The sequence below is a fragment of the Diabrotica virgifera genome, chromosome 1 (assembly GCF_917563875.1).
Source record: "Diabrotica virgifera virgifera chromosome 1, PGI_DIABVI_V3a".
NCBI classification, from domain to species: Eukaryota; Metazoa; Arthropoda; class Insecta; order Coleoptera; family Chrysomelidae; genus Diabrotica; species Diabrotica virgifera.
The window spans coordinates 197,196,686-197,439,265 of NC_065443.1; the positions used below are offsets into that span (position 1 = coordinate 197,196,686).

The following is a 242,580-nucleotide window of genomic DNA, read 5'->3' on the forward strand; positions in this document are numbered from 1 at the left end:
ACGGTAGAAGCTTGAACGCTTTCCGAGATGTGGTGTTAAACAGTCTCATTTTAAGAATTTCGTGGGTGGATCGTGTGACTAATGTTGAGGTCCTACGTAGAATGGGCAAGTAGAGACCGACCGATTAATCGGCTTCGGCATCGGCTTCGGACACCTTCGGCCAATATTTAAACTTTCGGCCAAAATTCGGCTTCGGCCAAAACGAAGCCGAAGGTTTGGCCAAAGGTGGAATAATAAAATGCTCTGTCAGTATCCTATACTATATAAATAATCTCTAAACAATATGCTTCGGCGAGTCTTTGATAATTTGAATAATATTTACATCCTATTTTATACCCTAAACTAAAACGTACGTTTTACAAACTTTCAGGTAGTAGGTAGGATATAAATTGGAACAATAGGCCAAGATGTCTCAAAGATCTTCATTTGAATATTTCTCACGTAGTAAAATTCTGAGAAACTATAATAATTTTATTGTATAAATTCAAACTCAAGATTACTGGTGTTTTGACTACCTAAATATTAATGGCAAAATATCGACCATCGACTATCCCTACTATGAGTGCAAATATTTTATAACAGTTTAAGTTTATTCTCTCGTGGGTATACCAAATAATGTATAAATGTTTGCCTTTTTTATCTTATAATTTCATATTTTTGTTTATCACTTATCAGTTAATAAAAATATAATTCACATTATTTAAATTATTAACATTATAATATATTTTTAGCCACCTTCGGCTTCGGCTTCGGCCGAAGGTATCCTACAGGGAGAACTTCGGCATCGGCTTCGGCTTCGGTCTCTATGGGCAAGGAATGCGAGATTATTAACACCATCAGAGAGCGCAAACTAGAGTAGGTATCTTGGCAATGAATAGGGATGTGGCAATAGGGAATAGAGGAATAGAGGAATAGGCAATAGAGGAATAGGGAATAGGAATGAATAGAGATGTGGCTTGTGGCAACTCATTCTTCAGGGCAAGGTATTTGTAAAGAGAGGGCCCGGAAGAAGAATATATTGGCTTCAAAACCCGAGAAAGTGGTTTAATACATCGACAATCGGACTATTCCGAATAGCAGTAAGCAAAGTTAGGATAGTCATGCTGATCGTCAACATCCGGAATGGATAGTCACCCTGTAAGAACAAGAAATACTTGTTCTTATAATTTTTTTGTATATATTTTCAGTCTCTCACTTCCTGTTTCTGTCAGGAATTTGTATGTTATTGTTAGTAGATGGAACATACAAATTACTGACAGGAATAATAAGAGAAGAACTATTAATATTATATACACAGGCAAAATAATAACTATTAGTTTTTGCTTAAGGACGTAGGCGCAAAATTTTACGCCAATGTGTTTTAAGTGAATTTAGTTTTTTCGAATCCTGAAAAACTAATAAGTATTTTTATGATAAAAATCAAATTTGATATACTCACCGGGGAGATCGCAGACGTTAGAATACAATTAGCGTCACTTTGTAAAGACAATGAAGTGGACTTTACTACACACCAATCATGCCAATGGCCTTAGTTGTCGAGGCATTTAAACTAAATAAAAAAAAATTCATGTAATAATATTCTTCAAAATTTCGTAATAATAATACCTATTTAATATTTCGGTATTAATGGTAATTGAACGTGGCAACGTCGCCCAATGGATTTATCGGCAATTTCTGGAAATAAGCTGTACTTCATCAATAGACTCTGTAGCAGCTCTGTTTATGTGTTTACCTAGATTATAATAAAATATTAGTTAAGAATGGATACACATAATTGAGTATACTTATAAGCTTTTATGAAACAAAAAAAGCAGTGTAGGTCCAAAGTAGATATTTAAATACAGAGAAATATTTTAAAATTTAAACCAGTGTGATGAGGAGAACAACGCATTAAATACCAATACACAGGTACATAGTGGTATTAGTAGTCCATTTACTCACGGTTTTTGCTCCAGATTTTAAAGAACCGCTTGGATTGACATGAAATTTGGCATAAACGTAGCTAAATCTTTCACATATGTGAAAGAAAAAAAGTGATATTGTGCCGATGTATGCTTTTGCCCTGGGGGTGACTATAACCCCTTCTCGGGGGTGACAAAAATATACGTTCAAAATAAGTCCGGAATTGGATAAACTGATTAATTCCAGGCAACTTTCTTCTCTTCCGAAAAAAAAAGGACAAGACGGATCTTAATAATTCGTTTTGCATTCGATTCGTGAATGCGCCAGGAAACTTTATGAACTGGAGCCATGATATAATATTAAAAAACTGCATACAAAACATGCATTCTTAAAGTGCATCTCAAACAGACAGAACTCGTCAATTATCGGCGGAAATGAGTTCAATTTTGTTACTAGGGGGTTTTTGGGGTCGCTGAAAACAAATATAACGTCAAAAGTGATCTCCGGAGTACCTGGTGTCCAGGGTACCTACTTTGTACCTCGTCTTGTGGAGTTTTCGTCAAATTCATTAAAAATTAGTCAAAAATCATTACTATATGGTTTTTGGGGCCGCTAACGACGAATATGACATCGGAAGTAATTTCCGGAGTATCTGGTGCCCAGGATACCTACTGTTTACCTCGCCTTGTGGCGTTTTCGGCAAAAAATTTATTAAGAAATTAGTCAAAAATAATTACTGGGGGGTTTTGGGGTCGCTAACGATGAATATGGCATCGGAAGCGATCTCCGGAATATCTGGTGCCCAGGGTACCTACTTCTTATGGAGCATTCGGCAAATTCATTAAAAAAATAGCCAAAAATAATTACTTGGGGGATTTTTGCGTCGCGGACGACGAATATGACATCGGAAGTGATCTCCGGTGTACCTGGTGCCCAGGGTACCTACTTTTTATCTCGTGACTAATGATTTTTGACTAATTTTTTAATAAATTTGTCAAAAACTCCAGAAAACGAGGTAAACAGTAGGTACCCTTGGCACCAGGTATTCCGGAGGTCGCTTCCGATGTCATACTCGTCGTTAGCGACCCCAAAAACCCCCGAGTAATTATTTTTTACTAATTTTTTAATAAATTTTTTGCCGAAAACTCCACACGAGAGGTAAACAGTAGGTACCCTGGGCACCAGGTACTCCCAAAAATCACTTTCGATGTCATATTCGTCGTTAGCGGCCCCAAAAACCCCCCGAGTAATGATTTTTGACTAATTTTTAATGAATTTGCCGAAAACTTCACAAGACGATGTAAACAGTAGGTACCCTGGGCACCAGGTTCTCCGGAGATCACTTTTGACGTCATATTCGTTTTCAACGAATTTGACGTCATTTCATTATCAACGACCCCAAAAACCCCCGAGTAACACAATTGAACCCATTTCCGCCAATAATTGACGAGTTCTGAATTTTTTTATTGTCTGTTTGAGATGCACTTTAAGAATACATTTTTTGTATGCAGTTTTTCAATATTTTATCATGGCTCCAGTTCACAAAGTTTTCTGGCGCATTCACGAATCGAATGCAAAAAGAATTATTAAGATCCGCCTTGTCCTTTTTTTTCGGAGGTAAGGCCGATTTTAGTGCTTTATTGCTTCGTCTATTAGCAAAAATATAGCTTATAAAAAAGTGAAAAAAATGGTGTATTCAAAAAGTCTGTAGACCCAGTACAATCAGAGTTGTAGCTAATAAAAAGTAGTTTCTTACTCGTCAAATCCCAAATCAAATATTTCAACGTGAAATAACCAAAATATCAAGCATTTTTCGGGGAAAACTCATGTCACCATTTTTTTAAACACTTGATGTTTATTTTTTAAAAACTTTCTAACGTCAAAAGTAAGTAAGTTACGATCAAAATAATATCGGCCCCTTCTTTTCTTGGTAAGAAAAATTGTGAAAATCACCTGAATTAACGTAAGTCACTTAATTTTAATGCTAAAAACTTATTTAGAAACAAAAACAAAGATTTTTTAAACCGTTTTAAAAAGTTGTGATGAGTTTTTCCCGAAAAGTGCTTCATTTTTTGGTTATTTTACGTTGAAATATTCGATTTGGAATTTGACTAATACCTGAGAACTTATTTTTCATTAGCTACTATTCTGCTTCTATGTGGTCTACAAACAGACTTCATATACAAAATTTTTTCACTTTTTTATAAGCTATGTTTTTTATGAATATATTTTTCAATAAAATACTTACTTTTTGTTATTTGTTATTTGTGAAACACTGTCTAAAAACGTGTTTTTTTTTTGTTGAAAAATGAACATATTCAATCGCAAATAACTCGAAAAGTATTGCCTTTGTGAAAAAACTCTATTGGCCATGAGCCGATGGGTAGAGGGGATTTGACAGCTTTCGCCAGCGCTGTTAGTGGCAGTTTTGTGCATTTATCTGATAAATTTAAATGGCGCGCCATGGGTAGAGTAGAGGGGATTTGACGGTTTTCGCCACAGCTGTTAGTGCAGCGTTGCCACATTTAGTAGATTTCTACTTTTTTGGTAGATTTTTGATATTTTTTAAAAAATTCTAGTAGGCAATATTTTTTAGTAGATTTTTGGTATATTTCAACATTTTCTTATGAGTAAAATAAAATTTGCTTTTTAATGGTAGGTATTTACCCCATTTCGAAATTAATTTTTAGACATTTTGTTACAATTTCCCAATGTCATTACCGAAAATAAGATTCAGGGGTGGGATTCTGTGTACAATCGCTAACACCGCCGACCGCTTTCTATCAATGTCAATATATTTGAATTTTTAGTTTTAATTCAAATATTTTCTTGTTTTACAAGTGTCACTTCAGCATCAACTAGCAAAACTAGAAAATAATTCAATTAAAGCTAAAAATTCAAATATTTTCACGACAATTGACATCGATAGAAAGCGAAGTGTAGATATCTACAGTGCACGGAATCTAGCCCCAGGACGTAGATGATGAATATTAAACAGAAATGAAACTGGATTCTGGTATAACAAACTTGCAGATTTCAAGTAGCAGTGCAATCAGTACCTATTTCAGGTGTTATTGAAGAGTTCTGGTATTCGGTGGTCCGCGGTGAGCCTGTTAGAAGCTAACGATGGAAAACTAAAATATCTAAGGCCCGGTCTTTTCACCTCCGAATAAAAGTTATTCGGAGGTTTATTTGACAGATTTACATGTAATCTGCCGGATAAACTTCCTAATAAATATTTATTCGGAGGTGAAAACACCGGGCCTAATTATAATATATGTGACTTTGCAAAACAATAAATGTTGTGTTTGCGTGTTTCTAATGTAAAATGCGAAATAATTGTTTGAAGAATGTGATCCAGATATGCAGATGTTAAAATCAGTGGATGACAAAATATTATATACAAATATTAAATATGAAACTGATAAAAATTAATTATAGTTGGTCATTTTGTTCCCCAGTTAAAATATAAAAAAGTTTGGTTTTTGTTTACAGTCATATTAATTTCTAGTTAAACTCCCTCTGTGGCTCAGTGGTAAGAGCGCCTACCTATGAATCGAAAGGTCCGAATGGTCGTGAGTTTGAATCTCACCAGGGTAGAGAATTTTTCGTTTATTATAAATTAATAAATGAAAATAGTTTCTATCCTTGTGGGATCGGTACCCACCGGAGGGACCGCAGACATTCGGATACAATTAGCGTCTCTGCAAAGACAATGACATCGACTTTGCAAAGTAACAAGACACTTACTCAACACACACTACACATAAAGTCGACTTTACACTACATGATTTATCACGTGATTTATCATATGATTTTGCCCATGACGAGCCGCATGACAATGCTTATGATAAAACACAATGCTTATGGCAAAATCATATGACAAATCACACAGTGTAAACATATAAATTTTACTCCATGACCAAATCATATAACAAATCATATGATAAATCATGTAATGTAAAGGCCGCGTCTCACCATCAAATAATTTGATCAAACAGTTTGAGCAAACTTGACGTACTTGAGGAAGTACGTCAAAGTGACGTCACAATTGCAGTTTTTTGAAATTCTAAAAATCTGTGCTCTAACTATCAGTCTAGTTTGATCAAATTTTTTGTATTGAGTTGTCTAACTTGTTTGTACTTTATTTAAAATTAAAATTTTTCATTATTATCCACAATGAACACTCAGGATGTGACGTCACTAACTGTCACTTTCAGTTTGCTCAAACCAGTTTGATCAAATTATTTGATGGTGGGACGCGGTCTTAAAGTCGACTTAACACTAGCTACCTAAAGGCCCCGTCTCACCATCAAATAATTGACAGTTATTTGATCAAACTTGACAGTCAAACTTGACTAGTGACACAAACTATACATACTAACTGTCACTTTGTGTCACTAACTGTCAAGTTTGATCAAATAACTGTCAATTATTTGATGGTGAGATGGGGCCTTAATTGGTAAAATCCACTGTACCATCACCATGCCAATGCCCATCAGTTGTCGAGGCATTAGCTAAATAAAAAAAATTTCTAGTTAGTCAGCTGTTATTTTTATTATAAAAAGTCATAAATTATATACAAATATATTAATAAAGTTTTATAGTATATTTTAGTTTTTGATAAGTAGATTTTCTAAATAAAATGTGGCAACGCTGTGTTAGTGGCAGTTGGCAGTTTTGTTTTGTGCATTTGATAAACTTTACAAACTGAAATGGCGGGTAATATGGATTTTTCAAAAAAGAAAACAAGATATTGCAGCTGTTGTATTGATTCATGTAAAAATATTGAATATAACAGTACTGGATGCAGTTATTATATTCGGAAACATTGCGTACATGTCCTGTATCAACTAAATCCTTTCCTTTTTTGGTGTAGCTGATTGAAATTGGATATCATGGGAAATAAGACTGAATCCAGTATAATGTTTAATATCCATTTTGGTAGAATTCAAACAAATTACAAATTTTAATAAGCAAAGCAGTAAGCACACAAAAATAAACAGAGGTAACCTTTAAAATGTTAAATAATTCATATAAACTTATTCTTTTTCTCAATGGTCTCTTGCGTAAGCAGTCATCCAGTCTCACGAACTTATATATTAAATATTAAAATTATAATGAATAAAATAAAAAAACCTAATTAATTTTACTATTAATTCTGTGTATTCGTTTAGTAATCAGGTTACAATAATATTTCAGTTCATAATTTGTGTCTTTCTAGATAAGTATCTATTTTTCTCGTTTTGTATATTTCACATACATAAATTTTATCAGAAAAGTATAAGTTTCAAACCGCGAGATAGCGCTACCGTCGAAACTCACAGCCAATAGAAAAACAGTTGTTTACAGTGGCGGCTCGTGATTTTTTCAATAGGGGAGGCTATACCTAACTGTAAATTATCTACACAAATTTGCACTAGCAAAAAAAATCCGCCAAAAAAAAATCTAATTTAAGGCCCCGTTTTTTTGACCATTTTTTATTTATATTTTATAATATCATCATAATTCAAATTCATAATTATTTCATAATATCCTATCATTTTAAAAATAGTTAGTATAATTGTAAAAGTGTATTACCAAAGTTTGTGTTTTGCAGTCCATACAGGTTGAAGGTTTACATTGTTTAAGATACTCAACTGAATTTTTTTAATTCTAAAAGCGGCTTACTCTGTGAATGCAAAAACACGGTAAATTATCGATATTTTGCTTTGCATTACAGATATCGGAAAAAGTTATTTGAACAAGTTGTTTCAAATATTATTCTAATCTCACATACCAAATTTTATCACAAAATTCGCACTTTTAGTTTTTTCATTATTTGTAGTCAGGATCCTAAAATCCGCAGAGGAGGCTGCTGGCCGAAAAATCTCACTTGCCCGATCTCCGGGCAGCGTGTGCGTTAAGCGATGTGCAGCTCTAAGGAGACCGGGTCTCCTTCTTTAACTTTTAACTACCCCCGCATCAAGTTATAACATAACTATACGCGTGGCGTACTTTATACGCCACTTAAAAACAGCGGATTTGTTTATTTTTTTTTTTGAAAAAATACACTTAGTTGTTTGTTATAAACCTTATTCGGCATCAATGAATACTTGGAGTTCCTTCTCAGTAAGCGAATTGGGATTTTTAACTGGAATCATGGAATAACTGGATTCCATGATAAATAAAATTACTAATAAAAAATTTTTTTAAATGTGATTTTTTACAGGAGAAAAAGTATTGTTTATAAAGAAAAATATATTTTGTGCCATAATGACTAAAAAACAATCGAAATATGTACTTATATTACTACTTATATTAATATAATCGTGGTGTATGTGTATATTGTCCACCACCGGAAACAACAAATAATAAACTGTAAATTACGATCTTCCCAGAACGCCGATTATAACGAAACTAAAACCAAATTGTAAAGCACATTTCAGTGATAGGTTAGAGAGATAAACAAGGTCAAAAATTAAATTTTGAAATATATTTACATTAGAATTTTTATATATGGCGCACAAAATACGCCAGCGCGTGTAGTTAAAGGTTAAACCATCCTTAAACGCTGCTGGGCTACGCGGAACATTAGCAAGTGAGATTTTCCGGCCAGCAGCCTCCTCTGCGATTTTAGGATTCCGACTACAAATAATGAAAAAACTAAAAGTGCGAATTTTGTGCTGAAATTTGGTATGTGGGGTAAGAATATTATTTGGAACAACTTGTTCAAATAACTTTTTGCGATATCTCTAACGCGAAGCAAAATAGCAAAGTAAACAAAACAGTGTAGCGTGTGTAAAAAATTTATGGGGAGGCTAAGCCACCCTTGCCTCCTCTGACCAGCCGCCACTGGTTGTTTAGAATATTTCAGATTATCCACTTCCAGACTTATTTTGAGCGTATATTTTTTCCACCACCGAGAAGGGGTGAAAGGCACCCCCAGGACAAAAGCATACATTGGCGCAATATCACTCTTTTCTTTGGCTATGTGTATGCCTTTCATGACAATCCAAGCGGTTCTTTACAATTTGTAGGTTTTGCAATATTATACCGTGAGTGAATGGACTATTGAGACTATTTACCGGGCATCATACCTGCTTAACTAGGGAACACATAACCGTAGAATGAAGTTAGTATTTGGAAGGGTTTTAATGATAATTTCAATATCAAATAATTATTTTCGCCTGTGGCAAAAATATACAAAAAAAATGAGGCAGTAAAAAAGTAACATTTGTCCTCTTTTTTTATTTTAGGTAAATTGTCAGTAGTAATTGCACAAGAGCTCTAAAATTATTGAATTTTTCCCGACTGTCACTTTGGCAGTTTTAATTTCACGAGCCGAAGGCGAGTGAAATTATGTCAAAGTGTCACGAGGGCAAAAATTCTATATTAATTTTAGAGTTCGAGTGCAATTTGTTGCGATTATTTCATGAATAAAACTGTTCAAAACAAAAATTTTATTGTAATTTATATATGTAAGTACCAATTAGTGAAATTAAACACACAGTTGTTATAAATATGTATTTGACGGTTGAAAGTCACCGGTGTTACCTTAGCCATAAATTCCATCCATAAATTTTTTTTTCATATTTTCACAAAAATTTGGTATAAATTTATCAAAAATGAATAAAACAGATAATATTGACAAGAAAAATGTTATATATGTTACATATGTTTGGAAAAAAAATTTAAACCGGCGATGTATTGACGGTGAGTAGATAATGCCACTCAAATTCAAAAATCCTTTATGGATGGTACGTTAGTCAACTTTTTTTCTCAGTTTTTTGTTAAATTCTCAAAGTAAATATAATAAAGCATAACATATAACAAAATCGTGATGGAGGTATTTTCCAAAACAAGCGAAAAAAATTCTGAAACTTAGATGTATTGCGCGCTATTCGTTAATAAATCTCAAATTCAAAAATCCTTTATGGATGGTACGTTAGTCAACTTTTTTTCTCAGTTTCTTGTTAAATTCTCAAAGTAAATATAATAAAGCATAACATATAAAAAAATCGTGATGGAGGTATTTTCCAAAACTAGCGAAAAAAATTCTGAAACTTAGATGTATTGCGCGGTATTCGTTAATACGTCTCAAATTCAAAAATCCTTTATGGATGGTACGTTAGTCAACTTTTTTTCTCAGTTTTTTGTTAAATTCTCAAAGTAAATATAATAAAGCATAACATATAAAAAAAACGTGATGGAGGTATTTTCCAAAACAAGAGAAAAACATTCTGAAACTTATATGTATTGCGGGCTATTCGGTAATACGTCTCACATTCAAAAATCCTTTATGGATGGTACGTTAGTCAACTTTTTTTCTCAGTTTCTTGTTAAATTCTCAAAGTAAATATAATAAAGCATAACATATAAAAAAATCGTGATGGAGGCATTTTTCAAAACAAGCGAAAAAAATTCTGAAACTTAGATGTATTGCGCGGTATTCGTTAATACGTCTCAAATTCAAAAATCCTTTATGGATGGTACGTTAGTCAACTTTTTTTCTCAGTTTTTTGTTAAATTCTCAAAGTAAATATAATAAAGCATAACATATAAAAAAAACGTGATGGAGGTATTTTCCAAAACAAGAGAAAAAAATTCTGAAACTTATATGTATTGCGGGCTATTCGGTAATACGTCTCACATTCAAAAATCCTTTATGGATGGTACGTTAGTCAACTTTTTTTCTCAGTTTCTTGTTAAATTCTCAAAGTAAATATAATAAAGCATAACATATAAAAAAATCGTGATGGAGGTATTTTTCAAAACAAGCGAAAAAAATTCTGAAACTTAGATGTATTGCGCGGTATTCGTTAATACGTCTCAAATTCAAAAATCCTTTATGGATGGTACGTTAGTCCACATTTTTCTCAGTTTCTTGTTAAATTCTCAAAGTAAATATAATAAAGCATAACATATAAAAAAATCGTGATGGAGGTATTTTTCAAAACAAGAGAAAAAAATTCTGAAACTTAGATGTATTGCGCGGTATTCGGTAATACGTCTCACATTCAAAAATCCTTTATGGATGGTACGTTAGTCAACTTTTTTTCTCAGTTTCTTGTTAAATTCTCAAAGTAAATAAAATAAAGCATAACATATAAAAAAATCGTGATGGAGGTATTTTTCAAAACAAGCGAAAAAAATTCTGAAACTTAGATGTATTGCGCGCTATTCATTAATACGTCTCAAATTCAAAAATCCTTTATGGATGGTACGTTAGTCAACTTTTTTTCTCAGTTTTTTGTTAAATTCTCAAAGTAAATATAATAGAGCATAACATATAAAAAAAACGTGATGGAGGTATTTTCCAAAACAAGAGAAAAAAATTCTGAAACTTATATGTATTGCGGGCTATTCGGTAATACATATAAAAAAAACGTGATGGAGGTATTTTCCAAAACAAGAGAAAAAAATTCTGAAACTTATATGTATTGCGGGCTATTCGGTAATACGTCTCACATTCAAAAATCCTTTATGGATGGTACGTTAGTCAACTTTTTTTCTCAGTTTCTTGTTAAATTCTCAAAGTAAATATAATAAAGCATAACATATAAAAAAAACGTGATGGAGGTATTTTCCAAACCAAGAGAAAAAAATTCTGAAACTTATATGTATTGCGGGCTATTCGGTAATACGTCTCACATTCAAAAATCCTTGATGGATGGTACGTTAGTCAACTTTTTTTCTTCAGTTTCTTGTTAAATTCTTAAAGTAAATATAATAAAGCATAACATATAAAAAAATGTGTGTGTGTGTGTGTGTGTGTGTGTGTGTGTGTGTGTGTGTGTGTGTGTGTGTGTGTGTGTGTGTGTGTGTGTGTGTGTGTGTGTGTGTGTGTGTGTGTGTGTGTGTGTGTGTGTGTGTGTGTGTGTGTGTGTGTGTGTGTGTGTGTGTGTGTGTGTGTGTGTGTGTGTGTGTGTGTGTGTGTGTGTGTGTGTGTGTGTGTGTGTGTGTGTGTGTGTGTGTGTGTGTGTGTGTGTGTGTGTGTGTGTGTGTGTGTGTGTGTGTGTGTGTGTGTGTGTGTGTGTGTGTGTGTGTGTGTGTGTGTGTGTGTGTGTGTGTGTGTGTGTGTGTGTGTGTGTGTGTGTGTGTGTGTGTGTGTGTGTGTGTGTGTGTGTGTGTGTGTGTGTGTGTGTGTGTGTGTGTGTGTGTGTGTGTGTGTGTGTGTGTGTGTGTGTGTGTGTGTGTGTGTGTGTGTGTGTGTGTGTGTGTGTGTGTGTGTGTGTGTGTGTGTGTGTGTGTGTGTGTGTGTGTGTGTGTGTGTGTGTGTGTGTGTGTGTGTGTGTGTGTGTGTGTGTGTGTGTGTGTGTGTGTGTGTGTGTGTGTGTGTGTGTGTGTGTGTGTGTGTGTGTGTGTGTGTGTGTGTGTGTGTGTGTGTGTGTGTGTGTGTGTGTGTGTGTGTGTGTGTGTGTGTGTGTGTGTGTGTGTGTGTGTGTGTGTGTGTGTGTGTGTGTGTGTGTGTGTGTGTGTGTGTGTGTGTGTGTGTGTGTGTGTGTGTGTGTGTGTGTGTGTGTGTGTGTGTGTGTGTGTGTGTGTGTGTGTGTGTGTGTGTGTGTGTGTGTGTGTGTGTGTGTGTGTGTGTGTGTGTGTGTGTGTGTGTGTGTGTGTGTGTGTGTGTGTGTGTGTGTGTGTGTGTGTGTGTGTGTGTGTGTGTGTGTGTGTGTGTGTGTGTGTGTGTGTGTGTGTGTGTGTGTGTGTGTGTGTGTGTGTGTGTGTGTGTGTGTGTGTGTGTGTGTGTGTGTGTGTGTGTGTGTGTGTGTGTGTGTGTGTGTGTGTGTGTGTGTGTGTGTGTGTGTGTGTGTGTGTGTGTGTGTGTGTGTGTGTGTGTGTGTGTGTGTGTGTGTGTGTGTGTGTGTGTGTGTGTGTGTGTGTGTGTGTGTGTGTGTGTGTGTGTGTGTGTGTGTGTGTGTGTGTGTGTGTGTGTGTGTGTGTGTGTGTGTGTGTGTGTGTGTGTGTGTGTGTGTGTGTGTGTGTGTGTGTGTGTGTGTGTGTGTGTGTGTGTGTGTGTGTGTGTGTGTGTGTGTGTGTGTGTGTGTGTGTGTGTGTGTGTGTGTGTGTGTGTGTGTGTGTGTGTGTGTGTGTGTGTGTGTGTGTGTGTGTGTGTGTGTGTGTGTGTGTGTGTGTGTGTGTGTGTGTGTGTGTGTGTGTGTGTGTGTGTGTGTGTGTGTGTGTGTGTGTGTGTGTGTGTGTGTGTGTGTGTGTGTGTGTGTGTGTGTGTGTGTGTGTGTGTGTGTGTGTGTGTGTGTGTGTGTGTGTGTGTGTGTGTGTGTGTGTGTGTGTGTGTGTGTGTGTGTGTGTGTGTGTGTGGTGTGTGTGTGTGGTGTGTGTGTGTGTGGTGTGTGTGTGTGTGTGTGTGTGTGTGTGTGTGTGTGTGTGTGTGTGTGTGTGTGTGTGATTTTTATTTTTATTATCATTGTTGGTAAAGTCTATATCGTAATTTGCTTTTTTGGAATTTTTTATTTTTTTTTTCGGGTTACATAAGGCTGATGTCGTTATAAAGACTTTGGAAAATGCCTTTTAATACATCCTTTGACGTCGGTTTTATTGCCTCAATACTTCTAAGTTTCAGAATTTTTTTCGCTTGTTTTGGAAAATACCTCCATCACGATTTTTGTATATGCTATGCTTTATTATATTTACTTTGAGAATTTAACAATGAGAAAAAAAGTTGACTAACGTACCATCCATAAAGGATTTTTGAATTTGAGACGTATTAACGAATACCGCGCAATACATCTAAGTTTCAGAATTGTTTTCGCTTGTTTTGGAAAATACCTCCATCACGATTTTTTTATATGTTATGCTTAATTATATTTACTTTGAGAATTTAACAAAAACCGGAGAAAAAAAGTTGACTAACGATCTATCCATAAAGGATTTTTGAGTTTGAGACGTATTACCGAATAGCCCGCAATACATCTAAGTTTCAGAATTTTTTTCGCTAGTTTTGGAAAATACCTCCATCACGATTTTATTATATGTTATGCTTAATTATATTTACTTTGAGAATTTAACAAAAAACTGAGAAAAAATGTTGACTAACGATCCATCCATAAAGGATTTTTGAATTTGAGACGTATTACCGGACAGCCCGCAATACATCTAAGTTTCAGAATTTTTTTCTCTTGTTTTGGAAAATACCTCCATCACGTTTTTTTTTATATGTTATGCTTTATTATATTTACTTTGAGAATTTAACAAGAAACTGAGAAAAAAAGTCGACTAACGTACCATCCATAAAGGATTTTTGAATTTGAGACGTATTAATGAATAGCGCGCAATACATCTAAGTTTCAGAATTTTTTTCGCTTATTTTGGAAAATACCTCCATCACGATTTTTTTATATGTTATGGTTTATTATATTTACTTTGAGAATTTAACAAAAAACTGAGAAAAAAAGTTGACTAACGTACCATCCATAAAGGATTTTTGAATTTGAGACGTATTAACGAATACCGCGCAATATATCTAAGTTTCAGAATTTTTTTCGCTTGTTTTGGAAAATACCTCCATCACGATTTTTTTATATGTTATGCTTAATTATATTTACTTTGAGAATTTAACAAAAAACTGAGAAAAAAGTTGACTAACGATCCATCCATAAAGGATTTTTGAATTTTAGACGTATTACCGAATAGCCCGCAATACATCTATGTTTCAGAATTTTTTTCGCTAGTTTTGGAAAATACCTCCATCACGATTTTATTATATGTTATGCTTAATTATATTTACTTTGAGAATTTAACAAAAAACTGAGAAAAAATGTTGACTAACGATCCATCCATAAAGGATTTTTGAATTTGAGACGTATTACCGGACAGCCCGCAATACATCTAAGTTTCAGAATTTTTTTCTCTTGTTTTGGAAAATACCTCCATCACGTTTTTTTTTATATGTTATGCTTTATTATATTTACTTTGAGAATTTAACAAGAAACTGAGAAAAAAAGTCGACTAACGTACCATCCATAAAGGATTTTTGAATTTGAGACGTATTAATGAATAGCGCGCAATACATCTAAGTTTCAGAATTTTTTTCGCTTATTTTGGAAAATACCTCCATCACGATTTTTTTATATGTTATGGTTTATTATATTTACTTTGAGAATTTAACAAAAAACTGAGAAAAAAAGTTGACTAACGTACCATCCATAAAGGATTTTTGAATTTGAGACGTATTAACGAATACCGCGCAATATATCTAAGTTTCAGAATTTTTTTCGCTTGTTTTGGAAAATACCTCCATCACGATTTTTTTATATGTTATGCTTAATTATATTTACTTTTAGAATTTAACAAAAAACTGAGAAAAAAGTTGACTAACGATCCATCCATAAAGGATTTTTGAATTTTAGACGTATTACCGAATAGCCCGCAATACATCTATGTTTCAGAATTTTTTTCGCTAGTTTTGGAAAATACCTCCATCACGATTTTATTATATGTTATGCTTAATTATATTTACTTTGAGAATTTAATAAAAAACTGGGAAAAAAAGTTGACTAACGATCCATCCATAAAGGATTTTTGAATTTGAGACGTATTACCGAATAGCCCGCAATACATCTAAGTTTCAGAATTTTTTTCTCTTGTTTTGGAAAATACCTCCATCACGATTTTTTTATATGTTATGCTTTATTATATTTACTTTGAGAATTTAACAAAAAACTGAGAAAAAAAGTTGACTAACGTACCATCCATAAAGGATTTTTGAATGTGAGACGTATTACCGAATAGCCCGCAATACATATAAGTTTCAGAATTTTTTTCTCTTGTTTTGGAAAATACCTCCATCACGTTTTTTTATATGTTATGTTTTATTATATTTACTTTGAGAATTTAACAAAAAACTGAGAAAAAAAGTTGACTAACGTACCATCGATAAAGGATTTTTGAATGTGAAACGTATTACCGAATAGCCCACAATACATATAAGTTTCAGAATTTTTTTCTCTTGTTTTGGAAAATACCTCCATCACGTTTTTTTATATGTTATGCTTTATTATATTTACTTTGAGAATTTAACAAAAAACTGGGAAAAAAAGTTGACTAACGTACCATCCATATAGGATTTTTGAATTTGAGACGTATTAACGAATACCGCGCAATACATCTAAGTTTCAGAATTTTTTCCGCTAGTTTTGGAAAATACCTCCATCACTATTTTTTTATATGTTATGCTTTATTATATTTACTTTGAGAATTTAACAAAAAACTGGGAAAAAAAGTTGACTAACGATCCATCCATAAAGGATTTTTGAATTTGAGACGTATTACCGAATAGCCCGCAATACATCTAAGTTTCAGAATTTTTTTCTCTTGTTTTGGAAAATACCTCCATCACGATTTTTTTATATGTTATGCTTTGTTATATTTACTTTGAGAATTTAACAAAAAACTGAGAAAAAAAGTTGACTAACGTACCATCCATAAAGGATTTTTGAATGTGAGACGTATTACCGAATAGCCCGCAATACATATAAGTTTCAGAATTTTTTTCGCTTGTTTTGAAAAATACCTCCATCACGATTTTTTTATATGTTATGCTTTATTATATTTACTTTGAGAATTTAACAAGAAACTGAGAAAAAAAGTTGACTAACGTACCATCCATAAAGGATTTTTGAATTTGAGACGTATTAACGAATACCGCGCAATACATCTAAGTTTCAGAATTTTTTTCGCTTGTTTTGAAAAATACCTCCATCACGATTTTTTTATATGTTATGCTTTATTATATTTACTTTGAGAATTTAACAAGAAACTGAGAAAAAAAGTTGACTAACGTACCATCCATAAAGGATTTTTGAATTTGAGTGGCATTATCTACTCACCGTCAATACATTGCCGGTTTAAATTTTTTTTCCAAACATATGTAACATATATAACATTTTTCTTGTCAATATTATCTGGTTTATTCATTTTTGATAAATTTATACCAAATTTTTGTGAAAATATGAAAAAAAAATTTATGGATGGACTTTATGGCTAAGGTAACACCGGTTTGAAAGTCATCACTTTTATAATTTTTAAAACATTTGTCATTAATGTCACTGAATGTATTTTTTCGTAGCAACGAAGGGCATCTGACGTAATATGCTTAACGACGGGAGATTATCAAAAATTATAACCTTAATTTGCATGTCTGTAGCTTTCTATTGGTCAGAATCTCCTATGAATGAAATAATCTGTTTAATCTTAACACACCTGCCATCACCCGTCCTTAGGTCATCGTTCCATCTCTTCCAGTAGCGTCCACGTTTCGCTATCCTACTTGTTATTTATCTCGAACAATTTTCACTACTCTGCATTATCACGTGTTAGTATGTTACTTTTTTTTCTTTCTAACACTCACTCAATTACGTTTGACCGTGCATGCATGTGCTATACTTTTTTGTCCTTCTTTGTCTAGGAATGTCCTTCCAGCTATTCTAAAAAATATCATCATTTCTGTTGCTTCCAGTGGTTGTCTTTTGGGTTTTTAACGTTTGTAGTCTAGTTTCTGCATATATACATATGTGATTATAGTTCTGTAGATTGTTCATTTATTGTTCTTAATTTAATATTTTGGTTCGTCATATTGTATCATTTAAATTATATATTAATTGTAAAGACTGAGATGTTATTCTGCATTCTACCGGCGCGGCGTCCACTTCAGGTGGTAAGGTTTTTGAACTTTATGGCAGGGAAGCCCAAGCGGGGATTCTTGCAGTTACTAGAGCGCGTCAGAAAATCATACCCTACCCTACTCGTACCCCTACCATATAAGACTTCTTAATTCAGGGGAGTTCGTTCAGGGGGTCCGAAAAAAATATATCCTTAAAAAACTCGAAATTATCAGTAGTAATTGCACACGAGCTCTAAAATTATTGAATTTTTCCCGAGTGGCACTTTGAGAGTTTTAATTTCACGAGCCGACGGCGAGTGAAATTATGTCATAAGTGTCACGAGGGCAAAAATTATATATTAATTTTAGAGATCGAGTACAATTTGTTGCGATTATTTCATAAATAAAACTGTTCAAAACCAAAATTTTATTGTAATTTATTTATGTAAGTACAATTAGTACAATTAAACACACAGTTGTTATAAATATTAATTTGACGGTTGAAAGTCATCACTTTTATAATTTTTAAAACATTAATTGTCATTAATGTCACTGAATGTATTTTTTCGTAGCAACGAAGGGCATCTGACGTAATATACTTGACGACGGGCAATTATCAAAAATTATCAATTTAATTTAGATTTCTGTAGCTTTCTATTGGTCAGAATCTCCTATGAATGATATAATCAGATTAATATTTCCCGAAATGAACATCAGATCGAAAAACTGAAAAATACGTGTTCAATGTTTTTCAAAAATCTATCGAATTAGCCCGATCAGGGAACGCAAAATTTTACGAAAACCTCCAAAAAAATAAAGGAATGATGAAAATTTGGGAATAGGTAGTTGAAATTATTGTCTATTATTATATAAGAAAAAGTTTACAATTCTACATCTCCTCCATTTTACAAAAATTGGAAAATACGGGGTGAAATTTTTTTCTCGGGGGTGAAAAAATGTACGTTCAAAATAAGTCCGGAATTGGATAAAATGATTAATTCTAAGTAACTTTTGTTCTATAGAGTTTTTTTACTAAGTCAATATTTTTCGAGTTATTTGCGAGTGAAGGTGTTCATTTTTAACAAAAAAAAAAAAATGTTTTTGGACGGTTTTTCGGAGATAACTCAAAAAGTAAGTATTTTAGCGAAAAAAATATTCTTAGTAAACATACAGCTTATAAAAAATTAAAAAAAATGGTGTATACATGAGGTCTGCAGACCCAGTAGAAGCAGAGTTGCAGCTAATGAAATGCAGGTTCTTCTTCGTCAAATTCCAAATCGAATATTTCAATGTGAAATAACCAAAAAACGGAGCACTTTTCGGGGAAAATTCATTACGACTGGTTTAAAGTGTTTAAAAAAAGGTTTATTTTTGTTTTTTTTTTAACTTCTAACATTAAAAGTAAGTGAGTTACGCTCAAAATATTGTTGGTTCCTTTTATTTTTTGGTAAAAAAATGGCGAAAATCACCCCTTAATTAGCTTCTCAAATAAAATTAATCGTTACCGCTTTGCAAGTTACTTTGATTTGTATTATTTATATTATCTATAAGTTTCATTGGTTCAAAGTGCTCAGTTTTGAAAAAAATTTGGTTCAAAATAAAACAATTTTTTTAATTTTGAAAAAAATTGTAATTGTTTATGGAATTAACTTAAAAACAATTAGGAATACCAAAAATCTCAAAGAGTAGTAAAATGTACGTTTTGCTTTTCTGAATATTCTTGATTTTTTGTTTTCTTGTTAGACAAAAATTGTTTATGCTCTGGCTGTTCAAAATTTACCTAAACTCGTGATTAGTTACTCGTTCAAGCCATTTTAACTACAGCTTTTTCAAAACAAAGCACTTTGAACCGATGAAACTTACAGATACTTACAGAAACTTACTTCTCTTTTTAGAGGTATTTTAAACTTTTGACCATACCTCTGAAGATGGTTTTGTAAGCCGAAAGCGTTCAGCTAGGAATTAATAAATTTTACACACTTTAAAAATACTTTTCTTTTCCCAGTCATTCACTGATTTAGATACGCTTGCAATTTTTGCTGCATTTGTTATTTACATTTCAGAGATAATTTGATGTATCTAATGCATTTTGTTTTCTACTTCTCTTTGCCAGTCCAGCTCAACTAATGAACGAGTTAAATAGGTAAATAAACCCTAGAAGGGAGAATAGGAATGCTTGTAGTGCGTTTAACAACTTGAAACAAATATACAAATACTGGGTAGTCGACACCTTAGCCTAAACTTGAAAGTACGTTTGCTTAGGCCCAAACCAGACGGGCCACTCTGCAGCGCTACTCTGTGGATCCACAGAGTGGCTGAAACAGACAATTTTCTAGCGCCGGCGACTACGCTGCAAAGTGGATCGTTTGGAAGGGTGCGGCGTTTAATGTAATAAGTGAAAAAAAAAAACAGTAAGTTTGTTCAAATTATTAAAAACTTACCGGCTAATAATCTTTTAAAAAAGTGTGTTCGTCAAAGTCACTGTTTGTAATGTCCATAGTTTTAAATAGTTTATAAAATTTCAACGCTTTTGAAAAAATACCAATAAATTCAATAAATGGAATTAAGCAGAACCAGACAAAAACAGCTATATCACAGAAAGAAGCACATAAAAAATTAATCAGTACATCCGGTATCCTACAGGCGTAAAATAGTTTGATACTAGGGATGGGAAAAACCTACCGGTTTTAACCTAAAACCGGTTTTTTTACTTCGCAATAACCGGTTTTGCCGGTTGTTTTTTTGTCCCGGTTATAACCGGTTTTTTCTTTTTAAAGTAAAAACCGGTTATTAGGTTTTTACGCTAATTAGGATTAGGTTAGGTATTATTTTGGATCCCAATCATAATTATTATTCTCAAGTAATTATTCCAAACCAAACCATAATTCAAATTTATTTGATAAATACAGAAGCAAACTGAAAGTGAAAACTCACATCAGCCAGAAACAATTAAGTTTTATTATATTAAAATACAATTAAGTTTTATTATTTCGTTGAAAAGGTATTTGTAATCATAATATTTACATAAGAAGTGATCGGGTTGAAGTAGAAGCAAACATCATCTATTTTTCACACTTACTCTTGACATTGAAAGTGGGTGAATGACTTTTTCTGATTGCCAAAAATAATGTTCTGACTATGAATATCGCATTACCGATTACGAATACGAATCTCCAAGGATTTCACTACGTTTTCAAAACGATACACCCATTCAGGAAGTATTAAATGAGTTAAAATGTACCTATTATACAAATATACAAACGTGTTAAAAGAAATACATGATAATTTTGTTTGATGGTAATAAAAATAAAAGATAAATTGCATTATTCAATTTATCTTTAAGAGGATGGGTACGTATTTTCGGCTGCAATGCTATTCAAATGGGGATTCATTTTTTTCGAATCCTGAGAAAACTAATAAGTATTTTTGAAAAATTTAAACGCAGAATGAAAGATTACATTATTGGCGAGGGCCGAAAGTCCCTGTGAACTTCTATAATGTTTATTTTAATAAAATAAAGGGGTAAAAACTAAGAGAAAATTTAGTGTGATATTTAATTTAAAATATCTCATTCAAAATAAACTTTTTATTTATTCTAAGGGACTTTCGGCCCTCGGTAATAATATAGTCTTTCATTCTGCGTTTAAATTTTTCAAAAATATTTATTGGTTTTTTCAGGATTCGAAATAAATGAACACAATGTCCGTGGTAATATTTCCAAATCTATCCTTGTCATACAACGCACTCAGTCGAATAGAATATTGTCAGCATACTGTCAGTCAGACAGTGACAATCAGTGAAAATTTTAAATATTTGACATGGCATCGGGAATATTTTGAGTTGTTGATTAAATTATACTGATATATAGTGTATTTGATAAATAATTGATTTAAGACATGAACTTAATAAAAAGTGATTTATTGTGTATTATTTGTGGAAGATCCAAGCAGAGAATACATCAGGATAATATTTTCTGTGATCCAAGTATTTTGTTGTTAAGGATGTTCAAAATTGTAAGCGTTCCATAGTAACAATATATTATTAAAAAAATCACTTCAACACTTTTCCTCTTTTCTCGATTGAGTATTAGTTTTTGTTGTACATATAAATTATTATAATCACTGAATACATAGTGAAAAAATTATCACATTTATTAACTGAATTAATAATTTACAATTATAAAAATAACAGTTATCCAAAAACATTCAAAAGCCATCTCTTTAAATTAATGATGACATTTTCAAGTAGAATGACATTCTAGTAATGTTTACATATCCATACCAGTGTGAATTTTACTACACGTAATTTGCCGTGTAAAGACAGAAGAAGTAGGGATACCCGTAAAATATTTGCGAATTATGTACCGATGGCCTTAAGTAAAATATTTATGTTGATATTATTTTTTTTTAAATCCCATTTGAAAGAGTCTGGGAAATTTTTTATAAGTTGAAATGGTTGAGTTAAATTGTATATTCTTGCATTATGTATATATGTATTAATCTTAGGCTATATTATATTTAATAATAATCAATAAATATATAATAATAATAAAATAATAATTAAATATAATATTTTGACTATATTATATTTTACTATATTTTGACTATATACTTTCAATAGTACTAATTTTGACCATATTGATATCGAATATCGAGTCGAGTTGAGTATTGCAAACTAAAGTGCATTGTAAATGTAACATTGTAACCTATTGGATTAAAAAAACCGAAAACCGGTTTTTGGAAAACCGGTTTTTTGGGCCGGTTATAACCGCCAGTTTAAACCGTAAGCAAAAAAAACCGGTATAACCTAAAACCGGTGTTTTGTCAAAAACCGCCATCCCTATTTGATACAACTTGACAACTGAGTGAACGTGAAAAACATGTTAGCTTGTAATCCCCTTTTAACTGATATCTTATCGTTTTGCCTTCAACAACAAACAATAAAACCTTTTTTGACCTATGATGGGACCCCACTATTTAACATAAATAAATAAACAATATTGTATTTGTTTTGTTCAGTTCAAATGCATCCAATGTATAATAAAATGTAAATATAAATAGAGAAAACATTGCTTATGGGATTTATTCTTTTCGATACATCTCCCTTCTTTAACATCAGAAACAAATAATTCAAAGATGACGTCCCACGCTTTTCCTTTGAATGCCCTATAAATATGCCCCCGGGTTCTTGTATCACATATATCCGGTATGTTTTGCACTTCAATTAAAAACCGTTCCGAATCGAAATTCATTTTAGGTGCTCACCCTATAAATTCTCGTAAACATCTGCGACGTGATCTGCGACAGCTACAAAAGTGGTCCGTCTGAATGGCGTTTGCCACTAGTGGACGCCACTAGCAGTGAGGCTCGGTGACCGTGGCTGGCCACAGTCGCTCGTCTGTGGTGCGACGTCCACTTCACATAAGAACCCATGGTAAATCATCGGAAGCTGCTTTGTGGATCCACAGAGTAGCGCTGCAGAGTGGCCCGTCTCGTTTGGGCCTAAAAATGATTTTCAGTCTTGTTGTATGGTGTAGAGGCGTGAACGGTAAGTAAACAATGCATGAGTACTTACGCTGTATCAATTTGAGATGTGGGTGTACCGTGACATATTGAAAACCCTTGGAAGGGCAAAATAACTAATTGTTACTAGACAGGATGACTAATTAAAAAGAGGTCGTATTGAATATTAAAACGAGAAAATTACAATACTTGGTAGTTGGGACATTAATATCAACTGCCACAACTGGGAACGATTGTAGCTGAGGGCAGCATATGAAGGGGAATAATGTCTTAGTAGGAACTTACAGTTTACAGTGTCACTTGCAGTTTTATTCGACTGTTCCAAATAGCATCCTCCAGGGAATTGCCGTTATAGCCAACTTTCATAGCTACCACCCAATGACAACCCAGATTTTTTTTTATCGGTTTGTGGTTTGTTGCTTTTTTTTTTTCACTAAAGCAATTTTCAATGCAACTCCGGTCTTCTATTTCTTTTCTTCAGTTCAAAACGTCTATTTTCCTACGATCGCTTACCGCCTCTTCTAAAAATCTGGTTTTTAGTCTCGTCCCGTTTCTCCTGTGTGAAGCCATATCGGTCATTTTTTCTTCAACAATTGGTTTAGTATACCAGTTATCTCATTCGTGGCGCCTTCATAAATTTTTTAAAAATTATATTCTTGTCTGATCGATTTTATTCTCAAAATCATCATCATTCTCTTTACTTTTATCCCTATGGGAGGTCGGCTTGCCTAATTACGTTTCTTCATAATTTTCTATCTTAGATTATACCAGTTTTCTTCTTAACGTGCCATCTCCGCGACGAAGGTTGGCAATCATCATTGCTCTTCTCATTTTTGACACTACAGCCCGAAAGAGTTCAGTTGAGCTGCATCCAAACCATTCTCTGAGATTTCTCAGCCAGGACATTTTTCTCCTACCTATGCTGTGCCTTCCTTGAATATTTCCCTGCATAATTAATTTTAGGAGTTCATACGTCGACATCTCAAATGCTTCCAATCTACTGAGGCATTGTTTATTGAGAGTCCATGTCTCCACACCATACAAAAGAACAGAAAATACATAACATTTTAGTACTTGCTTTCTAACATTTAGGCTGAGGTCTCTACTACATAATATTTGTTTCATTTATTAGTGAATGCACTTCTAGCCTTTTCTATTCTAATTCGGATTTCTTTGGTATAATCGTTTGTTTCACTAATGTTTGTCCCTAAATAGTTATAATTCTGAACTCGTTCTATCGTCTTATTATTTACGTGTAGATTGATGTTTCTAATATTTTTCTTTGATATATCCATGAATTTCGTTTTCTTTTTGTTTAGTGACAGACCAAATTCTTCAGTCGTTGCAACAACCTTATCTAAAATTCTTTGTAGATCTGTAATAGTTTCTGCTATTAGTATTGTGTCATCGGCGTATCTAATTTCACATATGGGTAGGCTATTTATTTTTATGCCTGCTACTTCATCTTCTAATGCTTTTTTGAATATATCTTCTGATTATGCATTAAATAGTGATGGCGACAAGACACAGCCCTGTCTAACGCCTCTTTTGATTTTTATTTTATTGGTGTTTAAATTATTTATTCTTATGACAGCTTCTTGTTCATAATACAGATTATTTATTATTCTTATATCCCGTGTGTCGATGTTCTTTGTTCTTAGTAGTTTCATTAACGGATTATGTTTCACCGTATCGAATGCCTTGTTATACCTAATCTAGGAAGCAGACATAGATGTCCTGGTTTACATCTAAGCATCTCTGTTTTAGCACATTTACTGCAAATAATGCTTCTCTAGTTCCTTGAGCATTTCTAAATCCGAACTGAGTTTGTCCAATGTCTTGTTCTAACTTTTTGTATATTCTACGATGAATAATCTTTAGAAATACTTTGAGTATGTGGCACATTAGGCTGGTGGGATGGTACGGTGTTCGCAACATTGTCTGGCGTTTCCCTTTTTCGGTATAGTCACGAATGTTGATAGAAGCCATTCTTTAGGTAATATACTTGTTCTGTAATATGATATTAAATAATTCGACAATTACATGTATATTGCAGTCGGCTATAAGTTGCAATATTTCTGTCGGTATTTCGTCCGGTCCTACAGCTTTCCAAGTTTTCAGTTCTTTAATGGTGTGTTTTACTTCACTTTCTGTTATTTCTGGTCCAGTCTCCTCAACGAAATATTCGTTATCTATTGTGTCTCGGTTGTCGTTAAACAGCTGTTCTATATAGTTTGTCCATACCATCAATTTGTTTTCTGTATCCATTACTGTATCTCTCTTTTCATTAACTAGTATATTTTGTTTGTATTCTGGTTTTCTAGTTAATTCCTTTATGTTCCTGTGTACATTAAAGCTGTCATGTTTATAGTCTAAGAGATAGAGCCGAAAAATCATCGTCATAAGTAATATGGAGTTTGGCATGTGAAATGTGTCTTGTATATTGATAATTATGACCCCTTTCAGGCTGACACCTCAGTGGATACAGGAAGTAGCAATAAGGGATGAAAGGGGAAAGTTAGTGTAGTCTTTAAAATTCGGATGACTAAGTGGGGGAAATTTTGACCCCAGCGTATGTTTTTCTTTAATAAATTTAAAAGTATTTTTAATTTTTAACTCAATATTTTTTTATTTGACTTTAATATCATTCTAGATATCCTCATATTTTGAAATAAAAAAAAATCCCTATATTTTACGAATAAAAAATATATTCTGAAGTTGATGTTTAGTAAAATACCGTCTATTATGTGTAATTCCAAGTATTTTTACGCTAATGATGTCGACTTTGCAAAGTAACAAGACACTTTTTCAACATACACACTACACATGAGACTAATACGCATGTTGTGACTGGCTGAATGACATAAAGTCCATGCCATAAAAAAACTTCATTTTTTTGTTAATTGTCATTTTTGACATTTTTGACCTGGGGTCATTTTCCCCCCTTGGTCATCCGTTTAACAAAAAAAGGTTGGTCATCGGAAGGTTAAAGGTTTTCACCTCCTATTTTGTTAAACCTCCATCGATTTGCATGAAAATTGGTGAATAGCTAGAACATACCTCAGGAAATAAAAATGATTTGGTGCCAACTTGCACTTTTACCCTGGGGGTGGATACCACCCCTTCTCGGGGGTGAAAACGATTTTATTAAAAATAACCCCACAAATCGATAGAGAATTTGTTATATCATGTTATTAAAATAAATCAATACTTTTTGAGTTATTAAAGATCAAAAATTTGTCTGTTTAAGAGCACATGCGTGAAGTTACGGATGATAAAAAGAAAATATTAATCAATTGTATGTTACTAAAATATTATTTTTATATTATTTCGATATTATAAATTTAGCAAAAGTGTATTCGAATATGTCAAATGTACCCATTATTGGACACCCCCAGTTTCTGGACATATTCAGTTTATAATGAAGAAAAAAATTGAATTAAATATCGGAATAATATAAAAATAATATTTTACTAACATACAATTAATTAACATGTTCTTTTTATCATCCTTAACTTCACGCATATGCTCTTAAATAGACAAATTTTTGATCTTTAATAACTCAAAAATTATTGATTTATTTTAATAACATGATATAACAAATTTTATTTATAATTTGTCCCTCTATCGATTTGTGCGGTTATTTTTAATAAAATCGTTTTCACCCCCGAGAAGGGGTGATATCCAACCCCAGGGTAAAAGTGCAAGTTGGCACCAAATCATTTTTTTTCCTGAGGTATGTTTTAACTAGTCACCAATTTTCATGCAAATCGATGGAGGTTTAACAAAATAGGAGGTGAAAACCTTTAAAGACTACACTAACTTTCCCCTTTCATCCCTTATTGCTACTTCCTGTACCCGCTGAGGTGTGAGCCTGAAAGGGGTCATAATTGTCAATATACAATGGACACATTTCACAGGAAACACTCCATATTACTTAAGACGATGATTTTCGGCTCTAGCTCTCCGTCTATTATGTTGTAGCGTTTCTATTTCATCACATTTTTCTTTTAACCAATTTTCTTTTGCTATGCGAATTTGTATTTCGTTTTATGTTTGCTGGTATAACGATTTATTTTTGCCCTTATAGACTCTTCTTTTGTTCATTAAGTTTAGTATTTCGTCTGTCATCCAATCTTTTTCCTTTCCTTTGGATTTGCGTAGATACTTTTTTGAAGGTTCTGTTAAGTCAAGCCTTTATTTTTTCTCAGTTTTGTTGATATTTTCTTCATTGTATTCCCCTTCAATCTGTATGGTATTTAGACGTTCGTTAATTCTTTCTTTGATATTATCTTTCTTAGTGCACTTATATCAGTTCTTTCTTCCTTTGCTGTTTTCTCTATCTTTTCAATTTAATTTTCATGTGAGCTACTAAGAGCTTATGATTAGATGAAATATCCGCTCCAGGTTGTGTTTTGACTGCTGTAATATTATTCCGATATCTTTCTTTGATCATTATGTAATCTATTTGATTTCTCATTATCTCTTGGCAATTTTCACGTGTACAAACGTCTATTCAAAGAACCTGTTAAAGAACGTAATTCAAAGAACGTGTTTGTAACAATCATATTAGTATCTTGGCAGAATTATATCAACCTATCTCCTCTTTGATTTTTATCACCTAATCCAAAATTTCCCACTACGTTACTTGTGCTACCCTTTCCAATTTTGGCGTTTAGATCTCCCACTATTACTGTGACGTCACGTGCTTTGGTAGTTTTCAATGCCTCTTGAATTTGTTCATAGAACGATTCCACCTCTTCGTCATCTTTTTCGGCCCTTGGGGCATAGACTTAAATTAGGTTTATTTTTCTGTCTGTCGTTTTTAGTTGTAGTAGTTATTTAGTATTATACCAGTATTAATCTACTTTTCCGACATTCCCTGCCTAAATCGTCTTCCCAGGTCATCTTTGGTCTTCCTCTGTTACTCGTTTCAGGAATCCGCAGATCAGAAATTCTGTGTACTTATTGGATGATTAACGTCCCGACGTTGAACATGACCAAACCGTCCTAGGGTGTTTTGCTGAGAATGCAAAAAGAAAAAGAGTTGTTAACCACAATAAAAATAGCCAAAATTGAATACCTTGGTCACATCATGGATTTCCTGGCTGAAAAATCTATGATTAGGTTGAAATCTACGTGATTCAACACAACAACCATAAATCTTTTTAGAGCAGCAGTGTGCAAAGTTTGCCATCATGGTCGCCAACATCCGAAATTGATAGGCACTACAACGAGAAGAAACTCTCTAAACCTACGCTCTTTCATTTTGGCATTAAATTTCATTCCCAAAATATTCAGTAGTAATTGCACAAGAGCTCTAAAATTATCGAATTTTTCCCGAGTGACACTTTGACAGTTTTAATTTCACGACTCGAAGGGGAGGGCAACAATTTGATAATAATTTTAGAGGGCAAAAATTCGATAATAATTTTAGAGATCGAGTGCAATTTGTTGCGATTATTTCATGAATAAAACTGTTTAAAACCAAAATTTTATTGTAATTTATTTATGTAAGTACAAATTAGTACCATTAAACACACAGTTGTTATCAATCTTTGACGGTTGAAAGTTATCACTTTTATAGTTTTTAAAACATTAATTGTCATTAATGTCACTGAATGTATTTTTTCGTAGCAACGAAGGGCATCTGACGTAATATACTTCACGACGGAAAATTATCAAAAATTATCAGTTTCATTTTTATTTCTGTAGCTTTCTATTGGTCAGAATCTCCTATGAATGAAATAATTAGTAGTAATTGCACAAGAGCACTAAAATTATCGAATTTTTCCCGAGTGACACTTTGGCAGTCCTAATTTCACGACCCGAAGGGGAGTGAAATTATGTCAAAGTGTCACGAGGGCAAAAATTCGATAATAATTTTAGAGATCGAGTGCAATTTGTTGCGATTATTTCATGAATAAAACTGTTCAAAACCAAAATTTTATTGTAATTTATTTATGTAAGTACAAATTAGTACAATTTAACACACAGTTGTTATAAATATTTGACGGTTGAAAGTCATCACATTTATAATTTTTAAAACATGAATTGTCATTAATGTCACCGAATGTATTTTTTCGTAGCAACGAAGGGCATCTGACGTAATATACTTGACGACGGGATATTATCAAAAATTATCAGTTTAATTTTTATTTCTGTACCTTTCTATTGGTCAGAATCTCCTATGAATGAAATAATCAAAAATTATCGGGTATAATATCCATAGATATAACAGAATAGATTAGGCCAGTTCGAAAAATAGCGTAACGCGGAACAGTTCGGGTCGGTGGTCTATCTATCTCTCTCTACCGGCGCTTAGCTTTCTCTCTCTAGCATATGATGGCCGCCGCCTGTGTGTCACTGTCGTTCCGTTATTTCCACCTCTTGGTAGATACGCTCACACTCGCACGACAGACAAAGATAGCTAGACCACCGTACTTGATATCGGCGTTACACCCCGATGCATTGAGTGGCATATGACTAGCCTGATCTATTTTCTTTACATATCTCTGATAATATCACAAGAGAGTGAGAATAAATTGACAATAATGCGACAGTTTTTCGAAAATTTGTTGTCTGACAATAGACACGAGATGGCTCTTGCCCAATGATAACAAATTTGAGAAAAAACGAAGCATTCTTTTCTTATTTATTCTTACTTTCGTGTGATATTCGTAAGATTATTTTTTAATATTTACATATAAAATTCAAGTCTTTGTATAAAAACAGTCAGTGACATTGTTCCCAATTAATGTGACACACATTTTTCAACTTGTCAAAGTGAAAAGCACAGTTGGGCAAATATTTAGATGAAGATATTAATAAAATATTAGTTAATTTATTTATAAATACGGTTTTATTCATGAAATAATCTTACCGAAGTAAATCAAGCGCTTAAATGTGTCTATTTGTGTTCTTCTCGTGACAATTTGACATTAGATGCAGAACTAAAAGTGTATTATGGATATTTTCTTAAATGTGACAGTTGTCAAAACTAGGAAACTGGTTGCAATTAAACAAAAACAATCTACTTAAAAAAATTCTATCAGAATTAAACACGTGATCAAAAATCTGACTATAATGATGGGAAGTTGAAATCATTAAAAAATAATCACTTTAATTTTTATTTCTGTAGCTTTCTATTGGTTAGAATCTCCTGTGAATGAAATAATCCTTAAAATTTTACTCTTCTATATCTCTACTTTTCTTGAGTTTATAGAGCAAGTGCCTCAGGTCTCGCGTGCCTGTTTAGTAATAGGTCTTACTATTCGTAGTTGTTTCTGGACAGAAACTTTGATTTGAAGTTTTTTTAGGTTTCAATATTTATTATTTTCTTTTAACACATTCACGGACATGACTGCATATGAAGTCAGTTACTCCATAAGAAGATGTGTTTACATCTGAAGCGTGTCCGTGAATGTGTTAATCTGAATATCTCCACTCGCATGAAATTTTTACTTTGGTCATTTTTCCAAATTTTCGAGCGATTTCTAGAAAATGATTCATAAATAGGTATTAATAAATAGCAAAAACTCTAAAAATATATTTATATACATTTTAAAAACATACATTTTAAACAGCACAAAATAATGTAAACAGAATGAAATATATTACACCTCTTGGTCCATTAAAATCAATCTCACAGTTTAGCCCATTCTAAAACTTTCCCACAATTTTCTGCCAATCCTTAATTTGAACTAGAGCGTCAGCAGCTGCTTTTCCCATAATTCCTTCAGGAGAACTTTCTGGTTCATGTTTAAGTATTATATTGGCTTCCGTAAGGTATTTGAAGACTTCCTTCAATCGTTTCTTCAGTTCGGCTTTAGACAACGATTGATTTGCTAAGTCTCTTGTTAGAAGCATCATCAGGGGTGCATGAATCTCGAATAATGTTACACCTGTAATATATTTTTATCATTAATACATTGTTAAATTAAAGACACAAAAATGTATCAAGTGAGTAGTATGTACATTTAAACATAGGTAAGCAGTACACCTGAAAATATGGAAGATATACTTAAGGATTTTCCTGATATAGATCATGGTAGGGGAACCAAGCGGGGATTTTTGCAGTTACTCGAGCGCGTCAGATTATCATATGGGGAGAAACCTTGTACCCTGTCAATGTACCTTTACCATTCTTATACATTCTTGTAGCGGCTCTTAATACAGGGGAGTTCGTTAAGGGGGTCCGAAAAAAATCTATCCTTAGAAAAACTCGAAATCGTCAGATTAACATAACGTAAGTTAAGTACATGCAGAACAATGTATATTTCAATAATCTGTCGGTTTGAGCGGGCGCGCGTAAGGAAATTGGGAGTCACAAAGTTTCACAAGAAAAAAGCGAATATTTCGAGAAATAAACGTCAGATCGAAAAGCCCAAAAATCCGTGTTAAATACTTTCAAAACTCTATCGAATGATACCAAACACGACCCCCCACAGAGAGGGGTAGGGGATAAATTTAAAATTTTAAATAGGAACCCCGCGATATTGCGCGAAGTGAACATTAGATCGAAAAACTGCAAAATACACGTATTCAATATTTTTGAAAAATCTATCGAATGACACCAAACACGACCCCCCACAGAGGTGGGGTGGGGGGTTACTCTAAAATCTTAAATAGAAGTCCCCATTTTTTATTGCAAATTTGGATTTCTTACGTAAAAATAAGTAACTTTTATTCGAGACATTTTTTCGAATTACGGAGATCTGGCGCCATAATCGGAAAAAACGATTCTTGAAAATGGAAAATTGAATTAAAAAATGGAAAGTCCCCACTTAAATGAAACCCTTTACTTTTTTTTTGGTTTTAGGACCTACTCTTCATAGCCCAATAAGTCCCCATAATGCTCGAATAACTGCAAATTTAGCACACTTTCCTCCCCTACTTGTCAAATAGGGGTCAAATAAGATAGATTACAAATTTTTATACAACATTGACTCCAACTTATATTCAAACGTGAATATTCCATGTTAATCATTTTATATTACTCAACAATTTAATGTAATAGGTACATGTAAAAATAAATAATTACTTATTTCAAATGACTTATTTCACTATCAGAATTTGACATTAAGAACCTCCAAGAAGCTAATTCAGCTGACATCTATGAGAGTAGGCACGTAGCCAGGAAGTGAGCTTGAGGGGGGTCCAAACACAACTCGATTTTTTTGTTAGATTGGACAGTAAGGTATTGAAACAAATATTCAGAATAAATTTTAGATCCATATGCAAAATTTGAAAAAACTATTTTAGGATTTTAAAAATTGTAATTTGCTGTTATTTTCTCATCTACAAGTTACTAATCTGAATCTAAGAACTTATTTTTAGGCGCAGGCTGAGACATCTCCTTTATATCGCACAATCTGCGCAGTAGTTGACACAACACCGCTTAAACTGAGGGAAAATGAAACGCGCACAAACCATCTGTCTAAGCAAAAAAATGCGCACTTGGATGGGTAAGTCTCTGCATGGGCGGCATCTGAATGAGGTTAAAAAATAATGTACTTATATCTAATAACCAAGAACATGTCGACAATTCAGCGTCGAAGTATGCTAGTTGACGTCAGGAAAGATGTTTCCCGAGACAGAGGGTTTCCTACTTGCCATTCAGGATTAGGATATTCCAACTAGAAATTTTTTTAAAGTTCAACCGCGTTTATCTCGAAAACTATGCGTCCTACGAAAAAACTTGTCTGAACATTTTTTGCTTAGAATGACCCAAAAAATAAGAAAAAAATGTTTTGTTTTGCGAGAAATCGCTGTTATGTAATTCCTCAAGTTCTTTGTTTATAACAATCTTATCGACATCCGGATCAACTGTTACCCAAAAAATTTGTGTTCTACGGATCAAAATACATAAAAAACTTGGGTAAGTCCATCTGAATAAAGGAGGCCGTTGTACCCCCTATCGACAGGACTAAATAACGTATCTTAAGACAAAGTAAAAATATTATATTAAAATAATAACATACCTCTAATTCGAGTGTATCCAGGCTCTATAATATCTAAAACTTCCAGTACTTCCCTACATAATTCCACCTTACGTTCAAGTATACTCTCGTCCAGTTCGTTTATCAGATACCCTTTAATTCTTCCATAGGTTTGGCTTAAAGATATTTTAATTCCCAGACATATATAGTGTGTGGGATGTAAAACGTTCCTATATTTATTTAAAAACAGCTCCATAGATTCTATATCGTTGCCGTCTATTTGGTCGACCTCGTGGGATATTCTGAAAGAAATAAAGTATTTTAGTAGGTGGTTTTATCAAAAATTTAGCAAAAGGAGCTAATAAATGGTGCACTATATTCGAAGTATCTAGGCCGTGGTCTGGAATTTATGCATGTAATATGTGACCGATTCACATGTCGCCTTTAATTATGTCTGCCGAAATATATAAAAATGGGATATCTGGCAACGTTGCAAATATGAAATTTTAAATGTTTATAGGTGCTTATTTTAATAAGTTACAAGGTGAAAAAGAAGAGAAAATTGAGTAAGATTTTTAATTTCAAATATCTCATTCAAAATAAACTTTTTGTTTATTCTAAGGGACTTTCGACCATCGGTAACAATGTAATCTTTCATTCTGCGTTTAAACTGAAAAAAATATCTACTAGTTTTTTCAAGATTCGAAAAATTAATGCATTTATGCATTGGCCCCAATGCATTTGCATTTATTTTAAGCATTGGCCCCAAATTTTGCGCCTACGCTCTTAACTCAAAGTGAGTTGTAGGTAATTGAATGTATATTTTTTCGGACTAACCTAAGTATTCAAGCTTAAATAACGGGAAAACGATGCATTTTATAAAGTATACTTACTAAGCATTTGTTAAAGTACTTATGAATACCCATCAAATGAGAAGAAGTTGATAGCATTTAAATTAAGTAAGTTATGATGAAAATAAGATGACCCTTTCAAATTTTTTAGGAGAAAGTGAAAACTAAAACATACTTTACTCCATATCCACGAAAATTAAATTTGATAGTAGTCCCTATAAAACTTTCTTGATTTTAGCATAAGTAATGACGTTAAATATTTTGACTCGTCTAGAATGCATATTTTTGAAAAAAAAAATATGATTTAAAATAATTAGAATTTTTCAAATTTTCCTAAATTTCATTTTCTTTGGATAATAACTCCAACAATACTAGCTACACGTAAAAAATGATAAAGGATGAAATAGTTTTTATTGGCCAAGATTTTACTTGACGTTTTATTTTTGTAGGATAAAAAATACCCGAGATAGAAACGTGTAAAGCATAAATTTTACTGTGAGAACCATGTAACCGGTACCTTTTAACCTTTTATATTTAGGAACAATAAGGGATTTAAAAAATTAAATTTAATACTATTTTATAACCATTGAAATTACCTTTAAAATGGCTTTATACCTACGGAATATACCTACCTAATATAAAAATTGACGGAGTTATTCTAAAAAAAAAACAATATGTACCATTTTTTTGTTAAAATTTTTGTAGCATACATTTTCATAAATTTTTGGAGCATAAATTTTGATGCTATCAACTAGGTACTTCTGGATCTCATTTGATAGCTATTTCTGAGTAGAGTACGTTAACAAATGTTTAATAAGTAGGTATATGTCATAAAATGCATCGCTTTCCCGTTATTTAGTTTGAATACTTGAAAAAAATACATTAAACATCAAACAAATACATAGGGTGGGGCATTAGTGTGACAAAGTCCAATTACTCGTTTGTCGTAAGAGATACGAAAAAAAGTTATTAAGGTATAAGTTGGGGCACGGATATGACCTTAATTTAAAAATATTTTCAAATAATATACAGAGCCACCCGTATTGACAGGGTGACATAAACTTATGTTTTTTTTAAGGAACACTCTGTATATTTTTACATTTTTGAATTCTTCTCGATGTCTTCTTTCTTAAAATATATGATTTTGTAACATTATACGAGGTAGTTTAAAAAATAATTACGTTTTTTTGTTAATTTCTTAGAAAAATTCACACCCTGTAGAATTGTAGTGACTTGACACAAAAATTTCTATTTATGTTCAAACGAATTTTAATATAGTCTAATATTGTTAAATGTTATTAATATAGCGAAATGTTTAATTTTAATATACAGGGTTGTTCGAAACTCGGAATGAGTATTTTCTGAGTTTTCTTAAATAGAATACCCTATATTTTGGTATTCCACAGTACCACATCTCAAAGGCATCAATTTTTTGGCGCTCGCATGCGCGAAGAGTCCAAGTCTCTGCTCCGTATAGAAATATTGACAATACAAGGGCATTCACCAGTCTCATCTTGATATTTTGAGAGATAGATCTGTCTTTCCAAACTTTAGTTAGGCGACTCATCGCATTTTTTGCCATACCTATACCAATACGTCTCCGAAGTTCTGCTTCACGTTACCATCGTTAGTTATACTATACTAGACCCGAGATAGATAAAGGTGTTTACTATCTGGTATTCCTATAACATGTTAGTCAGTTGAATAGTGTCGAATCTGTCGACCACCATTATTTTTGTCTTAGCTTTAATGATTTTCAGACCAATTTTATTGCTTTCGTACTCAACTCTTCGCAGAAGATCAAACATTTCTTGCTCATTTGCTGCTATAAGTGTAGTGTCATCAGCAAATCTTAAATTGGAGATTTTCCTACCAGCTACTGTTACTCCACGGCCCATCTTTCTAAAACCATCCTCATGACATGTTCACCATAAATGTTAAATAAGTAGGTGACAACACGCATCCTTGTCTAATACCTCTCTCGGTCTTGAATTCTAAACACTTTATCTACTCAATCTCATATTATGTATAAGTTTTTAGTTTGTGAAAACTGTCATTATAGATAGCAGTGCGTGAAGGATTTAAAGTGTGCGTGAAGTAACAATGTATTTTAAATGGGATTTACTTTTTCGCACTGTTTTTTGGCACACTTTCATATAATCAAATATCCTTAACTTTCGCGTTGTCATGTCACATAAAAGTTTTGACAATTTTGTGGTTTGAAAGAAGTTAGAATTTTTAAATGTCAAAGTTCTAAAAATTGTAGAATAGAAATGAATTCCAGTGACGAAGAGTTACAGTTTCTTTATTTGTTTATCGTAGATAAAATATTGTATGAAACTGTGCGTGAAGTACTTTTTGCGAACTTACGCGATGTATAACACTCGCTCCGCTGTCTCTCGTGTTTTAAACATAGCGTGCGTTCTCAAAAAGAATACTTCACGAACTGTTTCATAAATAACTATTTTATAGCATAGATTGCTTAATTATGAAACAAACAAAATACATATTATTACCTATTTAATAACAGTTTCAGTGATTTGGCCTTAATAATGTAACCAGGACAGTCTTTAGAAGAATTTGTACAACTCCAGGAAGAGTCACAATCTAACGGATTATCACAGAGAACCAGCCCCGATTTACATTTTGGACACTGTAGGGCACTGCTATAGCAACCAAGTTCTGTAGGGTCTGAACACCGTTTGCAGTAGCATTCGAAGAATTTGTTGTCCAGTAGGTGCTCACGTCTTTTAAGAGTATTCTGGAATACAAATAAACAAATATTTGAAAAATTATACAATCAAGATAATTTTAATCATTATGGACACTTAATTTTATTGATCTGTGTAGGTACTTCAGTCTTTTTACCCAAATTATACACTCACGGGCAAAACATTCCGCCACTAAAAATTTTTGATTATGTTGACAATTTATAACTTTATTATTTTTACTCCGATTTTCTAGATTCCTTCATCAGTTTGTAGGTAGGTACATGTACTGATATCGTTTATTATTATTTCGGAAACAATTTTTTTTTTGCTTAGATGGCATTATACGGGGGTGAATGGAATGGAAGCGTTGTATTTTCTCCTAACTTTAAAAAATTCTGTGTAAAAATTGATTTTGTTTCATACTCCTTTCGTATTATCTCAGAGGTATCCATAAGATTTTGTTTTTTGAATAATCCATATATCTCTTTTCTTGTAAAAGCTGTGAATAAAAACACTGATTTGAAGGTTTATTTAATTAAACATATCAAACGCACTAAAATTAACAACACAAAACAAAATTCGATAGCGGGTATGCCCACCTCTCTCAGCCACAACTGCTCGCAATCTGTTTGACATCGAATAAATAAGATGTGTTATCCTTGCCTGGGGACTAGCTCGATATTCCCCTACCATAGCCATAACTGTACCAAATTTTCTTGAGGCCTAGTATGATGGCGAATTATAAATTGTAACATTCCCTCATCTTCCTTAGTCTAAGCATCCGTTATGGCTTGCAAATTGTATAAGCCTCGGAGGTGTTACCAGAGAAGGCTTCCATTGATTTCAATCTGGTAGGATGTAGAGTAACATTTTTTGTGTTGTTTTGTGTGCTATTAGATTGAAAACTTAGTCTTTTGCTAGCAGTTGCTGCTAGGGCATCCCTGCCATTTCGTTCGTTGCAATCCGTGACTGCACGCCGGGGTTTGTCCTAGTTGGTTCAGAGAGAGCAGCATATGTGCCTCCTGATGAGAGACTAATAAGTTTCGAAACCGGTAGAGGTGCTTGCTGCACTCTCTGAATGAACTAGAATAATGATGCGGCTGTAGTTTCGTGTTGCAACGAAATTGAAAATGGTTATTCATTTTTGATTTACATGGTTACTCTTATTGGAGTACGAAAGGAACCATTCTCGTTGGAACTTTACCGCGCTGATCAGATGGGACGTAAATTATAAATTGTAAAATTCCCTTATCTTCCTTAGCCTCAGCATTCGTTATGGCTTGCAAATTGTAGAAGCCTCGGAGGTATTACCAGAGAAGGTTTGAAGGACTAATAAGTTTCGAAACCGGTAGTGGTGCTTGCTGCACTCTCTGATTGAACTAGAATTATGATGCGGCTGTAGTTTCGTGTTGCAACGAAATTAAAAATGGCTATTCACTTTTGTTTACATGTTAACTCTTATTGAAGTACGAAGGGAACCATTCTCTTGGAACTTTACTGCGCTGAGCAGATGGTAGGTGAATTATAAATTGTAAAATTCCCTCATCTTCCTTAGTCTTAGCATCCGTTATGGCTTGCAAATTGTAGAAGCCTCGGATGTGCTACCAGAGAAGATTCCCATTGTTTTCAATCTGGTAGGATGCAGAGTAACATTTTTTTAACATCTTTAACAACAAAATACTTGGATCACAGAATATATCCTGGTGTATACCTTGGTATTCTCTGCCTTGGATATTCCATAAATCGTAAACAATAAATAACTTTTTATTAATTTCACATCTTAAATCAATTATTTATTAAATATACTATGTATCAATATTATTTAATAAACAACTCAAAATATTCCTGAAACCGTGTTAAATATTTAGTAGTAGTTAGTTTTCAGTTTTCAGTAGTTAGTAATAGTTTTTCACTATCTTGTTACCACATTCTGTTCGACTGAGTGCGTTCACAAAGATATCGAATGTTCGATTTGGAAAATGTCACCACGAACATGGTGTTCATTTTTTTCAAATCCTGCAAACACTAATAAATATTTTTGAAAAATTTAAACGCAGAATGAAAGACTACATTATTAACGAAGACCGAATGTCCCTTAGAATAAACAAAAAGTTTCGTTTGAACGAAATATTTAAAATTAAAGATCACACTGAATTTTCTCTTTTTTGTCACCCTGTAACTCCTGTGATCCCTGTAATCCCCTCAAATAAAAAATAATCAGTACATAAGTTGTCAGGAACTTTCGTTTCCTCGGTAACGAACTCGGAACGAACCCTCAGTAATAACGTAATTTTTCATTCTGCGTTTAAACTTTTCAAAAATACTTATTAGTTTTCTCATGATTCGAAAAAAAAACGAATGAATTTAAAAAGCATTGGAGCTTAAATTTTGCCCCTATCCTCTTAATGTAAAATAAATATTACTTAATTTCATGTTTTACATATTTAATACAATCAATATGTACAAATAAAATTTCTGTGGTAGTTATATTGTTACAATATTAATAAAAATAGTGAATAGATATCCTCAATATTAACAGCCATTCCATCCATCGTGGGTTGTAAGACAGTGTGTTCATTTATTTCGGTTCAGTGTTTTTTACGTCGACTCGCTCAAGCCATTCGCTTGAAGCCATAAATCCACCTGGTTTGAGGTCTATCTCTACTTCTATCATTTGCACTTGGGTAAACATTCAAAAATTCGCTTCGTCCAACGGTTGTATTCCATTCTTCCTATATGTCCTGCCCAGTTCAATTTTAACATTCTAATCTTTTGTATAGACATAGACTATTGCTAAGATAAGTTTGATATGCTGACTATCAAGGTTCTTATTTGTAGGTAGTTCTACAAGTGCAAGTTTTTGATGCTGAACCTTAACAACTGCTTTCTCAAAGTCCATAAATAACTTAAATAGACCCTGATTCATGTACCGGCATTTTTGTGCTAATATATTCACACCATGCAGTGCCTCTCTTTTACGACTGGCTCTTCTAATTTCTATCTGTGCGTGACCGTGTACTGACAAATAATACCGGACAAAAAAATTCCCACAAATTATTTCTCGACAAAAAATTCCCAGACAAAAAATCCCCACAACTAAGCCCCATAAATAATCCCCAGACAAATAATCCCCGGACAAAAAATTCCACAAAAAATTCTGGTCAAATAATTCTCACACATTTTTTTTGACAAAATATCCCCACAAAAAATTCTGGACAAAAATCCCCAAGAAATATTTGCTACTGAATAGTTCTCAAACGTTTTCAAGTGAAAGCAGTCGATGCAAATGTTTTTCAGTTTCAGGCTTAGTTAGAGTAATAAAAACCGCTTTTTGACACGAAAAAATGATAAGCAATTAAGATTAAGCATGAATTCTAATTCCTGTCAAGACCAGTAGCCTAATAAAATAAAATAAATCAAAATGTAAATTCGTACAGGTTGGAACAAATTTTATATCAAAGTTTAGGTGAGTACAAAAAATATTTTCAAGAAAGTATCCAAATCATATAAGGGGATCATTGTTTAAATAATTAAAAAGGGGCCATTTTTGCACAATATTTACTTTTTTAATTGCTGAGGTAATTTACATTTTAATGAAGGTCTTTAGGGTTTTTTTCTACAAAGCTGAAGGACAAGTCTTTCACCTAAGACTTAATAGATTAAATTTGACCCTCTATTTATTTAAATAATTATATACTTATAAAATTTATAAATCAAATTTGCAAAAAATATATTTTGCGTTATAAATAAGCACTATAAATTTATTTTATTTAATAGGAAAAGTTGCGCTATATTACCAGTATTAAGCAAAAAATAATAAAATAAAAATGTGTGTACCATTTTTATATATTCGGCTGCAATACGAAGGAAAAACAATCTTACTTTTTAATTAGAATAAGGAGTGCAGCCAGTCCCTTTAACTGCAGTTTTCTGCTCTTATTGGAGCGTCATCAGAAGGAACGTAGGCACTGTTCTCCTTAATCCAATCAAATCGCATCGAAATGTTTTCCCAAATATTGCAGCCAAAATGATGGTAATGGGTGGCTAGCGCCATCTGGCCGTAAAAATACGAAGCAAGTTTTCAATCCTAATAGCAAATAATTAATATTGAAAAAAAATATTGAAAAATATCAAAAATTACTAAAAGATTAGAACAGTGCCTACGTTCCTTCTGATGACGCTCCAATAAGAGCAGAAAACTGCAGTTAAAGGGACTGGCTGCACTCCTTATTCTAATTAAAAAGTAAGATTGTTTTTCCTTCGTATTGCAGCCGAATATATAAAAATGGTACACACATTTTTATTTTATTTTCTTATTACTCAGTAGAGTAACTATGGTGCATCTTTCAGTTCCTAGCCAGCTGCAGACGGGGGATTTGAATTGCAAGGTTTAGAATTCCTTCCCTATCGTCTTTACTGCAGCATCCATATGACTTGCAAATTGTAGAAGTCTTGGAGGCGTATACATGGGGATGTACCAGTAAGTTTTCAATTTAAAAATCTTTTAGTAATTTTTGATATTTTTCAATATTTTTTTTCAATATTAATTATTTGCTATTAGGATTGAAAACTTGCTTCGTATTTTTACGGCCAGATGGCGCTAGCCACCCATTACCATCATTTTGGCTGCAATATTTGGGAAAACATTTCGATGCGATTTGATTGGATTAAGGAGAACAGTGCCTACGTTCCTTCTGATGACGCTCCAATAAGAGCAGAAAACTGCAGTTAAAGGGACTGGCTGCACTCCTTATTCTAATTAAAAAGTAAGATTGTTTTTCCTTCGTATTGCAGCCGAATATATAAAAATGGTACACACATTTTTATTTTATTTTCTTATTACTCAGTAGAGTAACTATGGTGCATCTTTCAGTTCCTAGCCAGCTGCAGACGGGGGATTTGAATTGCAAGGTTTAGAATTCCTTCCCTATCGTCTTTACTGCAGCATCCATATGACTTGCAAATTGTAGAAGTCTTGGAGGCGTATACATGGGGATGTACCAGTAAGTTTTCAATTTAAAAATCTTTTAGTAATTTTTGATATTTTTCAATATTTTTTTTCAATATTAATTATTTGCTATTAGGATTGAAAACTTGCTTCGTATCAAAAAATAATAATTTATGAGATATTTAATTTGTTTATCAATTGTTACTATATTTTCAATTGCAAAAACGCGGTTGTTATCAAAAGAATATAAACCTGCTTAAAATATCATTACTTTTATTTTTATGTATGATTTCGATAAATGTAGTGATAAATTCAAATTTCAATTTAACCTCCCTCTAAAATGACATTTGAAAATTGTTCTAATTTGTTTATAATTTGTTTTTTCAATAACGTCGCGGGGATTAAACATTTTGAAATGCTGTTCCGATAATCGGGTTCCTAGTAATTTTTCACTAATTAACAAATTTTTTTTGTCGTTTTTTCTTCTTCTTCTTTTTCCTTATAGTAAAAGATATAGTTTTGCTTATAGAGGGGGTTTCATTAAGAATGTGCAATCTCTGAGTTGTCGATTCTAGACCTCAAAATATTAAGATTTAACCAAAATCACTTCAATAAAATATAGCTGCTTATTGAGTTACAGGGTGTTTTATTTAAAAATTTAAAAATTATTTTTGCTCAGTATTTTAAAACTATTCGACATATCCTTTTTATACTTGGTAGAAAGTGTAGGTACTAAACACCCTATGAAATTATGTTAAATACAGGTTTCCGGCTATTACCAGAGGCGTACGACAGGCGGACAGGGGAAAGCAAATGGTTGACCCTTCCCAAATTCTACGTCACTGGTGAAATTGCCATTTTAGCACAATTTCTAAATGCTCCAATACTGTCTATGTATATAACATCCTCTTTACTCGTAACGATAAAGTCATTAGTTTTCGAGATATTTGAAGTTAAACATGTTACAGGCACAGTTATTTAATTATTTTGATTAATATATTGTGCCGCTTAATTTTTAGTTTCAAATATCTCAAAAACTAATGATTTTATCGTTAAGAATGAATAATATATACTTCAGTCTTAACGATAAAATCATTAGCTTTCGAGATATTTGAAATTAAAAATTAAGCGGCACAAAACCTTAATCAAAATAAAATAACTGTGCCGTTACATGTTTAACTGCAAATATCTCGAAAACTAATGACTTTATCGTTACGAGTGAAAAGTAAGTTATTTACATTGAGAGTATGGGAGAATCTAAAAATTGCGCTAAAATGCCAATTTCGCCAGTGACGTAGAATTTGGGAAGGGTCGACCATTTGCTTTCCCCTGTCCGCCTGTCGTACGCCTCTGGTAATAGCCGGAAACCTGTATTTAACATAATTTCATAGGGTGTATAGTACCTACACTTTCTACCAAGTATGAAAAGGATATGTCGAATAGTTTTGAAATACTGAGCAAAAATAATTTTTAAATTTTTAAATAAAACACCCTGTAACTCGATAAGGAGCCATATTTTATTGAAGTGATTTTGGTTAAATCTTAATATTTTGAGGTCTAGAATCGACAACTCAGAGATTGGACATTCTTAATGGAACCCCCTCTATAAGCAAAACTATATCTTTTACTATAAGGAAAAAAAAAGAAGAAGAAATAACGACAAAAAACATTTGTTAATTAGTGAAAAATTCTCAGGAACCTGATTATCGGAACAGCATTTCAAAATGTTTAATCCCCGTGACGTTATTAAGAAAACAAATTATAAACAAATTAGAACAATTTTCAAATGTCATTTTAGAGGGGAGTTAAATTGAAATTTGAATTTATCAATACATTTATCAAAAATATACATAAAAATAAAAGTAACGAGGTTTTACACAGTTTTATATTCTTTTGGTAACAACCGCGTTATTGCAATTTAAAATATAGTAACATTTGATAAACAAATGAAATATCTCATAAATTATTTAATATTTTTTACACAATTTTTTTTGCTTAATACTGGTAATATAGCTCAACTTCTCCTATTAAAAAAGATAATTTATAGTGCTTATTTAAAACGCAAAAAATAATTTTTTGCAAATTTGGTTTTTAAAATTTATATATAATTATTTAAATAAATTCGGGGTCAAATTTAATTTAGTAAGTCTTAGGTGAAAGATTTGTCCTTCAGCTTTGTAGAAAAAAACCCTAAAGATCTTCATTAAAATGTAAATTACCTCAGCAGTTAAAAAAGTAAATATTGTGCAAAAATGACCCCTTTTTAATTATTTAAACAATGATCCCCTTATATGAGTTGGATACTTTCTTGAAAATATATTTTGTACTCACCTAAACTTTGATATAAAATTTGTTCCAACCTGTACGAATTTACATTTTGATTTACATGTAATGTAATCTTATTTTACTGGACTACAGTTGGAGCAGGAAATTGGAAACTGTAAAACATTCGCGGGAATTTTACACGGGAACATTTCGTTCACGGGAAAACTTTTAAGAACTATTCGGCAGCAAATATTCCTTGGGGATTACTTGTCCGGAATTTTTTGTAGGAATATATTGTGTTCAAAAAAATTTGTGGGGATCATTTGACCGGAATTTTTTGTGGGGATTTTTTGTCCGGTGATTATTTGTATGGGATTATTTGTGAGGATTATTTGTGATGACTTCTTGTCTGCGATTTTTTGTCCAGAAATAATTTGTGTGGATTTTTTGTTCGGGATTATTCGTCCGAACCCCAAAAAAAGTAGGTACTACGACTTTTAGTGTCGGAAAGTATGCAAAATATATTCATTGTATACATTGACTAGGTCACTAGGTAATGCTAAATTTGCTAAACGGAAAACGAAATATTGGCGTTACGAATTATACCGTTACCAATGGGTATAGTTACGAAATACGAACTGTCAATGTTACAAAGTGTTGTCGTTATGAACTGACGGCGTTACACTGTCGCGTTACGAGATGTCATGGAACCACAGTAAAAATACAAAAAACATGTATACATCAGCATTATACCTAACAACTTACCTGTAACGTATAAGCATAACTTAAAGTAACTGGATATCCATTTTCAATTTTCGTAGAAGCCCTAACTGTTAATCTATAATTTGCCTCTTCGTCGCAATGGTTAGTATTAGGTACGCAGTCGTGAGACATAAGGAATGCTGTAGGATATAGTCCTCGGATATTTCTATCTTGATGACCAATTTCAAAGCTGTTTACCTAAGAAAAAATACACGTTAAACAGTCACAAGAAGTTAATAGTATCGTTTGCGGTAACGATCCTGTACTTGTCCAGGATTACTTCGCATGCGCACTTTAAATTAAGTAAAGATAAACTATGTATCAATCAAAATACTTTATTTAGGAAAAATACGAAATTCGGAATGAAGAACAGATATTCCACATGACAGAAGATACAGAAGACAGAAGAAGAAGCTTTCGCTATCATGATCGCTAACGTCAGATAGTTCTGATATGGTAAGGAGGAAGTTAATGCAATTTTGCTTCTTTGTATGTTCACAAAGAGGAGATGCATTAAATAAACTTTTTGCCACAGATATTTGAAATTTAAAGATATATTAAATTTTTATTTTAGAATCTTTAAGAAATTGTATGATATCATTAATAGTTTTGGTGTTTAGTAGCTTAGTAGTAGGTGTGAAATATTCAGCGGTAAACATACATGCTGCTCTTGAAGTCTAGCAATTAGTGCTTTCGTATGGTCTTTATTCGTAAGTGTATGGATTCCTCGAAGTTTGTACAAACTTCAACCAAATAGTTTCCCATTTCTTTCTTAAATTTTTATGCAATTCTGGAATGTAATCGCTGGAGATTGTTAAATTTACTATTTCATTTAAAGTTGCTGAATTCTTTGCCATTTCATCCACTATCTCATCTTCTTTGATTCCGGCATGCCCTTTTACCCAGATAAAGACCAAGTCATTGCTATTATATTTAAATCGAGCAATTGTCTTTTTAATATGGCTAATATAGCATAATAACTCATTGTTATGTTTTTTGGTTATTGGTTGTGATATTGTCTAAAGAGAAGATAAAGAACCTGATAGTATAACCGTGTCTCCGAAGTTCTGTTCAACCGCGTAAGTTAGAGCTATTTCAATAGCATAAAGTTCGGCAGTGAAGATAGATGTAAATTTAGGTACCTAGTCTAAAAGAATTACCCCTTTTTATATTAGAAACATAATACACTATTACATGTTTTGGAACCATCTGTATAAATGCATTTAAAATTAGTAAATTTAGATAAAATTAATTTTATAATTTTATTGTTTTGGCATGGTAAGTTTCTGTATGTAGGTTTTATGATCTTTGGGAAGATTGCGATTTCCTCAATAAAAAGGTTATATTATATGGGTAATATTTTGTTTAATGTTAATGCTAAAGTTGTTAGTTTCAACAATATAATAATTTTGTTCGTTTTGAAAATGTATTCTAGAGCGAAACTTTTGAGAAAATAGCGGATCCCGCTTACCAAAAAAGTTGATTAATAGCAAGCTGAAAATTTGTTAATAGCTTAACGGTGCTTAGTCGGTCAAACATTGATGTACGGCAACAATGGAACAGGGAAAGTTTTAATTGTGGAACAGGTTACAAGTTTCGAACGTCAGACTACGAAAACGTCCCCTGTATTTTGTCGGACAGAACTTCCAATTGATTTGTTACCTTTTCATTAAACACTCATGCAAAAATCAGACTACTTTTCACTAATATAATTCCTGTCATTTGACATGTTCTACGTGTCGGACTTATTAAAATGCCCAACATATTTGTCAGACAAACATTTTTTCATATATTATATAAATTTTGCTATTGAATAAACTTAAAAATAATTTGCTAGTTTTTACAATCATAAACTTGTCAGGATGACACGTTCCACAATTAAAATCACGTTAAACAATTAACACTTCCCCTATTCCAGTGTTCCCATATATCAAAGTTTGTCCGATGGACACCGTTAAGCTATTAACTAGTTTTCAGCTAGCTGTTAATCAACTTTTTTTGGTAAAGCGCGGGATCCAGACCTAAAAGCATAAACATTTCAAGATCGCCTGTAAAAGAGAATAAAGAGCAAAAATTGAATACACTGTTAGTGTTAACGAAAGACACGGGAACTCAAATAAAAGATATGGGATATGGAACGGGGAATAAAGGAAATAAAATGAGAACTAAAATAATTTAGAGAGGTAGTTCAACTAATTAAACAGGAATAGATTACCCTAAGAAATAATTAGAAAAGGGTAGTTAAAGAAAATATACTGATTCACAGAAAATAAGATAAAAAGATAAATTAAATGGTTGGAAAATGACAAAAGAGAAAATAACGTAGTTTTATATGGCCTCAAAATTGATATCGACGATACAAATACTCCGAAGAAAGAGGCAATCTTAAACAAAGTACTTTAAATATTTCGCAAAACAAACCGATACTCCTTTATCTTACCTCTAAAATCCCACACATAGTATGGATTTCTTCTTCAGTAAAGCAGTTCAGTCCCCAATCTTTAATAATAGTATCAACAACTTTTCTCTGATTAGTATCCCAAATTTCCGGGATATTTCTTCTTAAATCATTATGATGTTCCATATCCAGGAGCAGGTCATAGGATTTTGGATCAGTTTTTTTGAGCAAAAGGCATCTGAATGGTGCTAGAGCACATAATCGACTCCTTATCTTGGAAAAATCATTGTAGTCCAAAAAGTTTGATGATTGAGTTTCTCTAAGGATGGCACATTCAACTTCAGTATGGCCCAGTCTCTTGTTAAGCCCGGAACATTTTTGGGAGCATAAGGGCCAATTGCAGGATTTGCATCTGAAATTAAATAAAAAAATATTCATATTGTTCTGTAACTTATTATTTATGTAATATCAACTTCAAAAAAATTTTTCTCATTAATTTTAAATACAACACGCTGTATTTTATGTCACTATCGAAAAGTACCATTCCATATTTCAATTTTTATTTGAACAAGAGCTGTCGAAAAAAAAAATCATTTTAAGACGGCTGATTCTTTCATAATATATTGTTCGCTATGCTTCCTCGAACACCGTACCGGCCATCTGGCTACTGATACAGGTTTAGGTCTGGATCCCGCGTATGAAAAAAAAGTTGATTAATAGCAAGCTGAAAATTTGTTAATAGCTTAAGGGTGTCTAGTCGGACAAACTTTGATATATGGAAGCACTGAAACAGGGGAAGTTTTAATTGTGGAACAGGTTAAAAATTTGGAACGGCCAGACCACGAAAACGGCACATGTATTTTGTCCGACAGAACAGACTTAAACTCTCCGAACAGAGATTAAACTCTCATGCAAAAATCAAACTGCTATTTATCACCAAATGGGCGTTTTAATGAGTGGAACATGTAGAATATGTCAAATGACAGGAATTATGACAGGTGATAAATAGCAGTATGATTTTTGCATGGGAGTTTAAACTCTGTTCGGAGAGTTTAAGTCTGTTCTGTCGGACAAAATAAATGTGCCGTTTTCATGGTCTGACCGTTCCAAATTGTTAACTTGTTCCACAATTAAGACTGCCCCTGTTCCAGTGTTTCCATATATCAATGTTTATCCAAATAGACACCCTTAAACTATTTCGCCAGGCATTCCTGTGGTTTAAAAAGTAATGACAAAAAAATTTTTCGCCCTAAAATAATTTAAATTCAATTTACAGGGTGATTGATGAGTGTGATAAAGCTCAGTAGATCCGCTATAGTAATAGATAGCAATAAAAGTTAATACAAAAATCGTGGCCAACTTTCAGCTTCACATTACGAAATTAGTTAGATTGTTACAGGGTGTTCGATAACATAGTGGCAGACCAAACTTATGTTTTTTTAAATGGAACACCCTATATTTTATTTTATATTCGAAATCTTCTTAACTTCCCCATCACCAGAATATAAAGACTTGTTATGTTATATAGGGCTTTTACAAAGTTAATACCAATTTTTTATGAAAATCGTAACAAGTTCAGCTCCCTGTATAAATAAAAAAAAGCACAACAGCGATGGTTTATTGGTGCCATATTTTTTTGTTGTGAACATTTTTAAGAAATGTTGATTTCTTTATATCGAATACAGGGTGAGTCAAAACGCAAGTACATTCTTTTCTCAGAAGTTTTAAATGGAACACCCTGTATTTTATATTACTATCGAAAAATATCATTACCGTACTTTAATTTTTGTATAATATTCCCTCTGTCTAAATTTGTCAGTTTTCGAGGTATTTTCATTTTTCAGAGCAAGTTAAGGCTGATTCTCATTATAACGCAAGGCAAGTGCTCGGCATGTAGGGGAGTGCATTTAGATTTTCACTTCGGAAAAAATCAAACACGATAAAACTTTTTGTAATTTCATTAAGAAATGTTTAATAAACAACATATCAAAAAGTTCTACTCGAGAAGTGGGTGCTTCATTTTTTATTAAACAAATGAACAGCGAAGTTAGATGTTTTTTTAAATAACTCCGGAAATATAATTAAAAAAAAAACTGACATGACCATTGAAAAACTCAGAAAATTTTACAAAAAAAAACCTTATATAAAGATTTTTCTAAAATTAAATCTCTAGCTTCTGTAATTTTTTATTTATAACGCTAAGTCACCCTTCTCACACACATCGGTGCACTGTAAACTAGCGTTGAAAGAAGTGCACGGTTAAGATTTGTTAATGTAATTCTTTAACTAATTGATCAAAAGAAATTTTACAAATTGGACATAAAAGAAGATGAAATAAGCTATCTTATGGTTGTAATAAAAAGAAATAAAATGTATGGACATAAGTACCGTGTGGGCGGAAATTGAGCCTTACATGAATTTTGTCTAAAAATGATTTAAAAATGTGTAACTAATACAATTTTACTTATAAAACTCTCAAATTTGGACAACTTACCTCTTAACCATTTTACTAAACGATGTTTCGTTCAAAAAAAATCTCAAAAATTTAATTCAAATAATACGATGTCTCAAAAAGTTTAATTTTTGAAAACTTCGTAGTTTTACAGAATTCCCACCACTTTAAGACGGTATTACTCAAGTTTGAATAAATATAATACAATTTTTTTAATACAATAAATATAATACAATTTTTTTGCTATTTTTTTAAAGATTGGGATGAAATCTTTAAAAAACACTGAATTATTTTAGTTTAAAAATGAAATAAACAATTTCTTTTTGAGAAAACTAAGAAAGATAACAAAAATGTAATACAAAAACCGAAAATTACCAGCTGAAAAAATGTATATACAGAGTGATCAAAACTTTTTTCTGTAAAACTTACCTAAAATACATTTAATAATAAGCTTCAACAATAATAAATGTTCAACAAAAAAAAATTTTTTTAGCTCTTATACAGTATGTCTGCGTAACTTGGAACCTATTGATAACTTTTTTAATATTAGTTTTACGAAAAAAAGTTATTCTTTATAAAATACTCTGTATCATATATAACATGAGATGCAACCATCAAATATCAAATTTTTTAATTTTGTACGAGGTATGTCCAAAAATATGAATTTCGCTCAAGAGTAAAGTACCTTTATATTTCACAATATCGAAAAATTTTATAAAGAAAAGTTGTTTGTAATTAAAAACGATGTTCCAATATGTAATTATATCCTTCTAATCGAAAATTTGTTTTTTTTTTAAATATTCTTTCTAATACATCTTAATTTTTAATATTATTGTGAAAATTATTTGTTTATCTTTTTTTTAAGAATGAAATTCCATATTTGTCTGATTGTATTCTACTTGTTTTTCATTTAAATATCCGCCATTTTGGATCCGCCATTTTCAATTTAAATTTTTAATCTTTAATTCATATTCAACAACCTGTTAAAAATAAAGACAATAAATGTTTTAGAAAAATGTTCTTTTTTATGTTCTTTTTAGAAAATCCGCATTTTGGATCCGCCATTTTATAGTTTATAATGTTAACATTTAAGTTAGGTTTATCAAAGCTCTCAAAAATAAATATATGTAGAAATAAATACATTTTGTAAAGAAATTATGATTTTACAACTATTTTTTAAGTTATACGCCATTTTGGATCTGCCATTTTATAATTTATAATCAAAATTTGATTCAGGTTCAGCAACCTCTCAAAAATATCAACATTTATGTAAACAAACACGTTTTATAAAAAAAATTCAGATTTTACAACTACTTTTTAAGGATTTTTAGAAAAAAATCCGCCATTTTGAATCCGCCATTTTGAATTTGCAAATTTTAATGTCAGATTCGGGTTCAGCATAATCAAAACTAAATTAAAAACATTTTTTATCAAAATAAAATGTTGAATTCACCCATATTCTTAACATTATTTATACAAAAAAATTGTTATTGTTTAAACAATTAATAAACAATTAGCGGCGAAATTTATGAGTAGAACTTTTTACTTTAACATATTTATAAACTAACAAAAAAGTTTTAGAAAAATATAACCTTGTTTGATTTTTTCCGAAACATTGTATCTTTTCGTTCTAATTGCACTCCCCTAATGGGCAAGGCATCGGCTCGGCAAGATACATTTTACATAAAATCTTATGCACTGCACGGGATGTAATTCACACTATGCGTGCCAGGCATGCGACGTTCTTTTCGAAACAATCTTTGCCGAGCACGTGCCTTGACGGTTCCTTGCACGTCAATGAGAATCAGCCTTTATTAATTAGGGTGTTCTATTTAAAATTACTGTGAAAATAATGTACTTGCGTTTTGACTCACCCTGTTTTTATTTATTAAGCGCAACAGGCCTTGTAGGCCTAGGGCTAAAATGTTTACATTTCTGATTACATAAATAATATAACAAATAACTTAATATAACTTACATAACTTATAAAACTTATAAATTTTATTTAAACCCTCACCCTGTATTCGATATAAAGAAAATTAGCAATATCAACCATTTTTATAAATTTTGACAATCAACAAAAAATATGGCACCAATAAGCCATTGCTGTTTTACTTATTTTTATTTATACAGGGAGCTGAACTTATTACGATTTCCATAGAACGTTGGTTGTAACTTTGTAAATACCCTGTATAACATAACAAACCTTTATATTTTTGTGATGGGGAAGTTAAGAAGATTTCGAGTATAAAATAAAATATGGGGTGTTCCATTTAAAAAAACAAAATTTGGTCTGCCACTATGTTATCGAACACCCTGTAAGATTCTAACTAATTTTGTAATGTGAAGCGCAAAGTTAGCTACAATTTTTGTTATTAACTTTTATTGCTACCTATCTATTACTATAGCGGATCTACTAAGCTTTTTCACACTAATCAATCACCCTGATTCTGTGTTTACCTGTACAGGTGTGCTGCGCAGTAATGAACGCAACCTGTATCAGCAGCCAGATGGCCGGTACGGGGTACGGTGTTCGAGGAAGCATAGGGAACAATATATGAAAGAATCAGCCGTCTTAAAATGGTTTCTCGAAAACGTTGCTAGCTCTTAGACCAATAATTCTTCTACCGATTGGTGATTTATCTCTTGCTATTTTGACCACACGTGTCTCCCCCATTCTGGTTATGTGGTTGTTAAATTCTCATTTTCTATTTAGTATCCATTCGTTTATACACTGTACGTTACATTGTCTTCTGATATCTTCACTCCTCTTTCGATCTCGCAGTGTAATTCCTGTAATTCTTCTCAGTACTCTCATCTCTGCTGTTTCCAGTAGTCTTTGTGTTGTGGCTGAATCGGGTCTTGTTTCTGATGCATATGTCATTATTGGTCTTACACTGGCTTTATAAATTCTTGACTTCATCTCAGTGTTAATATGTCGGTTTCGCCATATAGTGTTATTAAGCCATCCTGCCAGTCTATTAATTTGCTCTTTGTACTTGATTTCTCATTTCTTTATCCAGGTCTCCGTAACTTGACAATGTAATTCCAAGGTTTTTTATTTCCATTACTTGGTCAAATACTGATACCATCAATTTCTATTTTACATCTGATTGATTCTTTACTGATTACTATTGTTTTGGTTTTCTGAGATGAAATTGTCATATTGAATTCTTTTGCTCTTATGTTAAATCTGTGGACTAATCTTCATAGACGTAACCAGGATGATCCTAAGAGGGGGTTACAACTACTGGAAAGGGGGAGGTTACAACTACTGGAAGGTCTCTGAGGGGTATGGCGTATAGAGATCAAAGTCCATCCCAATGGGGGATATAACCCCCAACACCCCCCCTGGTTACGCCTATGCTAATCTTTGCAGACTATCTTAATCTTGGGCTATCAATATTGCGTCATCTGCGTAGCAGAGTATTTTTACTTCTTTGTTTCCCATTCTATATCCTCGTTTTTTGTTGACTTTTTTGATGATTTCATCTATGATTAAATTGAAGAGCATTGAACTCAATGAGTCCTAGTCCTATGCTCCTATGAGTCCAAAACTCTGCCTGTAGTTTTGTTTGGAGTGATCGAGTAGCTCGACAGAAGTCCCAAAGCCCGGATAAAGAAGGAGGGGGTCTACAGCCATGTTAGCACCCTACTGATAGATTTTAAAACCATACAGCTCATAGAAACAGGAAACAGGATTATGCTTCGGAACAGGAATCGTTTTCGTAACGGAAGAAACTTTTAATAAATTGAAAAAAAAAAAATATTTTTTCTTCAAACGTCAAATAATGATGACATTACTTATCTAGCTTGATCCTGTCAAAGTTTGATGTCTCCGCCGGCAGCAGTTTTTTTTTCCCATTTCTTTACGGGCGGAGGGAAAAATGTTGTCATGGCAACAATATGAAACATGTCACAAAGCAACAATACAAATGTCATTAACAACAATTAAACCATAGAGGTATATATTAACATAGAGGGAGCCTACCTTCCGCGCTTCCTGACGACAAGATCTCATGGACTGGTTTGCTGCATCTCTTTCTAACACATTGTATCGAAAATCTATGATGACATTTAGTGTGAATATAGGCACGGAAGCGGAGGACAACTGTAGCAGCTTTACTATGCGTAAGAGTGAAACAGCACTAATCCAAATAAAAAAGATGGTGTCGTCACTTCGCTCTGAATGACACTCTCTCTATGCTAATATATAACTCTATGAATTAAACATCATTTTTATTTATAGTAATATTAAAAGTACAATTAGTTAATGAGGCATTTTCAAAATTGAAACCGTGCAAAAATGTTCCCGACTCTTGATACGCATTGGTAATTCTTGATGATACTGATGGTCGAGCACAACTTTCAGCAATCATTCCCGATGTTGGCGAATCATGACTTAATTATTTTAATTTCTAACATCTAGACGACTTTGATAGTTGTCACAGTTAATTTCGAGTAAAAATAGCATATGAATTGTACTATTTATGGTTGAAAATTGCTACGTTTGAAGAAAAAATAGTATACTTTATTCGGCAAAGAAGCGACTTTTCTTGACTTGCCCTCTATTACGCGCCTCACTTCGTTCGGCGCGTAATATCGGGCGCGTCAAGAAAAGTCATGCTTCTCCGCCTCATAAAGTAATATATACTATTAAATCAGATGCTTGGGCTGGGCTTTATTTAGATACAATTACAAACCTAAATATCAGGACAACAGAAATGTATATGGAGCTAAGAGTTAATTTCGTAGGAACTGTACGAAAACATTCATTCTATGCTCAAATTTATTGTGTAGATGGCGTAGACAGTGAGACATGTATTATATTCCATTACAAGAGAACGGCAGTTCTCGCCAGTGGCGCACGTCCACACTCCCCTACACGCGACACTATATATACACGAAATTTTCGATTTTCTAAATCTGACTGAATTGAAAATTGGGCCAACTTCCATCTTAATGTTCAGGAAAAGACTCACCCATTCATATGTCAACCATCCATTTTGGTCCACGGGTGTGGATTTTACGGCCCTTCCTATTTAAGGTCTGTTTTTCGTTCTCATATCCAAAACTCCCAAAAACTTCGAAAATTTAACTCCGACCTTTGCGGCTTCTGATAGTACTGATCATTACCTTTCTAACCCATATCTAATTTTGAAAATCGGTTATACCATTCAAAAGTTACCGAGCTCAGAAATATGACTCAATTTCTATTTAAAAAAGGGAAAATGTTTGTCCATATGTATGTATGTGGAAAAGTTAAACCGATCTAAATTTTTTTTTCTGTGTTTGAAGACGGGATCAGGGCCGATTCAGAACCGATGTAGTTTGTGACTTTTGACCACCCATAAGCCAGCTATAGGACTTGGTAGGTACAAAACGGCATATTTTTTGGGGGTATATATCTTCGGCTCAAGAAGAGACAGGAGAACCGCAAATACACCAAATCAATATTATTGAGTTAAGCTTTCAAATGGTGTCTAAGCCGCCAGGATCAGACATAAACACTCAGTATAGCCGAAAAACTGAAGAAATAAACTTTGAAAATTTTGGTTTTTCGACAATAACTCAAAATTTCAACCTACGAATTGCGCCAATAACTGAGCGTTTGTAGAAGGACTCTAATCGAATCTAACGGTGTATACCTCATATCCGGGAAAATTCGAATTTTTAAGTTATAAGCTTCATAAGTATAATCAAATCTATTTCTTATGGGAAAACGGTTTTTCAAGTTTAATAATTCCTGTAATAGCTTCAGTTATCATACTTGACCTTAGATTCATCAGATACTACTTGTCAATACGTTTCAAAATCATGTTTAGTGATCAAAATCCCGTTTAGAAGTTATTAAGCTACAAAAGTATAATCCAATTAACGATTATTCCCTAAATGGTTTATGTAGTTGTAGTGGTTACGACGCTAAATTTGATCTGGCAACGGGTAATTTGAGTTCATTTACCGGCCATTTCAATTTTTTTGAAGTTATACTTCTTTACGCGCGATATTAGGGTGAATTTTTATATGTTAAAACCTACGATCCCGGCGCATGCGCATTATAACTTTGTTCTTATTGGATGTTCAAATGACATGTCAAAAATTATCCAATATGGCAGCTGTAGCGCAGCTGTGGTTTGGACGGTTGACGGTTTGGTTATGTATGGTTGTTGCGTTTTAAAATTTGTGGGAGGAGAAACAACAAAGGTTAGTTAATAGTTATACTGCCTTTTTAAATAGTTTTCATATTATATTTTCGAAGTTATGCTTCAAAATGTTTTAATTTATGTATGTATCTGTCCAGAAAAGGTGTGGAAAGAATATATTAGTGTTTTTAAATATATTTTTCTACAAACGTGTTAAAAATGCAATTTTTAGGACTCCATAGGAGCGTTAAAAATGCTACTTTAAGGCACTAGTGCTTTAAAATTTTTAAGGCACTGCAGTTAAAAGTGAATTGTCAAATTGTGAAACGTCAAAATATTTACATTTCATTTATTAACATTAATATTAATAATACAACTTGCGCAATTTGAAAAAGGTGGTTTAAAAGGTTTTTTATTATAATTTTGTGTCTTTGGATTTGTCTTCCTTGGGCGTAAAATAATAAAACATCTATTTTTATATTTCACTTGTCACCGTGATGTATAATTATGTATATCTGAAAGGTAAGTAGCGTGCGGCTTGATGGCCTTGTTGGTAGAGCATTGGACCAGAGATAAAAAAATCGCGAGATTGCGGGTTCAAATCCCGGATGATTCATATTTTTTTCTTTTTTTCTTTTTTTCTTTTTTTTTTAATATTTGGCATTGTTAAGTTTTGGTTCATTTTTGGTAATTATTGTTAATTTTTTGTATTGTAACTGTTAAGTAGGTATATTTATTTCGTTGAAATTATATTATAATAGAAGTATAACTTCTTACATGCGTACAAAGTACACACACATTCTTTTTTTCAATCTATTTCGAATATAAAAAAATCTAGTGTACATTCGATGGACACTAGATCATTTGGGAGATAATGCGACAAAGGCGACTATTTATAAAGCTTAACGTGTAATCGAGAAACATTGCATTTAACTTCATACATTTAATTTATAAATAACTTTGAAAAACTCCTGATACAAGAATAAAAAACCGCTAAACGCCGTAAAAATGAGTGGCCCATACAATATTCCAGCTACAAAAGATCTCTGATATGAATATTACGTGGCGCGAAAATGTATTTTCATTTTGATGCAAAACAAAATTCTAGTTTTATTTTAAAAGATTTTTCCATAATATTTGCTAAATTTGAAGTAAAACGTGCCACAAAAGAGTAAGTTTGATACAGTTTGAATTTTGAAACTCTTTTGTGACGCGTTTACTTCAAATTTAGCCAACATTATGGAAAAATCTTTTAAAACAAAACTAGAATTTTGTTTTGCACCAAAATCAAAATACATTTTCGCGCCACGTAATATTCATATAAGATCTTTTGTAGCTGGAATATTGTATGCGCCACTCATTTTAACGGCGTTTAGCGGTTTTTTATTCTTGTAGTTGTATATTATAACAATATAATTTGTAGTTAAAATCAAGTTAAAATTATCAATATAATAATTATTATTGTTTTTGTTGTTGTTAATAATGTGTATGTTGCCTGATTGATACATGCCTGGTGCTGAAATTAAATCAAACAAAACCTGTATCAATTATTATTCATTTTATTATTTATATCTATCAAATACTATTGACTATTTATACTAATACAGTCAATAGTATTTGTTTATATCTATCATTTAGAAACTATTCTTAAATCTCGACAATATTTTATAATGATTAATTATTGGTCTCTTGCGCCCATATAGAATTTTGGGGGGGGGGGGGGGCAGACCTCAAGATGTTGCACATTACATTTTGTGTAGGTACTTAATTAAGATAACCGATAACCATATCAAAGCATTCAAAGCACCCGAAAAGCTACACCCCTGCCCATGGGTATTGGCGCCCATGATTCTAAACATCATCATCACTCATTAAAGATCATCAACCTTTTCATCGATTGTCATTTATTTCGAACTTCTGTCATGTGTTACATAATATTAATAATATCTACGTCATACGTCTTTGGTTTGTATCATGTTTAGTGAGCTGTCAGCTGTAATTAAAATGAAATAAAATAGAAGAGTTTAAGGGCCGGTTGTTCGAACGCTAATCAGAAATGATCATTATCAAATATTTAATTACTGTCACCAACTGTCAATGTCAACTTTGTTTGGGTTGCTGAAAACATAATTATGGATTACAATTATGAAATTAGTTAATCAATTATGTTAATAATTGTTATGTTAATTGATTAACTAATCTCATAATTATAATAATCAATTATGTTTTCAGCAACCCAATCAAAGTTGACATTGACAGTTGGTGACAGTAATTCAATATTTGATAGTGATCATTGTTGATTAGCGTTCGAACAACCGGCCCTTAAACTAGTGTTTTATTAGATTATCCAGTCATTATAAAAATAAAACACATTATTTGTAAACAAAATACAAAATAATAAATTACTACTAATACTTAATGCCTGGTTGCGCCAACTAAAATCATAAATCTTATAAGATTTGTCGGTGCAGGTGCAACCAGGGCCCTGATTCTAAATCAAATTTCGACACTAAACAAGTCGCTTTCAATATGGCGACGGTTGAAATGCGATTGTGCGAGCCTTGTGGATTTTAGTTGAACTAACGAAGTGACGTCATGAAATAGCGACTATCGAAATTAATAGCGACTTTAAAAAGGGTGTTGATATTATAATTTCGACTGTCGAAATTATTTGACACGGAGATGAATGAATGGCCAAAAGCGAGGTTAGGTTTAGTTTAGATGTGTTTTGTTTATTTCTTGCAAGGAAAACTAAAGCAAAAGGTATTATAATATAGCTGGGTTGAATTGAAATTTGCTTGTTTTGAGGAATTAGATAGAATAGTATTAAATTAGAAATATAATAATTGAGAATGTCCACAACATGAATCATCAACTCAATGAAAGATGTAAGGTAATAATCTGGGAAAATTAGTAAAAAACAAGAAAAATTAATTACCAGCTATTTTATTGCTGGACATGCTGAAATCAAATCTTAAGATTTCCTATATTAGTAATATAGCTGTGCAAAGTCCACAGAAAGTGTGCTATTTTGTTTATAAACAAATTAGCGCTCCGAAATCTTTTTTTTATTATTGCTCTATAACTCCGAAAATTTTAACTTTAAACCAAAACACTCACATAAAAATTGACAGTAATTTAATTCTGCACATTGATAATTTATTCCAATTTCCTTCGACGGAAATTTTCCTCGGAAAATTCGGGTTTTCCAAACAAAATCTTTAATTTTCAACTAAAATTTGAGGGAAGTAATTATTTATCAATAATTAAATTATTTGGTAACAGTGACATAAATCTTTTTTGTTATAAGTGTCTTGAAGATATGAAAATTTGTATGTACAAAGAAGACCGGAATTAAAAGGTATCTAATGGTTCAAAGATTAAAATCCTGTTGTTTATAACTCTGTCGCAAATGCCGGTCAAATTTGACCGGTTATACCTGGAATCACTCCTCGCAATTCAATTTGTTTTTCTTCGAAAAGGACACAGAAGCCGTGCCCTTTTCAACAGCGTTAACTTAATTTAATTAAATCTAATATTTTCTGAGGGGTTCTATTTGTTTATAAGCCAAAAAATTGTTTCTTTATAACATTCCTAAGACCGCTCAAATGGTCCAATTTCAATCCTGTAAGGTACGTTGAATAGATAGTGCTTTTTTATACGAAAATCATAGTTATTCTGGTGTATCATAATCTTTCTGGTTATTATTTCGACCGAAATTTTTTAATTAGCATTTTAATTATTGCTAAACTATTGGTTAGATTGTCGCCTGTTTCCTGATATACAGAGAGGGGCTAAATTATGGAATAAATTCATTTTCTCTAAAATGGACGATTTTAGAGAAAAATCCCGAAACAGGTCGATTTTTATTTTTAAATTAAATTTCTTGGCATATATTTCAAACTAGTGACGTCATCCATCCGAGCGTGATGACGTAATCGATTATTTTTTTAAATAGGAATAGGGGTTCGTGTTGTAGCTCATTTACAAAGGCGTTCAATTCTCTATTCAGTATTATAAACATTAATATCATTATTTATACAGGGAGGCCAAAAAAATTTTTAAATTAAATTAATTGACGCAAGAAGAAGAATGCATGTAATTTATTTAACTCAAAATATATTCTATTGCTGTCAGAAAATAGAAAAAAATGTTTATTTTGCAAATAAACATTGCTTTTAGCTTAAATTAAATGTTCAAACTGCCAATAGGTAGGAGCATTGATTAATAAGTACGTAGGAGGGAGGCTGTTTGTGATTTAATTTAAGCGAAAAGAAATGTTTATTTGTGAAATAAACCTTTTTTTCTATTTTCTGACAGCAGTACAATGTATTTTGAGTTAAATAAATTACATACATTCTTCTTTTTGCGCCAATTAATTTAATTCAAAAAATTTTTTTGGCAACCCTGTATAAATACCTAATGATATTAATGTTTATATTACTGAATAGAGAATTGAACGCCCTTTCAAATGACCTACCACACGACCCCTATTCCCATTAACAAAATTATCGATTACGTCATCACGCTCAGATGGATGACGTCACTAGTATGAAATATATGCCAAAAAATTGTAATTTAAAAATAAAAATCGACCTCTTTCGGGATTTTGCTCCAAAATCGTCCGTTTTAAAGAAATGAATTTATTCTATAATTTAGCCCCTCTGTATAATCTACTATAATAAATCTTTCATGTCATCAATTATTATTTAATTATTGATAAATAATTAGGTACTTCCCTAAAATTTTAATTGAAAATTGCAGATTTTTTGGGAAAACTCGGATTTTCTGAGTAAAATTTTTTTGAAGGAAATCGGAAAAAAAATAACTTTGTGCAGAACTAAATTAGGGTGAATTTTTATTTGAGTGTTTTTGGCTCAAAGGAAAAAATTTAGGAGTTACAGACCACCAATTGAAAAAAAAGAAGATTTAGGAGTGCTAATTTGTTTATAAATAAAATAACACACTTTCTGCGGACTTGTCATACCCCATATTACTAATATATGCAATCTTAAGATTCGATTTTAGCAATAAAATAGCTGGTAAATAATTTTTCCCAAAAATGGCATTTTTTCGATAATTTTCCCAGACTATTCTCGTTAACAAATTCCAATAAACCGGAGCGCCAACCCAAATTCTGAGCAGTCTCAACATGATAAGGTTAATATCCCCAGTTGTAACTAATATCGAAATGAATAAGAATCGCTATACTCTGCGGCTGTCATGGCGGTGTCGAAATGAAATTGCGACTGTCGAAATGAATTAGAATCAGGCCCCAGGCATCAATATTCTAATAACAATAATTCTGCCGTCCGTTAGCTAAAACATCACTAAGCCACAGAGACCGATTTTGAGATATGAGCAAAAAACGGGGGAAAATTTTCAAGACATTGCTACTTTACAACTATTTATCGTAGAAGTATGTATGTTACTTCGAAAGGAACGTGTTTTAATTCTCTTCCAATTAAATAGAGTTTCAAACAAAATTTACTTATTTTATGGTATAAAAAAACAATAGAAGTGGTTTTAGCTGTGTCATTTATTATTTATTACATATGAAAACCTTTACTAAAACATCGCTAACCGTACTTTAATGACTTTTTAGTTTAGTATTTTGGAACAAATATTTGATACAATTTTTACATAACTAAATTATCAATAATTCCGACACTATAATATCGCTACGGTATTTAATGACGTTATAGTTAAGGTTTTGATTTAATTTTTAAAACAAAACCTTGTCTAAAACATCACTAAAGGTGTTTAATTGTTTATTGGCTAAAATAGTTTACTCCAGTAGCCATTTTTTATATTATATGCTTAACTAAAACATCACTTATTTGATAACCTTTCCTTAATAGCGATGTTTTAGCTAAGTAATAATGCCTTAGGTTTGAAGCAATACAGCAAAATGTCGTTAACCAACAAAATAAAATGGCAAACTTTGGACAAGAAACATTTATTATTATTAAAGAAATGAAGAAGGTAGGTATAAAAACAAAGTAGCAGTCATAGGCAAAATAAAAAATCGAACAAAAAATAAAACTTATCAAATGAATATCAAATTCTTAGATGAAAAGAATGTAATTATTTATGTACTTAATTTCGTAGACTGGTTTAAGAAAAATAACAAAACACATAAGGGATTGAGTGGATATGATGGATAAGATTTTGATGAGACATACAGTAGGAAAAATGAAAGAATACGCATGAACGAACATATAAAACACGCTGTATTTTCCTGTCACCGTGTCACACAAAAATTTTTTTGTGTGACACGGTGACAGGAAAATACAGCGTGTTTTATATGTTCGTTCATGCGTATTCTTTCATTTTTCCTACTGTATTTCGCGTGAATCCGAAAGCACTAATAATATAGTACTTATACTTGTTTCATGAATCAGGAACTAGATTTATTTTTAAATGTCGTATTTTAAAACATTGTTATCCGTCCTCTCCTCCCGTCTCCCAATTATAAAAATTGTTTATCTTTTAATATTATCATTAACAATATTTAAAAGTTATCAACGTTAACATAAATCTAGTTTCATTCCCCTCCTCGTCATCAGTTTTTGTTGGCAATGTTTTCCAAAATGTCAATTTATGTGGCGGTACTATAGGCGTTAATTTGTCAATTGACGTAGTTTTTCGGTTAAGTTCAACGCCTTTTGGAGAAGTGCTAAATGTGAGAATCATACAACTTGGATTTTTTAAATATCTGTCAGTCATAAATTGCAGATATATAAAATCTTCATTAAAATTATTTTTATATAGTAACCCAAATGAATTTCGTTTAAAACAAACATGTTTCATATTTTATGAGTGACCTCTTGGGTTACTTTTTTGTATACGCCTCTCACTTATCAAATTTTGAACATTAACAAAATTTTGTGGTGAAATAGATTTGACAATCACTTTGGAGTTATTTATCGAAGCAACTGCGTCTTCGAAATCGGTAAAGTCATACAGATTACCCTTCTTCTTCATTGCAAGTTCTACCTGATGGTGAACTTGATCAGCGCTCATAAACGTATGATCAGGTAAAATAAGGAAATTTCTTCTGTAGATATTAAGTCACTGTTTACCATATGAACTAATTTAGATAAAATTAGCCAATTCTTATTTTGCGCTATACAATTACCTAACCATATATTAATGTTCTGGATATCGCGATTTTTCATTAAACATACATAGAAGGCGCTCATTATATCTTCTTGTGTCCGTCCAGCTATGCCATCATGCCACAAAACGGTTAACGGTTTTTAATTAGATGTTATTGTTCCCAGTGGAGCAGAAGTTTGATTGTAAGTAATTAAACGTGGGCAAAAGATTATACTTTTAAAGGATTCTAATCTTGGTAGCATTATGATCTTTTCTAAATCTGAAGGTATATAAATTACATTGTCACTTTGAGCCAGATTTTTATGCTTAGTATACAACTCCCTGGCTTGTGTATACTTAAGGCGATGTTTTCGAAATTCGACACAAGGATTGCAATCTACTACAGTATTACAATCATGTGATGTTTGCTTTTTATGTAAAAAGACTCACACATTTCGCACTCCTCATTACCAAGTCGAGTGAATGAAATATTCAAAGTTGTGAGTTGTTTGCGATAAACCTCAGGACATATTTTATTTCCTTCTGGATATTTTGAACAAAAATCTTTGTACATAGAAGTTATATTGATATCGCTCGGTAAATATCGTCTCAATGACGCGTGCTCGCGTCTGTAGTGCACTATGCAGGATTGAATGACAGGGTTGCCAGATGATTTTTTTTTAATTCCCTAGAATTTTTGCCAAAATTTCCCTAGATTTCCCTAACAACTTGACGACCATTTTTACCCTAGAATTCCCTATATATTTTCAATAGGTCTATTCGCGGAGCACATCCTACGCATGCGCATTACAAAACTGGGCGTTGGATAGGTCGAATTCTTCCCTGTGAACAGCAAATGCGCAGGCGTGCTCCCTCTGGGTAAGTTCAGGATGTGCTCTGCGAATAGACCCAGTATTTTTGTATATATGTTACCAGCAAACCCCCGAAATTGGGCAATCCTGGCATTGTACGGAAAATATTGTACACTTCTAGCATTGTACTTCCAAACCGTACAATAATCGAAATGGTCAAAATTAAAAATGATAGAAACGCTGATCGATTCAAATCGATTATTATTGACAAGCGACACAACAAATCAAAAATCGAACATTTATGGTTATCTAATATTTTTATATTTTCTATTTATTTATTAGAGTTGTTCTTTTTCGACTCAAATGTGATAAAATGTTGTGTCCAACTAAATTATAAATAATAATAGTCCAACTATATAAATTGATTCCAGCATCTCGAAGTTTTATGACAACATCATTGTTTATACCATACTAATGGTAGAACCCAATCCCAGATAAATTTCTTCGTGGATTTTATATATGGACAATAATAATAATTTCACCCTACAACCGAGAAACGAGTAACCCTGATAAATTATGGATTTATAACATAACCTTATTGATGTTTGTTTGCCTTTAATACTTTAATAATAACAAATGGGGAATAATCGTAAAAATTGATCTGAATCGATATCTCATATTCAATCGATATCTCAATCTGTCATATTCTTGTCTCCACTTCTAAACTTTGACGCATCGCTGTGATTCCCCGAATTCCCGAATCGCAATTATCGTAATCTGTAATATTCTCTTCACTTCTAAACTTTGACGTATCGCTGTGATTCCCTGAATTTCCGAAGAATACGATTTCCAAGTAGATAATGCAATTTTGTAAAGTTTATAAAATCCAACAATTTTTTTAAAATCATTTTACGAATATTAAGAATTCCCTAGATTTGTCATAGAATTGAATAAAATTCCCTTTTTCCCTAAGCTGGCTCAAAATTCCCTAGGTTTAGGGAAAATTCCCTAGGTCTGGTAACCCTGTTGAATGATTGTTTGTGGTTATTAATTAACTGGCGATCTATACGAGGCGTTTTCTGGTGTTTCCCACGCATGTCGGAATGAATGGGATTTGTAACATCAAGTGACCTCAATATCGCGTCGTTATTTTTTTTAACCCAAGGTAGTCAAAAAAATTTTACACACGTCAATAACATATCCACTTCTTTTCTTCTTAAACGCAAAACATATTTTCGGCTTTCTTTTAGGTTCACTTGTGTATTTTCTTTTCGGAACTGCTACAGCCACTTGAGACATAACAAAAACTCTTCGCTGTTCAAAAGACAAACTCCAAAAATCAGAGTTTAACTGTGCTCTATCTTACTCAGTAAATTGCTCAGTATTCTAATTGCTTTTTAGCTCTCTTCTCTTTAATCCGTTCACCTAGGCCAGTGTCATACTTCTTTCGTTTCTATGGTTGGACATCAAGTTCACTTCTCCCCGTACCAGTGCTTTTCGTTTGCATAGTGTGACTATTTTTGATTTTATTAGTCCAATCTACAGTGTGTTTTCTTGGCTCTTTTTTTTCCCATTTTAAATGCATCTTAGTTCTCGAAAATCTGTCGTAACGCGTCTTTTTTTATGTTTATTTGAGGACAGTGAATTACGGAATGTATGAGATGGTGAAGATTTGGTGAGTGTATCTGTATAAGTAGAAGGCTCAGTTAAATTTGTAGGAAAAGTTCGTAATTGACTTTTCTTTGGCAATTTTCGGCGCGAAGGAAGGTTTTCTGGCAAATTTAAATCGTCTGAATCTTCGCTTGAATCCGGAATATAATCTTCGTCAAGGACTGAGTCGTCTGAATTAAAATCTAATATATTAGGGCATAATGATGGTTTTGTATTATTATCAGGGTGAAAAGAATTATGTTGGATAGAATCAGGTGCATTATCAGAAGGAAAATCATCTGCTGGCATTTCTTCATTACAAAACATATCAGTGTTTTCTAATGATACGTTGTGAGAGGCTTTGTTTAGCATAGTAATTTCGTTTATCAAATTTCGGGATTGGTAAGATGTTAAACTATTTTGAATCTCACTAAATTTGTTAAAAACTGCCGACGTCATGGAATATGATCGAGCATACAAATTGTTTACAAATTATGTTTCCTGTTCGCATCTTAAAGTAATCCGAACTTGGTATTTTTGGCGTTACCATTCTAATATGAGTTGAGATCGCCGGGAAATTTTAGAACTGCCAAAAACGAAAAATTACATTTACTAGGAATAATAATAGGTATTATTGGAATAGGATTAGAAAACAAGTAAATATTTCTTAAACAACATAAACTGTCATACACACAAACACACTATCATGAAAACATAAAAAATATACAATCTTTCATCTTGTACAGTACAAGTAGTAATTAAGATTCCATTAACTTTTAAGCGCATTTGTTAAAAATTTTGGTAATAATAGCAAGGAGGAACTTACTAAGAAATTTTCTTAGCCATATTGATGATTTGGCGTGAAATATCCTGTTCACCAAAAGCGCGTGACGTACTTTCTCCGACCAACAATAGAATACTGACACTGACGATATACGATATGACATATGACCGCAGTGTAGGACAGGTGAGACGGTGAGTGGGAGGTCGCCTAGTGATGTTTTAGCGTAGTATTGTTACTTAAAGGTGTTTTAGTTATGGAACTTCTAGGATATTATTTATCGCAAAACACGCTAAGGGAGGTTAGCGATGTTTAAGTTTAACATCGTACAGCAATAATTTAAATGTTCCTTAGCTTTAATATCGTTAAGAAAGTTTATCGATATTTTAGTGTAGTAATTGTGTATAACGGGTTTTTAGTTAAGTATTGTTTCGCGATGTAGTGAAATAAACCTTGACTAAAAAAAAGTTAAAGTATGTTAACGGTCTTATAGTTGTATAACTTTGGGCAACGTGGTTTTAGCTAAGTATCTTAAATGAAAATTTAAACAAAATACTATCATTGAAGGCGGTTCCTGATGTTTTAGTTGAGTAATGTGGATAAACGTAGTTTAAGCTGTGTAAAGTTAAATTTTTGTTGTAGATAACGATGTTTTTGCTTATGCTATCTTTGAAACTACAAAACTTAGAAATACGAATCCAGGACAGATCGATAGAGAATTTTTTTTTATATAGTGTGGCATCTATAACTCAAAATCGGCCTATGGTGGCTTAGCGATGTTTTAGCTAACGGACGGCAGAATTAACAATATGTAATAATATTTTGATTTAAGCCTTTCGTTCCAATTTGACAGCTTACGCCACCTATACAGATAATTGATAAATGAGCGTAGTCGATAAAGGTATAAACTGTAATAATAGCCGGTATAATCACGAAACTTCTGTAGTTTCTGGTATCCTGATAGCATAGTTAAGGCGTTGAGGGCAATAGTGGTCCAAGTCCAAGAGACAATCGAGAGAGAACAGCTGAAACTGGATTTATTTGTTATATTTATATTTTATAGATATTTTATACAGGGTGTTAGTAAATAAGTATGAACAATTTTAAGGGCTAATTCTACATGAAAAATTAATACCAGTTTGCTCTATAAACATATATGTCCGCAAATGCTTAGTTTAGGAGATACGGGGTGTTGAATTTTTTATTTTAAACTGCCAATTTATTTATTGCTCTAAGACCAGTTGAGCTATGAAAATGAAATTTGGTGAGTTTTAGGAGGTAGTTATTACGAATTTTTTGACATTCAATTTAGAATTTTGTATTCATCATTGGCGCGCCTACGGACAATGGTCTGAATTTTTTAAAGAAAAAAATAGTACGCCACTGAGATATTTCGAATTAGAAATTATTTTTAAATTCCACGTCTAATTTATGATAAAAAACCTTTCTTGCCTTTTTTGATATGATTCACCGTTTTTATGCAGAAAAATAAAACATCTTGGGGCGTATTTTTCATTTCTTAATACATCATCAAGAACTATCCAATATAATAATACTAAACTAGAACAATAACAGAAAATATTACTAATAAGATTTCAACTAGGCGCAAAGCTGCAAGAAATGTTTAAAATGATCTCCTTTACAGATAACAGAAGAATTTTATATTCATCATTGGCGCGCGTACGGGTAATGGTCTGAATTTTTTGAAGAAAAAAATAGTACGCCACTGAGATATGTAACTAAAAATCATTTTTGAATTCCTCGTTCAATTTACGACAAAAAATCTTTCATTCCTATTTTTCATACGAGACGCCGTTTTTATACAAAAAAAAAACATCTTAACGCTTACCAAGTATTTGAGGTAGTTTCCATATTATGCATAGAAACTTAGTTCAAATACTTTGTAAACGTTAAGATGTTTAATTTTTTGCATAAAAACGGCGCCGCATATGAAAAAAGGTAATAAAGAATTTTTGTCGTCAATTGAACGAGGAATTCAAAAATTATTTTTAGTTTGACATATCTCAGTGGCGTACTATTTTTTTCTTAAAAAAATTCAGACCATTACCCGTACGCGCGCCAATGATGAATATAAATTTATTCTGTTACCTGTAAAGGAGATTATTTTAAACATTTCTTGCAGCTTTGCACCTAGTTGAAATCTAATTAGTAATATTTTCTGTTATTGTTCTAGTTTAGTATTATACCCCAGGCTGTGGGTGAAAAAACGTGATATAATTCAGGAATTTTTGAAACCTATCAGGTGTTGTAAAGGACAATGCCAGGAATAACTTATACTAAAATGTGACCAAAAATATTGTAAGCTTTTTTTTTAATTGCGATTTTCATTTGTTAAATTTGCAATTTTTAAAGATTTTTAATTTTGCAGCTTAGGATATTGATTTTAGAGAAAATCTTTTTGATAGAAACTTGTAGTAAATTAAAAAACCTACAATTTGAGCTATGGTAAGTTTAATTTCGTTTATTGGTTATTGCAAAACAGCCTGCGAAAGGTCCAAAATGGCCGTTTTTTACAATTGCGCTATTTATTGTACAAACAATTTTTTTTTATTTTTTAAAGCTTTAAAATGCAGATCTTTCAATTCCAAACATAAAAAAAGTAAAGCCGGATTAACGAATTTGTTGCTTAGATATTATAAATTGTTTATCCCAAGAGGTCAAATGTTGAAGGCTATAACTTTTTGAAAAAAAAATCGTAAGTAGAGAGTTGGTGAAACATCCAATCTCCTTCTAAAGAGTTATATTTTCATATTCTGATATAAATAAATGCGTAAAATATTTTTAAACCTCTAATTTTTGGGTTTGAAAATAAGGGGGCAAATTTCGTTGTAAACATTTAGAGCTGAAGCGGCCCTGTACATCCTATGAGTTTCTAACTTACAGATTATTGTTGCTGAACACGAAGCGAAGATTTATAAAAATATAAAAAAAATTTACAACCAACTGAAGCCGAGATAATTGTTTATTTTTCCTTAAATCGTAGTGCCTTTATTTATAACAATTAAGAAATTATTTTACAGTCATTGACTAAAGAAAGACTTATATTATCTTAAAATAAAAATTATTATAACTTAAATTACATTTAATTATTAAAAATTATTTTTAAAATCGGTGCTTTTGCGAGCGGCCGAATTTTGCAAATCGCCCTGCTCGCTTCAAATCCGCGCACACGGAAAATTTTTACTTAACTTGTATTAAATTTTGATCGAAAACAATTTAATAATATTACCATTATAATATACAGTATATTTACCACTGTACTTGTTTTTCTTGATAAACTTTTATATGTGAAATCTCATTTCTGAAGAAATAATATTACAAAAATGATATATTATATGAAATAAGTATATAACTATATTTTTAATTTTTTCATTGTTATATAAATATAATAATAATAATGTTACTTTTTATTATACAATATAAAACTTTTTCTTCTTGTAGTGACTATCCGTTTTGGATGTTAGCGACCATCATGGCAATTTGGCAAACCCCATTTGGAAACTGAGAACCAGGAAGGCGAAGGATTACCTTGCTAGAAAATTTACTTACGTCGTTCAACACAACAACTACAAATCTTTTTAGAGCAGCAGTACCGATTTAGTGTGCAAGTACAGATTGCCATGATGGTCGCCAACATCCAAAACGGATAGTCACTACAAGAAGAAAAAGTTTTATATTGTATAATAAGAAGTAACATTATTATTATTATATTTATATAACAATGAAAAAATTAAAAATATAGTTATATATTTCATATATTAGTATCATTTTTGTAATATTATTTCTTCAGAAATGAGATTTCACATATAAAAGTTTATCAAGAACAACAAATACAGTGGTAAATAGACTGTATATTATAATGGTAATATTATTAAATTATTTTCGGTCAAAATTTAATACAAGTTACGTAAAAATTTTCCGAGCGCGCGAATTTGAAGCGAGCCGGGCGATTTGCAAAATTCGGACGCTCGCAAAAGCACCGATTTTAAAAATAAATTTTAATAATTAAATGTAACTATACTTTATAATAATTTTTAATTTAAGATAATATAAGTCTTTCTTTAGTCACTGACCGTAAAGTAATTTCTTAATTGTTATAAATAAAGGCACTACGATTTAAGAAAAAAGAAACAATTATCTCGGCTTCAGTTGGTTGCAGAAAATTTTTATTTTTTTATAAATCTTCTTTTCGTCTTCAGCAACAATATTCGGTAAGTTAGAAACTCATAGGATGTACAGGGCCGCTTCAGCTCTAAATGTTTATAACAAAATTTGCCCCCTTATTTTCAAACCCAAAAATTAGAAGTTTAAAAATGTTTTACCCATTTATTTACATCAGAATATGAAAATATAACTCTTTAGAAGGAGATTGGATGTTTCACCAAGTCTCTACGATTTTTTTTTCAAAAAGTTATAGCCTTCGACATTTGACCTCTTGGGGTAAACAATTTATAATATCTAAGCAACAAATTCGTTAATCCGGCCTTACAATTTTGTTTTATGTTTGGAATTGAAAGATCTTCATTTTAAATCTTTAAAAAATAAAAAAAAAGATTTGTACAATAAATAACGCAATTGTAAAAAACGGCCATTTTGGACATTTCGCAGGCTGTTTTGTAATCACCAATAAACGAAATTAAACTTACCACAGCTCAAATTGTAGGTTTTTTAATTTATTACAACTTTCTATTAAAAAGTTTTTCCCTAGAATCAATATTCTAAGCTGCAAAATTAAAAATCTTTAAAAATTGCAAATTTAACAAATGAAAATCGCAATAACAAAAAAAGCTCTCAATATTTTTGGTCACATTTTAGTAGAAGTTATTCCTGGCATCGTCCTTTACAACACCTGATAGGTTTCAAAAATTTCTGAATTATATCCTGAAATCGACCTATTTTTCACCCACAGCCTGGAGTATTATTATATTGGATAGTTCTTGATGATGTATTAAGAAATGAAAAATACGCGCCAAGATGTTTTATTTTTCTGCATAAAAACGGTGCATCATATAAAAAAAGGCAAGAAAGGTTTTTTATCATGAAGACGTGGAATTTAAAAATAGTTTCTAATTCGAAATATCTCAGTGGCGTACTATTTTTTTCTTTAAAATAATTCAGACCATTGCCCGTAGGCGCGCTAATGATGAATACAAAATTCTTAATTGTATGTCATAAAATTCGTAATAACTACCTCCTAAAACTCACCAAACTTCATTTTCATAGCTCAACTGGTCTTAGAGAAATAAATAAATTGGCAGTTTGAAATAAAAATTTCAACACCCCGTATCTCCGAAACTAATCATTTGCGGACATATGTTTATCGAGCAAACTGGCATTAATTTTTCATGTAGAATTAGCCCTTAAAATTTTTCATACTTATTCACTAACACCCTGTATACTGGGACAATATTATTCTGAAGTTCTTTGTGGAATTTATTTTATGTAATTTATAGTAATTTACATAAGCCATAATTTAACTTAAAAAATGATTTTTGAGAGTAAACTGAATGTAAGACGTAATGTACTAAAAAAAAGTAAAAGTTGTACTTATATGTCGGCAGGGCCGTGCGGTACTATGATGCGGTGAGGCGGTCGCATCAGGCGGCATCACAAGGGGGCGGCATAATTAGTAAAATGAAAATATATCAAAATATTAATATGGATAACAAAGGGTGTGCAAAATAGAATATTTGAAAAATATCCGATGGAGTGTGTCACTCGAGTTTAAAGAGTAACCATATGCGACTTTGCAAACTTAGTTTTAAAAGTGAAAGCGTCTTCTTCTACAGAAACAACAATCTTTTTTTTTGTATTATACAAGAACTTTACACTTTTTTTCTGGTTCCACAAAGTGTTGTTAAGTTCTGAAAAACCATGTTTTTCAACTAACTCTAAAACCGTTAAGCGATACTAGATGGTCAAGTCGAATAGATGCCTTGAAACCTTCAAGATTTCAATTTTGTGAAATATATGATTCGAAATAATAGAAGAAGTCAACAAAGATTCAGAAACCAAGGTCAAAGCACGAGGATTAGCAAAAAATATTAAAAATTATAAATTTATATGAGGTAAAGTTCTTGGTCAAGATATTTTATTTCATATAAATTCAGTCTCGAAGATGTTACAACATGTAACTATAAATATAAGCTCCGAATTTCCAGCGGAAAAAACGTCAATTTGATTACGAAAAATCTATGGATGAGCTGTTAACAGAAGAAAATAAAAAAAAACAACTTTCTCGTTGGAAATTTACCGCGCTGAGCAGATGGAACGTGAATTATAAATTGTAAAATTCCCTCATCTTCCTTAGTCTCAGCATCCGTTATGGCTTGTAAATTGTAGAAGCCTCGGAGGTGTTACCAGAGAAGGTTCCCATTGTTTTCAGTCTGGTAGGATGTAGAATAACATTTTTGGATGTTGTTTTATGTGCTATTCGATTGAAAACTTAGTTTTTTTATAGCAGTTGCCGCTAGGGCATCCCTGCCATTTCGTTCGTTGCAATCCGTGACTGCACTCCGGGGTTTGTCCTAGTTGGGTAAGAGAGGGCAGCATATATGCCTCCTGATGAGAGACTAATAAGTTTCGAAACCGGTAGAGGTACTTGCTGCACTCTCTGATTGAACTGGAATAATGATGCGGCTGTAGTTTAGTGTTGCAACGAAATTGAAAATGGTTATTCATTTTTGATTTACATGTTTAATCCGATTGGAGTACGAAGGGAACCATTCTCGTTGGAACTTTACCGCGCTGAGCAGATGGGACGTGAATTATAAAATGTAAAATTCCCTCATCTTCCTTAGTCATAGCATCCGTTCTAGCTTGCAAATTGTAGAAACCTCGGAGGTGTTACCAGAGAAGGTTCCCATTGTTTTCAGTCTGGTAGGATGTAGAATAACATTTTTGGATGTTGTTTTATGTGCTATTAGATTGAAGACGGTCCAGTTAGCTGACCCGTTGTCCTAGGTGAGCGACGAAAAACGACGCGACGCGATGCGATGCGTTGCGATGCGATGCGACCAGTAATTCACGCGACGTGTGGCTTATGTAGCGTCGCATCGCGTCGCTTTCCATCACTCAAACCAGGACAAACGTGACGATGTCAATTATTCATTCCTATTATTAAGTGTGGGGAAGTATGCGGCAGTGTTACTAGAAAATTCATATTTTAAATACTTAGCTAAAAAATTCCATAAACGAAAAAGAAAAACAACAAATGTCATATATTTAGAACGAGTAAATTTGGAGAGTTTAATCATTTATATCCGAAATTAATGAAATAATCTATGTTGGTTTAAAGAGTATGGTGGGTTATTCACTTTCGATTATATCATTGCAGCTGTTAAACTCAGTATTAATAACTGAGCTATCAATAACTATCAATATAAGTAATTTTCAAAAACCAAATTCTATTGAGGAGAGGCTGTTACTGACTTTAAGGTATGTTAATGAAAATACACTGGTACTATATAGTTATTATTACTTTTTATTTATTTAATAAACTATTGCGTAGCATAATTTGAATTGAAAAAAGCAATGGGGCGTCACACTGTGTCGTGTCTCGTCGCGATCAAATCAAGTTCGCACTTCGTCGCGTCTTGTCGTAGACTGATTAACCCGAAAACGTAGGCCATGGGCCATGCACAAATACAACCATTACTTGATATTTTAGCGTCGCGTCTCGTCGTGTCGCGTTGTCGCGTTTGTCGTTCACCTAGGACAACGGGTGAGGCGCAGTCGATCGACAAGTTTAGTGGATTGTCGAATTGCGATCGCTGGTTCGAGCCTCAGCCAGGTCATGAAATTCATAAAAGGCCAACGCCGTAGCACGTAGTATAAAACTCAATAGAGTCTACAGTCTACGGCTTGGTCTGGAGGGCGCGCGAATTTTCCCCAACACGACTCTACACTCTACCTTATCGGCAGAGTTTACGAGAAGTGTACGGTAAATTGAAGCTGTAATTACAAAGAAACAAATATATATGTCTTTGTACTCACTTTATCACGCTTAACGAATTACGGGATCTGGATTTCAATGCATATTTTTTTTTATTCTCGTATTAAAGTTACGCGTGAAGTTAGTCTTATTGATGACAGTTGAGGAAACGTCCGTGACCCCCGACGTTGATAGTTAAATATAAACAAATCGGTAAGTAAAAATATATTCGCCGCTTGGGTCTTTACTTCGTTCGTTGGTCTTTTCCAAAATGTTTTACTTCGCTATTCAGTTAATTCTTCTTTTTCATACAGGTCCTCTTTCCTTTTTATTTTACTTTTCCTTTTTATTTTTCATTTTAATTTTTTCTTAAAAATTCAAAATTTTAATCTGCTGCATTTAACTTTCTAGCCACTCTAATATCTAACTTTACAACTTTATTCTTATTTTATTATTTTTAACTTTTAATTATTTTCCAAATACAGTTTGCGTCTTGTGCATCCGGCTGACAAACTTCTTTTGAATCTTTTGTTCATTTACATATTTTATCAACTTCGTTTTAATTTAACAATTCAAATAATTTCATTTTCTTTTCTATGCATAGTGTTATAATATTTCCTATATTTTTGACTATAACTAACACATTTTCACATTCCGTCAATTATTTATATTTTTCACCTAACAATCTTATATCAGTTACCTCAATTTTTACCAATTTTTTCAAATAGTTAATTTCATACAGAATCAATATCATACTAGACTTATACAACCAACATTACAGTTAACAAATTTACATTTCTATACACACTAAACAACTTCTGTATCACTTCAACGTTTTAACTTTCACCCCCAAGGCTATATACAAAAATTTTAACTTTCATCAACCAATAATTCAATCTTACATTTTGTTTTCATTACCATATTATGACAATAATTTCGATCAAATTTAATTTTATAGTCAAGTTTATAGTAATGGTTGTAATATTTTAAAAAATAGTAAATTTAAATTCTAATATTACAAATTAAAATTCCAACACAGTCTTAAACTTAAATTTCCGTAACCACATTGGATCTTGACCTTGGTTAATACCTTAAAAATTCCCTTTCCTGGATGTCAATGTTACTGACATTTGAAGTATTTCAACTTCCTTCTAAATCATTGACAGACTAAACTTAGTTCAATGTAGACCTATTCATAATAAAAAAATCTCTTAATTAATGGAGTCTTAATCATGTACCTAGTACTAATCCGTTGGCATCCAATGTAAGCCAAATTGTTTAACAAATTTCACCATGTAGTTAGAACATACATCTTGACCAGTGTTTGGAATTGTGGCTATTTAGCAAGGACAGAGAGTAAGTAATCGTAACCACACTTTTCAATTTTTTAACATTCAAAATTTCACCCTTTTTCAATTTTACTAAGTGAGATTACTTACTTTTAGGTTCACTGATGATGGACTGATAAGTCCGAAAACGTTTTGAACGTAATCCGTTTGGATTTTTAAAATTTTTTTCAGAATTTTTATTAAATATACCAACTACACTAGGGAGTTTTACTTCATGTTAATTTTATTTAAAAATATGTATTTTGCTGTAATATTTTCAGAATACATTTAGGAAAGGTGTATTTATAATCTAAAAGATACAATTACTTTCTATTTTGAGAAGTTTTAGCAAAAACTTCATCTAAAAGTATGTTGCTTAGAATCAACGTTGACGCTAAGTGGTAATTGTAAAAACATAAATTTTCTTTTCAGAAATATGGATATTCCTCCTCTTACGCTTACGTGTTATGAAAAAAAAGAGCTACGTAGTTCCTGTTATAGCAGATGTATCAGATAGATAAAGTATATCCGATGATGAAAGACATCCGAAAGTAAGCATTTTGATAAGTGTTTTGTTGCAGATTCGGGAGATGAATATTATGAAATGCAAATAGGTAGAACTAAAAATATACGTAGTTGGCAATAGAAAGATCTGGTAATGAGCACGAAGAAATAGATTTGGAAGAGCCACAACCCAAGAAAATGAAAATCTTATATATAAAAATCTATTGCTGTGCGTTAGTCTCGCTAAAACTCGAGAATGTGTGGACCGATTTGGCTAATTTTGATGTTGAATTATTTGTGGAAGTTCAGGGAAGGTTTATACGGTTTTATATTGTCATTTTATTAGCCACCAAAATTTTTACAGCTATATGTATAAAATGCTCTTTTTACAGTGTTTGTTGCCATACTCCTCCGAAACGACTTGACCGATTTTTATGAAAGTTTGCAAGTGTACTCGACCGGACCGGGAGTGGGTCGTTATCTATATTTCATACCCGTGCGTCTTAAGGGGGCTTGCCACCCTTATATTTATGCCTATTTTTTCAGACAAACTCTTTTTTTTTAATTGCATATGATGTGGAACGTAAAGATACATACAACCCTAAATTTTCACTTTTCTATCACTAACCGTTATTTTTTAATGGCCATTTAAATATTTTACATCTATATAAACAAAAGAAAGTCGTTATAGTTACCAACACATAACTCGAGAACGACTGAATAGATTTTTATGAAATTTTCCACGTGTATTTGACCGGACCGAGAATAGGTTGTTATGTATTTTTCATATCCGTACGTCGTAACGGGGGCTGCCCCCCTAAAATATTTTTTTATTTTTTTGATCAAACTGTTTTTTCTTAATTTTATGTGATGTGGAAGGCAAAGGTAAATACAACCCTAAATTTTCACTTTTCTATCTTCGACCGTTATTTTTTAATAGCCATCTAAAGTTTTGCATCTTATATATAAAAATCTATTGCTGTGCGTTTGTCTCGCTAAAACTCAAGAATGTGTGGACCGATTTGGCTAATTTTGATGTTGAATTATTTGTGGAAGTTCAGGGAAGGTTTATACGGTTTTATATTGTCATTTTAGTAGCCACCAAAATTTTTACAGCTATATGTATAAAATGCTCTTTTTACAGTGTTTGTTGCCATACTCCTCCGAAACGACTTGACCGATTTTTATGAAAGTTTGCAAGTGTACTCGACCGGACCGTGAGTAGGTCGTTGTCTATATTTCATACCCGTGCGTCTTAAGAGGGCTTGCCACCCTTATATTTATTTCTATTTTTTCAGACAAACTCTTTTTTTTTTTAATTGCATATGATGTGGAACGTAAAGATACATAAAACCCTAAATTTTCACTTTTCTATCACTAACCGTTATTTTTTAACGGCCATTTAAATATTTTACATCTATATAAACAAAAGAAAGTCGTGACAGTTACCAACACATAACTCGAGAACGACTGAATAGATTTTTATGCAATTTTCCACGTGTATTTGACCGGACCGAGAATAGGTTGTTATGTATTTTTCATATCCGTACGTTGTAACGGGGGCTGCCCCCCTAAAATATTTTTTTATTGTTTTGATCAAACTGTTTTTTCTTAATTTTATGTGATGTGGAAGGCAAAGGTAAATACAACCCTAAATTTTCACTTTTCTATCTTCGACCGTTATTTTTTAATAGCCATCTAAAGTTTTGCATCTTATATATAAAAATCTATTGCTGTGCGTTAGTCTCGCTAAAACTCGAGAATGTGTGGACCGATTTGGCTAATTTTGATGTTGAATTATTTGTGGAAGTTCAGGGAAGGTTTATACGGTTTTATATTGTCATTTTAGTAGCCACCAAAATTTTTACAGCTATATGTATAAAATGCTCTTTTTGCATTGTTTGTTGCCATACTCCTCCGAAACTACTTGACCGATTTTTATGAAAGTTTGCAAGTGTACTCGACCGGACCGGGAGTGGGTCGTTATCTATATTTCATACCCGTGCGTCTTAAGGGGGCTTGCCACCCTTATATTTATTTCTATTTTTTCAGACAAACTCTTTTTTTTTAATTGCATATGATGTGGAACGTAAAGATACATAAAACCCTAAATTTTCACTTTTCTATCACTAACCGTTATTTTTTAATGGCCATTTAAATATTTTACATCTATATAAACAAAAGAAGGTCGTGACAGTTACCAACACATAACTCGAGAACGACTGAATAGATTTTTATGAAATTTTCCGCATGTATTTGACCGGACCGAGAATAGGTTGTTATGTATTTTTCATATCCGTACGTCGTAACGGGGGCTGCCCCCCTAAAATATTTTTTTATTTTTTTGATCAAACTGTTTTTTCTTAATTTTATGTGATGTGGAAGGCAAAGGTAAATACAACCCTAAATTTTCACTTTTCTATCTTCGACCGTTATTTTTTAATAGCCATCTAAAGTTTTGCATCTTATATATAAAAATCTATTGCTGTGCGTTAGTCTCTCTAAAACTCAAGAATGTGTGGACCGATTTGGCTAATTTTGATGTTGAATTATTTGTGGATGTTCAGGGAAGGTTTATACGGTTTTATATTGTCATTTTATTAGCCACCAAAATTTTTACAGCTATATGTATAAAATGCTCTTTTTACAGTGTTTGTTGCCATACTCCTCCGAAACGACTTGACCGATTTTTATGAAAGTTTGCAAGTGTACTCGACCGGACCGGGAGTAGGTTTAGGTCTATATTTTATACCTCTACGTCATAAGAGGGTTGCGTGTGACGTCATAACTCTCGCAATAAGGACGTGAAAAATACGAAATTAATTCGGTGTACTCCTTGCTGAACTCCGAACAGAACCTTACTAAATTTTTTTTCTAGCTCAATGGGTGTCCAAAACACAATATCTTAAGCCTTAGAAATATTCTGAGGACAGAAGAAGAACGAGCAACAAATTTCATCGAAGAAAAGTGCAACTGTTTAACTTTTGGACTTAATTTGGGCAAAATATGAGTTTCTTAATTTTTCGAAACTTTCAAAAAATATCTCTACCGAACTTTTCTGACGAACGGCAAGCAGAAGAAAAGTTCTGAGCACACGAAAAGAACAAGCAGCAAATTATAAAATTTTATTTAATTTTAATTAATTTTGTTTCATTTTATTAAATTTTAATTATTTTTATTAGATTCTATTATTTTTTTTAATTTTATTATTTTTTTAAATTTATTTATTATTTTTATTTAAGTTTATTCAGTTTTATTTATTTTTATTAACTTTTATTCAATTTTATGAAATTTTGTTTCATTTTATTTAATGATATTTAATTTTAATTTAATTTTATTTTTCAACACCTATATAGTTGGACAACCCCGAACCCAATTATAAATACAGGGTTGTTTTGAATGTAAATAAAATAAAGCTGTTATATTCTTTATAAGAAAAACAAATTTAAGATTGCAACTATTGCACTGCAAACTTTTTCTAACTAAATTTTATTACTTCAAATATTATGTGTAATTCATTAAAAATAATAATAAAAACTCATTCACATCGAGCATTTTTTGTGTTTATTAATTACGAATTCCTTTTGTTTATTTTAAGTTTATTGTTTACAAAAGTTTGTTCTTATCTATTGAGGCAGTACGAAGTCTGCCGGGTCAGCTAGTACCTTATAAATATTATACCAATACCTTAAAAAATTTAAAATGGACATATGTAGCTGAATTTTTTTTCCAAACAGGTAAAACAAAAAAGAAGGGCGGCCTTCAGTGAACGAAACGGCCGAAAAAATTGTAACGAAAAATCGACCACATGACATCACTAGAACGACAACGTAGGACACTGGCTTATCTATGGACCAAAACGACGATGCGGATTTTACACATTGTAAGCCCTAAAAGATTACTTTTTTTAGTGGTGATCTCTCGTTTGCACACTACAAAAATTTTAAGCTCAAATTCTTAGTGTTGCCTTGGAGCAACGTTCTCATCAAACCACTAATGGACAATGTTTTTTTTTTCCCTGGAAGCCGTCTGTTGTGAACCGGTTGTACTGCAGCCACTTGGCTTATTGTACATCTTCCATTGTTTATGAAACCCATTCCAGAATTCTGGAACCCTGTACCAGCTTGTACAGGTCTAGTGGGTGGGTGCCATATAAATTTGGAGTCATTTCGATGTCTCCGAAAAGTGTTTGCCGCCTCCGATCCAATGCCTCACAGTCACGCAAGATATGGTTGACTGTTTCAGGTTCTCTGTTACAGAGTCTGCAGCTCAAGTCTCCATGAAACAGCCCCATTGTATGTAGGTGACCCTTAACTGGCGCATGTCCAGTGAGGAAACCTGTCATGACTCTGAGCTGATTCCTGCTTCTTTTCAGCAGTAACTCAGCTCTACTAGCACATGTCCGTCCGATATACATCTTGCCATGTGCTTGACCGGGTACACTCTCCCAGTGTGAGTTGTGTTGGCTTCGGATCCAGGCTTTTTTTCGTTCGCGGACGGTGCTTTTTGGCACTCCCACGGCCGGCTCTGGACCCAGGTATTTTGTAGCTGATGCTCTCTTGGCAAGTGCATCAGCTCTTTCATTGCCGTATATGCCCCGATGACCTGGAACCCATACCAGTATAACACTGTTATGTTGTGCCAGTCTATCAAGTTCTTGTCGACATTCCCACACCAGCCTAGAGTTCACCTTAGGGCTTATAAGAGCCCCAATGGCTGCTTGGCTATCTGTGCATATGTTAACCCGCTGCAGTTCGAATGCCCTCAGGTTGTTTTCTCTTGCACACTGCAATATTGCAAAAATCTCTGCCTGAAATACGGAGGTACATTCCCCCAGTGGAATAGAAATGTTGAAATTTCCACCACTATAGAATATTCCTGCGCCCGAACCGTCTGCAGTTTTAGACCCGTCCGTATACCAGGTGCAACCCTGCAGTCTGTGTCGAGAGTTTCCTCTGTCCCATTCGTCTCATGGGCAAATGTCCACTTGAAAAGGTACTTCAGGCATATATCTTGATGTCATATGGTCAGAAATCATCATCCATTCGGCATCATTAATTTCATTCGTTATTTTACTATGTCCTGATTTAACTGGTACGTTGCTCAGGTTTTCTCGCAGTCTATAATAGCCCATTCTCGCCTCACCTCTTATTGTTATATGTAAAGGAGGGAGATCCAGTAGTGCCTCCATAGCTGCCGTAGGTGTGCCCCTCATAGCCCCCGTGATCCCGAGACAAGCAAGTCTTTGCACCTTGCTTAATTTGATGATGGCACTTTTTTGCTGCACTTTTGGCCACCATACCACTGATGCATATGTAATTGTGGGTTTTACCACCATGTTATAAGTCCAATATACCATGTCTGGCCTCAAACCCCACATTTTTCCATGAGTACGTCTGGCTACCATTAACGTAGATACCGCTCTCTTCGTTATTCTTTCTATCTGCTGATTCCAAGTAAGTCTTGAGTCTAATATTATCCCGAGATACTTTACTTCACTCACCGGATTTAAATGTACACCATTTAGACTTAGAGGACCCAATTCCTCTGAATTCCTTCTTTTAGTAAATTTAATGATTTTGGACTTTAGAGGACTGATGTTAAGCCCTACATTTGAAGTCCATTCTGTAACTACGGTCAGAGCCTGTTGCATTCGATCTCTGGCTGTACCATTAAATTTTCCGTGGGCTAAGATGACTAGGTCATCCGCATAGCCCAGGACGTGATGCCTATCGTTGTCGAGTCTAGCTATCAGGCCATCCATGACCAGATTCCACAATAGAGGAGATAATGGACAATGTTACTTGAGGGCAACATTTTCAAATTCCACTTTTTATACAAAAACGCTGTACGGAAGGGCCGCCCGAGAACTTTATCGTACCGATCTATTATCGTTATCGTACTAGATACTGGCATTCTATAAAAATAACACAGTTACTCGTTATTTTGATATTTTAGAGACACCTTGTATACTTGAAAATATTTTATGGTTCAACGCATCATTAATTCCTGCATTTGAGAAAATGTTCGATGCCATATTTCGGGGACATACTATAGATTATTGCATAAATCAATAGAATATTAGTCATACTTTCATTTCAAATTAGTTCATTTTTCAGAGAAATTAATATTTACATTTTCATTCTATTTCTATTACGCCAGTCAATGCGCGAGGGTAAGAACAATATATTACCTCCGAATTCTATCCTACTGCATCGATTTTAATGAAATTTTGGGAGTAGCCCAATCTCCTACTTCAAAGTCTATCCTATATACATATACTATGGCGCTTTTATCATGGGGGCCGTTCCCACCCCTTCTCGGGAGTGGAACATTTTATTTTCGAATTATATGAGAAAAAGGAAGATTTTTAAGAAATTTTAAAAATGCGCTCTATAATTTGATCTTATTTTTTTTTAAACCTTTCATTTTAAACCCGTCCGACTTTTTGAAAGTAGAAAAAACATTATATTAACAGGTATTGCAGAAGAAAAACGATGCATTTAAATTCTGGTGGATGAGGGGTTAAATATGTGTACTTATTATGTATGTACGTATTTTTCCTTAAAGTACATTACTCATATATTTTTTTGCACCATATCTCGCTTAGTTTGAATGTAACTGACATTTAACGGTTCTTGTTTTAAAGGCCTTTTCAAACACTACAAAAGGCGTTGGTAGCATTATACACCTAAAACCTACCGTTCCTCTGTTATTTCAAGTTGAATACACCAATTTGAGCATACACCAAAAAACAAACTCTTTTCACCTACCATATCTCTTTTTGTATTATAAATAGAAGATTTACGAAGCAACGAATCTCTTTGTTATTTATAATCTAAAACATGTTTTATATAGTATTTTTAGTTCGATGTATAGTTTTGAAGGTATTCACAAAAAAACACGTCCGAAAAGGTGTCATTTTTCAATGAATATGGCCAGTTTACAACTACGTATCACTCAAAAAGTATTGAGTTCTCAAAAAAAAAACTATAGACCAGTTTTTGCTTAGAAATAGGTTCTCTAGCCATTTCCGTGGTTATTTTGACCAACAAATTTTCCACCCCCTTGAAGGGGTGGGAACCGCCCCAAGATAAAAAGCGCCATAGTATATAGGGTGAGGCAGATAACTGGCCTATTAGAAATATCTCGAGAACTGAAGGCAACAGAATCATGAAAATTGGATTAAAGGGATTTTGAGGGATGATCTATTAAATGAAAATATTTTCATCTCTTTGCAACTTCCGGTTATACCGAAAGTTGCTTTTAACTTAGTTTTTTTTAATGGGATACCCTGTATATTTTTACATTTTTGGATTCTCCTCAATATCTTCTTTCTTAAAATATGAGATTTTGTAATATTATACAGGGTATTTTAAAAGATATTTACGTTTTTTTATTAATTTCGTAGCAATATTCACACCCTGTAGAATTGTAATAGTTTGCCATTAAAAACTCTGCTTACGTTCAAGTGATTTTTAATATAGTCTATTATTGTTAAGAATCATTAGTATAGCTAATTTTGAAATTTTAGTATACAGGGTTGGTCGAAACTCAAAATGAATATTTTCTGAGTTTTCTTAAATAGAACACCCTGTACTTTAGTATTGTAATGAAATGATATTTCATAGTACTTTTTTATTTTATAACTATTCCCTATACCTAACTGCATTAATTTGTGAGTTTTTGGTGATTCAAGCTAAACATTAATTGCAACAAAAAATACGTGAAATTTTATTAGGTTGGCCGTGAAAATATTCAATCACAAATAATTTTTCAGAAATAAATATATATTAATCCAGACTGATCCTTAAAATTACCAATAATGGTTTAGCTATCAAAATACCTACGTAGTTAAAATTGTTTTTGCGACTAACAATTCAGCACAAATTAAAGCAGTTAGGTATAGGGAATGCTTAAGAAATAAAAAAGTACCATAAAATATCATTTCATTACAATACTAAAATACAGGGTGTTCCATTTAAGAAAACTCAGAAAATACTCATTCCGAGTTTCGACCAACCCTGCATACTAAAATTAAAAATTTATCTATACTAATGATTCTTGACAATAATAGACTATATTAAAAATCACTTGAACGTAAGCAGAGTTTTAATGTCAAACTATTACAATTCTACAGGGTGTGAATACTGCTACGAAATTAATAAAAAAACGTAATTATCTTTTAAAATACCCTGTATAACATTACAAATCCTCATATTTTAAGAATCCAAAAATGTAAAAATATACAGAGTGTCCCATTTAAAAAAACGAAGTTATATAACCGGAAAGGTATAACCGGAAGTTGAAAAGAGATGAAAATATTTTCATTTAATAGACCATCCTTCAAAACCCCTGTATTCCAATTTTTATGATTCTGTTACCTTTAGTTCTCGAGATATTTCCAATAGGCCAGTTATCTGCCTCACCCTGTATAGGGTAGATTTTGTTTCTTGTGCTATTACCTACTTACTGTGAAAATATCAAGTAAATCGATGTAGTAGGATGGAATTCGGAGCCAAATACCCTCATTGACTGCCCCGTAATAATTAATAAAGTTCTGCTATGATCGCGTGAGAGAGGACACATAGAAGATTATAGCAAAATTTCTATTTACTGTAACTTTTCGAGTTTTTGAGCCACAGCAACGAGTTTTATGTCATTGAAAAGGTAATTTTGCATTATTTCAAAATGTGTAAAAACATACAGGGCGGATTTAAAAAATTAGGATTTTTTTTTCATTTCCGGTTCAACCGGAAGCCAAATTTTGGGTAAAATCTATTGTAATAATAGATAATAAAGTACCATATACGCCTACCAAATTTCAAATTTTAGTTTTTATTACAGAGGAAGTTACGGGCACTCGAATATTTTTTTATACAAAATTCATAACCCCCCTCCTATGGGAATCTAAAAAAATCTAACTAATGTCATTCGATTTACCGATAGGCTATCAAAAATGTATCAAAAAATAAATAAATTCCTTGGAGCCATTTTTGAGAAAATCTAGTTCAAAGTTATGTCAATTTTTCACCCCTTAAATATAGGCAACCCATAACTTTTTATGAAAAACGATAATATTTTTCTTATAGCCCCATCTTTAGCCTATATAACGACTTTTTCAAATTAAACTTATCTTAAACAATTTTTTAGATGGGTAAGGAAATGTATCGGGTGGGCGGTCGGCGATGTTGGCCGCTATTTTGAATTTACAAATGTCAAATTTCAAAATTTCTATTTAACTATCGATGAGCTGACTTTGAGTTAAACTTCATTCGTTTCGGTCAAAATTTGCAAAAGTGGTTCCCAAATAACCCCCCTATTTCGGCCCCCTTTGAGAGTTATTTTTTAAAAGCTTAGTTTCTCGACAAAATTCTCTTAAACTTACACCGAATTTCATCGAAATCGGTCCAGTAATTTTTGCTGGGCGGAGGCGACATACCTACGTACGTATGTACGTACGTACGTACGTACGTACATACTTCCGACATGTTTTTTTTATTTGCGTTTTAGACTCAGGGGGACTCAAAACGTCAAAAAAAGTGAAATCTGAAAAAAAAATTTTTGCACGATCCTATAACTTTATCTATTATACTACGTATGTAGTACGATAAAGTAAAATTGCATATAAAAACCCCACTGATGCGTTCATAGTCGCTTAGAAAACACTCACATGAATTTTTAGAATTTTATTTCAATGAATTTAAGGTGTGATGGTTACAGGGTTAAACGTGGTGTCAGACAGGGATGTGTTATGTCACCGATATTGTTCAATGCCTACGCCGAACCAATTTTTGAGAACTCGTTAAATAATCGTCGCGAAGGTGTTAAAATCGGTGGTGGGATTAATAATAACATCAGATACTCAGATAAAACCGCCACAATTGCAGAGAGTATAGAAGACCTTTAAAACCCTGTTGAACGCTGTAAACAACTAATTTTCTGCAAAGGGCTTAACAATAATCAACGAAGAGAAAACAAAGTGGATGGTGGTCGGAAAAATAATATCGAAGACTCAGTACTAAAATTAGATAACAAAATCCTGGAAAGGGTGGAACACTTTAGATATTTGGATAGCTGGATTGACTGCAGGGTTGAAAGTGATGAGGAAATTTCGACAATATAACTTGCACAAAAAATCTTTATTATGCAGCTGGCGTTGTCTATTGTGCAGTAGAAGTCTGTCGTTGACCATGCACATGTCTAAGAGTATTTAAGTGCTACGTCTGGTCTGTTTTGTTCTATGAATGTGAAACCTGGACCTGGTCAACAAAAATCAAGAATCTTAACAAATTGGAAGCGTTTGAGTTGTGGTGTTACCGTCGCTTGCTCAGAACCCCGCGGACAACACACATATCTAACGAATGTGTGCTAGAGACCATTCACAATGAGCGAGAATTGATCAACATCATAAAAATGAGAAAGGTTCAATACTTCGGTCATATAATGAGAAGAGGACCTAAATATCGCTTACTTCGGTTGATCATTCAGGGCAAAATCGAAGGGAAACGCTGGGTTAGAAGAAAACAACTGTTCTGGTTACGCAAAATTAGACAAGGGACACGTCGAACGGTCGAGTAATTGTTTCATATAGCTGCCGACCGAGAAACATTTCATCAGTTTGTTAATATAGACCAGGGCGCATCTGTAAAAATATGAGTACATTTGGACGTTGAGAGGTGACTTAATTTTTTTTGAACAAATTGCTTGAAAATAACTCAAATAATAATACATGAGTCATCCTCCCTCTCAAAAAGGTCCGGAACATTGTTTAAATATTCAAAATGTCAAAAAATGAACGAAAAATTCGATTTTTTTCTTCGTTTTTTGATTATAACTTTAAAAGTATTTATTTTTGAGAAAAGTTGTATTGACATAAAAGTTGTGTAATTAAATTTCCTACAATATATAATTAGTTAAAATTTTAAAAAAATAGTCACCCTTGTTGCAAAATAGCAATAGTTGCGAAAAAACCATACAAAAACAAGTATTCGCATTTTACGTTTCTCAACCATTTATACTACACTTAGGACCATCATATTTCATCCAAAAAAACTTTATGATACAGTAAATTAATACTGTAAATTTCATTAAGGTCGGTTTTATAGATTTTGCAAAATAAATTTTGCAATCCAGCTTTCGCAAAAAAATTCATTTTTTCAAAATGTCACAGGACTGAAAATAAAGTAGATAGCAAGTTAAATTTTTTTTTGCTTATAGAAGTGTACTGTACCTTCCATTTGCAATTACAAAATTAAAATAGATTAACTACCACGGCGTCAGGAATTTTTTTAAATAAACATTAATTATTGGTGCTTTACATTATATCCGCAGGACAGCGGATAGTTTGCTCTGATTGGGCAATCCAATAACCTTTGATAATGATTGATACATTTTAATTTTTATTACATTTCGATATAAATAAATAAATTTGTTTATTGCAAAATAAAAACACATACTCTATCCTTTGAAATAACACTTTTTTTAGCAAAAACTTTCTTTGTTCATATATTTTAACTTGGAGAATAAAAGTTTATTATTTTTAAACATATACAATTGTTTAAACAATATTTCACAAACAATAATAAAATTAGTTTGATTTTTGTGGAATTAAAATATTAAAATACAACAAAATATAGAGTAAGAAAATAATATGAATAAAATAATAATAGTAAGATCACCGCTGTCCTGCGCGTAGCACCAATAATTAATGTTTATTGAAAAAAATTCCTGACGCCGTGGTAGTTCATCGATTTTAATTTTGCAAATTGCAAATGAAAGGTACAGTACACTTCTATACGCAAAAAAAATTCAACTTGCTATCTACTTTATTTTCAGTCCTGTGACATTTTGAAAAAATGAATTTTTTTGCGAAAGCTGGATTGCAAAATTTATTTTGCAAAATCTATAAAACCGATCTTAATGAAATTTACAGTATTAATTTACTGTATTATAAAGTTTTTCTGGGTGAAATATGAAGGTAATAAGTGTAGCATAAATTGTTGAAAAACGTAAAATGCGAATACTTGTTTTTTTAATGGTTTTTTCGAAATTATTGCTATTTTGCAACAAGGGTGACTATTTTTTAAATGTTTAACCAATTCTATATTGTAGGAAATTTAGTTACGCAGCTTTTATGTTAGTTAGTACATCTTTTCTCGGAAATGAATACTTTTAAAGTTATAATCAAAAAACGAAGAAAAAAATCGAATTTTTCCTTCATTTTTTGACATTTGATTATTGATTATTTAAACAATGTTCCGGACCTTTTTGAGAGGGAGGATAACTCAAATATTATTATTTGAGTTATTTTCAAGCAATTTCTGCAAAAAAATTGAGTCACCTCTCAACGTCCATCTCAAAACAGATGGACCCTGGACTAATACGACGATAGCCAATAACGCTTGAAAACAAGAACGGCACAGTAAGAAGAAGAAAAAGTTCATTACACACGGGTCGTTACTCATTACTCATGGATTTAATTAATCAGATGATGCATTGAATGCTCAGTGACATATGTAATAAATTTTTTAAAACCGTTAACCTCAATGCAAGTACATCATCGAGTTTTGTAAAAGTAAACAGTAATAATTTAGACATAAATACTAGTCCAACTTTTACTCACAAATTGTTCAAATATAACAGTAAAATATTTATAAAATAAATAATAATTAACAATGTACTTGGTACAAAGATTTTTACAAATCTAACAATAAAACACTGAAAACGTTTGTTTTCTATACTTCCACAAAATTTATTATAACTAAGTGACTACAGCTGTTTCGGCAGAGTGCCTTTCTCAAGTGATATAGTTTACAATGTGTTTGCCTTTTTAAGTCTTCAACTGAAGAGGTTGAGGAGTGGGGAGCTGTTTGTCTCGAGTTGGTCATTCAGAATTATATCTGTATTTTTCAGTTTATTAATTTCCATATATTCTAAAAAAGATAGCTTAAGGCCTTTATTTTGAATATGCAGAATTTGAAACTCTTCATTGAAAGAATGATTATGATCTAGAAGGTGCAGTGCGTATGTAGAAGTGTCTGTTTTTCTATTGTTGAATGCCCTTTTGTGTTCTGCTATCCGGTTGTCAAAAGTTCTGCCAGTTTGACCGATGTACGTTTTCGGACAGTCACCACAAGTTAGTTTGTACACACCACTCTGTAGTTGCTTTCTCTTTCGGCTTTTATTGTTCTTAATATATTTGCTTAAGTTGTTGTTAGTTCTGAAAGCTGGTGTTATTCCTTTCTTTTTTATGTATCTGGCTATTTTTGTTGTTATCTTGCCAGTATATGTGAGAGAGCAGAAGGTACTGGGTTCTTTCTGTGGTGGTGGATACACTAATTTCAGGGCTTTCTTATGGAGTTTTTGGTTTAAAATTTTCTTAACTGTTTGTTCGTTATAGCCGTTGTTTACTGCTATTTGTTTAATGATGTTTAGTTCTATCTCGAATTTATTATTATTATTTTTTTTTGTAGAACATAGGAACTAAACATCATTAAACAAATAGCAGTAAACAACGGCTATAACGAACAAATAGTTAAAAAATTTTTAAACCAAAAAGTCCATAAGAAAGCCCTGAAATTAGTGTATCCACCACCACAGAAAGAAACCAGTACCTTCTGCTCTCTCACATATACTGGCAAGATAACAACAAAAATAGCCAGATACATAAAAAAGAAAGGAATAACACCAGCTTTCAGAACTAACAACAACTTAAGCAAATATATTAAGAACAATAAAAGCCGAAAGAGAAAGCAACTACAGAGTGGTGTGTACAAACTAACTTGTGGTGACTGTCCGCAAACGTACATCGGTCAAACTGGCAGAAGTTTTAACAAACGGATAGCAGAACACAAAAGGGCATTCAACAATAGAAAAACAGACACTTCTACATACGCACTTCACCTTCTAGATCATAATCATTCTTTCAATGAAGAGTTTCAAACTCTGCATATTCAAAATAAAGGCCTTAAGCTATCTTTTTTAGAATCTATGGAAATTAATAAACTGAAAAATACAGATATAATTCTGAATGACCAACTCGAGACAAACAGCTCCCCACTCCTCAACCTCTTCAGTTGAAGACTTAAAAAGGCAAACACATTGTAAACTATATCACTTGAGAAAGGCACTCTGCCGAAATAGCTGTAGTCACTTAGTGATAATAAATTTTGTGGAAGTATAGAAAACAAACGTTTTCAGTGTTTTATTGTTAGATAAAATGAACTTCCATCAAGTAACGGTTAATCCATCAATTTTTACAAATAAAAATGTATACCATTTTTATTCAGTTGCTATGCGAAGACAAAACAATTTTTCACCCAGAATACGGAGCGGAGTCCAGCACTCTGAATCGACGATTTTCGACTCTTATTGGAGTCTCATCGGAGAGACGTAGGCCTGCTGCTCCATACTCTGAGTGACCAACAACGAGAGTTCATCCCCCACAACGCAACTGACGTGAATGGATCAGGTGACTAGCGTCATCTGGCAATTGAAAGGTAAGGTAAAGTTTTCAATCCTAATAGCGACATTAATAGTATTGAAAAATATTAAAAATATTACTAAAAGATTTTTCAATTGAAAACTTATTGGTCCATTTCCCTGGTGACTGCAGCATCCCTACCTTCTAAAGATTTAAAGAGACACTTAAAACAATTATACGCCTCTTAATAGTAGGCAACCAATTATTCAGCTGCGTACTATTAGTAAACTACATTTGTTTTTGTAAGTTTTAATCGAGGAAGAAACATGATAATTATAATATTGTTATTCTGAATCAAGTCATTTCATTGATACAAGCGTATATATCGGAATACGTTTTATTTATTATGTACAGGTGGAACCTTGATAAGTCGGATTAATCGGGATCGCGGCCGATCTAGGCTGACTACAGTCGCTCGTCTGGAGTGCAACGTCCAATTTACATAAGAACCCACGGCCAATCATCGGAAGCTGCCTTGTGGATCCACAGAGTAGCGCTGCAGAGTGGCCCGTCTGGTTTGGCCCTAAATAGCAATTTACAGCGAAGCGGAAATTTCCTTCATTTTACTTACCAAACAAAATTTTACCTATCTACACTAATTTTTCTACTAATGAATAAGGAAGGCCAAGGCCGTAGGGAAAGTATTAGTCTAAGAGCTAGTGAACCCTCCGACTAACGGTCGTCCTGTAAGGCTAGAAATTTGTATAGTGATAATTCATAGCACACCAAGGCTAAAAACCATGACCTGGCAGGCATCAGCCGTGCACGTGTATCTACCAGGTGAACCGAAAAGTGCAAATTTAGGGGGTAAAATAAACTTTCTCCTGTAAAGTTTAAATTTAAGTATGTGTTTAAGTAAGTCATTTAGAAGAAATGTGTACAATGACAGGCGATTCTGAAGAGCATAAGACCTTGTCAGGCGAGGGGAAAGATTAGGGTAAGATTTATTATAGTTACATGTTTGCCCAAAGACTCCTGATCCAGTACCATGGGCAGTTTTAGATCCATCAGTGAACCATATTAAGTCTCCATTAATGTTTGGGACTTTTTGTTCTCTAGATGGTATAATTGTGTTAATCTTCTCAGTGAAGATTAGTTCTGGTGTCATCATATCTAAGTTCATCATAAAGATGTATTCCTCAAGTATAGTCCCAGTAATGTTTGTGTGGGTATTCAATACATAATTTGGCCTCCAAGTATTGTTTACTTTGAGCCTCAGGATGGTCATGAAGGCTACCGCCGAAATATACAATTCCAGCGGAGGGAGACCTGTGATAGCCTCTAATAAAGCCGTTCCTGTACTATTCAAGGCTCCTGTTATATTTAGAAGCGCTTGTCTTTGTAGGGTGGTGAGAGTGGTCACACAAGATTGCAAAGCCGTCTTTCTCCACCAGAGTACTGACCCATAAGTAACTGTCGGTCGTATCACTGATGTGTACAACCAACATATCACCTTTGGCTTCAATCCCCAGGTTTTACCTACAACTCGTCTGCAGTTCCAGAAGAGTCGCTTAGCCCTATTGGTTATATTGGTAATATGAGTATTCCAATTGAGTTTCGAATCCAGGGTTACCCCTAGATACTTAACCTCATTGGTTCTTTCCAGTACCTCTCCAAATAATTTCAGCTCACTCAGTCCAGTAAGCTTCCTCTTATTTGTAAAGGCTACCAGTTTAGTTTTAGAAGGGTTCACGGAGAGGTTCTCTTTCAGACACCAGTTCTCTATGTAGTGAAGGGCATATCTTATCTGATACGCAACAGTGCTGGGAAATTTTCCGCTAGTTACTATCACGATATCATCTGCGAAACCCTGGACCCAGATTCCTTGAACGCTTAGCCCATGAATCAGATCATCGACAACTATGTTCCGTAATGACGGTGACAATACACCGAATACACCGCCTTGAGGGCATCCCTTAGTTGCCCTCAGATTTATGGTATCTTCATGCGTATCTGTGGATATTATTCTGCTCTGAAGCATCTGAATAATCCACTTGCATGTTGTGTTGTTGATTTTCTTCCTCACCAGTGCGCTTTGTATAGACTCGATTGAGGTATTATCAAATGCACCTTCTATATCTAAAAATGCAGCAAGGGCGACTTCTTTCTGATGCAGACTCCTTTCGAGTTCCGACACTAGATTGTGCAGGGCGGCTTCACCTGATTTCCCTGCCTGATACGCCCATTGCCGTTGGTGCAGTGGATTTTCATTTAAATTATTTTTCTTGATGTGTTCATTCAAGATTTTTTCCATGGTTTTTAACATGAATGAGGTCAGACTTATAGGCCTTTAGGATTTTGCTAAGGTGTAATCTGCTTTTCCTGGTTTGGGAATAAACGCCACCCTTGCCCTTCTCCAAGCTTTGGGAATGTATCCCAGAGCATGCCTAGCTCTAAATATTGTGATCAGGGGACCCATGATTATTTCCAGACCCTCCTGGAGAAGCTTAGGAAATATACCATCCGGTCCCGCAGTTTTATAAGGTATAGGTTATTTGCTTGAGTTGCAAATTGAACGAAAATAAATAAACTAACTTTTGCGTCCAAAAACGAAAATATGCCTCGTGTGGGGTTATAGAACTTACAACGGGGAAAGATTATTGGACATGCGGAGCAAGTAATGTTCTCAGAGGGACAATAGCTGTAGAGCTAGACCGTGCTAGACGTAACACAGGGCGTTCAGTCCAAAACCTATGCTAGGTAACAGGAACTAGGAAAGCCCAAAATAAAGCAAGGGAAAGTCGCCATAAAGTATAATAACGGCTCTCCGCGATCTTTCAATTGTCCAATCAGTTGAAAGACAAAGACACCCAACCATTTCTCACCTGCAGCTCCAAAGGCAGCTTTTGGAAGCTACAGGTGTAGGTAACTGTTTTAGTTGAAACGAAAAGAAGAAGAGTTCGTGCCAAGAAGTATACAGCAGGTAATATAATATATAATATAATGGTATATATTTATTTCATAAATAAATAAAATATCTTTTGACGTTGGTGAAACGAAGATGTATCGTATCGTATCAGATTTATTGGCCAAATAACTTTTTTATTCATCGAATTCTTAGTTGGTGAAACTCTAAACCGGCCATTAGGCGAAAATCCATAACAAGCCATTAGGCGAAGACTTTAGTTTTCCGTTTTTCGAGCATCAATTTGAACAGCTCAAACTAGATTTACTGTATAAACGTTGATTGATAAAAAATATACTTGTAAGATTAATTTAATTTATCAATCAACATTGTATTTTCTTTTATGTAGATTTGCATGTGGGTATTACCATGTATGTATTACTATTAGGGAATACGGAATACTGAAATGAGTCTGCTAATTTTTACCATAAATAAGAGTTTGATTGTAGAATGGGCCACCTGTTCTTATAAAAATGAAATACAGTGTTTTTGTAAACAAAATAATAAATTACTTAATATTCCAACAAATAACATTTTAATTTAATTGTTTATTTCCAATTTAACAGCTAGCGCCACCTATACAATTTACGATAAACGAGCGCAATCGACAAAGGTATAAACTGTAGTATGTAATACCTTCCGGTTGTATCCGATTCAAACGATATTCGAAGGAATAGCCAGTACGATCAAGAAACTTCTGTAGTTTCTGCTACTCTGATATCAGATTTGAGCCGTTGAAAGCAATAGTGGTCAAGTAAACTATGAGAAAATCCAAATCTTTCTTAGTTCAGACAGCCACTGCGCATCCGCTAGGAAAAATATTCTGATTCGGATTTTTTGCACAATCTTACTCAAAAAAGACTCCTTTTAACAGAGCATGTTGCCAGGACCAGACCAAAACGTGGTCAACAATTTTTTAAACGTTTTTTTTTGTTTTTTTCCTAAAATTATTTTTTTTTTGCATGAAAAAAAGTTTTTTTTAGGTTTTTTGGATCATTCCAAACAGAAAAGGTCTTTAGTGACTTTTCTCTAAAAATGATAGTTTTTGACAAATACGCGATTAAAAATTGAAAAATTGCGAAATCGGCCATTTTTAACCCTCAAAAACTATGTGAAAAACTGAAAATTTGAATGTTGCCAAGGTAGGTAGATATTCTTTAAACATCGATTGATGAAATCCCGAAGAGTTTTTTGCAATACAATATTCAAAACTCCTTTGTTTTTTATTTGATAATCAAGCGTGCGCGACACTATTTTCCACCGACAGTATGGTGCAAATGAAAGGAATGAATTCGTTATTTCGTAAACCGGCGACTTTAAGAAAAAATCCCGAAACAGGTCGATTTTTTATGATATTGTTGCATATATGGTATACTAATGACGTCATCCGTCGGGGCGTGATGACGTAATCGATGATTTTTTTTAAATGAGAATAGGGGTCGTGTGGTAGCTCATTTGAAAGGTTCTTCAATTCTCTATTCAGTAATGTAAACATTTACATAATTATTTATACAGGGTGTCCTTCTACTTCATTTTTTGTCAAATAATTTAATTTAATACAAATTTTTTGGACACCTTGTATAAATAATTATGTAAATGTTTATATTACTGAATAGATAATTAAAGAACCATTCAAATGAGCTAGCACACGACCCCTATTCTTATTTAAAAAAATCATCGATTACGTCATCACGTCCAGATGGATGATGTCACTAGTATACCATATATGCCAAAATATCATAACTTAAAAATAAAAATCGACCTGTTTCGGGATTTTTCCTTAAAGTCGCCGGTTTACGAAATAACGAATTTATTCCTTTCATTTGAACCATACTGTCGGTGGAAAATAGTGTCGCGCACGTTTGATTAGCAATTAAAAAACAAAGGTGTTTTGAATATTGTATTGCAAAAAACTCTTCGGGATTTCATCAATCGATGTTTAAAGAATATCTGTCTACCTTGGGAACATTCAAATTTTCAGTTTTTCACATAGTTTTTGAGCGTTAAAAATGGCCGATTTCGCAATTTTTCAATTTTTAATCGTTTATTTGTCAAAAACTATCATTTTTAGAGAAAAGTCACTAAAGACCTTTTCTGTTTGGAATGATCCAAAAAACCTAAAAAAAACTTTTTTCAATGCAAAAAAAATAATTTTAGGCAAATACAAAAAAAAAACGTTTAAAAAATTTTTGACCACCTTTTGGTCCTGGCAACATGCAAATTTGTTGAAAGGAGTCCTTTTTGGAGTCCTTATTAGAAAATTTTTCCTAGCGGATGCGCAGTGGCTTTCTGGACTATCTGTTTTTTGAGCATTAAGGGGACAATGCTATTTAAATGCATTCATTTTGTTCGAATCCTGAGAAAACTAAATAATGTTTTTGAAAAATTTTAACACAGAATGAAAGATTATATATTATTATCGAGGGCCGAAAGTCCCTTAGTATAAAAAAGTTTCATTTGAATGAATCACACTACTTAAATTTTCTCTTTTTTTCACCCCTGTAACTTATTCAAATAAACATTATAGAAGTTTTCAGGGACTTTCGGCTCTCGGCCCTCTGTACTTTATAGTGTAATCTTTAATTATGCGTTTAAATTTTTCAAGAATACTTATTAGTTTTCTCACGATTCGAAAAAATGAATTCGTTTAAATAGCATTGGACCAATATTTTGCTTCTACCCCCTTAATGTGAACAGATCAAACTGTATTTACTGTAATATTTTCTAGACTTTTAAATTTGTGATTAGGAAAAGATCATAAAATATTACTTATGTATTTAAAATTACTTACTGTCAAATTACTGTAAAATTACTTACTTAAAATTACTTATGTATTTTAAAATTAAACTCCGCGTCCAGTAAGTGCTGGGTGGATTGAGTAGCTCAGTAAATGCCGGTGCCGGTTCCAAGCCCGGATAAAGGAGGAGGGTTTAGGCGATGGGCTAGCAACTCGTCCCTTGTCAAAAGAAATAAATGCTACAAATTTCGACAAAATGCATCGGAATGCGGAAGGATCAAAACAAAGACGACTAATGCAACGGAAAAGGAAAATGAAATTGGCTACGTGGAATGTGCAAGGACTTAAAACCAAACAAGCAGAAGTATTCAAAGAATTAGCGGGAAGAAAAATAGATGTATGTGTTCTTACCGAAACCAAGAAAAAGGGAAAAGGAAATGAAGAGATAGGAGAGTATATACATATCTTCAATGGAGTGAGCAAAAATAACAGAGCTAAGAGAGAGGAGTCTCTATTGCTATTCGAAAAAAAAATCTTACAAATAATATTAAATCGTGGACTGAAGTAAATGAACAACTGCTGATGCTGGAAATGAAAAAGAATGGGCACAATATCGTAATTGTTGGAGTGTATGCCCCAAATGAAGATGTATATCCAGAAAGTAAAGACGATTTCTACGACAAGATGAATGAAATAATCTCTCAAGTTAAAGAAAACTGTGAAATCTATGTACTAGGAGATTTAAATGGCAGAGTAGGTAGAGAAGAAAATAATAGAGTCGTAGGAAGATATGGGGAACAAATATCCAATGACAACGGAAAGCGACTTAGAGATTTTTGTGAAACAATGTCTCTCAAAATTATGAATGGATTTTTTCAACATAGAGACATCCACAAATTTACATGGATACAACCTACTAGGAATCTGCGCTCGATAATCGACTATGTAATTCAACGTCAAACTTCCCAGCTGAAAACCACTGACGTAAGGGTATACCGTGGATCAGAATGTGGATCCCATCATCGTTTACTTATGGCCAACGTGATAGTTAACTATCGCAAAAACAAAAACAATAATACTCAGGTGCAGAATATAGAAAAGGGACAAGAAGTAAGATCTTCTAAATATAACCTAGAAAGCTTAAAAGAAGATTCAACGACATTTCTTTATAAATTACGACTGACCACAAAATTACAAAATGTGGGACGAGAAAATATAACAGCGGAAGAATTATACCAGCAAATTAAAAAATACATTCATGAGGCTGCAAGTGAGGCGTTGGGGTATAAAGACAAACATGAAACAAAAAATAAAGAATGGTGCAAAATAGAGAATATGCAAACGTTAGTAAACAAGAAGAAAACTGCTTATCAAAAATGGATGTCAACAAGAAATGAGGAAGATCACAAGAGATATGCAGCATTAAATCGAGATGTAAAATGAGAAGTAGTGAAAAGTAAAAATGAGATGTGGGACCGAAAATGCGCAGAAGTGGATAGGTATATGGGTGGAACAAGAGTTGGGCAAGCGTGGAAGCTAATAAAGTCTCTCCGGAGGGAAGGAAAGGAAAAATCTAACATAAAGTTAATAGATCTGAAACAGTGGAAACACCATTATGAGATTTTACTGACAGAAGATAGATGTAAATTCCAAGAGATCGAAATGGAAGAATTATCCGAACATACACAAATAGTTGAGATAACAACCGGAGAGTTAAGCGAGGCCCTCAAAAGATCTAAAAACGGTAAAGCAGCAGGACCTGGAGACATCCCAATTGAGTTGGTAAAGTACGGACCAAACATATTACATGAGATGTTGGTTTAACTATTTAATAAATAATGCTTAAAAGGACAAAATATCCCTGATGATTGGAATGTTGGATATATCAGCTCAGTATACAAGAAAGGGGATAAACGCATATGCTCTAATTATAGAGGAATAACTGTTACCAGCTCAGTAGGGAGGTTGTACGGTCGAATAATAAAAAAAAAGAATAGAATCAGAATACGAAGACATCGAAGAACAAAGTGGATTTCGTGCAGGAAGATCGTGCACTGATAATATATTCGTTCTGCAGCAGGTAATAGAAAAACGGAAGGCGTGGAATCTATCTACCCACCTATTGTTTGTAGATTTGGAGAAAGCATACGATACGGTACCTTTGAAAAAACTGTTTCAAACATTGACGAAGGTAGGTCTCAGCAGATAGTATGTGGATGCTATCGCAAATATATACAAAAATGCAAGAAGTGTCGTTAAAGAAGGAAACTTTATATCTGAATCATTCCCTATATCAAAGGCGCTTAAACAAGGATGTTGTCTGTCTCCGACTTTATTTAAACTATATATTCAATCATCGCTAGAGCAGTGGAGGAAACAAGTATCCGGAATGGGAATAGACATAGGCAGTGGTAAATGTTTAACAACTTTGTTTTTTGCAGATGATCAGGTAGTCATAGCGAATGATGAGGAAGACATGGACTACATGTTTAGAAAACTAAAGAAAAAATATGAAAAATGGGGCCTCAATATGAATATGTCAAAGACAGAGTATCTTAAAATAGGGGATGATGAAGAAGATCCACAGTTAGAAATTAGAACCACAAAAAGATGTAATGAATATAAATATCTCGGATCTATAATATCCAAAGAAGGCACTACCAAAAGAGACATCGAAAAGAGAACGCAGCAGGGCAAAAAAGCAGTAAACATTCTAAGCTCTCTACTGTGGTCTTAAGATATAAGACAAAAAACGAAATTGACCATCTATCGTACCTTGGTAGAGCCTACTATGACTTATGGGGCAGAAGTTTGGCAGATGACAAAAAAAGATAGAAAAATAATAGAAGTAGTTGAAATGGATTATCTAAGGAGAGCGTGTGGTATATCTAAAAAAGATCACATCAGGAATGAAGATATTAGAAGGAGGACACATACTGTATATTCCAGTGTTGATAGAATTGAAACTAGACAACTAGTGTGGTATGGTCACGTGAAACGAATGAATGAAGATAGATGGCCAAAGACAGCTTTGAATTACATATCACACCAAAGAAGAAGAATGGGAAGACCTTCAGTTGCCTGGGAAGAAAATGTACGGCACATCATGAAAGATAGGGCCATCAAAGAAGACGAATGGATGGCGGATGGACAGAAAACGATGGCGGGCGAAATGCGAGAAGCGGCAGAGGCTGTAGGAACCTCGCTTATAGATAGATAGATTTAAAATTCACTTAATATATTTTTAAATAAGTACCGTTGAGTCGTTGGGCGCAATTGTGGCCTCAGCCACTATAATATTTATTCAATCATTAGAAAATCGAGAATCGAGTAAAGTCGTGTCCATCGATATTTCGCCCGTCGGCAAATTCAAACAGATAATAAATATTTTTGTATGTTATGAAATTCGACTAACCGATGTCCAGGGACGTATCGCGATATTTGTTGTTTCACCGACACAAATTTTTTGATGCAAGTATTAAATCATAAAAGAACAATAATGTATTAGTGTGTATATTATAGTCAAAAAGCGAAAATCTGATTTTGGAAAACAAACAAAACTTTATATTTCTTTGTTTTTTAAATGGTTAAAAGTGAAATGTAAAAAAAATTATCACTCTACCACCCTGTCGGAAAAAATACTAGGTGATACAACGGCATCTTCTATAGGGCTTTTCAACGCTTCTCATTTGTTTCAGGGACTTGTTATGTCATACAATTTTAATATATCTACGTCGTACGTCTTTGGTATGTATAGTTATTGGTATATACTATATACCAATAACGTATGACGCAGATATATTAAAATTAAACGACATATTATGACAAGTGCTTGAAACATATGAGAAGCGTTTAAAAGCCCTATTAGCGTTTAACGATGACGTACATAGAAAAAACTGTTTAAAAGTATGTTACATTTAAGAAAATATTGTTTTAAACAAAGTTAGCAATTTATAATGAAAAACTGAATTGTTTTAACTGAAATAATCATCATATTAGCGTACCTTGTTTAAAATATTTCTCCTGCAGACGAGCTCTCATCATCGTCACTATCCACCAGATTAATAATAAATTTTCCACTGTTTGAAAAAAATTGTCCTAGTCTTCTGTACTCATCTTCACTTTCACTACATGGTTTACTGCTTTTTTCCAGTCGGCACTTGTAATCTCTGATAGTTCATATCGAATTAAATCGACCACTTTCGCGTCAAATTTTGGAAAACTATTTTTCCTCCGAATCCGTTTTTTTACTTGCCCCCAAATAAGTTCGATAGGATTGAATATGCAAAAATAAGGTGGTAACCTCAAAACAGTATTGCCATGTTGTATTGCAATAGTGTCCTATATATACTGTTTCTTATAAGTTTTGGTACGAAGCACTTCAAGTAACTGTTTCTTATTATAGTTGTCTTCAAAATACAAATCATTATCCGAGAGGAAATCTTCTAGTTCCTGTTTTGAAGACGAACTGTTAGGAATTTTTTTGAGAAGACTTGAGTGGTGGCTTGCATTGTCCATAACTATCACACTGCCCGGTGTTATATTTGTAGTGTATTTTTAAACCACTCTTCGAATATAGTAGAATTCATATTCTGATGATAATCTATACTACATTTTTCTATTTTTTTTTTGCGCAAAGCATTAACCCATTTGGCACCCAACCATTTGCAGATCCACAGTGCACAATAATCATCCGGGAACCTTTATTCGGAGGTATGCCTTTCAACTGGCACCTAAGTAAACCATCAGTCCAACCCTTGCTAGCGGTATCATGCGTGTCATACCATGTCTCGTCTAAATAATATATAGTCCGCTGTTGGTCTCGATATTCTTGAATTTTTTCTAAATAATCTAAACGCCAGTGTACTATCCTCTTACTTTCCATAATAGCCACCCGTTTATCAATGATTTTGTATTTGAACATAAGTTTTTTCAGCCGTCTACGTAAAGTGGTTTTAGGGCAGCTTCTTCCCATCGCAACAAGCTTGGTGTATATAATGTCAATTGTTGGTATTACATTTTGTTTGTATTCCTCGTAAACCAAATTCTTTAAACATTTAGCAGTCACGATATTAATTTGTTTAGGTTTTCCAGCATCCGATCTTGTTTTTCTCTTTTTAACACCACTTTTTACGATGTCGCGCATGGTAGAATAAGGAATTCGTGTTAGAAATGCCGCTTTTCTTATAATACTGCCTTTACAACTATTTTCAGATTTTTGTAAACGTTCATACAAATTCTCTTAGATTGTTCGTTGAAAAATTTTCTTTGGAAGTCTTAAACACTTTTCTACAGTTACAGTCTCAGTGTCATTGTTTTTTGTATCACTTACACTTAAAAGATTGTTGACTACTACACTTTCTCTACTACTACATGGGTTCTCTTGCTCCCATGCACGAAAAACTGTAGGTGATTTTTCCCATGGTCTAAACATTTTCTTTGTACACACATAGACAGTTTCAAACAAACAAACAACAAAAAAATACTACAATTGCAATTCAGGCCCTAGTCCCCAGTCCCAGATAAGGCACATGCTGGTGTTTTTACAATCCGGTTACTCATCGTAAATCAATCAGTCTAACACTTGAAAATCTGATATTTGGGCATTAGTACAGTTAAAATTGTTAAACGATTATATTTAGATATTAAGCAATAAATTATTGAAACATTTTTTCTACTTTTAAGGACAAAAAAGCAAGTTCATTAGCGGAACGTAATTCAAAATTATTCTGCACATTATATTTGAAGCAATATTTGGTTAAAACATCTCATTTTTAGTGGTAATAATACCCGTGTTGAGCTTGTCCCCCCCACTTGAAAAAATCAAAAAACAAATAGCCCTGATTTATGAGCTATTTATGAGCTTTCATATTCCGCAAACTAAAAATTTTGAGCTCGTTCCACTGAGCAGGAATTTAATACTTTAGTGGGGCTGAGTCAGCCCCCCCACTACTTAAAAATAGGAATATTGAATCGGTTTTTGCGGCAGAATTACGAGCTATTTATGAGCTCTTGAAATTATATAGTTTCGTTTTTTGAGCTCATCCGCTTCACCCCCAAACAACCCTTTAATTGATTTAACTTAAGAGAAAAATGCCGAGAAAACTTAAAATATATCGTATTGCGGATATAATTCCTATAGCTTATATACTCTAAGAATAAACTATTAAATCACGTGCATTTCGATTATTGAGCTACAACCCCTTCGCAAGAAAACCACCCTATCTTCCCCGGCGCACATGGATTCGCTCCCAACCCCTATAGAACCAGTTTTATTGTACACGAGTTGGCTCCGAAACTCATACCCGAAAGTTAAGTTATGACCGAAGGGTTAGGTCTTCCTACCTGAACCCGGGAGCGAATCCATGTGCAGCCATCTTCCCGGCTTAAGAGAAAGTTGTACTTAAATGCATTTAATTAAATATTTGGCGACTACATATCATTTAATAATTTATAAGCTTCCAAATTACGCGCACTTAGATCAGTAAATTGAAATTTATTTTGTATAGTGCAGTCACTGAAGGTAAAAATCAACGATTACCTTCAATTTCGGTGAACCTTCATCGATTTTCACGAAAATATGCATTGCATTCTCAAAGAAATGAAATTACGGATGATTTCAAACCCAAAAAATTGATTCAAAAATACTTTGAACACTCAAATATTATTCAAAAATGTTTTCTATTAAAAAATGCTATTAATTATTATCTTCATAATCATTTTCTTCTTCTGCAAATAATACCTACGCCACCATCCATCTGTACCTATTTAAGCGCATTTAAGCTAGTGTTTTATGTTTTATTAGATTATCCAGTTGCTATAAAAATTAAATACATTATTTTTGTAAACAAAACAATAAATCACTAAAATATTACAAGGAATAATATTTTATTTTAATTGTTTATTTCCAATTTGACTGCTAGCTCCACCTATACAATTAGGGAAGAGTAGGGTAAAGTGGAATAGCTAAACTTTGAAATTAAATAAATTTTACAATTTTCGAAATGAAATTTTGTAAAAAACACATCTTATTACAGTATAGTTTAAGATCACTATATCGAAATATAAATTAAATTAAGTTAATAAATTTTTTGTTATGCTTGGGTTTGTCAGACATTGTCTTTTTTTCACTTTGCCCCGCATGTTTGGGTAAAGTGAAATAGTCTAGAGTACGGTTTGAAATCGGCCTAGCTTCTTACTTGGCGCTTCTTCCTTATTTTTTCCGGATTTAATCTTCCAATTTAACGTAGCAACAGAAATTCCGTGTTTCATAGCAGCTTGATTTTGGCAAAGTCCCCCGTTCGCAAAGATTTGATTCCAGATGTCATTGGCTTCACAGACTATTGTTGTTGAGTCGTTTTTCGTTTATAGTTTCGCATTTTACACCTGGAAATACACGTATTCTTTTTTAATAGTAGCAATCAAGTATAATTACAAGTGGTGAAACGATAGTTCACTTTCTATTAACATTTCACATTGCCCCAAATGGATTTAAAAGCAAACTTGCCCAGTAAAATTTTTTAACCCTAACCTAACAATCTATATTTTATATAAAAGATAGTTAAGTATGATTGCTTTTATGTGTTGCTTTCAAAAATATGTTTAGTTAAATAAGATAGAAGAACTAGCAATTACACTCACCTGTAGATTTTACAAATAGTCGTCCAAAAATGTATATATTTTCAATAACATTGACAGACGACCGTTACAAAATGATCGATAAGCACGTACTACTTCTAAACATTGATTGGATTGTAAACAGTGATGGCTCCGTTTGCGGAAGAATTTGAAAACGAGCTATTTCGCTTTACCCCACTATTTCACTTTGCCCTTCCCTCCCCTACTGATGAACGAGCGCAGTCGGCTGTATCCTATATGAACTTTATCCGAAGGAATAACCGGTACAATCAAGAAACTTCTGTAGTTTCTGCTACTCTGATACCATATTTGAGGCGTTGAGTGCAATAGTGGGTACACCTAGGAGAAAATTTATTAAGAGGAGAAACAGTAGCGATCAACAGGTAGCGAAAACGCGTTCCAAGATTGCGGCTGTAATTTTGAATATTTTTCGAGATATTTGGCACACGTATTCGTAATATAATAAAGAATGGCGGTACAGAGCCCAATTTGAAAAATATATTAATATGTGGAAATTACTCTGTAATTAAATACAATATTAAAAAACGAGCCTGTACCGCCATTAAGAAGAACAAAAAGTACACTTTCTTCAAATAAACTTTTTTATCCGATGCCTAGATTTTGTGTCATATTAGTAGTTCCAAAATGACACAAAATCTAGGCATCGGATATAAAAGTTTGTTTGAAGAAAGTGCATTTTTTTGTTCTTCTTAATGGCGGTGCAGGCTTATTTTTTAAATATTGTATTTAATTACAGAGTAATTTCCACATATTAATATATTTTTCAAATTGGGCTCTGTACCGCCATTCTTTATTATATTATGAATACGTGTGCCAAATATCTCGAAAAAATATTCAAAATTACAGCCGCAATCTTGGAACGCGTTTTTGCTACCTGTTGATCGCTACTGTTTCCTCTTAAGGACAAAGTTGTTGTCTAGCATTACGGTGGTAGGAGGCGTAAAACTTCGGACCAATGCTATTTAAATGCATTAATTTTTTCGAATCTTGAGCAAACTAATAAATATTTTTGAAACATTTTAACGCAGAATGAAAGATATTAGGTGCCGAGTGCCGAAAGTCTTTTAGAATACCTAAATAAAAAGTTTCTTTTGAATGAATGAGACTACTTGAATTAACTTTTTTCTTGCATCCTTGTAACTTATTCAAATAAACATTAGTATAGAAGTTTTCAGAGACTTTCGGTCATCAGTAATAATGTAGGTAATATTTAATTCTGCTTTTAAATTTTTCAAAAATATTATTTTCTCAGGATTAAAAAAAATGAAAGCATTTAAATAGCATCGGGCCAAGACTTTGGTTCTATCCCTACCCCCTTAATGTGAACAGATCAAACTGTATTTACTGTCATATTTTCTAGACTTTTTAATTTGTGATTAGGTGATTAGGAAAAGGTCATTAACATTAAAATATTACTATTATCTATATTTATTATAGATTATTGTAATAATTGTATTTATGTATAACATCTATTTTTTTAACACCTATTTGAGCGCATTTAAATATATCTATATTTATGTAGATATTTAAATTATATTTTGAAATGTTCACAAATTTGCTCACGAAATAATTTTAGGTCTCTATTGAAATAAATGTTACAGCGTTGATTGATAAATATACAGGGACAGCGTATTAGGGTATATTATTAATATTTTATTATTAATTTATTATTAATTTTATTTATTATTAATTTATTATTAATTTATTATTAATTTATTACTAATTTATTATGAATTTATTATTTAACTTTCTCGACACTTCACGGTAAAAGAGAACCGGATTATATATATATATATATATATATATATATATATATATATATATATATATATATATATATATATATATATATATATATATATATATATATATAAACAAAAGATGTAGATCTTTGAAACACACTCAGTGATCAAAAGATCCACAGGTACTGGTTTAACGACCACTCGTACGAAATCAAACAAATGAAATAGAGAATGTGGAAAAATCCCCTTACGAATATCTCACACATCCACTACTACTAATTATATATATATATATATATATATATATATATATATATATATATATATATATATATATATATATAATCAAAAATTTAAATCTTTTGGCCATTAATTTATATTATGCAGTCTGGGAAGAATTCATTTTATGGATATTAATAGTTTTCCTCTTATTTATATGTATTAATGTTAGCAAGTTTTAATAACCAATCTAGATTTATCTGGTGAGTTATATTTTTACATGATCTTTGTTTCCACTTTATCAGTTACTTTTTAGCTCTTGAAAATGAATGTAAACACATTTGAAAGCTCGAGTAATAAAAAATAGTATTCTAACAGCCCCTTATTGACTCCAACCCACCGAAACTCAAAAGTGTTTTTTATATATATATATATATATATATATATATATATATATATATATATATATATATATATATATATATATAATTTATTATTAATTTATTATTAATTTATTATTAATTTATTAATCAACAATTTTATTTTAAGCGTTTATTTCCAATTGGTTAGTCAGCGCCACCTATACAATCAATAATAAACGAGAATAGTCGACAAAAGTGTAAACTGTATTAGTACTTTCCAGTTGTGATTCTTAAGAATAACCGGTACACTCACACAACTTCCGTAGTTTCTGATATTCTGATACCATATTGAGGTGTTGAGCGCAATAGTGGCTTAAGCCACTAGGCCACTACCACAGAATAAAGAACAACTTGTTTTCTATTCTGTGCCACTACTATATTTTTTATTCAATTAGGAGAAAATCCAGTAATACAAAATTTTTCTCGTTTTTGGAACATTAACTGGATTTACTGGAATAATCTATTTCATGTATATATGCATGTGGGCAAAGGAATACTGAAACCCTAATGGTTTGTTTACTAATTTTGTATACTTTATACTTTGTATACTTTTGTATATTTTGTAAAAATACTTTCTAACTCTCAAAATTAAAAAATGTTTTCTATTAAAAATACTTATTAATTATTATCTTCATCATCATTTTCTTCTTCTGCAAGTACCTACGCCATCATCTTATTTGAGCGCATTTAACCTAGTGACTTATTAGATTATCCAATTGTAAAAATTAAATACTTTGTTATTTATTTTCTAAACAAACTAATAAATAATTAGCAAATTATTCTAGCCAATAATATTTTATTTTAAGCGTTTATTTCCAATTTGACAGCTAGCGCCACCAATACAATTAATGATAAACGAGCGTAGTCGCCAAAGGTTTAAAACTTTAATAATAACACCTTCCTGAAAGAATACCCGGACCCGGTACAATTACACAACTTCTGTAGTTTCTGCTATTCTGATACCATATTTGAGGCGTTGAGTGCAATAGTGGTCTAAGTCACTAGGAGAACAATAAAAGTTTATAAAAATACCTAGTTTCTTTTTTTACACCATTAAGATCAAAGTGGATTTACTTTAATTTTTTTCATATTATGCATGTGGGTACTAAGGAATACTGAAATGAGTTTGATTGCAGAATTGGTCACTTTTTTTTATTAACTCCATTGAGTACAGCAATCTGCCCATTGGGCATTAAGCCTTTGTTATGGTAAAAAAAAAATACAGACATGTAGAGAGTTACAGTGAGTAACCTCTTTACAACTCTAAAACTAAAATTTTATCAGTCTGAATACACTTGAATACATTCAGTTGGTCAAGTCGGACGGCAGTTGCCGTTTTAGTCTACGCACATTTAATTGTCTGGCAAACGCATTAGGATGCACTAGCACTCGTGCACAGTATTTAACACTAAAACGTTGTATGGCTTCTTTCACATATTCTAGGGGGATGTCGTGTTGAATCACCTCGTTGGATACATAGTATGGCGCATTGACTATGGCACGCAGCACCTTGTTTTGAAATTTCTGTAAGATGTTTGTATTGGAGACGCTAGCAGTGCCCCATAGCTGAGTCCCATAAGTCCATATGGGCTTGACGATGGACTTGTTGAGTAAAATTTTGTTATCCAAAGATAGTTTGGAATTGCTTCCAATGAGCAATGAGCCAATACATATTCAATTTAAGTTCAAGCTGTTTTCGTTTGGTAAAAATATGTTTTTTCCAAGTTAGACGGCGGTCTAAGTGCATGCCAAGATATTTAGCGTCCTCGGATTGAGGAATTGGACAATTATCAATATATACAGGGGGGCATGTTTTTCTACGTAGCGTGAATGTTACATGTAGTGATTTAGTTCCATTAGATTTGATGCGCCATACTTTCATCCATAGCTGAATTCTATTTAGGTTTGATTGAAGATTCCTTGATGCTGTTGTTGGATCTGTGTGGGATGCCAGGATAGCAGTGTCATCTGCATACGTTGCAACTGTAGTTGTACTAGATGTTGGAATGTCCGCTGTGTATAAAAGATATAGAATTAAGCCGAGAACGCTGCCTTGTGGGATGCCTGAGTGAATAGGATATAACTTAGTGTGTTCGGTACCGTGCTTCACAAGGAAGTGTCTATTGTCTATGTAGGATTTTAAGAGCTGGAAGTGAGGATAGGGTAGCTGAGATATGTCAAGGAAAGCAGCAGAACAGTATCTTTTGGCGTTAAAATCCTTGTTTATTTGGTTGACTAGCCTATGCACTTGTTCTATGGTTCCGTGTTTGTCTCGGAAACCGAATTGGTATTTTGGAATTATTTTATGTTCGTCCATTATCGTTTTCAACCTTTTTACGTACATTTTTTCAAAGACTTTGCTAATCATAGGCAAAAGGCTTATAGGACTGTATGAAGATATGAATGGGCCACTTGTGCATTTATTATTTCGGCATATTTTCAGAGAATAAATGGCATATTTGCATATTCTCAAAGAAATGAAATTACGTATGATTTCAAATCCAAAAATTTATTCAACAATAATAATTTGTACATTTATGAACATAAGGTACCCCTTCATCCGTTGTTCCTGGATTTTAAACAAACCTATGATGGGATAAAAAGGAATAAACTGTATGAAGCACTGAGCTCTTTGGGCATACCTGCAAAGCTTATTAGGTTGATAAAAATAATTTGAATAGCACACGAAATCATGAAGTATCGAGAGGTTTTTTTTTTGGATGAATTTGAAGTGAACAGAGGTCGTAGACAAGGAGATCCGTTATCCACGTTGCTTTTTAACTTAGTATTTAATTGTATTATTTTTAATAATAGTATTATTTTTAATTGGAAACAATAATCAGAAATAGCCGAGCTAAAACGACCGGATTCATCTGCAACAATGAGCATCAATGTGTGGCCTTCGCTATAATGATATTTTGTTCTAGCGAAAACAAGAACATAATTAAGAAATGTTATGAAAAGATTATAAAAGGAGGCAAAATATTTTGATCTAGAAATAAACCAGGAAAGTCAACGTACATGATACCTATTCGGAAATACAGAGCAAAAAGAAGAGAGACAGTTTACTTTCATATCTAATGAAGCAAGGGAATATAAATAATTTCGAGAGAATGGAGAGTTTTACGTATCTGGGGGTCATTGGTAAATTATAGATGAGAAAGGTCAGGAAGAATGGGAACTGAATGCAATATTAGCAAACGGAAATAAAAAGATGCGAAGCCAAAGACCACTGATAAAATCCAAATAAGTACCTATGTAGCGAGACAAACAAAGCTAATATATAAAACGGTAATAAGGCCCACAGTGACGTACTGTAGTGAGGTATGGACAATAATGAAAAATCAAATACGGAGAAATTGGAAAGATTGAAGAGATTGGAAAGAAAATGCTCAGAGCTATATATATGGAGGCCAAAACACGAAGGAGGTTGGGTGCGACGAACAAACAGAGAAATTGAGGAACCGTATAAAGAACGGCACAAGCATCAGTCGTTTTATAAAAATACATACCTAGAGTGATATGGATGGGACACGTGCTGAGAAGCGAAAGGAAGACGATGCCTAAAACGGGACACAATCACAAAAAGAAGGAAAAAGAGACCCAGAAAAAGATGGTTTGATAGCGTACAGGAAGATCTCACAAATGAGGGAGTTATTGGTTGGAAAGAAAGAGTAATAAGCAGGGACGAATGGAGGAGAATATTAAGTTAATTTAGTAGGTAAGGAGTAAGGAGCATGATTGGACAAGAAGCCTCACCACTTGGTAAAAGTTTTGTAATATATAGAGCAGGCCCGGCCCTATGGATTTTGCCGCCCTGAACAAGATCGGCGACTGCCGTCCCTTGTTTTTGGTAGACCCAAAAAACTCAAAAATTTCACCAAGGCTCTTAATTTGCTGAAACCTATCACTTCCTGCATTAACGGTTGTGTCTATAATTTTTAAATAAAAGTCAACTTTATATCGTGTCTCTGTATCTAGGTCCATAATTTCATCTTCAGCCTCATAGCCAAACTGTCTTTTTACTTTTCTCTTTCTTGCTATTACTGTGCCTCCGATTTTCGGGTTCTAGGTCCATACTTTCATCTTCAGCCTCATAGCCAAACTGTCTTGTTACTTTTCTCTTTCTTGCTATTACTGTGCCTCCGATTTTCGGGTTCTCAATTTCTAACTTTGATGCTAGCTCTTTTGCATCTGTCAAATAGCCTTGGAATTTTAAATCACTTCCGAAACACTTAATACTGACAGCTGGATACACTTCCATATCAATACTCTGCGGTGATTTGCTGACTACGTTGATGTGAAGTAAAATGTCATGTCATATTACCACAGAGCAAAGAAAAGTAAAATCACGGATTTGATTTGCCAAACAGCTTGCCTCATAAGCAACTATTTTATCGTTGTTTTTATTGACAGTGATTTCTACAAGAGCATCGTAGATTTCTTCAATTTGGTATCTGATGGGAGTAATTGCGTCACTTCTAGTTTCCCATCTAGTTTCGGACAAATATTTCAATGTTAGGCTAGAAATACGATTTTTTAGTATAGCCCAATGATTAATAGATGCTGAGAAAAAGTTGTAAATTTTTGTCACTAAGGAAAAGAAAGAAACTGCAAATTGTGAGGCTTAAGCAGTATCGTTCACGACTAAGTTGAGTGAATGGCTAGAACAAGGGACAAAAAATGCTCTAGGATTCATTTTCAAAATTCTGTTTTGAACTCCCAAGTTCTTTCTTTTCATGTTTGCCCCATTATCATACCCTTGTACTTTCATATCTTCCAAAGGTAATCCTAGTTTATTCAGTTTTTGCAAAATAACTTCTGTAAGTTTCAAACCAGTGCATTGAACCTAAATCGACAAAATATGCTATAAAACTTTGTTGATTTCAAAAAGTTCAAAATTTTTATTTTTGATTTGATCATGGCGGAGCTAAATAATTTCGTTTTGAGTACGTTCTCCCAAGTAGTGATGCTATTTCTTACCAGCATTCGTTGTTCTCCTAATGTGCTATTGTAAAACAGAATAAACTTTTCCAAAGAGCTCAACAAATTTTAAAATATTACCATTGTGGTGATGAAAAATTTTATCAGAATCGCCCCTCACTATTCTGATCCCAATATTCTTATGCGATGAAGAAGAAGGCGGTGTTGTCGATTGGGCCTTGCAATCGTTATTATTTCACTTATTTAATTCTCGTTGTTACAGTTGCATTTTTGCCGCTCTTGTTCATAATATTAAAAGGAATTTATTATTTCTTCAATTTCAAAAATTGGCCGTCCTCTAAAATTTATCGCCCCTAAATTCGCCGCCCTGGGCAGCCGCCCCTGGGGCCGGGCCTGATATAGAGTAAAACATCCGTTAACCGAAATAATTTTGGAGGGGCCGTTTCGGATAACCAGAATTTCGGTTAAAAATGATATTGTTTTTTGTATTCTTCTTGTATGTAACAGATAACAGCGAAACTACAGGATAACATTCCATGGTGCTTAATGTATGCTGATGATGTCGTGTTAGTAGGAACTAGTGAAAGAGACTTAGAACAAAAACCAGAACAGTGGAGGCAAGCTCTGGAGGAAAAAGGTTTAAAACTTAGTAGGACAAAAACAGAGTATTTGGAATGTTCATTTATATTAAAGATGGAGGTACTACAAATAAAATGATATCTTTGGATGGTGAACTGATTATAAAAAGCAATAGTTTTAAGTACCTGGGATTGGTATTACAGAGTAATGGAGAAATAGATGGAGATGCATGCAGTAGAATTAGGGCTGGATGAATGAAGTGGAAAGAAGCGAGTGGTGTGTTGTGTGACAGAAAAATTCCAATGAAGCTGAAGGGAAAATTCTATAAAACAGCCGTAAGACCGGCTATGATGGACGGAACTAAATGTTGGGCAGTGAAGAAGAAAGAGGAAGAACGAATGCATGTGGCGGAAATGAGAATGCTTAGATGGATGAGTGGAGTGACAAAGAAGGATAAAATTATAAATGAGTATATTAGGGGAAGTCTAGGTGTGGCACCAATTGATGCCAAAATTAGAGAGCATAGGTTAAGATGGTTTGGTCATTTTCAACGTCGAGACGTTAATCACCCAATACGAAGAATAGCTGAAGTTCAGATTCCTGTAAGGAGTAGGAGAGGAAGACCAAAGAAGACCTGGGGGGAGACAATAAGGCAGGACATGTTGGTAAAGGGGATTGACATTGATATGACCCAAGATAGAATTGTGTGGAGAAATGCAATTACGGAAGCCGACCCTGCATAGGAATAAGGCAAAGAGAATGATGATGTATTCTTCTTGTAGGTATCAAATTACATCGTATTCAAAGAGTAGTACAGTGGCAAAAATCTGACAATTATGTCACCACTTTGTAGATTTTGCGGGTGAGTTGGTGGATTTGTCAACAAGCAACAATGCAACAATGCTTTGAAGAGAAGATTTTTTGATATTAAGAAGGATTTTACACTTGGGACGAATTAATTTTTGAACCATTCTGAAAACGAAGTGGTCGACGTCGACATCCATGAGCTTTTTTGGATTCAATGTCATGTTGACAAATTTACATCCCATTGTTTCTATTTGGCGATAAAAACTTACTTTTTATTGACGACATTATTGAAACTGTCAGCAGTTTCGCTTAAACGATGTTTCCGTTAACGGAGGTTTTACTGTAGTATGTATCATATTTATTATATTATTAAATTACTAAATATTCTAATAAATAAATAATAAGTAGTTATTTCCAATTTACCAGCTAGCGCCACCTATATAATTAATCATAAACGAGAGTAGATAGTCGGTCAAGGTAGAAACTGTAAGAATACCTTCCGGTTGTATCCACAGATCACCTACGTGTTGCATCCGATCCTGAAGAACCGGTACATTCACGAAACTTCTGTAGTTTCTGCTACTCTGATAACATATTTGAGTCGTTGAGCGCAATAATGGCCTATCACTTACTAGAAATAAAAAAAATCCAGGACAATAATTGTCTCTGACTTTCGAGAAAGTAACAGATCAAACGAATGCACTGTATGTAATAATTTCTCTTATGTTTATTAAGCAATACCACATAGGGCAGGGGTCACCAATTAGCGGACCGCGGTCCGCATCCGGACCGTAAGCTAGTTTTGTTCGGACCGCGATTAAATTCAGAACATAGAACATACAATTTTGAAAATGTTTGGCCATGAAATTGTGTACTATGTTTGACTCAACTTATATGTGCGAAGCCGCTTTTTCAAGAATTAACTTTATTAAAAATCTGTACAGATCTTAGCTACCAGATGATTCTTAACTTCCTAATGAAAATCCGTTGCACTAAACTCATTCCAGACTTCAGACAGGTTGTACATTTTTTTACATAGGAAATTTTTTTTTTAAATAAATTCAATATTATCTGTTTGCCCAAAAATATATTTTTAGGTTTTTTAGTCGATTTTAAATAAAAAAGGTCTCTTCATTTTTCTCAAAAGTTGATAGTTTGGAGATATAAGCGATTTAAAATGTGAAAAATGCGAAAATACGCATACGCATTTTCGAGGCTTAAAAACTGAAGTGAAAATTATTAGTGTTCCGGTTGAAAAGTGCCTAAATTGAACCTTACACATTGAAAACTTAGTTTTTTGCTAGCAGTTGCCGCTAGGGCATCTATGCCATTTCGTTCGTTGTAATCCGTGACTGCACGCCGGGGTTTGTTTTGGTAGGATCAGAGAGAGCAGCATAGGTGCCTCCTGATGAGAGACTAATAAGTTTCGAAACCGGTAGAGGTACTTGCTGCACTCTCTGATTGGACTGGAATATGGTGCAGCTGTATTTTCGTTTTGCAACGAAATTGAAAGTGGTTATTCATTTTTGATTTACATTTACTCTGATTAGAGTACGAAGATAACCATTCTCGTTGGAACTTTACCGCGCTGAGCAGATGGGACGTGAATTTTAAATTGTAGAATTCCCTCATCTTCCTTAGTCTCAGCATCCGTTATGGCTTGCTAATTGTAGAAGCCTCGGAGGTGTAACCAGAGAAGGTTCCCATTGTTTTCAGTCTGGTGGGATGTAGAGTAACATTATGTTGTTTTATGTGCCATTAGATTGAAAACTTAGTCTCTTACACATTTAGTTTCAAGATTCTAACGAATAATCGAGGCTTAATTAAATATAGACCGTTGTTTTTTAATTGTTAATCATCGGGCGTCGCACTTTATATTTCGTCTCTGTCGCATGTATACATATTATACGTACTTATGCGAAAAATTCCCAGCAAATACTGGAGATTTATTAAAATTATATAATATATTATTAACATAGTTATTTTTAAATAATTTATTTATTTATTTAATTCAGTATTGCCAATGTGCTAATTAAATACGCCAATTATATAGTGCGATCCGCACCACATAGTGAGACGCGCCGCCGCGCGCCGCGGCGGATTAAGGGTCGAGAGAACGCGCATAATTACCAGTTAACAACAACGGTCTAAATTAAAGAATCTTGAAACTGTTTATGTCTTGAAAATGTTTAAACTTCAATTTAGGCACTTGACAACCTCAAAAATAATAATTTATTTACACATGAGTTTTCAAGCTTCGAAAATGCTTATTTTCGCATTTTTCAGATTTTAAATCGTTTAAAACTCGAAATCTATAAACTTTTGAGAAAAAAGACCTTTTTGTTTAAGATGACCCAAAAATGCTAAAAACATATTTTCGAGGGCAAAAAAGGTGATATTTTGAATTTGTTAAAAAAAAAGTGTTAAAAAAAGTTCTGCCTTAAAATTTCGTCCAGCACCCTTATCATGTGGTATTATAATGGGGATATTTTTTAACAAGAATCCGCAAAGAAACGGAATCAGAACAACCGGACACAGGTAGCATTAAGTCCGGACCCCGGAAGTGTCATAGGTTTTCGAAATGGACCCTCAGGGAACATAATTGGTGACCCCTGACATAGGGCAATACTGAATACTGAATTGAGCGTGTTTGCTAATTTTTACCGTAAATAAGCGTTTGATTGTAGAATGGATAACTTTTCCATTTATCTTTTTTGGGATATTTTCAGAGAATAAATGACATATTCTCAAAGAAATGAAATAACGGATGATTTCAAACCCAAAAATTTTATTTAAAAATACTTTGTACCCGCCTAAAATCCTCAAATATTATTCAAAAAATTTTTCCATTCAAAATTGGTATCAATTATTATCTTCATCATCATTTTCTTCGTCTGCAAGTACCTACGCCATCATCTCCAGCTTGTATGCTATGTGCAAGATCCAAATAAAAACTATGATTAACAGGAAGATTGTAATCAAGCAATGACAGCAAATATGTATTTGTTTTTAACTTATTGTTTTATTTTCCTCATGAAATCTCATGAAATCAGAATAACGAAGAATAATCAGACATGTGAATTTTAACGACGAATAACACTTGCTTGGGCGGGCGTATGGTTCACTACGACAGGCCGCACATCAAAGAAACATGAAACGTAAATTACGTTTCATGGAAATAAACCACTGCTAAACAAATATACGTCCGGCGATTTATGAGACTCGATTTTTATTTTTAAATTCCGATTTTTTGGCATATATATCATACTAGTGACGTCATCCATCTGGGCATGACTGCATGACATCACTGATGTCGTCTAACGTATAGCTAAGCTGAAATGGAATTAGGCAGGTCACATCTCTCTCTCTCTCTCTCTCTCTCTCTCTCTCTCTCTCTCTCTCTCTCTCTCTCTCTCTCTCTCTCTCTCTCTCTCTCTCTCTCTCTCTCTCTCTCTCTCTCTCTCTCTCTCTCTCTCTCTCTCTCTCTCTCCAAACTATCGTCACCTCTGCAAGCCTGGTGACCGAAGAATTGCAGAATTCGTTGCAGACTTATTGTGGACAGCCTTATTTTAATCTCAAGTTAGTTTAGGATGGAAACGTTTGTCCTATGAGCTTTCCAAGGTCTGCGCAGCATTCTTCTTCAGCAACACATCTCAAATACATCAATTTTTTGGCACTCGCTTGCGCGAAGAGTCCAAATCTCTGCCCAGTAGAGAAATATTGAAAATACAAGAGTATTTACCAGTCTCATCTTGATATTTTGAGAGATAGATCTGTCTTTTCATACCTTAGTTAGGCGACTCATCGCATTTTTTGCCATACCAATACGTCTCCGAACTTCTGCTTCACAGTTACCATCGTTAGTTATACTAGACCCGAGATAGACAAAGGTGTTTACTACGTGGTATTACTGTAACATGTTAGTCAGTTGAATAGTGTCGGATCTGTCGACCACCATTATTTTTGTCTTAAGCTTTATTGATTTTCAGATTAACTTTATTGCTCATTGGAAATTTTCCTACCAGCTACTGTTACTCACATAGCAGGTCACATAGCGAGACTAAAAGGCTCGAGATGGACCGGAAAACTAATGGACTGGAGCCCAAGAGAGGAAAAACGCAGCAGAGGACGACCACCAACATGCTGGATGGACGACATTAAACGAATATCCAGGAAATGGCGACAAGACGCACTGAACCGTGGAGAGTGGCGAAAAATGGGAGAGACCTATGTCCAGCAGTGGACAGAACAGGTTGCATGATGATGATTATTTTTCTTTCCGATCCCTGATTTGCAGATTGAGTCTTTGGTTACTCAAAAATTTCCTCATCTTCAAGTTGATTGAATCCATTCGTTCAACATTTCGGATTGAGATCTTCCGTAATCCAGACTCCTGATTATTTCATTTCGTCCACTTGTTCAATAACTTTTTTTTATATGGATCCTTGTAACGACTTTACCCATCTTACTGATAACCATGATTTTTGTTTTCTTTATGTGCATTGTTAAACTAAACTTTCCCCAGTATCACAAATTGTGTTTAGTAGCGTCTGCAGGCCTTTCTCAGTATCAGCGATAATGACTGTATCGTCAGCATAATGGACGTTATTTTTTATATTTTCACCATATATCTTGATCCCTTCTGTAAAGTTTTCAAGTTCTTGTGTAAAAATAACTCTTCGGACGGAGTATATATTAAATAGTAATCGTGAAAGTACACAGCCCTGTTTATTTCGATACCCTGTATCATCATCATCATCATCATCATCATCATCATCATCATCATCATCATCATCATCATCATCATCATCATCATCATCATCATCATCATCATAAAGCGTTACATTCCCTAGGGATTATAGCTAACGCCATTGGGTGCGTTCACCAGACCAGTGCGCTATGTCAGCGCTTTGAAACTGTTTAAGATTTTTCGGGTGAACGTCATGTCAATTTAGGCTAAACTTCAACGTGTTGACGAAGCGGTCGCCATTTTATTCAACGTAGTATTTGCATGGCTTCAACATTGAACGTGTTTAAGAAATATATTGTAATGGCGCGCTGATTTGAAAATATTTACTTTTACAATGGTTTTAATTATAAAGTAATTGAAACTTAGGAGATATACATATAATTGTATACGCTCATGAAATTGTAAATCTGTGTATTGAGGAACATTATTTTCAACATAATTCATATTTCTCGTGACAATTATTATTTATTTATGGTGGGAATACTTCATCATCATCCAATGGTTCTGCCAAGTCCAGCACCCAGCACAGCCAGCAGCACTATAAATTATTTCTTGTTCATTTCATTATCAAACAACAGTGGCGACGCGTGACTTTTTCTAAAGTGTTACCAAAACCAGATGTAAAAAAATCCTATTTAAAAAAATATTTTGAACCTCCCAAGTATAAGTTTTTGTTTTCAATCCTGTGGGATAAAATTAAACAAACCACTATTCCCAAATTATATGTATGTAATTATGTATATGTAACAGGTATAACAATAAATAATAAACAAACTAAACACATTATTCTACCATAAAATTAAAATAAAAAAATGAACAAGTAGGAAAAAGAACAGATGTTAAAAACTATTGTTTATATTTTAATTCTTTCATTTTCAATAATATCATTTTTTTCTTTAAAATAATATATAAAAAAATATACAAGTAGAATGACTTTTCAAGTAGTTGATCAATTACGCAATACGTAGCAACACTCTTCTATGTTTAACCTTCGGAGTACGAAGACTGGGTCAAGCGTGACCCGAAATTCAGTTATTTCTTAATATTTTATGAAATAATTTTTTTACAAATCCGATTGATCGTAAGTTCTCCTTATTTGTTTCAATCTATTTTTTCGTATATAATTCGTGAACATGCAAATTATATGTTTTTCCTCTACGTAACATCTATGATGCCGGGTCAGTCCTGACCCGGTCTTCGAATTTCGAAGAATATTTTCAATATGTTTGTAGGTACACGTAAACCGCAACCGTCTCTGTTTACGGGTATACGTATTCAAATATATGGCCGAAGCGAATTTACCCATGCCCGTTTTCTGTACGGTATTAAAATCTGGCCGCCGGAGCGAACTAGTATGTGCTCATGGGAAACCATCTTAAAAAATTTAAATACAATAATTTAGGATTATAATTGTTATGTTTGTTTGTTTTTTGTTGGATTAAAGATACTGTTTATTAATACTGACTATTTAAAACATCCTTATAAATAAAATGAGAATGGGTCACGCTTGACCCATCATCGTAATCTAAGTAAGTCAAATAATCTCCGTACTCCGAAGGTTAAATGCACGCACACTGTAATCTGTAATAGGTACTAAACATACTAAACCAACGTTTTACCAATCTTCAAAATGGTAACAATACTGATATGCACCGCGTGTCCGCGCGCCGTCTCTAGACCCGTCGGTCCTTCAAAATTCTCAGAGCTAGTCCCGAGTGATGGCGAGGTTTCTCCTGTGTAACAGTTACCAGTGTCAGTATTGGTAACGGCATATGATAACGTGTCATGGATTCACATATCTCGCCAATATTTTCGTGCGTCTAGTTGGGTATTTACTGAATTAGGTACTATAACAAGTATTTCTGTTGGTAAAAAATATAAATGGAATTATTTCGTAGTAGTCATAAAATATTTATTTGCAAGATTTGTAACTGTTACCAATGGTAACAGTGGTTACATGGACGCTTCGCCACTGTCAAACAACAATAAAGCTAGTTATATTATCCATTTTTGAATTAAATTTGTGTAAGACACGTCCAAGTTATCGTTGAACGATAGCACGATATCAAAATAAACAAAAACAACGAATCTAGTTTTAGGTTAAGTTCATAATTCATAAAACTATGTCATAAAACATGCGAGAACACAAAACAAAGCCAACTATAAAAGTGTCAAACGGAAAAATACCATTCACCAGACTGAACGTAGTTTTAACGCGCTGAAACACAGCTGTTTAGTTAAAACTTATACCGATTATTTCTGGTGAACGCAGCCATTGTGTTTAAAATTTTCTTGGGTGAGGTCGATTACTCCTCTATGGACTATTCTCCATTTCTTCCTGTCCTTGCACTGAAGTTTCCAGTCTTTAATATTCATTGCTCTTATATCTTCTTCTGCATCATCATTTTCTTCTAGGTCTTCCTCTACACCTGAGCTATAGTGGTGTTCAGTTATCCTTCTCAACATATCTGTGTGGGAGTCTCTGTATAGGTATGTCCTATCTGCTCTAAGCGAAGAGACTTTATGTATCTGACTATATTTCCTCCCTTTAATTCTTCTTCAATTTTGGCATTTGTTTTCAATCTTATTTCTCCCTCTCTTGTTACCTTGTGGCCCAGTCCCAGTATCGTTCTCAATATTTTTCTTTTAAATTTCAGAAGGCTATCTTCCTCTTTCTTGTTAATTGTCGTTGTTTTCATCCCATATGTAACAATAGGTCTTATTAAGGTCCTATATTGTATATAATATTAATCTTGGTATATTAATCTTAGTGTTTGTTTATAGGGACGCGGTGAGCGTCGAGGATAGCGGTGTAAGAGGCGCGTAGATAGAGGTGCTGAAATAACTAAGAGGTAAGTAATTTATAGTTTTACATACCCGTTTAAGTATAAATACTTCCAGCGCGTTTGTTCACATAGAGGTGAATCTCTAGGTAAACCGCTACGCTATTCTATGATCACAGCTTTACGTGGCTCTACTATAAACTTAGCCATAAGTGGCTTTTAGACGCCGCGATAAAGCAGGCAATTTATTGTGATGATAAATTGCTACGATTTATTTATATTTTTAAAGCTGTTTAGACGCTGCGATATATTGGTGCGATTGATTATAAACTAAAACAACTCGATCGTTACAATAAATTGATGCAATCCGATACCAACTCCAATCCAACTCCAATTCCGATAAATCGCTGCGATATACCGTTTACACACAACGATAAATTGAAACAACTCGATCGATATCGATAAATTGCTCAGATTTATCGCGGTATATAAACGCTGCCTTACTTATCATACGCGACGACTTTATCACATGCTTAAAAATTGAGACAAACGCTAACACATAACTATATGTCAAGAAAAGGGGTAGTGGTAGTATCTAGCCCTAGTAGGTCAAGTTATAATAGAAAATATAAAAAATTGATTGGATTAAACTGAATTGATATATTTAAACTTACTTGATAAACGGTTGTTCCTCCAAATTTTTGTAACATCCCAAACATTGAACTTTGCAGTCTGTACACGGACCGATCACTATGGGCAGTTCACTCAGAATTACTTCGCCTGGTTCAATTTCTTTATTAGCCACCATGTATCTGAAAAAAAAAATGATAGGTACGTATTAACTGTTTAATATTAATATACACACCGGCAAAATTAACGGAACACGTTAAAAATGGGATATGTTAGATGTCTCGAATTTCCTAAACCTGGTGACCGATTTGAGTGAGTATGTTATAGCCTTATTATTTAAGAAAATCGGTGTAATAATATTGTTGCCAGACAGGTAAATGTCATTTTATACCGGGTGTAACAATAATACTGTGTTTTTTCCTTAAAGTTCGGAACACCCGGTGGAATATTCTAGCTATATAAAATATTGAAATTAAAACTGAACTGTAGCATTAGGCTTTCTTAACATTCTTTTTTTGATTCATTAGCTTATGTTGGATAATAAAAAAGTTAGGTACTTTAACAACTAGCCATGTTCTTCATCAGTACAGGGTGTTTCTAAATATGTGCGACAAACTTGTACAACTAATAATTGTATGTCAAAAAATTCGCAATAGCTACCTCTTAAAACCTACCAAATTTCATTTCCATATATCAACCGGCTTTAGAGCAATAAATAAATCGTCAGTTTGTAAGAAAAAATTCAACATCCCGTATCTCGGAAACGAAGCATTTCCGGACATATGTTGCAAATATAGTATACTGCATATTATTCGATTGCCCACTTTGATAGCTACTGTGTTATTCTTGTAAAGTGCTTTTACTGCTGTTATTAATCTTCGAGGGACTTTGATATCTTCCATTGCTTCCCATAGCTTGGTTCTAGGTATCGAGTCATACGCTTTCTTAAGATCTACAAAAGCCAGATGGACGGATCTATTTTTGGCCATTCTTTTTTCTATGAGTTGTTAGACCGTGTTAATTTGATCCAAGCATGCTTTCCTCGCTGTGAATCCTGCCTGGTCTTCTCCGATTTTATCCTGTATATATATTTCTAATTTTTCCTTTATGGTCTTTCCATACAGTCTGCCTATAGATGATATTATGCTAATTCCTTGATAGTTTTCGCAGTTTTCTTTATTTCCTTTCTTGTATATTGATGTCATATATGCTTCCATTCTGCCGGTAAGTCTTCGCCATTCGGTGCTCTCTCAAACATTTTGTGTATCATACGGAATAGTTTTTCCGATCCGTCTTTATCAATTCATTTAATATTCCGTTAGGGCCTTCTGCTTATTTGTTCTTTAGAGTTTTTATCGTTCTTTTTACCTCAGCTAAGCCTAATTCGATTTCGCCCTAATTACCCCTTAAAATTTGTAGCACTTATTTAGAAACACCCTGTACTGATGAAGAACATGGCTAGTTGTCAAAGTACGTAACTTTTTTGTTATCCAACATAAGCTAATGAATAAAAAAACGGGATATTAAGAAAGCCTAAGGCTACAATTGAGTATTAATTTCAATAGTTTATTTATGCTACAATATTCCTCAGGGTGTTCCGAACTTTAAGGAAAAAACACTGTATGATTGTTACACCCGCTATAAAATGACATTTACCTGTCTAGCAACAATATTGATATTCTTAAATAATAACGCTATAAGATACTAAAAAAATCACTCAAATCGGACAAGAGGTTTAGGAAACTCGAGACATCTAACATGTCCCATTTTAAGGTGTTCCGTTAATTTTGTCGGTGTGTATATACAGGGTGTCCCAGACTAATTTACCCACGCTATATCTCTTAAACGAATAGAGATTTTCGAATGAGACAACAGGTGATATATTCTACTTGTAATACACTTTAATATGGCGTACAAAAAAATCATCCCCTAAATAATCATCCCTTAGTTACAACCCGTAACTTTAATTTTTTTAATAGCACCCTGTATATTTTTTTATAGTTTTGGATGTGGTCTTCTATCGTCTATTCAACACATTTTTTGAGAATAAAATCGGTTCGTAAATAACCAAGAAAATAGCAGTTTAGTTTTGTTAATTATGCGTCCCAGACTAATTTATCAAGGCTATATTTCATAAACGAATAGAGATTTTCGAATGGGACAAAAACTGATCTATTACATTAATTTGTAATACACTTTAATATGGTGTAGAAAAAAAATATCCCCTAAATATTCATCCCTTAGTTACAACCCCTAACTTTATTTTTTTTAATAGCACCCTGTAAGTTAGGGATGAATATTTAGGGGATGAATTTTTTCTACGCCATATGAAAGTGTATTACAAATGGAATAGATCAGTTTTTATGCCATTCGAAAATCTCTATTCGTTTAAGAAATATAGCCTGGATAAATTAGTCTGGGACACACAATTTAACAAAAATAAACTGATAGTTTCTAGGTTATTTACGAACCGATTTTATTTTCAAAAAATGTGTTGAATAGACGATAAAATACCACATCCAAAACTATAAAAAAATATACTGGGTGCTATTAAAACAATTAAAGTTAGGGGTTGCACCTAAGGGATGATTATTTAGGGGATGATTTTTTTGTACGCCATATTAAAGTTTATTACAAGTAGAATATATCACCTTTTGTCCTATTCGAAAATCTCTATTCGTTTAAGAGATATAGCGTGGGTAAATTAGTCTGGGACACCCTGTATATTGATAAAAAGCAGCTATGGTCCGTCCCGCCTTGACTTTACACTATAAGGAACATATGAATGCAGTCCTTATGAAAGTTTTTAGCGCGGTGATGTCGATTCTATCAAAAAGAATTTGTAATCGAACTTTGGGGATATTAAATTAAAACTGTTTTATACAGACAATCTACAACTTTAGGATTCATATGCGTAATAACTATAGTATGCCAAATATATTTAAACACATATAAATCCTAAAATTATAGATTGCCTTTCTAAAACAGTTTTAATTTAATCTCTCTAATGTTCGATTACAAATTGTTTTAGATAAAATCGGCATCACCGCGCTAAAAACTCTAAGGAACGTTGCCTACGTTCCTTATACATACTGTAAAATCAAGGCGGGACGGACTATAGGTATTTATGTATGTATATATTTCCCATACACTATTAACAGTAATCACAATGACACCGAACAACATATACCACTCTGGAGAAATACCAAGAGTAGCAGAAAGTCGGAGAATAAAAAAAACAGGAGCCAAGAAATGGGAAGAATATCGTACGAAAAGCCTTATTATTAGTTATCTCCTAAAACTGTCCCTTCTTCTTCTTCATGTGCCATCTCCTCTAAGAAGGTTGGCAACCATTACGGCAATTCGCACTTTCGATACCGCTGCTCTAAAGAGATCAGCAGAAGTGCAATTAAACCAAGCTCTCAAATTGTTTAACCAGGAGATGCGTCTTCTTCCGCGACTCCTTCTACCCTGTATTCTTCCTTGTATTATTAATTGTAACAAGTTATAACGCTCGGCCCTCATAACATGTCCCAGATATTGCAGTTTTCTGACTTTAATTGTATTTAAAACCTCTTTATCTTTTCCCATTCTTCTCAACACCTCGATATTCGTGACTCTATCCACCCAGCTTATTCTTAATATTCTTCTGCAGGCCCATAAGTCGAAGGCTTCCAATCTGTCCGAAACATCCTTCTTTAATGTCCAAGCCTCCAACCCATAGAATAATACGGAGAACACGTAGCATCTCAGAAGTCTTATCTTTAAAGAAATTGTAATGTCCCTGCTACAGAGTACTTTTTTCAGTTTGTTGAAAGCATTTCTTGCCTGTCCTATTCTTGCTTTAATCTCTTCTGTGTACTCATTAGTTTCATTAATTTATTGTACCCAAATATTTATATTTTTCAACCTTTTTAATTTGTTCTCCATGTATTGTTACGCTTTCTTGGAGCTGTTGAGCTTTTGTGATTACCATAAATTGTGTCTTTTTTGTGTTTAGGGACAGTCCGTTTTCTTGGCTGACTTCTACCACTCTGTAAACCATTTGTTGTAAATCCTCAAAACATTTGGCTAATAAAATAGTGTCGTCGGCAAACCGTATATTATTGATTGGTCGGCCATTTACTTTTATTCCCGTGGTTAGGTCTTCTAGTGCTTCCTGGATTATTTCCTCTGAATACAAATTGAACAAAGTAGGAGACAGGACACAGCCCTGTCTGACGCGTTGTTCTCTTTTACCACAGCGATCTGATTATAATAGATAGCACTAACGATCCTGATGTCCCTCATATCTAAGTTTTTCTTTTCAAGTAATTCGATAAGGTGGTTATGTCTGACCTTATCTTTGTTTGTGAAGGCTTTGTTGTAATCCAAGAAACACATATATACTGGCTGATTAACATCCATGTACCTTGGCACAAGTACATTTACAGCGAACAGGGCTTCCGTCTTTCCCATTGCATTTCTAAATCCAAATTGCGTGTCGCTTATGTCCTGCTCAAGTTTGTTATGTATTCTCCGGTGTATAATTTTTAAAAATATTTTGAGTGTATGACTCAATAAACTTATTATCCGGTGGTCTTGGCATTCTTTTGCATTTGGTTTTTTTGGCAGTGTTATGAACGTTGACAGCAGCCAGTCTCTGGGAATGATTCCTGTACTGTATATTGTACTCGTATTAAATAAGTCGACCAATATTCCAATTTGCTGTTCTTCTATTAACCGTATTATGTCTCCAGGTATTTGGTCAGGACCGGTTGCCTTGTTGTTCTTTGTTCGCTTTATCGCTTCTAATATCTTATCTTCTGTTATGTCTGGGCCGTTGTCGAACTTTTCCTGCTCTAGTACTATCTCAGTCCGTTCGTCTTTAAATAGCTCTTGAATATATTCCTGCCAGGGCCGGCGATAACGGGCCTGCAAGGGATGCACTGCAGGCGGGCGCCCCTGTTTGGGGGGCGCCAAAATGGGCTTTTTTCTGCTGGTGTGATACAAAATATTAATTTAAAAGAAACTGAAGGGCGCCTATGCCTCTTTTACAGGCGGGCGCCTGATACCCTAGCGCCGGTACTGATTCCTGCCATCTTTTAAGCCTTTCACCGACGTCTATAATTATTTTGCCGTTTTTATCCAGCAGTATGTTTGATTTTTTCTTAATATTAGTGTCTCTTATTTCTCTAATTTTCTTATGAAGTTTTAAGTTATCATGTTTCTTTACCAACTGTTCAATCTGTGCGCATCTGTCACTATACCATCTTTCCTTTGCCTCTCTGATCTTTCTCCTTATTTCTGTGTGTATAATGTTATACATGTTTTTGTCTTTGGTTTTATAAGATCGCCTTGCTTCCATGAGATCTAGAATCTCCTCGGTCATCCATTTATTTTTATTCTTAATTAGTTTAGGTGTTAGTGTTGTCTCACATGTGCGATTAAAAGCATCTTTTAACATGTGCCATTTCCTGCTCGCATCTTCAGTAGAAATAATTTCTATTTTGGTGAGCTCTTCTCTAATTTTTAGTGTGACTTGCTCTTTTGTTGACGGATCTCTCAAACGAGATACTTGTATCGTCTCTACTTTAGTTTTAACCACAGGCTTCTTTAGATTAATTCTAAACCTTCCTACAACTGGGTTGTGATCTGATCTCACATCCGTTCCAGGGTATGATTTTACTGATTTTATGAAATTTCGGTATCGTTTGCAGATGAGAAGGTAGTCAATTTGGTTTCTGATGACGTTATGTTGGTTGTCTGCTGGTGATTTCCATGTATAGAGTCTCCTGGTCGGCAGATCATAATAAGTATTCGTGACAATAAAATCGGTCTCTTGGCAGAATTGAGACAATCTTTCTCCTCTCTCGTTACGAGAGACTGTCCCTAAAGATACTTAATCCATAATCGAATTTACATTTCTATGAGAGTTAAATTTCCCCAAAACAAGTTCAGGCTCACAAATGCGGTTGGTACGAGAGAGACTTTGTTCTCAGTATAAGTCCCATTGAAGATAATAATCAGCATCCTTCTTGTTCTTCTTAAAGTGCCCTCTCCTCAATGGAGTTGGCTACTACAATTGCAAATTTTTTTCTATCTTCAGCTGTTCTTATTAGCTGTTTAAAATTTAGCCCTGTCCATATTGTCGGATGTTTCTTAGCCACGGTAATTCACTATAATCAGCACCCTATAACAAGAAAGCCTGAATAATTTGGACACGTTATTAGAGGACGCAAAGAACGTAATGAGGCAAAATATAATGCAGTGAAAAATAAAGGGTAAACGGAACCAAGGTAAGAAAAGAAGATATCCTCGCTTAAGGACTTGCCAGGGTAGTTTGGAATTAAAATAATTCAACTTAAATATGTATACATGGGGTCAAGCCACAGTTATTGATTGTAATGATTATTTCATTCATAGGAGATTCTGACCAATAGAAAGCTACAGAAATAAAAATTAAACTGATAATTTTTGATAATATCCCGTCGTCAAGTATATTACGTCAGATGCCCTTCGTAGCTATGAAAAAAATACATTCAGTGACATTAATGACAATTAATGTTTTAAAAATTATAAAAACGATGACTTTCAACCGCCAAATATTTATAACAACTGTGTGTTTAATTGTACTAATTTGTACTTACATAAATAAATTACACAAAATTTTTGGTTTTGAACAGTTTTATTCATGAAATAATCGCAACAAATTGCACTCGATCTCTAAAATTATTATCGAATTTTTGCCCTCGTGACACTTTGATATGACTAAAACTGTCAAAGTGTCACTCGGGAAACATTCGATAATTTTAGAGCTCTTGTGCAATTACTACTGAAAATTTCATTTTTAACCAAATAATATGTGACCTTTCCATTTCCACTCGCAATTCGTCCTCAAAAAAAAAATTAAAAATTCTTGTGGGTAACAGCATGCGTATTAATGATGGTTAAGAGTGGTGTTTTACCCTAGGAATATCAAATTCTGACTGTTTTGCATATGAAGAGTACAGGGGAAAAACAAGGAATGTCACTTTTTCATGAATTTTGGTTTTTCTCGCCATGTGGTAGCAAAAAATGAGTACTATCGACTAGCCTATCAATTTATGACAATAACCAGAAAGATCAGTCTATATAAATTTTCTAAGAATTTGTATCCAGGCGAAGAACCAGGATTGTGCGCACGCCACTGAACAAAAATAAGCAATGTTAGCAGTTTTTTGGTGCATTATTAAATTAATTAGTTAATATCGATTAATATGATATTAACATTATAGCATAATACTTGCTAGAATTCTGCTAAGAACCTTCAAGTCATTTTTAGGTATCATAAGAATTAAACCTTTATTGGTGTTTATCTCAATATGTACAAAACGCAGTGGCGTGCGGTGACATTTTCGGAAGAGGAAGCGATTCAATAAGGGTTTAACAAATATTTTCTTACGAGGGTTGAGATCAAAACATATACCTACTTAATAGGTGTATACCTAATGTATTACCTGTTAACTTATATCGACTAAAAATAAGAACTACAAAAAATTAGGTATAGTGTTTAACCCAGTCTGAGAGACATGCACACGCCTTGAGAATGAGATTCGGGTTATAAAAATTCATTGAGGCAAGGAGGATTTACTCTTATAAGCGGGCGTCACTCCATCCCGCCCCAATGCTTCATACTATCCACTTCCCCTCCGATAGCACTCTGATGCGCTATATGGGCTCTCTATCAGCAAAGTGCTTATTATGTGGGAGTCCTGGATACAAGGACTCACAAACGAAATCCTACCCCGATCAATACAGGTTAGTGACTCTAGTGACTTAGTATATCGTATATCTAGTGACTTATCATCGATCTGTACTGCTTGCTCAGGGTCGAGTCCCTGCTCCAGGCTTGGTTTCTTTAAACTTAAAAAGAAGAGTTCTATTCAAAATTGTTTTTATATTCCGATTTCGAATCACCTTCCATAACACACAACTTTCAACAATATGACACTTATTTACTTATACTTGAGTCCTATTCTCTTATCAACCAATGCAAATTTTTTGTCGATAACATCGTCGTAAAATTTTGGATTTTCTGATAATTGTTTAATAAATGTACTCTTTTTCAATGGATAATAGGGCTAACTTGGAAAGTCTGTCTTCACTTGTAAAATTTATTGTAAAACTTTTGATGCGTTTTAATACTGAAAAACTTCGTTCAACTGATGCACTTGTAGCTGGGATAGTTAGTACCTACTACTTAATTCACACAACTTGCCCACTTCACACAGAGACTGATTCTAAACCAGTAGTGTTAAAAAAATTCAACCGATTCCTAAGTATTTCTTTATCACTAATTTCAGGTGTTTTATAAATGACATTTAACTGAGAATGCAAAGCTAGATTATCAAAAAAATCATAATTTAATCGTACTGAATTAAATAGGTACATACCTCTGTGGGAGATTTTATTGAATATAATTAGACATATTAAAATTACATAATTCTACATATTTTATTTCTTTAAAATTTTCAAAGTGATAATTCATTTGTTGTAGAATATTATCAAAAATTTCGATGTATAATCGTTGATAGGTCTCTCTTTCGCCGACAATATCAATCATCATTATTTTTCTTTTAGGTTCGAAGCCCATATTTTCAGCTTTATCCCAAATATTTTTAAACAGCTCATTTTTTAAATCATCATAAGTCATCAAATTGTCTTATACAAAATGCAATGTCACTTGACTTCATCTGTAAAATGTCGTAGGTACTATAAAATATGAGTACAAGGAAAAATGTCAAATAAAATATTAGTAAAAATATTAAGCAAAAAATTGAAATCGAGCCATTTGTACCTAATACCTTATACCCTTATAGCAGCAGTAACAGACTCCGCATCTCGTTTTCGAATCGGAAGCGGTCGGACGAGCGCTTCCAGGCGTATCAAAATTCGCGTGAAAGGAACATGACTAGCGAGTGAGGTTAGTAAACCCTGACCAATTTTTGAACGGGACAAATGCATGACAAGCAGCGATTTTAAATTGCGCTTCCGTCAGGACCGGACTGAATCGTTGAATTGTGTGCTTATTTGAGACCGTTCGTATGCGATCAAATTTTAATAATGTTTCAATGTCTATTAGTTACATAATAGATTACTTAGATTAGGGAACATTGTTGATAATTAAATACTAATTAATAATATATGTATTTTCTTATATGGAAGTATAGGGAAGCGGTGCTTCCCCCGCTTCCATGGACCGCACGCCTCTGACAAAACGTGACATTCCTTGTTTTTCCCCTGTACTCTTCATATGAATTGTGTATATATGAGATTGTAGGTGATATATTACTCCGAAATTGTTGGTATGTTTTTGTTGATAACTTCTTATTTTAGTACTGACAACCAAAGCCTGCTACATTCTGCTGATGGGTTTGCTACTCATTTTTCCTCGTTAAGTAGGATGAGAGCTACTTCTTTAACTGTTCTCTTTTTCACGTCTGCTTCTTTTATGATTATTGATGCATCTTTCCATTATACTCTTTGCACGGTATTTCAGGCATGTTTGCATATCTGGAATTTCTCGAAGTTTCTGTTATTGTTGTATGTTTCATGCTCGTTTATTCTCATACTTAGTGGTCTTGCGGTTTCTTCCACGTAGAAGTTGTTGCATTCACCTCAGTTTTAGATACAGTTTCTTTATCTTTCCTGTGTGTTGTTCGGTTTGGATTGGGACAGGATAGATCTCAGTGTGTTGGTTATTTTGAATATTGTGATGTACTTGTTCTCTGGTTCCGCTGGATTCTGTTAGCAGAGAAGCATTGTAGGAGACTATGGTAGAAATGGTAGTACCTGGAAAGCTGGTACGATTAGCAAAGGTGAGCACGAAAAACGCTTCCGCATGAATCAGAATTGGCAGCACCGCATCGGAGGAATTCCTCATTGACACCGGGCTTAGACAAGGAGATCCTCTTGCCCCCTGCTGTTTAAATTTGCACTGGAACATGCAGTAAAGAAAGCTCAGCCACAACTGACAAACGGATTTGCCGCACAAGGATCAAAAATATTATTAACCTTTGCGGATGACGTGGACACAATTGCACAATCCACCAGAGATGCAAAAGAAGTTTTCACCCTATTCGAGAACGGAGCCAAAGAAGTTGGTCTTAAGGTCAACGAGGACAAGACCAAGTATATGGTGGTTACGAAGAACCCAAGACCAAGGGTTAGACAAAACGTAACAATTAATGAATACAATTTTGAAGTCGTCAATAATTTAAGTACGTGGGAGCTATCATAACATCTGAAAATAAATATGAAAAGGACGTGGCAACCAGGATCATTGCAGGAAACAGGGCATACTACTCATTAAGGACCATACTTAAATCAAAAATACTCTCAAGACCAACAAAAATAAGAGTATATAAGACAACAATTCGTCCTACAATAACGTATGGAAGCGAAGCATGGACTCTGAATCAGCGGGAAACGACAAAATTACTGGTACTTGAAATAAATATACTGCGGACTATCTATGGGCCTTGCAGAGAAGAGATAACAGGAGAATGGAGAAGAAGATACAATGATGAACTCCAGACAATATAAGGAGATGAAAACATAGTACGCTACATTAAAGCAACCAGAATACGATGGGCTGCCATATCGAAAAAACACGAATTAGGACTGTTCTTCTTCTTCAAGTGCCCTGTGCAAAGCATCCAAAAAATAAGAGTATTTAATTTTTAAAAGTCTAGGTAAATATTACACACATTCAATGTTTGGATTTCGTAAGTAGGTGGCATCGATTTATGTAATCTAGGTCACACATATTGAAAACAGCAAGTCAACAATAATGAGTTATTAGTAATTCACGTTCATATTAGACAAATTTTAAATCATAACACACAAATACAATTTCTTTATGTATACGCAAAAAGATAGGAGAGATTATTCATTATTCAGAAACAGACTTGGTTAGAGTCCAGACGGGGTCCATCCATCCAACACCAACTAGTTACTGTCATACGTAGTAAGTTAAATAAACATATTCAAGTACATAGTGTTTCAAGTTAATCAACCCCCAACACCGGTTGTTGTAGGGTGGCTACCACCATACCTGACCGATGCGAACGTTGGCTATTAACATGGCAATTCTGATCTTGCTTGCGGCACTTCTGAATAGTTCGACTGATGTGAGCCCGAACCACCTTTGCAGATTTTGGAGCCACGAGTGTCTTCTCCTGCATGGCCCTCGCTTACTGTCTATTTGCCCCTGGACAATCATTTGCAGAAGACGGTACTTATCGTGTCTCAATATGTGGCCTAAATATTTATTTATTTTTTTGTTTATTTGTTCTCACGATTTCTTTCTATTTTCCGATTCTGTGGATTACCTCTATGTTGGTGACATGTTGGGTCGAGGATATACGAGGAATGCGTCGGTACATCCACATTTCGAATGCTTCTAAATTTTTCGTGAGCGTTTCTGTCAGCGTCCAGGCCTCCACATCATATAGTAAGATCGGAAAAATGTAGTTTTAACTAGACGTATTTATAGGGGAAGAGATAAATCTTTGCTTATGAGGAGCTTTTTCATATTATTAAATGCTGCTGTAGCTCGTTCTATTCTTGCCTTAATTGCTGTGCAATGTTCCCATTTGCATTTACGTTGGTGCCAAGGTAGTCTGCCACTGTCGAGCAGGTTGTAGCTTTTTGCTTATCACAATCCATTTTCTCTTCTTGAAGTTTAGGCTCAGGCCGTATTTATCACTAACTGAATTAGTCCTTTCCATTACCTGCTATAATTCATCTATGCTACTGGCAAGGATCACCATGTCATCGGCATATCATATTGTTGGTTAACTCATCGTTTATTTTTATGGCCTCATTTGCATTTTCCATTAATTTTTTCAATATTTCCTCGGAATAAATATTGAATAGGAGTGGGGATAAGATACACCCCTGCGGACACTTCTTTTGATCTCCACACTTTCAGTAAGTTCGTTGCCAATTTTTGCTCTTGCTGTTTGACCCCAGTATAGGTTTGCCACAATTGTCAATGCTTGTCTGTCGCAGAATATCTATTAATTGTTCATGATTTACATTGTCAAATGCCTTAATAAAATCTACAAAGCACAAATGCACCTCTTTATCAACGTCTCTACACCGCTGTATAAGCATCTAGAGAGCGAATACTGCCTCTTTAGTTCCAAGTGCTTTCCGAAAGCCAAACTGCGATACTGCGATCTGTCAATATTTGACTCACATTAAATTTTATCATTATATTCTTCTATGAATGATCTTCGGCAGATCTAGTGATCTTCGTGATACACGGCAGAATATATAAAAAATGCGAAGAACAGGTATCATGAACGCAGTTTGGATTCCGCGATGCCTTAGGCACCCGAGAGGCTCTATTCGCTTTCCAAGTGCTTATGCAAAGATGCAGGGATCTTGACTGTGACGTGTATATTTGTTTTATCGACTAAAAAAAGGCATTCGATAGAGTAAAACATGATAAACTCATAAACATCTTGAAAGAAGCGGGAGTAGATGATAGAGACTTGAGAATCATATATAATTTGTATTATAACCAAACTGCCAATATTAAAGTGGATGACCATTTGACAGAGGCAGTCTCCATAGATAGAGGAGTGAGGCAAGGATGCATCCTGTCCCCGGTGTTGTTTAATATATACTCTGAATGTATCTTCGAGCAAGCGCTGAGAGAACTACAGGAAGGCGTATTAGTCAATGGAGTGTGTCTGAACAAATTAGATATGCCGACGAGGCTGTAGTTTTTGTAGACAGTCTATATGGTTTGCAAAGAATAATGTCGCGCATATCAGATATAAGTAGAGAATACGGACTTGATCTCAATACGAAAAAAAAAGCAAAGTACATGGTAGTCTGTAAGCGCGAAATATTAAATACACAGCTTTTGGTTAACCAACAACTAATTGACAGGGTCGACAGCTACACATACCTTGGTACCAACATAAACAGCCAGTGGGACCACTCAAATGAAATAAAACAACGCATAGGAAAAGCGAGATCAGCGTTCATAATGATGAAGTCTCTTTTCAGAAGCCACGATTTACCACTTGCTACCAAAATCATCATCAGATGGCTTTCCGATGACACTTTCCGAGGCTTCTTTGAGAAAACTCGAGCCATTCGAGATGTGGTGTTCCAGGCGCATTTTAAGAATTTCGCGGGTGGATCGTGTGACTAATGTTGAGGTTCTACGTAGAATAGGCAAGGAATGCGAGACTATTAACACAATCAAAGAACGCAAACTAGAATATCTTGACCATGTTATGAGGAATGAACAGAGATATGGCTTGTTGCAACTCATTCTTCAAGGCAAGGTATTTGGAAAGAGAGGACCAGGGAGAAGAAGAATATCTTGGCTTCAAAACCTGAGAAAGTAAGAAGAAGAATGAATGATCTTGGTAAACGCTTAAGGTACTAGTACACTTTAGATGACCAAAAATAAGAATTTTTTCAAGATTTTTCTTCTCAGAACCTTTATTAAAAATAAACATCAAACTTTTTACATATTAATAGCTAACTCTTAGAAAGTACAAAAAAAATATCTTTTTTCATTTATGCACGTACACTAATATTGTAGAGGGCGCAAAAGTCGATGCCTTGAAAAATGATGGCGGACAGTTAATCTCAGGATTAGGATATCTGAAACAAAAAAATCGTACTCCATTTGAAAAAGGAAGGTTTCTTACGTGACAATTTACCACAATTTGACGAAAAAATAAAACATAACTATTTTTTAACCATGAAAAACTGAAGAAAAACGGGCGATTTTTTCACAAAATTTTTTCAAATTTCCGTTAAATCTTTTTTATTGCGAAATTTTTCACGAACTATGATTAATTGTCACGTAAGAAACCTTCCTTTTTCAAATGCCGTACGATTTTTTTGTTTCAGAGATCCCAATCCTGAGATTAACTGTCCGCCATCGGATCTACTTTTTTTCGAGGCCTCGATTTTGGCGCCCTCTACAATATTAGTGTACATGCATAAATGAAAAATAGTATATTTTTTGTATTCTCTAAGAGTTAGATATTAATATGTAAAAAGTTTTATGTTCATTTTTAATAAAGGTTCTGAGAAGAAAAATCTGGAAAAATGCTTATTTTCTGGACATTTGATTTCTTCGGGATTGTAATAAATGTCGACTGCAGCCAGTTTTCCGGGATTTTACCTCTATTATATGTTAAAAAGTACAACTACTACATTATCAAGGAATTGTTTATCTTATTTACAAAGGACCTTTAATATTTCGCAGGGTACATTGTCCGGACCTGCTGCCTTATCGTTTCTTAGTGCAGCAATGGCATCTTCTATCTCCTGTTTCTCCTTCTCCGTATATGTGATCATCAGTTCTGTCCGATTCAAATAATTTTTCTATCTAGGATTTCCATGTTTCTGTTTCTAAGATCCTTGATGGCTACGAGATAAGATTTCGATCACTATCTTTTATGCTGTTGGGTAACTTATTGAATTTCTTCTTGTTTGTCATTGATTTAATATTTTTGTGCATATTGTAACTGTCGTATTTACGTTCGCATTGTTCTATTTTCCTGCATTCGTTGGAAAACCATTTTTCTCTGGCTTCTCGGACTGGCTTTGGGACTGTTATCTTTCGAAATTCCGACCGTGGTGTTTAAATCCTCATTAGCTGACCCGCATCTTTTCTATTAACTAACTTTGTCGAATAAGCATTAAGCCACCTTTACACGGTCAATATTATTGAAGCAATATCGATATTGATCAATATCTTGAACGTGTAAGGAATACATTGAAACAATAATATCATTGAAAAAATATTGCATCAATAATATTGCCACATATAACATTGCAATAATATTGCATCAATAATATTGACCGTGTAAAGGTGGCCTTATTCTATGTTTTACGTTACCAAAAATATTGGTTTATTTTATTTCGAAACTAACTTATTTTATATTTACTTACCTGCCCATTATTTTTGACACCTTTATGCTGAATTTTTTGTCTTCTACACATTTTATGTCATCTCTGGGATATAATATTTCTGTAATTATTGATGATTTGGAACGACTTCTAGACTTGCTATTCTGAAAATAAAACAATAAATGAAATAGAGGAATATACTGAATATACATAATTCGTTACCAACGAAGTATCCAATATTGTTATAAGTAGGGACTTCAATTATATTTAAACCAGTACTGCAGTTTCCGATATCTGAGTTTAACATAGACCTATTATTACTATCGGCAACACTAGTAGACCCAGATATTCGTAGACCCAGAATTGTGGGTAGCAATAGGTGGGTAGCAATAGATTACCGTTAGTTTTGATACACGTGAACCGAATTACAATAGTGAAAAATCTGTATTGGACGGGTCTACTTAGACCCAAAAATAGGAGTGAGATTACAATAATTCGCAGCCAGCTGAAAATTGGTAGGATTGTTCAAAACAACATCACAAATGAAATTTAAAAAGTCCTCATTGATCCGACCCGAGAAAAAAAAATACTCGGCTTCAAAGGTCACAAAAATTGGTTATTAGTGGTTATCAGCGAAACGTAAGTTTTATCATAAAAGTTGTTTAACAAAAAATGTAGAACATATGATTATTCTATAAAAAATGTTGAATAACATTTTCCTAAGAGTCACCGTTTTTGAGATATAATGGATCAAAAAGTTGAACGAGTCGTAATAACCATAATACAAGTACACATATTATTTTATGTCATACCGTTTTAATATTGTGCATTTATTACCTATTTACGAACCACATAATGGTATACTTTAAGCCCGCGCGGACATAATGTTATACTTTATGTTTTAATAAAAAACTTTGTTCACGTTAATAACAAATTGCTAACAACATCGCTTTCCTAACAACGGTACTAAAAACCTGCTGCGATACAATATTACTTCTAATTAATATAAAATAAAATTAAAACTTTAATTGATGCAATGAACTGATATGACATAAAGTTTTGTATCCACCACGAGCATTATTAGATGTTTATACCCTCGGGCGACATATAAACTCTTGGGCCAGAGGCCCTCGAGTTTACAAGCTTGTCGCCCTTAGGGTATACACATCTACTTAATGCCCTTGATACATAAATTATTATTATAGTATGATAAAACTATTATCGGTTAGCTTAACTTATACATATTGTGACGAAAGAGAACTCTTGACCGACCCCCGTATAACGGTACACAACTCGAAACATGTTAGAATAACGCTATCGAATATTCGAGGCGGCGGCGGAGGGGTAAAGAGTGTTTGAGAACGTACCTCAAGTAGGCGTGATGAGCTGATAACTAGAGATGGGCAGAATCTTCGAGAAATAACGGCCGGGTTATAAATAGGAACGGATTTTGTAAATAGGTTTAGTTTAAGCTACAGTTTGTAAAAGAAAACTTGTATAAATAAATTAATAAAGTCGTATATAAATACGAATCGCTCATTTGATTGTTACAATATAAAATATAAATATAACAATGTTAAGTAAGTAGGAGAAATGTTTATTGCTAAGTATTAATAAACATAACAATATACAATAAACATTATGCAAATTACATCGTATTAATATTAGTTTTGAGTACTACTCCGGAGTGAAAATACGTGTTAAAGCTATCTTTTTCAAAGTATTTCGTGCTGTTTTGATTTTTTTAACTAAAATGTCAGAATATTGTGTTGTGTGCTAAAATTTTAACAGAAGGTGAAGTTTTTAAAAAAATTAATTCAACTCCACAAGAAGTTATTACCAACATCTTTCTATCTCTATGTATGAAGCGCCTAAAAAAACTACGTGCTTAGATAAGTTTCGATATGCATGTTTCGGTAAAAATACTCGAAAGAAAAAACAAGTGCAGTTATCAAACAGCAGCGGCTCATTAACATCTTTTTCGTGTATATTACCAAGTTCAAGTGTGGCTTGGTTATCAAAAAGACTGGGGTTGGAAGTTAGTCGACAATTAATTAGAACCATTTCAAACTTTACTCGCACCTGCGGCAGAAAAAGTTCTAAATTCTAAATACAATTTTTTGCAACTGTAAAAAGGGATGTAGCGCTAAATGTGATTGCAAAAAAGTTGAACTGTTTTGTTCGGTAGCATGTACTAATTGTCAAGACCGGTCGTGCTTCAATGTTGAATCACCAACAATAATTGAGGATTCATTTGATTCTAACGAGGGGACATGCGATGTATCATTATTGGGCAATTTACTTGCACACAAGACAAAAAAGCAGAAGAAGAAGAAGAAGAAGAAGAACAACAACAACAACAAGGAGAAGAAGAAGCAGATGTATTAGAAATTTTTAAACAATTTGGATAAATTTCCCTTTTTTTAATTTTTGGCGCTTTTTATTACTTTTATCATTTTTTAACCCTTGCAATATCAATTACTCAATAGCTTCAAATTAAAAAGAATCATAACAGATCCGTAGAATAGGCCTACCGGGGAAACCACGTTAAAAAAACGCGCTAAGCACACTACCTCAAAGGTGGCGAGGAAACGTGGGAGTATCATGACGATTACAACTCTTTCAACTTTTTTAACCGCTATATCTTAAAAACGGCGGCTCTTAAAAAAAAAAGGATTGTAACATTTTTTATACATAATTATCTAATTCCCAATTTTTGTATAGACTAATTTTGTGACAAAACTTACAGTTTCGATGAAAATTACGAAAAACCCGTTTTTGTGACCTTTGATCCCGAGTTAATTTTTTTCCTCGGGTCGGATCAATGAGGATATTTATGATGGTATTTTGAACATTCCTGCTAATTTTCAGCTAGCTGCGAATTATTATAACCTAGGATGAGCAACTTCACCGGAGTATATTGAATGTTCCAATGTTGCCACAAATGAATAATTCTAATCAAACATGTTTATCTGTTGAAGTCGGGATAATTGTAAAACTGTAAAAAAATAATATTTATAGACTAAATAGACTAGGGGACACTAAAGCTCCGTAGACCCCCCCTGTATAAGCACCTGCTTATGCCCCGTAAAAATAGATTTGACAGAAGAAATATCGACTAGTATTCTTAGTATAAATATTTCTTTCATGAAGCTCTTACCACACAATGTGTGGCAATTATTAAATGTCAAGTGTAAGGTTGTGGAAGTATTTCTAGCAATTTTATACAAATATTTTGGTAAAATGAATCAATCGTGTGTGGATTTTCACGTGCGTAAGGAGCAAGGATTTCGTACTGCAGCAGGTTGTAAATATTGATAACCTAGTTACAGTCCCGGCGCTAGTTTATACAAAATTTAAAAAGTATACTACTACTACTGTTTACTTACAACTTGTAGACGTAAACAGTTTGACTATGGAGAACTTTGACTAAGCAAAGTTCTTTTTTTTAAAATATTTTTTTGAGAAAGTATTTTTTTTCTGATGGACGCATATTCAGAGTTCGAAAAACTAAGCTAACAATACTTATTTTACCGGTTGATTGAACCGGGAAACATGTGTGTATTAACGAGACGAACTAAAACTATAAAAGGGAAAGCAATGAAAGCATCTGGGCAGGATTGGCTACGACTATTTTTTACTACTTGAACCCAAATCTTTTTTCTGGTTGCTAAAATCAGTCCAGTAGCGATAACAAATTATTTCTGGCCGCTTATTAAACTTAAATTTTTGACAAAAACATAAGTTCATCTTCTTTATAAGAATAAGTCTTTATCTTGAGTCATATCAATATCAATCTCCTTTACCGACATGTTCTGTCTAAGCGTCTTCCCCATGTCTTATTTGCTCTTCCTCTCCTACTCGTCTCAGAAATTCACAGATCAGCAATTTTTCGTATTGGGTGAATAACGTCTCGACGTTTAACATGATCATAACGTTGCCAAAATGTAATATATTCATTTTTTTATGTATGGGCCTATATACCATTGCAAGTGATCAAGACTTTGGCTCAAACCGAACTAACATACGATAACACCAGTAGAAGGCACCATGTAGAGCAAAAAAGTCTTAAAACATTTTTTTCTAAATTCAACCGTTTGGCCAAAAAACTAAAATACATTTTTGGGTATGCAAATTGAAATCTGGCAACTACGTGCAATACAATCTAGGGATGGCGGTTGTTGACAAAACTCCGGTTTTCGGTTAGGTATACCGGTTTTTTCTACCAATGGTTTAACCTGGCCGATATAACCGGTAAAAAACCGGTTATTCCATAAACCGATGTTCGGTTTTTTCATTCATAGCCAATACCCAAGAGGTAACATTTACATTGCGCTTTAATTTGCGATACTCTATTCGAATCGATAACAGTCTATATCAGTATAGAAATCAGTTATCAGTGTTGTGAAATCGCTTTCAGTCAGCTGAAAACTTCTCATTTACGCGCGGGAAGCGAAAAATTTTCTCATTTTTCTCTGACTCCAGTATTTTTTCCACTTATCCGGTTTTTCACCGGTTACTACTTTAAAAAGAAAAACCGGTAATAACCGGGGCAAAAAACAACCGGGTCTTAGGTTATAACCGGTAGGTTTTTTCCATCCCTAATACAATCATAATAAGATAGACAGTCACAATTCAAAAATAGTAGGTTTCTTTGTATGTATGAACACTTGTATCTGGTAGTAAAGTAATAAATCATGTAAATATCAACGAAACCGATATCCATTTCGGCACGCTCCTTTAGTATTAACATTAGAAACTGTCTTCGTCCTCAACATCAAACAAAACTCGTTTGTGACATTGCAAATTTAACATAATCGAAGCCCTTATTTATTTACTATTTGAGGTATGATTTTAAGGTTGTTGATACCAGAACTGGAGGTACCTTACATAAATGATAACTTTTACTTAAGTAACTGTGGTTTAATTCCTAAAATGCAATTAATGCACCTAAACCTAAGAATTTTTGATTTTTATCCTTTTGTTACAAAGAATTGCGTTTTCTTTGACTTCCGGCTGATACCAGGACTCAAAAATCAAAAATCGTTAAAAATAAAAAAAACTCTACAGCGTTGTCTCGAGAAACTTATAAGCTAATAAAATTGGTTGAAAGACTGATAAGTTTTGTACACACTTGAATGAACGAATAAAGTGAAAAAAGTATATTAAAGTGTGTAAATATATTTAATTTCCTTAGCTAAGCGCTTTGGACATATGTGTCATCATCAGAACTAATGGTCAAAGTTACCAAAGTCGTGACCCGTCAAAATAGCCCGGTCAAAACAGCCCCGTCAAAAAAGCCCCGTCAAAATAGCCTCAACACAAAATAGCCTCGACAAAATAGCCCGCACACAAAATAGCCCCGACAAAATAGCCCGCACACAAAATAGCCCCGGTCAAAACAGCCCCGGCTAAAATAGCCCCGGCTAAAACAGCCTCTTATAAACAATTACATAATTATTTATACAAGGTGTCCAAAAACTTTTTTTTAATTTAAATTATTTGACAAAAAGGAAGAATGTATTTAATTTATTTAATTTAAAATGCATTTTACTGTTGCCCGAAAACAGAAAAAAATGTTTATATCATAAATTAACATTGATTTGTGTTTAACTTTATTGTTCAAACTTCCAAGAGGCAGGAAAGACAGGACTCGAGTTCTCTGAAAAGACAATTTTTATTTAATGTGGTTAAGATAAACATCTGAATAGAGGATAATTACCATTTCCGAAAAAATGTATTTTTAAGGAATTATTTCATGATGAATTCTGAAGGGAGCTTTTTTTTCGGGGCTATTTTGTCGGGCCTATTTTGTCGGGGCTATTTTGTCGGCGGGCTATTATTCCGCGGCGATTTTGTCTGCAGGCTATTTTGTCGGAGCTATTTTGTGTGCGGGATATTATGTCGGGGCTATTTTGTCGGAGCTTTTTTGACGGGGCTATTTTGACGGGGTACCGGGTCAAAGTATATAAAAAAAGTACCGGCTACTTCGAGTTGTAGGTGTTTGCATATTATAAACATTGGTCAGCTGTTTAACTCCGGATGATGAAAGACTACTTTTATTGGATCTAGATTTTAATTAAAGATTTTTAATTAAAATCCAGTTATCCAAGAGAAGTAATCTTTCATCATCCGGAGTTGAACAGCTGACCAATGACATTAATATGCAAACACCTACAACCCGAAGTAGCCGGTACTTTTTTATATACTTTGACCATTAGCTCTGATGATGCCACATATGTCGAAAGTGCTTAGCTAAGGAAATTAAATATATTTATACACTTTAATATACTTTTTTCACTTTTCTCACTTTCTTCGTTCATTCAAGTGTGTACAAAACTTATCAGTCTTTTAACCACTTTTATTAGCTTATAAGTTTCTCGAGACAACGCTGTAGAGTTTTTTATTTTTAACGATTTTAGAGTTCGGGTATCAACCGGAAGTCAAAGAAAACGCAATTCTTTATAACAAAAGGATAAAAATCAAAAATTGTTAGGTGCATTAATTGCATTTTAGGAATTAAACCAGAGTTATTTAAGTAAAAGATATCATTTATGTAAGGTACCTTCAGTTCTGGTGTCAACAACCTTAAAATCACACCTCAAATAGTAAATAAATAAGGGCTTCGATTACGTTAAATTTGCAAAGTCACAAAGGAGTTCTTGTACGAAAATGCCAGATTATTTACTTTAATGAAAATAAAAGTTCACTTATCTGGAGAACAATGTAATTTTTTTGGAAACTGTTAACTTTAGAAAAAGATGTTTTATGACTTTTTTGTTCTACATTGTGTATTCCATCTATACCTTAAAGGATCGCACTATTTTCGGGGGCACCCTGTATATACAATCTATCAGATCATTTTTACAAACTAAATGTTTTTTATTGCTTAGCATTATATCATATTTTTCGCAAAAAACAGTTTTTATTGAGTCCAACATCTTCGATATAATTAGTGAATAACTGGAAAACACATAATCTATGTCGACACCACAATTTAGTGCTTCCTTATGAACTTTAATATCGATATGGGATGTCTATAAATTTCGAGAGTTTTTATAAACAGCCAAAACAACATAAGGTGCTTGGTTCATAAAAACGTTAACAAATTAAAAATAGAAACAAGGTGTATTTATAGGCGGCTATATATCATTTTTTATTTGGATAAGCATTCGATCAACAATCGAAAAATTTATATAAGCGATAACAGCGATCATGTAAGCTTTTTTCAATAACACGTTAATAATTATTATGTGTAGTGGTAAAAATATGAAAGTACATAAATATGTAGTTTTATAGATATTCATATTAAACGAAATTTTGCTGGGTTTTTATTCGGTTGATTAGTTCTGTCCATAACAAATAATGATACAAAAAAATTTATTGAAAACTCCCTTATAAAAGGTATTACATTTATTAAAATCACGAAAAGGGCTACATCAATTACATAACGTTTTCGATATATAAAATATCATCATCATTGCTAGAACTGGTGGATCACATGCTGATAATGAAAATCAAATCTTCTGAAATATACTGAAAATAATTATTATAAACGAGCGGCACACCCCAAAAAACGCTTATTTCTCGAGATACTGACCACGGTACGGTGTGGTATTTCTGATGGTTCTGAAAACGAAAATGAGGTTTTTTGTTTAATATAATTTGGGGGAACATTGACAAAATCGCAATTTTACCCTAAAAATAAAAAAGATGAAATTAATCACGTTTTTCTGCGTTTAACTCACTACAACCCTGTTCCATTTTAGTATTTTTTACTGAAATTTTTGTAGTATATATGTTACAGTTCAAGTTGATTCTCAGTTAGAGTTGACTCCAACTAGTTGGAGTCAACTCCAACTGAAACGAGCAGTAAAAGTTGATTTTAAAAATTTAAATCAACTTTTACTAGTTGGAGTTGACTCTTCCCGGATCGATTCAGTAAATGTTGATTATACGAGAACCTCAAGTGCATTTTTGATGAGTGTTCGTTTCTTTGTTTTGACCGTTTCAACTACTTATTAGTATAGTCTGTAACGTCGCCCCCGTTAGGTAAATTATTCTGATTCGATTTTTTGCACAAACTTACTCAAAGAAATACATGCGTATAATAATCCTTATAACAAATACACAGTTTTTTTTTTGTTAACCAAATTCACAAAAATAATTTTTATCTACTCTATCTCATATTATGTAAAAATGTAAAGGTTTTATTGTGTGAAAATTGTAAATATAGATAGCAGTACATGAAGAGTTTAAAGTGTGTCTGAAGTAACAATGTATTTTAAATGGGTTTTACTTTTTCGCACTGTTTTTTAGCACACTTTCATATAACTAAACATCCTTAACTTTCGCCTTCGGGAGGAAATCAGACACGCCCTTACAACGGTAACTGAAATGCTCACAAAACAGCGACCACGGAAGCAAAGATGGATGACAGAGAAAATATTGGATTTAATGGAAGAAAGAAGAAAATGCAAACAGCACAAAGCAATGTACAAAGCATCAAATAGAACCATTAAACAAAAAATAAAAATTGCAAAAGAAAAATGGATAACAGAACAATGTGAAGAAATCCAAAAGTTATATAAAAAACATGATGACTTCCACCTGTATAAGGAATTCACAGGCACGACATACTCACAAGGACCAAAATAATCTAATCAACGCAGAAGGCAACTTGATTTCAAGCCCTGAAGAACAAATAAACATGTGGGAAGACTATATAAAGGAACTCTTCTATGACATCAGAGAACCTCCTACATTAAATACCGAAAACGACGAAGGTCTTCCAATACTAAAGTCCGAACTGGAATATGCTCTACGTCAACTAAAAAACAACAAATCTGTAGGAAAAGATGAAATACCAGCTGAGCTATTGAACTTAATCAACGAAGAAAACTTAGACCTTCTTCTTGGACTATTTAATAATGTTTACAATACAGGGACTATCCCTAAAATATGGCTTGAATCAGTCTTTATACCACTGCCTAAAAAGAACGCCAAATTATGCCAGGACTTCCGCCTTATAAGTCTATTAAATAATATTCTGAAGCTTTTCTTGCGTATCATACAGAACAGAATATATTATAAAAAATGTGATGAGGTCTCACCGGTCAAGAACAATTTCGCTTCAGGAAAGGTATGGGGACACTAGAAGCAATATTCTGTCTTCAAACTCTGGCACAAAGATACAAAGATCAGCAAGCAGACCTTTTTATCTGTTTCATAGATTTTGAGAAAGCGCTCGATAGGGTGAAGCACAAAGCACAAGACCTTGATAGAAAGATTGAATGACATCGGAGTCGACAAAAGAGATTCTAAAATTATAGAGGTTATTTATTGGAATCAGACAGCAATCATAAAGACCAATGGTAATACGTCAAGGCCAATTGAAATACAACAAGGTGTTAGACAGGGTTGTGTGCTATCACCCATACTTTTAACGTCTACTCTGAGGTAATATTTGCGAACTCTTTATCGCACCCTTCAGAAGGAATCAGGATAAACGGTCAGAGAGTAAATAACATCCGCTATGCAGATGTCACAGTATTAATGACTGATTCGGACCATAGTCTGCAAATACTGTTGGATAGGATTACTGAGAGTTGTGAAAAAATGGAGATGAAGATCAATACTGCGAAAACCAAAGTTATAAGAATATCAAGGAACAAAAATTTACCTCTTCCAATAAATATGTGAAACACCAACAGCTTGAATACGTAAGCCAGTACAAATATCTTGGTTGCTGGTTCAACAATCAACTTGATTAAAAACAAGAAGTCAAGAGCGAGAATAGAGGTAGCCCGACAGGGGTTTATCGAAATGAAAAGCTTATTTTGTAACAGTAGCATTAATATCAGCCTTAGATGTCATTTTCTGCATTGCTATGTGTGGTCAATACTTTTGTATGGAACGGAGGCCTGGACACAACACAACACTGATGAACAAGTTGGACGCCTTTGAACTCTGGCTTTATAGAAGAGACTTGAAAATACCTTGGACAACCCACACCACCAACGAATATGTTCCGAGGAGAATAGGTACAGATAGGGAACTGCTAAAAATCATTAAAGTCAGAAAAGTTAGCTACCTGGGACACATAATGAGAAACGAAAAGTACCGCCTCACGCAACTGATTATCCAGGGTAAGAGTGAAGGAAAACAGGGTCCCGGCAGGCGCCAGATTTCGTAGTTTAGAAATATCTGGAAAGACCGAAAGTTTATAGAAACTGGACCGGCCTTGATTCAACATCTTTGTTTAGAGCCGCATTGGACAGAGACAGATTTGCCAGTGTAGTCGCTAACCTCCACTAAAGGAGAAAGCACCACAAGAAGAAGAACTTTCGACTTGTCATGGTGATGACATGTGAGCTATAAATTACAAAAAAAGTTTTGACAGTTTTGTGGTTTGACAGAAGTTTGAATTTTTAAATGTCCAAATGGTGCAATGGTGCATCTCACTCGCACTCACATTGATAGCTGCGTCAATACGCTCCTAGCGCTCATTGTTAATACTTAAAAATAACCGCTTAGTAATAAAATAATAACAAAAATTTCTTCAGTATCTTGAAGGGGGGTCGTTAATATTTTATTTGGTGACTTTCGGACTTTCATAATAATAATTTTTAACTGAGTTATTAAGCCTTGAAAATGGTCATTTTCGTATTTTGCAAATTTTAAATCGCGTATAACTCGAGAACAACAAAATTTTACAGAAAAATCACAAAAGACCTCTTTTGCTCCGAATGACCCAAATGATGTAAAGAAAATTGTCCTAAATAAATCTTTTTTGTGAGTTTGTTTAAAAAAATTGTTTAAACAATTTTTCGACCACAGTACCATCTGACACTCTGTGGATTCGTTATTTGGTCGAAGAGGACCTCTTTTTTAGTAAGTTTGTGCAAAAAAATCGAACTGGAATAATTTACCTAACGGGGGCGACGATACAGCCTAGACTAATTTGAACATATTCAGTAACATTTAATTTCTAGAATCGGCTGTTTGTATGAATCAGAATCAACTTTTACTAAATGGCATTGGGAAGAGTATACTTTTCCTAGTTGGAGTCTACTTTTACTAGTAAATGTTGAATATAAATCTTCATTTTATATTTATAATCAACTTTTACTGAAACCAGCCGTTAGAGTCGACTCCAACTAGTTGGAGTCAACTCCAACTGGATAATCAATTTGAACTGTAACATATATACACTCACCGGCACAAAATTCCGCCACCCAAAATTTTTGATTAAGTTTGACAATTTATAACTTTGTAGCAAAACAATGAGTCACCAGCCGCAAGGCGTAAGCCGAGAAAAGTCTAGATCGAGCACGCTATACGTGGAACCGATGCGCGGTTGTTGGAAGGTCACACGATAGTCGGAGAGCTGGCTTAGCCCGGAATGATCGAGAATAACGACTAGGATATATAAGGCATAATTTTTGTGAATAGAGTTTAGTCTTAAGCTAAAGTTGGTAAAGTAAACTTGTATAAATAAATAATAAAGTCGTATATAAATTACGAACCGCTAGTTTTATTGTAATTAGAAGTAATTACACTAATCACGCTACAGTTGGTGTCGGTGTTCGGTTAACTTAGTGCGATATAAATAAGTGAATTACAGAGAGACTTTAAAAGACTTTTGAACTTTATTCGTCGGGAATAACCGGAGTGCGTTAATTGTTCGGTATTCGGAAAGACTTTAAAATACTTTTGGACTTTATTCGTCGGGAATAGTTAAAGTGCGTTGATTGTTCGGTATTCGGAAAGACTGTTAAAAGACATTTTGGAAAGTACGTGTGTGCCGACCAAAGATGTTGCTACAAGAACTTACAGTAAAACAGCTCCGTGAACATCTAGAGGAACGGGATCTGGACAGCAGTGGGCTCAAGATAGTCCTACAAGCACGACTCGAGGATGTCCTCACGAAGAACGGAGAAGACCCAAAGACGTTCCACTTCCAGTCAGCAGAACAAGCAATCTTATCGAAATTAAAAACTGTTTCTGAAACGATCGATGAAACTTCTAGAAAGAACAACGAAAAACTTGAAGAAGTTAGTAGACAGAACAACGAGAAACTTGAGGAAGTTAGTAGACAGAACAACGAGAAACTTGAGGAAGTTAGTAGACAGAACAACGAGAAATTTGAAAGTGTTTCTCAAAAGATCGATGAAACTTCTAGAAAAAGCGACGAGAAATTTGAAAGTGTTTCTCAAGTAATTAAAGACGTTTGTAGACAGAATGACGAGAAATTTGAAGAAGTTTCTAGAACATTCGATAAGATGCAGAAAAGTGTAGAGACCGTAGAAGAAAAGATCAAACAACTAGAGAGCATGATAACCGATACAAAAGTACAACCATCAGTTAATGCAGCAGCGTTAGATCCTGTAGTGAAAGATGAACTACCGAGAGACGAAACGTCGCATAATATGAGATTCAAATTACCACCATTCGATGGAAAGTCCTCTTGGTCCATATATCTTAGACAATTTGAAGCTATTGCGACCGCCAATCATTGGACCGAACAGGAAAAGGCTGTTTCCTTGACTGCTGCTTTGCGAGGTGATGCTGCAGATATATTAAGATCAATTCCTAAGGGTCAAGAAAATTGTTACCAGACCTTGTTCACTCGTCTAGAAAAACGCTATGGAGATGCCCATCTACAACAAGTATACAAAGCACAACTGCGAAGTAGAAGTCAACGAGCAAGTGAGAATCTGCAAGAATTTGAAGCAGATGTGGCTCGTGTGGTGCGGTTGGCTTATCCAGAGGTGCCAGACAGCGTTTTAGAAGAAATTGCAGTAGATACCTTCGTCATTGGGCTGAAAGATAATGAACTACAGAAAGCTTTACGACTAGCAAGGCCGAAAGTTTTAGATGAAGCACTTGCTATTGCCTTGGAACATGAAGCAGCTAGCCAAGCTTCACGAAATAATCGAGTAATAACCGTGGAAAAAGGCGATAAGAGAAAAGATGAACGTTTGGTGGAAATGGTACGGAGGGTGATTCGTGACACGATGCCGAAGAGACGCATGAAGAGGGCTGGAAGAGTTGGTTCAAATACAGATGCTTCCTCGATACGGCCATGCAGTGAAAGTTGTAATCACCGGCTTAAAGTAGATGAACAGCTTTGCCCTGTGAGACGAACTACCGTCGTTAATGAGCAATGGCAGCCACAACAGTTACAAGAAGCCCAAGAAGACGATCCATGTATAAAAAGAGTATTGGATTGGATGCGTCGAGGTGAGAGACCTAGTTGGCAAAACATTAGTGCATGTAGTCCGGAAGTCAAGGCCTACTGGAGCCAATGGAATTGCCTGATACTAAAAGATGATCTTCTGTACAGAACCTTTGAGAACGATGATGGTACAGAATCTAAGCTTCAGTTGATTGTACCTAAAAGTAAAGTGTCAGAAGTATTGCGTCAGTTGCATGACGGTACATCAGGTGGACACTTTGGTATTACGAAGACTCTGCAAAAGGTTCGAGAACGGTTCTATTGGGTGAACTGTAAAGATGATGTAAGAAGATGGTGCCAGAAATGTGAACTGTGTGCATCCGGTAATGGTCCAGTTGGTAAAAAGAGAGCACCCATGAGACAGTACAATGTTGGCAGTCCTATGGAAAGAGTAGCAATCGACATTGCAGGTCCATTTCCAGAAACTGATGCTGGAAATAAATACATCCTGGTAGCCATGGATTATTTTACGAAATGGACCGAGGCCTATGCATTACCAAATCAAGAAGCTGCTACCGTTGCAGAGGTACTTGTTAAAGAATTCTTCAGCCGATTTGGTGTTCCCTTGGAGATCCACTCCGACCAAGGGCGAAACTTTGAGTCAGCTCTTTTCCAAAACGTTTGTAAATTGATTGGTGCCAATAAGACCAGAACAACACCCCTGCATCCTCAATCAGATGGAATGGTCGAGAGGATGAACCGAACGATGGGTAAACACTTGTCCAAAGTTGTATCTGAACATCAGCGAGATTGGGACCAACACATTCATTTATTCCTGATGGCCTACCGCTCGGCCGTGAATGAAACTACAGGTCAAACACCAACCTGCCTGATGTTGGGTCGTGAAGTTCGGTTGCCCTGCGACCTAGAGTTTGGCTGCAGACCTTCCGAGGAATATGTTGCAGGCGAAGAATACGTAGACTGCCTGAAGTTACGAATGAACAACATTCATGAACATGCCCGACAACACATCCAGATAGCCAGTGACAGAATGAAAGATCAATATGATTCTCGCTGCAAGAATGGAAGCTTCGAAGTAGGTGATCTTGTCTGGCTTTATAATCCACAATGTCGTCGAGGCCTGTGTCCTAAACTGCAAAGACAATGGGAAGGTCCGTATGAAGTTAAGAAGAAAATAAATGACGTAATATACAGAATTAAGAAGTTACCAAACGGTAAACCAAAAGTTATTCACATAAATCGTCTTGCACCATATGCTGGCTCCAATGAAACAGAAGAAGCCCGAGTCCTCCAACAGGAAATGAAAGATGCCGCACAGCCAAGTTTTAAGGAATTTATGTCAAATTACGCAGAAAGAAAGAGTGCTAGATTCGGCGTGAACACAGAAGTTCAGCAAGATCTGTTTGGTGTTCCAGAAAACGTCTCTCTAGCCCACTGTGTTGCCCAAGACCTCGAGATGACTAAAGGAATCTCGTCCGTATTCAATAGAAAGTTCGGCCGCCTGGACGAGTTACGAAATCAGCAGCCTAAAATTGGAAGAGTACTGCGATTGGAAGATGGTCCTCGATCTTTGCTGTATATGGTGACCAGGAAGTCTTATACGGACACGCCAAGCTATGAGAACATATGGCGTGCTCTATGTAATTTGAAGAAAATCGTGTGTAATTATGACATCAAAGATTTGGCTTTACCAAAAATAGGCCATGCAGTAGAAAATCTGGATTGGAAGATTGTGAGAAGCATGCTTGAAGTGGTCTTCAGAGAAACTGGCGTACGAATTACTGTGTGTTGCATGAACCCGAAGATGTCGGATCCTTCAAAGACAGTAGACTGTTATTTCTTCTTGAAGGGTGTATGCAAAGCTGGAGAGTCGTGTAGATTCCGCCATCCTGGGCCTTCATCTAGAGTTGCTGATCGGGACGCTCAGATCTTAAGAGGGGAGCAATGTAGCAAAACAATGAGTCACCAGCCGCAAGGCGTAAGCCGAGAAAAGTCTAGATCGAGCACGCTATACGTGGAACCGATGCGCGGTTGTTGGAAGGTCACACGATAGTCGGAGAGCTGGCTTAGCCCGGAATGATCGAGAATAACGACTAGGATATATAAGGCATAATTTTTGTGAATAGAGTTTAGTCTTAAGCTAAAGTTGGTAAAGTAAACTTGTATAAATAAATAATAAAGTCGTATATAAATTACGAACCGCTAGTTTTATTGTAATTAGAAGTAATTACACTAATCACGCTACAACTTTATTATTTGTGCTCCGATTTTCAAGATTCTTGCAGCAGTTTGTAGATATATGTATCGATATCGTTTGGTATTATTCCGGTATCAAAAAATTTTTGCTTGCATGGCATTATACAGGGGTGAATGGAAGCATTGTATTTTCTCCTAACTTTAAAGAGTTATGTGGAAAAATGGAAGAGCTGATTTTGTTTCATAGTCCTGTCATACTATCCTGGAGGCATCACTAAAATTTTGTTTTTTGAATTATACGAATATCTCTTTTGTTGTAAGAGCTGTATCATTTTTTGTAAATAAAAACTCTGATTGAATCATAAAATACAGGTTGGATTGATAAGATTAGAATGGCTTGCAAGCAGCCCAGATCTCAATACTATTGAGCATTTATGGGATGAATTAAAAAAAGTTATTCGCCGACATCCTTATGCCTTCAGAAAATGTGGAACAGTTATGGCTCTCGTAGAGGAATATCGGGCTATTCCCCAGGCAAGGATAACACATCTTTATTCGATGCCAAACAGATTGCAAGCAGTCGTTGCTGCAAGAGGTGGACATACTTTTTATTGAATTGTTTTGTTTTGTTGTTAATTTTGTTTTGTTTTGTTAATTTTAGTGCGCTTGATAATTTTAATGAAATAAACCTTCAGAGCAAGTTTTTATTTACAGCTCTTATAATAAAAGAGATATTCGGATAATTCAAAAAACAAAACCTTAGTGATACCTCCATGATAACACAAAAGGAGCCCTCCAATTTTTCCACAGAATTTTTTAAAGTTAGGAGAAATTACAACGTTTCCATTAACCCACGTATAATGCCATCTAAGCAAAAATTTGTTGTTACTGGAATAATAACTACCGACACCAATACATGTACCTACAAACTGATGCAAGAATCAATCTTGAAAATCAGAGTACAAATAATAAAGTTATAGATTGTCAAACTTAATCAAAAATTTTGGGTGGCGGAATTTTGTACCTGTGAGTGTATTTATCACATTCATGAAGACAACTGGACCTGTTGCAACCTTTCAGCATTATTCTAATAAAATATATGAATTTTTTAAAGTAAAAGGTGTATATTCATGAATTGAATAGTTTAATCGCAAAAGTTGAGGGACGAAATTTGAAATTTAGCTTTTTGATCACGTTTATATTAAACTGTAGAGTACAAATAAGTTTTCTGGAAAGTTTTAGATCAAAATGTTTTTTGCAAGTACATAGTGCCAACATCCGAAACGGATAGGCACTACAAAAAGAAAATATTCACTAATTTTCTGTACATTTTTTAAAATACCAAGAAAAGAATTTAAAATTGTGTTTTATTATTTTAAGAGGCTACGTCAGCGCTTCATCAAAAGGAAAACGCGTTCTAATGGAGAAATCTGACGACTAGGTCGAAGCGCGTGTTGATACGAGCTTCAGGTATTTAAAAATTTAGACGTCGGCAAAGAGAGATAATAATATACAGCGTGTCTACTTAAGTTGGAAACATATGGGAAACTTTTTTGTTATTCATTTTACGAAAAAAAGTTATTCTTTATAAAAAGTTCTGCATGCTCTAAAACCTAAGATTCAATCATCAGATATGAAATTTTGTCGATATTATACGAGGTATGTCAAAAAATATGAACTTCGTTCAAGAGTAAAGTACCTTTATTTCTCTCAATATCGAAAATTTTTATTATGAAAAGTTGTTTGGAAATAAAAACTAAGATCAAATATGCAATTACATGCTTCTAATTGAAAAAAAAAATATTTTCCAAATTTTTCTCAAATTTATTGATACTAACTTCGTTTTTATTTATTACACATACGATAACTCTTTAATTATTACTTTTACGAAAAAAAGGTATTCTTTATAAAAGCTCTGTGTGTCCTAAGACCGAAGATGCAACCATCAGATATCACATTTTATTAATTTTATACGAGGTATGTCAAAAAATATGAATTTCACTCAAGAGTAAAGTACCTTTATTTTTCACAATATTGAAAACGGTTATGAAAAAAGTTGTTTAGAATTAAAAACTATGTTTCAATATGCAATTATATCTTTCTACTTGAAATATTGTGAAATATAAAGGTACTATAATCTTGAGCGAATTTCATATTTTTTGACACACCTCGTATAAAATTAATAAAAGTTGATATATCATGGTTGTGTCTTAGATTTTAGACCATGCAAAGCTTTTTATGAAGAATAACTTTTTTTCGTAAAATGAATAATAAACCAGTTATCATATTTGTAATAATTAAAAACGATGTTAAGTATCCATAAATTTGAGAAATTTTTTTTTTCAATTAGAAGCATGTAATTGCATATTTGATCTTAGTTTTTAATTCCAAACAACTTTTTATCATAAGAATTTTCGATATTGAGAGAAATAAAGGTACTTTACCCTTGACCGAAATTCATATTTTTTTACATACCTTGTATAATATTGAGAAAATTTGATATCTGATGATTGAATCTTAGGTTTTGGGGCATGCAGAACTTTTTATAAGGAATAACTTTTTTCGTAAAATTAATAATAAAAAAGTTTCCCATATGTTTCCAACTTAAGTAGACACGCTGTATATAATAGTGAGAACGACAGAGAGCACAGTACAACTCCACAGGACTGTAAAATTAGTAATATTTACTTTGTGATAAGATGGGTCAGACACATGGTTGGACATCCTACCTTCAAGAATATTTATTACACCGCGCCAGTGGGGCTGTTAAAAATATTAGTAGTTGGTTAATTCACACAATGATAAAAATTAAAACCCAACGTAATTAGACCACAAAATTACGACGACACTGATGTATTCCCTGGTTTGCCCAGCTGAAAGGGTTTTTGAAATGTATACCTGTACCACCAACCCATGTCACTCAAAGCTCACCATAAATAACCATATGTATTTGTTCAAGGATCGTAAATCACAAAATTTTGAGAGGAATTTCTCTATTTCAAATTGCGTTTACTGTATTTCACGTAGGGTTGAATTCCGTCTTCAGTTTTTATCTTTTTCTGTTACATTTTTTTATTTCACTCAGAATGTCGCTTCACGCGCTTCGACCTAGTCGTGAGATTTCTCCATAAGATTGCAGCTTTATAACAGCTGGCCCTATGCTTCCGGCCGAGCTGAGTGAAGAATCGAATGAATCGCAGGGACTGCGCGGGAGAAGAGAAGAGGAAGAGAGAGGAGACTGACGCGAATAGGGTCGGTGAGAAAACAGACTCTGACTATTGTTGCATTTTATTATTATTTTACTATTGTAGTAACTACCTATACTGTTTGTTCATGTTTTGTTAATCACGGAATAAATGTGGTGTGAACTGAAATTTAGTGCATTTTATTATAGTCCTTTTCCTCCCGCCATTCGCCTATAGGGCTTTTCATTCACAGTCATTTGTTTCGAGCTTCTGTCATGTGTCACATAATATTAATATATCTACGACATACGTTATTGGTATATACAATAATACAAACCAAAGACGTATGACGTAGATATATTAATATTATGTGACATATGACAGAAGCTCGAAACAAATGACAATCGATGAAAAGCCCTATTGCTCCATATCACCCCGTGTGACCATAATTTATCACATGAACCCGTATCCCCTTACAGCTTTAATTTTGACAATTTTATTGAGATATTTGGCACCCATATTCGTAATATAGAAGAGAATGGCGGTACAGAGACCCATTTGAGAAATATGTTCGAATGTGGAAATTACTTTATAATTAAATCAAATATTACAAAAACGAGCATGTACCGCCCTTAAGGAGAACAAAATAACACACTTTCTTCAAATAAACTTTTTTATCCTATGCCTAGATTTTGTGTCACATTGGAACTACTAAAATTGATTACCTATAACAAGAAATCAAAAATATTATAACTGATTAGGCAACAAGTCACTGTCATTTTGACAAACCTCCGTCGGTTTTTTCTATGTGTAATAGCCCGATTCTCTTTTCTGTTCTGTTATCTATATCGATAGCTGTTCAGTGCAGTAGTGTATTATTTTCTAAGATATTGGAATTCGTTAGTGCTTATCCATAGGGAAGTAGTGTTTGTTTATAATTAATTTATATTTTTGTGTAATAGAGCTAAGTTGTCGGACTATTTGAAAAAAAAGATTATTATTAATTAATTTATATTTTTGTGTAATAGAGCTAAGTTGTCGGACTATTTGAAAAAAAAAGATTATTATTAATTGTTTTGTAGGTAAGTATATTTTACCTAAAAATATTTCGAATTCTAATGCGAGTATAAGTTTTAGAAGGATTTTTTATTCTAGAAATATCATCAATAGTTTAAAATTTAAATTTTAAATTTAGACAAAAAACCAAACTACACGCTTTTAATAAAATTTTCACCTGTTTTGGTTTATAGACTTGGATCCCGCGTACCAAAAAAAAAGTTTTTAAGTATTTAAAGTATAAAAAGGCAAGATTAATAGCAAGTTGAAATTTTATTAATAGCTTAACGATGTCTAGTCGGACAAACTTTGATGTATGGGAACACTGGAACAGGGGAAGTTTTAATTGTGGAACGGGTTAAAAATTTAGAATGCCAGATTACGAAAACGTTCCATGTATTTTGTCGGACAGAACTTCCAATTGATTTGTTACCATTTCATTAAACTCTCATGCAAGAATCAGACTGGTGTTTATCACCAACTGGACAATTGAATGATTGGAACACGAAGAACATGCCAAATGACAGGGAATCATGTTGGTCTGTAGTAGCAGTCTGATTTTTTGCATGAGAGTTTAATAGAGCTTTTCATCGGTTGTCATTTGTTTCGAGCTTCTGTCATGTGTCACATAATATTAATATATCTACGTCATACGTCTTTGGTATGTATCATTGGTATATACCAATAACGTACGTCGTAGATATAATATTATGTGACACATGACAGAAGCTCGAGACAAATGACTGTGAATGAAAAGCCCTATGGAAGGGTAACAAATCAAATGGATGTTCTGTCCGACAAAATACATGGGACGCTTTCGTAATCTGACGTTCCAAATTTTTAAACTGTTCCACAATTAAAACTTCCCTGTTCCAGTGTTCCCGTACATCAAAGTTTGTCCAACTGGACACCGTTAAGCTAATAACAAATTTTAAGCTTGCTATTAATCAACTTTTTTTTGGTACGCGGGATCCAGGCCTATTATTTATATAAATATTTATTTACTTATAATAAAATTGTCCTCTATTACTTCCATTTAGCGCACCTATGAGTGTATTGTCACAATATTTAGCCTTCATCTTGGTTATGTCAAATACTGCCGACGCACTGTTGCCAAAGTTTCGCAGAACTTTCGAAAAAAGGTGTGCTACTATTGGTGTTCCGGAGTAACATTGATGACTAACTGATGTTGGCTCTTAATTGACACAGTTTAATTTGTTAATAGGCATGTGAATCATTTTGAGATATTTATTTTTAAGTTCCAACGAATGCTGGCTATTTGCATTTGTGTTTGGTTGAATAGTATTTCAAGTCACTTTTAGTCGATGTCAAAATTTGACCAAGGTAGCAAACAGTACATATTAATAAATTTACTAGACAAAGTTGGGACTGGGTTCAGTGAACAAGTATATAAAATACTGGTCACCTGGAAATAATGCAAGATATGGAAAATATATGCTGGCAAGCAATAGACCGTGAAATACCTAATTTGGGAAAGATTTAATTTTGGAATTTTTGAACGTAGTCCTTTATTTGAATTTAGCCCCACTGACAGCCTGATTGTCACTTGTCACTCAAATTAGAAGTGTGAAAAAAAGAGGAGTATAACCTCACTTTACCTAATGACTTTTATGTTTTATTACGATTATGGCGGTTTGAAGTTTTACGTTTAAGATTCATTTTTAGGTGGCGGACGATTAAGCTGCCACACGAATCCGAGAAATTTTTGTGAAAAATATGCAAATATACATTATTTTAGACTATTAACAAAAAAATTTTTTTCGGAATATCCATTAGTTTAAATAAAAAACGACTTTGAAAATTGTAATTTTTACACTTTTTAGTCTCGATTTTGTGAACTTCATGCGACGTTGCCGAATCTATAAAAATGTTTAGTTTCTCAGGCATCGAATATAATATATAAAAGTACAGTAGAGCGTCGATAATCCGAACCCTGGTAATCCGATCGTTTGCTAATCCGAACGCAACAAATTATAAAATTAAAAATATGATCGCGGACCGAATTTTTGGATTTAATATGACAATATGGACAAAAGATGACCTCTATGAAATACATACAATATATTTGTTTATTATGCAGATGTTTTATTCCTTGTAACTAAAACGTATGTAAGTACATATGTACTATGTTTATGTGCTTTGTATTGTATTTTGAACATATATGTTCGATAATCCGAACTACCTACGTACTAATTAGTTCGGATTATCGACGCTCTACTATACATTTTATGTGAAAGTGCAATACATTTCAAAACACTATTGCAGATGTCGATCATTATTATTTTTTAGATTTCTGCATATTCAAATTAAAAATTCGAAGCACAATATTATTCATTGTTTTAAATAGATCAAAAAAATTAAAAGTATCATGAAAATGTATTTAGTTACCTAAAGTGAATATTTTCATTATAATTACCAATTTTTGAAAATTTCTCTTGTTACTCTTCAAGTGTCACGCGCTATATTCTAAATGTGGAAATACTTCACGGTTTTTGTACTCATCTCGGTGGAAAATAATTACTAAAAGTTGTTTTGTTGCTGAAAAAAAAGCTGTAATTTTTTTTTTGTCTTTTTTGCTAAATTCCAATAAAGTCCTAAAAAGATAAAATGTAGGTATCCATATTGGACATGGAGCAGAAAGACGGTGGGGGAAATCTTTTTTTGGCTGCTTGAAGAGCAGCCACGGAACAAGACACACCGACGCCCTACGGACGTCTGTGTAGTGCCGGATTAACCGCATTCCGGCTAAAACCTACCACCACTGCTTACATAAACCTAACAAAGACTATTCTAACTCAATCTAACCAAAGCTAAACAAAACTAATTAAGATAAACTACATTAGAAGGTGTACCTTAACCACTTTCAGATTAAGTTAGGTTAATCTAGCCTAATATATAAGAGATTAAGATAAGATGTATTAGTGGGTGTATTGTTCCTACGGAGCAATACACGCCGTCGCCCTACGGGCGTCAGTAGTTCATTCCACGGTCCGGGAATTAACCAAACTTAACCAAACTTAACCTAACCTAACCAAACCTAACCTAACCTAAACCAACCCTAACCAAACCTAACATAAACTTATTAAGATAAAACATGTGGGTGTATTGCTCCTACGGAGCAGTACACTTAAGACATCCTACGGCCGTCTGTATGGAGCGATATACTCCGACGCCCTACGGGCGTCGAATCATTTATATTTTTGGCTTATGGCTTCTATTATATTTTTAAAAATATCTTTAGCATCGCTTCCATATAATGCTTCCCACATAAACTGATCAATATATTCAGCCAAAAACGGGGAATTCATCACTCCAAGTCTTCTCAGGTATTGTTTTAGGCGAGACCAATACCCTTCTACGTGGTTTGTGCATACCCCTGTTTCTGGATCTTTGAAATATTTGCTATGATTCACAGTTTTGTGAATATAGCCACAGTTTTTCAAATTGGAGTAACCTTTCCACTGGTCTGTCCAAATTTCTGTTCCTTCCCGGACGTGTTTTTTAATAAGATCCACCAATACCTCGCCTTTCCTACTCTTTATGTAAGTTATAAACCCCCTTTTTAAAACAACATCATACATTCCTAAAACCCATTCTTCTCTCACAATTCTGCCGCGGTTATATTTTCTCTTCGTCACAACACTCTCGTCAATTTGTACAACATGTCCTTCTCCACCTACAATAATAACAAGTGAAAAGTAACTAATAATAATAAGGAAAACAGCACAAACGAAATAGCATGTAAGGATTAAGGAAAGGAAGGATTAAGGAAAATAATTTATTACATAAATCAATGTAATACTGGAAGGAATAATTATAAAAAGTAAAATAAACGCACAAGAAACGCTTTTTTTAAAAATGGCCGTTAATGTATAGCATTCGCAGATGATCTAACATTATAATCGACAAGTAAGAAAGAGCTAAAAAAAATTAATGAACAATATAATAAAATTTGGTATAATAATGAGCAAAAATTGTTGGTCTTTTAATAAATAATTTAAAGAAAAAATAAATGATAATGGGAGAAACAGATAAAGAAAAAGAAGACAATTTCATACTAGAGATAGAATAAGAAAATTCATGCGCATTTAAAAGAGTTTCAGAATTTACTTACCTGGAGAATGGGAGATAAAAGCAAGAATAAATAGATATATGTAATAGTAATTGTAAAGAAAAATTAAATCTTGAAGCTCTAGGTATTTAAGGCCCGTTGAGCTTAATAAATAAAATAATAAAAGTAAATAATTATTTATATTATTGTTATTTTACCTAACAAAAATTGTTCTTCATCTTGTAGGAGTTTCCAAGAAACCACATCCCGCAAATAACGATATACCTGGACGACAGCCTCTTTTCGGATATTCATCGTTTGTGAAACACTTCTTACATTCATTCTGCTTGCCCAAAACCACGCAATATAAAAAAAAATTCTTGTAGGTATCCGCAGTCCTTCGAAAAACGTTCCCATGCAGATGGGATACATTTTTCTGCATTTACTGCACCAGAATCCATGGTTTAGTTTATATACATTTTTTTCTCTAACTACGCATAAACGCCGGCAATTTCTTATTTTACATTTGAATTCTTTTTTGATTAATCCAATATTTTGCAGGTATTGGATTAATTCTGCATCGTTTTTTTGCATAATATTCTGAATATCAAAAATAGAAATTACTTCCATTTTGGACGAATGCTACAGAATGACAAATAATAATCAATTGCTTTGTCAATTTAAATCCATTCATAGATATTTTGATTAATATTCCAAACAATATTCGAATCCGAGTTAAAGCCACGACAAAAATTGGCAACATCGCACATTTTATTATGTCAAATGTCGATTGTCGACAATTTGTCCTTGTCATTGCAACAAAAACTTCAAAACACAAGATGCAAATTTTTTTATTTCCTTAAACTTTATCAATATTTAAGTAAAATCTCGTATTATAATAAAGAATATGAAACATTCGACCTAATAGAGAATAAATAAAAGGTTAGTAGTAATTACAAAATTCTATTATATAAAATATGTCTTAAATTAGTGTGACAGCTTAATCCTCCAGAAAGGTGTAAAAATTTTAATTTTTCAAAGTCGTTTTTTATTTAAACTAATGGATATTCCGCAAAAATTTTTGTTGTTAATAGCTTAAAACAATTAGTCCTGTCGCCAGGGGGGGTACAACGGCCTCGTTAATTCAGATGGACTTACCCAAATTTTTTTTATGTATTTTGACCCGTAGAACACGAATTTTTTGGGTAACAGTTGATCCGGATGTCGATAAGATTGTTATAGACCAAGAACTTGAGGAATCAAATAACAGCGATTTTTGGCAAAACAAAACAATATTTTGTATTTTTTGGGTCATTTTAAGCAAAAAATATTTCTACAAGTTTTTTAGTAGGATGCACAGTTTTCGAGATAAACGCGGTTGAACTTTCAAAAAATCGAAAAACTGCAATTTTTAAACCCGAATAACTTTTGATTAAAAAATAAAATAGCAATTCTGCTTAGCGCCTTTGAAAGTTCAAGTCAAATTATGTCGGTTTTGATTATTTGCATTGCTAAAAATTTATTGTGTTATTGCTAAACAAAGCTACAAACAACTAGTGCGTGAGTGATGTTTCTATGATTTCTCATTTAAAATCGAACGAGTAGGTAGAATAGGTACTAGTGCAATCAAGACTATTTCTACGTTACATGCGTTAAAACGCATGTAAAAGCACGGGAAACCCTACGTGTTTATAGCTTTGTTAAACAATAAAAAAATAAATTTTTACCAATGCAAATAATCAAAACCGATATAATTTGACTTAAACTTTCAAATGCGGTAAGCAGACTTGCTATTTTATTTTTTAATCAAAAGTTATTCGGGTTCAAAAATTGCAATTTTTCGATTTTTTTAAAGTTCAACCGCGTTTATCTCGAAAACTGTGCATCCTACGAAAAAACTTGTAGAAATATTTTTTACTTAAAATGGCCCAAAAAATACAAAATATTGTTTTGTTTTGCCAAAAATCGCTGTTATTTGATTCCTCAAGTTCTTGGTCTATAACAATCTTATCGACATCCGGATCAACTGTTACCCAAAAAATTCGTGTTCTACGGGTCAAAATACATAAAAAAAACTTGAGTAAGTCCATCTGAATTAACGAGGCCGTTGTACCCCCCCTGGCGACAGGACTAAATGTATATTTGCATATTTTTCACAAAAATTATTTGGATTCGTGCGGCAGTTTATGGAGAGAAACCTGGTACCCTGCAGATGTACCTCTACCATATATTGGCTCTTAACACAGGGGAGTTCGTTCAGGGGGGCCCGAAAAAAAAATATATCCTTAAAAAAACTCGAAATTGTCAGATTAAGATAAGGTAAGTTAAGTACATGCAAAAGAGTGTATATTTAAAAAATCTGACGATTTGAGCCTGGCGTAAGGAAATGGGTGAGTCCCAAAGTTTCACAAGAAAAAAGCGAATATTTCGCGAAATGAATGACAGATCGAAAAACTAAAAAATATGTGCCCAATATTTTTTAAAAATCTATCGAATCATACCAAACATGACTTCCCACGGAGAGGGGTGGGGGGTAAATTTAATATTTTAAATACGAATCCCGCGATATTTCGCGAAATGAAAATCAGATCGAAAAACTGTAAAATACACTTATTCAATATTTTTGAAAAATCTATCGAATGGCACCAAACACGACCCCCCATGGATGTGGGGTGGGGGGTTACTTTAAAATCTTAAATAGTAGCCCTCATTTTTTATTGCAGATTTGGATTCCTTATATAAAAATAAGAAACTTTTATTCGAAACATTTTTTCGAATTATGGATAGATGGCGTTATAATCGGAAAAAACGATTGTTGGAAATGGAAAATTAAATTAAAAAATGGCAAGCGCCCACTAAAATGGAAAATTTTACTTAACTTTTTTGGTTTTAGGACCTACTCTTCACAACCCAATAGGTCCCCAAAGCGCTCGAGTGACTGCACATTTAGCATACTTTGCTCCCCTACTAGTCCAGAAAGCCACTGCGCATCCGCTAGGAAAAATATTCTAATTCTGATTTTTTGCACAATCTTACTCAAAAAGAACTCCTTTTAACAAATTTGCATGTTGCCAGGACCAAAAGGTGGTCAAAAATTTTTCAAACGTTTTTTTTTTTGTTTTTTTACTAAAATTATTTTTTTTGCATGGAACAAAGTTTTTTTAGGTTTTTTGGATCATTACAAACAGAAAAGGTCTTTAGTGACTTTTCTCTAAAAATAATAGTTTTTGACATATAAGCGATTAAAAATTGAAACATTGCGAAATCGGCCATTTTTAACCCTCAAAAACTATGTAAAAAACTGAAAACTTGAATGTTGCCAAGGTAAGTAGATATTCTTTAAACATCGATTGATGAAATCCCGAAGAGTTTTTTCCAATATAATATTCAAAACTCCTTTGTTTTTAATTTCTATTCACGCATGCGCGACACTATTTTCCACCGACAGTATGGTGCAAATGAAAGGAATAAATTCGTTATTTCGTAAACCGGCTACTTTAAGAAAAAAAACCCGAAACAGGTCGATTTTTATTTTTAAGTTATGATATTGTGGCATGTATGGTATACTAGTGACGTCATCCGTCTGGGAATGATGACGTAATAGATTATTTTTTTAAATGAGAATAGGGGTCGTGTGGCAGCTCATTTGAAAGGTTCTTTAATTCTCTATTCAGTAATGTAAACATTTACATAATTATTTATACAGGGTGTCCAAAAAATTTTTATTAAATTTAATTATTTCACAAAAAAAGAAGTAGAAGAACACCCTGTATAAATAAGTATATAAATGTTTATATTACTGAATAGAGAATTGGAGAACCTTTCAAATGAGCTAGCACACGACCCCTATTCTCATTTAAAAAAATCATCGATTACGTCATCACGCCCAGATGGATGACGTCACTAGTACACCATATATGCCATAATATCGTAACTTTAAAATACAAATCGACCTGTTTCGGGATTTTTCCTTAAAGTCGCCGGTTTACGAAATAACGAATTTATTCCTTTCAGTTGCACCATACTGTCGGTGGAAAATAGTGTCGCGCACGCTTGATTATCAATTAAAAAACAAAGGAGTTTTGAATATTATATTGCAAAAAACTCTTCGGGATTTCATCAATCGATGTTTAAAGAATATCTACCTACCTTGGCAACATTCAAATGTTCAGTTTTTCACATAGTTTTTGAGGGTTAAAAATGGCCGATTTCGCAATTTTTCAATTTTTAATCGCTTATAATAATATGTCAAAAACTATTATTTTTAGAGAAAAGTTACTAAAAACTTTTTTTGTTTGGAATGATCCAAAAAACCTAAAAAAACTTTGTTCCATGCAAAAAAAAATAATTTTAGTAAAAAAACAAAAAAAAAAAACGTTTAAAAAATTTTTGACCACTTTTTGGTCCTGGCAACATGCAAATTTGTTAAAAGGAGTCCTTTTTGAGTAAGATTGTGCAAAAAATCCGAATTAGAATATTTTTCCTAGCGGATGCGCAGTAGCTTTCTGGACTATACCATTATACAGTAATGAGCGCGCTAATAACCGGCAAAATAGCACAAAAGATGGAAAACCTGTTAAGTTTTGAGATGAAATGAAACGAAACTAGTCGAGCTGGGAAATTTAGCGATAGTAACCTTTTTATTTACATTATATTGATTGTCTCCCAGCTTTACACATATCAGTGGAGTATGCAATGAACTGTCAATACGGATGGAATGGCCCCGTCCCATTCAAATAGTGAAGCGAGATTGGCGCCAACATACAAGAGAGAGGTGGTGAGAGAGACAGAAAAGGATCAGGTAAAATTTGACAGGCCCTGTAATTTCAATTGCCAATATCAACTTAAATCGGGGAAATGGACCTCATATTTTTTTAACTTGGTATCAGGGCTGATAGGCAGTATTTAAAAATTAAGTTATTTTAATAAAATAATATGATGTTAATTTTCCCGCAAATTACACCTCCTGTCAACTTTTACCTGATCCTTTTTTGTCTCTCTCTACTCTCTCAGGTCCTCTCTCTTGTATGTTGGCGGCATTAACTTTCTTCATGCCTATTCCATCAGTATTGACAGTTCATTGGGAGTATGTCAACTAAAACTGTCACTGTGACAGTTGTATTTACCAAACTCGTCCGATACGTGTAAAGGTGGGAAGCAATCAATATGATGTAAATTAATAGGTTGTTATCGCTAAATTTCCCAGCTTGACTAGTTTCATTTCTTTTTATCTCAAAGCTTAATACGTTTTCCATCTTTTATGCTATTTTGCTGGTTATTAGCGCGCTCATCACTGTATAGAGGATGTTTTGGTGGTTAATAATTTATCAAAAAAACAGAAAGCCAACAAAAATACTTTTCTCAATATTTGTAATAATATTGGTATTAGGTACTTAAGTATTAAAATACTTGGCAAATAGTAATAACTTAAGTGCGGTAAGTATTCTTAAGATTTATGAGTTGTTAGCTATTAAATGCAGCTTGACGGAACATTTTACTACAAAGCCGAGATACTAAGCTAAAAGTGCTTTGACGTAGTAGTGTTTTAACGAGATAAAAGCACAGGCAATGAAATATTTGCTTTAATATTAGAGCCATAAATATGTCAAATAATATTTTTCATAAAAAACTATATAAATCATTTACTAAAAATAATTTTAAGTTTCATTCGCAAATTTTGTATGTATTTTGCATTATACATAAATTTAAATTACAATCTTTCTTTCGCGAAAAGAATACTTTTGATAATCATGTACAATTATTGTGGTAGGGGAGTTCAAGCGGGGATTTTTGCAGTTACTCGAGCGCGTCAGATTATCATACGGGGAGAAACCTGATGCCTTGCAGATGTACCTCTACCATATATTAGCTCTCATCACAGGGAGTTCATTAAGGGGGGCCCGAAAAAAAATCTCCTCTTAAAAATACTCGAAATTGTTAGATTAAGATAAGGTAAGTTAAGGACCTGCAAAACAGTGTATATTTCAAAAATCTGACGATTTGAGCGAGGAGATTTGAGTAAGGAAATGGGCGAGTTAAAAAGTTTCAAAAAAGCGAATAATTCGCGAAATGAACGTTAGATCGAAAAACTAAAAAATAAGTGTTCAATATTTTTCAAAAATCTATCGAATGATACCAAACACGACTTCCCACGGAGAGGAGTGGGGGTAAATTTAAAATTTTAAATACAAATCCCGCGATCTTTCGCAAAATAAACATCAGATCGAAAAACTGCAAAATACACTTAATCAATATTTTTGAAAAATCTATCGAATGGTATCAAACACGACCCCCCACGGAGAAGGGTTGGGGGGTTACTTTAAAATCTTAAATAGGAGCCTTAAATTTTTATTCCAGATTTGGATTCTTTACGTAAAAATAAGCAGCTTTTATTCGAAACATTTTTTCGAATTATGGATAGATGGCGCTATAATCGGAAAAAAAGATTGTTGGAAATGGAAAGTTAAATTAAAAAATGGCAAGCGCCCACTTTATGGAAAACTTAACTTAACTCTTTTTGGTTTTAGGACCTACTCTTCACAACCCAATAGGTCCCCAAAGCGCTCGAGTGACTGCACATTTAGCATACTTCGCTCCCCTACTATTGTAAATAAACCACAATCTCAAGCAATTTTTTTTTGAAGTTTTTGCCTTTCATATTGAAAGTCGTTGTCAATATAAATTTTATAGAATTAAATTATATTTTAATTTGAAAAGTAAATACTAAGTAACTGCATTTTAATTCGGAAAACAATATACTAAGTTAATGTCCGACTGGTATATTATTTGACAAATAATGACATGATTTCGAAGTCAGTTCAGTAAGATATAATAACCTAGGGCGTTATTTTGAAAAATTACGCCCAAGGGCATTAAATTTAAATAACTAGTTAAATACTGTCAAGTTGACAAAAATAACAACCTAAGTAAAACTATGGTTACCACAATTACGTTACGACTAATGCTGGTAAATGTACTTAATTGAAAACTAATTAATTCAAAATTCATTAAATTTTTTTGCATATAATGAATAATTTAGTCGGACATTAAACGTTGAAGGCACCACGGGTATTATAGATAATAACGCTTTCGGTCAACGTATCTCCCTCGGGCCGAAGACCCTCGGTATATACACCGTTGACCTCAAGCGTTATTAGCCTTATAATACCCTTGGTACCTTAATAATTATAAAATACCATAAAATGTAAAGGGCTTATCAGAAAAATTAAAAAGGCTAGGAAACAAGTATAACATCAAAACAACTAACACTCTGAGATCTATTCTGTCGAAAACCAAACCCAACATCATACAAGAAAATTCTAAGAAATGCATCTATAAACTACCATGTGAATGCAACAATTTCTACGTGGGAGAAACTACAAGACCACTAAGTGTCACGGTAAACAAGGATGAAACATAAATCAAGAACAGAAACTTCGAGAAATCCCAGATATGTAAACATGCCTGGGACAACGAGCACATAGTAGAAGACAATTGTGTAGCAAAACAATCAGCAGAATGCAGCAGGCTTCGGTTGCCAATACTAAAAGAAGAAGTCAACAACAAGAACATACTATCAATAGTGGAGCATTGAAAATCTCATACACAATACATATGCAATACACAGCACACGAAACCATGGCAAAAGTTAAAAAATTTAATTTATATAATCACATCTACGATACAGATTACACAAACAAATTAACACAAAATAACAAAAAAAAGGTATTAATTGTTTTTTTTTAAATAATTTTTTCAACCATACATTGCTGTGGCCTATAGGCTATAAGATCCATATAGCCCAGTAAATGAACGGGAAATACTCAGACACCGCGTAATTTTTAGAGTCAACTCTGAATTACATGAAAATTTGGCTTTCGGTTCTACGTACCCTCCACTTCAAATTGGGGGGGTGGGGGGTCCTTCTCGGGGGTGACCAAAACGCGCATTTTAAATAAGTCCGGAAATGAATAAATTGGCTATTAATTCTATACTATAGAGTTTTTTTAAGTAAGTCAATACTTTTCAAGTTATGTGCGATTGATAATGATTATTATTCTACGAAAAAAAAAAAACACGAGTTCAGGCGGATTTTCGCAAAAAAACCCAAAAACTAAGTAATTTGTCGAAAAAAATTTAGCAAAATTGTAGTACCGAAACAAACAAAAAAAGTTTTGTATTCGTGAATTCCATAGACCTAGCACAAGCAAAGTTGTAGCTCATGAAAAATACATTTTTATTCGTCAATTTCCAAATCGAACATTTCAACGTGAAATAACAAAGAATGAAGCACTCTTAGGGAAAGATCCATTAAATATTTTTCTTTTTCTTCTTCTTCTTCTTCCTTCTTGTATGTAGGGTTTTAAGCCTGTTTATTCTTTAATATTAGCCTCCTAAATTGTTTAAGTTATCACACCATCTTTTTCTTGGTCTGCCAATACTTCTTCGTCCATTTGGTGACTTATCTCGTGCTATTCGTACTATCCTATCCTCTGCCATTCTACTAATGTGTTCGTTCCACTCCTGTTTCCGTTTTGTCACCCATCCATTTATGTCTTCTACATTGCATGATCTTCTTATGTTTTCGCTTCTCTCCCTATCCAACAGACTTTTCCCTGATATTCGTCAGAGTATTTTCATCTCTGTTGTTTCTAGTAGTCGTCTCGTTTTAGATGTGTCAGGTCTTGCCTCCGCCGTGTATTTCAATATAGGTCTAATTGCTGCTTTATAGATTATTGCTTTTGGGTTTTTCAAAGGGTTTAAAAAAGCTTTATTTTTATTTTTATAAAAGTTCATAGCATTAAAACTGAGCGAGTTACACTCAAAATAATGTTGGCCCGCTTTTGTTGGTTAAAAAATCGTGAAAATCTCCCCTTGCTTAGCACCTTAAATTAAATTATTCGTTACAGCTTTACAAACAATTTACTTTACATTATATATTTTTTTCATGATCTGTAAGTTTCACCGGTTTAAAGTGCTTATTTTTGAAAGGGTTATAGTTAAAGGGCTTGGACGAGTCACTAATCACGAGTGTATGCAAACTTTGAACAGCCATATCTTAACCAATTTTTGTCTAACAGAAAAATAAAATCATGTTTATAAAAGCAATACCTACATTTTTTTACTCTTTGAGATTTTTCGTATCAATGCTTTTTAGGTTATTTTGAAAAAGGGGCACTTTTCTAAAATTTTTAGAAAAAATTTATTTTAGTATAAAACCAAATTTCTTCAAAAATAAGTACTTCGACCTGGTTAAAACAGATCGAATAAACAGTACACACACAAATTTTATTTAGGGTGCTAAATAGGGACAGATTTTCACGATTTTTTTAAAACATTTTAAACACTTTAAAAAACTTCAATAATTTTTTTTCCCAAAAATTGCTTAATTTTTTCGTTATTTCACGTTGAAATATTCGATTTGGAATTTGACTAATAATACATGAGCAATAAATACGACAATTATAATGAGTTACAACTTTGATTTTACTGGGTCTATATACTTTATTAATAAACGATTTTTTTCGTTTTTTTATACGTTATATTTTTACTAGGAATATTTTTTTTTCGATAAAATATTTACTTTTTGAGATATTTGCGAAAAACCGCCTTAAAACGTGTTTTTTTTGGCGAAAAATCAACATTACCGAGTAATGCATACTCTGAAGAAATTATGAAAACAGCTTATGAAGGAGAAATAGCACGAATAAAGGTCAATGGAATTAACAATATTAGATACGAGGACCATACTATCATAATAGCGGACAACCTCCAAGACCTCCAAAAGTTAATGAACCAGATAGTTGAGTATGGAGAAGAATATGGATTATTATCAATAAACATCAAGAAAACTAAATTTATGAGGATATCAAAAACCCGAAATAATGATGAAAGCCTGACAATTATTAACGGTACAACTTTGGAACCAGCTGAAATCTTCAACTATCTTGGCACAATAGGTTATTCACACAAACTATTACTCTAAAGAAATCAAAGTTCGAATAGAGAAAGCACGAACAAACTTCAATAAAATGAGAACGGTATGTACTTTGTGCAAGAGAACTGAAATTATACTTGAGAGTTAGGCTGGCAAGGTGTTACATTTTCTCGACTCTGCTGTACGAGCTAGAAGCATGGACACAACGCGTCGACTACTAAAAACTTGGAAGCATTTGAACTGCGGGTGTATAGAAGAATTCTGAATGTATCATGGACCGAGCATGTAACAAACAACGAAGTCATGAGAAGAGTCAACAAAAGAATGGCAATATTAGAAACCATCAAGACACGAAAGCTTCAATACCTAGGGCATGTTATGCGTAATGAGAGCTACAACATACCCTAATTAATTATATAAGGGAACATCCAGGGCAAGGGAAGTTTAGGAAGGAAAAGAATTTCATTTTTGAGTAACTTAAGGGAATGGTACGGATGCACATCAACCGAACTATTCAGAGCAGCAGAATCTAAGACCAGAATAAACATGATGATTGCCAACCTCCGTCGCGGGGATGGCACGTAAAGAAGAAAGCGGTAAGTTTGAGAACATGCTATGTGAGAGATTACAAGTTGCTCTCAGACTGATAGAAACATGGTGTAAGGGACACTCACTGTCTATAAATCCAAAAAAGACAGAGATGGTCCTCTTCACCAGAAAAAGAAGGACCACTGGCTTACTACCCCAAAGGTTCTAAACTGCAGTCTAAACTTCTCTGAAGAGGTGAAATACCTTGGTATTACCCTTGACAGGAAGTTAATCTGAAACTCTCACTTAGATATAATAGAGCTAAAAGAGCATATATTGCTATGAGCAGTTTCGGCGAACAGTCGGACGCACTTGGGGCCTTTGCCTAGGGGGTCGCCTGGATCTACACTACTATCATTAGACCAACGCTAACTTACGGACCTATCGCTTGGGTACCAAAAGTGCTACAGGCAACAGCGATCTTCAAACTAAACCATATTCAGCGGATGGCTTGCTATATGTGCCATGAAAACAACACCAACTGCTGCAATGAAGTTGCTCATGTGATGTAGGACTGGGACAATTGATATGTCGTTTCTGGAACTTAACGTTTCCGAAAACGGAGTCGCACAAGCCGAACTGAGCCGATTACAAGCCCAACCAGATTGTAGATCTTTCGATGTATTACGCGGTATGAATGGTACGAATGGATTATTATAAGTATTTTAAAAGTTTAAAACTTCTTAAAATCTTATAAGTTTTAAAAGTATTTAAAACATTGTTTATTTTAAATCATTGTTTATTATCACCTAATATATTATTCTGAAGTTATTTCTTTGTGTCATTTATGTAATTTATTATTCTAACTGGGAAATAAGCTACAATTTTACTTAAACAATGTAGACGAGGGTATTTAGCACAAAATAAATAAATTTTTAAATACAGCACATAGAGACTTGCAGTTTTTTGCATTATGTTCAGGATGACGTCAGGAAAAAAGTCTACTATTCAAAAAATGGGTGGAAATCCTTGTTTCGCCTTTTTAAGTATGTTAACCTATTATGTCTTTGTTCTAACAAATCTTTTTCTAAGAATCACTATTATGTGATTTTAACCATTTTTTTTGGCCTTTCGTATTTCGGTTTTTTTTGTCTCTGAATCTTGTTGTACATTATTTTGTTGTTCTTTGATTTTCTTCTTTCTTCGATAAGTTGCAGTATAGTGTCATTCACCCAATTCTTTCTCTTCTCTTTCTTTTCTATTGCATGTTCTTCTCTGATCTTGTTATTAAAGGTTCCACATATGTTTTATTACATACACTATTTTTTTCACTTTTATATAAGCTGCTTATATTTTTGCTAAGAATATTTTTTTCAATAGAATACTTACTTTTTAGTTATTTGCGAAACACCGTCCAAAAATATGTTTTTTTTTTGTTAAAAATGAACATATTCACTCGCAAATAGCTCAAAAAGTACCTACCTATTGACTATAGCAAAAAAACTCTATAGCACAAAAGTTGCTTAGAATAAATCATTTTATCCAATACCGGACTTATTTTGAATGTATATTTTTCACCCCCGAGAAGGGGGTATTCCCCTCCACTTTTGTAAAATGGAGGGAATGTAGAACTGTAAACTTTTTCTTATATAATCATTAATCATAGACAATTTCAACTACCTATTTCAACCAAAACACAACCACAACATACAACATTTTTTAAACAATTAAACATTTTCTGAAAACAGTTATAATATTAAAAACTACTTTTATATGTAAACGTCCGAAGTGGAAGTGGAAACGTTAACACAATTATTGTTCAAGTTAAATTGTGGATTATTTCCCATTTAGAATAATAAATTACATAAATGCCACAAAGAAATACCTTCAGAATAATAATATATTAGGTGATAATGAACAATGATTTAAAATAAAAAATGTTTTCAATACTTTTAAATATAAGATTTTTAGAAGTTTTAAACTTTAAAATACTTATAATAATCCATTCGTATATACCATTCATACCGCCTGTCGTATACATCGAAAGATAGGCCAGGGTAATAAGACAAAAATATACACTGTTCGTGACATTCGAGCAGCCAGGATACTGGAGCGTTTTTTCGACAGGTAATACCTATAAGAGCAAATTGTAACTATTTCCTGCGTAGGATCTGGCGGCCATTTTTATTTATAAACAATTAACTGTCAAAAAATGGCATTCTTCCCTTTTTTTTCAAATCAATGGAAAACAGTGAAACTTATGACTTTTTTAGTACAAATATCTTTGAGATTATGGAAAAAGCTTTAAAATGACATATTACAAAGATTGATATACTTATTTATTGTTAACCTAATTTCGAAAAAAGGTCGGAATTGCAAAAAAAATATTTTCGCAATAACTGCTGTAAAAATTAGTGTACAGGTTTGAAATTTTTGTCAAATGAGGGTTCTTTGGTGCTTAATACGTGATAAAAATTTCAAAGGGATATATTCAATTGTTTAAATTTTATTCAAATTGTTTATCCCAGAGAGCATTTTTTTTGCAATAACATAAGTCAGAAAAAAATGACGTTAGAACCATTCCACAGGTGTCAAATTAAAGAGCATCAGCTATATTTTCAAACTGGTTTAAAGAAAGCAAATAAAAAGTGCATTTATTAGTAATAAGTAATTATGCAAAAGTATCGTAAATCTTTCCTTATAAAGTTTTTGAATAACTTTTCCCAAAAAAATTAACTTTTTTACCCCGTTTTAAGTGCACAACTACCAAGTAATGTTATTTATATCATAATTGATAAAAAATTGTAATAAATATATATAATTTCTTATATAACAAACTAAAAAGTTTATAAGGAAAGATTTACGATACTTTTGCAGTTTGCATAATTATTTATTACTAATAAATGCATTTTCTATTCGCTTTTTTTAAACCTAGTTGAAAACATAGCTCATGCTCTTTCATTTGACACCTGTGGAATGGTTCTAACGTCATTTTTTTCTGACTTATGTTATTGCAAAAGAAATGCTCCTTGGGATAAACAATTTGAATAAAATTTAAACAATTGAATATATCGCTTTGAAATTTTTATCACATATTAAGCACCAAAGAACCCTTGTATGACAAAAATTTCAAAGCTGTACACTATTTTTTACAATAGATATTGCGAAATTAATTTTTTTGCCATTCCGACCTTTTTTCGCAATTATATTAACAATAAACGAGCATATCAAACTTTGTAATACGTCATTTTAAAGCTTTTTCTATAACCTCAAAGATATTTGTACTAAAAAAACCATAAGTTTCACTGTTTTCCATTGATTTGAAAAAAAAAGGGAAAATGCCATTTTTTGACACTTAATTGTTTATAAATAAAAATGGCCGCCAGATCCTACGCAGGAAATAGTTACAATTTGCTCTTAGAGGTATACCTGTCGAAAAAACGCTTCAGTACCCTGGCTGCTCGAGTGTCATGGAAAAAACCTTATTACCCTGGACTAAGATCGACAATCGACAATCTGGCTGTGCTTGTAGCCTTCTAGTCGCTTCAGTTCGGCTTGTGCAACTCCGTTTTCGGGAACGTTAAGTGTTTCTGGAGGGGTGGGCTGGAGGCACTTACCCTGCTACATGCGCCATGAAGGCGACTCAATTAAACCTACGTTTGTCTTCGACGAACCCTACAAAATCGAAACAAGACAACATAGGGACTAAAACGTGGCAAATGCATATTGCATCTATACTGATGGATCCAAAATGGGAGAAGGCTCAGAATGCGGGATATACTCAAGTCACCGAACCTTAGTATAAAATGGGGTATGGGCAAAAATGCCAGCGTAGTTCAAAATGAATTGGCAGGTATCTCCATAGCCGACAAAGAGATTACCCGGAAAGGTATAACCGGTAAAGCAAGTATAATCTGCACAGACAGCAGACAAGCGCTACTAACCCTGAATAGACCACGTATCATATTAGGGCTAGTAATGGAATGTCATGAGTTACTAGGCCAAGATTCAGATGGTAACAACATCATCCTGAGATGGGTTAAAGGACACAATGGAAATAAAGGCAACCGCATTGCTGATCAGCTAGCTAGGAAGCCTAAGAATTGACCTGGTGATCTTTTTGGCTGCACCTGCAACTTGCCAAATGTCACTCCCACACGCAAGCCATAAAAAGATGGAAAGGTCCAGGCTATGGACTTACCAAGATCAAACTAAGGAACTTTGGGGAAGTCAGAATCATAAAAGTACTTGAGAATGACCACGAAAAACCTACGCTGGACAGTTGGTTTTTTAACTGGCCATTGTCAGCTAAGCAAACAGCTCCACGCATTGAGGCTAGTAGACACACCTCTTTGCAGGAAGTGTGAACGAGATGATGAAACTGTTGAGCATGTCCTATTTGAATGTCCAGAGCTATCGTCAATACGCGAATATGCGTTCGGCGAGCCTTGGCCTACACCTGCTGACATAGGGGAGATGTCCCCTGGTGATTTGTCCACTTTCCTTGAAATGGTAGGATGGACAATGAGCTAAGGACCACAATCCTCTGGGAGGATGCACAATGGGTCAATTGTGGCCTAAGTCCGGTGGGACTTGACTCACGCTCCCTTATCTACAGATACAGAACACGTATAATATAAATGGCTCTCTTTGCGGGAAAATACTAAGAGTATTTCTAAAAAAAAAGATTAAATTTTCTCATTAACAGGACGAATGGAAAAATGACACAAATTTACACAACTTATGACACCGACTTCAAGAAGCCGTAGCGTTTAAAAATTAATTTTCAACTAGATGCCCGAATTGCCAACTGGAACGGGAGTATAAACATAATAAAACACATTTAATGTACTTTCTGCCAAAAGTTTACTTCAAGAATACTTTAATGAAGTTCAGGTTTGTTTTATGTGTGTCACCGAAAATAATAAATATAGAGTTATTTTAGAGATTTATGAAGTTAATAAAGTTGTTTTTGGAAATTTTGGATAAGTACCAACTTCTTAGAATACAAAAAGAAATTGTGGAACGGAATGTGGAAAAAAATACTGTGTTATTAGGTGAAATAGTTCTGCAGTTGTCTGGCAATACTTTTTTTGCCAATTTTGCTTAATTTTTGGGTAGAACATAAAGAGCGACTTAACAATAAATGATTAGGATAATGCTTTCTGAACAAATTATAATCTCAATAATTCAACTAAAAATATTCATTCGCATGTCATTAGAAGCAGGAACAGAAGGAACAAAAAGTGACAAAATTTATTTATTTAAAATACTCAACAGACCGTGTATATCTAGGGGTAAAATACAAGAAAGTTATTACATTAATAACTAAATAATTAATAATACATTAAACTTTTCACTATTTTAGTATTTTCTGGTTAATCTTCATCTCATCTTCATCTCTATGAAGAAATTGGTGTGAAATCCTTCATTGTCTTCTAATTTTTGTTTTATTTTCAAGTTCCTAATTCCCATAGATTCTATATCTTACTCTTCGTGCTATTTATTCCTCGGTCTTCATCGTCTCCTTGTCCCAATTGGTCTAATTTGTAGGATTTTCTTGGTTGACCATCTATTCGACATGACCTGCCCACCTAAATCTTTCCGCTTCCGTGAATCTTGTTATATTTCACTCTTTGTAAAGCATCTTTATTTCGTTATTCTTTCTTATTTGCCAACCATCTGCTGCCATATTATCACATCAAAATAGTTCTCAATATAATCCATTCTTACCTCTTCATCATTTCTGTCTCTGCTTTATTCAGCACCCAGGTCTCACATCCATAGGCCACTGTTGATTATATAACAGTTTTGTAGGTTCACGTTTTGATTTTCCTCGACACTTCTTCTCCATTCTCCCTTTAATTCGTCCAATTTCGATCATAGGATTCCCCCAATTTCCTCCATTCGCTTCAGTTTAGTGCTTTCTGTTTCCAATGCGTTCCTCCTATCTATTTAATGTCGTCTCCCCATCTCATCTGGGATCGTTCTCTTGCTTTCTTTCCGGTCCATGGTCTCCATTGTTGTATCGTGGTATTCCACCTATTGTCCGTTCGTCTAGCGTTATGACCTGTGAAGGAGCCATTTTAGCCTGGCTATATGTTGTCCTGCGTCTTTGACTTTTGTTTTATTTCTTACCCAGTTGTTTTGCTTTTTGTCTGTTAATTTTACTCCTAACATTGCTCTCTCCATGGTTCTATGTCTTCATTATTTTATCCAAGTTTGCTTTGGTGAAGGTCCATGTTTGGCATGCGTATGTGAGAATTGGGAGTGTGCAACACTATTGTTTTTAAGTATTGTTGTATTTTTTTATTCTTCACGACCCATTTTAATTTCCCAAATCCTGCCTAGGCTAATCTGACCCTTCTTTTATCTCCACTGTTTGGTTTTTCTTATTTATTTTTATTATCTGTCCCAAATATTATATATTAATGATTAACCGCTTCTATTGTGGTGTCGTTTAGTATTACTTTTCTATTATCTTCTGTGTTTTCATTGTTTTTTTTTTTGGCAAAATTCATTTTTAGACCTATGTGTTTGATGCTATTAAACTTAATGCTATTATTACTACATCGTCTGCATATCTTAGGTGGTTAGTTTCTTTCCATTTATGTTTATTCCCATGTTTGCCTATTCCATTGTTTTGAAAACATCTTCCAGTGCTAATGTAAATAGTTTAGGAGAAATAATATCTCCCTGTCGCACTCCTATGTTAATTGGTAGGTATAGGTTTTGTGGTTTCCTCCAATTGTACTGTCATTGTTGCTTTAATATTATGTATTAGCATTCTATATCTGGAATCCATTCTACAGGTGTTTATAGCTTTTAATATTGCCCACATTTCCTCGACACACTTTGATTTTAATAAATTTCTTAAATTGTTCCACTTTTAATTTCCAACAAGAAGGTCACTGAATAATAATAGTCAATATTTGAATTGAACTAAGCTGATTGATATAGGATTAATTTAAAAGTTATAGCAAACTTAAAATAATAAGATGAGGTAAAAAAGTAAATCAAGAGTACTTATAAAGTTTACATCGTTACTCAAATAAAGACAATATACAAAATATACAAAATGTATACAAAATGCAAAATAAAAGAGATATAAGTATACGAAATGCAAAATAAAAGAGATTTGTCAGTTTTCATTGTTATACTCACTAACAGAGCCTTATTTCTCCTCTAGCTGCAAGGTTTTCTGCCCTGCATGAAACTAAGACCTTCAAATTCGAAGGAAGAAGAAAGAAAAGGCAAAAATCTTAAACAATTGCAGCCCTGGTTGGTACTTTTCGTTTTAATTGACAGATGTCCTGATTATCTTTAGCTAACCCATTTTTATAAAAACTATTATCAACTATTTTCAATGGGAAATAAGCCACAATTTTACAAAAAAAAAATGATTTTATTAGCGTTTCGACGCTAAGTGGGGTGTCGTTGTCAAAATACAAAATAATACTGAATTAAACAAAAATGTTGTTGCTTAATAAAAAATTCTTCTAATAATTTATTTAATCTGACTCATTTATATCGGCAATTCAGGCACGTATTATACATTTTAAAGTAGAAGACTTTAAAATGATATTGCCAATATTGATGAGTTGCGTTCCAGGGACGACTTTACTAAAAGATAGTTCATTTGATTACATGAAATCAACCAACTCAAAAATATCCGCCACAAAAAATCATGGCATGTGATCTGTCTTTAAAAAGACAACCAAATATAACGGTGGCAGTAAAATGCTCGCGCTAGACACTCCATAGTAAATCACGAGGGAAAACCAGGAAAAACCTCGTTTAGTATTATTTTGTATTTTGACAACCACACTCGACTTGGGCGTCGAAACGTTAATAAAATCATTTTTTTGGTAAAATTATTATTCTTATTATTATTATTATATATTATTTCCCGTTGAAAATAGTTGATTATAAAAAAGCCACAAGGAAATAGCTTCAGAACAACATGAAAACTATTACTAATTTATTCCTGTCATCCGATATTTCCTAGCGTATGAATCCTAGGTTCTTCCAGATATTCATCACTATGCAGATTTTTGGAACCCAGTCTAATGGAATTTTTCGATAAAAGGCGTATTCGCTTCTTATTTTCTTGGTTAGAAGTTTATAACTTTATAGGCTTGGATCCCGTGTACCAAAAAAGTTGATTAATAGCAAGCTGAAAATTTGTTAATAGCTTAACGGTGTCTAGTCGGAGAAACTTTGATGTACGGGAACACTGGACCCGTGGAAGTTTTAATTGTGGAACAGTTTAAAAATTTGGAACGTCAGATTACGAAAACGTCCCATGTATTTTGTCCGACAGAACATCCAATTGATTTGTTACCTTTTCATCAAAGTCTGATGCAAAAATCAGACTGTTATTACTAACCAACATGATTCCTGTCATTTGACATGCTCTTCGTGTTCCACTCATTAAAATGCCCAGTTTGTGATAAACACCAGTCTGATTTTTGCATGAGATTTTAATGAAATGGTAACAAATCAATTGGAAGTTTAGTCCGACAAAATGCATGGAACCTTTTCGTAGTCTGACGTTCCAAATTTTTAACCTGTTCCACAATTAAAACTTCCCCTGTTCCAGTGTTCTCATACATCAAAGTTTGTCCGACTAGACACCGTTAAGCTATTAACAAATTTTCAGCTTGCTATTAATAAACTTTTTTGGTACGCGGGATCCAGGTCTATTATTATTTAGCATGAAGAATTAAACATTTGAAGCTGTAAACAAATGCTTAAGTATGTGCATTTGTTTACAATCTCAAATGTGTTATTCCACACACTTTAGTCACATATTAACATAACACAGATACGAAAGCCATGCGATGAGCAATGTTATTGTTAATCTGTGCTTTAGTTTTAACCAAGCGAATAAGAATCAAAAATATTCTCTTTATCTTACCGAAGACATTATGCGGTATACCAAAAACCAGCATAGTGGTGGATGTTCGAAAAGAAAAAGGGAATATAGTGTAACCTATAAAGAACTTCAAATATTGAAAACAGAAATTTAGACGGCAATAAACTAGCTAAAATTCAGAAAAGCAGAAGGCTAAGATGGAACAACAGCTGAAATACTTAAAGGAATGAGGAGAATTCGGCACATAATGCTTAGAATTTGCAATGAGATCTGTAATACCAGAAAGTGGTCAACTGACTGGGGTAAACTCACATTTATTCCCATACATAAAAAAGGTTCACTGACAGATTGCAGTAATTACCGTAAAGTAGCATTGATATCACATGCGAGCAAAGTACTTCTAACCATCATCAATGAAAGACTGAAATCAATTCTCTTACCAAAATTCCCCAAGAACAATGCGGATTCGTCCCAGGTAGAGGAACAAGAGTACACATTCTTAATATTCGTCAAATTATCGAAAAATCTCGAGAGTTTAACATAGAAACATATTTATGCTTTGTTGGCTACTCCAAATCCAAGGCCTTCGATAACGTAAAAATGAGATAAAATTTGGCATATACTTAGAGAAATGGGCAGCCAAGAACATCTAATCTATTTATTACAAAGACTTCAAAGTTTCGAAAAACTTCAAATTAAAATCTGAAGTTCGACAGCGATGTATAATATCCCCCATTCCATTCAATACATAGTGAACACATTATGCGTCAAGTTTTTGAGGAATGGCAAGGTTGAGCAACGATAGGAAGAAGAAAAATCAAAAACCTACGTTATGCTGATGACACTGTTGTATTGGCGTGTTCACCAGAAGAACTGGAACAAATTATGAATAGGCTTTGCACGGTCAGTACGGAATATGGTTTGAAAATAAATATAGAGAAAACCACAGTAATGATCATCGATAGATGATTTGCTGTCAGTAGTGGCTAGATTGCCAGCAGCCAAACTCACAAAAATGTGGAAGAACACTGACATCACAAAAAAGACAAAATTACGCTTTGTTCGAGCATTGACATTTACTATCGCCACTTATGCTTCAGAAACTTGGACAATCAAAAAAGCTGATTGGAAGCGTATAATGGCATTTGAAATGTGGGTCTACCGTAGAATGTTGCGCATACCATGGACCGCATATCGCACAAATAACTCAAGTTTAGGAGAACTTAACATAAAATCTAGACTCACCACAACTATCAACCAAAATATACTGAGATATTTTGGACATATAACTAAAAGAAGAGAAGGCATGGAGCGAATGATAGTTGAAGGCAATATTGCGGGCAAAAGAGCCAGAGGAAGATCTCCAGTACGAGTACGATGGTCAGACCAAATAAAGGCCATGACTGGTTACTCATTCTCCGAAGCAAAGCAACACGCACAGGAGAGGGATAATTATTGGAAATAGGACAGAAATAGTTAAACAAATTACATGACGCCATTACATCTTTACGAAGAAGAAAACATAGAGGAGGATTGGGAAATATTTCATGTCAAAGGCAAGCAAAAGGTTACTAAAAAAGGCCTTCTTCTCGCAAAAATATTATTGGAGCTTTAGACGACCTAACTCAAAGTAATAATTGATGTTCTAACTGGACAACGCGCAATCAGATATTATCTTTGTAAAATGGACGAAGTGAATAGTAGATTTAGGGCCGGTACTTTATGTCTCCGTTAACAGCCGGTTAGTTAACCGGGGTTTAATCGGGACAGAAATATATGCATAACATAGACATAAACGCAATTATACTTATTATTATATTCATAAATAATTATAATAATAATTATAATTGCTTTTATTACAACGCAAGAGGCCCTATGAGGTACTTTTCTGTCCCGATTAAACCCCGGTTAGCTAACCGAGGTTTAACCGGGACATAAAGTACCGGCCCTTAGATTCTACGTAAATGCAGACGGAACGGTTGAACATATTGAAACTGTAGGACAATTGTTCGCCAACGCCATAAGAACTTGAAGCATAACAAACAAATATCTCGCTTAAATAGGCAATAGGCTTCCTTTAAAGCATAGATCTGTTTTATTGGATATAGATGAAGGGTATACAGGGTGTTTCATTAATAATTGTCCATATAGTAACTGGAGAAACCTTAGCACAAAATACGAAGATTTAACCTAAAACACTTAAATAAAATGTGGTTCTTTACTGAGTTACAGGGTGTTTTATCTAAAAATTTAAAAACTATTTTTGCTCAGCATTTTAAAACTATTCGACGTATCCTTTTTATTCTTGGCAGAAAGTGCGACTACTAGACACTCTACTAAATTATGATAAACAAACGTTTCTAGCTACTACCAGAGGCGTACGACAGGGGATGGTGAATGGCTGGCCCTTCACAAATTCTACGCCACTGGAGGAATTACTATTTAAGTGCCATTTTTAGATTTTACAATACTTTGTACGTAAATAAGATACTCTTCATTGGTAACGATAAAGTCATTAGTTTTCGAGATATTTGAAGTTAAATATGAAACGGCACAGTTATTTTGATTAATTTATGATATGATTCATATTATTAAAATATAAAAATTATTTGTACCCAGTACTTTAAAAGGCAGAATGTGTAGGTACTGTACACCCTACTAAATTAAGATAAATACACGTTTCTAGCTACTACCAGAGGCGTACGACAGGGGATAGTGGCTGGTTGACCCTTCCCAAATTCTACGCCACTGACGAAATTGTTATTTTAGTGTAATTTTTTGATTTTGCAATAGTTTTTATGTAAATAATTGACTCTTCATTCGTAACGATAAAATGATTAGTTTTCGAGATATTTGAAATTAAAAATGAAGCGACACAATACACTGATCAAAATAACCGTGTCGTTTCATTTTTAACTTCAAATATCTCGAAAACTAATGACTTTATCGTTATGAATGAAGAGTATATTATTTTCATGGAAAGTATTGGAGAATCCAAAAATTGAACTAAAATAGCAATTTTGCCAGTGGCGTAGAATTTGGAAAGGGTCAACCATTCACTTTCCCCCGTCGTACTCCTCTGGTAATAGCCATAAACGTTTGTTTAACATAATTTAGTAGCTTGTACAGTACGTATACTTCCTGCCTAGTATGAAAAGGATATGTCGAATAGTTTTAAAATGCTGAGCAAAAATAATTTTTAAATTTTTAGATAAAACACCCTGTAACTCAGTAAGGAACCACATTTTATTTAAGTGTTTTAGGTTAAATCTTCGTATTTTGTTCTAAGGTTTCTCCAGTTACTCTATGGACAATTATTAATGAAACACCCTGTATATTAAAGATCTTAGTGTGTTACGCAGTGTGGTAAGGTGAAAACTTTGTAGATTTCTTTGAAATACAATACATATCGCAACACAAAAATCTACTTGCCTTTTAAAAGGTAAGAGTGACACATACGAAAAAAAGCACGATATTAAAATCTTTAATTTTTTTTCATTTACTATGATCTAGATCATTTGACTAAATGTATGCGGCAAAATAAACAGTACTGAAATGAATATCCATTCATTCATTCGAAAACGATGGAATGACAACTTACTGGAGACACATTGAAAAAAAAAAACAGACAGAGTCATGTCTATACAAAAAGAAGAAGAAATAAATATTGAAATGTATATGATTATTTATATATGTAGTATACATGATATAGCCTTGCAAAGATTAGTCACGACGACGTTCCCGATAAAACAGATGTTAAAGATGCACTCTGGCACGAAAAAATCTTTAATTCTGATCCGTAATTCCGGAATATCAGACGGTGAATCCGTCTGCCTCCTTCAGCATTTCCCATGTATGCATCAGGTAGCGTTAGGGCTGGTGAGTGGCGATCTCTCAAAATAATCACGCAGTATTCGAAGAGAATCCCTGACAGTGTGACAGGTTGCTTCGTTCTGCTAACACCATTGTTGATTTTAGGCTGGGACCGTTTTCGTCAACTTTTCCGTAAGACCGAAAATAGATAACCACGATAAAATTTTTTTCTGCAAAACTGAGAACCACCCTGAAGCACGTAACATTAATACGACATTCACATACGTTATAACGATGTGATAACGCATACGCATACGCATACGCATTTCAGTACTGTTTATTTTGCTGCATACCGTATATTATAATAATAACAAAGACTAAATATTACCAGAGAACCGCAGTTCTCGCCAGTGGCGCACACCAACACCCCCCTACACGCGACACTATATATACACGAAATTTTCGATTTTCCAAATCTGGCTGATTTGAAAGATCGACCAAGTCCCACCTTAAAGTTCAGGAAAAGACTCTCCCATTCATATGTCAACCATCCATTTTGGTCCAAGAGTGTGGATTTTACGGCCCTTTCTATTTAGGGTCTGTTTTTCGTTCTCGTCTCCAAAACTCCCAAAAACTTCAAAAATTTAAGTCCGACCTTTGCGGCTTCTAATAGTACTAATCATTACCTTTCCAACGCATGTCTAATTTTGAAAATCGGTTTTACCATTCAAAAGTTACCGACCTCAGAAATATGACTCAATTTTTATTTAAAAAAAGGGAAATGTTTGTGGATATGTATGTATGTGTGTTTAAAAGTTAAACCGATTTGAATTTTTTTTCTGTTTGTTGAAGAGGGGGTCTGGGCCGATTCAGAACCGGTGTATTTTGTGACTTTTGACCACCAATAAGCCAGCTAGAGGACTTGGTAAGTACAAAACGGCATATTTTTGGGGGTATATATCTTCGGATAAATGAGAGACAGGAGAACCGCAAATACACCAAATCAATAGTGTTGAGTTAAGCTGTCAAGTGGTGTTTAAGCCGCCAGGATCAAACATACACACGGCTCAGTGTAGCCGAAAAATTAAAAAACTCTACTTTGAAAATTTTGGTTTTTCGACAATTACTCAAAATTTCAACCTACGAATTGCGCCAATAACTGAGCGTTGGTAGAAGGACTCTAGACGAATCTAACAGTGTATACGTCATATCCGGGAAAATTTAAGTCCGAATTTTAAGTTATAGGCTTCATAAGTATGATGAAATCTATTTCCTACGGGAAAAACGGTTTTTTAAGCTCAATAATTCCTTTAATAGCTTTAGTTATCATACTTGACCTTAGATCCATCAGATACTACTGGTAAATACGTTTTCAAACTCATGTTTACTGATCAAAATCGGTTAAGACTTTTAGAAGTTATTAAGCTACAAAAGTATAATCCAATTATTCCCGAAATGGTTTATGTAGTTGTAGTGATTACGACGCTAAATTTGATCTGGCAACGGGTAATCCGACTTCATTTACCGGTCATCTCAATATTTTTTTTTCAATCTATTTCGAATAGAAAAAAATCTAGTGTACATTCGATGGACACTAGATCATTTGGGAGATAATGCAACAAAGGTGACCATTTATAAAGCTTAACGAGTAATAGAGGAACATTGTATTCAACTTCATACATTTAATTTATAAATAACTTTGAAAAACTCCTGATATAAGAATAAAAAACCGCTAAACGCCTTAAAAATGAGTCTTCTTCTTCAAATGCAAATCCACTAATGGATGTTGGCGACCACATTTTCCATTAACTCTCTGTTTCTTGCAATGTGTATCAGTGATTGTATGTCGGTAATCCCTGTCCATTGCCTTATGTTTCGGAGCCAGGACATTTTCTTGCGTCCTATTCCTCTCTTGCCTTCAATTTTACCCTGGATTATAAGTTGAAGGGACTGGTATTTTTCGTTTCGCATGATGTGACCCAAATATGCCGTTTTTCTTTTCTTGATGTTTTCGAAAATGTTTTTAAAAATGAGTGGCGTATACAATATTTCAGCTACAAAAGATCTGATATGAATATTACGTGGCGCGAAAATGTATTTTCATTTTGATGTAAAACAAAATTCTAGTCTTATTTTAAAAAAAAATTCCATAATATTTGCTAAATTTGAAGTAAACGCGTTATAAAAATTTTAAAATTCAAACTGTATCAAAGTTACTCTTTTGTGACGCGTTTACTTCAAATTTAGCAAATATTATGGAAAAATCTTTTAAAATAAAACTAGAATTTTGTTTTACATCAAAATGAAATAGTTATTTTCCTAACAAGTGCAGAAAGTCATACTTTTCCGCACGTGACTGCAGTTTGCCGAACAACGCGAAGCGGGAGTTCGGCAAGCAGTCGAGTGCGGAAAAGAGACTCTCTGCAAGCGTTAGGAACAATATTTTTTCTACGAGTCTTTAAAAAATGAACTAATCTTAATCAATTAATTTAATTAATATAAAAATACATACACAAATTAATTCTTTGACAAGGTTGTCAAAACCAAACTTTCAGCATCATTGGTTAGGATGACGACGATTTTGGTTTCCATGACGACGATTCAAAACCCCTGTTATTGTCTACTGATTTGACTTTCGAATATTATGTCAAAATTATTTTATTTCATCGAATTCTCGCGTTAATTTCATTAAAACATGAACGTAATAAGATATATTTGAAATAAATTAGTAAATAATATCTAAATATTAGTTTATTGCATGTATTATAATTACTTTAAGGCCATATTAACATATCTAAATTAACACGCGTGCGGAAAAGTAAAACGCGTGCGGAAAAGTAAAACGCGTGCGGAAAAGTAACACGCGTGCGGAAAAGTAAAACTTTCTAAACTAAAACGCGTGCGAGAAAGTAGACATTTTTGCACGCTCGTAGAAAAATACATTTTCGCGCCACGTAATGTTCATATCAGATCTTTTGTAGCTGGAACATTGTATGTGCCACTCATTTTTAAGGCGTTTAGCGGTTTTTTATTCTTGTAAGATAATAACAAAGAAAACAAATATACAAACATACCTTTGGGAGATATATATCGATAGATAGGATTCATAAATACAAATATCTGTAGCCTGGATTTCAGAAAATAATGATCAAATAACAGAAATAAGGGTCAGGATCATCAGTCTGTTTTTGTGATAATGTTTCGATTAGAGATTTAAACCATATTTTCTTGGAATGCAAAATTAACGAGAGATATACAGCGTGTCTACTTGAGTTGGAAACATATGGGAAACTTTTTTATTATTAATTTTACGAAAAAAAGTTATTCTTTATAAAAAGTTCTGCATGCCCCAAAACCTAAGATTCAATTATCAGATATCAAATTTTCTCAATATTATACGAGGTATGTCAAAAAATATGAATTTCGGCTAAGGGTAAAGTACCTTTATTTCTCTCAATATCGAAAATTCTTATGATAAAAAGTTGTTTGGAATTAAAAACTAAGATGAAATATGCAACTACATGCTTCTTATTGAAAAAAAAATATTTTTCTCTTTTTGGATACCCAACATCGTTTTTAATTATTACAAATATCATAACTCGTTTATTATTCATTTTACGAAAAAAAGTTATTCTTCATAAAAAACTTTGCATGGTCTAAAATCTAAGACACAACCATGATATATCAACTTTTATTAATTTTATACGAGGTGTGTCAAAAAATATGAACTTCGCTCAATATTATAGCACCTTTATATTTCACAGTATTACTCTGGGCTAATTAGCAAAATTCATGGAAAAGTTTTTTACCAGCAATTTTATTGCTGGAATCGAATTATAAGATCCTATATATTAATAATACAGGTATGCAAAGTCCGCAGATAGTGTGCTACTTTTTTTATAAACAAAATGGCGCCCACAAATCGTATTTTTTTCAATTACTGCTCTATAACTCCGAAGATTTTAACTTTACAACAAAAACACCCAAATAAAAATTCACCGCAATTAAATTCTGCATAAAGATATGTTTTTCACTATTTGCTCCGACGAAAATTTTCCTCGGAAATGCGGGTTTTCCTAACAAAAACTGTAATTTTCAAATAAAGTTTTAGGTAAGTAATTATTAATCAATAATTAAATAACTTAGTGACATTAAAGCTTTCTTGGTATATATTGTAATTCCAGAAGCTGGTGAAAATTAAACGAATATTTTAGCAACAATTCAATTGTTAATTAACAATTTACGATCGCAATAATAACCAAAATAATCATGATACATTGATCAAACTTATAAAGATTATAAAGATGAGATGCTTATTTAATATTTTATCGACAAAATATAAATTTTTCTTTTTTTGCATAATCTTTAAATTTTGAAAAAAAAATAGTTATAATACGCTGGTCTAATTAGTAAAGTACAAAGAAAGGTTATTTACCAGCAATTTTATTGTTTTAATCGAATTATAAGATCCTATATATTATTTATATAAGTAAGCAAAGTCCACAGATAGTGTGCTACTTTTTTTATAAACAAAATGGCGCCAACAAATCGTATTTTTTTCAATTATTGCTCTATAACTCCGAAGATTTTAACTTTACACCAAAAACACTCAAATAAAAATTCACCCCAATTTAATTCTACATAGAGGCATGTTTCTCCCGATTTGCTGCGACGAAAATTTTCCTCGGAAATGTGGGTTTTCCCAACAAAATCTCGAATTTTCAAATAAATTTTTTGTGCCAGTAATTATTTATCAATAATTATATAGCTTGGTGAGATAAAAGCTTTCTTGGTATAGATTATAAATCCAGAAGCCCGTGAAAATGAAACGAATATTTTAGCAACAATTCAATTGTTAATTAACAATTTACAGTCGCAATAACAACCAAAATAATCATGAGACATTGAACAAACTTAGAAAGATTATAAAGGTGTGATGCCTATTTAATATTTTATTGACAAAATATAAATTTTTCATTTTTTTGCATAATCTTTAAATGTTTAAAAAAATTGTTATAAACAAATTAACATTTCTTAGAAATTGTTTATTATATTCTAATTTTAAAAAATACTTAAAATGTGTATTTCATAGTTCTTGAAAATGAATGCTTTAAAAAAATTTTCCAACCATTTTCAAAAAAGTTATGAAACAGCAAAATAAATATACGATTTCTCCATTGTTTATAATTTGTTTTAATTGTTTCAAAGCTTAAAAGTGAGTCTATGGTACAATCTAATTACTCACAAAGAATGTCAAAAATTAGTGCAATGGTTATATTTTAATCAAAGATTAAAAATACTTTTTTTTGTAATTTTTAGCGCAAAAGTAGGCTTGATACAGAACCGGAGATAAAATGTTCACTCGAAGCGACTGACACGCTTAAACTCGCGCGAGTTGTGTATGTGGGCGGGTAGCTACGGTACTGTATTATTCTACTTTCGCGCGTGTAAATTACAAAAAAATATATTTATAATTTTTAATTACAATGTAACCGTTAAACTGATAATCGATATTTTTTTTATAAATAATTAGCTTGTACTTTAAGCTCACTTCTACGCTTTGAAAGAATTAAAAAGAATTATAAACACCTTAGTAATCGTATGTTTACTTTGCTGTTTCATAACTTTTTTGCAAATGGTTGCAAAAAAGTTTTAAGGCATTCATTTTCAAGATATCTGAAATGCGCATTTTAGCTATTTTTTAAAATTATAATATAGTAAAAACTTTCTGAGAAACGTTAATTTGTTTATAACTATTTTTTTTAAACATTTAAAGATTATGCAAAAAAATAAAAAAATTATATTTTGTCGACAAAATGTTAAATAGACATCTCATCTTTATAAGATTTCAAAGTTTGATCAGTGTATCTTAATTATTTTGGTTATTATTGCGACCGTAAATTATTAATTAACAATTGAATTGTTGCTAAAATATTCGTTTAATTTTCACCAGCTTCTGGAACTATAATCTAAACCAAAAAGGCTTTTAAGTCACCAAATTATTTAATTATTGGTAAATAATCACTTATCTAAAACTTTATTTGAAAATTAAAGATTTTGTTGGAAAAACCCGCATTTTCCGAGGAAAATTTTCGTCGGAGCAGATCGGGAAAAACACGTCTCTATGCAAAATTTAATCACGGTGAATTTTTATTAGGGTGTTTTTGTTGTAAAGCTAAAATCTTCGGAGTTGTAGAGCAATAATTGAAAAAAACACGATTTTCGGGCGCCATTTTGTTTATAAAAAAAGTAGCACACTATCTGAGGACTTTGCATACCTATATTATTAATATATAGGATCTTATAATTCGATTTCAGCAATAAAATTGCTGGTAAATAACTTTTCCCAAAAATGGCCTGTTCTCCGATAATCAGCCCAGACTATATTTCAATTAGAAGGATGTAATTGCATATTGACACATAGTTTTTAATTCTAAACAACTTTTTTAATAACCGTTTTCAATATTGTGAAAAATAAAGGTACTTTACTCTTGAGTGAAATTCATATTTTTTGACATAACTTAACATAACTTTGACATAAGAATACCTTTTTTTCGTAAAAGTAATAATAAAAGAGTTATCGTATGTGTAATGAATAAAAACGAAGTTAGTATCAATAAATTTGAGAAAAATTTGGAAAATATTTTTTTCCAATTAGAAGCATGTAATTACATATTTGAGCTTGGTTTTTATTTCCAAACAACTTTTCATAATAAGAATTTTCGATATTGTTGCATATTTCATCTTAGTTTTTAATTCCAAACAACTTTTTATCATAAGAATTTTCGATATTGAGAGAAATAAAGGTACTTTACCCTTAGCCGAAATTCATATTTTTTGACATACCTCGTATAATATTGAGAAAATTTGATATCTGATAATTGAATCTTAGGTTTTGGGGCATGCAGAACTTTTTATAAAGAATAACTTTTTTTCGTAAAATTAATAATAAAAAAGTTTCCCATATGTTTCCAACTCAAGTAGACACGCTGTATAAATCAATTATATTACAATTTACGACAAACACAAGTTCATTTTCCAATTAGTATAGAATATCTACTAAGTTGTCATAAAATGGAAATATTTAAATTACTCATAAACTACTTGAAAGGAACAAATATAATCATTTAAGTGAAATACGTATAAATATAACAAAACTAATAAATTGAGGTAAAAATAAAATAAAAATCTGTGGCTAAGGGACTCGCATCCAAGCCATTTTTTTTCACACATACATACATACATACAAGGGTCAGGATAGAAATAGCAAGTAATGCGTTTGTAAAAAATGAAAAAAATTGTCTGCAACAAGAACCTTAGATTACAACTGAAACAAAGAGCTCTGAGATGTTACGTGTTTTTGATAATACAATATGGACTTGAAAGCTGGATACTAAAGTTAGTATTACCTTCTGGAATACTAAAAAATGACACATTTTCATTTATCTATAGCATTTATAGTTCTATTTTTTGTATCTTATTTATAATATATATGACCATTAAACTTTTTTATGGATATTATTATACATTTGTGAAGATTACAATTTTTTTTTGAAGTTATTCTTCTTTAGGCGCGATTGGGAAAAATGTTGAAAGTGAATTTTTATAAAAATGACAGTATGAAGTACGTGCACACCGACAGCATGAAGTTACTTGCAAATTTTTTTAGTTTAAGATGAATAAGAGTTTAACTAAAATAACTATTTTTTTAATTTTTGATATTGTTAAGAATATTTGGAAAGTAGTAAGTATTAAAATTAGTTTATTATTTAAATAAAATATAAATAAACGGTTTAAAATATATTTCGTTGAAATAATATAATAGAATATAGTGCAGCCGATATGTGAAACAATTGTGCATTTAATGATAGAAGTATATGATCTAGACCACATATACTACACATATAAAGGTTCAAATTTAGATATGAGGCCATCTCAGATTTTGTCTTTTACAAAAATGGCAAGCATTCAAAATGGCGACTATACATATGTCACTAATAGCACGATAACTTTTGAACGAGACGTCAGATTGCAACCAAATTTGGTATGAAGGTTCTTTTTTTGATGTATAAGATTAAGGTATTGAACCGGAAGAATCGATTTACCAGAAGTTGTGTTCTTCCCGGTTTTTATGTAAAAATATTTGGTTTTTTTTCAATTCTTTCACGCTGTTTGTATTAATTGTTCAACAAGTTAATACCGCCATTAAAAAGAGCGTAAAAATATTTTTTATGAAATATTTTGAACTTTTTAGTGATGTTAATTAGCATTTAATTAATGCATAACGTGCGTTTAATGGTAGAAGCATATAACTTGGACCACATATACTACACATACAAAGGTTCAAATTTAAATATAAGGCCATCTCAGTTTTTGTTCCTTTTACAAAAATTGCGGGCATTCAAAATGGCGACTATACATATGTGACTAATAACACGATAACTTTTGAACGAGACGTCAAATTTTAACCAAGTTTGGTATATAGGTTCTTTTCTTGACGAATAAGATCGAGGTCTTGAATTGGAAGAATCGGTTTACCAGAAGTTGTGTTTTTACTGTTTTTATGTAAAAATATGTTGTTTCTTTTTCAATTCTTTGACCCTGTATGTATAAATTTTTCAAAAAGGTAATACAGCCCTTGAAAAGAGTGTAAAATTATTTTTAGGAAATATTTTGATCATTTTAATTATGTGATTGCCATTTAATAAATGCATAACGCATGTTCACATGTACCTATGGGCGGAAGATTCATTTTGAATGCCCGCCATTTTTGTAAAAGACCAAATCTGAGATGGCCTTATACCTAAATTTGAATCTTTGTATGTGTGGTATGTGTGGTCCAAATTATATTCTTCTAGCATTAAAGGCACACTAATTGTTATATTATTATTTGCACGAATCTGCCGCACATAGGTACCTACATGTGACGATACGTTATGCATTTATTAAATGGTAATTAATATAACTAAAGAGATCAAAATATCTCCAAAACATATTTTTACGCTTTTTTCAATGCCAGTATTACCTTTTTGAAAAATTAATATATACAAGCTGAAAGAATTGAAAAAATAAACAACATATTTTTACGAAAAAATCAGGAAAAACACAACCTCTAGTAAACCGATTCTTTCGGTTCAAGAACTCTACTTTATACATAAAAAAAAACCTATAAACCAAATTTGGTTGAAATCGGACTTTTCGTTCAAAAGTTATCGTGCTATTAGTAACATATGTATAGTCGCCATTTTGAATGCCCGCCTTTTTTGTAAAAGGTAAAATCTAAGATGTCCTTATATCTAAATTTGAACCTTTGTATGTGTAGTATATGTGGTCCAAATATATTATATGCTTCTACCATTAAATGCACAATAATTCTTATAATATTCAAATAAGAAAAAGTTCAAAATATTTCAAAAAAATATTTTTACGCTCTTTTCAATGCCGGTATCAACTTTTTGAAAAATTAATATACACAGGGTAAAAGAATTGAAAAAAAAACAACAACATATTTTTACATAAAAAATCAGGAAAACACAACTTTTGATAACCGATTCTTACTTTTCTGGAGCACGATCTTATACATCAAAAAATGAATCCATATGCTAAATTTGGTTGAAGTCGGACTTTTCGTTTACAGGTTATCGTGCTATTAGTCACATATGTATCGTCGCCATTTTGAATGCCCGCCATTTTTGTAAAAGGTAAAAGCTGAGATGGCCTCATATCTAATTTTGAACCTTTGTATGTGTAGTATATGTGGTCCAAATTATATGATTCTATCATTAAATGCACAATTTTTATAATATTTGCACGAATCTGCCGCACGAATATAAAAAGGAAAGAATCCCTTTCATTGGCTGTATACCATAATAGAAATTACTAAAGAAGTAAAAAATCTTCCTTTGTAGATGGTATATAATTTATTTAAAATTTTTTTCTAAAAAAGATCCAAGTTAGACCTAAAGTGGGTACATCAATGGTACGATACAAACATTTTCGGACTAATCAGTCCATCATCAGGTTAAAGTTCCAGATCCAAAGTAGTTGAAACTAGCTACTGTGGTAGGTCGAATGACCTTACCAGTATATAATAAAAAATAAGCCATTTCGGCTACATCGAGAGTGACAATAAGTCGATGTTACAAGATTTAAGTGTAATTAACCCTAAATGGAGTATTAATCTTGGCTTCAATACCTTTTAGTTTGAAGCCAAGATGAAGACTCCATTTTGGGTTAATTACACTTAAATCTTATAACATCGACATTCATAGCCGAAATGGCTTATTTTTTTTATACTGGTAAGGTCATTCGACCTACCACAGTAGCTAGTTTCAACTACTTTGGATCTGAAACTTTAACCTGATGATGGACTGATTAGACCGAAAACGTTTGTTTGAATCGTATCAGTGATGTACCCACTTTAAGTCCAACTTGGATCTTTTTTAGAAAAAATGTTTAAATAAGTTATATACGATCTACAAAGGAAGATTTTTACTTTTTTAGTAATCATATAATACAAGTATAACTTCTATCGTGTCTACACAGTACACACACATTAATTTTTTTATTTTTTTTTATTATTCCTGTATTCTAGATTGTGCCAAAAATTATTCGTCCAAAAATTACTACTCCGTGGCGTACGGACAGTAGGTAATCTCCGGATCTAGTCGGTCGATTTTAATAAACCTTGATGTATTTTATTTTTTGTTTTTTGTTTGTTTTGGTTTTATCTATGAGAGTTTACAACAATTTAGGAGAAAAATAATGAAATTTTTTTGACTGAAAAACGTCGAAAAATATTAAGTTTTTGAATTTTTTGTTTTTCAAATGTCCTTTATTTATCCACAACAAAAACAAAAATGAGAAAGTTACAATAAACGCCACACGTAATGAAAGGGCAGCAAATGCAATGCTAAGATTTTTTTTTTATTTAGCTAATGCCTCGACAACTAATGGCCACTGGCATGGTAGGTACGGTAAATTTTTACAGTCAGGTACCTACTGTCATGTGTAGTGTGTGTGTTGAGTAAGTGTCTTGTTACTTTGCAAAGTCGACGTCATTGTCTTTGCAAAGAGATGCTAATTGTATCCGAACGTCTGAGGTCCCTTTGATGAGTACCGATCCCACAAGGACAGAAACTATTTTCATTTATTAATTTATAATAAACTAAAAATTTCTGACCCTGGTGAGATTCGAACTCATGATCTTTCGGATTTTTCGATCCAAAGGTAGGCGCTCTTACCACTGAGCCACGGAGGGGGTTGAATGCTAAGATTGATAAGGCAGGGAAAGCGAAGAGGAGGAAGAAGTAAATAAAGAAGGAGGGTGTCATGTTTGAAAAATTTAAGGAACTGGTTTAAAGGCAGTTCAATAGAAGTCTTCAGACCATTGGTAGATAAAGATAGTGATGATGATTCAACTTCCGATTACAAGATTTCTATTGGAAGCACTTATAAAGAAAAAAAATGAAGACTAAGTTTTCACTCTAATGGCATATAAAACAATATAATGCTATTCTACACCCCACCAGAATGAAAACAATGGGAACCTTCTCTGGTTACACCTCCGAGGCTTCTACAATTTGCAAGCCATACGGATGCTGAGACTAAGGAAGATGAGGGAATTCTACAATTTACAATTCACGTCCCATCTGCTCAGCGCGGTAAAGTTCCAACGAGAATGGTTCCCTTCATACTCCACACAGAGTAAATGTAAATCAAAAATGAATAACCATTTTCAATTTCGTTGCAAAACGAAAACACAGCCGAACCATATTCTAGTCCAATCAGAGAGTGCTGCAAGCACCCCTACCGGTTTCGAAACTTATTAGTCTCTCATCAGGAGGCACATATGCTGCTCTCCCTGATCCAACCAAAACAAACCCCAGCGTGCAGTCCCGGATTGCAACGAACGAAATGGCATAGATGTCATAGCGGCAACTGCTAGCAAAAAGACTAAGTTTTCACTCTAATTGCATATAAAACAATATAATGCTATTCTACACCCCACCAGAATGAAAACAATGGGAACCTTCTCTGGTTACAATCCGGGACTGCACGCTGGGGTTTGTTTTGGTTGGATCAGGGAGAGCAGCATATGTGCCTCCTGATGAGAGACTAATAAGTTTCGAAACCGGTAGGGGTGCTTGCAGCACTCTCTGATTGGACTAGAACATGGTTCGGCTGTGTTTTCGTTTTGCAACGAAATTGAAAATGGTTATTCATTAAAAAAAATGAATTGAACAGCTGAAGACATTTTTCTGCTGAAGACAGCAGAAGATTTTGTAATTGTAGTAGCTAACTTCATTTGAGAAGAAAGCACTTCTGTAAAGTAAAATACTACTGTAGTATTTTGTATTTTGACAACGAAACCCGATTTGGGCTTCGAAACGTTAATAAAATCATTTTTTTGGTAAAATTGTGGCTTATTTCCCATTAAAAATAGTTTACTACAAACAGTTTTCATCAAAAGTTTTACAAAACTTCTTCCAAAAGTTGTAGAATACTTAAAACTTACAGATGTATCCAGTTATATTGACCATTACTTTAAAGAAGATATGTATTACCTTTTCACGGATATTGATACTGGCACTGGTACTGGAACATCTAAAAGATATTGAGGAGGGAAGCAATAACAGCGGGACCTCAATAAAGTTCGTGCCCTGCTTTTCAAAATTTATATCATTTTTTACCAAAATTAATGATTATGGTAGTAAATTACCATTTTAAGGTAAGGTAAATTACAAGTCTCATTTTTATAAATGATATTATTATATTTAGTAAAACGTCACATTATTATTCTATTCGAAAGAATCAATAAAAACCTTTTTTTCATACAAGAATGCGCAAGAAAATAACACATGAGTTTCAAATAGAGATTTTAAAAACAAACACAAAATTAACTATGCGAACTACAATAATTTTATATAATATTATTCCCTGTATATGCGATAATTTATTAAAAAGAAATAAAGGAGAAAATTCTGAAATATAGTAACTCACCTTATGTCTATGTTTTGAACTCATGTTTAACTCAGCAAGAAAACTCAAACTATTTTCACACTTTTCACAACTTTTTTCAACTCAAGGCCTTCCAACCATCTGTTGGATGATCCTGGAGTGGCAATGATTTTGAATGCTTCAGTGCGTCCCCACTAAGAACCGTTTTGTGGGAGGATCAGTGTGTCTATCGAATTCTACCAGGGCTATTTTTAAGTTGTCTTTCTTATCTTGCCTGTTGTACCTTTTGCCGTATGTTTTGGTGTAGGTTCTAATTTATGTTGTTGTCAGAAGCCAATGCCAATTTTATGCATGAGTGTGGATATATTGCATGGTGTGGTAGGTGTATCATAGGAATATTTATAAACAATACAGCAGTGGCGTAGCGTGAGTGTTGGCCGCCCAGTGCGGAAGACAATTTTGCCGCCCTCTTATTTAGGTATTTTAATTTATTTTATACTATACATTACATACATTAATTATAGAGAACTTTTCGGTGAGAACAGTCATCATTATTTTGCATTAGACAGGTTGGATTAAATAAGAAAGTTTATCTAAGTTACAATCACGTTTATTAATACAAAAAATCTTTTACTTTAACCAATTAGATACATTGATATAACTCAGGACCTTATTACTTCAGATTAGGTACACCTTGACGATCGAGAAAATTAAATAAAATCAATTTTTAATTAGAACTAGAACGATACTATAATGTTATATTTTTATTTTTATTGAAAAGTAATATGAGTATTTGTTAGAATGTAAAACAAAACCTCCGTCTTCAATTAAAAATTTATACGTCTACTTTTTTTAAGAGCAAAGTCTTTTATTGCACCGTCAATGTCTATCTTATCACCCACCTCTTGCTCAATAGACAAAATAGCCAAATTAGTTAGTCTTAGATTACTCATTGTCGATCTTAAATAATTTTTAATCAACCTTAATTTTGAAAAACTCATTTTACAGCTGGCATTGCTTATAGCAACTGTGAAAAATATTCGGAACATTATTAAAATATTGGGCAGAGTTTCTTCCAGCTTGGATTTAACAATAAATTTAAATAATTCAAGTGAGTCTGCATTAATAAATTTCGTTGCCTGTAGCAGCAACGAAAGTCCGCAGTCGACGTTTTTCCAGCTTGAAACCCTACTCGTCAATTCCGTCAGATGCGTAGTCTAGGTCTAGATTACATTCATTGTTGTATGGATCTAATAATATAGCCGGCGTTCCATAAGAAAACTTATCCGTTCAATTCTGTAGCTGTTGAAAATGCTCACGAATTTCTACAATAACTCTATCTAATGAAGAAAACAGCTTTCGTCTCAACTCATTTTCACAAGACAAGTTATCACCTCTAGTTCCGTCATCAAAAATATGCTTTCTCGTTATGCGCCTCCGAGGTTTTATGGAAATTCGAAGTTCTTCACACATATTTTTTGTATAACCTACAGCGCCATTTTCCCATTCCTCTGTTTTCTCTGTCAATATCATCTGCAAAGCATTTACTTTCTGAGCATACAATCTTATGTCAAGTCCCCTTGTTTGTAAATATTTTTGTGCATCATTCACTTCATGTAGCACAGGTTGCCACAGGCCCAAAAAACAAAGAAAGGAAAATGACTGCGTCGAAACTAGTAAAGCACCTGCATCTGTCCTCGTGTTTAAGCTTTCACCTGCCTCTGTCAGTTTTTCCAAAGTGACGAGAATGTCGTTGTAATGATGCCATGTCACATTTACGGCATCGCCTCTTGAACTCCACCGTATGTATTGAATCCTTCTTTTGCCTGTAGCTGCTATCAGAACTTCCCAACGATGTATCGATGAGAAAAAAAAAAAAAAAAAAAGAATGCAACGTTCTAAAGTCCGAAAAAAGTTGTGCTGATTGTTACTCATAAACGGGGAATTTCCACAAGTCAGTATAGACGTTGTTGCCAGTCGCTACAAAATATCATTCAAAGAAAAGGAATTCTCCGAATTCGTCACAAAATAAGTAATGAAAAATTCCGTGCTTCTTTCAATCGATCCAAATTTGTAGTTGCGATAAAAATATAAAATGGTTCAAATATTTACAAAATATTTTTATTATTTATTGTTAAATTTTGCCGCCCCTAAATAGTGCCGCCCGGGGCGTGCCGCCCCTGACGCCCCTACTACGCTACGCCACTGCAATACAGGCGGATAATAATTCGCTTGTAATATTTATTCTGTTACGCTAATACTATAAAACGAAAGATTCTTTTTTGTAATAATGCTACACAAAAATTATCTATTTATAACGTATATAATAATAATAACTCAAAAAAAGAACGAGTCATGGGAAAAGAACTGCCAAAAAATCAACACTTACATAGAAGGTAGAAGAAGCACAGATAGTTGGAGTTTAATTAAAAATATGAGAACTAATAGGAAAAAAGACGTTATATCACCAATAACAACCGAAAAATGGGAAGAATATTTCAAAAGATTACTAACAGAACAAAGACCAGAATTTGTTAACATAGAAGACAAAACGATAGGTATACATATAAATTCATCCCCATTACAAATAAGTAAATCAGATATGGAAGAAATAACCAAATCCCTGAAAAATTGAAAAGCCCTGGTCCTGGTGACATCCCTGCAGAATTAGTGAAAGCAGGTACAGACAAACGAACAGCTAAGAAACTCTTCCAAGACTGCTTAAATGGTGCCGAATTACCAAAAGAATGGAAATGATCTATCACGTCAACCATCCATAAAAAGGGCAGCAAGGATCAATGTGAAAATTACAGAGGAATTGCGGTAAACAGCACAATAAGTAGGATGTGTGGGAAACTTATTAAGAACAAAATAGAAAATGACTATTATAGAGATTACGAAGTTATTGAGAAAAAAAACAGCCGTCAATAAAGAAGTTCAGCTGGTGTACGTAGACTTACAAAAAGCCTATGACATTGTGATATGCTCAGCAAACTATGGTCAACCCTACATCAAACTAACATTAAACATGGTCTTATCAAAGCAGTACAAAGTCTGTATAATAAAACGACTGCAAAAATTAAAACTGGATCAAGGATGTCTGAGGGATTTAAGGTCACGAAAGGATTGAAGCAGGGTTGTTGTATTTCGCCTACCCTTTTTAAAATTTATCTGGAACAAGCACTCAAGCTGTGAAAAAGAAAATGTAATGGCATGAGAATCCCTCTCAATGACGACACAACACTATAGACTTTATGTTAAGCTGATGACCAAATTCTGATTGCTCAAGATCATGACGACTTGAGTTACATGACGCGGAAGCTAATATAAGAATATAACAAATGGGGTCCCGAAGTCAACATTAAGAAAACTGAAGCCATGTGTATTGGAGGAACAAAGTAGTCTATTACATTAGACGATGGGGTAGAAATTAAACACTGCGATGAATACAAGTACCTGGGCATGAAGATATCTCAAGATGGAACACTCGATGCTGCTATAAAAGACACAAACATACAGGCTAGAAAAGTCATATCCATGATGAACGGCATTCTGTGGGACCAGACAATATTTAAAGCGAACAAACAGTTCCTTTACAGCAGCATACTTAAAAGTATCACATAATATGGCAGTGAAGTTTGGCCACTGAAACAAAGAACGGAGAAAATGTTACTAGTAACAGAAATGGACCTAGCAGGCAAATCAAGAAGAGATCGGATACCAAATGAGAAAACACGAGAAATGATGGGAGTCATACATACAATAACTGATGACATAAAAACAAAACAATTAGTATGGTACGGCCATGTACAGAGAATGCCAGATGACAGGATCCCTAAGCAGATTTTGGTATGGACACCACAAGGGAGAAGAAAAAGAGGAAGGCCGAGAAGAAGCTGGAGGGAGGGAATTGAAAAAGAACTAGAGAAAAGAGAAATCCCTCCAGGTCTATGGTTAAATAGAGAATAATAGCGGTTAGGAGTCGGAAGGCGTCGGAAAACGCTGCAAACCGATAGTAGTAGTAGAATAATAATACATGATATCATGGTAAAATCGTGTATTTCTTCAGTGAAGAGTTCGTTTGGAAGTTGATCATATTCAGACATTTTTCAAGAGATAATAAAGACAGAGATGATAGCAGATATCAACGAAAGTCTTCAGAGAAAAGCGCAAGAAAAGAGCTTCGTGCTACCTCGTGTTATTGTTGATAATGATTCTAGTAAATGTTCTATATCTAAATTATCAAGGGCGTTTTATGATTTTCTACTTTATTTACATTCTTTAATATACATGTTAAAAAAGTAAGTTTGTTCTTATATTCATGTTTAGAAAAAAATATGGGCTTATACGTTTATAACGCTGACAACAGCGTCGTTTCAGTTTGGCTACAGTCAGCCAAATAGAGCCTCAACAATGCAACTGATAGTGAATATTGTTTGGAATTTGCTAAACTTTATGTGTTGCAATAACTGAGTGCATACTGCAATAATCTAATGTTAATCCACTGTGTCCTCAGTAAATATTGCTGTAGTTTTATCTTCCGTGATATAATATCACATGCATAACTAATTCTAGAACGCTTCCTTGCTCTTTTTTCCTGGAAGAAGTCAGTTCTAATCCAGTCGTACTGCAGACAATTAGCTAATTTTACGTCTGGATTCCTTTATGGTACCCATTTCAGGCGTTTGAAACCCTGTATCGGACAGATTAGAAGCCTTCGAGTAATGGGCCTACAGAAGGATATTAAGAATAAGTTGGGTGGATAGAGTCATGGATGTCAAGATGTTGAGAAGAATGGGAAAAGAAAGAGGGGTTTTAAATACAAATTAAGTTAGAGAACTGCAATATCTGGGACATGTCATGAGGGACGCCGCATTACAACTTGTTGCAGTTAATAATACAAGGAAGAATACAGGGTAGAAGGAGTCGTGGAAGAAGACGCATCTCCTGGTTAAACAAGTTGAGAGCTTGATTTAATTGTACTTCTGATGATCTCTTTAGAGCAGCGGAATCGAAAGTGTGAATTACCATGATTGTTCCCGACCTTCTTAGAGAAGATAGCACATGGAGAAAAACCAGAAGAACCAAGTTATACCCATATAGTGGATGGGTACCATGTATATCTGAAGTAATTTCGTTGTATCCAAAAAGTGTTTGCCTTTTGCAATTCAATTCCAATGCCAAAATGTAGTTGACTGTTACAGGTTCAGAAAAAAGAAAATGAAAAAGAGAAACATACACAAAAAACAGAACTCACTCTGGCAACGGGAAACCACCTAAAGCCTAACTTTTCCAATGGAAATCGCTGATAAATACAAAGACGGCTGAACCAAACAACACAACTGGTCAATAAAATAAAGAGACGCAAGCTGGAATACTTCGGTCACATTAAAAGACACCCTGAAAAATATGATCTTTTACATTTGACCATTCAGGGAAAAATCCAAGGTAAACGTGGTCCTGGTAGAAGAAGAACATCATGGCTGAAAAATCTACGGCAATGGTATGGAAAATCGACTACCTACAAAATTATTCAGAGCTGCTGTCAATAAAGTCACGATAGCGAATATGGTAGCCAACATGATAACCAACGATCGATAACGGTCATGGGACTAGAAGAAGAAGAATTGTAATTGAAAATTTCCTGTGAAGGAATTTCCTGATTATATTTCAGTTAGAAAGAGTAAAGAGTAGATATGTTATCTTCTTCCAGATTAATATATTCATCTTTAATATATAACTTTCATTTTACTCCTTTAAATTAATACAATTGGATATATCTAAAAAATAATATTTTTCGTACTTCCGGGCCTAAAGTGACAACTTCACTCCCTTGTGACAGGTACTAAAGTGTCACATTTAATCCCTCCGGGATTAAATATTGACGAAACTCCCGGAACGATTAAATCACAAACAAACGAATTTAAGGGATATTTTATTGAAAAATATAATTAATTAGAATGGTAATTAACGTTAATATTCAAATTAATATTGTGACAGTTCGTCATATTGACCAGTCTTTCCTGGGTTAATGCAGCAGGTAACTGACGAGTAACAGATAGGTCCTTTTCATATTGAACTGGTGTTTGTTTCGAAGATCCTGCGGAAACAGGAAGCGAGAATGAGGACTGTGGCATAACTATAGTGGACGAATCGGCGACTTGACCAAATATTTTATCTGAAATTTTTTGTTTATTTTTAATAGACGATTCAATATATCCCTCGGCCACGTTGGAGGATTTCCATCCTCCATGTCTCTTCAGCACGTCTATTGTTGCTCCCGAATCAGCTAACAAAGACGCAGATGTGCGTCTAAAACAATGTCCCGTATAAGACGTCGCATTTTCTAATTTCAAGAAAGCTGCTATTTGCCGTGGAATTGTACCAAACATGTTTTTTCCTACTACTCGCGTAGTACATTCTTTGTTGATGTATTGAACAAAAAATTTTGAATGAGTTGTCCCTGTCTTTCGCAATGCCACATATTTCCGAAATATCGCCACAAAACTGATGGCACTGTTTTCTGAATTTTTGATCACAAAATTTCGGTCAATTTTATTTTTGGTGTTTCTAATCGCAATTAGGAAGGAATCGCCCAAATCTCTCACATCGTCGATTTCTAAATCAACCAACTCTTTTCCACGACAAGCTCCCGCAACGCCCAAAATAAGTGCAACCTACAAAAAAATTGATTTCTTAAAATTTCTGAATATAAACAAATTTCCAAATTTACCTTAAGCATTAAATATTTATCATCCGGAGCCTCCCGTAAGAACTGATCTACCTGCTCAGACGTGAGAATTCTTGACTTCTTTGGCTTAAATCCCTCATTTCTTCTCTTCAAAAAAGCTAATAATTTTGGAAATTTACTTATATCAATATCTTCTCTAATGTTAATAACCGATTTCAGCATTGAGTAATGTGCCCAGAGAGTTGAGGCACAAACCGCTTTTGATTTATCATCGAAGTAGACTAACAGCGCATTTTCAGTAGGTTGTCTCACATTTTTTAAGCGGCACCACTTTTTAAAAGCATCGTACTGCTGCTCGTATAGTTTTCTAGATTTCGGTGGTAACAATTCTTCACCTACTTCGGCTGCTCTTTTATCAATATCAGATACACCTTCTTCACTCATGATACCAATAATTATCAATAACAATGTTTCTTTACAATGACACTAGTAATGACAATGTTTCTAAATTATAACTGTCACAACGCAATGTTACTATGGTAACTTATTTTAAAGACAGTTTATTAAATGAGTTGAAGAGAGAAAAAACTGATTGAAATTATTGAAATAATTAATAAAATCATACCGGAAGTACGAAAAGTATCGTATATACCTTGCGACTGAAGTACATTTAATCCTTCAGGTAAATTATGGCCCTCCCTGCGGTCGGGCCATAAACTTTACCTTCAGGATTAAATGTACTACTTCAGTCCCGCGGTATATAATGTACTATTATACCATTAAATACTTTTCAATAGATCAATCCATCCATAATACCACTTTGTAAGCTCACAACAACATATCTAACAATATTTGATTATAACCAAACGATAAATCATCGGCAAATCTTATCGTGCATATTTTTTTAAAATGTTTCTCGCTTTCTAAATTTGAAAATGTAACAACGGTGGGTGTGTACCTATAAATATTCGAATTCTTTCTTTATTAAACGATAGTATACGGGGCTAAGCTAAATGAACTATCAGATAAACTGTAGGTACAATTACGGTAAAAACGACGAATTTGCGAGTTTGATTTTTTTTATTTTTTGCTATTTAGTTGATTTTTTTTTAAATATTTTTAATTTTAGTCACTTCTAACTAAAGAAAAGCGTTTCTTAACTTTTTTTTCATATTTTTTTATTTTTTACTTTTTAGTCTTACACTTTCAAACATTAAAATATATCGTCATGTTTAAAAAAAGGATGTCTTTGATAGATACATTTTTTGCATTTATTTCAACATTTGATACATACATTGTACATTTTCTGTAATTTCTTCATACATTTCTTAAATCAAAATCATTATTTACACGATTTTGAGTTTTTGCAGTCTCTATATCTCTTCTAATACTTTACTATTGCACGGTGTGGACCCTGTTAATTTCTCGCGAATTACGAATTCTAATGTTGGTAGTAGCACGAAACGTCTCTACCGGTGATTTTTCTAAGTTTTGGCTGAAGTTTTGTTTCGTATCGTATTGAAATTTGACACTAATAAGCGCCGATGTTTATATAAACAAAGATATGAGCATTCAAAATCGTCGCCGCTTATGATGTTTATCAACATGATGTACAAACATGAAAAGTAGTCGGAATCGGCAAAAATTGAAACTTTATTGTTTATTTATGAAGCATAATGTAAACAATTAACGTAAAACGTGAAATTATTTATAGTTCATATAATTAGCTACAATCCGTAAAAGTTTCTACATTGTAAAATACAAGAGAATTTAAGCATTTTCCATTAAAATCGTTTTTTTATTTAAACAATAAACAAAAAAAATTATTGTCTATTCTTGTATTGTTCCCGCGAATGCATATGTCTGCAAATTTTCATTCATTTGCATTAAAGAAAAGGCAGTCAAATTAACGTCTAAATATTTGACCTAAACGATTGAACTAAAAGAAAAGTGTTTAATAAAAAGAATTTTCAGGTATGTTAATTATTATGTTTTTTCCGCATAATTTAAAACGTATAATATATTGATTGCTCTTTGTAGACTATAAAATGATAATTACTCTTTTTTACGTACTAGCAGATTAAAAATAATATTACCTCATTCATAGGTAGGAACGCATAAATATCGAGAGGTTTTTATTATTTTCAGATGCTTCAATGTTTATTTAGATTTATTGTTGCCAATTGGCAATGAAATAATTCATCTTCCTTATCCAGTTTGGATATTATTAGCCGTAGCGATGACGTGAGAGAAAAATGGACATAAACACAAGAGTCGATGATTTTGGAACTTTGATTTGTTTATAAAATCTTTTATCCTTGTATTTTAAAATGCATATTTTTTGAAACAATTTCCATTAAGCTAATAGCTCAGTAAATTTTGAAGTACCTAGCATTTTGAAGTGTAATTTTCAGGGTCAACACCGAATTGCATGAAAATATAGTTATATGTTCTACTTACCCTCCACTGTAAAGTTAAACTTGCACCATTGGTTGCTTTTACTTGGGGGTGACAGTCACCCCTTCACGGGGGTGAAAAAACGCGCGTTTAAAATAAGTCCGGAAATGGATAAATTGACTAATTCTAAGCAACTTTCGTTCTAATATAATTCGAGTTTTTTACCTAAGAAGTCAATATTTTTGAGTTATTTGCGAATGAAAATGTTTATTTTTCGACAAAAAAAAACACGTTTTCAGGCAGTTTTTCGCAAATATTTAAAAAGTAAATATTTTTTGAAAAAATATCCTAGCCAAAATGTAGCTTATAAAAAACAAAAAAAAAAAAAGATGTATTAATGAAGTCTATGAACCCAGTAAAAGAAACGTTGTAGTTTATGGAAAATACGTTCTTATTCGTCAAATTTCATATCGAATATTTCATCAACGTGAAATAACCAAAAAGGTAAGCAATTTTTGGGAAAAAATTTTTGGGAAAATGCTTCATTTATTTTTTATAAAACTAAACGCTAGGCATCAAAACTAAATGAGTTACTCTCAAAATAAAGTTGGCCCCTTTTTTGATAAAAAAAATCGTGAAAATCTCCCCCTATGTAGCACTCTTAATAAAATTAATCGTTCTCGATTTACCATTTACTTTATATGTATGTGTATTGTTTATACGATCTGTAAGTTTGACCGGTTCGAAGTGCTTATTTTAAAACAAAATTAGGTTTTAGAGTAAAAAAAAATTCTAAAAATTTTAGAAAAATACTCTTTTTTCTCAAAAAATAAGTAAAAAGATGTAGGTTTTGATTCTATAAATATGCTAGTTTTATTTTGTTTTCCTGTAAGACAAAATTGGGTATGATGTGGCTATCCAAAGTTGGCATACACTCGTGATTAGTGACTCGTGTAAGTCCTTTCATCTATAACCCTTTCAAAAATAAGCACTTTAAATCGGTGACACAGATCATACAAAAAAATAGATCAGTAAAGTAAATTGTTTGTAAAGCGGTAACGATTAATTTCATTAGATTTTTCGATTTTTTTCACAAAATAAATGGGACCTACTTTATTTTGATGCTAGAAACTTTTACAAAAAATAAAAATAATGCTGTTTTAAATATGTACTTTAAGAAAGTTTTAATGAGTTGTTTAATCTAAAATATTAAATTTTCATATCCGATATTAAACAATGTATTTATCACTCTGTATATCATATCAAAGCCATTTGTTATTGTATTAAAACATGTGTGGCCTGCTAATTTAGTTAACTATTGCGAATCATAAAGAATAATTTGGACAATTGCACGTCAATTTTGATGAACGAATATAATTTCTTTGTTGTTTAATATTTTGTAATTCTATTCAGCGCGTGGGGTTGACCCAGAAACATATTGCTACCAAGAAAAGCGTACCTTAATAATTATTCCTTCGATTAACTTCAAACAGTCAACATGTAGTCTCATCACGATTATCAGTTTATCTTTCATACATATAAGATAGTAAGAATACATAGATTAGTAAATTATAAAGCTCCTGGGTTTGAGTGTTGTTCATAAATAAGTTTCATCTTTATTTTGGTGTTTCACTATCGGCGATAGAAGTTTGAGCTGAGCCGATTTTATTCAGGGGATTTCCTCGGAAAGTGCTTCATTTTTGGTTATTTTACGTTGAAATATTTTTAATGAGCTACAACTTTGCTTTTGCTGGGTTCATAGACTTCGCGAATTTTTTCGTTATTTTCTGTGTTATATATTTGCTAAGAATGTTTCTTTTTTCGATAAAGTAGTTAGTTTTTGAGTTATTTAAGAAAAACCGTCTTAAACCGTGGTTTTTTGTCGAAAGATAAACATTTTCAATCTCAAATAACTTGAAAAGTATTGACTTATTTAAAAAGCTTTATAGAACAAAAGTTGCCTAGAATTAGTCAGTTTATCCATTTCCGGACTTATTTTTAACGCGCGTTTTTTCACCCCCGAGAAGGGGTGACTGTCACCCTCTAAGTAAAAGCAACAAACGGCACAAGTTTAACTTTGAAGTGGAGGGTAAGTAGTACCTAAAACCAAATTATCGTGCAATTCGGAGTTGAACCTGGAAATTACACTCCAAAATGGTCATTTACTTTCCGAAACAAAAATAAGAAAAGTAGACAGAGACTCTCATAAAAATATAGTTAACGGTAATGTAAGGGCTACACTCGAAGATATTGGAGTGAATCAAATGACTTGAAACGAAAGGTTCTCCTTCAAAGAGGATGCTAATACCTTTAAAGGTTAATATTTTTAATATAGTCACTACCACTATTTAATTTTATGTAATACAAAATTAACCGGCCTTAGATTTGTTGTAAAATCAAATACAGTATTCGCCAAAATAAACACTACGGTAAATAAATATATTGTATTTAATTATCATTGAAGTATAAACAACTTTCTAACGATTCTTAAATGTATTTACACAACGCGAAACGCTCGGAAAAATTTGTTTTGTTTGTTTCGGAAAAATATTCCCATGAGATTTTTTGCATAATCACTTTCATAAGAAAGTGCCTCTTGTAATTTTTTTCCAAAGTTGATCGTTTTCGAGTTATAAACAATTTTTTCTTTGACCGTTTAATAACATGCTCATTATTTACTTTTTTGCATAGATAATAACAGCCATTACTTTACCCATGACTAATAGTTCATTACTCACGGGTCATTACTCATGGGCTGCAATGTTAGTCGTATACAGGGTGTCCAGAAACTCTACCGACAAACGAAGACAGGTGATTCCTCAGATAATTTTAAGACAATTTAACCCAATTCACCTAGTCCGAAATGCTTCCTAAGGGAGCTAGAGATCTTTGAAGATGGCGCCATGTAATTAGTTTTTCTTAAATACCTCCAGAACGCTTCCATTTAGAAAAACGAAAATTTGTATACATATTTACTTTCCAGAAATGAGTCGATTCTATCTATTGCGAATTTGTAGTACCGGTCATAGGCGCCCGTTTTGGGTAGGGCAACGGTTATTTTATCGCATAACTTTTTTGTCTTTAACTTTTAAGCATTTTTGATACTGGATTATTAAATTGTGAGGTATTCTAGTACTAAAAGGTACTCTTACTTTAAGTAGGTAGGACACACCGTTTTCTAGAAAAATCGATTTAAAAGTTTTTGGTTTTGGGAATTTGAAAAAAAAAAGTTGAAAAAAATAAAAAAAAAACGATGTATTTTACCAACTTAAAGCAAGAGTAACTTTTAGTACTCGAATATCTCATAATTGAATAATCTAGTGTCAAAAATACTTAAAAATTAAAGATAATAAAATTATGCTATAAAATTAATTGATTGGTTGACTTACCTGTTAAGGAAGGACAATCATAATTGTCCTATCTTACATTTCGAACATTTGTACTAATGGTAGTGGCATTTTCTGGCCGCTGATCACAGTTTAAAGAAGAAGAATAAGAAAAAAGAAGATATTAGGCTTCTTGACACGTGACGTGCGCACATCACTGTTTTTTTTTTATTTTGATCGCACAAAAACGGGTGGGTTCGAAAGAATCAAAGGGAGGGAGCGTACAAATGTTCGAAATGTAAGATAGGACAATTATGATTGTCCTTCCTTAACAGGTAAGTCAACCAATCAATTAATTGTCCTTCACATTACATTTCGAACATTTGTACTAATGGTAGGCTCTTGAAAGATTAAGCAATATTGTGCGATAATTAAACAAAACTACATTGCAATCCAAAAATCGATACTTTACATTTTTTTTATTGGAACTTTACAAAAAAGAGAGAATATATTAGAACAATTAAGAGTAATGTTTGTATATAATAAGAAAACTAATGTTCTTATGTAATAATAATAACATAAACATATAATTACAAACGTATAACAAACAATAAACAAACGCAGAAGCATACATGGACTGAACAGACAATATAGTTTTTGCAAAGAGTCCGTAATCTTTTGCTAGAGTTTTATTATAAAAAATATTAAATACTTGAGAATTTTCTGTCCATCCCGCCGTCTCTCTAATAGTTTCTATATTTAATCCAGCCCTAGCTCCTGCTGACGTAGATGCTTGTCTAACACTATACCCTTTAAAAATATTGGTGTCTATGTTACATAATTTCAAAACATCTTTTAGCCATCTACTCAAAGTCTGCGTAGATGCTGCTTTATATGGTTTTTTTATTGTTATAAACAGCTTGTCCTCTGATTGAGGACGAATGTTTTTAGAAATCTCTAAATAGTGACATAAAGTCGATGCTACACACAACTGTGGTTTTTCTTTAAAATAGAGAAATCTTAAAATAGGTTGATTTTTATTTTTCGAAGAAGTCTTTATCCTATCTGGTACTAAAATCGCAATTTTATCTTGATCCATGAAAATATTTTAAATTTTTATTAGGGATAGGGTTTGCAACCTGTGAGCTGTAGCCAGAGCAATAAACATTACAAGTTTGTAAGTAAGTTCTTTCAAGGAAAGACCTGTGAGAGGAAATAATGTTTCTAAATAAAATAATACTGGTTGAAGGTCCCAAGTAAATTGATATTTGGGCAATGAAGGTTTGAGATTATATATACCTTTGTAAAATTTTTTAAACATGTTTTTATGATTTTCTGGTATATCTATTGAATGTTTGTAGAGCTATATGTATAATCCTGATCTATGATATATTTAATAAAATTAATAATATTTGATAATTCATAAGCAAAAGGGTCCATATTTTTTCTATACTATACCTCCACCATCTCTTGAAAAACTGTATCATATAAATTTAGTGTTTTTGTTGTAATAGATGCAATCATAATTGCGATGGAATGCTCTGGAATACATTTTCTTAAAAAAGATTGCCTGACAAACATGCGATAATCAGGGTAAGATGTTGGTGTCCCGGATATGGAAGCCTAAAAGGGTTCAAAATTAAATTTTTATCAGGTCCTAAAATTATATTTTTGCCTGATATCAGTTTATTAAAGGTTGGTTACCAAGGCTGATTTGGCTATTCTGCTACTGCCACAATTCCTACTGCTTTGTCACATATGATTTTTTCTAAAACTCTTGGAATAATAGCAAAAGGTGGAGTGGAAAAGCATAAAATTTTAATCCATGCCAATTTAGAGTGAAGGCATCAACTTTTTCCGATTCGGGGTCAGGTTTCCAAGATACATACCTTGCACATTTTTTGTTAAGATATGTGGCAAACAAATCGATTTCTGGAATATGAAGCTGCTTAAAAATTATATTAACACAATTATCACTTAAAGAATACTCTGTTCCTATTTTCAAAGATCTTGACTCTGAATCAGCAATAATATTTTCTTTTGTACTGATATAAGATGCAAATATTTTTAAATTTCTATTTTCACAGTATTGCCAAATTTCTCTGCAAATGATGTTAAGATTAGAGTATTGCACACTCCCCATCTTGTTAATACAAGATACAGCTGTTGTGTTACCTATTCTTAGCAAAATATTACAATTCCTATATTCCTTGGAAAAGTATTTCAAGTCATTATATGCTGCCAATAACTCAAGTACATTTATATGTAGTTCTCGCTGTTCATAACTCCAAAAACCATGAGTTTTATTATCATTACAGCATGCTCCCCATGCTAAAAGAGATGCATCACAAAATATTTCAAGTACATACATAATTAGATTCTTTTATATTTTGTTCACTAATTGGTATGTTATGTAACCACCAATTGAAATCGTTTTACAAGTATTTAGGTATGGTCATTTTTTTGTTAAAACTATTAGTTTTAGAAAGAGCAAGCCACTTTTCTTTTTCTAAATTTTTTAAGTATAATTTTCCATATTTAACTGAAGGACAAACTGCTACCAACTGACCGATTAAAGCTGCAAATGATCTTATCATATATGTACTTTTATTTTTGATGGTCTGAATACTATTAATTATTTTTTCCGCACATCGCCAGGAAATTTTGACATTCCTGTCAAAATTTCTTGAAGAAAAAGTCAGGACTTCCTTACTGTAAGGAAATGTCATTTCCTTACTGTAAGGAAATGATATTTCCGTACAGTTGTTAGTGTTCTACATAAATGATAGAAAACACATTGCTATTAAAACCTTGTAAATTACCTTAATCATTAAATTTTCTTTATCTGAAGCTTCCTGGATAAATTTTTCAATTTCTTCCTTCGTTAAAATCTTAGATTTCTTTGCCCTATAACCTTGAGCTTGCCGTTTCAATAAAGAACAAAGTTTTGAGTATGTAGATATATCTACATTGTGTTTAAGTGCAAGGGTTGACTTCAGCATTGAATAATTGGCCCATAATGTTGAAGATTTCATCTTTACACAAAGGTCTAGGAAGTATGCCATTACAACATTTTCTGAGAAAGAACTCGTATTTTTACTCATGCGATAATCCATAAAACGTCTGTATGCATTTTCGTACTTTTCTCTTGATTTCTTTGGCAATAATTCTAATGAAGCAGTATTCACTGCCTCAACCAGCTCTGGAGGAGTCCCAGGAATGGAAATTTCATCATCACTTATCATTTTACTTTCGAGAACACCAGCAATTAAATTTATAAGCGTCAAGTTTGACAATTCAACCTCAATACGTTTCCATAGTAACCCAAGTAATTTTATTAGGAATTTCAAAGCACCATTTATTTGGGAATAAAATTATCGCGTTTTTTTTTAAATCAATCAATATCTGTCGAATTTTAAACGATTTGCGGAAAAATAGTATGTTTACCTCGTAGGAAAAGCCACATTCCTGGACTCTGTGTTGCTAAGTCTCGGCTTGCGCCTCGACTTAGCAATCTTCACAGTCGTCCAGGAATGTTAAGCTTTTCCTACCCGGTAAACAATGTACTATTTCTTTTTTGTCAGCAGGTGCAAAATATATCATTTTATTAGAATCAAACGTAAAACCAAGAAAAGTTATAATTTGTGTGGGTGAAAGTATACTTTTTTTCTTTATTTATAGTAAATCCCAGGCGGGAAAACATAGAACAAGTTTCAACAATATTTTCTTTAAATTCTAAATATGATTTTGAAATCAGTAAAGTGTCATCTAAAAAAAATGACAGAAGTAAAGCCTCTTGTCCTTAGATTGTTTAAGGCTGGTTTTAAGGTTTTCGTAAATATAAAAGGCGAGATATTCAAACCAAATGGTAAGCTGTTGAAATGATATAGAATATTTTTGTACTCAAATTTTAAATATATATATATATATATATATATATATATATTTTTTTTTTTTAATTTTCATGAAGAGGAATAGCAAAATAGGCATCTTGTAAATCTACTTTTGCCATAACACAACCCTTGAAAATGAGCTTGAGAACTGACTTATAGTCTTCCAACTTAAAATGTGGGGCTTCTATAAAGCAATTTAACTGTTTTAAATTTAAAACAAATCTATGACTTCCGTTCTTTTTGGGCACTAGAAAATATGAAGAAAGGAATTGCTCTCTTGTATGTGAAGAAGGAGAAATAGCTCCCTTATCAAGTAATTGCTTTATAGCTAAATCATAAGACTCATTTGGGTCTATGAAAAACTTTTGGTGCTCACTCTTGAGACGGTGTTGTTTTAAATAAAATATTAAAACCTTGGACCCAACTTAAAACTGTGTTGTCTGAGGTAATCTTTTTCCGGGTTTTAAAATAATTAGCCACATTTCCTGCTGATTTTTTATTTACCTTTAGTATGACCTGCTGGTTGTTCTGGTTGGGTTTTGGTGCTGTTGTCTGCTCGACTGTTTGTATCTCGATGTTGGTTGAGGATGATTTGTGTACTGGCTTTGTCGAAATCTTGGTCTGTTCGAGGCTGGATTGAAGTTTAAACTCTGCTGATTGAAGTTGTTAGATTCTGGAAGAACTCTTGTTGGATGTTGAGTGGAAAGAACAGCTTGGCGTTGTGGCGCGGTCTTCGGATAAAAAGTGGCTTTTTGGGGCTTCATTATAGAGATGATTTGAAAAGGTGCTGATCTTGTATCTTTGCTTTCTTTCAACATTTCAATCAAATTCCTCCCAAATAAATATTTATCTATAGGTTGCTCGTCTAATAATTTTTTAAATTTTAAATTTAATGAAGAACTGAGCAAAAAATCTTCTGTGCAAGGACATCTTATAAAACACTTCTATATTGAAGTTTATGGAATTGGCAATTGTTTCGATATTCCTTTTTTCGTTTAATCCTAATTCGACCTCTTTATAAAGGGACATAATACTTGCAGCTAAAATTGTTTGCATAGTTTGCAAGTATTTATCTTCCCTAATTTTATTTTTATCTTTTATGGTAGATAAAATCTCAGAATTCAACTGAGGTGGCCAAAGTCTTTCGCAGTTTGTAACAGTTAAGAATTTTTCTGTAAGTTTCCCCACAATACTTTTGTCTACGCCTTTGGAAAGAGAATAGTTTAGCCTTTTTGCTACATCTGGCAACATTTCAGAAGCATTAAGGTTAGTTTTTAATGGGTCTTCCCCAAAGTTAATCATATTTAGAGAAATAGATTCTTTTTGTGTAGGTACCCCTCCAATGAAAAAATCTTCTGTCTGCTGTTGCGACTCCTCAATAAGTACTGCTGGTTGTAGCAGGTTGCTGGTAGCTGGTTGTTGCAAAATCTTCAATTATGCCCAAATTGCATTGGATCTCATTTTCTGTATTATTTAGTGAAATTGACGGGCTATGCACCTCCACAATGGTTTCTGTAATATTATTTTTAATATTTTGACAAAACCAAACAAAAATTTAGTGTAAGTAAACTTGCTACGCTTGAAAAGTGAAATCAAGGTAAAATTTACAAAAAAATATTTAAATAAATATTATGTATTCTATTTTAAGTTTCTGGGCTATTATAAAATACCTCTGAGAAATAGGAGCATCTCAAATAAATCATAACGATTTTCTGGTCTATTAAAAAATACCCGCTCCCCTAGTATTATTGTTTGAAGACAAGCCAAACACAAATTTTGTGTAAGTAACTTGCTATTCTTGTGATGTAAAATTCGAAGTAAAATGTGTAAAATTAGTTAAATAAAAATATATTCCATTCTATACTTCTGGGCCACTATAAAGTGCCTCTGAGAAATAATAGAAGCAGGTCAAATAATCATAAAGATTTTCTGGGCAACTTAAAAGTACCCTCTGATTTATTGTTATATCCTTAATTATTTAGTCTGTATTATTTGGTCTACCTTAAGGCACCCTTATTGAGACAAACAATATAATTTTTCTTTGCAAAATGTGACGTTTTTGCATGTCATTTATGTTAACCCATTTTCTACGAAATAAACATTAATAGGAAAACCAGTGCAGTCCGGCAACATAGTGCCTGTTTTATATTCGAACAGGAAGATGGCGAAAAAACAGGCACTATGGCAACAGAAAAATATATTGATCACAACAAAATAAAAGACTCCATGTTTGAATTTGATTAAAATTGTCACTTTGTAAATAATTAAAAAATATAGCTCTATTTATTCAAGCTTAATTTAATTTTACTACCATAAGAAAATCAAAAAAAATATCATAAATACCTTTTCATCCATTTCCTCTCTCAACTTTACCAATTTCTGTTGCAACTCTTCATATTTCCGCCGCTTTCGGGATAAACAATCACTCTTTGATGACCTTTTTGGCATTTTAAACGCTTTTTAACAATTTTCATAAAATTATTTCGAACATGCGTGTGATCAGCCGTGCACAGAAAAAAAAAACAGTGATGTGCGCACGTCACGTGTCAAGAAGCCTAATATCTTCTTTTTTCTTATTCTTCTTCTTTAAACTGTGATCAGCGGCCAGAAAATGCCACTACCATTAGTACAAATGTTCGAAATGTAATGTGATGGAAAATGACTGTTGACCTACCCAAAACGGACGCCTATGACCGGAACTAGAAATTCGCCATTAATGAAATCGATTAATCTCTGGAATATAAATAAATGTACCAGTTTTCATCTTTCTAAATAATTTTTTTTAATCTTCTTTTTTGAAATTCAAAGAGCGAAAAATTTTCAAATCGATTTTTCTAGAAAACGGTGTATTCTATCGACTTAAAGTAAGAGTACCTTTTAGTACTAGAATACCTCACAATTTAATAATTCGCAGTCAAAAATGCTTAAAAATTAAAGACAAAAAAGTTAGGCGATAAAATAACCGTTGCCCTACCCAAAAAGGACGCCTATGACCGGTACTTGAAATTCGTAATGGATGGAATCGATTCAATTATGGAAAGTAAATATGTACACCAATTTTCATTTTTCTAAATAGAAGCGTTCTGGAGGTATTTAAGAAAAACTAATTACATGACGCCATCTTCAAAGAGCTCTAGCGTCCTTAGGAAGCATTTTCGGACTAGGTGAATTGGGTTAAATTGTCCTAAAATTATCTGAGAAATCTCCTGTCTTCGTTTGTCGGCAGAGTTTCTGGACACCCTGTATAAACTGCAAATAAAATTACTTAAACTTGTTTACTACAATAAAATTATTGTAATTTATATCAATAATTAACTTCGAAAAATTGGTTCTGTAGATGTATACAACTCTTTAATTAACTTTTTAAAAGACAGCAAATTATCAGTAGTAATTGCACAAGAGTTCTGAAATTATTGAATTTTTCCCGAGTGACACTGTGACAGTTTTAATTTTACGAGTCGAAGGCGAGTGAAATTATGTCAAAGTGTCACGAGAGCAAAAATTCTATATTAATTTCAGAGCATAATATATTTTATTCGCAATTTGTTGCGATTATTTCATGAATAACACTGTTCAAAACCAAAATGTTATTGTAATTTATTTATGTAAGTACCATTAAACACACAGTTTTTATAAATATTTGACGATTGAAAGTCATCACTTTTATAATTTTTAAAACATTAATTGTCATTAATGTCACTGAATGTATTTTTTCGTAGCAACGAAGGGCATCTGACGTAATATACTTAACGACGGGAGATTATCAAGAATTATCGATTTAATTCAGATTTCTGTAGCTTTCTATTGGTCAGAATCTCCTATGAATGAAATAATCACTAGTAATACCACTAGAGGTCAAATTATTTCCGGAAATTTTTTTGAGATCATGAATATTTTGAAAATTTCCCGAGTCGCAGACGAGGGAAATTTTCTAAAAATATTCATGATCAAAAAAAATTTCCGGATATTAATTTGACTTCGCGTGGTATTCGGTAAGAAAATTCCACACCAAATTTGCATTTGAAAATCCAAAGCTGCATGAACAGATTAATAGCGCGCCATAGCTTTGTCAGCAATTATTTAGGCTTTCAAATTCGTAATTTCTACTCATTGTAGTTGCATGGGCATACCATTTCAAGATAGAAAATAGTATATTCTTCAATTTTACATAAGTTTTGAGTAACTACAAGTGATAGAAAATGAATCAAAACTAAATTATATAAACAAATAAAAACCAGTCTGTCAAAAATGTTCTGTTATTGTAAACGTCAAAAAATTTCCACTATAATTCGCTGTTGGGTACCCCACGAGCAAAAAATTTCCGATAAAATACCTCCGTTGCCATGGTGATCTGTCAAAATAACGTATTTTGATTGGTTCAAAATTACAGGTGTGGAATTTTCATTATAATTCCCATAAACATTTTTAATTAATACCTTTGGTAGTTAGTTGTTTTAGCTGTTAAGAGTAGTGTTACTTAATACCTTTTAGTTGTTACCTTTGTTTTAAACCTGTTTTGTATAACTCGATAACTTGTATTCCTTATGTGTCTGGCAGTATAACGGTAAGTCTAAGCCAAAAAAAAACTTCGAAAAATTGTTTTTAACTGTAGATAAAAAGTATTTTTAACTGTAAAAATGGGTCAGAATATTTTTTATTATACTTTTATACCTTGTGTCCTATGAATTTTGACGTTTATCATTTTCAATGACAGTGACATTAGTATATTTGCTGTGTATATTGGAATTTATAACTTATATTGTGTTTATTTTCTAAAGTTATATTGTGTTATTATAACATATTATATACAGTTATATTTTATAATAGTTATTTATGATATATGTAAGTGTTAAAAGTACACGTTTAAGGCACGCATGTGAAAGTTTGCAGGATGAGCGAAGCGAGTTCTACAATTCACACGAGTGCCTTAAAAATGTACTTTTTAACACGTATATCATACAATATTTTTTCTACAAACGTAATTGCAGGACAATATCTACAAAAACTTTTATTTGAACTTGACTGACATTCCATTTTTATATTTTATTTGACATTACATCAAAATTGCCTATACGGTCAATACGAACTGCAGTGCCATAAAATTTTTAAAGCATTAGTGCCTTAAAGTAGCATTTTTAACGCTCGTATGAAGTGCTAAAAATTGCATTTTTAACACGGTTGTAGAAAAATATTATTTTATAAATAGTTAAATATAAATGTACATTTTAACTTTATAAAATACGTCCACCGATAATAGCCAATTTCTATTTATTAAATTAACAGTAGGTACAAATGTGTGTAAATCTAAACTAAATCAAAACTTAAACTTCAACATATATATTATAAAACAAGGTTCGACACCCTGCCAGTTAAAATATATGGCTGAATTACGAACAGAGCTGCAAAGTCGTATACATAGATAATGGGGAGAAAAACTTAACGATTAGATACATAAACAAAATACTACCAGAGGAACAACAAACGACATACAGAGGAACAGGAATCGCCTAGACGTGAAATGGGACTCAAGATTTCAAAGCCTGCTGTATATCGAGCACTCATCTGTACGTGGATAACAATCATTCAAAATTCTATTTTGGAACTGTCAAGGATGTGTCGTCTTCAATTTAATGGATTGTTTCCTTTTGTACTTCGCTCTTATTTAGCAGTCCTGTGAAATAGTTTTGCCAGTTTCTCATTATTTTTTCCGGCTCCTTTAGTAGTATCCCTTTATCATCTCTAAATTGTATGGATTGTTTTTCTGATATCCTCTTTCCATTTTTTTTAATTCCTTGTAGAATGATCTTATTTCATTTTTTTGGAACTTTCCTTCTATTTCTTTCAGTTTGTTCTCGTTTTGCTTCTTTTCATGATTCTTTCAATTCTCTCTATTCTTCTCTATTGCTATCTTCGTTATTAGTGAGATTTTTGGATTTTACCTTTCTTTTTGACTGCTACTTCTTGACATTCTTCATCATACCAATATGTCATGTTTTAGAATAACTGGGGCATTTGTACCTATCTATGTCCAAACCATGTATAACTATATTTTTTCGCCTTTTTTAAATTTCCATTCTTCCCAGCTGTTTCTCTATTTGAAAAAAATGCCTGTTTTAGTTTTTTGTTTTCTTTTCTTAATGTTATATTCTCTTGTCTTAATTAATCCTCTTATTTCTTATCTATATTATTTCTGTTCTTTGCGAATCTCGCTGAGTTCTCTTGATTGTTATTAGATCTTTAAACTAACTCCTGCCATCATTTCCATAATTTTTTGTATATTTTCTTCCATTTTCTCCCTTCAACAGATAGGAGATCTGCCTATTTTTCCACTTTTGTCCACAATATTTTTCAATATTATTAATGTTGCTATTAGGATTGAAAACTTTACCTTTCAATTGCCAGATGACGCTAGTCACCTAATCCATACACGTCAGTTGCAATGTGGGGATAAACTTTCAAGGTTTGGTCACTTCGAGCAGAGAGCAGCAGGCCTACGGCTCTCCGATGATGACTCCAATAACAGTCGAAAATCGTCGATTCAGAGTACTGGACTGCGCTCCCTGTTCTAAGTGAAAAATAAGATTGTTTTGCCTTCGCATTGCAACTGAATAAAAATGGTATAAATACATTTTTATTTTAGTTTATATTAGTATTATTCCTATAGATTAACTAGGTCCATTCTCCGTTGGAACTTTACCAAGCTGCAGACGGGGGTTGTGAATTGCAACTTTTTAAAATTCTCTCCCTTTGTCTTCACTGCAGCATCTATCTGGCTTGCAAATTTTAAAAGCCTTGGAGGTGTTACCAGGGAAATGGTCCAATAAGTTTTCAATTTAAAAATCTTTTAGTAATATTTTTAATATTTCTCAATATTATATTTTTCCTCCCTTTGTCTTCACTGCAGCATCCATCTGGCTTGCAAATTTTAGAAGCCTTGGAGGTGTTACCAGGGAAATGGACCAATAAGTTTTCAATGTAAAAATCTTTTAGTAATATTTTTAATATTTTTCCATATTATTAATGTTGCTATTAGGATTGAAAACTTTACCTTTAAAAACGTAGGAATTATATTCGCGGACAGGCGGACAGACAGTCATGAAACCGGAATTATGTATTTGTTCTCGTCTTGCTAAGGCGCGTCGAATAATATATCGCTTTTACTATTCCGGCCACTTTAAAACAGTACTTCCGGTTTCATTTCTAAAACTGGAAGTCCAAGGTTCAATTTCTTACTTTTAGTACCATCCTTGCGTTATACGGACGGACGGACGGAGGGACAGACGGACGGACGGACAGGAAAATTGGGTAAAAACAATATTCTAGTCACGTAGGCTCTGCAATCTCTCACAATTTATGCCCAGCAGATAATATGTCAAAAGTATCTAACAACTAACATGCGGCGTGTGTCTGTGACGAATGTGGCAGCCAAGAACAGAATTGTTCAGGAGTGAAAATAAGAATATAAAGACAATGGCGCTATTATTCCCTATTAGAGGGCACTCGTTTATCTCTGTCGTTTGGATATTTTAGCTGAGTAAAAAAATAACTTAGTCATAGCAATCATTTATTAATGGCATGAGATATTATTCCAATGTTTTATTCTCTGTCCAAGATATTTTTCTTTTAGACTGGAAGTCCAATGATGATATCTTTATTAAAGGAACAAGAGAGTGACATTTTAGACTTTCCGAATGTAAACTACTTTGAAACATTGAAGATATTTTGATGAAAGGTGATCAAAATTTCAACGTTTCAACTAGTGTTTCGAAACTTAACCAAGTTTAAAAAAAGGTTGCTTCATGTCAAGCGAGCTAAACTAGAAGCCAACAATGTACATTGTGTCAGTTGGGAGAAGTTAAAATACGCCAAAAGAAGAAAATAAGTTTAAAGAATTTACTTAAAATTCATTTTAGAGACATTTGGCTTCATAATCCAATGGAATACTAAAGAGCACCTATGTATACAGAACATGAATCTACTAAGTCTACATAACCCCGAAGACCCATTGTGTGGTCCACAAAGCCGTGAAAATGTAACACTGTCAGTGTAATGTCATTAATTTTTTTTATTTATTACAGCTAATTTACAATCTACTCAGTAATGCAGGAGTTTTTAGTAAATATGATGAGTGATATGTGGCTTGTAGTGGATACCGTCCATTAGCGATTCTCCAATTGTTCCCCTATAATCACCAATGTCTTCGGGTGTCGTTCTATTTAGACGTCTAGTAATAGTAGATGGTGGTGGTTGGTATAATTCTCTTATGATTTGGCAATCATTTGTGGAATTTCTTTCTTTGGCACTGTTTGCCTGAAGGTCAATGGCTTCTCTTATGAATGCAATACCAAGATTGTGTATTGAATGGTTGAAAACGTACCATGGAGCATTGGCTATTGTTCGAAGGCTTTTCGACTGAAAAGTTTGTAGAATCTTGGATTTGGAATGTTTACTGCAACCCCAGAGTTCAATTCCATAATACCAAATAGGTTTGAGGATGATCTTTTAAATCAGATGTCATCCAATTAAAATTAATGTTGACCCATTTAAAATGACTTGGAGGTATCAAAGTAACCAACGTTATAATAGGAGTATCCTAGGCACCAATGTTCATATTTCTTTTTGAATTTTCTCAGTAGAAACTTGACAGATTAGTAAAAAATGTGTATTACACAAGTCTCACTACGTATTTACAACAGATTACAGAAAATAGGTAAATCGTAACCGAAATAAACGTATTACAAAGTTTTGCGATTTCTGTAAAATTGATTAAGGTGGAGATTGGCGACTTTGATAATAATACGCGACTTACTGTGCATACACTTTGAGTATCTAATAATTATAAATAAACTTTACAAGCTTTTGGCTCCGTTCAATAAATTTAGTACCTAATAAAACCGTTATTAAAATGTACTTTTTCTACAACCGTGTTAAAAATGCAATTTTTAGCACTCCATAGGAGCGTTAAAAATGCTACTTTAAAGCACTAGTGTTTTAAAAATTTTAAGGCACTGCAGTTGAAAGTGAATTGTCAAATTGTGAAACGTCAAAATATTTATATTTCATTTATTAACATTAATATTAATAGTACAACTTGCGCAATTTGAAAAAGGTGGTTTAAAAGGTTTTTTAAAATTCAATTTAAACTGTATTAAACTGTAAGGTTTGTAGAAAAAAACTATTAAAACTTGTTAGAATAATAATATACAACAATAAAAGTAAGATGTTATTCTACAGTTGTTATAATTTACCTATTGACAGTATAGTCAGTTTTGATGTAATGTCAAGAAAAATATAAAAATGAAATGTCAGTCAAGTTCAAGTAAAATTTTTTGTAGATATTGTCCTGTAATTGAGAATGGATAAATTATAATTGTTGATAAAAGTAATATAAGACGTTTGTAGAAAAAATATTGTATGATATACGTATTAAAAAGTACATTTTTAAGGCACTCATGTCAATTGCAGAGTTCGCTTCGCTCATTCTGCAAACTTTCACATGCGTGCCTTAAAATTGTACTTTAAACACTTATATCATAAATAACTATTTTTCAATAACTTTTGAAGGGAATAAAATCAGAATTATTTGGGCTTAAGGGGATCGGAGCAAAATGCAAATTTTGACGCATGTCAAAATTTTCAATGTGTTTTAAATGAATTTTTTCTTTTCGAATCCTGAGAAAACTAATAAATTTTATTGAAAAATTTAAACGCAGAATGAAAGATTACATTATTACCGAGGACCGATAGTCTCTGAAAACTTCTCCAATGTTTATTTTAATAAATTATAGGGGTGAAAATAAAAGAGAAAATTTAGTGTGATTTTTAATTGCAAATATTTCATTCAAAAGAAACTTTTTATTTATTCTTAGTGACTTTCGGCTCTCGGTAATAAAGTAGTCTTTCATTCTGCGTTTAAATTTTTCAAAAATACTTATCAGTTTTCTCAGGATTCGAAAAATAAATAATACATTTAAAACACATTAAAAATTTTGACATGCGTCAAAATTTTGCATTTTGCTCGGTTCCCCTTAATGGATAATTTTGATACAAATTAAAGAAATATACAGCCCCTGCAATTAAAATTACACATGTGGGGCATTTGCTATTAAAACTTTTTGTAGGGTAAATCAGGGTGATATGGTGAAAAAAAAGTTAAGCAGTGTAGAAGATAAGAAATTATTCATTTAGTCAAAATAAAAATACACTCCTTTCACAAAACATATTGGCAACAACTCAACAGTGTCATAGTTTCTTTAAAACATTACAAATGTTAAAAAAAAACAATATTTATTTTTATTAAATTTATTATTTCACCTGTTCATAAGGGTGAAATGGCGAAGGCACTTGGGGTGAAATAGTGAACTTACTACTCCTGCTTTGTACCACATTATATCACACATGAATTCATATTTTGAACACTCTTCGTGAAGTCAAAGTTCGCAGCTAATACATTTTTGATCCAATCAACGTCCTTTTTAGTGTAACTGAACAGTTAACCACACCCTACACAACAACAATCTTTATAGTCCACGTCGTTATCGTCGTCTTGCAAGTAGGTAGTTTGTTTTTTTAATCACTGACAAACCAAAGTAAATCGAACCAAACTAATAAAAAAAAATTGGACTTGGCCGAATTTGAAACGGCATCTCTAGAAATATACGTGTTGCAAAAGGCCTTCACCATATTGCCTTTGCCCGAGTTCACCATTTCTCCCATGTACCATTGGTGAAATGGTGAATAGCATGGCAAGAAGTTCTCGATGTTAGAGGCAACGATTTATAGGTTATGTTGTATATAAACAGTCTAAGAAGGCAGAATATATCGAAAAATACCTCGCGGACTAAGCTATCTGAAACAACGTCTACAAATGTTGTATAAAATTATTGAGCACCGGAAGCAGTTTTGAACACAATTACTTACGGTTTTTAAAACGCGGCTGGTTTTCACAACTTGCTCGCTACATAAATGATAATAAACTGTTGGCATTTAGATTTACAGAGACATTTCTGTACCGGGAAAAGAATTAGAGAATTTCACCATTTCACCTGATTCACCATATCACCCTGAATTACCCTACATTTTTATTAAATCAAAATCTAGTTAAATCGTTCGATTGTTGTGCAAAATATATTTGCTTTAGCGAATTATGTTTATGATTATTGTGTTTACGTAGGTAAGGTGACAAAATATTGGACGCCTCAGTTATATTTAATTTTCCTTGAAAATTTTTCCCACGTTGATGTTATTATGACAGTGGTCATTTTTTTCAAGTGAAGCATTTCCGATTCGAATTAAACGATTCTAAGAATATTTCTTTGGTTATCGTCACTTCGGAATATTTTCATAAGAATCTGTTATTTTTTTAAAATTGTAATAACATTTGTTTTTAAGAAAACAAATATACAAATATACATTTCGGAAATGTACCGATAGAAAGGGTAGATAAATACAAATACCTAGGAACTTGGATTTCAGAAAATAATGATCAAACCACAGAAATAAGGGCCAGGATAGAAATAACCAGAATTGCGTTTGTAAAAATGAAAACAATTATCTGCAACAAAGACCTCAAATTATAACTAAGAGTAAGAAGTCTGAGATGCTACGTGTTTTAGATACTGCAATATGAACTTGACTTGGAAGCTGGACATTAAGGCAAGAATACATAAATAAACTACAGTCATTTGAAATTAGGTGTTGCAGGAGGATGCTTGGAATAGCAAGGACACAGAAGAAATAGAACATGGGAGTATTGCGAGAAATTGGCAAAGAATGCTAAATAATAAACACAATAAAAATAAGAACGTTACACTATCGTAATGAGGGGACAGTGATATGCAATAATAAGACTGATAATACAGAGAAATAGAAGAGGAGCAATGAGTACATAGAGAAGGAGAGTGTCATGGTTGAAGAATTTAAGGACTAGCATGAGCAATTCTCACTTTAATTTTTGTTCTAATATCTTCCGGTTTATAATAATTGAAGCGCCTATTGTATAAGGGGTATAAGTCCACAATACTTAGTTTTGAGAAAAACGAAAGAAAATATTTAGTTTAGAAACTTGATGATCTATCAAATTTTGTTCTACAGATGAAATGTAGAAGGAGACTAGTAGAGTGACATGTGATACAGCAAACTTGGCTTTGAAAACGATTAAGGTCAAAAAGTCGTTTTTAAAGGCCGGGACTTGATTCCTTTATACAATCAATGAATAAAAGACGAAATAGTGCTGCTTCTCTATAGTTAAATTATTAATTTATTTATAAAAAAAGTTTATTATTAACAAATAAGACCTAAAATACATCGTAAGACTAACTAACGTAAGCTAACCGAAGTAATAAAATAAACGACAAAGTGCCATAAACGATGGTGGCACCACAATAATTATTGTATAAAGGTAATCAGTCCCGGACTAGTTCCCTTTATACGCTCAACAAAAATTTTATTGTACGATATTTCGCGTACGGTGAGAGATACAAATTTCCTTTATAGACTCATCGATCCGTCGAGGTTGGTTTAACAAAATGTATTTCTCACTTTAATTTCGTACGGAAGTGGACTTATTCCCTTTATACAATAAGCGATTCAATTGTAGGTAAAGGGATGTTCTGCTTCTCTTGGATACAGTATATTGTTTTTTCTCAAAATTCTTCATTCTAAACTCTTGATTTTCATCATTATGTAAGTTGGTTTTTAAGACTATCTGTAAGTTCGTGTCTACATCAGTAAGCAGGACAATGTAACCTGCATATTGTATATTACAAATTTCTTTTCCTTTGTGTAGAAAGATTTTCTAAAGCTTACTTGAATAGCATTTTCTAGTAAAGGTTAAACAGCATAGGAGACAGAGCACAACTCCTCTTGACTATTTATACTAATATTTCTGGATGTTTTATCGGCGATCCTGATATCATCTAAGTTACAGTTTTATAATGCACTTATGCCTAGTTGAAAGTCCTCATGAACAAAATCACGTATTATAGTCAACAATATGGACTCAATATAAACGTAAAGAAAATAAAGCTTATGATCGTCAGCAAGAAAAAGATAAGAGAAGGTCAACTCTATATCAACTAAACCCCTGTAGAAAGAGTGAGGCACTACAACTACCTTGGCACCATAATAAATGAAGAATGGACCAACAACCAAGAGATAAGAGCGCGCATCGGAAAAGCTAGATCAATCGTCAACCGTATGGGCACGTTTTTCAAGAGCCACAACCTTTCTCTTGGTATAAAAGTAAGAATGTTGAGATGTTACGTCTTCTCTGTCCTTTTTTATGGTGGTGAATCATGGACCTTGAACGAGGATATGTGCCGAAAGTTGAAAGCATTTGAGATGTGGCTGTATCGGAGAATTCTTAAAATCCCATGGACTGATCGGGTTACAAATGAGGAGGTCCTTAGAAGAAAGGGGTAGAACCGAGAGGTAATGACCACCATCAAATCTCGAAAGTTGGAATACTTTGGACACATTATGCGAAATGAATCCAGATATGCCCTCCTATAAGCCATCCTCCAAGGACAAATATTTGGAAAGCGAGATCCAGGAAGAAGAAGAACATCCTGGTTAAAGAACCTGAGAACCTGGTTCAATACAACATCTGTGCAGCTGTTCCGCGTTGCTGCAGATAAGGTGAAGATTGCCATGATGATAGCCAACATTCGTCACGGATAGGCACATCAAGAAGAAGAATGCCTAGTTGCACCAACAAATCTTAAGCTCCAGCTTAACTAAACTCAGCTTATAGATCCATAATACAAATCCATAGAGACGAAGTTTAGGATGCAATTCACGTGGAAATCCATTGTGGCAAGCTGAAAATTGATCTGAGACTGAGTGGTGCAACGCGTATGTTTAGTAAGCTGAACTTTCTTCACGTCTTAAGCTTAAGATATGTTGGTGCAATCAGGCATTAATATTTTATTATGGTTTGCGCGATCAAATGCCTTATCAAAATCGACAAAGCGTAGAAAAGCATTAGATACACCCACTGCAGTTTTTTTAAGACATCCCGATCAAATGTTGATTTGATTCAACGAACACTGTAAATAGTATACTTTTTACCTTTCTGTTAGCTATTTTCTAACAGTTACCTAGGAATATATTTTCAGAACATGACAGTTTACAGGTAGTAGGAGTGTGTTTACTATTAATAACACTATAATATTTCTGTTACAATTTCCTAACCTACCTTGAAGATGAATTATTTAATTGGTTACGAAAACTGCGTATTCGTTTATGTTACATAAATTTAATAAATTATTGCTACTTATTTTTCTAAAGCTTTTACGCATTCTATGTATTTATCACGTAATTAATAACGAGATAAAACAAGCAATAACTCAAATTATATTATTTAAATACATGTATTACATAAAAATATTAGCGGATCCAGGGCAGGACGGACCTGTCATATTCTTCTATTTCTGATTTTAATACGAAGAAAGTAGAAATTTTAAATATTACATCTGTATAATTGAAGGCAACATACACTGCGAGACATAAGTTAAGGATATAGAAAATGTAAGCTCATTTTCATAGTTGATTTTTGGTGAACGGTTGTGCAAAAAATTTACTCAAACTTCTTTTTTGTACTTATGTATACCGGGTAGAAGAAAATAAATATTTTTCTTATGTTACATAAGTTTGAAACACCCTGTAGGGAGGACGAGGTATAATAATGAGTATACATCGGAATCGTATTGTAGTCTTATGTTCTGTGAACATTTTGTTTTTTGAATGTGTCTGATATTTTTAGAAACAAAGAAAATAAACGGTTTTGTAGTGTAACATGTGTTTTAACCGAAACAAAACAAACTTAACAATAAAAATAGCAGTTAACAAAACTTTAAAAACAGAAAGGCACATAACGTAAACCAGTCGACCAGGTAAGCGGTATGCACAGCGCAACATAAGAGAGACGAGATTGTTTAATGGAGGCTCTGTGATGTTTTGGGGTGGAATTTCCCTGAAAGTAATACGGATTTGATGTCTACGTGGATTCTCTTTAAATAGCGAGAGGTACATTACAAGTATTTTTTTCTTTGAACAATATTTTCCTTTCGAATTATGTATTAGAAATAATTTCATCTTAGTGGTATGATAAGACATGGTAGTGTTGCCCAAAATCGGTCTTGGTCTTGTTCTTGCGTTTTCGCAAGACCAAGGCCAAGACCAAGACCGCCTAATTTTAGCAAGACCAAGACCAAGACTTACCATGCAAGACCTGAGCACGAACAAGACTAAGCCTGCGAGACTCTTGCGTCTTGCAGTTAGAACTGAGGGTCGTTTTAGGGAGTATATAAGTTCGGCTATATTCTTAGATACTCTATGAGAAACAAAAAAAATTGTAACAAAAATTTTGAAAATTGGACTTATGCGCATATGGACGAAAAGAACACTCGACACATTTGACATGTACTCAGAGGTCATTATTATAATGTAAAAATAAAATTTTTTAGTCATACATTATTTCTCAGCAGCAGTGGCATAGCCCACAGGGGCCCGTATCAAAGATTTTCGCGGGGCACTTTTCAAGAACTGATATATGTAAGGTAGTGCTAGAAAATGTTCAATGGAACACCGTACTTATGTGAATGTGTACTCTTTTGTATGGTGTCGAAGGTTAGACTTTAACGGATACCCTTCTCAAAAAGCTGGAAGCCTTTGAAACCTTGGTGTATCGGAGGATCCTACGAATAAGTTGGGTGGATAGAGTTCGTAACGAAGTTGTTATACATCGGAGGGGAATTGTTACGGGACAGTCATCAGAACAGTGAATACTCGCAAACTTGAATATTTTTTTGGCCATGTTATGAGGTGCTATGTGCTATCCGTATTATACTACGGGATGGAAGCTTGGACACTGAAGAAAATTGACATGAGAAGACCGGAGACATTCGAAATGTGGATGTACCGAAGAGTGCTGAAGATCTCATGGGTAAATAGAATAACCAACGTAGAGGTAATGAGACAGACGTATGCATAAGGAAAGAGAAGTACTTCTAACAATTAAGAGAAGAAAACTGAGATATATGAGACATGTGATGAGAGGAGATAAATATCTAATACTCCAGTTCATTATGTAAGAAAAAATTCAGGAAAAAGATTTATAGGAAGCTGATAGCTGATTTAACTCATGGCTGAAGAATCTTAGGGCATGGTTTGGATGTAGTAACAACTAATTATTTAGAGCCGCACTCTCAAGAATAAAAATCGCTTTGATGATTGTCAACCTTCGAAGCGGAGACGGCACCTAGAGAAGAATGCGCCACCCAGAGAGTTATAATAAAAGGCAAAGGAGACGGAAGAAAGGGCCAGGTCAAAGAAAAACGTCATGGCTTGGAAACCTAAGAGAGTTGTTTGAGAAACTCTAGCTTCCATTTTCCGAGCTGCCACCAACAAAATTACTACAGCCAATTTGATAGCCAACACTCGATAATCGAGCACGGCACATGAAAAAGAAGACATGTGTGAATAATTTTATTCCACTTTAAAATTCCTGAAATTCAAATACTCATCAGTACGAACTAACCAGCATCTGAAACAATTACTAAGAAGTGCTGTCACCATTTATTCACTAAGATAGAGAATTATCAAAAGAAGTAAAATAAATTTATAATATTTAAATTTAGTACAAATAGGTTGTACTTTTATTTACACGTATTCAATAAATATTCTGTACAAATTTCTGTAAAAAATTTTTTAACACCTCTTTTGCATAACTTTTTAATACGCATTTAATGAAGGCTTCTAAAAAAATTTCAAATTTCTATCAAAGAATATCAAGGACCTTGACCACACCTGTTACAGACGAGAATTAGATAAGAATTATTGTTTCATTAGTATATAGAGATCTAGTACTTACCATTGCAATCTAAATCACTTTGAGAATCTGGTTGATGGAAAAATGAAGAAATTTTGGGTATCTTCTTCAAAACTTTTTCATTTTTTTGTTTCATTTTTCTTTTCATCGCTCCACTCAGCTACTCTCTTCACAATATTTTCAGAATTTAAAATTTAAACTTTCTGAAACGACTGCACAAATTGAACCTTTTTTCAAATTGCAGTTTTTTCAACCACACTTTTTATATACAAGCCAAAGGTGACTGGACAATGAAAAAATGGGCTAAACAATAAATACTTTAAGTACATACACGAAAATATACTCAAAACAATATGCACACTGTTCCAAATCGTCAAAGATTAAGCGATAACAGAAATTGCAATTTGGCCATTTTACAGTGTGTCACCGCCAACGGTGAATGAACAATGAAAAGTAACTTGAAAACAAAAACAAAGCTCCTTTGTTGTTATGGAATACGGCAGCAAATGGATATAATCGGGTCAACTTAGACATCAAAATAGTTGGCAAATAACAAAAATTACCGGAGAGCCAAGTTTTGGTGGAGAGCTAGAGTTTACTATAACAAATAAAGTTTTAAAAGTCCCCATCGATCCCATGTGTGCAACAAAAGTTATTCGGGGTCAAAGGTCAAAATTTGAGATTTTTTGGATTTTTCTCGAAAACGGTAAGTTTTATCAAGAAAAAATATCAAACCAAAGTTGTAGATCTTAAAATTCCCTACAAAAATAGTCCTTACAATTTTTGTCCTAAGAGTTACAATTCCTGAGATATCGCGATTTTAAAAGTTACTTTATACATTATATGCACATATAAGCCACGTATATACCGGGTGTCCCAATAAGAATGGCTGTCGGCCATATCTCAGGAACTGTTTATAGTAGAGCTTTGAAATAAAAAATTTTATAACAAAAGTTGCCTCAGGAAAAGCCTGGAAATTATTTTCATAATTGTGGGTCCACCGCTAGAGCCCGTAATTGGATATCAAAAATAAAAAAATCTAAATTTTACAAAATTTTCCTAATTAAGGGGCACTGGAAATCCGATTATTGTATTCTTCATCAAATTCTGCGCATATTTGATTTAACAAGTTTAACTCTACCTTTGCAAATAAGAGGTGGGGGTGAGTGGGAACCTTGTTATGAAAAAATGGCTGTAAGTCCGGTTCTGCTAAATCAAATTTTGAAAACTGGGTCTTGTTGAAGACAGATGTTTTTCTTCAATGTAAGCGTGATAATTTTTAACCATCCTAATAAGTAATAAGCCAGCTGGGAGGCGTTATTTAATTTTTTTCAGAAATCTAGTTTTCTTTGGAAAATAATAAATACAAGTATGCATTTTTAATCATACTTTATAAAATTAGATTAAATTAGCAATAGAATAGCGAAAACCGCATGTCGATATCTTTTTTCTATCTCAAGATATCTCGAGAAACGTGTAAATTTTATACATAACTGTTACTATCACCGGTAAACTAAGTTAATGAAAAGTAGTGTGCTGTGGAAAAAAACAAAATAACATTTTCCAGATGTCAACGTATAAAAATATAATTAATTAAAACAACAATATAAAGAGAAACAATACTATTACAATTAAATATAACACAGAACAAAAAGAACTACTTAGTGACGACCTAAATATTCAAATTGTTGCCCATCATACACTACTCTAGAATACATTATCCAGAGAATACTAAACGCCATTCAAAGCATATCGAGAGCAGAAATTGAGACTGCTGTTCAATCTACTCTTGAAAGAGTAAATGTATGCAACGAAAATGATGGGCAAAAATTTGAACGTTTATGTCATCACTAAATAGTTGTTTTTATTTCTTTGTAATAGGGCTTTTCAACGCTTCTCATTTGTTTCGAGCCTCTGTCATATGCCGTATAATCCGTGTATAATATTAATATACGAGATATGAACGAGGCTCGAAACAAATGAGAAGCGTTGAAAAGACCTAATATACGTTGACAGCTGGAAAATGTTTCTTTGTTGTTTCCATAGCACACTACTTTTAATGAATTTCGTTTACCGGTGACAGTAACAGTTATGTTTTTAAATTTACACGTTTTGTAAGATATCTCGAGATAGAAAAAAGTTATTAACATGCGGTTTTCGCTATTCTGTTGCTAATTTTGTCTAATTTTGTAATATGGTATTAAAAATGCATGTTTGTATTTAATATTTTCCAAGGAACACTAGATTTCTGAAAAAAATTAAATAACGCCTTCTAGCTGACATATTACTCAGTAAGTTGATTCGAAATCATAACTTTTACATTGAAGAAAAAGATCTGTCTTCGACAAGACCAAGTTTACAAAATTTGATTAAGCAGAACCGGACTCACAGCCAGTTTTTTATAACAAGGTTCCTACTCACCCCCACCTCTTATTTCCAAAGGTAGACCTAAACTTGTCAAATCAAATATGCGTAGAATTTTATGAAGAATACGACGATCGGATTTCCAGTGCCCTTTATTAGGAAAATTTTGTAAAATTTAGATTTTTTAATTTTTGATATTCAATTACGCCCTCTAGCGGTGGTCCCACAATTATGAAAATAATTTCCAGGCTTTTCCTGAGGCAACTTTTGTTATAAAATTTTTTATTTTAAAGCTCTACTATAAACGGTTCCTGAGATATGGCCGAGAGCCATTCTTATTGGGACACCCGGTACATAATGTGGCACTTAAGACAAGTATAAATGCCTGTTTGTGTCTCTTTTATATAATATATCATACTATTCTGAAAATATTTCTTCAAAAGATAATCAGTCCCAAACTGAATTTCCTCTATCCACGTGGCCTTGAAAAACATTTGGCTATACCATTGTTTAAAAAAGAACAAATTGTCTATTGTAAACCATGGCTACAGCATTGTCCGTAGGTCTTGTTCATATTATATGTTCCTTTTAGTGCTAAAGGTTCAGTTCAAGTGAATATACATAAGTACTTATTACAAGCGTCTACCATTTAGAAGACATTACGGGCTTACAGTGACAGTGGTATTTGACGGCTACAGTGACTCGACAAAGAATATTAAAGCTGCCGAACAACGTCGTAGAACTACAAAACATCATCGGGTTCCGAGATTATCTTGGATGAAAATATAACAGTTCCAGCGAATCAACAACAATTTTTCGCTAACATTAATAATAAATCTCGTTTCATTTCCATGTTAACCGACAAATTAACAGCTGCGAATATTGAAGTGAAACAAGCTAAAAATGACGCAGATGTCCTTATAATTGAGACAGAAATTGAAAAATTTAAGGCAAGAAACACAACAATTGTATTTTGTGAAGATGTTGATTTGTTAGTACTGCTTAATGCAAGGACTCCAGTAGATAAAGTTATTTATTTTCTGAAACCTGGAAGGGCTCAACAGCGAACAGAGATATATTCTTCGACAATTTTATCGGCTTATCCCAAATGCCAAAAGTACATTTTATTTTTACATGCGATAACCGGCTGCGACACTACGTCAGCAATCTACAGAAGGGGCAAAACGTCAGTACTTAAATTATTCAAAAAAAAGATTTGACTGACTGCTGTAAAGTTTTTACAGAACTTGATTCCACACCGCCAACAATAATTACGGAAGGAATTCGCTTTCTTCTTGCGGTTTATGGAGCTCCAAAAAAAATTAGTTGTCTTGATAAATACCGATACTTAACTTTTGTAAAAAATACGCGAAACAAGAACAACTATCATGTCTTCCTCCAAAATCAGCATCTGCTTTTCAACATTTGTATCGAGTATATTATTAAGTTCAAACATGGCTAGGCAATGAACTGAATCCAGAAGACTGGGGTTGGAAATTTATAGATATTACTCTGGAACCAATTAAAACCATACTCCCACCTGCTCCAGAAAAACTCCTTAACACAATTTTTTGCAATTGCAAAAAAGGTTGTAGTGCCAAATGTGGATGTAAAGAAGTCGGGTTGCTGTATTCTCTAGCGTGTACCAACTGCCAAGGTCAGTCTTGCTCAAAAATGTCCAGTTTAGTACAACAGAGGAAGACTCCTGTGATTTTAATGAAGAGATCAATGATTCAGTTATATTTGAACAGTTTTTGAACATCCAGCAAGAGGAAGAGGAAGAAGATGAAATCGAAGACGACTTGACTGTTGAAGTAGACTTTCAAGAATATGAATCTGATTAAAATATCTAAAGAAATCAGTGGAGTAGGCCTACAGGGGAAACCAAGGTAAAAATAAAACGTGCCGAGTACACTACCTCACAGGTGGTGTGGAAATGTGTGCATATCATGTATAATGTGACTCTTAGAATCGCGATATCTCAGGAATGGCAACTCTTAGGAAAAAAATAGTAAGGACTATTTTTGTAGAGAATTTTAAGATCTACAACTTTGGCTTAAGGTTATTTTTTGATAAAACTTGCCGTTTTCGAAAAAACTCCAAAAAATCTCAAATTTTGACCCTTGACCCCGAATAACTTTTGTTGCACACATGGGATCGATGGGGACTTTTCAAACTTTATTTGTTATGGTATACCCTAGCTCTCCACTAAAATTTGGCTCTCCGGCAATTTTTGTTATTTCAAATATCTATATAGACCCGGTTTAATATACATAGGTAGATTTTATGATTTACAATACAGTATTATAGATAAAGAATCCATTACACGAAAATGTCGACATCCAAACAACACACTGTTTCAAAGCGTTTTAGGGAAATTGTAGAATATTTTGTTCAATTTTTTAAATGGAAGTTTTGTTTCGACATGAAGCGCCGTGGCCCCGTATAATTGATACGGCTGATACGGCGGTAGCTACGCCTTTGCTCAGCAGCCGACTTCTTTGCTCTGAAATTAATAATTGTCCTGGTTTTGAGAATAGTCGTCTTCTAATCATATTCATATAACACAACATTCCTGCGTTGCGACGCCTACAGTAATATCGAATATCGTATCCAAACTTTGTAAAAATATGTCAACTTATTACTTATATAAATTTACATAAATAATTTTTTTCATTATTAGTTTTCTAGGAATTTAAACACCAGAAATCTTTATCAGTATACATTATTATAGTAAGACTATTATGTATTGTTTTTGATGACTGTGTCCTGTGTTCTGTGTTATGAGGTCACTCGTCTAAACAAAATTTGCCGAAACAGCGCGGCTATTATTTATAAGTATCATAACCAGACAAAAGTATAGAGATAATGCCGGATATCGTGTAGACATAATACCGAAATATTATTTTAACGATATAGGTACACTTCTTCAAGAAATTAACGAAATCAAAAACGGGTCATCCTTAATGTCTCAAATATCCTAAACCTGTTGTTATTTAAATTTAAGTGATTTTTTTAATATTTGGTCTTATTCTGTTCTTTATAAATTTCGCAGTAATAATAGATATTGTTGCTTTTGACAGGTCAAATATTGTCAGTGTATACCGGATGTACCAATCAAACTGTGTTTTTTCTCACTCTGGAATATTCTAGCATTATGCTAACTTATTATTCTAGCATGCAATAATAGCATACCGAAATTAAAGCCCAACTAAAGCCTCATATTTTCTTAACATCAGTTAGGTACCTACTTTTTTAACTAGCCATGTTTTTCATCAATACAGAATGTTTTTAAATAAGTATAGCCAACTTTAATGGGTAATTCTGCACGAAAAACTAATGGCAGTTTACTTCATAAACGTTTACTTTATAAATGCTTTGTTCACCAAATAGGGAGGGGTTGAAATTTTTCTTACAAACTGACGATTTATATATTGCTCTAAAATCGGTTGAGATATGCAAATAAAATTTTGTGGGTTTTAAGAGGTGGTTTTAACTTTAGTTAGTTAGAACATAGACAGCGATCACTTAGATCGTGGGTTCAAACCGCACCCGGTGTCAGTTGTTTAGATATTTATTAATTTGGCTAGTCTTTACTATGGCTATGATATTCAAGCTTAAAATGTACCTCTCTGTTACGTTGTTCTAAGATATGCAATAGGCTAATGGGCAACTGCGAGTCTTGCAAGACTCTTGCTGCAAGACCAAGACCAAGACCAAGACCGGGAGCGCAATACCAAGACCAAGACCAAGACCAGGTGTACTGGCGCAAGACCAAGACCAAGACTGTCTAAGTCTCGTCTTGGTCTTGAATTTGTGCAACACTAAGACATGGCCTCCTCACGTATCGCAGTCTTCAGATAAAACACATATTAAAGAGTAAAACCGTTTAGTTTCTTTGTTATTAAAGATATCGGAGAAATTAAAAAATAAAAGGTTCACAAAATACGAGACTACAACATAATATCGATGTGTAATCACCGTCTCACCTTTTCCTCCCTACAGGGTGTCTCAAACTTTTGTTTCGGTAAAAACACATGTTAAACTACAAAACCGTATATTTTCTTTGTTTCTAAAGATATCAGACACATTCAAAAAACAAAATATTCACAAAACATAAGACTACAATACGATTCTGATGTGTACTCATTATTGTACCTCGTCTTTCCTACAGGGTGTTTCAAACTTAACATAAAAAACATTTCTTTTCTTCTACCCGGTGTAAGTACAAAAAAGAATTTCGAGTAAATCTTTGCACAACTGTGTAAATACTAAAGAAATATCTAAAATAATAAAAAAAATTTGCGGAATCCGTTAATCCGTTCACGAAAAAATCAACTACGAAAATGAGCATCAATGTTCTACATCCTTAACTTTTGCCTCGCAGTATACTACAGGAATATACAGACGAAAAAAAAACTTTAGAAAAATATGGCAATTCTAGTCATTTCTCTTTTAACAAACTCTTATTTGGTCGTTTCTCTATCCATCTCTATTTTTCTCTCTTTTTCTGTTTATTTAATTTTCCAGGCTGACGCCGTTTTCTCGACTACTGAGATCAATTGAGATCAAAGAGGTGACGACCAACTTGCCGTCAACTCTCACCAGATTGTAACTGGTTTTCGGACAGAGACGTGTATATCCCTTTATAATATGTAATTTTTTCACATCGACTTAGTGTAGTGTCATTATATTAATTATTTAAAACACTGTAATTATGTAATTTAAAGGTCTTTTGGCCCATTTTTGTGGCTAGTTTCATTTCCTAGACATAAACGTTCTCACTGATGATGGTCTGATGACCGAAAACGCTTTGATGAATTTTATAAAGAATTTTATAAATCTATTTGGATAATTTTAAAATTTTGTTTACAAAAAATTGTAGGTACCTATACCATTTTATATTCGAAGTTTTTACTTCAATCGTTCAGACTTCAAAAATACTTTTCTTTTCGCATTCACCCATTTCTTGTTTTTATCTTTCTTTCCACCCCCTGTGTGGCTCAGTGGTAAGAGGGCCTACCTTTGGATCGAAAGGTCCGAATGGTCGTGAGTTCGAATCTCACGAGGGTCAGAAATTCTTCGTTTATTATAAATTAATAAATGAAAATGGTTTCTGTCCTTGTGGGATCGGTATTTACCGGAGGGGCTGCAGACGTTCGGATACAATTAGCGTCTCTTTGCAAAGACAATGACGTCGACTTTGCAAAGTAACAAGACACTTATTCAACACACACACTACACATTACTCCCCTGAGTTAAAAAGTTATAGTTAAAAAAAATCATTATAAAATTGACTGGCCAGTTGGTTGTGAAAACCAGTGCCAATAAAACCCAAAACATACACATTTTTCTTTCCCTTAGATAATTAATAAATAATTTTTAAGTTTACTAAAATACTATATAAGGGAAGTGTGATTATTTCTTAGGCTATATATTTTCTAATAGTTTAAAAAAGATTAAACCTATTTGTTAACCGATTTTCTGAGTTTTCTTTGTCTCTCATACAATTTTTGAAAATATAGAGTGACCCCCTCATTATTTATCTTCATTTTTTATCATCTTTTTTTTTATCTTTATAGGGGAGTTCTGGAATATTTAAAATACATCTCAGTTCAGAACGCCGCGCCGCCTAACTGACCCTAATGCAGAGGCTGGCATCGCTTCCGAAGCACTCTACTTTCATTCATCCACAGACTGTCAGCAAGGAGGCTCTTCCGTTTTCCCTGTTTGTCCTTTTTTGGTCTCAGAATTTGGGTCTTTTTGTATGATTTTTTTATTTGACGAGCTCCTTCCCCACAGTCTGTCTCACACAATTAAACTCACTAATTCGCCTCTTCTCAAAACGTTATTCCTGTACCTTCTACTTACAACTTTCCCTTTTAACTTTTTCGTTGGTACAGCTGTCTTTCCTCCTCTTCTTTCTTCTTGATCACTGTACGAATATAGTTGTGTATACTAGTCTGACCTGCTTTATTTTCAATCATTCTCTCAATCATTTTTCTCACTGTCACAAAATTCCACCTGTTCCTCTTTTCATTATGTTCCTTTATACTATCCATATGTTGCACTCTAGCATCGTATGTGTAACAGTGTCCGGGTGTCTGCAGTATAGCATAAGCATTCTGCAGTATAGTCATATATAGAGAGGTAGTCCCTAAAACACACGTGTCCTGTGAGCACCTGCGTTAGGAAATAATTTAGTCGCCTGTGACCACAGTCCACCCAATCTTTCAGGTTCGGGAGCAGCATTTTTGTCCACTGTGCCACATCCTTCATGTTGTTCCATTCTTTTTGCCACTTTTCAATTGACCTGTCCCTTTCCAGTCTTTTCACGGCAATAGTAAGCTCTAGGTATCTTCTCTCATATAGTTCTTTTTTGTCTACTACCAACGCATGCAGGGGAACACATCCAGTGATGGCCCACAGCAGACTTTTTCTGTCCACTCGTGTCATAAGCCCCCTGTAGGCTTGAATCTCTACCGCCCCACTCCAGAATTGTGCCGCGTAGAGGACGATCGACTGCACAATACCGTGCAAGGCCCTCCTCCTTTCGGATTTGGGTCCCCAATGTTAGGAATTACTCTCCCCAACGTAGCGGCACTATTCGCAGCCTTCCGAGTCACTTCCCGCACGTGATACCCTACTTTCCATTCTGGTGCAAAGGCACTCCCAGGTACTTTACGTGTTTCTTGGGTATTAGACACGCCCCCGCACATAATAGTTCTACATTTTGCCTATTCCTTGTTCGCTTCACAATATTTGCTTCGGTTTCTCTGCTGTGAGTTGTAGTCCGTGCTGAGTCATTTATTCCTTATGGCGCCTGCGTTCCGTACTCGGTATTTAAGATCCGGCTCGTCCCGCACCACTACCAGCACAGCGAGGTTATCCTCGAATGCGAAGGGGGTTATACCCTCTCCATATTCACAGTTCATAATCCTGTCATATGCTAGGTTCCATAGCGTCGGGCCCAAGACTGATGCCTGGAGAACACCTCTGCCATCACATCGACGATCGTGCCTTTCTCCACCATAATTATTCTCTCAGACAGTTACTCCGCTGCTAAGTTTATCAGGTATCCAGGACATTCTCTTTCCTACATTGTCTTTATTAACTCGTTCCCCTGCAGCATTCCTAACATCGAACAAAAACATGGTCGCCCAACGGTGTTCATCTCCTCTGTTGCGCAATGCGTCGAACACACTCACGATTGCATCAATAGTGCTTTTTTCTTTGCAAAAAACAAATTGCCTCGGGGATAAGACTTCCGACTTCTCAATCATGCCATTGATGCGTCGTCGCAAGTTGATTTTCTTTTTCTCCTCTTCTTAAAGTGCCCTCTCCTCAATGGAGGTTGGCTACTACAATTGCAAACTCTTCTCTGTCTTATTAGCTGTTCAAATTTTAGCCCTGACCATTGTCCGATATTTCTGAGCCACGATAGTCTTTTCCTTCCGGAAAGTCCTCTCTTGCCCTTGATCTTTGCTTTCACTATAAGTGAGCATATTGGTTTTTATTATTTCTGAGTATGTGGCCTAGGCATGATGTTTTTCTAACTTTCACTGTGTTGGAAAGTTCTCTTTCTGTATTCAATGCAACACTTAGTTTGAGGTATGAGTTGTCCATGAAATTTTGAGGATTCTCTGGTAGATCCACATTTCAAAGGCCTCCAATTTCTACACAGTTGATGTTTTAAGGGTCCATGTCTCAACTGCATAAAGAAGAGTTGACAAGACGTAGCATTTTGATAAACGTAGTCGAATTTCAAGTTTTATTCTAGAATCACAAAGCAGTTTTTTAATTTTTCGAAAGATTTTCTGGCCTGTTCTATTCTCGATCTTATTTCTAGATCAGGATTTAGTCTGCTATGGATCCAACATCCCAGGTACTTAAATCTATTGACCTGTTCTAAAATGTGTCCATTTATTGTGCAAGGTTGAGGTATATTTTGGTTTTTTCGGATTGACATCACTTTGGTATCTTTAATGTTTATTTTTATACCAAATTGTTCACAGGTCGAGTTGGTTTTGTCGATGAGTCGTTTTAGACTTAAGTCGGAATCCGCAATGAACACCGTATCATCGGTGTATCTGATGCTGTTGATAGTTACGCCATTCACCTTGAATCCATCCGTGGAATCTTCCAGTGCCTCTAGTAATAGAAACTCGGAGTAAAGATTAAACAGCAGAGGTGAGAGAACACATCCTTGTCTAACTCCCCTCCTAATTTCTACTTCTGCGGATATGGAACCTCCGATCTTATTCTTCCTCTTCTTCTCTAATTTACTTTATTTCTAACTTGATTCTAAATAAACCACTTAAGTATCCCTTAGTCAGTAATCTAGCTAGGTAGTTTGCTTCTCCTCCCAACGCTCGCCGTTGTGGCCTTAAAATACCTAGCAGCCGGTAGCATGTTGACAAATTTAAATCTGATTTTATTGGTTTAATTTAACGCTGTCTCTAGGTATACGCTAACTTGTACGCAAATCAGAAAATTAGATACACGCGAGCCAAACGTCATCAAGCCAGATTAGATACACGCGAGCCAAACGTCATCAAGCCAGAACGTCATTATTTAACGTGCACTGTGTCTGTATTTTTGGTACACGCTAATTTTTCGATTTTTTGGTGTGTTTAGGGTTTGTTCGATAGACAAATATTTGTGATTAAGGGAAGGGAAGCAGAACTATTGAGATGTCTCAAATTTAATTGTAACAAGTCAATGTGTGTTTATAGTCCGTCCGCTATAACTTTTCCCATGCGGTACGATTAATTTTCAATCAAATTAAGTCAAAACAGAAAGTGAAACGTACCCCGATGTGTGTAGTATATAGTATACAGTATACAAAATGTATATACACATCGACGTTCGTTTCAATTGACTTAATTTGATTGGAAATGAATCGTACCGCATGGGAAAAGTTATAGCAGACGGACTATATACAATGTGTGTGTATAAAAATATATATTCAGGTTAGTAAAATATATATTTAGTTGACATGTACAAAATACTGTTAAAATAATTTTTATACTTAAGATAATTATTATTGTCCAAGCTTATAAAATTATTTCTAATTCGTTATCGCTTTAATCCAATAACGGTTTGATGGGCATCTTTAGGTTTTACATGGTTTTACTTTTATTTTAATTTTGGGCGGTAATACTGATTCACTTAAACTATCAAATAAAAATAAGAAAACTATTTACTAATTAATATTAAAGTGTAAACACAACGCGATTAAACAACACACATATCTAACGCATCTATTGAGCTGCCCGCCCCCTTGCAGAAATTAAAAATTAAATAGCGCCAAGTTACGAGCTACATATATAATAATATGAGCTTTCATATCCCGCAGATTAAAAGCTTTGAGTTTTGAGGTACTAATTTATGAGCTTGCACAATACGAGATTAGTAAACGATAAATGTAGTATATAGTGGCAAAATGATTAATTTATTTAATTTTAAGTACAATTTTCTCTTAAGCCGGGAAGATGGGAGGTTTCTTGCTAAGGGGTTGTAGCTCAATAATGGAAATGCGCGTATTTTAAGATGGTAGGGGAGCCCAAGCCGGGATTTTTGCAGTTACTCGAGCGCGTCAGATTATCATATGGGGAAGACCTGGTACCATGCAGATATACCTCTACCATATATTGGCTCTTAACACAGGGAATTTCGTTAAGGGGGCCCGAAAAAATTTATCCTTAAAAATACTCGAGATTGTCAGATTAAGATAAGGTAAGTTAAGTACATGCAAAAGAATGTATATTTAAAAAATCTGAAGATTTGTGGGAGGCGCACGGAAATGAGTGAGTCACAAAATTTCACAAGAAAAAAGCGAACATGAACGTCAGATCGAGAAACTAAAAGATAAGTGTTCAATATTTTTCAAAAATCTATCGAATGGTACTAAACCTGACCTCCCATGGAGAGGGGTGGAGGTAAATTTAAAATTTTAAATACAAACCCCGCGATATTTCGCAAAATCAGATCGAAAAACTGGAGGTGAGGTGGGGGTTACTTTAAAATCTTAAATGGGATTTTCAAACTTTGATTGCAGATTGGGATTCCTTACGAACATTTTTCTCTTGAGCTGAATCAATTAAAGGGTTGTTTGGGAGTTAAGGAGATGAGCTCAAAAATCGAAACTATATCACTTCAAAAGCTCCTAAATAGCTCGTAATTCTGCCGCAAAGATCGTTTTAATATCTCTATTTTTAATTGGTGTAAAGCCAATATTAAATTCATGCCCAGTGTAACGAGCTCAAAATTTTTATTCTGCGAGATACGAAAGCTTATAAAAAGCTCGTAATTTAACGCTATTTTTGTTTTTTAATTTCTGCAAGGTGGGGGGGGGGGCAGCTCAACAGGGGTATATCTAACCTTATCTTCCACTCATTGTACACGCATACACGCGGCACAAGTTAGCTTGTACCAAAAATACAGTTACAGCGCACGCTAAATAATGACGTGCACGTACAAGTTAGCGTGCACTTAGATACAGATTTAATTTAAATTTAAATATGGAACATCCTGTTTGTTTTTATATGTTACACAAAATTGCACGCCGTGCAGTCTTTTTTATCCGTTCCGGGTTTATTGTACCTTACAAGATTTAAATCTACGGCACAGTATATAGAGGTTACACAGTAAAATCACTCCTCTGTCGGCGCTTTGATCTCAAGAAGTAATACCGGCAGGACGCAATTGGTAATTCACCAGTGGTGGATGCGGGTTATACCCTGTTAAAATCCGTACGTTTCTATGCGACTTGCAATGCGAGAGTGGGGCAAAAGCGACTGCCAACATTGCGCGGTCGCCATGCGCAACTACAGACTTTACTTCCAATTTTTCGGAGAGTGGTTCTACTGTCCCTCTTTATACTGTGTCTACGGCAGAAAGGATTTTTCCATGTCGTACCCAAGCCTTGATTTGGAATGTTTCCGAATGAGCTATTGGCCTAAATCATTTTTCAGCTTCAGCATCCATCTGGCTTGCAATTTTTAGAAGCCATGGGGGTGTTACTAGGAAAATGGTCCTATAAGTTTTCAATTAAATATCTTTTAGGAATGTTTTTATTATTTTTCAATATTTCTAACATTTCTGTGAGAAATGAATAACCATTTTCAATTTCGTTAGCAGCATATTATGCTGCTCTCCCTGATCCAACCAAAACAAACCCCAACGTGCAGTCCTGGATTGCAACGAACGAAATGGCACAGATGCCCTAGCGGCAACTGCTAGCAAAAAGACTAAGTTTTCACTCTAATGGCCTATAAAACAACATAATGCTATTCTACATCCCATCAGAATGAAAACAATGGGAACCTTCTATGGCTACACCTCCGAGGCTTCTACAATTTGCAAGCCATACGGATTCTGAGACTAAGGAAGATGAGGGAATTCTACAATTTACAATTCACGTCCCATCTGCTCAGCGCGGTAAAGTTCCAACGAGAATGGAACTCATACTCCAATCAGAGTAAATGTAAATCAGAAATGAATAACCATTTTCAATTTCGTTGCAAAACGAAAATACAGCCGAACCATATTCTAGTCCAATCAGAGAGTGCAGCAAGCACCTCTACCGGTTTCGAAACTTATTAGTCTCTCATCAGGAGGCACATATGCTGTTCTCCCTGATCCAAACAAATCAAACCCCAGCGTGCAGTCCTGGATTGCAACGAACGAAATGGCATAGATGCCCTAGCCTTAACTGCTAGCAAAAAGACTAAGTTTTCATTCTAATGGCATATAAAACAACATATGCCTCCTGATGAGAGACTAATAAGTTTCGAAACCGGTAGAGTTGCTTGCTGCACTCCCTGATTGGACTAGAATATGGTTCGGCTCTATTTTCGTTTTGCAACGAAATTGAAAATGGTTATTCATTTTTGATTTACATTTACTCTGATTGGAGTATGAAGGGAACCATTCTCGTTGGAACTTTACCGCGCTGAGCAGATGGGACGTGAATTGTAAATTGTAGAATTCCCTTATCTTCTTTAGTCTCAGAATCCGTATGGCTTGCAAATTGTAGCAGCCTGGGAG

General features: G+C 33.4%; 1 protein-coding gene and 1 long non-coding RNA gene across 2 annotated transcripts; one reads left to right on the plus strand and one right to left on the minus strand.

The window, feature by feature from the left end:
- Window positions 1–30,556: 30,556 nt before the first annotated feature.
- Window positions 30,557–195,246, minus strand: LOC114331881 (SET domain-containing protein SmydA-8-like). The gene is made up of 8 exons (XM_050646271.1): window positions 195,070–195,246; window positions 135,244–135,365; window positions 120,330–120,467; window positions 46,941–47,310; window positions 44,504–44,698; window positions 36,331–36,575; window positions 33,006–33,265; window positions 30,557–30,926 (listed from the first exon to the last, which is right to left on the minus strand). Exons 1-8 carry the CDS (start codon window positions 195,091–195,093, stop codon window positions 30,685–30,687), a joined length of 1,596 nt encoding a protein of 531 aa, XP_050502228.1. The 5' UTR covers window positions 195,094–195,246; the 3' UTR covers window positions 30,557–30,684.
- LOC126881778 (uncharacterized) lies at window positions 75,836–79,175 on the plus strand. Its single transcript, XR_007696983.1, has 3 exons — window positions 75,836–76,392; window positions 77,147–77,443; window positions 78,196–79,175. It is a non-coding gene; the product is annotated as an uncharacterized LOC126881778 (long non-coding RNA).
- Window positions 195,247–242,580: the final 47,334 nt, after the last annotated feature.

What these genes read in the sequence shown, in the direction of transcription:
- LOC114331881 (XM_050646271.1), bottom strand. Translation starts at nt 195,093, where the DNA reads ATGAGTTCAAAACATAGACATAAG. An exon ending in GAGGAACAACCGTTTATCAA is followed by an intron (nt 47,311 to 120,329) that starts GTAAGTTTAAAT and finishes ATTTAATTTCAG; the next exon opens with ATGCAAATCCTGCAATTGGC. An exon ending in CTATGTGTGGGATTTTAGAG is followed by an intron (nt 44,699 to 46,940) that starts GTAAGATAAAGG and finishes ATTTTTTCTTAG; the next exon opens with GTAAACAGCTTTGAAATTGG.